Genomic DNA, 243,332 nt, shown 5'->3' on the forward strand with positions numbered 1-243,332 from the left:
TTTTAAAAGGCTTAACGGTATCAATGGTTATTAATAAATCAGACTCTCGGAGAAACAAGTTTTTGTGGCGTTGATGTCTACCAAAACCCCACTAGGTGTCCTCAGTCAGTAATTCGACCTGAGAAGTTGCAGTTTCCCATAAGAGAGATGCAGTCCTTGAGGTGTGGGAAACAAAGCCCGAGCACCCCGCTGCGGTTTGGAAGGCTGAGGGCTTCCTCCTCCTCCTCCACATGCCCGTGAAACAGCTCTGAAAGTCGGTCCTGGCCTCGAGAGCATACCTGTGTCAAAAGCAAAGCCCTCGTCACTGTTTCCATGCTTTGAGACATCTTTAAATGCATGACAGCCAACGTCCTCCGCATACATTTTGATGTACTGTTAAATGTACTGTCTACCGGTAAGTGCACGGATCGCTGTGTACATCTTAACAGCCAGAAGAAGGATTCGCTTTGAAGTATTTCATGTTTGGAACATAAGTAGCTCTGTTCTACCCAAGGAACTGAGGTAATCAAGGAACCTCCTAATTGATGAGGATTAGTTTGAAAATCCCCAAGCACATGTGTCTACACCCAGAATTTTCATGAACTTGTAAACCTGTGGAATCCATGAAGCTTATCTCGAAAACAGGAGGCTTTCTTCTAAGTCTTTTGAGACTTTTTTTCTTGCAAGGTGTGTAGGAAAACCCCAAGCACTGCTTTCCTGCTCCTGTCCTAGGTCTTCCCCTTCTCTTTGCTGGAGTTGGGTATCTGTCATCTTTCACAAATAGCTGAGAATTCACTTCTGTCATGGGCAGCATTTGAGATGCATCTCTGCTTCATGGTGCTCACTTCAGCCTTTTCATTGTCTTTTGGGCTGTGTTGACAACAGAGGTTCAACATTTCTGAAGAAAGCAAAAGATATTTGTAAACTTTCAGATGGAAAATTAGCACACTGACAAGTACTACTGTTTAGAGTGTCCAAAAATCATATTTGGCATTACAAAATCAAACAGAAATAAACATCCCATTGATGGCTTTCTGTGTAACTCCAGCAGGTTTATGCCAGTTTGTAAACTGCATTTAAAAGCAATCAAATTCTGAACTGAATCTATAAGAAAGGAACAATTTCTTCTCAGAAGGAGCAGTGATGCAGTGGCACAGGCTGCCCAGGGAGGAGATGGAGTCACCATCCCTGAAGGTGTTCAAGAACCTTGTGGATGTGGAACTGAGGGACATGGGCAGTGGGCATGGTGGGGATATGCTGGTAGACTTAGTGGTCTTTTCGACCTTAGTAATTCCATGATTTTACAAATAGTGACCTTCTGACAGAACAGGGAGCTGCATATCTGTGCATAAGGTTAGATTTGCTCAGGTTGGAAAACACCTTAAAGATCATCAAATCCAACCACAATCTAACCATAGTACCCTAACTCTAATAACCCTCTGCTAATTCATGTCCCTGAGCAGCACATCCAAATGGTTTTTAAACACATCCAGGGATGGTGACTCAGCCACCTCCCTGGGGAGTCTAATCCAGGGCTTAACAATCCTTTCTGCAAAGAAGTTTTTCCTGATATCCAACCTAAACTTACCCTGGTGCAACTTGAGGCCATTTCCCCTCATCCTGTCACCTGTCACTGGTGAGAAGAGACCAACACCACTCTCACTGTAAGCACCTTTCAGGTATTGCAAGAGATCAATAAGGTCTCCCCTCAGCCTCCTTTTTCACAGACTAAACAGCCCCAGTTTCTCCAGCCTCTTCTTGTCGGGCATATTCTCTAAACCCTTCACAAGCCTCGTTGCCATTCTTTGGACCTGCTCCAGCACCTTTCTGTACTGAGGTGCCCAAAACTGAACACAGTACTCGAGGTGATGCCTCACCAACGCCGAGTACAGGGGCAGGATGACTTCCTTAGTCCTGCTCACCACATCATTCTTGATAGAAGCCAGGATGCCATGGGCCTTTTTGGCCACCTGGGCACAGTGCTGGCTCATGTTCAGCCAACAGTTGTTTCTAGTTTGCAGCACACTGATCTCAAGATCTTTAGAATTTTAGATATCAAATTTTATTTGACCATTTCAGTGCACTTTCTAATGTCTGAACAAGAGCTCTCCATTTTTGCTGTTTCAATATATTGAAATCATTCTGTATTTCTAGAAGAAAATTGTTTTTAATGAATGGACTGCTGCTCAGAATATATATTAGCAGAAAACAGTTTGTTATGCAAGCTAAAGCCTCATGTGACTTGCAAATTGACAACTTCAGAGGAGAAAGCTCTCCACATAGCCATGGGGCAAATAAAGCACTAGCAGAAGAAATACAGGCCCTGACAAAGAGCTGCAACTTTGGCCCCGGGTTGCTGTTTCCGGTTGGGTTGATCGCCTGGTCTCCTGTGTTGAGGGCTGGAGCTGTTGCTCCCTCTCCTTGTTTCAAGTCCTCCAGGGCACATCTGTAGCCTCCTTGGGGCAATCTCTTCTGTTTTCCAAGCATTGAAGTTCTTAATGTCGCTTTGGAGCAACCAGTGGCTCTGGCGCCTTCACGCTTATCTTGCTTTGCAATGTGAAGTTGGCCCTCCCGTGAACAGTCACATCAATTTACTGAAAGAAATCAAACTTTCAGAGGGGGGCACCAAAGTGAGGAGCTCAACCCTTTGAGTAAGGCAGACCCCCTGCCCTAAAAGGCAAGAATCAGCATGACTCATCATAGGTTTTGAGTGGTGCGTTTACCGATCCGGCACTTCTTCCTGTGCATTTCTCATCTCATTCTGCTCTTAGTCATAAAGTTTTATAAGCACTTTTCTTCCTGGCCTTTTTACCCTAGCTCAATGCTGTTAAGCAGCCCTTTGTTCCTTTTAGTCATCCACCCACGGCTTTCCCAGTTTTATTAGAGTGAATGAATGTTCCCACTTCTCTAGGCCATTCAGCACTTATTGATTCACCCAACTTCTAATCAGCTTTTTCTTTTTCCCAGTGTGAGACTGGGAATTAGCTGAAATTTAAATAGAATCCTGTAGATTAGGGTGTCTGCAGAAGTAGATCCCCTTTTGTATGGCACGGAAGATAAGCTTTAGGTTTCTAAATTCTCCAGCAATCATTCCGGCATTATTAGCACTTTAGGGAGTGTTCCTGTTATCCAAAAAGACCTTAATTGTGCCCTTGGGTTATTGCAAGATGGGAGGGAAGCCAGCAGCACTAGGGAAAGATAAATCATTTATCACATTTCTGGATGTTTTCAAAGTCCCCTTTAAGTTTTGCGTTGGAGCAGAAAGTTCAGCAGAACTTGCTCGTGGGAAGCAGGGCTGCTCTACTATGGCCCACAGCTGACTGTGCTGCTAGATGAGGCATCACCTACTTTTGCACATCAGCTACCTTTGCACGTCACCCACTTCTGCACATCACTTCACTTACCTCCATGCATCATGTACCTCCACAGGGTGTGCTCATTCTTCCTCTGTCCTGGCACCAGCTCTATGGGAGACAAGGTGGCATTTATGGCAGCTATGCTCCCTCAATTGCAGTTTGAGGGGTCTCAGTGCTGAGATTCTTCTGTGGCCTAATGGGCAGTAGATTTATGCATAGCCTCTTCATAGGCTCACTAGATCTAAGGTCAGGTCTTTGTTTTGTCTCTGTAGAAGAATCCCTGCTAACAAGAAGCCTGCATAGAAGGAGAAAGGATTTAATTTCTCCCTGCTCTTTAATTAGTGGCATTGTGGGTTGTTTTTTTTTAAATTATTATTATTATTATTTATTTATTTATTTATATTTATTTATTTATTTTTAATTTATGGTTACTTCACAAGCTAATCCTTTAGGTGGCTACTGTTTCTGACTTGTCTGACTCTGCTCTCTTCCTTTTTGTCTCCATGCCCCAGTCCACTCATTTCATAGATTCACAGAATGGTTGGGGTTGAAAGGCACCTCAGAGTTCAACCAGTTTTAAGCCCTGACATGGGCAGGGCTGCCAACCACTAAATCAGGCACCAGCTCAGGCTGCCCAGGGCCCCATCCAGCCTGGCCTTGAACATCTCCAGGGATGGGGTATCCACAACCTATGGGCAGCTGTGCCAATGCATCACCACTCTCTGAGTAAAAACTTTCCCCCTGGCATCTAATCTAAATTTCCCCTCTTTCAGTTTAAAGCCAATGCCCCTTGTCCTATCACTATATCCCAACAAAATTTGGTTTCCCTCCTGACTGTAATCTCCCTTTAAGCACTGGGAGGCCACAATGAGTTCTCCCCTGAGCCTTCTCCTCTCCAGGCTCTCTTCTTTTTGTGTCTTCTCCCTCATCCTGTTTATCTCCTTGCAGACTTTCCTTACCTCATCATGATCTTGACACCTACCACGGTCTTTGCTTGAACTACTGGAAGGATCAGCCATTGAAGTACTAGTGTTGACACTGAACTGTCATCATTGTCACTCTGCCATGCTGAGGTTGTTGCGAGATGTCCAAGAGGTCTCAATGCTGAGTCATTGTTTGGAGAGCTCTGCAAGCATGGGTGTGTAAGACTATCTCTGCTTGGTTCTTTTTTTGGCAGACCTCTGCAACAAGTCATGTCCCTTAAAAAAAAAACAACAACCAAAAGACCAAAGCAACCCTCTAGCATACACTTACCATCTAGATTTGTAACCAAAACAAACTAACAAACAGCATGATCTGCTGTCTTTCTGCCCAGGTTTTGTGAGCTTCCCTTCAGCTGTTGTGAAGAGCAGACTGGATCCACAGTCAGTCATAGGAGTAACAGTGATCTTTAGACATCCAGCTAAATCTTGATATCCACATAAAGGAACTACTTTCCTATAAAGTTTGGGATTGCTTGTATACAGGATTGTGCTTCCTTTAAGGATACAGACTTGAACTGAAGCTTGATCAGGTTCTGCAAATATGCTTGAATAATACAAGGTTCTGCAAATGACCATTGTGCTTCTTATACAAAGAAAGCAGAGAGTAGGTTGGATGTGTATTAGGTAAGTAGAGGAATAGGTTACTGTCCACAAACCGACTTCTTGTTTTCCTTAACTTGCCTTCCCTCTGCACACCCCAAAAGTCAAGGAGTCTTGTGCCCTGCTACAGGTGGGTGGAGGAGGAAGGAGGGAGAGCAGGAGCTTCTACTTTTGTTAGCAGCAAGTTCCTGAGCCCTGATGTGACCTCTTACCTTGGAGCAGGGCAGAAAGAGCAAGCACAAGTAGCTCTGGGGCAGAGCATGAGTAGAGCAGAGGCAACGGTCACCCTGCGGTGGTAGCAGGGACGGAGCTGAGATGAAAACTGGGACACGACCCTGAGCTGAACAGCAAATCCAGAAACAATCCGTAACAAAATTTTGCCTGGGGAGAGCAGGAGGGAAAGAGGGACATGGGAGGGCAGCAGTGTGGGGGCAAAATGGTCAGTTAGAAACATTTCTGAATTGATTTATTGAGTTTAAGGGGCAATAGAAAGCCTCTTAAAATAGACTGTCTTTTCCCCTTGAGGCTTTCTTACCTTGATTTGAAACAGCATTATTTAAAATAACTTCAATAAAGGAATCATTTTCCAAATAAGAAGTTTATTGGTGGGGAATCATGGGGGAATGGGACAGTTAATTTGAAAACACTTTGTAGGGGAAGGAAAGTCCTGCTTTTATATATACATGTATTACTACATATACACCTATTAAAGTCTGCCAGGAAGAACCTTAAGTAACTTGCATGAAATGCACAGATTTTAAAATGGTATCTTTCAACACAGAAATCTAATTAATAGTCACAGCTTACCTTTTCTTACCAAATGAAGCAACCCTCTCTAGGGCTGTTATAGCAGTAGCAAACCTGAGCTGAGACTTGAAGTATTCGTAGACAAATCACTACTGTGTTGCTGAAAGAAATGACCTATTGTTTCTCACAACAAAAGGATGCCTTTGTAAAGAATGTCTGTTCAGTGCCAAAAAGTGTAACCTGATACAGGCTGATTTGCATGGTAATGATGATATATTATTGATATAAACAGAAGTATTTCATCCACTTACAGCGTAGACCTCTCCCATAATATCTTCTTGTGCAAGTGCATTGAAATCTCTGTTGACATTGAGCGTGTCCAGCTGTGTCACCATGTTTCCAAACAAGCCACTCCTTCTCCCCATTGTTTCCTGAACCTCTCTCCAGAGAAATTATTTATTTCAGTACCAAACAAAAAAAAACACTTGTATAAAATGAAAGCCCAGGAAATCAGTAGCGTGGCACATTTCAGCTAGCAAAGGAAATAAATACTTTTGTGGAGTGTAGTTATAAGGAGATTATTACACCATATACTACCAATTTTTTTCCAGCTTCTTGCTGAAATTTCTCCATTCACGGTAAGCAGATCCATAGACTGATGAATGACCTAACCTAATGTCAAGACGGAATTGCCACTGAAAGACTTTTGTTGCCACATCTGTTTTTCTGCCCTAAACGTTAATACTTTTGGAAGGCAACTTGCCTCTTGACACACTGTCTTCCTGCTTCCCAGACAAAGTACTCATCCGCATTTAAAATACTTGGGATTTTTCAGTGGGGACCTATTTTTTATTAGTGTTTGATTATCAGTGGTTCTTTATTGTATAAAAGCATGAGATAAAGTTCATATAAGCACAAGTTTATTGTCAACACTGTGAAGCCTTAAAAAAGTATGAAGGTCAGTGCTAAGGGTAGGTGACTATTCTGTACCTCTACAGATTGGAGCAGATGAGGAAGTATTTATAGATAATAAGACTCCCAATTCCACTTTGTTGAGAAGTTTAATCATTTTAATGGTGAACACAAAGCTGTTTAAAAGAAAAAAAACAATAGTTCCAGAAATGCTTCAGGGTACAACTTGTTAGTGGCTGCCACTGAATATTCAGATGTTCACTGGGAAGACAACTAAGGGCACTTCATGTTCTTTTCTTTTCTTTTTTACTGCCACTCTTCTACATTAAAGAATATCTGCAGTGAAGAAAGATTGTATGGCTCGAATAAGTAAAAAATATATCACAAGAGTGTAACCATTCCTAGGAACTCAGCTCAGCAGAAAACAATAAAGGCAACATACTCTTGGATTTCAGTACAGTATGAAGGAACCACATTGCAGAAAACTGGTGTTAAATTGTTCAGAGAAGTCTGAAATTGCACGAAATAAAAAATGTAGATTCTGAGGTTGAAGTAATTTTTCATCCAAAATTATTTTGGACGTAAAGCTCAAGCTTTTGTGACTTTTATATTACTCACCAAAATGATGGAATTTTCTGTGGAACTATGCACGTACACTTGTTGCCTCCTGTAACTTGTCTGTGAAGAAGTCAAACAATGACAAAATCTAAGTGAGTAATGGCATGTTATTTTCCTAAGAGGTTACGTATGCAAGGATTTATTTATCCTGCTGCAAAGTGACTGAATTGCCATGTGTAGTAACTTCAGAAATAGAGCCAGTGTGAACTTCCTTACCAGCCAAAGATATGGTCTACACACATTCAAGTTACAGAGCAAGATCAGTGAGACCAAGGATGATGCCAAAACATATGGCTGGTGAGACTGTGGGGATGTCATCTACCTCACAAGTGAGTGGATTGGAAACTAGGCCTCTGCTCAAACTTAGTATGAGTCTTAATGTGAAGCCATTTGGTATTCTTGGAAGTTGAGATAATCTCTGTCTCAGAAAGGAATCTCTTTCATGTTACACTCTAGCCCAGTTTTGAGTACTTTAGTCTGTTTCTTTCTTTAATTGAACACACTGAAACCTTTACCAGTTAAACAATAAAAGAAGGTAAAAAACTGCACTCAAAACAGAAATGGCTGCAGTGGTTTAAAGGCAAACAGACTGTCTTGGTGGCAGAGAGGTCACATCTTTGCACTTCAGCTGTTTCTGTGCCAAGTATCTGCTCCTCACAGGCTCTGAACTGTCCAGTCTGAGCTGTCTCAGTGCCGGTCAGTTTGAGGTGCCATCACATTGTTTGCCATACAGTCTTACCCATGGCTGGCTGTGCAGTACAAGGGTTACTAACAGTTCAGCAGATAGCAGCTTCCTAAATTGCTGCTATTAAACCCAGTGTTGCATGCTTGACCCATGCTCTTAAAAGCTTTTCCGGAACTGCTCTCGTTTGCCAAGCAAGCAGCAAGAGCTTTGCAATTTATAAGTTTGCTCCATTGAACTGATCTTATCTGTAGATCAAAATGGATTTTAAGGGTGACAAATGCTGTACTCCGCTCACACTTGTCAGAACTGATGAAGATTTCAGGCTGAACAGCGTGTTGGAGTCAGCCATCCTTCATGCTCCCATCAGCTTCAGTGAGACTGTGGGAGGGAGAGAAACCATCATGTCCTACATCATAGAGTGACATTTTTTGTTGTCTGGAGCACACACTGCATTCTGATCTCTGGTTTGATCTGTTGTTATCACAAAAGGTTGTGTATCAGGAGGCCAACATTTATTTTGGCACAAGTGACGTTTTTCTTTTCTCTATCTTACTATTAAATCCCTGACTGAGAGCACGTTACTGCATCATGACACACAGATATCTTCCTTTGGTTTTTGATAATTCAATTGCAGGTGTCTGTGAGAGGAATCCTTTCCTCTGACTATTCGAAGAAATAAGAGCCATCTGGTAAAACTTGTCACATACTTCTGTTTTTTCACTCTCAATGAGAATTAATTCTGCAATAACATTTGGTGACAGACATCAGTGTGGCTCATAGATTCTTTTTTTTTCCACCTTCATAACCTGTGGTTCAGAGATGCTGAAAGACCTTGCAACACATGAAGAGCATTGTACAACAATTCCAGTGTGTGCTCAGAGAAGCCAGAGAGCAGTGATCAGGTAACCAGGCTCAGGGGAGCAGCTGTCATGGCCAGGTACGCACCAGGGGAACCTGGGAGTCTCTGAATCCTAGACTAGGCCCAGGTGAGAGATACAACTTCTCTGGGATTTTTTTCCCAAGTATGGTGGTGGCAGAAGGGAGGTATTAAACCATAAACAAGATAAGATGTCTGTAAAGCTGTGACTTTCTGTATATTGTCCTGAGAGCTGAGAGGACTGCTCTGTGACCTATGCTCTATGTCATACGTCTATATCATCTGTTTGTGTAGATATTGGGATAAACATGGAGTGTTCAGATGCTTTTCTTACTCCACAGGCCTCAGATGACCTCACAGTCTCCTGCAAAGGCAGCACAGGGTCACATCTTTGTACTTTCTTAGCCCCGTGACCAGTTTGTCCACATGAATGGTGGAAATGCTCCTTCTCCACTGAGTCAGAGAATCATTAGCGCTAGAAAACACCACAAAGATCACCTATTCCAACCATCAGCCCATCCCCACCAAGCCCACTGCCCACCTCCCTCAGTGCCACATCCACATGGCTCTGAAATACCTCCCTGGGCAGCCTGTGCCATTGCCTCACCGCTCTTGATGAGAAGAAATGTTTCCTAACATCCAACCTGAAACTTCCCTGGCATAACTTAAAGCCATTACCTCTCATCCTATCACTAATTACAATTGTCCAAAACAGACTTGAACTTTTCCCACCAATGTCCCTGCAGCACGACTGAAGTCTACAGTGGCTGTGAACAAGCGGTTTGGTTGCTCCATGAGCCTGCACTGTTGTGCTTGTAGCCACGCTCAGGTTGTACTATGGAGCAAGGCTCCCGGGCATTTTCTACATGCATCACAGATGCTATTAAATACAGGGGGGTGTAGGACAAAATAGGCTTGCCTGGTGCTGTTTTGTCAAAATGTAACCAGGACAAATGCAAAGTAATTAGAAATCTAGACAACTCCCATGTAAAACACTGCGGTGTGTCATGCATGTGCCAGCGCACAGAGCCATTACTCAGTTGTTGTTCAGGCAAAATTCCCACTGAGTAAGGTCAGAGTAATCACCCCAGGACTTGGCCCTCCTGCCTTCCCCTCCAGCTGCCACGGTGCTCTCTGTGTGGTGAGGACAGTGTCCTTTCTGATCTCCATGGGGTGCGTGCCCTGTGCCCAGTGCTGCTCTGAGTCAAGTTCAGGCTTGGCACAGAACTTGAACATCAATCTGTGCTCTCCATGAGGAGATGAATCCTCCTGTGCCACCACATGCTGTCCCCTCAGAGGTTCCTCTGTCCCCACACAGCATTACCAAAACTGCTAAGTTTTCTAATGGAGGCTGTGTACCTTTATTATCACTCTATCTTCCCCTGGCCATGCCCTCCACCCACTCCCTCTGGCACTACCACCCGGCCTGCAGGTGCTTGCTTCCAACGCAACTGCCTTAGCCCACAGCTTCCACTACAGCTTCCTGGAGGCAGGTCCACATCTTTGGACAGGCCTACAGACTATGTGCTCACTCAGGGCCACTCAAGGTAGAGCCACGGCATTTCTGAGTGCTTTTCTTGGCATGGAGTGATGGCTTTCTCCTGCCCACAGCTCCTCTCTCCAGCTCAAGACACTCATTTGCCTCTAATCTGTGGGGACGTGCCAAACCTTTTGTGAACCTCTCCCCAGTTCAGTACTCTCCTCAGAGGACAAGCCCAGAGCCTGCCCTGAGCCCTGCAGGGCTCTCTGGGGGTCCACACATTTGGTCTGGCTCCATTTCTGTGAGTCAGCTTTCAGGAGCTGGACTAAAAATGTTTATACGCAAAAGGGAGGAGAAGCTGGGTTGAAGAGAAGGTGGGTGGAGGAGAAAATGAGTGTTATTCTGGGGGGCATAGCTGTGGTAGGACTGCAGTGCCATCAGTATCCTGGGAAGTCCTTCGTATCAGTGCCATGAACACTACCAGTCTTGGTGCTTCCATGTCATGCTGTATTTTTACCCCACTCTTTTCGGTGATCACTACATCCTTTCCCCATCTCTTTTGTCTCACTGCAGGGAGGAACTGTATACATAACTTAAACACCAGGGGCTGTTGCTATTCTCTGGTGCTCTCCACTCACTCACCACATACACATATCTCCCTCCTGGGCCTTGCATGCCTACCCCACACCAGCTCCCCTCTGTTCTCCTTATTCTTTGTGCCCCACCCAGCTTTATCTCACAGACAGAAGAGATATGACACGAAGTTGTGTTCAGACCTTACTTCACTCAGTTGATGATCTCTCTCCAATTAACTTAAATGCAAGCTAGCACAGCAAGAAGAAGAGGAAGTTTTAGGACGGCTTGAGAGAAAATGTCGTGTTATGTGACAACAGCAAAGGAATTTACAGGAGAAGTAGGCTGCAAAGTGGAATTCTAGACCAGTTATCAGGAATTTAATGATAAAAACTCAAAGTGTGTAAATTTGGGCCTTGATAGAATCATATATCATAGAATCATAGAATGGCCTGGGTTGAAAAGGACCATAATGATCATCTAGTTTCAACCCCACCCCCCTCCCCATATGCAAGGCCACCAACCACCAGACCAGTCTGCCCAGAGCCACAACTTGATATTTCTGTTGTTTGTGTGTAGTAGGACTCAGACTGAGGATTGGGAGAGGTGAGCTCTGGCAGCTGCAGCTGTCATGTTTGATGTCCCCTTCTGCACTCAGCTCTGCTGCTGCTCTTCACTGTAGAGCTCAGATCCTGAAATCTTTAATGATGGCAGAACTGCATTACAGTGCTGTGAGCCCAAGGGGGTGCATGACAAGTCCACATCATTTTCTGGCTCCTTTTCGATGAAGAGATACTGTTTAGATAAGAGTGTGGTATGTATGGGAATGGTAATGTCTTGTCCACAAGCATTTATTCACAGATCAGAAAGTTCCCACTTTGATTTCACTTTCATAAACTTAATGCTGTTTTTCTCTCTGTGTGCCCCTGGCTTGATGGAGATGTACTTTTTGACATGGCACAACAGAAGTGCTTGCAAGGGAAACATCTCCTTTTATGCTTATGTGGGTTTTATGTATGGCTGCTGGGAAGGAAAAGATCTGTCCTTTAGAAGATCGTTATTAAGGGAAACCAGTCATTAACAAATATATATGGAAAGGGTGGGGTTCATCATTACTCCACCCATTTCAGCATCTCATATCTGTCTCAGGAGTGCATCATGGTGATATCAGCATTTTATTAATATAAAGCTCAGTATTACGCACCCAAGATTACGCCACAGGTAGCTAATTCAGTGGGTCTCTGACACTGCAGCCCATCCGACTAAAATGGCAGTGGCTGAGGCAGTGGAGCTATCAACAGCAGCAAATTATGCTATAGATGTCAAGGAGCATTTGCTGTTATGATACAAACTTCAAGAGACATCCAGGGATTAAAACCTGTGAGACTGCAATCTGATTAGCTGAGGTTTATCCTGGGATTGGCTGGGAAGTAGTGACATGGAGACATGGAGATGAAAACACCCAGTGGCCAGTTCTCTCTGTAGGAAAGTGAGAAATTAATTGTTTTTAGTATGTGCTACTTGAATTTTCAGTGTGCTTTTAGAATGTGTTCTGTCCTGTCTAAGTAGTAAACCACTGTAGGAAGATATATTAAGTTAAATCCCTCTCCATGCAAACATAGGTTACAGATTTTTTTCCCTTCTCTTTGAGGAAAAGTGAGTGATTTCTGCTTTTATTACAAGGTTTACCACAACACTTAATCAGGGGAAATAATGTTTTTGGGTTATCATCTCATTCCATTTTGTAAATCCAAAAACTTCTCTGGTCTCTTTTTCTCATGAGAAGACTTACATCAAACGCTATCTGCAAAACTTCTTGATTCTGTTGAAATGAGAGTTCTTCATTTTCTCCCAATGGAAAACTCTTTCCTTTTCCCAGGTATTCTGACCAATTTTATTATTATTATTTTATGTTTTTGTTATTATTTGTTTATTTATTTATTTATTTATAACATGAGTGTCTGGTTTTCCAGATCCTATGAGGCACAGGGTGGCCCCAGGTGAAATTTAAGGGACTCAGCACTCTGCAGAATGAGTCCCACAATATTTACCCAGCGATGAGACAAGTAGGTGTAATTACCTTGGCCTTTATCGTTTTCTCATAGCCACCTTGCTGATAAGCTGTCCTGCTGAGGACTGGTCATGCACATTTGGATGACAAATCAGCATGTTTGTGTCTGTGTGTCTATGTGTGTGTACACACCAGGGCTGCCCACTGACACCTTTCTGATGTCATGTTGGAACAAAACCAGGACTCGGCTGTTGGTGCTGGAGCTGTTGGTGCTGCTCTTGTTATTGTGCATTTTTGATGCATTTTGATGCATTTTCACCCTGAATCAAAACTCCTCTCACTCCTTAATTCTCCTCCCTTTCCATTCTTAGTGAAACCAGCAGTGGAGAAAAGTCCCTCCAAGCTGACCCTTGTATCACAAAGCCTACGATCCAAGCTGTCCTCATTCTGCAAAACCTTGCAATGAATCACCTCTCTGTGTTGTTACTTTCTGTCCTCACAATAGCTGTATTTTTTGTTTCTTCTTTTTCCTCTTTTTCTTGCTCTCTTTTTATTTCCTTCCTCTGAGCCCAGGCTGTGCACATTGTTCAGCTCTGTTGGCAGGCTCATGGCAAACTCATCTCATGGGGCTACACTTGCTGAGATGAAGGTGTCTAACACCTGCCAGCTAGTTACTGCTCAGTGGTTGCAGCACAACCCTGCCCTCTGCACCTGTAGGGAAACATGGACGACATGGAGGGTGTGTTCAACCAAGATGTGAGACAGTCAAGATGCCTTTTAAGGGAAAGGTGGGAGAAAAAAAAAAAATATGTGCTTCTAAAAGACGAGGAGAAAGAGGTGTAAGAGATAGAAATAATTAGGTGTGGCTTTAAGTTAAAAATGCCCCAGATGTAGATCCTTTCCCTTGTGTCAATATTTAACTGTATGAAATTTTATGAAGCGGTTATCTTGGGATCAATAGCTGCATTTCAAATAGTGCCTTTGACCTATGTACATAGGGAGCATTATTACTCGGTGTTTAAATAAATGATGCTGTTCCCAAGTGATCTGTACGGGAAATGTTCAGGTTATTAACTAGCTTATTTCTCAGCTTGGAAAACATCTGAGAGAAAGCTGAGCATGAGCTTCCTACTGTAAGCATCAAGCAGTGGTTTTCTCTCATACGGATTATATTTTCCAGTCCTCTCACTTCTGAGTTCTCTTCCTGTCAGCACTGCACCTCTGATCATGCTTGCTTGTGCCTTTGAGACACTACTCACCTCTTCTATGGCCAGGAAATACATTGTTCTCCTCCAAATTATCAATGGAGAGGAAAAAAAAAAGTATGCGTGAGAATAGGAGGAAATGGGCTTTACAATTTGCAATTTGCAGCTGTTTTGCTATAGACAAAACTTTTTAATTCATTCAAAATGAATATTCATATCAACATGCATCTCACTAAAATGAAATTGTCATTCCTGTTTTCATTTCTAATTGGTATTTTCAGTCTATACTGCTTTGTGTGTTGCGAAGAGGAACATTCTCACTCTAATGCTTCCTCTCATTTTTTATTCTTTTTCCTTTCACTCTCAGTTTCCAACATCCCATCAGCCAGTTCATTTACTTGAGGTTTTTCTTAATAAAAATACATGGTGTATATATGAAAACATGCTACTCACATGAATAAGAGCAGAGAATGTTGAGTTGCTTTTTATTTCCCCCCCCAAAGTCTTTGGAAATCTGCCTACCCTGTCTGTATTTCCTTACCCGCTGTGTCCCATACACTGCCCTGGATCTGTCTGTGATACAAGTGCAGCTGTCAACCTGTGTGGAGCTGGGAAGGGGAGGTCCCAGAGCACCCTTGGAGGGCAGGGAGTGAACATGAAGACCAGAGGAGCATCAAATGTTGGGATGAGGGATAGAGATGGGTCTTCAGAGGGGTCCATGCTGAGTCTAGTAAAGTTGTCAGTGCCATGGGTTGGACATTTTCCTCTTCTGTGGTAGAGTAAACCCAGCAAATGAAGTGATTCAGTTGTTGCTCTTTGTGATGGAGCTTGTGCGTGTGCAAAGCATTCACCTTGGTGGAAAGCAGCTGCTGTGGTTGTTGTGGTTGTGGTAGAGGGAGAAGCTCACCAGCTTGGCAGAGGAACAGCAGGAAAGGAAGGGATTCTACACTAGTGTGAGCACAGGCAATATGTTGCATAACGATGGTTGTGTCATTCTGCCAGAGAGGATGTGACCCAGAGAATATGACAAAGTATGAAAGAAAATACTAACTTGGAGGAGCCTTGCTGCTGCTGCCTCATTTTGGGATAGCAGTTTGGGTTATATGCAGATTTGTAAGATCAGGGATTGTGGAGGATGCCCCATCCCTGAAAACATTCAAAGTTAGGCTGGATGGGGTTCCAAGCAACCTGTAGGTGTCCCTGTTCATGGCAGGGGAGGTGGACTATATGGCCTTTAAATATCCCTTCCAACTCAAGCAATTCCATGATTCCTTGATTTCTTGATTTCACTTCTCATTTCTCCTAAAGGAGCCATCCTGGCTCATTTCTTCCCCTTCTCGGCAACCTAAAAAGTTAGGTGTCTAACACCAGTCCCAGTGCAACAAAAGTAATATAATAAATTCCAAACCCCACCTGGAAGCAAGGAGGGCTGCTGGTGCTGTGCCAGGGGGAGCAAGATACTGCAGTATCTGAGCCAATGAACGTCAGCCTTTTAGCCCATGGCATGGGCAAAACCTCTAGGCTCCTGCCTCAGTAGCAAATGGTGCTGAGCCAATTGCTGTTGATGGAGGTAGGAATCCCACCCTGTCTCCCAAGGAAACTGAAGTTGCATCACAGCACAAGTAGGAAGTCTCTCTGGGGCAAGGAAGAAATGGGAGACGTAATGGGATAGAAGCGTCTATGAGGGAAGAGGCTGTGGGAGGAAAAATGGTGAGAGACAAGTTTATCCACCAGTCGGGAGCAGACCACCCACTCGAGATTTTTACATTTTTTTATCTTCTCGTTGTTCACCATCTTTGACCTCATGTGAATTCTTGCTCTCTGTTTGCCTCTCTGTCTTCTCCCGTCCAGCAAGTATCTGTGCTTCCATGAGCAGATGCTGGAAATATCAGAACTGTTCTTCATAATGAGACAGCTGGGCTTGGTTTGTTCAGGAGAATTTAGGATCAATATACATGCACCTGTCTGGATGTCGGGTGGCCAATAAGACTGCAAACAAGCTGTGTCATCACCTCTGAGATGTGCACAAACACCCATGAGGTTGCACACACAAATTACCCAGTTGTTAAAAGGGGAAAACAATGAAATATGATAAGAGTAGCAGACCCCTATGGTATGGGAAAGAATGGATGGGAGTCTTCTTGCAAGCTGTCATACCTGTCTGAGAGATCGGACCTTGCTAAAAACTGACCTCTGGCTCTTCCAAAGCCAGGTCCTGTTGGAGAAACAATTGGGCTTCCAACAGGCTGCCAAGAGCCCACCTCAGAAATGGAAGGCAGCGAATCATGCACTGGCTATTTCAGTATGAAAGCCAGCCAATGGAGACTGAGTCAATAATCCGAAGGTGGCAGTTAATTGAGTGATCACACAGTAACACAGGTCACTGTGATAAGAATCATGGATTTCAAGAAAGGCATGAAGACAGATGGTAATTTTCTGGGTCAAGTCTAAAGAGTAAAGGATGACTTGCAACAAGATACGGTAACCAAAACATGCTGGTATACTTTCCTGATGTAGCAGCCAGCTGGAAATCTTTGACTGATGCACCCTGGAGAGGAGCTCAGTGCACACTCTTGCTTCCACTTCAGGATGTTGTGTGAACTCAAACATGGGGAATAGGTCCTCAGCAGCTGTGAAACAGAAAGGTTTGCTTGTGAACAAAGCACAAAGGACGTCCAGTTGCAGCTTTAAAGCAAACATGGCCTTCAGCAAGAATGACCAAAGTCTAAACAGGCTTGTACAGCTCCTGCATTGGCCCTCTTGGTTTATTTGTGTTTTGGGACTGAAGCATGCTAGATCTCAAGCGGTTCATGTCCACAGGAATGTGAAGAGCATTCAAATAAAGATTAGGATGACTGATACAGTGGTGTTTGTTTTCTAACCCTGTTACAAAAAATATTCTGCTTTGTAGAGCAGTCTGCATTGTAAATATAAGTCATCTGATGTTTGAGTCTGTTTGGAGATATTCAGCATAGCCAAGTCTTTGCAGTGCCCCTGAGCAGTGCTGGCATGTTGACCTTTGTGCAGGCTGGGAACATGAGGGGGTAATCATTTTTTCTGTTGTAATATTAAATATAATAATGAAAAATTAGATACTTGAAAGAACTCACAAGTTATTGGCAAAACCTTCTGGTTCATCTGCACTTCGGCTGTTTTGTGGCCCTTTTCCATCCTCTGTGCATTCTGTTAGCTAATGCTAGTGGTTCCTTTTACTGTTACAAAGCTAGGCCATGAAGAGAAATATGCAACGTGTCCAGCTTTTCTTGTTCAGGGAGTAATTTTTTCCATGACGTCTAATCTTTTTCTTCTGCTGAACTGTCAGTAAAGCCAGACCACTTAGGCTTGGCATTCAGCCCACATCCACCTACACGTTCTTCTTGCCAGCAAACAAACTAATTAAATGCCTTTATCATATGAGACATTCCTTTCTCTCAGGTAGTTACTGATTAAAAAAAATAAATAGAACTTCTCACTATTTTGAGAAAACAAGAGATGAGTCAGTGTGTTCACAGCTTGGTTTATTATTAAATAAGAAGCTGGGATTAAAAAAAAATAAAAATGAGCAGGCTGGAAAAAATGTTACTGCCATCATGTTTTGTTTGTGACCAATGAAAAGAGTTTGTTCTCACTCCAGTGAGCGTTTCCAATATCTATTAAAATTCATGAGCATTGTATTTGCACATGAAGGTGGATGGGGGTACATAAATGAGGCAGCGGTACTTCTCATGTGAAGGATTACTGAAATAAAATGTTAATTTACTAGCTGTCATCAGTGTTGCTTCATGGTAGGTATGGGCTTTGATATCTTTTCCAACAATGCTAACTAGAGGCAGAAAGACAACTGGAGCTGAGGAAGGATATCTACATCCAAGCAGAGGAACATGCAACAATAATGTTACTAACTGAAGCTTTATCTTCTTTTTAACCTCAAAAATTGTAGAGCCATAAAACCAATGAACTGGAACTGGGAAAATCCAAAGAGAGCATCCAAGTCAGCCTCTACTGTGGCAGATACAATAGGGTGCTGCTTGGAACTGTAGGAGCTGATGCTTGCATGGCTCCATGTGCTCCTGAGGAGCAAAGGTGCTGCTAGACAGGCTGGCTGTGGGCTTTGCTGGTGCAGACCTTGGGTTAAGCCCCACGGTCATCTTGGGACTAAGCAAAAAGACCTCTCTTTCAGCACTGCTGTCTGAGTGTTAACCGCACATCTTGATCAACCCAAAGGCACCAGCCAGGCTCTGAGAGCTGAACAGATCAGTGAGCTCCTGTCAGGGCAGCACCAACACCTCTAGGCTTAAGAGAAAACAACAATAAAGAGATCTTCAGTCCCTGCTGTCTCTTTCTCTAAAATTAAGCCCCATTCTAGGCTTGCCCATGTTTGCCTGGAGAACACTTCATGCCCCAAGACAAACCAGGAGACGCTTGCTGCTATTACCAGCAGTCCTCACTCCACTTTGGGAGGTGTTGCAAAATGTGTAAATCAGCATAGCTCTTCAGCCCATGGTTTTCTTAATCAGGGCTTCAACTCTAGCCTTTGAAGCAGGCTTTACTCACAACAGACCTATTAAGTTATTTGCTTCTGCTATTGTATAACCAGGAGATCCACACATGCCCCACAGTTACATAGAAGCCATCCATGCTTTCTAACATCAGAATTTATGCAAATTTGTGGGATATATCATTTGGCTTAGAGTTTGGACCAAAGTGCCAACCCTATATTTAAAAACTACCATGCCATGGAACAATATCCCAGCAAATTTTCTCTGTCCCAGAAACAAATAAAAACTGGAGCTGTTGGCTTCCAGTGACACCATCTCTAATCCTAGCCTCCAAGATTTGAATGATTCAGCAGCAGCAGACTAGGATCTTCCATGCATTATTTTGATCCCTAATCCTACCCAGTGCTCCTCCTTTGATACGAAGGCTGCTGGCAACTGTGGTGAGTGGCTGCTGTTTGCTCAAGGGTGGTGAGCAGACACCAGATGCCAGAGCTGAAGTGTGTTTCCACTTGGGCAGACTCTTCAGCATGGCCTGAAAAAGTAGATCTGTTGCTGGATCTGGAAAGGCCCCAGGGGTGGAGCTGATGGTGAGTTTGGCCAGATAGTGCTCAATGAGATAGTGAGGAGGTCTAAATAACCCCAACAGTGTGATATCGGCTCCCGACCTACCTTCCCACTTATAGCAGGAAAACAGGCTCTTCCAACCCAAGCATTAAGTGTATGCCCATAGACACATATATAGGAGTCCTTGCCTCATCACAAAATAGTGCAGGAGTCATTTTCTCTTTTTAATACCAGCTCTCTTGCTTCTTATCTAAGCTCTGCAGATCACTTAGTCTTCTCAGGCCCTGATGTTTCTATGCCTAGACCTCATTTTAGCACAACACCTCCTAGAGCATGTCTTTATGGAAAACAGTTAAACCCTTGAGGACACTGCACAGGAACTCATCCCAGAAAACTCCCCAGCTTCTCTTGCACAAAGCTTTGGCTCTGCCTTGAGCTTTCTGGGGAGTTTCCACTGCCTTTGGGCTTTGATTAGCACTGGTGCCACGTGGGTGGGTGTTTGGTGGCTCATGTGTCTGATGGACTGTGTGGAAAGGGAAAGGTCTGAATTGCCGCATGGGCTGATATGTTGTGTATGTCTGCAAAGCTAAACAAGCAAAACTGAGGGTGGTGTCCTGAGGGAAGACATTGGTCTTTGATTTGTTCAGGTGTGCTTTCAAAAAAACATGGCAGAAGTCATGATGGTTAGGGTTTGGCTTCACATAGGCCAAAGACCTCTTCAGCTGTGTGTGCTGGGTCCTGGATGTAAAAGTAGGATGGCTATCATAGGGGTGAGAGTCCTTATTCATTCTGAACTGTCTCAGGGTCTATAAAGAAGCATATCAAGATTACAGATAGGGTTAGGGCTCAAGCTGGCTCACAAAAACCTGTAATTTCTGTTTGGTTCTTGTAGTCCTGTAAAACCTGGACAAGAGTTAGCATCTCCTGGGGCAAAAGGCTCACAGTTCATTTAAGCTCAGCTCAGGATCACTGGACTAGAGAGTTAAGAGCAGAAGCTAAAGTTTGATGTAATTAAGCATCTGCAGAGCCTGTCTGGGGGAGATAAGGGTTGCATCCTGCGGAGGCAAATTGCCTTTGATTTGCTCAGAAGTAGGATGGGGTTTTCTGCTGGGGTAAAATTAGAGCTGGTGCCTCCTGGCTCAAATCCAGTGTTGATCATTCCGGGACAGATTCAACTCATTGAATAGGCATCATGGCTTGTACCTAGTACACAGAAAACTACAGTCAGTGATCATGAGGCAGGAGCCAGGAACACTAGTGGAATATCTTTGTCTAGGATAAATGGAAATAGATTGGAATTCATGGAAAGGCTGGGTTAGTAGTCCCTCTTACTACCATTGGCCTGAATTTACCCAGGCAGTGTTGCTTGGGTTATTTATTTTGATCCTGTGGTTCTTAACCCAGACTCTATATTTAGTGGAGTAGCCCAACATAAAACATATGCTGATAATCTGTGCTGGCAACTTGCTGCAACTTTAGGCCATGTTCTGAACTTCTTTAGATCCACTTGTATCCAGTCATCTGACTATCCATCTAGTTACAAGCTTCCATAAGCAAAGAAATCTTCAGCTAAATTCAGAATTATCTAGAGCCCCTCAAAAACTTGCCTCCAAGCCCACATTCCCCAGGGCATTATCTGTTAGGACAATCTTGCTGCCGTAAGCCCCAGCTCTCACACAGGCACCACCTTTGTGATGGCAGGTACCTTAAGGGTTGATAACCATTTAACCCTATAGACAAAAGGGGGACTTACTTACTCTACATCTTTGGTCCCTGCTTTTAACACAGTGGTAGACTGAGCTCTTTGAGAACTTCTGTACTTGTCCATAATCATCACTCTAACCCTAGCATTAGCCCATTAGCCTGATCAGCTCATCCCAACCCAACCTACTAGACAGTAAGTTTTGAGAGCAAACTCTCACAAGGAGCACTCACCCTAGGAGGATATAACAGATGAAATACATGGCTCTGCTACCATCACAGTCACCCTCCTTCCTTAAGAGTCTACAGCATGCAATCATGAGCCCAGTTTTCCAGCTCCTGAACCAAAGTCCTCAGATAAGTGCAGTAATGCTCTGAAGAATTTCGTAGGAGCTTATATTTTGGCCTGTCTTGGGGCAGTTTTAAGAACAAAGCATAGGCAGCCTTGGGGGGTTTTAGCTCTCCTTACTTTGGTCACCACCATTCCTAGGGTTTCATCTGGACAGTCTACACTCATTCACTGGTCAATGAAGGACACTCAGATCACCTAAAAAGGCACAAGTTGGTATGGGAGGAATAAGTACACTGAGGTTTCCTTTTTTTCTCTCCACTGACTTCTGAGGGAGTTTTTGCACTTGAAGCCTATTAGAGACCTAAAGCTGGCTGTGCTGCATCCCACCAGGATGTGAAAATTTATACTTAATTGACAGTCTACACAACTATGATAAAGTATGGATGACTAGTCCTCTTCTCCCAGTTATATTTAACTCGCCAATGTATTTCCAGCTTTAGCAAACATGTTCTTCATTGGTGATCTCAAAAATTAATTAACAAGCAGTGTGCATAGAGCCCCCAGCACTGAGACCTGGGATGTATGGCAGGGGAGACAGCACAACCATGGATGTCTAGCCCTGCTGCAAGGGGGCTGTAAGCACAAGTCCTCAGTGACACTTAGGCACTTGATGCCATGAATTTTGGCAGGGAAAGGAGATGGGATACTGCTGTGCTTAGGCAATCATCTGAGCCCTTCCCTGGGAACTGTGTTTGGAATCCTACCACTTCTGGAAAATTGCCTGACACCGTGTCTATGTTCATGCAGCTCATGCTGAGCAAGGAGGCAGCTGTAAGAGGAGACCACAGAGTGATGCCGCAGTCAGAGAGAGAAAAAAAACCCACACAAACCCATAATCTTCTTTTTGATAGGAGCTGTCAGAAAAGCACCTGGCAGAGAACTAATTTCAGCTGTTACCTGATACCAGCTTGATATCACAGTGCCATCTTGGGTGGGGTCTTTGTAGACAGCAACTTTGCCACAAGAACATTAAAGCTGTAACAGCTGGCTCAGACAATGCAGGTAAAAGGAAATAAAAGGGGAGGATAAGAAAGTAATTGTCATAATTAGGCAGGAGAATAAAATTGAATAGGCTGTGTTGGGGGGAGAATAGATGGCAAAGTGCTGTTGGGCTGCCTGCTGCAGGTGTTGAGCTTTAATGGCAAAGACTCAAAAAGAACAGTAAGAGTTGTGTAATTAATACCCTATGAATAATGCAGATAGGTGCCCTCACAAGTAGTTGAATAACTGATTTTGTTACAGGGGTGCTGCATAATTTTACAATATGCTTCCTTTTCTAGCTGCCTTGTTGATTTTCTGCCTCTTCTTCCTCCTCCGTGTTTTTTGTTTTGGGATTCACTGGCTTTTTCTTTTTCTGCAGCGGGGGCTGAAGCACACAGCCCATCCTTTGTGTTCAGTTTTTCCTTTTCTTTGAGTCATTCTTCAGCTCTGGAGGCCTTCAATCACTGAGGACTCAAAGAGAAGAAGAACCAAGGAGAGGAATGGGAGGTGAAGACAGCAAGTCTTAAGCATCCCGCCAGTGGCGGCTGGCTTACCTAAGGGAAAGAAGTGCATGCGGAGCTGCTGGTATGTGGTGGCTGTAGGCACACCTACGCACCAGGAGGACAGCCAGGTCATGCCAGGGTGACAGCACAGCTGGCAACTTCAGCCATCTAGGAGTTGTCTTTGATGTCTGCTGGGTCAAGGTTGCTGTCAAGAATGAGGCCAAAGTAAGAAAGGATATGTTTATAGTCTGATGGTTTCTTAAGACAAGGGGTCAGCACCCAATGCAACCTAGGCATAAAGCAGGCTCTAGCTTGGGGCAGCCATTCCCTAGAGAGTCTTCTAACTTCTTATTTGCAGGCATGCTAGAAAACATCTTGGCTGGATGTGGACATTCCTGGTGAGAAAATTGATGCCTTGCTGGCCTATGTTCTTCCAATGACTTGAATGAAGGGATAGGATGCCAAACAGACTGAGTTTAATCCATAGTTAAAGGATTATTTATTCTTGGCTCCTCAACCAAGTCACATGCTCAGTGGAAATCCAGTGGCAGCACGTGTGTCACGATGTAATGTTAACAGCCTCATTACATATCAACTCTATTGCAGCCCAGACATTGCAGCTAAGCTCCCTCCCTGGCAGCAGGGAGGTGCTGGTGTCCATGATCTACTCCACTTCAAATGTCTTTTGGATGAAATACTGGGACAGAGCTGGCTCATCAGGAGAGTCACTGATGTGTTAGGTGGGGTGGAAGGGTGAAAGCCAACCCCCTGGGCTGCCAGCAGCTTTCTTTACACACTTACCACCAATCCCCACACCACAGCACATAGACGCCCCGAGCCTTGCTGTCTTGGCAAGATCCAACCTTTGCCTTCCTCAGAACAGGGCCAGCCAGAAAACAAGCTTCCCGCAACAGCAGCATGCATCAGCTTGCTTTTTGCTCGCTAGCCACTTCTCTCCAGGTCCATTCTTTTCCACAACTGGCAGAGGACAGCAGTATCTGATGGGAGGATGGTGACAAAGGCCATGGGGGAGGCCTTCAAGGAAGCCATTCTCCTCTGGCATGGCCACAGAGCGCAGCCATTGCTGAGAATTGTGCTCTGAAACTCTACTGGAGTGGAAATTTTTGCCCCTTTGCATCTTGATACCTAGTGAGTTTTGTTAATCCAAAAAATATTTAGGGCTTAGAGGCTGTTAGGAAAACAGGCAGAACTCAGAGAAACACCAGAAGGGCAGGATGGGGCTCGGGGCACTGCTGCTTGTAAAGTGGGTCTAGGTCTGTGAGAAGCTACTTACTCTCTGTGTGCACACATGTGTGTGAAATATGTAATAAATACTTTATATAATAATAATAGTAATAGAAATAATAACAATAATAGTAATGCTTTATGCATTATATAATACATAATGATAATAATTAATAACACAGGGAAGTGGGATTGTTTAGCCTGGAGAAGAGGAGGCTCAGAGTAGACCTTATTACTCTCTAAAACCACCTGAAAGGAGGTTGTAGTGAGGTGGGGGTTGGCTTCTTCTGCTAGGTGACAGTGACAGGATGAGAGGGATTGGCCTAAAGTTGCATCAAGAGAGGTTCATGTCAGATGTTAGGAAACATTTCTTCTCAGCAAGAGCAGTGAGGCAGTGGCACAGGCTGCCCAGGAAGGGGATGGAGTCACCATCTCTTGAGGTGTTCAAGGACCTCATAGGTATGGCGGTGGACATGGTGGAGAAGGGCTGATGGTAGGGCTGATCTTAGCAGTCTTCTCCAACTTCAATAGTTCTATGATTCTACTTTATATAATAAATAACACTTTGTATATCAGTAATTAAAAAAACTTTATACACAGCTCTTCTACTGGCCAAGGACTGCCCATTTATTTAAACATCAGACCAGTGATGCAGCAGCAGAGTGGATGGTCAAACAGATCTTCCAAAGGCTTCATATACACATATATATATCATATATAATATTGTACACATATAATAAAATGGGACTATTTAACTATTACATATATATATATATAAAACATAAATATTATATAACATATATTGTATAGCACATTATATATCATTTTATATTATAAACTTATGTACATACATAATTTTATATATATATATATATATATATATATATATAATAAATTGCAACAGTTAAGAACAATGTAGGATTCTAGAAATCTTTAAATATTTATAATAGGTAATGCAAACGCTGTGGCAACTGTGATGTGGAAGGTGTTCTCCCTCTGGGCCTTTTATTTCCCAGCTGCTCAGAGTGGGATAATTTTTAGTGTTCCTTCAGATTTTAATGAAAATGTTGAGTCAAAACATTGAATTTGGTGAATGCTGCTCTGATCCAGCTTGTATTCAACAGGCTCAGAGTGTCTGAACTGGAACATTAGTGCTCATGGCTGTGCAAGTGACTGTTTCTTCATGTTGTTTTTGTAGCCAGGATTTGATTCATTCCCAACAGCGGCAGCACCTTGAGGGAGTGGATTGCAGGGCTGCGGTTGTGCTGTGATGTGTCTGACTTGGCAGCCTGCAGCGATGCACCTTGGGGCAGCTTTTGGCTGTTGGGATTATCTGACAGACCACAAGGAGCAGGAATGGAGCAGCTTAGAGGGAGAGCTGCAGGCTGCACTGGTACCAAGTGGATGGTGGGATTAAGTTAGCAAAGCATCACACTATACTTCAGTGCAGTACTGCTGTCTCCTGTCTGATTTTCATAGTCTGTCTCCAAAAGCAAAGCACTGAAGTTTTGTTTGAACATGGCTTGGACTGCATTAAGTTTGCTGGATGTGATGATTTAAGAGCTCCCTACCTTGAAAACTCTTTGAAAGGGTAGGTAAGAGCGGGACAAGGGGAAATGGTTTTTAAGTTGAAGGAAGGAAGGTTTAGGTTGGATATAGCGAGGAAGTTCTTTACTGTGAGATTAGTGAGGTGCTGGCACAGGCTGCCCAGAGAGGCTGCAGATGCCCCATCCCCGGAGGTGTTTAAGGCTAGGTTGGATGGGGCTCTGGGCAGCCTGGTTGGTGGCCCTGCCTGTGGCGGAGGGGTTGGAGATTCATGATCCTTGAGGTCCCTTCCAACCCAGGTCATTCCATGTGTAAGGGGCCTAATGTTGCATTTGTAGATGTGTACACAAACACCCACTCATGTGTGTGAAGGCTGAGCGTGGGCACACGTTGGCTCTGTACATGGGTCGGTCAGTGCGTGTGTCTGTGTAGGCAGGTACACATGCACACAACACTGGGCCGTCCTTGTGATCAAAGTGAAGAAACAGCCGCATTAAAAAGCGTGAATAGCTTCAGATCATGTCCTTATTGCCTCTGGTGTCTCACCTCGCCCAGCCTCACCCTGTCCCACGTCCCTGCTAATTGCCTGCAAACAGCAGCAGGGACGCAGCAGCTGCCAGGACTGGAGCATGCTCACCACAGGGCTGAGCGGGCTGGGCCTTTCTCTGGGAAGCTGTAATGTAATGTGAAGCTTGTGTGAGCGTGAGACACCATCTCCTTGGCAGGTGTCGAACAAAGGGCAGGGAAGGTGGGAAAGTGGCCAAGGGAATGCCCTGTATGGAGCTGGTGGCGTGCATGACGGCCCTGCATGGCACACCTCAGTCCACAGTTCTGGGAATTTTACAGGGAAAATCCTTCTACTGTCACACTGGGTTCAGGAGCGGGGGTTTTGGTGCTCTTCTCTCTTTCTCTGATGCTGTCGGGGCTGAGGATGGAAAGGGAACCCCTCAGCTCCTGATTCTGCATAGCTTTTTGCTTTGGAAATTATGCAGGAGCTGGTGGAGGGAGAATGGTTCAGAGCTGCGCCAGGCTGAGGGATGCTCACATCTCCATGAATTAGAACTGAATGTGAAGATATAGGGGATAACTGGCAGAGGGACTTCAGGTTAGGCTGAAGTCAGACTTTTTTTTTCACCCCACATTAACTTCTTAGGCTTTGCTTTTGCAAATGTCCAAATAACATTGTGCATGTAGAACTGCTACCAATAGAGCTACTGAGATAAAACTTCCCAGTGTCCATTGTAACTGTGGCCTGCTTAACCTCCTACAATGCCTTTAGCTAAGCAGCTCTGCAAAAAACAAGCAAGCAAACAAACAACACTCCTCCCCCCCCAAAAAAAGCCAAATAAACAAACAAACAAAAACCCAAGGTGGTGCTGGGACAAAGCCAGCCTCACTGGGGGTTTTAAAACACAGAGCAGACATTAAGAATGGCAGCTCAAGGCTTGGCATGCTGAGCTGAGTCTGCAGCCCATCTTCATCTTACCACAAGCAGAGGATATTCCCTGCAGCCATTCTTTGCTGCTTCTTGCTTTCCCATAGGGTAAATGTGCTTTTAAACATTGCTCCATCGCAACAGTGCAGGATCAGGTGGGGGCAAAACCTTTGGGGCAGCACCGACAAATAGGCCCCTGCTCATTCCTCAGAGGGACACCACAGAACATCTTTCCCCTCCTTGCTGTCAGTTTTAGTATCTGCTTTGTGCTTTTGCTTGTTTCCTTTCAAGCCTTCCTAAGCAAGGTATTTCCGTGCAGATCACGAGTTGCTCTTTGTTAACATTTAAATGGTCTTTGCTCTACATAATTGCAGAGGAAAGTCTCTACAATAGTTTTTCAAAAGCAAAAGGCAAATAAGGCGGCAACAGTGGTGATTTCATTCCGCTTTTGTTCAAGTGCCTGCTGTGTGGTCTCCTACAAGCTCTTGACATCCTCAGAGGGTGACGATGGCAGCAAGGTGCTGGACTGGGAGCTATAGGCAGGCTTCATGCCAGCCTCCCTGATGCAGCCTTGCTGGTGAATCAGAGCCATGCAGCCGCCTCCCTATGCCACTTGCAGTCTGCCTCGCAACGGCTGCCTTCCATGCCCCATGTCTGGCTGCTGGCAGCCCGTGACGCTGAACCACAGCGTTATCATGGCCACCCAACATGTTGGGATCTGCCCTCTGCTCCCTCCTCTGTTGAAACAGTTTCCTGCTCTGTTGCCATCTGTTTAATCATCATCAGCTTTGGGTTGGGAGTCTTTCTCCAGTGTGGGTCCCCAGAGATAACTATTTGGTGTTTTGCTGCTGGGTGCTCAAAGCGTGTCATTAAAGCTAGTGGGAGCAGGGCAGCTCCGTGTGCCATGGATCCTCCTGCGCTACCCAGCTGTTGTAACAGCAATCAGAAGCTTCTGATTCGGGCCCTGTCGCTGATGAAGAATCGGGCCCTGTCGCTGTCACACAGAGCAGAGCTCAGCGCTGCCCCTCCGCTCCCTGTGAGGAGCTGCAGCCGCCATCAGGCCTCCATCAGCTCCTCTGCTCTGCGCTGAGCACACCGAGGGGCATCAGCCGCTCCTCACACCTTGTCCTCAGAGCCTTCCCCATCTTTGGACACTCTCTAACAGCTTTATGTCCTCCTTACATCACGGCACCCAAACCCATACCCAATGCTGTAGGTGAGGCCACACAGTGCAGAGCAGAGGGCCGCAGTGCTGGACCTGGTGCCCCCTTGGGTAGGGTTGTCCCTTTGGCTCCAGGGCACACTGCTGGCTCAGTTACAGCTTGCCGTCAACCAGAACCCCCAGATTCCTTTCCACGGGGCTGCTCTCCAGCCTCTAATCCCCTGCGTGTACATATGTTTGAGGCTGCCCCATCCCAGGTGCAGAACCCGGCACTTGTTCTTTTTAAGCTACGTGCAACAACATCACAGGTCTCAGGACTTGCATGCAGAGCAGCCTGGTGCTTTGCTTGTGCAGGTTTTCAACCTTCTGCAGAAGGAGCCCTTGGTGGTGCAGCTCGGCTCCCACATGCTTTGTTTTCTTGGCAGCCCTGCCGTGCGGAGCCAAGGTGGTGCAACGAGGAGGCAGGAATGAAAAGTCTGAGGTTTGCCTGCGGGCCTCTTTGCAATCGCCCAGCAATCCTCTCCCCTCACCTGCTGCCAAGCGTGTTTGAACCACAGGCTTGTCGAGTCCTCTCAAGGCCTGTAGAGACATGGCACTGCAGCTCTTCGGTCTGTGGAGTGGGTAAATAACACCAGTGAGTGCTGGGAACGGGCTGTTGGGAAGACAGGTCATGCACCAGGGGCTGCCTCGTCACCCAGAGGCCAAGGCTTGGATCAGGGAGGTGGCAAGAGGCACATTCTGCTGCTGGGACCCTGCTCTTTCCAGCTCTGCTGCTGTGGGGGCTCAGAGCTCAGTTCTGCAGAACTCTCCTTTCTGTCACACCACGTACCAAACCTGTTTGCCAAGAACAAAGGAGTTTGTGCACCTTTTTGGGGATTGCACGGCTACTGGAGCCAAGGGTTTGAGCAGGCAGAGGCTTCATGCAGGATGACAGCTCCCAACCCTGCCTTTGCTTGATTCTGGGTGTGAGCTGAGGGTGAGGGAGTGAAGCTGCTGCAGAGTCCAGGCGGGACTTCAGCAAAACAATGAGCAGCGCACACAACCAGGAAAGTCATCCACAGGAGATCTACAGAAAGCAGTATTTCCTTCTTGCTCCTAACACTCATCCTGCACCCCATTCGGCCATTCTGACTCTATGAGAAGCCGCTACATGAGGAAAAATGCTCCCTACAACACTGGCAGCACAGCATGCAATCCCTTTGTTGCTTTTTCCCCAGTGCCTTCTATTAACACATTGCTGTTGCCTATTGTTGTGAAAGGCTGGAAAATAAAGACTCATAAGTGTGGCTTCATGTTTAATTAGAAGCTAATGTGCTATTATTATTAGGCACTGAAGGAATGCACTGGCGAAGCAGTGTTCGAGTTGTTAAAAGCATAAGCCTATACTTTCTCTTTGCCTAGCTGGCATACACTGGCATCATCATTAGGAGGCACAAGACTGTTGCTGCTTAGTCCTACAGCTCTTCTTTTGAAGTTCAGGCAAACACCACTGGAATTAAGTATCTCAAATCTGTTTGTTTGGACGACTTAAAGCGTGAGGTGTGTCCCAGGCTAAGCCAAATGTTTAATCACAGCAGCACAGGACTTGAGAGAGTAAGTGGTCTGTGGCTAAATTTCTATAAAGAGATAGTGATGAAGCACAGCTTAATGAAACATGACAGCTGCGCTGGTCTCAGAAGAGGCTGAAGGAAACAGTAAGCAAATTACAATATTCTTGTTTTCTTTATGAGAAGTTTCACTGTCACTACATTTAAGAGGCTTGCCGTGACTGTTACGCTCAGTAAGAGGCATATTGCTTTGTAACCTCCATATAGAGGCTGCAAGCACAGCTTCACTGCCTACTTTAGTACGGTTCCACTAGGCAGGAGGCAAAACATCTCCAACAGGGAACAGTTTGCACCTACCTGCCCACATAAAGCCCTACACTACACAGAACTTAGCCAAGAGGGTTGCAAGCAGGTACAGAGAGGTACCCTATGTGTAGCCACAAACAGTCTCAAGCAGCAGCAATAACCAGCCCTTCAGTTTTTCTATTCATTCAGCCTCCACCTGCTGCCATCACCCATGAGAGGAGCAGCTTTGCTCTCAGGAAGGCTGAAGGCTTTGCATGAAGATGGGAAAAGAAAACCAACATGACAAAATACAGGGCAGATATGGAACACAATATTTTTATTAATAATGTGCCACATTCGGACCTTGACAAGAGTGAAATTAAAAGGTGTATTAAAACATACCCACTCTACACAATCTATTTTCTTCAGTAGAAAAAAAGCATACAACAGATAGAAATACTATATACACAGTATATCAATCTAGGCAACACACAGTTCATTCTCCCAGGACATGTACTGTGGCATGGCTGGTATGGCTCTCTAACATGTCCCTACAAACATCACTTTGCAAATAGATTTAATGGTGTTAGAATATACCATCCAGTTACAGTCCAGAATGATTTTATTGTTGTTGTTTGGCTTTTTAAGGGAAACCACTAAGAACACAGTTCAGCTCACTGATCTTAAAATGCATAGAAGATGGTACTGCATATGAAGACATCAGTGTTAAGCTTTTACTTCTGCTCATGTAGCTTTTGGATCCTTGTTAATGACAGTCTGCCTTATTCATCTTGATTACATGGAAAACTGTAATCAGTGTATCTCCATTAAACAGAATACCTTCTGAAAACGAAACTTAGCCAGGGTTTGTGATTAACAGTATCTTGAATAGCTCTTTCTTCATCTCTTGCATTCACTTCCAGCAGATCTGTGTTAGGTTTATTTTACTTTGGAGGCTTCAAGCCCAAAATATAGATCACTGCAATAAACCAGGGACCTAATCCATCCTTTTTCTGAGGAAAATCAGAATATTAGTCCTTAAATTAGTTTGTCAAAAAAAAAGCAAGGGGAACCCACAAGTTGCACCCTACTCTCACAACGTCTGTGTGGGAAGGGAATATCACTATACAGGTGGGGCAGGCACGCGCAGAGTGGATGATCCAGACCACAGTGTGGTGGGCTTCAGCTCTTAACCTTGCTTTTGGCTTTAGTCCATGTGCTCCCTCTCTCACACACTCAAACATGAGTAGCTCCTTGCTGGTTGCCCCTCAGTCCATCTGCTGACGCTGCTGGTGAGCAGGTCACTGCACGGCTGGACAAGGCTCTTGTAAATCAAGTTCCAGCAACCTTCTCACCACACCAGGCAGAAAGATAGCAAGTACCGTACCTTTTGATTAAGTCTTACTTAACAACACAGTAACTGAGCTATTGCTGCCCTGCTGAGTAAGCCGGAGCAGGGTCTGAAATGTGGGTCTCTGCAGATCAGTGAGTGCCCCATGCTTTAGAAGAACCTCAACTGTTTTTGTGTGCCCTCCTCTTGCAGCCAGATGAAGAGCTGTCAACCCCTCGTCGTCAAAAATATTGATGTTTCCTGAACTGACAAGTTCTTCTACTACTTCAGAGTGCCCATTTTCTGCAGCAAGATGCAACGCTGTCCTATTTAATGGGCCTCTGGCAAGAACATTGGCCCCTTCATCCATCAGCAACTTCGTTGTTGCTAAATGGCCGCTGCGAGATGCCAAGTGCAGAGCAGTACATCCTTCCGCTGTTGCTGCCTCAATGTCTGCACCATGTTTAAGAAGCAGCCTGGATGTGCTTGTGTGGCCAGTTTCAGCAGCTATGTGGAGAGCAGTCTGCGAGAGTGCATTCGGTACGTTGACATCTGACTCCAGGTCTATGAGAAGGCGAGCGACACGGTAGTGACCTCGCTGAGCAGCCAAGTGTAGCGAGGTCCTTCCATCCACGGTCTGCACATTTACATTTGCACCTGGCTGTTTGGCCAGAAGCTTCACGATGGGAAGATGACCTTGCCAGGCAGCATAGTGCAAAGGGACCCAGTCATCCTTTCCTTTGATGTTCACGTTAACGCCTCTTCTCAGCAGAATCCGCACAATATTCTCTTGGCCATACTGACAGGCTATGTGGATGGGGGCCCTGCCTTCAAAATCTACCTCGTTCAAGGATGCATTCTTATCAAGCAGCATTTTGGTGCTGAAATCATCCCCATTTTGGGCAGCAAAGTGAAGAGCAGTCCACTGATCCTCATCTTTGGCATTAACATTGATTTTCCTTGCCATGAGCAGCTCCACGATGCTTTTAATTTTCTTCTCAATGGCTATGTGAAGAGGGGTGGATCCTTTCTTGTTGGTGAGGTTTGGGTTAGCATTGTAAAGGAGAAGCCATTTGACACATTCTTCTTGACCAGCTTCAACAGCTAAGTGCAAAAGACTGCAGTTCCCATCTAAAACAATGTCAACGTCTTGAGGCTGGAGGATCTTCATCAGCTTGCTCGTGTCACCAGCTAAAATGGCTTCTGTTAGCTTCCTTTTCTGTATGTCCGTAGTACCTACATCTAGACGGAAAAAAACAACATCACAATGCTGATTCTTGCCAACCCTTACTCATCCCTGGCTAGCACAGCTGGTGGCTTCAGTAGTGTCTTCTGACTGCAAAAAAAAAAGCCTCCCTCTCCCACTGCTGTACCTGCAGGAGTTTCAGAGCCAGTTTACATCACATTTGGAACCCACACTTCCTCTTATTCTGTCTCCAGTGAAACTAAGAACAAACGAAGCTGCAAGTTTGTTTCCCTACAGTTATCATGCTTTGCCTACATGGAAAAGAGGTGCCTATTTTATGCAGTACATATTGAAAAGGGAGGGGATCTCCAGGGGGGTCTTTATTACAATGTTCCTGGGGCTGCTGAGAAAACTGCTGAAATCTTCTCAAAAGACAGGTGCTCACATTTGGGCTCAGTATTAACTGCAAAAGCTACAAGCTCCTGTACTGGCACTGGCTTTAGTCCCACTCTGACCAGGGCACTAGACAAGATGATCTCCTTTCTAATCAACATTTCCACAACCAATTCTGTAATTGTTTTGATGGGAATTCAGGTACCTTCTTTTCAAAAGCAAATTAAATGTATTATTACTCACTATATTGTGCTTGGGAATCTCTTTATTTTATTTTTTAATAGCTGCCACCAGCAAACAAATTTGCAGTTAGGACAACAGGACATACTACTCTTCACACAGTCACTCTCCAACCCATAAGCTCCCATGCACCAGTCCAAACAATCACAGAAACAGAAAAATCAACAATAAAAAAACATCCTGACCATTACCTGAACTCTCTCTTTCAAAGGAAAGGGAAAGGGAGCCTCTGGATGAAAAAGCTGAATCTACAGACGAAACTCCTGAAAGCCGCTTGTCACTGGCAGCAAGTTTGGATTCAGAAGAGCTGCGGCTGAGATCCTCAGGGCCCTCCATAGTCTGTGAAATCCCTGAATCCAGCTGGGACAACAATTCTGATAGACTGTAATCCTTAACTGATGCCAGAACAGGCTCCTTTTTCGGCTGAGATAATGCAGACATCCCCTTCAAGAGAAACACACAGAAGTATTTTAGAAAGGTCAGTAAGGAAAACTGAGTATGACCCTCTACAAGAAGCAGCCTAATTCTATTAGCTTGCAGGCAGCTTTAAGCACTGTACTTATCCAACAAAATCTGTCTGAAGAACCTGGTTGTTTGTTTATTTGATTGTTTTTAAGATCAGACATGCCCACGTGGTTCCAGTCCTTATTTTCAAACTTTCTTGCTGTCCCTCAGCAGTCTAAAGATAAACAGGAGCTCAGGTTTTGTGCAGGCATTTTCCTGAGCTTGCCCATACATCTGCTGTTGCTTCTGCAGTCCAGTCCTTCAACAAGACCCACTTCCACCAGGCAAGAAGGTGTTAAAAAGCAGCAAAGAGAAAGCTGTTTAGAAGTTAGTCACAGAGGAACCTGTTTCTGGCAAAATAAAAAAATAAACAAAAAAGAAAGAAAGAAATGGGGGGGAAAAGTGCATTTTAACATGGGACAGAAAGTCAAAATACCTCAGATTGCTGCTTTGGGGAACTCTTAGTGTCCAGGTCCTCAGCCACCATTTCCTTTGTTTCATCTTCTGGTTTTTCACAAAGTGTTTCTGTTACTGAAGTGATTTCTTTGAAGAAAGAAAGAGAGGTTTTACTGTTTGGTCACATGGTTGGTTGGTTTTGTCTGGTTTTTAAATAGGAGGCTTCTCCCCTGGTGTCCTACTGCTTTTCTGTGTCTTAATGGTTATGAGGTATTACAGAAGAAAGACTCCAGTTTTGACTATTCCACCAAGCAACTCATCAGAAGGTAGAAATGTGCAGCTATGCAGAGTGCATAGGACTGACTGAACAGTTTGCTTTCACATTCAGACAGGACTGGTGTTACATACGCAGGACTTTGAACTAGTCAACTGTTAGACTTATGTGATACCTCTTCCATCCATGGCCATACTTTGTTCAGGCAGAAAGAGGCGAGTGAATGAGGAGAAGAAACAAATCTCTGTCACTGATGCTAAATGAAGCCACTTGTAGATTCTATATGCTACATTCTGCTGCACATCTGAATTCATAACAGCTGCTTTGGGCAAGTTCAAACCTTTGGTCAGATTTGTCTTTTTTTTTTGGTCAACAGAAAACTGATAGTGCAAATTGTTCTGTAACAAGAAGTCAATTCTGTTCCTTGGCATACACTGGTATATCTCAAGAGCCAGGGTGTTCAACGCTTTGGTATGGTACAAAGCCCATCAACTCTAGTTTGGCATCTACACTAATACAGATGATTGGACGTGAACATAAACCACCTTCCCTTCAGGTACCAGCTAAATGGATCAGCTGGTTCAGTACAGATCTTATTCCCAATACGTTTACATAAAACTGTCATGGTCTGACTTGTCCCCAGATAATCTCTTCCGCAACCAGTGAATAAGTGGCCTATATCATTGTCTCTACTGTACAATGTGCTCTATTTACTCTGTCACAAAGCTTTGCAGCATTTACCTCAAGGATTAACAGAGTCCTGAGCAATAACGTGACTCATAGAAGAAGAAACAGGCAGCCAAGCTACGAGGAAATCTTACCTTGAAATGTTGGCCGTTCACCAGGATCATCTTGCCAACATTTCTGCATCAGTTTGATCAAGTTATTACATGAATGAGGTCTGGATTTGGAAACAGGAGGTAGCTCTGGGCGGTGGCCTTTAACTACTTTTACCATGATATGTAAAATGTTGTTTTCCTCTGTAAAGCAAAAGCACACAATTGAAGCTCTCAGCAAAAGGAAAGACTTCTCTTTTGTCTAAGAGTACTAATAGTGCATTAGGTAAAAACTTGTTTTTTCACACTTCTTTTTTTTAAAGATCTAGAGTACTTCATCAACGGGGGGGAAAAAAGAGAGAAATTGGTCTTACTCTTCCACAACACTTCTAGCAACACATTAACATCTGCTTCTCATGTATCAGTTAATCATCAGTGAGTGACTATGTGCTCTTTCCACTCACAAAAGAGGCAGAAATGGAGAATAAAATACAAAAACACCCCTCAGTTCCTTGCTACCTCTCTTAGGTTTTCTGTATCAGCTGTGTGAAAACTGAATCACAGTTTTTATATAAACCAAGTGCCTGAACTTTACATAAAGGTGAAGAAAAAGCACAGGGTAGTAATGTGGCTCTTGACTCTGAAGTCAGCCACTGGGTTCACAAGGAGAAAAATGAGTAGTAGACTGGAACCCGCTCAAACATGTTTGCTATACTTAGGCTAGTTGCATACAAAGGAAAATAGTCATAAAGAATAAATAACTGCCTGTAGATTGGTACATTTACTGTGGGGCAGAACAAAGCTTACTCTCACAGGCAGCTTTTTTATTTATTTATTTTTTTAATCTGTACCTGCGATCTACAAATAAACTCCAGAACCACTCTACAGAGAAGCTGTTTCTGAAAACAATAGGGTTGCCTGCCAGTTGGCTTTGCCCTGCACCTTCCTTGCTGGCCACGAACATCTGTTAGAAGTCTGAGTAGGCCACACACTGATCTGGATCAGCACAGCAAACTCCAAGAAAAGCAAAAAAGTGCAGATGAAGGCATCTCATAGCTACATAGGTTCTGCTTCTAGGATGTAGTACAAAGGAGGACTTGAAATTGTGCTTGGAATTTGAGATCTTAACATGTCTATTGCACAAGACTGTAGGAATTTGGAGGACATGCATTATACATATCACTTGTCTTGTGGGGCTGGTGGGGTGGGAGGCAAACATATCATTGAAAAGAAGGTAAAAAAAATCAATACATCAAACTTACACAATACATCAAACTTACCTGCAAAAGGCTTCTTCTGTGTAAGAACTCCCCAGATCACAATGGAAAAGCTACAAATACATACCAAAAATAGTTTTAGAAAAGCTTTAAAAAAAAAATAAGTTTAAAAGCCCACCGTTAAAAAGAAGTGTAATTTATTTTTGCTAAGTTCTCTTTCCTGAATAGCACACACAGAAAGATGCAGCCACAGACTACAACCTGAAAGTCTCATTTGTACAAGGAGGAACCTGAGGCAGTGAACACAGAGACTTTTTGGAGACTGCAGATTCCTTGTTAACATTTACCAATTACTCCATAAAAACACTGACAAGATCAGAGAGCAGCAAAGAATTGCTGGGGATGTCATTTAATACTAGCCTGCAACACAACTGTACAAAAATATATTTCATTTAGAACATGACATATCTTGTAATCTACAGCTATGACTTCCTCTTCCTAACAGCCTTACTGCGAAAGAAGAACCAAAGACCTAGTGATGAAATCTACTGAAGATAGCTAAGAATTGCATCATAGACTAGAAAAGTGGGTCAGGATGTACCTTTAATGGGGGAAAATAAGGTGGGCAGCATAGCTCCCATGTCAGTTGCTGATAAATAAACATTACTTGGAACAATTGATTTCCATAAGACCGGGATCAGCTGCAGTTTGTTAAAAGCCTTCTACCTTGTAAGGACTTTGCATAAAGCAAACCAAACATGAGCCTTTGCAAGATGAGGCTCAAACTAGAGGTAAGGTTCTCATGCTCAGTTTTTTGGGTCATTTATTCAAGCTCTTTTAGGTATTTTCACAGTTAACTGACCTGTACACATCATGTTTGGTGTCAAAACACCTGTTCTTCTCCTTGATGCGCTCCGGAGGAAGGTATGCAATTGTGCCACACAAGCCGTCCATACTGAGGTCATGGGAATGTGACAAGCCATTGCACTTCGCAAGTCCAAAGTCAGAAATCTGCAAAGATGGAGGAGAGAGAAGCGTGAATGTTACCATCAGACTTCAGAGGAGTTTACAAAACCTCTTCTGTAAAAAAGAGAAAGATGTAACACAGTGACTCAAAAAAACAACATAGCGAGCTACCATTCAGAAATGCCAAGCTAAGAAAGCAATGCTGGAAGCATTACGCTGTAGTAGGCTTTTCTTTAAGGTGAAGCTAAACAAAATAAAATAAAAGCAAGCAGCATTTTGCAAGCAGCAGCATGTTAACCCACTACATGGCAAACACAACCCTCAGACAATTTAGCGCAATTTAAAACCAGTCAAAAAGTAGCTAGCGCAAACTACAGGTTAACACAATTACTGCTCTCACCCATCCCCTTTCCCTCCTAACAGCACGCTGCCATTTATGTTGAAGCCTTCTCAACACCTGTTTTCAGACCATGGGCCCAACCAGTGCAAGAGAATTTCTCTTCCAGATATTACAGTTGCACTGACCATGCCAACAAAGACTGAGCTCAGCACCAGAGGCACAAAAGGCTTAAAAAACACACACTAAACCCACACAGGGAATTCTTTTTGGCAACGAGCAGATATGGCAAGTCAGTGCAGTGACGCAGTGAAGGCAGCTGAAATGAACTAAACAAGTGACAGCAAGTTTAGAAAAAGGAAAACACACCTCCACTTTAATTTGAAGTGTCAAACAAATATGCATTCATTTGCTCTCAAAGGCATACCAATCATCGAGCAAACAGATAGGCAAGGAATTTTCCTTTGTCTTAATTATTTCCCACCGGTCAAAAATGTCTATTATGCTAAGTGGAAATTTCAAGACAAGTCGAGCCTTTTTGGGCCACTCAGCTTCTGTCTATGTGTTAGATAAGATTTCTCCTTCACATAACTCCCCTCCACCCCAAAATGGACTTAAACATTCTTTTTATCTCAAAAATACTCCAGTTTTTCAGTGACTCACTCCCTCGACACCCTTTTGATCTTCACAGCTGCTCCTTTGAGAAAGTTCTCCCTCAAAACAAAAGGCATAATTAAAAAAAAAAGAAATATATATATATATATATATATAAAAAATATATATAGGCTCCAGCTTGACACTTTCAGAAGCTTCTTTCTAAAGATACCACAGGGCCAGTTGTAACATGCACCCGCTATTGGAAAGGGAGAGAAGCTCAGCCTGCTCCACTCTGCTGGAGGACGGTCAGGGTACACGCTGCTGTTGCTCACCACATGGTAGGAATCTTCTAGCATGAAACAAACCAGCCCAAACTGCTTCAGAAGGAACTTCTCCCAGGAAGAAAGAGCTCAGGAGAGATGTTGTGTAGACAGCTTGTGCCTTAGCACACAGGGATACAGAATCATAGGATTGCGTGAGTCGGACACCCAGAAGGCCATCTAGTCCAACTCCCTTGCAATGGATAGGGACACCTACAGCTACATCAGGTTGCTCAAAGCCCCATCCAGCCTGACCATGAATGTCCCCAGGAATGGGGCATCCACCACCTCTCTGGGCAACCTGTTCCTACCTCTATCTTAAATCTGTATCAGAGCATGGGAATGACTTGAAAAAAAGAAAGAAACGTGAAGTCATCTGTAAGAGTAGTTTCCCCTGCCAAGTTCTGAAATATAAGAAAGCAGGGAGTAGTCAAAAAACCTGTATTTGCAAGCCAGCTACCCTGGGAAGAGCCGCACTGATGGCCCCCATTGAATGCTACAGGAGTTTGGGGTGCTCAGTTCTCCACACAGAAAAAAAGCACAATGCCAACATCACACAAATCCTTGGTGTCAGGTTAGTAAACTCTCTAGCTCATGCAAGCCTGAACAGATCTGACTTGGCAGGGCCCTGCTATCCTTTGATTAACATGAAGCAAAGAGCTGAATACACCTCAAGAAATCCATATGGCATGCAGGCATAATTAAAGTAATACATCTTCCTCTTTGTCTAAACAATACCAGGTTTCCTACTGTGTAAGTTAAGAAAAAAAGATGCAGTGCAGACAGTGTAGTGACAGAGCTGTGTTAGGCAAGAACAATAGCTACTTTGTGTGCATCTAAAGCTAAGATGTGAGGTTTGTGCTCTAAGAGGTCTCGCCCCAAGCCTACAAACCAAGAAACAGCTAACACACGGAGCATACAGCCTTGTGAACCTGCCCCTAGCTACTGTGACAGATTAGGCTGCGTACCAAAGCAAAGGAAATTCATCCACTGAGGAGAGCTGCCATCAGACTGAATGCTGCAGAAAGCACTGGACGTGAACGTGTGTTATCTGCCAGGCTGCAACAAAAGAGCGAGATCCCGCAGACAGCTTCTGTGGCTTCCATTAGTTCCTTCAGGATAACTTTTCCACAAAGCACAGGGTATTTAGTCAGGCAGTTTTTTTTAACATCAGTGGGAACTGTGCAGTGGGTGGAAGATGCAGCCGTTTAACTTATCTCTCCTGCCTTTAAGTTGCCCATCACGTGCCTCATTCACTAGGCACCTTGCTGGCAAAGTTCCTGTGCTTTCCATTGAGTCCCTGCTACCCATAAACCTGTGCCCACCCCAACAGCTGCCCCGTGCCACCACCAGGCACTTAGTCCTCACTCTGGATGGATCCCATCACGCTTCAAAAGCGCACATAATAGCAGCATGGTTTAGAGGAGACACGGAGGCGACAGCCTGCTTCATGCAAAACAGGTGGTGAAGAGGTAGGAAGAGAAGAGAAAGAACAGCAGCCAAACCCCACAGAGGCAGCGGGATCGTTCATGTTCAGACAGCTCACCCGCTCCCTGCCTCTCAAAGGCCTGTGTGAGAAGAAACACGTGAGCAGTCACTGGGGAGGGGAGCTGCCCGTGCTTCCCTGCCCGCAGCCCAGCAACATCACCCTACTGCCAGATCCCAGATCCAAAGGGCATTTTACACAAAACCTTTCTTTTTTCAGATTGTTTTAAGTTGAGGCTGCTGTACACGCAGACTTTATCTGTTTCCGCCTTTGTGAGGATGTTTCATAGAATCATTAAGGTTAGAAAAGACCACTAGGATCACCCTGCCCAACCATCGGCCTATCCCCACCATGCCCACCAACCACATCCCTCAGTACCACTCATTTCCATTCTAGTCTGTGAAAAACACTCACTCACAAGGGTTCAGATGCTTGAGTTGGTCAAATTATTTTACGGAGCTTTTACAGAAACTAAAATCTCTCCCATCCCATTCAGCTACAGGAGTTACTAGAGCTATTTCCGAGCAGTGCCAGTGTTTACCACACAGAAATAAAAGTAGTGATTGGAAACTGCCTGCTTCTGATAGCCCACTCTGAAGCGCACATGCGGCTCCGCATGTCATCTTTCTGCAAATAAGACTCAAGCATCCACCACAACAGATGCAGGTCAGAGTTCACACAAAGGTTTTCTTCATCAAATACGTAACATAACGCGGTCAGATTAATTTTTAATCTCTGTTGACATATCCATTATTTGTCCCTGGTCACACTCTCCTGCACACTTGGCTATTGAGAATGCCATCACATCTGTCCTTCTAACAGGAAGCTTTAAAAACTATCTCCTCATAAGTCTGTTTGTTTTATCAGAGATGTTCACAGTTCTTTCTTCAGAAGAGCAAAAACCAGAAACCATGGTGAAACATCTGTTCTAATCCATCACAAATGTGTATAACCATAGCAGGAGTGGTCTTGGTACCTCCTCTGTGTCACTACTAGAGAACTGATCAAGGTGAAAATCAGCTCGTTTCGCTGGGATCAAAGTGCCAGGTAACAGCCCTGTCTAAAAACCTTCATCTGGAGGGGTGGGAAACTAAGGAGAGACTCAGAACATAACAAGGCCTCTTCTCATTTCTAATAACAGGAGAGAACCTGTAGCTAATAAAATGGCTGTTAACTACATCAACTACTACATAATAAAAGAGAGAATCTCTCTTTACCAGCCTGGCCTCCAGGTGTTACCTCTTCCTATAGTACATTAAGAAGCTTTATCATCAATTTTCTACCTGACTAAGCTTCTTCTCACTTCAAACTCTATAAATTTTGCAGCCCTTCCCTTCAGTTGAAGGTAACTAACAGGACGCCTGTGTAGACTGGGAGCACAGCTGCAAAGTTTGCACTAGCTTAAGCTGGACCAGTGGTGGGGTGAAAGTCACCGCAGCGAGCTTGAGCAGCACACAGCTGAGACAGCTCATCCCCACTCAAGTTCTTTAAAAGAAAACCTGAAAGATGAAAAATAACTGGTGGGATTTGCTTGTGTATGTATCTACACAGAGAGACGATATACATACACAGAACAAATACAACTACATATATACACACACCTATAATACATACACAAATGCACTTACACACATATACGTGAGCTGCAAAAGCCAGACTGGCTGATAAAAGAAACTAGGACTTACAAATAACGTTTCTACCCAGAAGTATTAAGTTGTAGGCTGACTTCATTTTAAAAACCTGAATGAAAAGTAGCTCGATAAGGAACCTGGAAAGTACTAACAGAATGCACAGGCATGGTAGCTGGCAATAAGTCAGACAGAGAGATTCCTGCATGTGGGGGGTGTATTCCTCTGCAGATGGCCCTAGAGAAAGATCCCACTGGAACAGCGCCTGATGCTTCATCTCTTCTCCAGCTCCTTGCTGGATTGCCAGAAACCAAGGAGCTCGGAGGAGGGATCCTGAGTTTGTTCAACGGATGGAAGGGCAGAAGAACCAATTTGCTAGGTGTGGTCCAGGTGAGCCAACTACCAACTACCTAATACCAACTAGGTATTAAGAAGTCCGTAAGCATTTGAAGGCTGCATCTACGAAACACCAGAGAAAGGAGCAAGGCAGCTCTCACCGACATTGACAGAAGCAACAGCTCAAAATTAAGGAAAAAAAAAAAATTGCAGATGGTTGCTAGCAAAGCTTGCTAAAGGTATGCAATAATCTTTCCCAAGGAACAGCCCAGAACAACAGGACATGGAGGGGAAGGGAGCTCCCACCTCAGACTTTTCAGGGCAGGAGGCACTCTACAAATGACAGCAAAGCCTTATTCCAAGTTATACATATTACATACACACATCTAGGATAAACAAGGAATCCCCCAACGTGAGAAAACTAATAAATACACGGCTATCTATGTCTTGGCTCAGGCTAATCTTTCCTCTTAATTATCCTCCCAATAACCAAATTCAGCACACACACTTATGTAACAGACAGGAGACAGCTTTAAGATATGGAGGCACCCACTTGATGATAAGTTCTGTGCAACACTGCTGCATTAGTCATCATCCTCTCTTGGGGTTTTTACAGTAAGTGTTGTGCTCGTAAAAGAAGAAGGGTGTGTTTCCATTGAACTAGCAATATGGCTTTTCTAATGTGCTCCACTGCAAGACTGTTTCCTGGCTCAAGGGCAAACAGCTTATAAAAATCCTCCCTACCTCCAAACTCTTCTTTTGCAGTCTGCAACATCTCTTCACTCACTTTAGGATCCTATTAGGGACAGGTCACCCACTAAATTAACACCAACATTTTAAAAGTAAAAGCATTTCAATCATCACCTTCATTAGCCTTCCAGCAAGAAAATGCACATTAAATGAAGCTGCAGGGTCTGAAATTTAATTACAAGTTTCACATAATACAAAAAGAAGGTTTGGGGCCACGTTTTTAAAGCAAAGGCTCCTCACAGAATATGTACATCTCTTATTTTGCATGTAGGTTTATATGCCTGCTTTGCTGCTTGGAAGACTTTTCAAGATGGCTACAGACCTGAAAGACTTCTGGCTGAAAAAGGCTGGGATTAGACCATTCTCTTCTGAGCTTAATAGAAAAGGTTTGAAGAATGTGCTCTATATATGAAACACAAAGAAATAACAGCTCAGAGAAGTCAACGCTGACCTCAGCTGAAAAAAACTTTGATGCATTTTTTACTTTGCCCCCTTGAATTACATCACCTTGAAGATACAGCTTATACAGCAGGCAGAACACTAGGGAGCATTTCAACCTCCTGAAATGGTGAGAAAAATAAACCCTTCATATCTTGGCTCGTGGATGAGTCAAGAATTAGGAATGTAAAAGTTATGCAAGCAAGCATAAACTGTAGATAAATAAATACTTAGCAAAGGCTACTGAGAATGTGTGAGAATATAATTGGAACAGCTCAGATCCCGATGTTCTGACCATAATACCAGGGACTGCCTGCAATTGCCTTGTAGCTCAGACAGAAGATTGTCCTAAGAAGTAAACCATTACATGGCCAAGAAAAAAAGCTGAGAAAGCACCAGGTCTGATTCCGTCAGGCTTCTTATGGCTCCAGCCCCCTCAAGACATCAGGAAAGGTGTTTTTATTTACTGAACACTTCATCTTTAGAGCAGTAAAGCAGGATCACAGCCATTTGCCCACTTTGAGGAGGACAGAAAAGCAGACAGAAGATAGATGACAGCACTGGAAGATCTATGACTACACGTGCTGAACTACATCAGCCAGGGTTAGAGTTGGGCAACTGATTTGAAAATAAATAAATAAAATCTTAGAAAAAGATACATTTTTAGTCTCTTTCTTCTCCAAAAGAAATCATCAAAAAGCAGACACAATCTCTCCAATCCAGCTGTCAAAACAGAACCTTCAACAGAGAAGGCCAACAAATTTGCCTTTCTGGAAAAGGATACTGAGAAGAATTCTGTTCTGATACGGCCACAACAGTTTCCCTGAGTGACCCCTTGTTAAGCATAAGCACTCATGACAGAGCTAATTTTCCGTTGTAAAAGCTCTGAACAAAAGGAAGGAGAAAATGAGCTGCTGCCAGGAAGGCTCTGCTTCTCTGGACTCCCACTGTAAATAAGATTTGGGTATTAAGCAGAGTGTACACAGCCCAGGCCTAAACAAAACAAGGTTGTCAGTAGGAGATGTGGTGCAAGCATAGATGATTTTGATATTCACACTGCTTTGCTGTCCCCATTTTCACCTGCCTTATGACCCTGCTATAGGGAAATCTATAACAGAACCCATTACATTTGCAAAAACAAAATTCACTACACTAGCACTCAACTAAAATTTTAGGAGAGCTCACGCAGACTCCCCAACTCTACCTCCATTTATATACCAAAATGGTACATAAATCAGTAGGCAAGTTTAGGGACTGGAACAGTTAGGTATTTTTGTAACTCAGAAAGAGTGCTTCTGGATTTCTTCCAGACCTTTGGGTTTGGAAAAAGCCATGCAAGAATACACAAAAGTAAGCTTTGGGCTCAGAGCACCCAAGGCATACCTTGACATGGTAGTGGGCATCAAGCAGGATGTTGGCAGGCTTGAGGTCCAGATGTAGCAGTGGAGGGGACATACAGTGCAGGAAGTTCATGCCCACGGCTGTCTCATGGATGATTCGGAAGCGCAGTTCCCACGGCAGAGGTTCGGAAGCCAGGAGCTTTTCCAGAGATCCCGTCTCCATGTATTCCATCACCAAGCCAACCGGCTCTTTACAGATGCCATAAACAGGAAGGATGTAGCGAAATTTTGCCATTTCCATCTTCCTGGCTTCTTCCAATAACTCCATACGCTCCCTAGGTAGGAGAGAATATAAGGTGAAAGATGGACTAGCTACTTCCATCCCCAAAACAAAACACTTGAAACTGAAATACACGTTTCGTGTCATCGCCTGGCTGAATCACTACATGCCTCCAGCCTATATACCCTAGGAATACTTCACATTTACTTACTTGACAGTTCAAGGTTGCTGAACCACATGCAAGCTTGCACACTTGAGCAGCACAGGTCCCCGTAGCGCAAAGCCCACCTCACTATTGCAACATGTACACGATGTAGTTAAGAACAAGGATGATATACGTAATGCTCAGATTCACCAGTGCCGTAACTCCCTGGGCTGCAGTCACTAGACTTTTGTGAGGCTGTGATCAGAAGTGAGCATGGACAGCAGACATCACTGCTTCAGCACTTGCCTCACCACAGCCGATTCTGGCCTTCATTAGGTAACAGGGATGGCACAAGTAACGAGCACCTATGGGTTAATTGCAGGTGGCAGCTGGCCTGACCCCACAGCATTAGTCAGGCTAAGGCACGGCATCCCAGGTCAGGACCCTTAATTGTCACGGCCTTCCGTAGAGCTGTAACACCCCAACATTGTCTGTCTGCAGCCTAAGTCAAAACGCAAAGCACCCACGAAGGGGAGCTCCATGTGACAAGGCAGTCAGAAGTCACGATACTGTAACTGTAGGGGCCATCGTGTGACACACAGCTTGTGCCCTGGGGCTCCACATGAAGGCCTACCATGATGGTAGCCCCAAGGGCAGAGGTGAGAAGGCCCTTCTCTGCCCAGCATGGTACACCTGAGTTGGCATTAGCTCTGCCTTACAGGTAACAGCTGAGGAAACTGGGGTGTTCATTCTGGAGGAGGCCCAGGGGAGACCTTATTGCTCTCTACAACCACCTGAAAGGAGATCAAGGCAAGGTGGGGGTTGGCCTCATTGCCCAGGCAACAGCAATAGGACAAAGGTAACGGCTTTAAGTTGTATCAGGGGAGGTTCAAGTTGGATATCAGGAGAAGCTTCTCCAAAAGAGTGGTGAGGTATTGGAACAGGCTGCCCAGGGAGGTGTGGAGTTACCGTCTCTGCAAGTGTTTAAGGAAGGGGTCGATGTGGTACTTAGGGACACAGTTTAGAGGGCAACATTGGTGGTAGGTGAATTATTGGATTAGACAAAACTTAAGACATCTTTTCCAACCTTAATGATTCTATGATCTCCTAGTAGAAACCTTGATCAGCTGCAGCACTCTGCAGTGATCAGATATGCTGAACAATTCTCCTCAGGAGTGGCTCTAACCTAGCAATAAGCTGCAGACTATTTCAGAGGCAAGATCAGGCTGAAAAATGAGTAAAGATGGAAGCCCATAATACTGGAAGGATAAAAAGATAAGAGAAATCTTTCTTCTCTCTTAACCATGTCGACTCCTGCTGCTCCCTACAGCGGCTTTCTTGTGAAATAATTGCCTTTGTAGACAAGTACCCAGTTTGCTCTTCTGGCACGCTGGAAGGGAGTGCCTCTGAATAACACAACCAACTCCTTGCCCCCAAGCCACATGCATAGCCAGCATAATTCATCAGGCTTCAGCAAGGTGAGCTGAGCGCTGGAGTCGGAGATGTAAAACACCCGTCTGAGCCCTCCGAGGCAGAGCAGGAATCCAGCCATAGCTGAAATGGAAGAGGAGCTGCTGGGCCCAGGGACAAGGGGGTTCCCTAGCTAAGGAAGCATTGCCAAAATCAGAGATCAGCTGCTAGAAACCAGGCATCTTCCCCAGCGGAGAGGGAGCTTCCACTTAGAACAAAACAGAAACCTCCTTTTCTGTTTCAACCAGGCTCAGTTAATTAGTCAGGTTATTTACCCAACTAACAGACAAGTATCCTAAATTTGATTTGCTCATTTAAATAAAAATCCAACACAATTGCCATCTTCAGGCTCTTCCCACATAAAGTCCATTTCAAAATGAAACAGATGGTGATGTGGCGCAGCCATTACAGCGTAGGTAGTCTAATTTTCAAACACAGCTCCTTCACCTTCAGAAAACAGGAAAGAAAAAGTGGCAGAAGAAATAGCCAGACTACAACTTAATCATTAGTGAAGCATGGAGTGCAGCTGCATTAATCCATTTAACACATACATCTCTTCAGGCAGGCAAGGCCACCTCCATCAGGATGAGATGAAAGGTCTCCACTTCTGCTTCCCACTTGGCTCAAGGATCTGCTAGCACTCAGCACTCAGACAATCTGCCTATCACTTCAGTACACAAGTGCTAACGCTACAAGGATGCTGCAGGTATCACTGTAGTTCAGTTTTAACAGATCAAAGCATGATTTTTATGCTGTCCTGTTACCCCTAATGCCTAGAAATTACCCTGCACTGCCAACAAGAGACAAACACCTCCCCCTCCAAAGAGGAAGGAATGATCCTTATGAGGCTTCTAAGTCAAGAGGCATGGGATTAGCCTCTGTTACACTTTCTTACTTCATGAAGAGTCAGAATTATCTTCTCCAACCACTTTCACTCCATTCCCTTTCCCCCTTCCAAATATTCAAACATTATAGCAATTATAAAGATTTGCATCCAGGACAGCTCAGCTCCCATAGATCTAGGGCTACCTATGCTTTCCCACAACAAAACATCAGGGGAGAAGGGCATGCACAGCAAGAGATCTAACTCCAGATTCACTGGCAAGTGACACCTGTCACAGAAGACAAAGACAGATCAGCCATTTTCAGAACAATCAGAAGTACTGGGTAAATCACTCTACAGGACCTCTAGCATCCCTGCAGGCAGACAGAGCTGCTGTTGTTGCGTGCCTGGTTCTCCAGAAGGGACAAGGGAATTGCTCCTGCGGCAACTTTCACCACAGAAATGATGACTGTGCCCACACTTGTACGTACCTGATCTTTATACTCTAAAGATAACATTCTGTGTGTAAAGACACAGCTCGCAGCTCATGAGGCAGCATTTCCCACACTGCTCTCCAGTTGGGAGCACAGATTACCTCCACAAGCTGCTGGCAGCGAACACTGGGTCCACAACAACATTACACTGCTGAATTTTTCATGTGCACTTTCACCTGCATCAAGGCAGATATTTAAGAGTGTGTTATGACCTCTGCTGTGCCATCTACTGCTTTAATGACCTTCACACTACTGATCCTCAGAGAGGAACATGAATAAAAGAAGAAAAAACACTGGATGTTTAGAGCAGAATTTGCTTTGGGCCAGAAATAAGGCAGAAAATCCCTTTTTTCAGGTTAAATGGCTCTCAGACTTGTTGACAGATCTCTGCTGCACAGCCCTGGTGTGACAGGATTATAGGCAAACCAGCACAGTTGCGCTCAACCTGCCTCTAAAAGGGAGCGAGGTGAGTATGAAGTTCTACCTACACATCTGCAGATCACCTGAATACATTCAGCCACCTCTGTCACCTGCCTAAAGAGATACAGCATTCGCTAATGGTAACACATTCCTACAGCCCATTCCTAAGTTCTACTCAGTTTCCAAACCCAGATTGATTTTGTTCATTTTTCCCAGGCACAAAGGCACACCTTTCCACCCCCGCACCCAGCAGGCACCCTCACAGACAGCACATTTAGCCAGGAGTCTGCCCTGGAAACCGTTACATCATTCACACTCCTTACAGTCCATACGGTCACATCCAGCTCTACGAAACCCACACTGATTTCCAGGCTGTTCCCTCAGAGCTTGTCACCTTTTCTCCACACCAGACCTCTGTTCTGGCTAATGGAGGTATGGAAAAGACTTGGCTTTCTGCCTCCTGGGCCTGGGGACAGCCCCCTCCTCTCTATTCTTTAGCCTTAGGCTGACCCGACCCATCCTGAGAGCACCTGGATCTGCATGTGAGAATTCCAGGTCAGGGGAGGGAAAGTGGGAGCGAGTATAGCCTAAGAAATGGGATTTGGCTAGACAGATTTGGCTTCTTTAAATCCAAGAAGGCTTGGATTTAAAAGTAAAAACATTTCTGGCTGTACACTCAATTTTTTTTCTGCTTGAGGCCACTTCACTCTATGGTGAGATAATTGCCAGGGGAATTACTCCAAATCTCTCACTGTCTGCACAAACACTGCAGGAGACGCTACAGAGCACTACCAACACCAAACCAGTACCAACGGTGTTTTAATGTGGTCCCAAACAAATAAAGAAAAGCCCCTGCACAATTCAGTTAATGTTTCCAATACCTCTGGTAGCTCTAACTCTGCCGCTTCACACACTTCCAAGACACGGTTCCTCAAGTTAATCTCCTGGATTAACAGTTCAATTATATGGGCTTGTTTCAACTAGCTCCAAAACCTGTGAACTACATGCGGAGTGCTTTATTGCGTCTGTGCCCCCCTGCTATTTGAATACACAATTTGCAGAAACAGCATTTTCAAAGGCCAAAGCCCCCCCACCCCCCAAAAAAAAGAAACAAACAAACCCATCTAATTAATGCTGTCCTGAAGCACCTAAAACAAATTCTGCAGCAAAACAAATACGCTCCTGTTTTTTCCTGGGTTGTCAAAATGAACCACGTGCTGCAGGAGCCCCCTGCTCTCAGGTGTTCCAAAAGTCTTAAGCTGTTTTAATTCGCTGCACCTCAAGTTCGTGTGATTTCCCTCATACTTGCAGACCTTGCAACCGCTAAGAGAAGTAGCTCTACACTGCACGCTGAGTACTGCTAAGGGAGACCTGGACCTGCTGGAGCACGTCCAGAGGAGGGCCACAAAAATGATCCAAGGGATGGAACACCTCTCCTATGAGAACAGGCTGAGAGAGCTGGGGCTGTTCACTGTGGAGAAGAGAATGCTCCAGGGAGAGATGAGAGCAGCCTTTCTGTATCTACAGAGGGGATATAAGAAGGAAGGGGACAGACTCCTTAGCAGGGTCTGCTGTGACAGGACAAGGGAAAATGGTTTCAAACTGAAGGGGCAGATTTAGAGTGGGTATGAGGAAGAAGTTTTTCACAACAAGGCACTGGCTCAGGTTGCCCAGAGAGGTGCTGGGTGCTCCATCCCTGGGGACACTCAAGGTCAGGCTGAACAGGGCTCTGAGCGACCTGATATAGCTGTAGGTGTCCCTATTCACTGCAGGGGAGCTGGACTGGGTGGCCTTTAAGGGTCCCTCCCAACGACTTTAAGACTCTACCACTGAGATTTGGGGGCATCGCTCAACACTAATCGCCCACATTACAGTAGGTGGCAGCACGGTTCACCTCACACCGTAAAAAACAAACAAACAAACAAACAAAAAATGAAAACCTGAGTACATTTCGAAAATGTTCTGTAAATACAAAGCACAGAAAACATTCCAACTCATTTTTAAGGTGGTGGCGGTGGCCCTGCCGTGTGACAGAGCTCCGGGAAGCACTTAGAGCTCAGCTGCCCCGCGCCTGGACACTCTGAGCTACATCGCCTGCTCTGTCCGTCAAAAATAAGGTAACACCGGCGGGGCAAATAGCAGCGCAGCCTCACAAGCCTTTGAGCTGATGTTCAGCTCTATTACCTCCATTGGCAAGCCCAGGGTAGGCTTAAGAAATAATAATAATAATAAAACACGAAGGGTCCCTGCGCTCTCCATGCCCGGTGCAGACAGCCGTCCCGCCCCGTCCCCACGTCGCCTACAGAGGCACTGCCGCCTCGCCCCCACCCGAGCCGAGCCGAGCCGAGCCGAGCCGCCTTACTTCTCGTCCACGTGCAGGCTGGGCGAGCACTTGATGGCGAGCCATGTCTTCCAGTGGAGGTGGCGCACCTTGTACACCTGCCCGAAGCCCCCCGAGCCGATCTTCTCCCAGCTGCCGAACTCGCTCTCCTCGAATGTCTTCAGCAGCCCCATGGCCCACGGGGAGCCGCTGTCCCGCGCCATGCCGCCCCTCGGCCGCCGCCCGGCTCCGAGCTCAGCCGCGCCGCCACCGCCGCCGCCTCCCGCCGGCCCAGGTGAGTCAGGCGCGCCCCGGGGGGCCGGGCCCGGCCCAGGAAATGACGGCGGCCCGACCCTGCCGCCATGGAGCTGGCACAGGGCGGCGCTGTGGGGGAGTTCAAGCCGTCGGGTTGTGGGCCGAGCCGTCCCTCTACTCGCTCCTGTGAGAAGGCGACCTGCCTCAGCGGGCGGGAGCTGCCAGAGGTCGTAGAATCGCAGAATGTCCCGTAATGGAAGTGACCTACAAGGATCATCGAGTTCAACTCTGAGATCCACACAGGACTACCCAAAGTCAAACCTTACGACTGTGAGAAACCTCCAAATGCTCCTTGAACTCCAGCCGTGCCTGCTGCCCCGGGAAGGGAAATGTCAGTGACTCCATTCTTTGCTTTTCCCGTAAGCAGGGCCTGTTCTGAGAGACTCACCTGGGCTGCAGCCAAAGAGAAACCCTTCATCCGCACATCCTGCTTCAGGCTGGGAGACACAGTCCCTCCTGCTCCGTGCTGCAGAGCCTGGGGTCTGTCTGGGTGTGCTTGGAACCAGTGTTTGTCTCTAGGAAACTGTACTGCTAAGCATTGATGTGTCTACGGCTTTTACCCACCCCTGGGTTGAGGGACTCTGATTAGTTCAGCTGAAGATTTCAGTGCCCGAATCCTTTTGTACGTCTAACTACAGGTAGAATCACAGACTTACGCGAGTTGGAAGGGACCCTTAAAGGCCATCTGGTCCAACTCCCCTGCAGTGAACAGGGACACCTACAACTACATCAGATTGTTCAGAGCCTCTCCAGCCTTGCATTGAGTGCCTCCTGGATCAGGGCATCCACCATCACTCTGGGCAACCTGTGCCAGTGCCTCACCACCCTCACTGTAAAAAGAACTTGTTCTTATCTCCCCTCTTTCAGTTTGAAATTATTTATTTCACTTTGTCCTGTCTCAACAGACCCTGCTGCAGAGTCTGTGCTATTCTTTCTTACAGCTCCCCTTTAGATACAGAAAGGCTGTTCTCAGTTCTCCCTGGAGCCTTCTCCACAGTGAACAGCCCCAGCTCTCTCAGCCTGTCCTCATAGGAGAGGTATTACATTCCTTTGATCATTTTTGTGGCCCTCCTCTGGACACACTCCAACAGCTCCATATCTCTCCTGTACTGAGGACTCCACATCTGGATGCAGTACTCCAGGTGAGGCCTCACCATTGCAGAGCAGAGGGGCAGCATCACCTCCCTCACTCTGCTGGCCACACTTCTTTGGATGCAGCCCAGGTACTCTAGGACTTGGACCAAGGCATTATGACTCTTAATCTGTTGCTGAGATACTGCAGCTGTGAGGAAGGAGTCCGCAACCTTTGGTAAGCAACATAATCGTAAAGAGGCTGTTTCTATCTGCATTGTGACCTTCATACCTATCACACGTTTAAAGGTTAATAAAGCTTGTGATTGTTTGTTATGGTGAATATCAGACTCAAGTTTGTTGTAAGCAGTCAATGCGTGATTGTTTAATCTGACAAGCAACAGATGGAGGACAATACGTTTTAAAGCTGGGATAATAGCAGTAGTCACTCTGTTGTCTTTGCAAAGCTCCATTTAGAAAGAATTTATAGAAACATTTAATTATTTTCAAGACGAGACATCTAGTCTGTTTGCAGGTCTTTATTCCGCACAAACTATTTCCTGTTTAATTTAGTCTGGATTAAACTGAACAGTTGCTTACTCTAAATGAGAACATCTCTAAATACATAAATGACAATAGAGAAATAACTGTGTGTAAGGACAAGTCCTTAGTTCCTTTGTCCAGCCACCTCTTTCTGCCTACCATCCTAACTTCCTCTTTCTTTTGATCTGGGTTCAACTACGGCTGGATCCATGTGAAGAGATGTCTGTGCTCCCATGGAGCTCTGCTTAAACTGAAGCAGTCTGCACAACAGGGACCTTGGACACTTCCTTCTGAAGCTGTGCATGACTTAGTTCCTAGTGGCGCACCAAATAAATTCACATTTATGTTGCCCAGAGAATGGCTGCTCAGCCTTGGATGTTTCGGTTGGTGAAGTGTAGGGAGTATGGAAAAGGACACCAGAAGAGCTTGTCTTTAAGAGGAAGAAGAAGATGGCAAGGGAATTCCAGAGCTGTCTGTTCCCCAGTTAAAAATAAACAGATACACTATGCTGGTAGATAGGCAGGGTGACAAAAGAGCAGTCAGTACTGTGTTTATTGAGAGCAAATCATGTGACACCAGCCTTGTAGATCACTTTGTGGCAAGGTAACCAGCCCTGTCCATGTCCTTCTCTCCTGTGCATTATAGCATCCGTTCACTCAGGCTACAAACCTCTAAGCTGTGTCTTAACATTTTTATACAGAGGGAGTGCATTGGCTTAAGCCAATCTGAAATGACATCTTGTTGAAGGAGGTTTGCCAACCCGTCTTTCATACTGGCTCTGGCGTTCACGTGGTTGAAGAGTAACTGAATCAGCTCAATGATTTCACTTAAAAAAGAAAGAAAAAAAACAACAAACAAACAACAGAAAGCCAAACCACCACTCCCTTATTAGTGTGCAGACAGACTTTAAGCTGGCCCAAGTTACCACAAGCTCACTGATGTCAACAGACAGGGGGGTGAGGAGGAAGGAAATCGCCTCTGAAGAAGGTGGTGAAAGGGGCACGGTTACACATGGCAGCAGATGCAGTGATGAGCTCAGCGTATGGAATTCCTTGCTGATCTCATTTACAGCACAACTGCTCACTTAAAGAACAGTGACAGACAGTAACAGAACACACGCTGTATTTCATGGGATCTATAAGAAAATTATGGTTACAGGGCTTTAGGGAGGCTTTGCAAAGGGCTTTTGACATGTCCTATTGATTTGAAATTACATGCCAAAAATACAGATTGGGCCAAACACTCCTCTCCCAAATGCTGTACTTTAAAACAAGTGCAAAATAATAGAACTGGGTAATGATCTGGCTTGGTTTATGCTTTTCCAAACTGCTTTCTTAGGAACCACTGAGCTATTTTTGTTAACATTGTTCCTTTGTAAGCATATAATACAAAGCCCTGAATTCAGGCTCTTAAGTGAGAAGGATTAAACGGCATCAGTTGTATGTACATCTCATTAGCAAGTCTGCTTAAAACAGTAGAGAGCTTGAAAAAGCATCAAAACACTAAAAAAAGTTATTAAGGATCACGTTAGTGTAAGCAATGGATATCAGAGTTGTTTCTGTGGTGCTAAGAGTGCCTAGTTTTACATCTTCACTCTGAAACCCCGGAGAACAAAAAAGGTGTTCTGCATGACTTCCTCAAGCTGGATCTTGCTCTGCCTCTTGGCAGACGCCATCATTTTTCAGGTACATTTTTCCCCGCTGCTAGCTGTGCTGCAGGGCACCATCTCCTAGGTCATCATCAAAGGGTTTCTTTGTCAGCCAGGCAAGCTGGCTCCTTCATCCTCTGCAGAGCCAGAGCCAGGCCGCTCCCACTCACATCCACAGCGGTCCCGTGCCAGACCCGCAGCGATGCGTTGCACTGCTCTCCATATTCCGGCAGACCCGTGCCAGTTCGCCTTATCTGATATTCTGGCTCCATGAGAACGAGTCCCTCATGACTCACGTCCACCTCATGCCTGATGTGCAGGAGAAGGAGCTGTTTTTCAAGCCAGGCCCCAGAAAATGCTTGCTTCTCACCGAGCTGTCTACTGGGAAGCATGGAATACATGCGCGTTCAAGGCACCCTCTACAGGTGTAACTTCAGAATGACAGTGGAACTAAGGGCAGAACTTACGCTATGCCATGTCCTTCTTGTGCTAGGGGCACCTTAGCAGCAGTGGGATAAGGCTCTATAGTGTGACACTAAGCGGCATGAAACAATTGCTTTAAGATATGGCTTTCAAAATAAGTTGCCATTAATAAATGATCAACCCTCTGTGTCTGACCCCACTGTTGATTTTTGTCTTCCAAAATACATCTGATGGGCTTAACATATATCTTGCCCTTCAAGTGTGGTTCCAAAGCCCAAAACTGTGCGTGCTTAAACCTGTCATAGGAAAGCCCAGGTATTGAATAGACTTTGTGTAAATTAGCCCTGATACCTGCAACGCAGCAAACTCCAAATCAGGCAGGCATAGGCAACTGCCCAAAGGAGTAAATTGTTGGATAAAGGATTAGAGGCTTTTGGTAAACTATTATAAAAGATCTGCATTTTGGTTGACTAATACTTTCCATTATAAAGGATTCTTTCTTTGGGAAGCATTAACACCTCTGTTGTTTGTTGCAGGCCTTTGATATTTAGCAGGGGAAATCCCAGAGGCTATAGTGGTGCCTATTCTTTGCCCAGAGACACGTGAGTCAGTTTTACCTGTATTGTAAAGAATTAAAAATGTTGGGTCTCTGATTCATGCACAAAGGCAGATTAAAATCAGTTTACCTCCCACATCTGTCTGGCCTGCACCCTCCACAAAGATGGCTCGACTGTTCTTGAAGCATCAGCTGAATTGCCACAAATTACAGCCAGGCATATTTAATAATACTGAAAGGCAAGCACGAAGATCTCAGCTGCTTGCAGAGCAGAAGCTTTCCAGGCAGTATCTTTCCTCCCGCGGGAGGAAATTTTTACAGCCACCATTTTAAATCTGCCTGTATGGGTGACGGAGACCTTAAGCTGCTTTTCATTCTCTTGTCAAGATGGCCTAACATTGCAGACAACCTGCTCTGAGTTGTTAAGACTGAAGCAGCAGCGAGCGCTGCTCTCTGAACAAGGGCACATGCTGTCAGAGACATGACTTCAGGCTCTCTTTGGCAAGCTCCTCTCCCATCCATAGTGGGAATGGCACAAACGACATAGAGCCTTCTGCTGGCTCTCCCTCCACTCTCTTTGGAACAGTAAATACAGCAGGAACTGCACCCAGTCCCTCAGAGTGTGAGGAAGTAGAAGGAATAGTTAATGTACGAGCGCAACAAGCCTTATTCTGACACCACCACCTCACCCCCTCCTAACAGCCAATGTGGGAACCTCCCAGAGATTACCTTTGGCACCACAAGGAACACTGGCTTGTAATAACTAATACACTATCAATCAGTTTTCCAGCTGACTGAATACTACTTCCTCATGTGCACACAAGTTCTGATATAGAAACCTCTGGTCCTACAAGAATGTTTACCCCGTAGGTACCTTGTGACCATGGCTGAAGTTGTGTGTAAAGTGCTTCCATTGCTGAAGTGTCTTTCACAAGAGTTGTCTTCTCTTTTACAACTATTTTGTCTTACTGAATACTTATTTATTATCTTGTTATCAGGAGTCTGACCTAAACCTGGGATTGCATTATATACTGCTAAATTTAAACTCGTGTGACCCTCAACTCCTTTGTTAAGCCTACGGGAATAGAATATACTGGAAATACAAGTTACGGACATAGTATGTATGGGAAAAAATAAGAATAATCTTTCATTAGATTGCCAAAATTGAAACTGTCAGAAATTAAAAGATGAATCAGATTGCTATTTATTATATTGTATTAAAACAAAAAATGAATGCATACATTTCTGCATGGACTGCAGCACTGAAGATGTATCTTCAACACCAGTGTGACAAAATAGGTTCCTCTAAAATACAGTCAGCTTACAGTACAGTGATCATAACTTGGAAAGTAGAAATAGCCAAGAAGTGCACACAAACTATTACAACTAAAGCTGTACTTCTAATGTAAAGCTGTATTTTGAATTTTCACCAGACTCACCTGACTAAAAGTGATGTGACCCTTACACACAAGATATTTTCTCTATTTCCAGGTTATATGTTGTGTCTGAGGGTAAAGTACCAATATGAGGAGAAAGGTGATACTGGATATTAATCCAGTGTTTTGAGCTTCAGATTAGGATTGGCGTGTTCTTATATATGTATATATAGGTAAGGATGAATCAGGTATTTGTATAAGGCCTGTAAAAGTCCTAGAAATATGTGCAAACCAATAGTTGACTTGATGGAAAAATGAAAGATTTCTTTCATTCACATGAAACTAAACATGTGTAAATGTGAAGCTTTAGGATCACTTATAGCAATATCTTGTATTCCACTATTTAATGCACTCACCACATGTGCTCTCTTGTCGTGCCATCTTCAAGTTTGTAAAGTCCATGAAGTAAAACCACATCCTTCAACATCACAGCTGTAGGCATCTGAATCACTGTGTTTCAACATGTTTATGCAGATCATAGGCATTCTTAAAACTCTAAACAAGGTAAAACAAATAACAGATAGGACAGTACAGAGAAGTACTCTTGTGGTTAATGTTTAGGACTGGGAGGTAGTAATTTTTGGCTCTGAAAATGGCAAGTGAAAGCGGAATTTGTGTAAATCATTTCTCTTGTCTAACTCAGTTTTTCCACCTGCAAAAAGGGGGTAATACAGACACCTCTTTGATGTGCTTTCTATTTCATTTGCCATTCCCTCTTTCTTCCCACACATCCATACCTTGCCTGAATCTAGGAGATTTTTCCACAACCATGTTGAAAGGCGTCATCCTCTCTTTCTGTTCGCATAGAGAATATTCTTGCTCACTATTTAGCAGTCATTTCATTTTTTTTGGTCTAGAAATTCAGACTGTTTCCTTCTGTTCTCCCATGATGTGAACACAAAAGTACTTAAATATTCGTTCACTTTATCCCACTCTCAGCATACAAAGATAAGATCTCTCATTTTCTCTGGCAGAAATTATACATAAAAAGTTATACATACGGTTACGTGCGCAATCTGGTCTATCACATCACAGTGCTACTTTTCTGTTTGATTGGTTATAATTTCTCTGCTCTTTGGCATCATATTGTGAAAGCAGAAAAGAAGCCACCACAGAAAAGTCAGCAACCAAGACTTTAAATGTTACGATGAACCTGTGACAGAAAAATCACAGTATCACACAGTATCACAGTCTCGTGCAGGTTGGAAGGGACCTTAGAGATCATCGAGTCCAACCTCCGGGATTCGAGCCTCCTGTGTAGCAGAGCGGCACTTCTACCACTTGCGCCACAGGGGGATTCGAACCCAGGGCCTCCGGTGTTGCAAAGTGGTGTTCATTCAAAAGAAAAGACTGAGACTCTCTGAACAAACAGCCAATAGTCATTTGGAATGGCAAAACCCGCAGTTTCAGGCTCCGCTGCTGCACAACTCAGCTTGTCCTGATGGACATTTTATAGTGCACAAAGTTTTGTCAATAAAAGTCACCTTTAACGTATCAATCCTACTTTACCAGCAGTTCATGAACTACGGCATTTCACCACATGAAGGCAGATGAACAGCAGATAAATCTACTACATTTCTTAATTGAACAGCTGACTATTTTAGAAGTTGAAAAGTTTTCTTATCTTTATGAACTCCTGTGTAAGACACTAACTCAGGGTTAGCTGAGGGTTTCTCTACAAGCCTTACATTTTCTTACCTGCTGTCACTAAGGTGACAACAGAAAGGGCATTTATTACCGTGCTGGAATCAGATGAGTGTTTCCAATGAGAAGACGTCTATGCATACCATATTACAAAGCGGATACGTTACAGAGTTAACTAAAGAAAGAAACTTTCAGTTCTGCAACACAACTTCATCAGAATACTCCGTCCATACGTCAGAGTAATATATATATCAACTAAAAGCTCATATTAAAAACAACATTCTAGTAATTTGGGAATCAAATGTAGAGAGAAAGAAATGAGGTAAAATTAGAACGCAGATACAATAGAGAGAAGAGTCGAATAACAGTCAGTCATATAATCTTTTATATGCATATATAATCTTATGGCGTTTGAAGTTACTTTCCAAAAAGGTAAGGGAAAGAGGCGTAGAGGATCGCATTTCACTCTCTAGGCTCTAACAAAAGGATGATTATAGTCTTGCCTTTAGCACTTTGGGAGAATTCCTAAAAGGTGCACATTGTCTGGAGGCCTTCTGACAGACAAGCACTGGCAAATCTACTTTTAATGTTTAAGGTATTACCACTCTTTTATAAGGTGGCAGAAGGAGTATGTGTCTGTCCTCCGCCTCCCCGTTTCACATTCGGATATTTTTGCTTAAGGCATAATAATGGTAGGTGGTTGCTAAGCTGACAGACTTTGAACTGCACTGGCTGAGGCACAGGTTGGCTCTGCTGACTCTGGAACAGGGGAGAACCTCTGGCAGGTTGGCAGGCAGGACTGTAACGTCTTCAGCTGAACAAGTGCTTGCTTTGCTGCAAATGAATCAGCAACTTGAATGTTGTAGGAAGAGTCTCAGTAAAGAAGTCTGAGATTTAGATAAAATCAGTTACATGTAAGACCCTGCAACACTGCCTGACTTTATAATCAGGTCAGTGCTTAACAGGTGGCCAGTGAAAAACATGGAGTTGAAGAGGTTGTGTAAAAAATGAAGGACTTGTTCTAACTACTCCAGAGTTATTCCTTGCATAGACACTTTTCCTCATCATTTGTCTTAAACTAGAAGATATTTTTTTTCTTCTTTTCTCAAATTAGTAGCTTTTCCTTTGGAATAACTTAATATTTAAAACTGAATCAGTGATGTTCAACAGTCTCTTGAAATAGTAGTATCTGACAGTTTACCTATGTGCCTGGCATGTAAATGTCTCCATGTAGGGAGCAATTTCAGAATACCTGCAGCATATGCATTCACATAACAACTTATTTCACTCTAATTTCTTACAGGCGGGCAAACCCTTTTAAAGGAGATTTCAAAAATTATCTATTACCAGAAAGCTATTGCGAAATACTGGTGCAAGAAATGCCTGTGCTGGCATATGTCTGCTGCCAGCATTTGTAAGGAAAGCTGAATCATGAACTGAGAAAGTAACTGGCTCCAATGTCTGAAGGGATTTAGGTTGTGCTTAAACATCTGGATCGAGAATTGCTTCACAGCTTCCTCAGCCAAGTTCACGTTGTAGCTGGTTCATAGTGTCTTACTGGGACGTGACACAGCAACACTTCATCCTTCTTCCTAGCTCTAGCAACCCTGTGATTTTCCCTGGCTGTGCAAGCAGAACACAGTCTGAGTTACCAGGGAACGAAGTTAGCCAGGCTGCTTGCACAGTTCACAAAGGTTTAGATATAGCCAGAGGGAGCAGAAACAAACAGTTCTATTAATCGCGCACTTTATTTTCTGTATCAGCTCTATTCTAAAATGTCATGTTTTGATTAAAAAAGAAAACTCAGCATATTTCAACTGCTTCATTAGTATTTCCTTCCAATTTCTAGCCAAAGGAATAAGGTTAATATGAGAAACAAAGAAAAATCGCTCTATTGTACAACATAATACGTAAAAATTACGATATCTAAAATCAGATGCATGTCAAGCATAAAAGCACTTAAATGCAAATTAAATGCATAGTCCTGGTAGCTCTCAGTAAGCACCAAATTAAACGCATACTTGTTAAACATCAATGCACTGATTTGCAGACAGTGAAAAACCATGTTTTCTTTATGAACGCAGCTAGAAAGTAGAATCCACTGTGACTGAGCAAGTTTGCACAAAGCTGTTTTATGTTTATACAACCTAAATAACTGGTACCCAGGTCTGTCTACATGGTTCAAATATTCCTGTTCCCAAAGCAGAGACCCACCCACCTTTTGGCTTCTGCATTTCCTGTATGTCCAAGAGCAATATCATGTTTCCTTGTGCTTAGATGCTGTAGGATTCTTTCCCAGCAAGTCATAGCTGTTGTAGTATAACTTGTGGGAATAATTTGGGGACCTTGGGGAGATTGTGGTTAGGTCAGTGAAGGACTGTTCCATTTGAGTGAAGCTGATTATGTGCTGCAAAGCAAGCAGAGCTGCAGCCCAAGCTAAGGCACGGCTTTGACTTTAACCATGCTGCCAGTTGTGAAAGCAAGTAAACAAAGATGCAAATGAAGAATAAGCATCTGCTCAGGAAGCTACTGCAAAATAGAAAAGCTCACACTGAAAAGTCTTTTAAGCTTCTTGATCAGAAAGCACGGAGAAGGGAGCTATGTGAGTATGCCCATCAGTAGACAGCTGATTGAGGTAGTGAGAGTTCAGGTGAAGAAAATACCTACTGAAAAAAGGAAAGCTGAAGAGAAAAAGATGTCTTTTGATCCGAAAGTAGTTAAAAGGTCATTGGGATTACTCGCAGACATTTTGTAATCCTGAGCCTGGCTCTAACTGAGGTTCTCTCTTCAGTAATCCTTCACAAGTAGAAGCTACAACTTTTTCTTGCATGTGGGTTCCTATGAGATCCCATAGCTTGTGCTTCCTTTTAAATATTCTTAAGTAGTCCAACAGAAACAAAACCAAAAAGTAGCTGCACACAAGTGCCATACTATTTATTACATAAAAATAACTAAAGTTATTGCATATTTATGCTTTACTGTTACATTTTTAGAAACCCAAAGTAAAACCTTTCCTGGAAAAAAAATAATCACACTGTCAGAAACAGAATGTGACACTTAACCTTGCAAATGTCCGTGTCAAAGTCAGATTACTTGTCAGTAATCAGAACTGACTTCAAGATACGTTGTCTGTGTGTCTTTCCTAGGAAAATTTTAGCTTTGAATTTGCAGAGAGCATGTTTTGTGCTTTTCACCTTCACGTGTCAAAGTATTTTCTCCACCCATATAGCAGAAGAACAAAATTAATTACTATTTCTGTTGCTTCTCTATCAGAGAAACAGGAGAAGCTGACGGGGTAGTGAATATATGTCAAATAACTCTGCTTACTGACCTCTTTTTTTTTTAATCCTCACATTTTCTGTCTTTAGATATTCATTTTCACAGTGGTTAGCCATAAGCAGTCAGCTATCCACCAAACAATCCTTGTGTGTAAAAATCTATGCGAAGGAGTACCCTACCACATTGCATAAGGAGAAGCAGCCACAAGACCCTCATCTACCTAGCAAAGATAACAGCCAAGCAGAAAAGCACTTTTTTAGGGAGGTGAAATAAGAGCCTGGATGAAAAGACTTGAAGAGACTAAATTCAAATTCGGGAACAAGAATGAAGAAAACATGAGATGTTCTTTTGCAGATGATGCATGAAAATGGTAATCAAGTGAGTCCAACTCAGTGATAGGCTGGATATCTTTAGGGCTCAGAAATCAAAACAAAAATAATTTAACAGGTAGGACTCACCTAGTTAATTTAACCAAGTAGATGCACTTCTATTACTTACGGGGTCTCTCCCTCAACAGTATAACAGGGCTGAAAAAAATCCATATCCACACAAACTTCCTGGAAAGGACTTCTGAGTTTCAGATTGACGTGCTGAGTAAAGGGATGGAACACTAGACTGCTCATCAAAGATAAAGGAAATCCTATAACCTCACCTTGCCAGCAACAAGGAAATAAGATCACTAGTGAACATTCAACAGCATGCTGGAATCATAACGTTCAGTGTCACAGACGTGATATTTTCTCTCCTCTAAGTACTACAGATTCTACACTATCAGGCTACTAGATGAGTTCCCCTGCAAAAAAGAAAAAAACACCCAAAAATGAGCACCTGTTATCAGTTGATCTCAATATAGAAAGGAAACAAATTGGTATTGCCTTATACCTAGTGACTGGATTTTGCCACTGCAGTGAATACTTAATTCAAAATGTAACTTTAACCTATAAATTGAAAAGATCTGTAGGGATCACAAAGAGGATTCCAATCAAATCTGGAGTTCATTGACACAGTACAGAATGAAATCTGTTCCAAGACCAGAGTCCAACAAATTGTCTCATTATTCTTCAGCCCAAAGTCTTCTTGAGAAGTTCTGCTCACCCACCTTGTAGATCTGAAGCTGAATGGCACGTACATCAAATCACAGCCCATACTTCAGCCCTTACTCAAACAATAAAGGCATCTGCTATGAAAGACTGTCAATGGAATGCAGCTTCTACAACAAAGCCAAGGGCAGGACATCAGCTTTGAAGCCGTGACAGTAATTTCTACACAAGAGGTAGCTAGCAACACGGACAACATAATAAAAATGCTCTTCTCACCACAGAGTTGAGAAAAACTAGAGTGGCAACAGGTGTTCTTCTCTTGAATTGAAGGAAAGAGATGATGGAAAGCAGTGAGTAAGCTCATCATCAAAGATTAACGTGAGGGAAATGTTCACGGTCCTGACTGGTAGGATACGAATGAAATGTCTGTTTGAATGGCACAAACCAAGACTCACTGGATGAATTATGGAGAAACCCAGTGTTGTTCAGCAATGACCATTCTCAGCTTCAACTAATTGGGAGCTGAGTGCATTCAGTCCCTTGAGTGACAAACTGCTCTACCTAAGCCATAGATTCTATATAACGAAAGTGTTTCCACAACTATTTAAGACAGATGAAAGAATACCTGAAGATCTCACCAGTTCCTATGTAGTATTACTACAAAGTCAATAATAAACACTGTGAGAAAGTTTTTTTCAAAACTGATATATTTTTTTAAATGAAGTGCCTTTCCAGTGGCATTGAAGAGCATTCTCTTGAACTGTGACAGTTTTTTCTTCTGTAGTGTAAGCATGACGAGCAACATGCTGACAGAATCACTCCAGGTTACTGAAAGTAGCCCCAAAAGAAACTCAGCAACAGGAAGCATGCAGAAGGCAAGAGAGTTTTGGCAGGAGATCAACAGACAGGAGCACAGAATTAAGTGTTTTCAGAAACCAAAGAGACACCAGTAAATGTTGCAGTAATGTTTAATTAACTCACCCCAACCCAAAGAAAATTACATCAATTACAAAAATGTAGAACATTCTGCAGTATCCCACACAAACCAGGACCTGAATTTGGACCTACCATCGAGTAGATGAAGTCTGCCTGGACTAATTGAGGGAATGCTACCTGTTCTTTGGGGGGAATGTGTTAAGACACTTCTTTCTTTGGTGTATTTTCATCTTCTTTCCTTCCTTCATTTCTGCCTGCTCCTGCTCACCAGGAAGCTATGAGGGCAACAGAAAGAGGAAAGCCACACAGTTATTAGACTGCGCTAGATGCCAGAGACATAGCACTTCACCAGCCAGTAGTTACATGACAAGGGGGATTAAATCTTCAGTAGCCTCTGCCTCCCTCCCCAAAATCCACAGCTGTAGTGAAAGTACGCTGGGTAATGCACCTCCTTCCAGTTGCATTGAGTGTTGTTCAAATGCACGTTGCCACCAGTGGCAATTGAAAGTTACTCTCTGATTTCCTAGTAAAGTAACCCCCTAACCTCTGCTGCACTAGCCCAGATTTTTAGAGCAAAATATGAACAGGGACAATCTGGCTTTAACAGTATCTGTTTCATCAGAATTGATCTGGCTTTAACAGTGGGCAGAGGAAATGGAAAACAAGTGACACTCCCTGAACCGATACTGCCACTGCAGATGATGTACAGTTGATTCAAATCTAAACAGTTTTATCTTTTTAAGATGACTGTGTAAGTTACAGAAACTATTTATTATGCTTGTAATCATTCTAATCTTAGGAGACTGTATTAAACTAAGCTTTTAAAAGCATCCTTTGAGCAGAAGAGAGCATTCAAACAAGGGACTGACGCAAGCAAACTGCTTCATTTGTGATTCCTACTCCAATCTATTCCACAATAACCCCCTGGAAAAGCCAAGCTCTTATTTCCTCTGAAGGACTTGAAACATGATCTGAGAGAAATTAAATCTAACACAGTAGAAGGCATGAAAAGAGTCAGGGAAAGCTATATAGGAGAATTATATTCATAAACAATCTGCAAGCTGAAATATAAAGAGGAAACTAGAAATAACTTTAGAGTTAGCAAACAGAAGATTAACAAAACAGAGCATGGGCTGTAAGCACCATCAGGAAACAAGAATAATTCCACTATGTTGTTGCAGTTTATTTATTCAAACATGACACATTTGAATTCAACAGTAAGTGAGGGATACAATATATAAAGCAGCATCAGTCTGACGTTCCCTTGCATGGACATATTTTCATCCTTAATAATGTTTGCTATAACATCAAAAAGCACAGTTAGGGTCATAAACTAAGTTTATCACAACTTTTACATGAAAAGAAGTCAAAGATAATAGAAAAATAGGACCTGAAGTTGAAGCTTCTGAATCCCACAGTGATGGGGAAAATGCTTCCCTGTAATGTCATATCACTGTGGGGCCATTTTTGATCAGGAGCAAACACCTCCAAGAAGCAGAAAGAAAATTATATAGGCAGCACTATTTATGTTAATGCTCTAAAGAATAAATAAAGGTAACAGCTGCTACTCATCTTGGTTCACTTCATACAAAAATAGCACAATAAGAAAAGGAATGGATAATCAATATCAGTATAAAATATCAACAGGCAGTCAAGATAAATCCGTTTTAGTTGGAATCAATTTGGGCCAGATTTGAGCAGGAGACGTACATCAACAGCTTATTACAAATGTCTGATTGCTGTCCCAGGAGTAAAAAAAAAAACAACAAACAAACAACAAAACATCATTTCTACTTGGTCATGGAAACACCCAATATTCTATCACTTTTTTTTTAGACAAACAATAAGCATTCTGGATCTCTCTATAAGCTACCAAATTCGATAATTTATCATTCGATGGGCTGTATTACAATTATGTGTGTTTGTTCTTAAAACACAAGGAAAGCTGCACCTGTGTCAAAAAGAATATTTCACTCACCAAAAAGAGAAAGAAAACATGGAGATGTAGATGTTATGCAAAAACCTTGTTGACATTTTCATTAAGGCTGCCATAATAATTCCCATATAAGAGGAATTCCCATTAAGAATTCCATTAATTCCCATTAAGAGGATAGTGGGAAACATACATCTGTAAATTTGAGCAAATTGAGTAAATTTGAGTCAAATCCAATGAATGCCAAGGTAAAGTTAGGGAAAGGGAACAAATTAGTAGTATCTTAACATGTTCCACTTACATCACAGTTCTCCAGCTTGGAAACAAACTCCACCAAGGTCCTTGGCAGCTGATGCCAGCTCCAGCTTCTCAGCAGACATACTGTGCCCATAACCAAGAGCCTATGCATTTCAGTTTGGTGTGATCGATTGGAAATCGACCTGTGTGATCAGCCCTCTGGGACCTTTTGCTCCAAATTCAGTTTCTTCACCAGCACTGCTCTAAACACAAGAAAGGAACATATCACAAAAACTGCATGAAATCTGCAATGCTGTGCCACAACAGCGGCAAAACCAATAGCACTTATATTTGTAATTGCCTCACAATCCGCAGGTTGGCTTAGCAGAGAAACAAATCAGTTCTATCCACTGATAATGAGGTAGGTAAAACTTGCAACTCTCAGTGGCAATCAGCTTTGGCATGGTCTCAAAATCATAGCAATAGTAGCGCGCTTTGTACCTGAAAGAACTTATTATAGAAAAGCACTTCACGGATTCAACAAGTAAAACTTTTTGTAAAAGTTAGTGTTTTTCTTAGGTATATATTAAGATACTCCTGGGATTTGGTCACACAAACGTTGTTAATGTTGGTTCAATTCTGTATTTTTCACTTTTAATTAAAACTCATTCACCTTTAATTAAAATGTCTACACCTGTAATTACACTTGATTATAGCGTTAAGAATAAAGAGCAGGATACACAAGAGCCAGAATAGTTGCATTTAAAAGCCCAGTATATTATTGCTATTACATCCGCAGGGACTGCCTATAATTTTCTGCAGAATTAGATTTTTTTTTTCCTGTTTTCCTTTTAAGTGCACTTAGTACCATTAGATAGATATAGAATACAGCCCTGGCCATACAACAGCACTTGTGTCTGTAACCAAATAAGGCAAACACCATAAAACCAATCATGTTTCCATTTTTCTGTAATGATTTGTACACACGCTACTTTCCACTTGGAATTCATAAGCACCAGCTCAGTTACCTAAAGGGGAATCACTGTGCCAGTCAAAAACAAATCTCCAAAAGCTGTCTCAGACAATTGCACCTGCTGAGAACCTAACGCTGGAAAAATCCTCAGTTCTCATGACATCACCTTTCCAGTCTCTTTCCATTTTATGAGCATTTATCAAGAAAAAATCTAAGGCGAGGTCTATGGTGAATAATTTAAAACTGAAAGAGAGATTTAGATTAGATGTCAGGGAGAAATTATTCCTCAGAGGGCAGTGAGGCGCTGGCACAGCTGCCCAGAGAAGCTGTGGTGCCCCATCCCTGGAGGTGCTCAAGGCCAGGTTGGATGGGGCCATGGGCAGCCTGAGCTGGTGGGGGGCAGCCCTGCCCATGGCTGGGGTTGGGGTGGGTGGGCTGTGAGCTCCCTTCCAACCCAAACTGTTCTATGATTAAAACAACCAGATTTAAAGTAAAGAGCAAGTAGAAACCCTCATCTGAGCACTTCATGCAGCTGGGGACCACCAAAGCTACAAAGATAACTGACATCAGCTGGGTTTATCTTCAAAACTACAAGGCAATCTATGTGGCAGATAGGACAACAAGTGACCTGCTGCTCCCAGGGTGAGCTACAGAGACTCTTCCAAGTATTTAGCAAAGTGATCACAAAAGTCCTCCATGCACTTTCCCACAAGGAAGCACCCTTCCCATTCACATGGTAGTTTCAACTCCCAGTTCTTCAACTTGCATCCAGGAACTCTCACCTCATATTTTTTAGAAGAACTGGAATTTTAGGTGTTGCTGTACATTTCTGTCAATTTCCCTTGTAAAGACTAAAGTTAAGGTTATGACCTCCTAAATTATACTATTATTATTATTATTATTATTTAGTTACTGAATACTTTTAAGAACCTACAGTGGCATCTGGGAGATACCTTGCCAGAAGCCACAAGCAGTCACATTTTCATTATAACCATCCAGTAACACCCCTACAATCACCTTCCCAAACAACTTGTGACTGCAATTCCACAGCAGCGCCACAGAACGCCTTCCCCAGGTGGAACACCAGAAAGGCACTACCACGAGTACAATTCCAAGCACTTCAACATGATACAAGAGAAGAAAGACTCGCCCCAAATCCCTTCCAGTGAACCTCCCTCGGCCGCCTCTCCGCTCACAGCCGGGCCACCTCGCCACCACGAGTAGCTGGGCCTACTCTGAGGGAAGGTGAAGTTAATTAAGGCGGCGATGTGTGTAATGTATAATTACAGCAGCTGTCCCTTAGCTAGAAATGCGCTCAGGGTTGAGTGAATTATCCTGCAACGCCACTCTTTTCCAAGGCTTCAGCCAGAAATGCCTCGTATCTATTTCTCTTCAACCTACTCCTTACCTGAACAACCACACAGGTATATCATGCCTGGAGGGAAACTTAGTGCCTGTTGGGATTTGCAAGCGTTTCATGGGAAAAATAGTGGAAGAGGGAGGAGAGTGACTGAGAAATAGATGCAGTTGCCTCCAGGACAAAGTTTCTCTTTTTTTTCTCTGATTATGCAATCTGAGCTTTTTTCTCTTCTGTCTTCATAAATGGCATTTTTTCACGGGTTCCACTGTTTCTTCAGCAAAAGCCTTGTGTTGCATCAGTGCACACTCCACTGCAATGGAGCTATTGCCCTTCATTTTCTGAGACAACCCACCCCCTCCATTTTTTGTACACACAGCTCCAACTTTGCCCACGTGCACCTTGAAAACACATTGCAGGATTCTGTATGGTCAACAGGACCTTCGGGTACAGATGCCGTTTGTACAGCAAGCAGGCAAAAGCAATTCTTTACTCCTTGAAAGCTCACATTCAGGTCCTAACACAGGCGTGGGTGTGGAAGGAGGGGAAGAAGAGCTCATACCCGTTGTTACCTTTCTTTTTTCTTTAATCTCCCTCTCCTTGGCAAGGAGCTGGGGTAAGAACTTCCCCACCCTTTCCTTTAATCTGCTCATTTGATTTTGTTGTTGTTGATTTGCTCTTTGATTGCACCCCTCTTTATTCTACTGTAATCCCCCTCATGTTAAACTTACATGGTTGTAAGCACACACACGACAGAGCAGGTCTTTTCTGTGCGTGAGAAAGGACATTCAGTCTTGTGAAAATGCTGCCCACAAGCTTGCTATAGCTCTTTCCAGAAGTGATGAAACGTGGACCTGCTACGTTCTCTTATCATTTGTGCATCTTGCGTTTTGGTTTCTGCATGTTCCTGCGTATAACACGCTGTGTTTTACCTTTGCATTTAATTTATGGTAAGCTAAGCACACACTAATGCATTCCCCTCTATAAGGAACACTTGTAGGTTCTTCTAGGGAAAATAATCTGAACACAGTCATCACTAATATGCAGTTAACAGGACTGCATCTACCAGAACGTACTATGCAGTATTGAACAGCAAGCTAAGTCTGTGCTTTCTCTGCCTTTATCCATCTAATTATATGTCCTGTATATTTTATTGCCTCTCATGTCCCAGCCTCATCTTTCTTTCCAGTTTTAAATCTGTTTTTGAAGTTCATGGGTACAAGGCTCAGAGATGCCCACTCCCCTTTGAGTTCAGTGGAATCTGCCAGCTTTGCAGGGGCAAGATACTAAAATGAGTGCAGGGCTTGAGGGAAAGGCAGGAGAACTTAGTATCTGAACTGGTACTTCAGTAACAACACCCAGCTCATCAGACCATACGCAGGTTGTTCTGGTAAACCAGCCACAATATGTACTATCTATCTCCTTGTTTTAGCGTCACAGCAAGAACCTTAGATTCATGTGGGTAGGGGAAGGGCAGAAACTTGCAGAAGATGAACACCATTGGTTATGCCAATTTTAACCTCTCATTCTACCATCGCCACATTTCTTTTTTCTTTTATATATATATATATATATATATAAATATAAATTATTTATTTTATATTTATATATAAATATAAATTTATATATATTTATAAACAGGTATATATATATATATATATATAACCTATTTAATTTTTGGTACAGTTATTGAACAGCTTCAAAACTTTTCAGAATCAAAATCTAATTGTAAACAGAAAAATGAAGAGCTCAACTGATGGCAAAATGACATTAGAATTGAAAAGCTCTGCTTTAGATGCAGCAAATGCATAAACTCAGTAATTTTAATTGCTTTTGGCATCAGCTGTTCTAAAGTCACTGTAACCAGACAGATGTTAATTGTTCAAAACAGCTCATGGATAAGAAAAAGGCAACAGCATTACGCTACAGTTTTGATAAAATCCTAACTTGAGAAGTAAGGCTGAAGTCTCTTGGAGGACTCTCACTTTTCTGCCCCTTTCAGCTTGGCTTTAGGAAGGTAAATTTAGCAACAGCGAGCTTGAACTCTAGGAAAGTGATCCAAAGCATCAGCCATCGTTAGGCTGCACTGCGGGGCCTCTGTATGGTAACTACAGCTGGGACTGACGTCTGCCTTTTGTAGCAGTGCCCACACAGAGTAGTTCTTCAGGACCTAGGAGGGAAAAGAAATCCAGAACAGCTTTCTCAAAGCATTTTAGAGGAAAAAAAAAAACCAAAACCATTTTCCCTGATCATAGTTACACGGTATGGTGAAGTAACTGTGGCGTTCCACTAACACCTTCTTGCCATTTACATTGGGAATGTGATAGTAACACTGAAGAAAATTGCTCTGAGCTGATGACAAATGCTATGTCTTTTGTCGTTGATGTTGTCCTGTCGCCAACTTTGGATTTGCTATGTGGCAAAGCCTCTTACGTGAATACAAATCTTGGTGACTGATCTCACAATCACAAGTCACTTGGCTGTACAGTCTTCACCCAAACTACTTAGAGCAGAACTTTGCTATGAACCATGGTGTGGATCAGCAGTATCCTCCTCCAGTGTGTTTCCTTCCCCCTTTATACCAGATTAGGCCAACGCATTCACAACCACCATGACCAGATATGCCAAAAATACAAAAGGTTAAGGTTTATCCAAGAGGTGTACTTATACTGATGATAAATAAAAGGCCAGCAGTAATTACGAGGAGAGACTTAAATAGCCTCAACAGCACCAAGGAAATATCATTCCTGAGAAAAAAAATCACAAAGCAATACCAATAAGGCAATGTTCCTTATCTATTTTCATGTAATACCTATGCAACTTTGACATGACTATCACTTGGATGTGTGGTATTTTTTCCAGTCCTAATTTTCCAGGTGTGAAATACAGGCATCTTCTCATGTGCAGAGCACTACCACGTCATTCTGACTAACAGATAGGAAAATCACTTCCAGAAATAAATTCATCTCTTCTCCAGTTCTTAATTTTGGGGGATTTCTGAAACAGTAAAAAGGTGCAGAAACTTAGTGATCTATGCAGAGAATGACTGCTACTGTTCTGCAAGAATACTTATCCATCGACACGTCTCAAAATAAAATTTATAGGGTGTGTAATGGCACTTAATACAGTAGCTTTTCCTGCCAGAATTCAACACAGACCACTGCTGAGAAAGATGCAATCATCTCCTCTGTTTTTTATTTAGTATAGTAACAAGCTATAGAATAAATATTTCAGGCTGCTACCTCATTTTCCTGTACATTTTGGGATACTCTGGGTACAAAGTTCTAAGAGATAACTACTAATCTTACTGCTTTTGAAGGGTGTCTATGTGATTCAAGGAACAAAGTCCGATACATTAACCGAGGACCAGGAAAGAATAAAAACGCTGGTAGAGAAGGGTTCTGTACCTTGTTGCTCCTTTACTTCAGAGCCCACGTGCCACAGACAGCATTCAATTAAATAGTAGTCCCACCAATGAACAAAGACAGTACACAGCACTACACATCACTCCTTTGGCTCAAAATAATTCCAGTTCGTTACTGAACAGTCATTACGCAAAATCTCCAACACATGGCTGAAAAAAACCAGTAACCTTCATATCCTACAGGTGAAAAGGCTGGTAATAAATTGGCCAATGAAATTTAGATTGCACATCCCTCACACCTTTTTATTTGTTGTGCAGGTTGAAACAGTGTCAGTATAACTTTGGTATTCATTTGCAGAAGGTTTAGTTGGGAGAGCAGCTGGCATTCCCTTAGTTCTCCAAAGTGCTGTCTGAAAAGGAATCCGTATTTCCAACTTCTCCAAAAAAACTATTTGTTTTGAAGCTTTTCCTGTTGCAGCACGCTCAAGATACAACTTCGTTCTCATAGGGATGTTAATAGTAGTAGTAATAATGAAGTCACACTGAGAGATGGTAGGATACCACAGCAACAGTTGCAGGGAAAGTCAAAGTTACTTCTGAAAGGGGTGTTCTGGAAGGTTCAGCTTTTCTATTGCCTACTCAAAGTGAGCATCATTTTTTCCTCCTTAAGCAGAATATAATTTAAGATTTGGAAGCTACCAGAAAACTGAAATTTCTTTTCCATGTGACCACTAACACACGAGCATTTATCGCGCCATCAGATTGCTCCTTTTTAAATTAGTTAATTCACTATCAGAAGTGCAATATTTTAGTTTGCCTGGGTTAGATTTTGTGGGCCAAGAAGAGCAGGAGGGATGACACAGTCAGTATAAGACTAGAGAAAACCAGAGGATTACACACTGGGATAAAGCGGTTTTGCGAAGCCAGAGAGGTATCTGTATTGAGTGATGACCTGCACTCACCATTCATTTCAGTCGGGCAATTACATGCTAAAATGGCTTAGGCTGATTCAGTGCATCCTGAATATTACCGTCAGTGGTATTAACATAGAATAGCTGTACTCACTCTGCAGCTGAGGCAAAAAGAAATTTCACTTAAAAGTATAATCACCAATGTCTAGACAAAAAAACCAATCTTCCAGGAACGCAATGTGGAGTACCGTAACCCTCCATGTTTGTATTATTTATGTATTTTTGTGTTTGTTCAGGTCATAGCCATCTTTTATTTACCACAAAAACTTGATCCAGGACCTCTACATTTCTTTCTACTGTTTCTTTTTCATTTTACCTGCCAAATTATAACGTGCTTTTCCCAATTAGGCATCAAACTCAGCAACAGAAAAAAGCTTCAAGTACATAAGCAGCACATTTTATAAACAAAACATAGCTTCCTTGTGACCAGCACGTTTTGCTCTTGTGGGGAAGACAGCTGAGGAGAAGGTTACCTGGCCTGAGCCAGTGATGGAATAGTCCAGACGATAGGGGGGCACTGAGCTCTAGTTACTGGGAGGCCAAAAAAAATACATGGTCATAGAGCACTGCTTGTAGAGGATCGAGGGAAGACAAATAAGGGGCCAGGGAATGGAAAATTCTTCTGTTTCTATGCTGGTAAAAGACATTTTCTCTTTCTGATATGCATCCTTGTCCCATCAAATGTAGATCTCTCTCATAGAGACATTGATAGACGTGTTGACATTGGCAGAAAAGTAGCTTTGCTCCTCTGACACAAAATCTGTCAACAGAAACTCCTTTGTTACATCCTTTCCTAATTGCAACATATTTAGTTGCTATTAGGCTTTACACAGAGCCTCCCATAGCGTTGCCCCTGGACGTTCCTATGGCACAAAGAAAGCCATGAAAGGTTAACTTTGATTTCTAGTCATTTATACTTTGGAAGGATTTGTTGCAGAGATTCTAAGGCATCATTTAGGGGTCAGATAGTCCATGTTAATACAGACTTTCAAAGACAAACTCATTCCTACTCATATTTTTGCTATTACATACAACATTTTCATAAATATGATAGGCACAGACAGGATTTTTACAACCATCAATCTATCTTCACCGTTAAACACAGCAGATGCTTTATACCCAGCAAAAATCTTAAGGAAGGTTCCGAGGCTGGCTCAATATGCAGCCCTAAAAGAACTTGCTCTTCAGCTGCAGCTGGTAGGACAATTTTGGCTGTCAGGATTCCAGACAGCCCCTGTTTGTTGTTTGGTTTGTTATCGTTGTTCATTTTTAGTTTATTTCTTTTTTCAAAGCAGCCTTTCTTATCTGTGGGAGATATACCGTCTTATTGACATGCAAATGTCCAGATTGCACATCAGTATATGGAGAATGGAATCAAAGCGTTGTATCAGCATTGATGTATGTCACCCGATCCCAAACACAGAATGGCTTGGGTTGGAAGAGACCTTAAAGTCCATCCAGCTCCAGCCCCCTGCTGTGGGCGGGTTTGTCACCCACTGACTGCCCAGCCCCCTCGCTGATAGCTCCAATATTCATGCACACCTTGCCCCTTCTACACTAGGACATGCTGCCTCCACGTGGCCAATCATGCTTCAGACTTCCTTTTGTCTTGCATTACACACAATTGCGTGTCGCTACGAATGCTGGAAAGAGAATGGACTAGGATTCATGCATCATTTCTGTCAGAAAGGGCAACAGAAGGATGACAAAATTAATGACTTATATTGATACCAGCGTCCTTCACACAAAGATTCACCAGAAATGCACAGTAAAGTACAAATGCATATATATATATATATATGTATGTATATATATATATCAAAAGAATACTTTCTCAGATGTTTATTACACAATGAGAGAAGACTAATTGGAAAAAAATATTCACATCCTGAACTTGATCAAAGTAGACCAATGTCTCTTCGGATCTATTAGCTAAAAGCAGGGTTGAAAAATTACATAAAACTGTATCACATTCTTGTTTCAGTTCGTATCTGCTTTGATTCAGACTTGACTAGAAGACCACAGAAGTTGCTTTTAGTACTGAACCAGCTACGTGATTCAAGTAGCACTAACAGTGTTACGGGTATAGGGTTTTTCCCATCACTAAAATGGAAATACTTGTGAAAATGGTCTATTTTATTCCACGTCACACTCAGCCCCACCCCCAAGTCCCAGCCTCCACCTATTATACTCATGTTGTTAGAAAGACCAAAAGGAGAAAGAAAACAACAATTGGTTTGCCCATTTGTGTGTACATTTCAGTCTCTACCAGCTAACCACAAGTGAATTCCAGCTCACTGTCAACAAGGTCTTCACGTAAAGTGTACAGACTGGAAGGAAGTGCCGTGTTACGGCTAAAAGCTTTTCTGAACTTCCAGTGCCACAATATTTCCCTGCTTTGGTTAAGCCGTATTATGACGCTTCCTGTCAAACCTCACTGCCCCAAATTCACGGTGCAAAATACACAGTACAATTTAGCAGGGGAACCAAATTCATGATGGTTTTAGTTTCAATTCTTTTTTTTTTTTTTTTTTTAAAAAAAAACACATTGCAAGGCTTAGAGATGATGTGAGAACCTCAAGATTCTCACAGGTGTTGCAGGGTGCGATGCCAATTTTAGCTTATGTTTCATTGTATTAAACGCTTTCCCATCTCTGTTTGGTATCCAGCAAATAATCCTATTAGAAATTTTCCAAACATCTCTGTGTTTTTGTCTCTACTGTCCACTTCCAATTTTCAATGTATAAATTAGTAGCTGTACATCTGTTGCTGTTGCTCTGCTTGAACCTGTTGCTGTCCTGACTGCTGCTGCGCTGGCTGTGCCGGGGGCTGCAAGACATCAGTTTGAGGCACCGACCTCCACGTCAGAGGATGCTGTTCTGTTATCTGGTTTCCTAAGGGAGCAATGGAGTTCACCAAGGTGGTTAGGTTTATAAAATGGGCCACAGAGTGAGGATTGGCCGCCTCTGGCTGTGGCTGGATCTGAATGTCATTCTGGCGGTTGTGCAGCATGGCAGAACCGCTGACGGTGTCAAACGTCACAGTGAGAATGGAGTTGTCCAGTTGCAACTGGCGCTCCGGTGCAGTCAGGTGGCCCACAGCCACTGGCTGGAGGTTTGTGAATTGTGTTCCAGCTGCCGTTGTAATGGGGGTTACGGTGATATTTGTCAGTCCAACAGAACTGGATGGTGCTGTGACATTTGGGTCACCAAGGGTCACCACCACCTAGGGAAAAACAGAAAGGTAATCTCTACCTTACATTGCACAGCTGTCTGTCTAGCACTGAAAAAAACAGCCGAGTGCTAATGGGCTCACACATTGCTACTGCTGGTAAAAGAGCTCATACAAATAGAGAGGAGCATAGAGAGCTTGAACATAACTTCCAAGCATAGAAGAAAGAAGATAATGAGGGAGGCATATGTAACATTCAAAACCATCAGTTGAATTAAGTGTCACACTTGTAGTCACAGCTTCAGCCAGTTAGTGGTATTTGGCAAACAAGGAGACAAGTAACATCAAAGGAAAGAGAAACATATGTGAGGAGTTGTGTGGACCAACACCTTCCTTTTTTTCCTCATTAAGTCCCTGCTTATCTCCATCTTACTGAAGTTTATCAAACTAGTCCTAAATGTTTTGATGATTCTTTTGTATTTGCCGTAAGGAAACCAGAAGCATTATTCCCCTCAGCAATGCCAGCTGCCCACCCTTCTACTGGAGCTTACCTGCTGAATGCTCTGTACAGCTGAATTAGTCTCATCTCCAACATTTCCTGTAAATTCAGCTTCTTTCTCTGTGTATTCACTGAAGGCAGGGTCCTCAGGCACTTGAGTTTCCTCCTCCTCACCTGACTTCTGCTTTCGTTTCTGGCCACGCTTAGGAGTTTTCATTTGCTGTTTTCCTTCTGATAATTCTCCCTGTTCCAAGGCTAATTCAGGCTGCAGCAACAAATTTCCAAATGAAACAGTAAGCCAAATGACTGGATGAAGTTCCAAGTAAGACGCTATCACTGCACTTGGTTTACTGTTGATTCTCACTTAAATAATCAAACTTCAGCCAAAACTTGATTTTAAGGAATGAGATCTCACCCTATCTCCATTTTATAAGCATATGTTATACAACAAAACAGACTGATCTTGAATCTGCTTATACTGGTTAGAAGACAGCACACCGCACCTTAACCTGGGACTGATTCTCTTAAAAAACAACAAACGCATTCCTTGCCTATCGGCCCATGCTTGGCTATGATACAAACCAAAAAGGCAACATCCCCAATAGGCTTGAAAATCTTGTTTGGCAAGGTTTGTTTGGTGCAATTTGGCAACGGTGAATTTTACCTGAACAATCCCAATTGAAGAGGCATCGATGGTTGTGGTCTCTGGCAGCTGCTCTAAGTCATCAATCTTCACTGAAAGAATCTGTGGACAAAGAGGTATCAGCCTGGTGAACTGCAGCAGGACAAACAGCAGCCAAACAATACAGTATTACCTTACCTAATCACAGAGCAAAAAATGTTGCGTCCAACATTTCATACAAACCATTTAATACAATGATTTAATTCAATATAACCACAGCTTGTTTTGGTTTAAATAGCCTTTACCTTATGGCACATCATCTTTTCCTTTTCACTGAAAAGCAAAGTTTAAAGACAACACTAAAAGAATGTGTTTTTTTCCTTGTGCTGCTGACAAACCACAACCCACTGAGAAAAATTCTGTAGAAAAGGAATATTATATAAAAAAAAGGATTTAAACCATCAGAAGAAATTCATTTTTAGGGAGAGACAATCAGACATGTTTACTACTGAAATATAACATAAGGGCTCATACAGTTAAATGCAAGCTTAAGAGACACTGCCCAAGCTAACATTAATTTACCCTTAACCAAAATTTGCCTCAAAAGAACATGGAAAAAAAAAGAGTACGGGGTGGAACTCCTTCTATATCACTGAAGGCCATAAAGCAAATGTCAAAATACCAAAACACCCCATGAGCTGCTTGGCAAACTACCTTACCTCTGGATGTTTACGCCTCATATGCCGACTCATGGATGCTCTGGTAGAAACTTTTGTCCCGCACAGCTGACAGCTCTGGGCTTCTACCTTATCGTGAGTGAGCTGTATGTGTTTCTGGAGCATGTAATCAGTGACATACTTCTTATCACAGACTGAGCACGTCCACTGTTTTCCTACTGGGAGCAGATGGAAGGAAAATCTGTTAGCAACAGCCCCGAAAGGTGAGTAGCATATTGCCAGTAGCTAGAGAAGAGGAACCAGGGGAAAAAAACTAAGCTATAGTACTTGGCTATTATTTCTCGGAGGATTTACCTGTATGAATCAACTTATGAGTCTCCATTGTATTTCTCTCACTAAAAGTCTTCCCACAGAGCTCACACATGAAATCTTTGATTCCTGCATGAAGAGTACATTTAGCATAAGAGCAGTAATAGTACCAATAAGCATAACAATAGTAGCAATAAGCAGTAATAGCAGTAATAAGGCATCTGGGATAATTCTAAATCTCGGATTATCAAAAACCCCATCACACAGCTGAATGAGAAGGTGAAGCCCAGCATCACCAGCTATTTTTATCAAAACTGTGCCACTCTTATCAGACAGAAAATAACATTTTGGTTTGGGAAATAAAAAACTAAAGACTAATTTTAAAAGGAAGCAATACTCTTGGCCAACCCAAGACCAAACCAACCACAGTTAGAAAAGGAAAAGATGAAAGCAACCAACCAATGTATCTTAGCTGTATACATAATAGTGGTTCTGGCTGACAGGAGGTCAAAATCCCACTTTTCAAAAAGCATAATGCATCTATTTCTTTTCTCACACTCTCACTCTTCTAGATACAAGTCCTCCCAAAAAGCATTTAGTTCATTTTGTGCATCTTTAGAGACCTCACCCGTGTGCCTTTTGTAATGCTTCAGCATGTTGACTTTCTGTGCAAATTTTCGGTGACATTCCTTGCATTCATACTCTTTAATCCCTTTATGAAGTTTCATGTGGTGACGAAGCGCGTGTTTTGTCTTCATTCCTATGAGACAAAAAGACACAGCTAAAAGCTGGGATGATTTTCTCCATTTCTCCCTTCAGAGCAGAGCTCAAACGAAATACATTGTTAGCCTATAGCAGTTTATCGCTACTATTTTAGATCCAGGCAAAAGCTCTGGAAAATGTCAGAAGAATCACTGAGGAAGAGGCAAAACAGCAAGGAAAAGAAGAACAAACATCATCCATCAGAGATATCGCATTGAATGCCTTTCACTAAAATGCCAGTTCAGTAGTTGCTCGGATTTAACAAATAATTTGCACCAGGGCAAGTTTAGGTTGGATATTAGGAAGAACTTCTTTACAGAAAGGGTAGTTAAGTACTGGAATAGGCTCCTCAGGGAGGTAGTTGAATCGCCATCCCTAGTTGAGATTAAGAGCCATTTGGATGTGGTACTCAGGGAAATGATTTAGTGGAGGGTTTTTAGAGTTAGGGTTCTGGTTAGGCCGCAGTTGGACTTGATGATCTTCAAGGTCTTTTCCAACCTGGGTAATTCTATGATTCTATGAAATAAAAGGTAGAAGCAACTTTGGACACGTAAGACTCTTAGATAGAGAAATCCCTCAGAGTTTATGTCTGAAAACAACTTAGAATGAAAAAAAACAACCAACCAAGATTTTTGTTCACTTTGGTGCTGCAAATACAGCAGAATTCAGTCAGAGAAGCACTTCTCCATCCAACAGAACAGCAGGAAATTCCAATTAGATCCATCTTACAGGTCACGGAGGCAGTTCATAAAATCAGGAGTGTTTAATACATCTGTCAGACTCCTGATTAATAAGTTTCTAACACTCACAAGTAAAGAAATTGATACTGGGAGGACCTCCCCCATGTTCTAAGAGTAGAATTTGAATTCAGATATTCATCTGCTATTCAGAACCACAATTAATGGAAAACAAGGCTTTAGACATACCTTTGCCACATTCTGCACACAAGTACTCTCGGATATTATCATGGACCCGCATGTGTTCTTTTAACATGTCTTTCCTAGCAAATGATTTGCCACATTGCTCACAAGCATGACTTTTTACACCTTAAAAATAAATGTAAAAGACAACATAAACAAACAAAAAAATGTTAATGAAAAATGTGCATCCCCTCAAAACTGACTAGACTGGCGAACTAGAGGGCGACAGTCCGTCTGCATTGTCAGCCACATCTTTCATGCACATTGTAGTCCAAACTGCATTAGGAGACGTTAGAGAAAGAAAAGCTGCTTTTTTTTGTGTGCGTGATCTGAAAAAAGACAAAGCCTGAAGTAGGGCAATACTGTATAGCATGAAATAATTATGAGCTGTTAAAAATGATTTTGCAATAGCAGTTTTCAGCCCATGTAATGGTGAGAAGGTGACATGGATAAGAATTTGAGGAGGAACAGAATACAGCATCAGGTTTTTTAGCAGATGAATCCTGTGTGGGATTAACTAAGGATCTTCTGCACTGCGTGCTTTGACCAAATAGCTTCATTAACACTTTCTGCTTTAGAAAACTGGTTTACCTTAAAGCATAAACAGACAATTTATCTTACTATAACTTACAATAAAAATCCAGAAGCTTATTTACTGCGGAAAAAAACAAAAAGGCAGGCACTGGCAAAGATATTTTCTTGTCGATAAGGAAAAAAACAGCATTTTTACCTGTATGTATAAGTTTATGTCTTTCCAGATTCCCTATACTGTTAAAAATCCTTCCACAGATTTCACATGGATGGATGTATCTGAAACCAAAAAGATCAAAACTGTCAGGCTGCTTTTGAGACAGAGTTGATTTTCACACATTTCTGTCAGTAACTGTAATTTATTTGGTAGTACTAATTACTAGGAAAGTTCCTTGAAATGTAAACGTAAGCTTGGAGTTTATTGGTATTGCTATGCCCTCAAATCAGAACTGTGCTGTTGTTTTTTTGTAATTCTTATTAAAAAGCATAGATTTATACTTCACAAAGCCTGAACTGGGAGGTTGTTGATTAATAACACCTAGAGAACTATTAATGTTATATATTTTAGTATAGCCCAGTTCTCCTAAAGCATCAGATAACAGAGCCACTGTGACTACAAAAAGACAGCCCCTCTTATCAGCCCAAAAAGGTCATCTTACTTCTGCACATTAGGATCAGGCAGGTTCTCCCGGTGAATGACCATGTGTGCATGGTAAGTAGCCTTCAAGGCAAAGCGCCGATTACAAATGCTACAGCCATAGCCTTTCTCCTTGTGCACGTCCATTATATGCTTCAAGTACTCCTTTCCTCGGCCGAAAGTTAACTGTGAAATGAACCAATAGTGAATGAAAGGGGAAGAAGTTCCTTGCGGACAGCTGTGGTTTAGTAACACATTACTGGGATCTACAGTCAGAAGCGGTAGTCAAAAGTACTCATACTTCACTAATACTCATTTGTATGTGGTTCTCCTTTAGGAGTGTGTGAGTGTTCAGCCAAAAAGAGCCTCCCTATCTCACAATAGTTTACACTCATCTTCCACTGCCTTACAGTTGTTTGCTTCACAAACACCTGCAAAAGCACTAAGAGAGCCCAGCTTCCAGAAACACCCTTCTAATTTGCAGTAGCAAAATTTTCCTCATTTAGAGGCATATGTTTTACACAGTTTATGTACTACCCATTAAGTGCCAGACATTAAAATTAGTCAGGCAAGTATATGATTAACTGGTGAGACCACATCTTATGCTTACTGATATAAGCTTAAAATCAGTTTGCAGATAAGAATAGAAAACCGAATTGCTAATATCTCCAAGTCTTTCACATGACAAGAAGGTAGGCTAAGCGCTTTCACCACATTACACGTAACTGTGATATAAACTCTGATTTCCAGAGGACAAGCCAGTGATTTAACTCCCAAGATTCCCCTGCTCCACTGCCAGTTTGGCCAGTTCTGCTGTTTTTTTGCAACCTTCTCACTCCAACACAGTGTGCTCCCCATGAAGTCATAAAACCCAAAGATCCCATTCTTCCTCATTACTTCTTTACAAAATGGTAAAAGCCATGCAATTAAAGGCTGAAAGAGTCTTTGCTTGCTGACAAGCAAGCAAAGTATATTCCAATAGTACCATCCTGGTAGTAATAGAGTAGGCCAAGATAAGCATTCATGCTGAGTGTTAATCCCCCAAAGTGGTGGACACCCACTAGAGAGCATTTGGTCTTTTTGAAATGAATCAAATCCATCTGGCATCTTATGGAATGACATCACTCTGTAGATTAGAGCACTGCAGAGGAGAGCAGACCTGTGAACTGGCCTTCTCTCTCCTAATTTTCAGCTTTACTTAAAAGTTATAAATAACTGATAGACATCTCCAGCCTTCCCCCCCATCAAATTAATTGGAAAGTATTTAAAGCTACCTGGCACCTTTTGCAGCTATACTTGTGAGGTTCAGAATCTGCACTTTCATCAGAATTGTCATCATTTTCCTCTGATGAGATCCCGATTTTACCAATGAACTCTTCCCTCTGGTGATCGTCCATCAGTGCTATATCCTGTGCACAACAGGAAAGAATATTATGTTTTAATACATTAAACATCTCTTGCAAAATGTAATACCTCAACAGCATTTTTGCCACGCTAACTGCCTCACATGATCAACTGCTGTAGCACTATTTATCAGCATCATCTAAATTACCTTCCTACTTCATTCAATTAAGATAAACAAATTCGCTCTGTCCACGATTAAACAAGAAACAACCGTTTATCTGAACAGATACTACTCAAATTTTGTGTATAGGATGAACTCCAGCTGCAGAAACACTGAGCAAGAGGTAAAATAAAACACACTTGCTGGACTGCAGCAGAAACATCACCAAGCAGGGCACACAATCAATGTTGCCAGTACAAACACAGGGCTGTAACAGTCTCAATACAGTTAACCATACTTTCATTAATGTTTGCTAAATAATACGAGTTTTCTACCAAACAATTAACACAATACCTTAAAATGGACATGAATGTGATCTCTCAACACGTCCACTCTAAAAAATTTACGTCCACAGATTTCACAGGTGTATTTCTTGTCTCCGTGTGTGAGAAGGTGTTTGTTCATATTGCTCCGACATGAAAACACCTAAAAGAAAGAAGGATGGGTTTGTGTGTCACATCCAGCGGGGCTACAGTTCTTTACAAGTGATCCAACACAGATAGCTCAGAATGTACTCCTTGTCCTTTTTATTTATTCAGGACAGAAACACGTAGGAACATCTGTTATCCAGCCAGCAGATGACCTCAGAAACCAGTGACAAAGCAAAACATATATGCAGCCTCAAAGAACTTACTGAACTTGCCTGCTTATCAGAGGTGGCCTTACAAAAATTTGCAGCAGAATTAAATAGGGTAAATTTATTTAGACTGTGCCTTTTGAACCAAGAACAATGCATCTGTCTGTAAAAAGATACATGCACAAAATCCACATTCGCTGAAATTTAACATAGTGAAAGCATCCAAATGGAAAGCTTACACTCCAGTTTAAGTGTTGCTTGAGTACATCTTCCACCATGAATCATGAAGCATTTATAAAATCACAAGTGAAATCTGAAGTCTTTGCACTGGTGACAGCAGCAACTTCAAATCATGGATATCAAGCTCCAAAACACAACAATGGCACGATCACACAATGAATGCACTCATGGGGCACATGCTGGCAATGCAGCCTACCTTCCCACACACAGGGCATCCTGAAGGCTCCTTCTTGTAGCGAACCATGTTTTCCGTGTTGTGTTCAAAGTCTTCTCTTTTCACACGCCTCACCCCTTTACAGAACAGTCCCCATCAAAAAAACAAAACAAAAACAATAAACCATGGCTTTCCACTCCAATCTGCATGCCCTCTCAGGTGAATACTGTAAAGAAGAGTGAAACACTGGGAAGAGCCTCAATGCAGAATTTAATTGCTAGCAAAAGGATAATTTCTTAGTTAAAATGGCATCTTAAGAATATAGAAGAATTCTGCCAACAGGAAGTATTGTGGCCCGTTGGATATTACACAAACTGTAATGTGTCTGAAAATAGAAATTTACTGTCAACAGAAAACAGGCAGATGTAGTAGGTCTTGGTGTACTGCTCAGATATCTAGACTAGAAATGCCCCATCAGTCTCTAAGGAGAGAGGGAATAACCCAGCATCATTTCTGATAATTAAGGAGGATTTCGGACCTCTTTCTTTGTTATTTCCCATGGAGAAAAGAGCTGCTGCTGTTCTGTGACAACTGAATGTGAAACTTCTTGCCATCACTACTCAAATCCTTGTCCTCTAGTTCAGGACACAGAGGGCTGAATCATGAGAGACCTGTGATGTCTGGCTATACCCAAAGCAACGAATCACATAATTTGACTGCTTTCTTATTATTATTTTATATACATATCACCTTTGTTCTTATCTTATATATTAATGTATAATTTGGTGACCTGTCATCATCCAAGTTCTTCCAGACCCTTTGAAGAGTATCTATAACACAGAATCATATCATAGAACAACGTAGGTTGCAAAGGACCACAATGCTCATCCAGTTTCAACCCCCCTGCTATGTGCAGGGTCGCCAACCACCAGACCAGGCTGCCCAGAGCCACATCCAGCCTGGAACATAACATCCTTAGATGTTTGAAGTTTAGAACAGCCAAATCTCATAACTTCATATACTCCCTAGATTACATCATACACCATTCCATTTATATGATACTAGTCAGGTAGCAGCCTATAGAATAGATTTATATTTAAACACTCGTCACTTTCAGTTAATTCTCTGCCCTTAAATTTTCTAGTTACCACACATTTAAAATAGAAAAGAATTAAAATCAAAGAAATTAAAAAAAAAAAAAAAAGAGAGAGAGATTGATAAAATCAGGTAGTCTCAGATGATGCATAATTGGATGTTATGAAACAGTTCTTTACAGAAAGGGTAGTCAAGTACTGGAATAGGCTCCCCAGGGAGGTGATTGAATCGCCATTCCTGGTTGTGTTTAAGAGCCGTTTGGATGTGGTGCTCAGGGATATGATTTTGCAGAGGGTTTTTAGAGTTAGGGTTCTGGTTAGGCTGCAGTTGGACTTGATGATCTTCAAGGTCTTTTCCAACCTGGGTAATTCTACGATTCTATGATAATGAGCCAAGCAGCCTTCGTGTGACTGTCAGCAGCACTAGATCCAATCACATGAAGAAAAATAAAGGGTGCAGCTCCTAGAAAGGTTTCTCAGATCTAAATAACTTCCCTCCAGGATTCGTTACTATTATTTTTCATCAACTTCACATATTGCTGAAACCTGAAACTTTAAAGCAAGAAACTGACTAAAAACGACACCTACCATAATAATTAGGTTCATAGGTAGCATGCTTACCTTCCAGGTGTCGCCTTTGATGGTCTAGCATGACATCCTTCCTGTAGAACATCTTATTGCAGATTTCACATGCAAACTTCTTATCTCCATGCTTCTTCTTGTGTTTGGAAAGATTACTGTTTGTAGAGAAGAATCTGAAACACATCTCACACTGGAATGTCTTGTCATCTGTAAGCAAGAGAATCCATGCAGCTATTTCAAAAGGAAAGCAAGTTTCCTCTGTTTGTGACATATGTAGTTCTTTTGAGAAACCTGAGTTTTAACATATAAGTCATCCATCACTATATATAGATTGAGGAAGGAAATGAAATATGTTGTTTTTTACTCTAAAATTTGTCATCCCATTAAAAGTATAATAAAAACCAAACAATATACCAGGTGCATCTTTGCTACCTATGAAGTTAACAAGAAGAGGGTTGTTAGAGTTAGGGTACAGGTTAGGCTGCGGTTGGACTTGATGATCTTCAAGGTCTTTTCCAACCTGGGTAATTCTATGATTCTATGAAAAGCAGTAACAACATTATGTCAGTTCAACACTGACTCTACCCTCATATCTTCCTTAGCCGGTCTATTTCAATCATGCTCTAGCACACATTACAATAACATTCGAAGTAGATTGAGATTCAAGTTTTCAACGATGGTAAAATAGTTGCGTATATGGCAACACATCATAACACTGACAGCTGTATCTAAACATCAGAATACTGCCAGCATTGGCTCCTGATGCCAACCAGCACAGTATACTCCAGAAGAAAGAACCAAATCTAGTAAGAGGAACATTACATGATAATAGGCCTATGGGAAACTCATTTTGTGTTCAGTAGTTGAGACTTCTGTCAGAAAATGCAAGCATGGTCCTGCAGGTGGAATTTGCCAACACTACAGCAATCACAAAGAAGCTAACTGCTTCATTTGTCACAAAGGAGAGCAAAAACTGCTGCTCATTATGGTAGCAGTCAACTCAGAAGGAAAATGAGATGGTCTCTTTGAATATTGAGGTCATTCTGCTTTGCTTCCCATTCTTTAGGCTGAGTTTTCATTCAAGCTGTATCCTTTCAAAGGAAATCAGAGAATTTATTTTGAATGGTGCTGGAAGGGGCAGTTACCCAGGTGATTCTGAACAGGGCGTTATCATATGTCTATAAAAGTAATCAGGCTGTCATTTTCTAAGCATAAGATCACTCAGAACATCTAATGGGAGTAATCATAAGGGAAGGCTGTGGAAGGAAAGGACAGGCTCTAGTGACAGCAAGGAGGAAACACATGGAGATATTATTCTAAGTATAAAGAAAGCACGAAAAAGTAAAGGAAAACTAATCTCTGAAGATTATCAGTAGAACTGGTCTCTTTTCCAGTTCCTCTTTCTTGTAGAAATTAGGAGAAACTTACTTTCAGGAAAGAAAGTTAAACAGAGATAGTGACAGCATACATATCTGCAAACATAACCAGTGAAATACCAGTGAGGATATTCTATGGCTGAGCAGGGGAAAGAAAAAAGCCAACACATAAGCGGATGTATTGCATCGATTATCGATTCTACTTTGATTATCACAAGGAGTTTTATAACAGAAGGAAGAAAGGAGAACGGCAGGTTGCTTGTGATGACGAAAAAATCCAAATGCCTATTTTCCCTTTGTAGTTCCCATGCTGAGGTGGATTTGTAGGCATACCCATAAAGATGAGAGGAAACTGAAGAGTCAGCTATGCTCACCTGTCCTGCAGTTATGGAATTCCAAGGCACTCTCTATTCGAAAAGCCTTTTCACATGTTGTGCACTTGTATCTGTACTCACTGTCAACCTGAGGATTGCAAAGAGTATTTATGAGGGGAAAACGATGAGTTGTGATTGACAGAGAAATCTCAATCACCTTTTCTGCTTTTTATCTTGACCAATTTTTCTGCCTTCAGTACCATGCTTAAATATACGGTGGTGCAAAATTCTAACGCTACATTATCATGTTACGTTCCTACATTTGATCTCTACTGAAAAAAACCCCAACAGTAGACCAATAGAGCATGCACCTGTGTGCATATAACAGTCTTCCTGATTACCCCAAGTCTGACACAGAAATTTTAGTGGTTTTTCTGTAGTATGGTAAAAGGAGGACGGTTGGACTAGATGATCTTGTAGGTTCTTCCCAACCTTGTGATTCTATGATTCTATGATTTTGAAAAGCAAGACATAACCTGATTCATCCTGTAGCTTCCAAACAGATGCCAGGAATATGAGAGCGTAGAGTCTTGATGTCAGGCAACAACAGAAATATTTGCTGATAAGGCCCCACCACTGGGATGTTTAATGATTATACGGTGGCAGTAGAACTAAAAGACCCTCATCAGCAGGCACAGCACTCTGCTATAAGCTCTGTAAGTTTACACATGGACTCATAGACCTCACTAATGCAGCCCTTACCCAGAGTATTCACATCTTATAGATAAATAAACGAGGGCAGGCAAACAAAACTAGAGCAATACCACTTGCTACAACAAACTGAAGACCAATCTCACCTCTAGCTCATGTAGGTGCAGCTAATTCCAGCTTGTCTTGCTGTAACTGGTGCCTGAAAACAACCTTCTACAGGAAATTCAGACACTAAAAAGAACTTTATGTCCTTAAGTCCACACTTTCCAAACTGATCATCTGTTCTAACAGAAGATGTTACCTCTCCTTATCAGTCTTACTTCACTTATAAGAAATTCACAGAGATATCCACTCAAGCATAATTGACCCAAACTCCCCAGTGAGCACTTGGAGGCTCACTGCACATTTTCACCCAACGTCAGAAAAAGGCCGCTGGTCATTTCCACTCACTTCATTCCTGCTGTGCTTGTATGAAACATGCTGCTTTAAGCTCTCTTTACGGCTGAACAGCTTTGCGCACTCCTCACATTTAAATAGTTTGTCACCTAAGGGGATCAATCAAGATTAAGCAAAAAGGAGTCAGAAACTAATCAAAGTTTTGATTGAAATGTTAAATATTTTCAGTTCCTACGGTCTGCATAACTTAAAAAGCTTCCTTAAAGGGAGTTTATAAAAGGAAAAAATAAAGAGAGCTCTATTAAGACGATGCATGCCAATATCTAAGAATAGCTTAAGATGTTTTACTTAAAAGAGGAACCAATGAGAGAAAGAAACAATGCACAAGCAAGGCAAAAGCAAACCTACCATGAGAACGGATGTGCCTGCTGAGGTTGCTGCTGTTCTGGAAGATCTTACTGCAGATACTGCACTGATAGACTCTTTTGTGCTCCCCAAGTTGTTTTATCAGCTTCCGCCGTATACCATGTCTACTGGAGAGAATTAAACTTCTTTTGAGGGACATGCTGTTTTGGTGATGAGCAAACCTACTGGATCAGAGAAAGAAAGGCAGGGACTGAAAGGTATCCCACAGGCTGCAAGAAAATCCCATCAGACGGCAAAAGCTAGAAGTTGTTATGCTCAGCTTCTGACAGGAGAGGGAGCGCTGGAGCTTCATCATTGCCAAGGCGACCTTCAGGCCACCTGCTTGAAGCAGCAGATGTTGGAAAGCAGCTTGCTTCAATCAGCTTCACCCAAGACAAAAATGAAAGAAAGCAGGAGCCACCAGCCCCACAGATCGTCTTTTCAGGCCTCTCAGAGGAGCAGAAAGGATCCATTCTGCTCCTCTGAAAAATACCATTAGCATGCTTTCAGCTTAGAAATCTTGGTAGTGCAAAAAGCATGTATGGCAAGAAGGCAGCAGGGCACCAAGAAGCAACACTATTCTATTTACCAGCACCGCCACCGGTTGGAATGCATTTTTGATGGCTCTGTATCTGCTAAGGGCTTCAGTATATAGCATTACCAGCTAATTTTTAAGTATCTAACAAGCACTTTATTATGCAAAAAATAAACAAACAAATAAATGAAGAAGCCAATTTTACCAAGTCAGAAAGACAAAAAAGAGTTTTAGAAGTCCTTGATACATAAATGTCTCCCTGAGGTTCTGGTATACTTACGTTTTCACTTTCTACTGCTCTAAGCCTGAGGTAACACACTCAAACCAGTATGAAGTGATTTATGAGACTGATTAATAACTATTAGCTTTCTTTTAAAGCAAAAATCAATTTGCCTGTTTTATCACCAACATTCAACAGGAGTATGTTCAATTGCACAATATTTCATTGTGTAACTGCAAGAGGCTTTGGGATCACATTGAATTAAACCCATCACATGACAGAAAATAAAATTATCATCTGTCCCAGCCTTCCAGCACCAATATCTCACCAACCGCGCATCACCCTACAGTACATGAGCCATCCTTGCTCTTCTAGCAGCAGTGACACACACTTCTACAGTAACAAAAAAGAGCACCTATGGGCCCAGTAGAAGAACTGCTGCATGCTACTTAATCTTGATTAAGCCTGAGAGGAAACGTCCGCATTCCAGAACACTTACTTTGTGACTGAACTGATGCTATTTGTGGTGCTAGGCATCTTTCCTAAAACCAGTTCCATAATCCTCTCTTCTGCAGCTGATGGCAGAGCCACCTCTTCTGGTGGGACTTCACTTGCAGTGTCAGCTACACATTCCACTGCAAACGTATCATAAAAATACAGTGTTAACGTGACAGCTAGAAAGAGAACCTTAAATGCAGGAATTGTCTTTTGTAATGATACGTGCACGACAAATAACAGATTGTTAACGAGTAAGCATGACTTGCAAGATACAAAAAGTGGCAACTAAACCACAGGCCAAAGTGTAACATCTTAGCTTTCCGCAGCCTACTACTAGGGGGGGCAGTTGACTGTAAGCACAGTGAAATTCTCTACTTGACCTTCTCTTAAAGGGCAGCAAGTTCCTGAAGAAAGCCCCTTCCAGAACACACCTTGTGGGAGAGAAAGAAAGGTATCCCTTCTTGAGGGAGGATGCTTCTTCTGTCCCTTCCTGCAAAAACTAGGCAGGTCTCTCATAATCACTGTCCTGCATTTCTCTGGCCCTTTCAATTCCTAAAACTTTTGCAAGAGAATGCAGGTAATCTATCTTAATCTATTATCTATAATGTTATAATGTGATATAGATTATAATGTTAATTATAATCTATTATCTATAATGTTGCAACCCTTATTGCAGACACAGAACTGACAGAAACATAAGTTTGTACTTACCTCCTTTAGAGATGATCCTAAAAACCTCACCCTGTCTTTGCCACTTTGTAAGCCTCTCTGAGAAATAAGGGTATACAAAGGGAGGTATGTACGTAGCATTTCCTACAGTTTTGTTTTACCTGCAGGATCTTTCTCTTCAGCAACAACAAGGGGTGCCTCTGCTTCTGCTTTTGCTGTTTTGATCTTCCTTCCCCGCCTGGCCTTCCTCCTTGAGTCTGTACTGGCACTAGCAGCATCACAAACCACTGGTGGATCCGCAGGGGGAGCCTCTGTTACTTTCTCTGCAACAGCCTCATTTTGGCTGGTTTGGGGGGCACATTTAGCTTGTTCCAGGTGACTCATCAAGTGCTCTGAATGGGTGGAAAAAGCAAGAGTGTAAAGAGGTCACCATGAAATATGCCAAGAGATTGATCCAGTTGAAGCCTATTGAACAGGCCAACCTCATTTAACAGCAACTCACTTCAAATGATTTCACAAGCAGTCACAATACCATCCTAACTAAAAGCAAACAGTCTGATAAACCTTCAAACAATTACTACCATGGACTGCAATTTTTAGGACTGTTAGATGCAACTGGAAACAGGCTGTGCCCCTGATAATTCCGAGCTTAAAGATAATAGATTTAGGTTGTACATAAGGACAAAGTCTTCTACAGTGAAGGTGGTGAGGCACTGGAACAGGCTGCTTAGAGATGCTGTTGATGTCCCATCCCTGGAGACTGTCAAGGTGAGGCTGGATCAAGTCCCTGAGCAACCTAATCTAGCCGTGCATTTCTCTGTTTGTTGCAGGGGAGCTGGACCAGATGACCTTTAAAGGTCCTTTCCAACTCTAAGGATTCTGTGATAATGGGTCCTTTTTTCCAAATGCCCATGTTACTTAGCAACCTCAGTGCCCCTTCCAATAACAGTTCAAATGGTGAAAGCTCTTAAATATTTTATTTTTTTTTTAATCGAATAAAATAGCTGCAAATGAAAGGAAGAAAAAAGACCCACATTTAATTGTGGTTACTATATCTGTGTAACAAACACCAGACTGTATCACTAAGCATAAGCTGGGATCACTCACTAATTTTATACACTGTTGATGCAGTTCCCCATCCTTGATATTCCTAATATTCATATTATCTTCTTGATAATCATTTTCTTTCTTTTAGATTCAGTATCTAAGTTGTTTGCCCAGAGATTGTTTACTGCCAAATTAATAATATCATTTTCCCTACCCCTCACCCCTACCCTCTTTGTCAAAGGAACACAAACATAAAACCTTTATCTTGCTACATCATGGACAAGATATAGCTTCAGTCTGGAAGAATGGAGCTCTCCTAACACTTCTCAGTTCTATCACCAACTTTTAACACTCCTTACCTGTCAACAGCTGAGGCTCCTGGAAAGCAGATGAACACACTTTACATGTCCACTGGCTGGGCTCTGCTTCTGCAGCTCCACTACCTTCTGGAGTGCTCACTAAATCACAAGAAGAAATACTCTAAAGCTTCCAATTTGGGAAAGTAGTAAATCCCTGTAGTCTTATTCAGCTTGCAGTGACTCCCTGTGCACTACAAACGATGATTTAAACAATAAGAGGCTCACAGAGGCAGCTGCTTAATTTTTGACTTCCCAACTATATTCCACCAGTGTAATCAGATGCCTGTACATGTTTAATTCAAAAGAAAATTATTTATTCTCTGGGGCCACTTCAGGATGTTGCAGGCACGAACACCTGAAGACAGAAAAGAATCTAAATGGTTGCAAGGGAGAACACTGGTGCTTCTGTAAAGTCCTAAGGATCCCTTTATCACCTTCTAAAGAACTGTGATGATCAAAGGCACAATAAAAGTATTTCTCTGCACCATTAAAACTGGAGCTACCAGAACTCTCCTGGGTGAGCTGAGGACAGAAGTAGAAAAATCCTCCTTGCTCTCCCTGCAGAGCATCACAGATTAAAAACATTTGGGTGAACAGATGTATGGGTGAGAATAATGAAAACCTGGTTTTGAGCAGTTTAATTAATTGGATATTCTACCAGTATTAGTATTTTAATTAGCGTATCAGCTGGCACAAGAGAAGAAATAGAGGAAAATGGATCCGGAGTTAAAAACAAAGGAAAATGTTTACTTTGTTCACAGTCTATTATCTTTCAGTCCTTGGATGATCTGTCTACATTTTTCAAGAGTATCTCATAAATCTGGACCAGTTCACATACTTTTGGTACACACAGAAAGGAATATTCCATAGCATATAGAAAAGGAGGACGACACTGTAATTAGATCAAGTGAACACCAGCACAGGAGATTCAAATTGTACCTCAGTTTTTGCCACAGATTTCCTGTATGATAGTAAGCAAGTCAGTTAATCTCTCCCTACTTAGGGACCCCTGTAATGGAATGATCTGTATCTGTAATGGGATGATAAATGTATTTCTTCCTTCTCATTCTTGTCTCTTAAACCAAAATCAAAGGCTCTCTGAGGCTACTACTAGAATGTTCAATATTCTACACTACACACATCAGATCTCACCCACACTGTAATAAATACATAAAAACCACAGAATCACAGAATGGCCTGGGTTGAAAAGGACCATAATAATCATTTAGCTTCAACCCCCCTGCTATGTGCAGGGTCACCAACCACCAGACCAGGCTGCCCAGAGCCACATCCAGCCTGGTCTTGAATGCCTCCAAGGATGGGGCATCCACAGCCTCCTTGGGCAACCTGTTCCAGTGTGTCACCACCCTCTGTGTGAAAAACATCCTCCTAATATCTAACCTAAACCTCCCCTGTCTCAGTTTAAAACCATTCCCCCTTGACTTATCACTGTCTGCCCTTGTTAACACTCATACCCCTCCTGTTTATACACTCCTTTCAAATACTGGAAGGCCACAATGAGGTCTTCCCAAAGTCTTCTCCAAGCTAAACAAGCTCAGCTCCCTCAACCTTCCTTCACAGGAGAGGTGCTCCAACCCTCCGATCATCTTACTGGCCCTCCTCTGGTCCCATTCCAAGAGCTCCATATCCTTTCTGTACTGGGGGCCCCTGTACACATGGCACATTACTGCAGATGGGGCCTCACAAGAGCTGAGTAGAGGGGGACAATCACCTCCCTCTCCCTGCTGGCCACCCCTTTGTTAATGCAGCCCTGAACACCGTTGGCCTTCCAGGCTGCAAGCACACACTGCTGGCTCATGTCCAGCTTCTTGTCCACCAGGATCCCCAAGTCTTTGTCTGCACAGCTGCTCTCAAAAAGCTTGTCTCCAGTTTGTATAAACACCTGGGATTGCCCTGGCCCAAGTAAGACACCTTGCACTTGGCCTTGTTGAACCTCATTAGGTTCTCATGGGCCCACTTCTCCAGCTTGAATGATTCCCAATAATTCAAAAACAGTCTTTTAGCATTATTGCAATGTGGAGATGGCCAGCATTCCTGTTTCCAAACAGCACTATTCTTACACTCACATTCTCATGTTTTCTTCTAGATCCTGATCATTTCAACAATTGCACTTTGCACAGAAGGTCTAAAGATTTTCTTTGCAACTCCCCACAACCCAGCCCTAATCACCTACAAAGTCAGACAAAGTTGTTTTCATGAAAATCATCTGGCTGAAGGAATTCTTGTCCCTTTGGTCACTTTTTAACCTGCGCACGTGCAATGGTGAAAGCACCATTTGGGCTTTCAAATACTCTCTAAATTAATACTTGCTGAATGTTATGTCAGTGTGATAACTATGGAGAAGTTGTATACCTAGCAGATTTTTAGATCTATACCTGCCCTCTGTCTCCCTTAAAACTATCATAACTTTCCATACCTGTTGGGTCAGCTACTGGTATGCTGGATTTCTTTGTTTTTTTATGGGGAAAGACGACAGTCGAAGGCTTTGACGAGACTTTGTTCCCATCTTTATCACACTCCATCACTACCAAGCACATATCTATGGAGAGGAAAAACAGTTCCATTCCTTTAATGTCCAGACCCTTTAATTTTCTTGCTCTTTGCTGATGGCAGGAACTATAATCAAAAGGTTTTGCTTTATAGCAGGCCTGCAGAAAACATTTTCATGCAAAATCCTAACCAGGACATTTTTGCTCCCGAATTTTATACAATGTTCCTTTCATATTCTGGAGAATATAGTTAAAGTGATGAAGAGAGAAAGCAGGACATACATTCACAATACTTTTTAAGTACCTTTTTGACTGTGAAAATACATGAATGGTTTAAATTAAAGAGGAAAAAGATGAAACCCTTCAATTAATACCACTTGGAAAAACCTTCACTTCAGAAACAAGTTAACAGGACTGATTCAGTATTCCAGACTGTGCTTACCACCAAGATCAGCTGTATGTTATTAGCACTGACCTCTCTGCAGGCCATTTGTCACCCCAAATTATACTCAGCGTAGCAATAACACCATATGGGAGTACACCCAACTCGACAACAGAAATTGCCCTTGCAATGCTGAAGGATCCTGCTTTTTAGCTAAAGAAATGCAAATACAAAAAAAATAGAAGGGCAGAGGGATAAAAGACCTCTGGCAATTCTAATTTGGGCTCTAGTAAATCTGTTGCCTTTTTAGCCAATGCACGGGTAATCAAGTGGAATGGAGGCTTACTTCTGAGCTTCTGGCATTCTAGTGGATTCCCTGCAAAGCTGCATAAAGTAAAAGTTTTTCAGAACTGTACAGCAGTTCCAAGCAAAACCAAAACATTTTCACTACAAGTGAAAAAACGTGGCTTCTTTGCTAAATCTGCATATACATTTAGACATACATTGACGACTGAGCCCCTCTGCTCTTGTATCCTCAAGTGTTTTTGATGCAGCTACCAGTTCTTCAATTAAGAACTAATTATCCAGTCTGATGAGCCTGAAGAGGCTGAATCATCAAGTAGGTCATCCTTCTGTTTTCACAAGCTGAGTTATATCATGGTGAAGAATCTGTGCTTTCTTCTTGTAAGATAAGCATGTATACAGGTTAGCCTGACTCTGAAGACTAACACATTCAGGGTCAGAGCCTAACTGATTAACAGCACTATCAGTTACAACTAGCAGTCCCTAACAAGTTTGGGTCCTTAAGAAGGAAAAAAGGCCCCCACACATACCATTGGAAACACTAGTGACCTGCTTCAGCATTGGCTTTTCCATTTTTTTGGCGTAAAAAGCCGCATACCACACTCGCAGCTCAGTTCCTGGTGGGATGTCCCGGGAGGTGGTGAAATAAATATCATTGTCATGCTGGAAGGCAGTTAAGTTTTGATGCTCGTGTTCAGTAGCTGGTCGCACCATCATCATCCAGTTGCAATCATCTTCATTTGAGGTGTCAAAGTATAACAAGGGCCCATCTTTCTGGAACACCTACCGAGCAAATTATATATGTGATAAAGACATAACAAAATTAAAAGTAAAGTTAAAAATAATTTCTATTTGCTGCTTTGGAAGCACAAGCCCCTAAAACAGCTCTTCTGCATCCAGCCCACAGAATGCTTCCATACATAAACTGTTATAGTGTGTACCTCAAAGATATCCCAGTGACATTCTTCATCCATTTTTTCCCACAGTGGCAGGTAGCATAAAACCATCACGGGGAAATTGATTCCCTTTAATTGCTTTTCACATGCTACATCTTACCTTTAGGGGAAAAACTGTTTCTTTTTCAAGCTTGGCAACTCTCTTGGATTCAAACGGGCCAAACTGGGTACGTTTCACTAGCTGAGTCAAAGCAAATACTCCTTCAGTCCCATCTTCCAACTGCCTTATCTCCAAATTAGAAGGCAGAGATGATCTAAGGATTGAATGAAGAATTGAGTCATATATGGGACGAAATTGCAGGAATCCAGGGTAGAAAGATGTCAGCATTTACTCCTCCACTCTCCAGTGACAGAAAACTGTTTTCTGTCAAAATACCTTTATTGCTACGAGGATTTATAAACAGAACAGAAAAAACTGGCAGCAGTGGAGGAGGGCCAGGTCAGCAATTACTTAAGAGCACTCCACCCATCTAAGTCCAGGGACTCAACAGGCTGAGCCCGTGGTTGGAAGGGGATGGTCCAGAACCATAGTGAAGCTACTCCATATCATCTTTAAAATATCATGACCATTAGGAAAGGTCCCTGATGATTAGAGAAAAACAAACATGGTGCTCATCTTCGGGAAAGAGTCAAAAAGAACTACAGGTTGGTCAGCCCTGCTTCACTCCTTGGGAAAACTCACCTTTTGTGAGGTATTTATGGGCACAGAGTAACAGGGGACTGGAAACAGTCACACCTGACACACTCCTTGCCACAGAGGCTTGTGGACGAGGGAAGGGCAGTAGATACAACTTCCCTCGACTTTAGCAAGGCTTTTAACAGTGTCTCTGACCACACTGCTGTGTGCACATTAGGATGCTTTTGTCAGACAACAAGTTCAACCCTGTTCTTTCAGCTCTGTGCTAATGGGTGAAAATCCAATCAGGCAGGATACTGACTGCTCTATAAAGGCTGACGCTGCCTCATTCGCTTTCCTGTCTACACAAAAGGAAACATAAAAAGATTACAATCTTAGTGATAAGCAAATGAACTGAAAAAATAGAAGAAGAAGAAAAAAAAAAAAAGCTTTTGGTATTAATAAAAGAATTATACAGTAGTAGAGTTGGTGAAGTTCAGGAGATATTTCTTATCACTTTGTTTTTCCCTAACCATATAGGAATGATTTTATCTTTTCAGCAGAGCAGAGGAAAACAACTACCATGTGGTTACACAGCTAGACTGGGTTTTAAGAGATCCGTATCCAGGTTTGTGGTTAAACTTGCCCTCAACCTCAGACAAATCACTCTCTCAGCTACTGTTCCCCAGATGTAAACTAAATTACATCTTGTTTCAATTACATTTCTTGTTTCCATTTCTAGTCCTACCTGTTTTCGGCTGTAAACTCTTCAACAATATATATATATATATATGTATATTATTTTTTTCCCTGTAATATGGTCATTTCAAAACCTGCTTTCAAATCCACTACCAAGCAGCCAGCTCCTCCTCAAGGGAACAGCTACGCATCTGCTAAAAGCAGTTGAAAACCAATGCACACACCACATTCACAAGTGTTCACAGCTGGAACATCTGGACATTACTACAGTCCTCCCATAAGAATAAACAAGAGTATTAAATCACAAGGCAATAAAAACACACCCCACCATAAAAGGTAAGAAATAACAGTTTAGCTTGTCAGTGGATCTGTTTGGGATGGGTTGGGGAATTACTGCATCGGCCACTTTCTGTGCATTAGAAAAGCATCTCCATCACCAGTTTTTATTGTGCCTAACAAGAAGCACATGGAGCTACATAAACTCCTTTCCCTTTTTGGACTTTTAGTACATCTGCATTATCACTGTCTTTTCTCCTTAGCAAAAGCTCCGCATTTTACACCTTATACTGAATTTTGCTTACAGTGCCAGAAGTAAAAAATAATATGCTACTCGGTGGTGTTTTCTTCAAGTGAGATTTAGTCTATTTGTTTCTTTTAGCAAGCGTGGCTGCTTCTGTTACTTTGCTTTAGATTTCCTGACAGGAGCATTATCCATAATCATTTGTAAAGAGTCACAATAATGAGAACAACTTGTTTTGCTTCTCTGTGGAGGAATAACAGAGATAATATCACGCAGGAAGACAGAACCATTCACAGCACTGGGAAATCCGTGTACGCTTGTCTGAAGCCAGCATGATGCACTTGAGGAGAAGAAGGAGCTGCAGATACGTGACCAAGGCAGAAGCCATCCCCCCATCTGGAGCTATTGGACAGAAACTTAAGAAAAAAGGCCAAATTCTGATGAGCAGCGACTTATTTTTTGGCTTTGATTCAGAAGAGCAATTAAGTGCATGCATCAGTTTTCTATTTAATAAAGGCTGCGTCCTTTTCACAGACTAGGGCTTCGCTTCTCAGCCAGAAGTGAAACAGTGATAATACCCAATAAAAAGCAAACGTGATTTAAAGAACTAACGTAAATGCTCCTTACCTGGCCCTGCTCAACACAAAGGAATCTTTGACAGTCACCACTGGGCCCAGCTCAGGGCACTCTGAATCATGGTACTGCCCACAGTCCTCGCACCCTGCAAGGAAGCAGACAGCAAACAGAGTTCATGGAATACGCTGCTGTAGAACAGCTGCCTCCTTCTCTCAAGAGCCAGGTACAAGGTCTATCACAAAGTAAAATACATCACAGTATCACAGTCTCACACTCTCGTGCAGGTTGGAAGGGACCTTAGAGATCATCGAGTCCAACCCCCAGGATTCGAGCCTCCTGTGTAGCAGAGCGGCACTTCTACCACTTGCACCACAGGGGGGTTTAGAACCCAGGCCTACGGTGTTGAAAGCGGCACTTCTACCACTGTGCCACCGGCTTTTGGAAACAGCTTGGACAGTGTAGTCCTCTTAGAAATAAGAGACAAACCCCATCCCTGGGCACCAACAGGGGATCTTGTGCAGGACATGAGGGCAGAGCAGGAGACAAGCTCTGCCTGGAGCCACGGCTGATGCGATCACACTCCTCAGGTGCAGTGTGGGCAGCAGCCAGCACTGAGTTAGCAGCGCATGGAGACTGCTTCCGGTGTCTTCCCAAACAAGCCAGCTAAGCAATACATTCAAACTACTCCTTAGCTCACTTTCAGCTCACCTAAATTAACTGTTAGTATAAGCGTCAATTAGCCAGAGCTGAAAGGCTCCAACAAAATAATTTTCAGGGTAGGATAATTTGAAACTTTCTAAAATAAGCCAGCTTAGCAGGATTTCAAATGCGTTCACATTGCTTCGCTGTGAAAAACAGCAGTCAAACTGCCCTGCCTGGTCAGCAGCTGACGCAGCATAAGAGATCATCACACACAGGTTATCCTCTCAGAGCTCCACATTCACAAGGGCAAGTCAGTTAACCCCAGTAAGGCTGCAAAACAGAAAGTGGCTACACTTTGGAACGAGAACAAGAGATAAAGCAGTTTTGTTCCAGAATATGCCCTTCCAAGGAACGAATGGATGTTGTATTGAGGGACATGGTTTAGTGGGAGCTATTGGTGATAGGTGACTGGTTGGACTGGATGATCTTTTAGGTCTTTTCCAACCTTGGTGATTCTATTTCTGCTAAAAATGCAGTGTTCTTAACTGGAAACCTCTCCCTGCTAGTTTATCTCAGTGAACTAACAACATCTGTGGGGTTCCTGCAGCTTGTGGTGCCCCCCTTGGTGAACCGAGTCATGAAATAACCATTTTCTCCCATCAGTGCCTTTTCCAGCTGAATGAATTTCCCAGCCCTGTTTGCTGTACAGCACCACACAGACGGATCAGAGGGAAGGACAGGTGGGCAGGTGTTACTCACACACCACCACCAAACCTCAAGCCTACGGCCAAGCCACCTCCACTCCCCTATGGTGCGGCTTAACACAGCACCACTCCTCCATATTCGACACGTATCAAGTGCAATTACTTGTAGTTCACATTGCGCTTGATATAATCTGGGTTAAATGTAAATTTCCAACACCAACGAGGGTGGAGGAGCCAGGGAGGATTGTGTAAAACAGATTGCTGAAAGGAATTCAATTATTACCTGCAAAGGTTGTCACCACCAGTGAGACCTGGAAGAAACTGCCAGAATAGGCTCCCCAGGGAGGTGATTGAATCGCCATCCCTGGTTGTGTTTAAGAGCAGCTTGGATGTGGTGCTCAGGGATATGATTTAGTGTAGGGTTTTTAGAGTTAGGGTACTGGTTAGGCTGTGGTTGGACTTGATGATCTTCAAGGTCTTTTCCAACATGGGTAATTCTATGATTCTATGAAACTGCCAGAATGGCAGCCTCTCAAACTGGCTTTGCTGCCAAAGGAAACAAAGCACTTACTTCTCTGTTCCTCTTATCTTTTGACTGCACCTAAGCAACCTCTACATCTACAAAAATAGCTGCTGCACAGGTTCAACAAGCATCGCCCCAAACTACATGAGGGAATAAACTACGTGTGGTTCTCAGTGCATTGTGGGTGAATAATCAAAGCAGAGGGAATACGAGACCAACAATGTGTGGAAGAGCAAAAAAAGGCTGTGTGCCACCTTCCATCTGCAATGAGGGAATGACATCGCAACCCCATCCTCACTGGTACCCTCTAGGGTACCACACAAGGAGAAGTAAACGAACTTCTTTTTAATACTTACAAACAAACATAGTCTCATCACTGCCATCTTCAGCCATTTTTTAAACCTGCCAAAACACAGAAAGTGATGTTAGTTGTGGCTGACTTTTACTTTCAACACACTATTGAAACATCACTTTATGGAGTGACGATGCTGACTGGGCCCTGCAGGGGTACAGATGGAAAGTTAAACGAAACTCTAAGTGGCTAAAAATGCCTCAGTAACCGCTGTATTACTGCAGGTGTACAGACAGGAAGAATGTATAGAGAACCAGGCTGCAGAAATTATAGGGATGTCAGTCAAGAAAACAGGAGAGAGTAAGAGCTTGAACCTGTGAGAGAATGGACAGATAAGAGGAAACAAGACCCACAGGTGCTGTGGTGCAAGGGATTCTGCTCTCAGTTATCTGAGCAGCAGCCCAAGGAGGGCTCTGGCCAGGGGTTTGCTGCAGGGTCGTGCTCCCCATTTAGCCTTCCTAAAGCCCATAGCAGCACAGCCCTTCCTAATGACTGCTTGATGGTAAGGGGCTGGGACTGCAGTTCTGAGACACAAGTCAGTCCCAGCTACGGTTTTGTACTAAAAATACCTAACAAAACATTTAAGCAGAAGCAGCAGTCCAGGGAAATTCCTAAAACTTCTTTTCCTGAACGTACCATACAAAATGAATCGGAAACCTGAAGTAAACCAGCGCAAAACAGGGTGAATGACAGACTGAAAGCAAACAGGGCTTGCTTTGCTTTCTAACTTCTGCCCTGTGGATGGTCTGTGCTTTCTCAAGAGGTGCGTGTCTAGTTATTACTATGTAGTTTGTGCCCTGACAAGACTCACCCTAAGCACGACTCAATTAACAAATCTTCTCTTCAGACAATGGTTTCGATACACGGGGGACAGCGTGCAGCACATCAGCACTAGTGCTGTGCAAGCTGCTCTTCAGAGACACTTGCCCTTTCGTCCTCCTCTCTGTCACGCTTCCCAAGCAGCAGATTGACGAGCTGCAGCATCACTGAGGCAGCAAGGTCAATCTCACTCTGGTAGCCATAGGCTGAGAACAGCAATAAAGGGGAGGAGGAATCGTAAGAGAATAGACACTGCTCAAGGTGACGGAGAGAAACCGTAAGGGTCACTCAACTATACGTCACCCAGCTGACTAGGCACTGCGTGTCAGTTATCTGCGCTAGGTTAGCTTTCATTTTTGGAGCCAGAACATGCATTTTCCACATCGTAGCGTTTCATATTCAGCATCCCCGGTTCCTGTGACCTGCTGGGCTTTGGAAAAAGGCAGGAAAGGAAAAACATGTATCAGACGTACCCATCCCTCAGCCTTGACTCTCACTCTGCACCTTGCTACCAGTTCCTGACAGGCTGCCCACCTCTCCTCCCTTCCTACTTCACCGAGAGCATAAGAAAGGGCAGATCAAACACCGAGGACAGACTTCTGGGCTTTTATTTTCATCGGCTGCTGTTCAGGGCCACATCCCATTATTTTTTTCCCCCGTGTATTTGTGTCAGGAAAATGCTCCATTAAGTCACTGCATATAATTACATTCCCGTTTCACAAAGCTTCTGTGGAAACTCCAGAATCTCTATATACACCAACAGCCAGCGTTAAGCAGCATAAAAAAGCTGCACAGGTACGAGGTCTAACTGCGGACAACAGCACGGAAAACAGGATTTTCCACCCTCACAACCAAACGCAGCGGTGCCTGAGGGGGCTGCAGCACATAGGCCGTGTTTGTTTCCCTCAGGGCACACCCCGGCCCCTCTCACACCGAAGCTCTCCGTTCCCGCCGTGTTCAGGGCAGCCCCTCAGCCCCACACGCCGCGGGGCGGCCGTTACGGACCGGCCGTTACAAAGCGAGGCGCCACCCCTCCCTCCCGCCCGGCACCCGGCGGCGTACAGAACCGAGGGGCACCGGGGGGTGTCCCGGAGCCCGTCGGTGCGCGGGGACGTGCTGCCGGGCCGGGTTTAAGCGCGGCGTGTGCTGCAGGGCACGGCCGGCGGAGCAAAGCGGCCGCCCGGAGCCCGACGGGCGGCGGGGCCCGGGATCCGGGAGCGGCTCCGCCGGGTTTTGCCTCGGACCCGCCTCGCCCCCCTCCCTACCGCCCTCCCTCCGCGCTGCGCGGCGCGGCCCTGTAACAAAGAACAGGCGGCATGGAGAAAGCGGCGGTGGAGGAGGAGGAGGCGGCGGGGCCGCCCCCCCGCACCGGGAGCCCTCGCCGCCGCCCCCGGCCCGGCCCGGCCCCGCGAGCACCAGGGAGCGGGGGGACGGCGGCACCAGGGGGAGGGAGAGGGAGATGGGGAGCGGAGCACCGGGGTGGGGGAGAGATCCGCGGGGACGGGGCGCGGGCGCGGGGGGGAGGCGCGGGGAAACGGCGTTACCTGCCCTGGGAATGGCCCGAGCCGGATCGGATCCGGACTCCGGGTTCCGATCCGCTCCGGAAACCACGCGCCAGCGGAAGCCGCGCCGGGCGCGGAGCGTGATGGGAGGAGTAGTTCGATGCTGCGGGGACACAGGGCGGCAGGCGGCGGGACGGGGCGGTGCGAGGACGATGACCGTGACGGGAGACAGCCGGGGCGGGAGTCGCGGCCGAGGCTCGATCCTACCGGTAGCCCGGCCCTGCTTCGCCGCCCCAGAGCGGAGGACGGGCTCAGGTAGGGTGTGCGGCCTGCACGGCCTCGCAAGCTGCGAGAGCACCTGGGAACTCAAAGAGGAAAGGGGGCAGGGGGGTTGGAACTACATGATCCTTGAGGTCCCTTCCAACCCGGGTCATTCTGTGTGAAAGCGCTGGCTTCGGGGCGTCCGGGGATGCCCTGCGTTTTAGTCAGCGAGGGGAGGCCGAGTGTGGTCAGTGGGCACGAGGTGGTTGTACTGAATCTTGTCCAGCTCTAATGATTGCGTGATTCTGCTCGCAGCACAGAAATTAAACCGAATACTCAAGATGAAAGCAGTAGGTAAAATGAAGAAAGGCTGCTGTGAGAGCAGTAGGGGATTTCAGCTGAGCACTTCGGGAATGTGCAATAAACGTGAGGTAAGCGTGGTGAGGAGAGCAGAAAGCTGCCTGGAGATGTAGGACAGCACACAGCACAGAGACAAGTGGTGTTTATTGTATGTACAGCGATAGTATTCCTTTTAAAAACCCATACACTTCTTAGTGATGTAATAAATCTGTACATCGTAGGCTTTGTAACTGCACCAACTGCATTTTTACACACACGCACTCACATAAAAACAAAGCGGGGAAAAAAGCCACAGTGGAAGAAGTCACAGTTGTGTACTAGGAAAAAAAAAGGGTAACCCCACCAGGAATATCAGAGCGTACTGCATTATTGGGAAATACAAAGCTACAGTATTGGAAACACCTCACACCCATCCTTCCCAGTTACCTCCACACCATGCCAGCAGCACCTTGCATAGTAGCACTTTGGATATCCTGAGTGAAACGACATTATTCACCCTCAGCTTCAAGTAATCGCCCCCGTGATGGAGTTAACTCTGAATTGTTTGTCACCGAGGCTGTGGCTCAGTGAGATGCTGAAGCATATGCTAACTCTTAACACAGGAATAAATCCTCCTGCGGAGGTCAGAGCAGGAGGTTGGTTCACAGATCCTGCCCTCCCTGCTTGGAACAGAAGCTCAGATCCCTCTGGTAGTGGGCACACAGCTGACACAGCTGCTAAGTGACACAAAAATCACCTGCTCAGATCTGATCTTAAAAGGCAACCTCATCATCTGGGGAGGGAAAACAGCACTGAATTCCACTGGGTTTGGTACTTCAGCTTGTTTTTCCAATGCAACACAAAGTATTTGTAGGAAGAGGTGAGGAACAACCAGCCACGTGTGGAATTCACACATCAAACCAAATGCTATTTATTTTCCTGAGGAGTGAAGGCAATTAAAGACCAAGATTCCCTCTTAACACAAGTCACCTTGCTTTCCTCATCTTAATGGTTAATTCTCTTAATATAGGTAAGCCCAAACCTTCACACAATTTGCAGTATGTTATACATATACACATATATATACATATTGCAGTTCCCACCATCAAGACATGGGTTTAAGCAGTAACCAAGACCTTAACAAGGATCAACCAAAAAAGAAACCAACCCAAAACAACGCTTCAGGGCCTGTCTGTTCTTCAGAGTAACGCACAAGCAAACCCTTCTGCTGCAGGCAGCACGTTGTTCAGTGTTATTTCCACCACATTCTACAGTAAATGATAACACTTCTGTCAGTGAAATCCCACTTCAGTAATGCGAACAGACCTCAAGTAGTGTTACATGTTCCCTCTGCTCTTGAGATGATGCTACCTGTGGAGCTCAGTCTCGCTTTGATTTCTTGAATTTGTGGTTAGATTTTTTTCCTTCAGTAAACAAAAATGACCATGTAGAAAACTGGAAGGATCTCACCTCCTACCCTGCCCCATCACACAAAGATGGCCTTTGCATGGAAGAAGTACATGCTGAGGGAATAGAGATTCGGAGTTTTGAATGCTTGGATCACAAGTCGCTGTAGTACAAATGAAGAGATCCACTTTGTGTTAAACTAACAACCAACAGAAGTGCTCAAGCACATTGAGGCAGGATAAACCCGTATTACTGAACTGGGATTCTGAAGCACGTTACAGCTCCGGGACAGTCGTTTGTAACAAATTTCCAATCCATAAAACATACAAATGCCTTCAGGTGTTTCCATAATAAGCAGCACGCTCAGACATACAGCCGTTTGATAGGCCAGACTGCTGTTCTACAGTGATTTTTTACATACAAGTGGTATTTTTAAGCTGCAGACTCAGTTAATAGATTCTGACAGTACGTTTATTTACTAACCTGTTGGTAAAAAATAACCTGTAGAAGAATTTACTATGGAATCTGAAGTCCATCTCAAGTTTCAAAACACATTTCTGTTCCTCAGTGACTTTCTATTTTTAAAGAATAGTTACCTTGAAAACCAAAATATCTGCAAATCTTCGTATCTCTATTAAGGGGCAAGGTGTGGGGCTGAACCGCTGTTGGCAAAGCAACACGAATCCATCATTCGTTCATGTCAGTAGCTCTAATGGAATGGATGTTTTCCTTGGCTAAAGACAACAGGCTTGGTCCTTTGTCCTCAGCAGGAATGTACAGGAAGGCAAACTACGAGGTGACACCTGTGAAATCCTGCCCTTCTGCTCTTCTCAGCAGCTCAAACAAGAACTGTGCCTTTACTTACACCAGATTTTCTAATTTAATGAGGAAAATAGAAAACTCAAACCATCACTCACCACGCGACAACACTGGTGGAGCTACAAACCAAAAGACTGAGGGAATGCAATCATTATGTTTTATAAAGCTCTCTTCACAACTGCGTTTTCTAAGATCTCAGTAAATATTTGGCAAGTAAAACAAGCTGGCTAATGAAAAGCTTATATAGGGTTAAATACGCTCTATTCAAGACTTATTGCTCCTAACTTCGCATTTGATATGATGGTATATATATGCTTGTCTAACAAGTACTTGGGAGAAGGAAATAGAGCCCCTATGACAGGTTTTTATATTAGCAGCAACAGCTTCTCACACAGGGAAGAAAAGCTACAGAGAAGTTGTGAATGTTTGCAAGTAGATTCTTTAAAAAGTTCTGTTTTTTAGAGTATAACTTACGTACAGAACATTAAACAATATGCTAGTGTAAGTATTTGCATAATTTATTGATTTATGGCTAATATAAAAAGGCCTCTCTCCACCTACACGGACTGAGCAGTGTTTATAGCAGGCTACAGTTATTACAGTAGGCTCTTCTCTCAATCAGCGGTTTAGTTCTGTTTCTGAAAACTTACCCGTTTTCAAATGACAATACAAAGTGGGTCTGGGTCTCTTTTCCCTTTCAGCCTGACCAGAAACACAAGCTGAGACTTGCATTGCTACTGCTCCATGCCGCAGCACGGAAGCACAGCGGTATCTTCTCTCCTGACAGCGGTTCAATCATAGAGCAGGTACGATTCTTCAGTTCTCAGCTCCCTGCTTCAGCCAACTACGTGCTCATGTGCAGCTCCTCCCCACCTGCACCATTCCCTGCTCTCCCTCACCTTGTACAACACCACCACGCAGTCCTCCAAAAGCTGTCACAATGCAAGTAGTGCTGCTTGTATTTGGAGCAGCAACTTCATAGTAATCAGAGAGAAAGCTGTTCTGGAAAAATAAACAGAAAATACAATCCTTCTGTTCACTCCTGGACCACTGCACTAGCAAGCATCATGTTACGCAAGTCATCAGCTGTATCTGTGTTCTCTGGTACTGCTCTGTAAACAACTGGTGTGCAAGTACCCCGTCAGAGAGCATTCATTCAGCCTTATGCAAACGGTTCTGCCGAAGCACCGTTCAATTTGCTCTTGCTTTTGTTCTTGGAAAGCAACTTTCTGTTAAGAATACGTGAAAGGGTGCCTCCCTTCTTGCGCGTTTCCTCTGACAGGGGCTGCTGCAGGTAGATGAGATCGTTGTGCGACTGACTCATTCCCGGATCCTTCTGATGGTGGCGGCGACGGAAAAAGAGCTTCGCACTCTTTCTCAAAATCCCACCTGGAAAAGGACAGAGCAGAGGCACAGGCACTTTAGACTGACCAGGCTGCTTTCTTCTACACTGCAGCTTTAGCTATAACTGCATCACTACAGAAAAAAAGCCTTTGTCTCAGCATTTCCAGCTTAAGCACCACTCTCATAACTATTTAAACTATGTTAAAACGCTAAGAGAGTGGTGCATCCAGCGCCACAGTGTTGATGATCTGTAACTGAGTGAGCGCAATGGTACGAGTCCCATGCTGGAATGAAGGGATTTCGGATACTGGCAAAGGTGAGCAGTCAGTGCTTTCGGGCACTCGCACACACACATTACATGCTGCTCAATCTGCCTTCCCCCATTCACTGGACCCAGCTCTTTCCCAAGCAAACACTACCAAGAAATTCAGGCTTCATGAAGTTATGCATTTGTCTGCTTCTCCATGTTCCATGCAAGTATCATGCAAACTGAATCGCTCAGATTCATGACAGACGGCGGTAGTTCTAGATCTATGCATATGTCCATGCTCTTACAGTTAGCCAAAGAGTTCAGAAGAGAAGAGCACTAAAGAAGTTTTTTCCTTCCATTCTCTCTGAAATGTTGCAGTTGCAAAGGAAGGAAAGCTGCCATGCAACTGCAAGGCAGGTTAATCCTCTGAATTCAACTTTGAATTCACACATCTTGTGGAAGTCACCTTCCTTCTCCTTTGTTTCTAATGCTCTTCTGAAAGCTACAATAGTGTTCACACATACACATGCACAGCTCTTGGCACAGGTTGTACACTGGGCACTTAAATGTCAAACAGGCATATTCCATCCTTGCAGCGCAACAAAAGTACTAAGTATTTTATTAAAAAAAGAGATAGAGGAAGAAACGTTACTCTCTGTAGTTTCAGCAGTCAACAGAGTTGAAAAGATTAGCCCATTATACACAAAGTGAAGGAGGCATTTTGACATGGAGGATCCTGTTGGTGCCTGAGGTCAGTGGCTGTATGTCAGCCCACACGCAGCAGGCTCATACAGCCAGACTGCCCATCTCCTACCCAAATTCGTCAGCATCACCTACAGCAGCATCATTCGCTGGTTTAAAATACTGTTGGGAAAAACAATTCACTTCAAGCATATTAAAAATAGTACTACACCTGCTTACAATAGGCTCAGAAATCTGACTGAGTCTCTTCTCTGGCAAGTTAATCCAGATTCCTTTATTTTTTTCTTACCCTTCCTCTTGATTCCACATCAAACCTAGCTGCCATTGCCTTGGCTGCATAATAACTCATTGTGGAGTCATATTGGCAACACAAGACACCAATGGTTTTCCCTCTTTGCAAGCCCTGGTTGGTTTTGCAGCCAGCATCCTACCAGCTCCCACCTTCCCTTCTCCCATGCACTCCGTGTGCCTGAGGCACAAGGAACACTGCCTGCTCTTGGTACAACAACCCAATGTGAAAACAGCACAAGTTCAGTGCAGAACTGGGCAGTGCTGCTGTCACAGTGACACAAGCCAGTTTGAACAAAGGAGGATCCAGGTAGCAAGCCAGCAGAGGGAGCCTGCTGGCACTCAGGTACACGAGGACAGTCATCTTCCTGGCTAAGCTTCCACAACTTGTTTCCGCGCAACCATAAGCTTTCCTTACTCTTCCTTTGTTCAACTATTAGATCCTGTCACTGCACGGTCTCTGCTCTGCTTTTCTTCCCATTGTAAAGGGATACAAAAAGCAACACACAGACTAATTCTTGCATGTGACCGCGCAACAGCAAGGATTACGTCACTGTCATCTAAGGACTGGGCACGGGCTGTGTGTCATTTTGCAAAGCAACAGCTGCAGAATAGGCAATGCACAGCAGCCCTGCTTCACACAGCCAGAAGCTGTTCAGACTGGAACAGTTACAAACATGTGCTCAGCATTATTAGTTTTTTATTTTAAGGACTGAGCGCTCAGCATCCGGGAAGATATTCTATGCAATATTCTAGTGCATCTTGTCTTGCTGTGGCCAAGACATGGCTCACCGGGCACAATGGGATCGATGCAGGAGTCAGCTGAAGGCAACTGGAATGCACAGACTTGAATCTTGTCTGCTCTCCCATCACCCCCTGACTGATCATTCCGGCAAGGCAGCACCACTTCAAGCTGTTGTCAACAGCATAAAAAAAACAGTGTTTTACCCCCTGATACTGACAGTTGTTAATATGCAGAGGCTGGGGTACTGCTGCTGTGCGGCTTTTGTTTTAGCCCTCAGCTGCTCTGCCCAGCAGTATTGGCAGCTGCAGCTGAAGCTGTGCCAGCAGGAGGAGCAGGATGGAGCTTATCTGTAAACAGCTATTTTGTCCTATCCATTCTGCTTGATTTCCCACCCAGGGGAACAGAACCAAACCAAGAATGCTGCAAAACTTGTGCTGGTCACCTGGGACAACTTGTTGCAGCTACAAAAAAAAAGCAGGCTGCACTTCTCTGAGAACATCACAGCCTCATCAAAAGCAGCATCCCGAGGTGAAAGCTCCTTGTGTTTTCAGAGGTACTGAGATCACTGGTAGCTGGAAGCTTCTCACATCCCCACTGCTACCCACTGGTCTCCAGCCAGGTGGGTGCACGCTGCCAGACAGTAGCTCCAGCTTTGTGGAGGCACACACCCCTGCTAGGAAGGCAGGCTATGGGGCAAATCACAAACTCGGCAATGCTCGTGCTGTTTGCACGTTTGCTTCTTGAGTTCAACAGGATCCACGTGCCAAACTCTGTCCCCAACACCAGGAGATAAGCAGAAAGTGCCTCAAGAATGCTGTACAGACTGGCTGGTCTTCACAGGCTCCTGAGGGCCGGCTCAGGCTGTTCTAACAGGCTGGTGGGGCTAGGGTCACTTCTGAATCTCTTTTTTTATTGGAGGAAGATTTCCTTCCACATCTACAAGGACACAAACAGAGACTGCTTCTCTCCATTCCTTCCTAACTCCAAAGCAGTTTTTAATCGAGGTGTCTGAAAGTACTTGTAGCTCTAGGAGTTCAGCTAAAAAGGAAATCTGAACAACTGTAAGCAGCAGTTTTTAGAATAAGTGTTCTGTGTGTGCATATCCAGTTATGAAGTCACGCATGTGTTTGCATGAGCAGATGTTCAACCGATAATCAGATACAACAGGAATGGGCATGATGGAGAGAGAGCAGGAGCACACAGCAGCCCTCCGAGCCTTCCCTGAAGCCTGTTCTGCATGACCCACTTGAACAGCACATCCACCAGTGGAATGATTTGTCGGGGCAGACAAAGCTGCTAAGGCATCTGAGCACAGGAAGGCAGTTTGAGGGAGGAAAGAAATGGATGAGGGAAGAAAACAGGTGCCAAACTACATTTTGCTCCGATTTTTACAATGAGCGCACCATTGTAAAGCTACATTTTCTTTAAAAGATAAGACAAAAGCAACTTACTGCGTAGGGAATTAATTCTGGTTGGCACAGTGGTCCTCTTAAGTTTATAAAAGGGAACGGGTAAGAAACAGGAAGTCAGAAAAGTGAAAAACAAAGGTATTCAAGAGTAGAAATTATAGTGAAAGACAATGCTAACTTTAAGACATTCATACCATTCAGGAAGCTTTTGGAAGCAGAAGGGTGGTTGGTTTTTGGTTGATTGCTGTTGTTGTCACTGCTCTTGTTTTTCAAAGGGAATTAACTGAACCAAGGGAAAGGAGGTAGGAATGTTTTCCTATCTCACTCCATTGAACTTACTCAGCTGTAAGCAGAGGTTCAAGACTTTCACAGATAGATTTGTATATAAGGGATTTTGGATGGCTTTAGAAAAGCTGAGACAACTGTCTCAATATTAGAGACAATTCATCCTTTCTAGCAGTCCTGTCCTATACTGCGCAAAGACAACTTTCAGAAGGCTGACATCTGCACCACACTGCACATGGAAACAAAGTAAACAACAGTTCACCTACAAACTTCCATTTGCTTTACGGCAAAACATTAAACAGTCCAGAGGTTTTGCTTCCTAAACTTCTCCAGACTCCAAAAAAAGTCAAATCACTTAATGCTTAGTCACCTAAATCCATTCCAGACTGTCTAACACCTGATTGTCTGCACCAAACTGATGGTTGCTGTGCCATCCTGAACTATAGGATGGAACAACAGAGCTGTGAAAAAAGCAGAAGACATCAAGCCTTGGTGAAGAGGTCTAGTATATGGCTATATGAGGTGCATTAGAATCATTAGGTTAGAAAAGACCTCTAACATCACCCAGTCCAACCAGCAGCCCACCCACCACATCCCTCAATGCCACATCCACACGGCCCTTGAACACTGCCAGGGATGGTGACTCCACCACCTCCCTGGGCAGCCTCACTGTAGCCTAGTATACTGCACTAAGGTTTTGTAATATGCCACTTTATACTGTCTCTAAGTATAGAAGTCCCTGGGTAAGAAATGCACAGAAAAGGATAATGTAAAAGAGGGATGGAGATGGGTGAGATATACAACGATTTATCCAACTTCAACACGCATCCCATTTAACTGGTGTGCCACCTGCACAGGTGGGTGACCACTGCACTGGATTTTCTTCCAGACTTCCTAAAAGCCACGTCGCAGCCCCAAAACGGCACAACAGCCTCAGAGGTTACTGAATTTATAAAGGAAACACAAAGGTATTTTCAAGCTGAGGCTATCCAGGTATGTAACTACATAAGCAAAATGATCTGATCCTTCATTTGCTTTACCCTCCCAGATATGAGTTGGGTTTAATGATCTGCCTTTTAACTTCTTAGGGTGAGTCCTTCCATTTGCTGATGGAGAATAATCTAAGAGAGCCTGCCATGTCTCTGAGAACCAGAGAACTGTACTCTGTGGCTTCTAGCAAGACAGCTTCCACCAACACCACAATTACACAGAGTTTAAGGAGAAAAAGCAGCACCAGAGGATAAACTACTACACAATATTGCATGACACTGCCAATGATGTACAGACCACAGTTATTTCCTAAAGGCGAGGTAAGGATCACATACCTTTAGACTTTTTCACGCTCCCAGTTTCTGAAACACTTAACGAGCTCCCAGACATTTCTTCACAGCTCTCGTCTAAGAGTGTGTTGGAGTCCCACTGCTGGCTGCCATTCTCCAAAGCCCAACCCTTATGGGCACTCTGCTGTGGGTCAGTATCAGGTGCTGTTTCTGAAGCACCTGCTGATAGTTTTTCATCAGAAGTTTCTTTTGCAATCACTTCCTCTCCAGCAGGTGGGGGATCTGCTTCCTTGCAGGAACTGTCCATGGCTGCAGCGTAGTCCATCATCAGTGCGGCTTCACTGTCCTGAGATAAAGAGGTCTGCCCAGAGGAGATAAAAAGAAATGTAAACAGAGAGACAATGCTGACACAAAACCACTCTGCTGGATAAAAGAAAAGCACACCACAAAATAGAAACAAAACCAAAAACGAGCCTCCCTGCAAAAAAATATGCTCTTTTCTTCTCTTTACACTTCTATTTGCACTGCTCAGGGCTATCGGAAAACCATCATGTGGCTCCCTAAGCTCCACTAAAGGAGAGGAGCATATAACCAAGTTCTAGTAAGAACTGATCATCACCATCTAAATGTCCTGTTAAAAATGAGTGACAAGCAGATATTGAAACAGGCCGACATAGGTCCTGATGAGCAGGAAACTACAGAATGCACATTCAGGTCACGCTCAGTGGAACAAAGACTTCACAGTAGTAAGAAGTAAACCTGTTGTTTTCTGCTCTACCTTGGACACCCCTGATATGATAATGGTGCTTTTCTTCCTGGGAGACTTCAGCTTCTGCTTGGCAGACTCACTTAACTGTCGAATGGCTGCTTCTGCAACAGGGTCACTGCCATTCAGTATCAGCAGCTCTGAAAAGAAAGCGTTGTTTCAGTGTGAAGAAAGAAACAGAAAAAGCAAGGAGAGGCAAAGCTTGTATGTAAAGCTTGTATGTAATGTAAAGAAATCAGAAGGAATGATATAAACACCATGTATAACAAAATATTTTCCAATCCACCACCAAGCTACTGGGTCTTGTCTTTCCATTCTTTTCAATCCGGTGTACATTATCCATCCTATGCAGAAACAATACAGAAGTTGCACTTACAAACCCATGCCCTTCCCACTCATAAGACTCTGGAAACCCAGACCAAGCAGCCAATTACTTCAGTACACTGCTACACTGTGCTACATTCTGGCACAGCAAACACACACTATGCTTCTTTGCATTTCTTCCATTTGCCTCAAGGTTTTGTTCTAATGAGTAATTCTTCCTGCAATAAAGTATTAACATCTCACAGGAATTCCCCTGCACTCCCCAAGAAGGGAAAACATTGTCCATCTCAGTGTGCTCTGAGCTTAACTCAGACAAGTTTTCCAGTAAGTGCTTTGCATTTTCAATATCAGAACCAGTTATAATGGAAAACTCAGAAGCTTAGGGCTTTCCAAATTGGCTCAGTAATACCACCCTGCTTCGTGGTATGTATCACTGGTCTACCACTCAAGGAAGAGTCAAGAGTTATTGCTTCACTTTCTTGCCCAGATTTTGCCTTCTGGCCAACACATCTGTCTCTCATCAAGCTTTCTGACCATTCCAGAAGCACTCTAGAACATCTCCAGATTATCCCACCACAAAATCTGTACAAAGCAAACAGAACTCCACATCACGTGCCATTTACAGCTGCATTACATCGCATCTTTCTCCATTGCTGCCTGCAGATCTAAGGAGCAAATGGCAAAACCACAAAGGACTGAAGAAGGTGCTGAAAACTCAGAGCTGCATCTCAAAAAGGTAAAATGCCACAGAGTCAAAAACAAGTTTAATTCAAATTGAATTTGTAATTAAAGGTGTTACTGAAGCTACCTGGTGCTCTGAAGCCTCTTCAACTGTGTGCCAGCTCACTTAAGAAAGCAGATAAACAGGCTCAGCCAGGTTATGTATTTGCATCAGCATAAAAACACAATAACAGCAGAATAGCAGTGGTAGGGCTAGGAAGAAAATTCAGTCTGCCTTACCTAAAGACAGCCTCATGCCTTTTCTTCAGACAGGAGATTACATAATGGCCTTAAGGTTAAATTTTGGAGAGTTTTCACCTTGCGCAATGTACCTCGTGCCTTTGTAAGGGAAGAGTTTTTCATTCAAAAGCAAGAGGAAAGCCAGCCTGGCTTTTCTGCAGTCGTCTCCCCTTTCCAAACCGCACTGCTGCTTTTTCAAAATCAGTAATTTAAATCACCAATTAAAAACAGATTCCTATTGCAAGACTGCTATACCCCTAACCACAGTGCTTGCTAACACAAACATCTCAGTGCCTGTTGAAAGCCAGTAGCGGGTTCACTGCTATTTTAACAGGGTTACATTAATCCCACGCACGGTCTAGAGAGATGTTTTCTAATGAGAAGCTTCAAAAGGTTCTATTACCTGTATCTGAAGACGATAAAGTTTTGCTGACTGGAGCACCGTGAGAATGGAGAGCTTGAACAGAAAAATCCTTTTCAACCACTTTGACTTTGAGTGGAGTTTTCACAGGAGAACCTGAAAACCAAACTTTTTTGTTGTTTGAACTATTTAAGGCACCTACTGTGAAAACAACAAGGATCTGTTGTATCAATTTACAAATGCACAAATCATAATTGTTTGAGAAAGTTGTTTATAGAAATCCTTAGGGCGTGCTCTCTATGGTAACGTGACCCCAAAAGAACTATGAAACACAGGAAATTATTTTTAAACATCTTCTGCAATACATTAGACAGTACATGCTTCAGTAAAAGATCTGCATTGAAAGCTTTAAAGAATGCAGCTCTTTGTGAGACTGCACCCAAAGACTGCATAGAAGTTTTACTCTCATTCTTATCCCAAGAGGAATCAGTCTGCTCCAGAAAGGTACACTGAAAAGATTGCCCCAGGATGACACTCATCCTCATCTGAGATTACAATACACACTGAAGTCAGAAGGCACAGCACAAGACTGCCATCAGCAAGCACACATGTTTCTAATACTTCTGTCATGTGGAAAAGCACCCACTCAAACCAAGCTGTTCTGCACTGGCACTCCAGCATGAAATTTAAACCTAAGTGCAAAAAGCAGCATTAACCATTCCTCTTGTAGCAACAAGGTTTCATGAAAATTTAAAACCTGATTTTGAAGAATCCAAAAAAAACCATCACTATCAATGCCCCAGAGAAGCCTGAATGATACCTCTCCATCCATCCCTGTTCCTCCTTGCACCAACCTCTCTTACCCCCACCCTCCTCCCCAGACAATCCTAAGGGTGAACACAGAACGAACCAGACTTCCTCACCTGTGCTCAATGGGGATGACCTCCCTTCTAGTCGAGGTTTGGTTTTCACAGCAGTTACAGTAGTGACCACAGTCCCACAGGGCATCACAGTTCGATCCTTTTCTACCTTAGTGCTTGGCACTGGAGAAGAAGCTTGCCAAGTCTTTAACTCGCTAGGCTCGATAAACAAGAACTAGGAAGACAAAAAAAATATTTCAAGGATATTAATATTTCTAACAAGCGCTCCTTCAACATTTTTATTAACATTCAAGGGCCAGCTAATGCTTTTGATACGCATAAATACAGCACGACTTGTTACCATCAATTATGAATGTGATACTGAAACTGGGCCACATGTTGCACTGTGAACTCACAGATGAGCACTCATGAGAATGTCCAGAACGAAAGGATCCACCATAAAAGCATCCCTGTGCCATACCTCTGCAGTAATGGATCCAAGCCCAGGCCTCAGCTCTGGGCTACCGTCAGTGGCCCTGCTGTTCAGTGCAAAGCTTTGGTGGCCAGAAGGTTGCTTCCTGAACAAGTCTAGAGGTACAGTTGCCCTTGCGGATGAAGAACCTAGAAGAAATAAAAAGGCTGAGAAAACAGGAAAGGAAGCAAAAGAACTAGAGCAGCTAATTACAATACCTGGTTATACACCACAGGACAGCGGTCAGAGCCTTCTTTCCATTTTACAACTATTCCTCAGCCTGGCTTAAATACTGAGCAACAGAAAAGAATAAGATGAAACCTTACTTATTTGCCACTATTTCCAGCCATTTTTTCCCCTGTATATGCTGAATGCTTATAGGAAAAGAAAACACCTAGAAATATTATTACTACAGTCTTGTACTATCTTCTTAATTGGTTGCTTGTGTTTTTCTTTTCAGAGAACACTGCCCAGGCTCCTGGTAAATTCGAGCATCATTAAGAATATTGCTCCTTTATTTGATCTTTGGTGCAAGCTGAGCAGTTCTCTTGATCCTCCTCTTACCTAATATCTATGTAAGCTACATTAGACTGGAGCTAACTACTAGCAAAATTACTGCAGGATTTCAGGGATTAAATCCCAGGGTTCTGCAAAACACAAAGGCAAATAGAGATCTGCATTATATTCTCATTACTCGGCTCTCCCCCCACAAATGTGATTCTACTTGGAGTTTTCCATTTTGATTTTTGGGAGAACAGCTAAGACAGTGGCAGGGGAAGAGAAAGACGACTATCGGTGCAATCAACAGAGACTTCTTTCTTTTAAACCAGGCTGGTAATTACACTCTTAGTAGGATGTGGAATTCTGCTGGTATTGTTTGAAAGACCTGTTATGAAAGGTGATTGAGAATTGGCAGGAACAGATTTTATGTGGGCAACAATATGCATTTGCAGGCTGCAGATAGGTCTCATTTGTCTCTCCTATTTTTTTTTAATAGAAAAGCAGCATCCCTGGCAAAATTACTTCTTTGGATTTGCTTACATTTGACATCCTAATCCTTCACAGTATTGTGGAACTTTTGTTTTCTGATTGTTTTGTATCTGAATCTGGCATAAGGAAAAAGCAAATAGAACCAAGAGGTGAAATAAAGTTATTATTTCCAGCTAAAGCAAAACTCTCTTATCAGCAAAAGGATAAGTACCACAGATGAGAAGAATCTCATAGAATCACAGAATATCCCAAGTCTTATGGGGCCCATAAGGATCACTGAGTCCAAATCCTGGCTTCACAAAGGACCACCCAAACATCAGACTGATTTATGAAGTCACGGCATCACTTCAACAAAGCCCAGGTAGTGAAGTATTTGAAACAATAACTAATAACTTTGAGGACGTCAGGGACTCTCTAACAGCGTATTTCTCTTCTGTCCAGTTTTACTGCTAGAAGTAACAAAGTACATGGGCAGGGGATGAACCAGGCAAACAAACCACTGCCACTGAAAAACTTCACAGTTTTCTATGGACTCTAGAAGCTAAATTTCATGACAGACTTACAGAGTTTTAAAACACAAAGTAAGCTTATGCATTTTCCCCAAACTGCCTGTTTCGTATATGCTTGGCTGGCTATTTTCAGATGATCTCCTTCTGCTGTTCTCCCCTGTAGGGCCATTCTGAAGATCTACCCGATGGGACAACCAGGACAAAGCAGCATCACACAGCTACAATAGGTTCAGGAAACATCTGTGTTCTTATATGGCTACAATGCAGAACTGAATGTGGACTTATGTTAACACCTAGCAATATTCATGAAGTGATCAGGCCAAATATTTCAGTTTAAATACTTACTATCCAACTTTCCATCTTCTACTATTTGCAGTAGCAGTGTTTTCGATTTGGCACTTAGTTCACTGTAAAATAAACAGAAGTGTGTTAGGTCTCTGCATGCAGGTGGGTTTTCATTCCCATGTGGGTTTTCCCTGCCCAGCTCTGGTACTCAGCCCCACTGCTTCCCTGACCCCACACTGAGCACAACTCCACGTGGCTGACCTGACAGGGTGAGCGGCTTCTTTTTGACCTGCGAGAGCAACCAGAGGAATCTCAGCCAGAAAACTGTGGTTTGGCTCTCCCCCAGCTCCCATTTCAGCTGCCTAAAATTTCAGAGGCTTTTCTTCTCCCCACCAGCAGTTTGCAAACACTGCCGTTTCAGGGTGATGTTGGTCCCTAGACTGTCCGCTAACAGCAGCACTAAGAAACCATTTCTTCCCTGGCAGGGTAAACAGTGAACACTGTCGAAATGTTTAAGTTAAGATGATGGAAGAGGTCCAATGGGCTGCCTATTCAGAGCTGCTCAGTGTCCTGTCTAAGCAGGAGCGTGCCCTGTAGGGCAGGAGAGAAGCAAGCAAACAGTCACAGGCTCAAATCAGAAGGGTCAGTATGACTTTTTCAAAGCAAGGCTTGAGGATGCTGCAAAATAAGAACTAGTTTCTCTGTGACAAACTTACGTGCACTATTAGCAGAATTACTGGCATTTGTAATAGTCTGTAAGATGTACCAGACAAGAGACACAAAACCATCTCTCCAGTGAAATAAGCTGGGTATCTACCGAAGAATCTTCCAGTTCAACTTGTGCATTTTTCCATGTATCCTCTTCAGGACGGTGTTATCTTGGCTGCAGATGCTCCACTTCCATCAGACACTCTGGGACATTATCTCTACAGCAAGTTTAAATCTTTGCTCTGCCATTATTGTTCCCTATCTTGCAACTCCAAAACTTGTGAGCATGCACCTTGAGGCTGCATATTGCTGCTCTCCCTGTGGAGTTAAAGCAAAGCCTGACAGTGGTCAGTAATCTGCCACTCTGAAGAGCAGCTGTTTTTGTTTTTTAATTTTAATCTAATGCCTTAATTTAAAAAAGGCAGGAGGGAATGAACTTGAAAGAAAATGTGCAGACAAATCCTGACCGCTTGTCTTTCAAAGTTCCCAAGCTCACTTCACGCACTTCTGAATAACAGCAGTGCAGTGGAAAACCCAGCATTATCCCTAGCATCCAGGGCAAATTCCAGTCCACTTAATCACATCCTGCCTACACTCCTTCTGCACTTTCAGTTCAAAAGGAACTTATTCCTGTAAACTTCCTATCCAAAAGTGCTGGGTATGTGTCTGCTCTGCAACAGCATTGGTGCTGCTCCACCAATAGAAGGCTGAAGTGGTTTGTGTACGCAAGGGGTGAAGCATTTTGAGATGCTCCAGAAAAGAGGGTTGCTATAGAATTGCATTGTTTCTCTTGCTGCAGAGAAGAAATCCTATCACTTTAATTCCTAAGCTGCAATAGCAACACAGTGCGCTGTCACATAAGAACGCTGCCTGCTCTGTGGCTTCCCAAAAGCTGGAGCTCCTCCAACTAAAACCAGACTTTAAAAGACAAAATGCCTTGAGCCATTCATGTCTCAAGGAAGAGAGCTTCCTAGCTGGTTGTCCAGTTGCCAGCAAGATGAGACTCGGACTGTATTTCCCCATAGGAATGCAGAAGAAGATAGGACTTTTCTGTGTTGTTCTACATCATTTTTTCTGTGCTGACTTCTCATCTCCATCCCCACACACACTGAGAGGTCCAGTGTTCTCCACATCCCATCCAGCTTCTGATGAAATTTACATCACAACCCCCATTGCTTCTTCCTTCAATACTCCTGCTTCTGTGAAGCATGATCCTATAGAACACATGGGCACCGCACACTCCCTGCCCCGTGGAGCTAAGGAGAAACACACAGAAGCACACAAACCACTCCTCAAAGGAGGCAGCACTCTATGCTTACAGGTCCAGGTCTGAACACTTACTCGGTTCCTTGCAGGCCAAGCTTCTGCTTTACAAAAGAGAAAGAAGGGGATGCTAGACTGACTAGACGGTAAAGAGAAATGTCACAAAAAACAGGTGGACGTTGCCTTGATGATCTTGAAGGTCTTTTCCAACCTACAAGATACTATGAATAAAACTGAGGTGGAACTGGAAAGCTACATCAAGAACCACTACACGCCAAGTGCCTCTCATATAACTAAGCTGGTAGTAGCAAAAAAATACAGCACCTGCAGCACGTTGCATGGCAGCAGCACTGCCCCATTTCCCTGGGAAGCTGCTTCTGCCTGTGTGCATGTGTCAAAAGTCAGGGGAGAAACACACCCCTGACCACACCATAAGTTGCTCCCCCTATTCCTTCCTCATACAACAGAGAACCCACCTGATCTTTTCTGCTCTGCCACTAGGAAGTGCAGATGAAAACAGTTTTAGAACAGCTCACTTCTGACCTTATTTACAGAAGCTGTAAAAATCACAGAACACGGTGCAGGTTGCCCCGAATTCCCATTTCTGTTCCACAGAAAAGAAAAACCTATTTAGTTTTACACTGTGTTTTTACAATAGCCGTTGTTCTTTCAGATGGTCAACTTGGTCGCACATTCACATTTTCCCCTTGGAAGAAGAAGGGTTAGACATTGGACTTTTTCAATGCAGTCTTCAAGGTAAAGTAACTTCAAAGCCTTGCTAACAATTTTTGGCACTGAATAAAAGTACAGTGTGATTTATTACGCCTGTTACTGCTGTCAAGTACTGAAGTCAGATATCTATGAGGGAAGATCTAGAGGCCTATTTGATCTTGTATCCACACAAAGGGTAATCAGATACCCCAAAGTCTCTACCAGCTCTAGATTGTTCTGAGGCTGCCTGACAGACCACATTTCAAAACATAATTCTTTTGTTGAAATCTCTTGTAGTGCTGGTTAAAAAAGAAAGAAGATGCTTTACTATAAAACAATCTCAATAGGCGAGTTACTCACAAGACAAACTCTTCCTTCCAAAAGGGATTTGCAGCATTTTTGGCTACAGAGCTGGAGAACTTCTGCATAGGGTCATTCAGCTGAGCTATGCACACAAGGTTTGTGCTGCCTGTGAGAAGAACAGAAAGAAAGCTGTTAATCTTCCATCACAGGGAAATACACTTATTCAAATGAAAGCGAAGAACCTCTTTCCTTATATATTGCTCTTTTGAATGGCCCAGTTGGAAACACTTCCTCACCCACCCATAGAATAAATTTCTCCCCTCCACTTGTGACTAATTGGCATCATAAATATATCACTACTCCAAATGCAAATTGCACAATGTGCCACTCTGAAAACAATTCGTTGTCTATTTCTTCCACAGCAATGGAAACCATTTCAGTCTTGGGGTTTCAAAACAGCAAGGACAGCAGCAAAAAGTTCACTGCTGACTCTGTGCACAGCCAACAACAGACACGCTGCCTCCAGCTCTCCAGAAGAATCCAGGCTTATATTTATTACCACCAACTCTCAGTTGTCCTCTAGTGGTGTATGTGGGCTGTCAAAGAGCCCTATCTTGGACACAGAAGCAGCTTGGGCCTGGCAAGGTTATCAGAGGAGACAAAGTGCTATGGACACACAGCTTATGGGGATCCAAGCTAACCCTGCAGTAAGCAGTTTAGCTGCTTTCCCAATGTGCTGAGCCTGAGTTAATGAAGCCCAGGCTGCTGTCAAAGCAGCCATATGTCCCCACAAGCCCTGCTGAAATGTGCATACAGCCCTGCATTGGAGCCACCAGGGGACTAACACTGCAATGGAGCATTCCAACAGCTCTTCTTCTGGTGCTCGTAGCTAACAATGCTTTAACAGCAGGAATCTCTTTTGTCCTAACTAACATGCTGTGAGCCACACGGCACCAATTCAAGACTACCTGTGATTACATGCATTAACTAAGGAAACAAATAAAAACGGGCAAAGCCCAGGAGCAGAGCCTAGCTCTGCTGCTGGTCACTCACCAGCTGGACTCATAGGAAAGCCATAGGCTTCTATTGGCCATTCTGCCAGCCCATGCTTCAGTTTAATGGTCAGGACCAGCCCATGCTTCAGTTTAATGGTCAGGACAGACAACCATCTCCAGTCCACAGCCCACTATGTTGGCACATGAGCCTACAACAGCACACACCATAAGGGAGGCTTGGAGCTACAATGGGATGGTTAATTATTGGTACTAGACAAGACCAGGAAAAGGGAAGGGAACAAGATCTGTCCAGAAGGCAGCAGCTGCCCAGGTGTGCCACTATTGCCACTAGATTTACAGGGACCAACTGAGCACCACTATGAGGCTTTATTTCTCATACTCAGTCCCAAAACATTCACACCGCAGGAGTTGCTAGGGAACAAGCAAAATTTCCTCCACCTCCTGTTAGAAAAGCAAGTGGTGATTTCGAGATCTCCGTATCTGGGTTTCCAAAGAAGACAGCTTTAATAGTTCCCTCTTCCTCACACTTTAAGGGAGGAGACTAAGCAACTTCCCATAAGGCAAACCCTCTGCTGTATGCATCCTGTGCTTATAAAGGCATCTCATCTCATGACTGTTAATGGCAACTCTTCTGAAAAGCTTCATTTGCACTATGAAACTGCAGAGTAACAATGAATTCTCAATGAGTTTTCTTGACGCAATCTACACTTTCTGGTACAGCCCTATTTATATACAACATTTCACTGCCAGTACTTCCAGAACTGCTATAATACATACATACATATGTATATACACACACACACATATATATATACATACATACACACACATACATGCACCTATAGATCACAGAATCACAGAATGACCCGGGTTGGAAGGGACCTCAAGGATCATGTAGTTCCAACCCCCCTGCCTGGCAGGGCCACCAAACATACACATTTACTACATCAGGTTGCCCAGGGCCCCGTCCAACCTGGTCTTGAACACCTCCAAGGACGGGGCATCCACAACCTCCCTGGGCAGCCTGTTCCAGGGCCTAACCACTCTCCTAGTGAAGAACTTCCCCCTAACATCCAACCTAAATCTTCCCTCTTTCAACTTAAAACCATTTCCCCGTGTCCTGCTATATCCCCTATATAGATATATATAAACAGTTTGCAGACAGTTTTAGGGAAAATACTTCCTGTCAGGATGAGCAAAGTAGTACTAGGCAACAGTCTAGGGCAGCAATTTACTACATCTAAATGCAAAAGAGTAAAGCAAGCAGAATATATTTACTCAAAACCAGTGCTTTGCCCATTTTAGCAGCCAGAAGCTTCCATTAAAAGGACTGTTATGGAATTGCTAGCAACCATAAGTCACAGGGATTCAAATTTGCATTTTCTGACGCAACCCAAAATACGCTCACTGGAGCCTCAAGCAATGATGCAAGTTTGCACTTGAAAAAGCCTGAACTCTTGTCAGACAGGTTTGCTGCTTCTTTCTTAAACCAACAATGCAGCTTCACCAGGCTGTGAGCTCCTTTTTGCTTTATTCTCCATCTGCAAGAGGTGTAACTTCTCTTACCCACAGAGATACTCTACTGGGGTAAAACAACAACAAAATCCTACAAGGAGAGCTTACATAAGGGAGGAGAGTTACAGATAAATCAGAAAATTGCCCCAAATAAGGGAAAACTGCTGTTAAAATAGGGCAGTACTGAACCAAAGCAATGCCAAACTGCTAACAGTCAATGAAGAGTCGATTCTGAGCCCAAACCAACTTGTTGTATCACTCAAAGTGATAACTTCTACAATAAAACAAACCCTAGAGAATAAACAACCAACTCAAGGAATATGCTCGTTCCAATTTGTTGTCAAACACCACGGATTTGTTTATGATCTTAGATCAAGATGTCTAAATAACGAAATAAACCAAAACATTCACAGTTTTGTACAAGCATGACTAAGCTTGTTTCTGGGAGAACAGCAATTTTGTGCATCTTGTTCTGAGCCAAGCTCGTAATAACCAGAGCTTCCTAATGATTTCAGCTGAATTTATAAAGGTCAAAAAAAACCCCAACATCCTACTTGAAAACAAGCGGCACACTCTGGGCTCCATTACCTGCAGCACTGTGATCAGTGAGGTTTGCTGTGATGTTCTTTACCAGCAGTTTCAGTTCATGAGCCCTTGGAGGTTTAGGCGGACTGGTGCCCTGAGGGATAGTGCTTGTGTTCTGTACATTCTGTGAAAAGGAAAACAAGAGGGATGGAGCATATGCTTAACTTCTGTCACATTAATATTAGGAAGCAGGCATGATGCGGAGAAACATCCACAAGTAGCCACATGGGAGTTATAATCACAGAACCTTCATTGCCAAAGGCTGTGGTGTTTTATAGCGAGCGTTCCAGTTGCATCTGATCACTGAGTGGTGTTAAATGTACTGGCTTCTGGGTCATAAACAGGTAACAAAAACACTATGAAGAAGAGGACTTCTCAAAAGATCCAGGTAGAAATAGGACTTACCTGAACCTCCTTTATGTCTGTAGGCCTTGTACTCAACACTACAGATGGAGTAACTGAGCTAAAGAGGTTCTTCAAAACGTCTCTGAGTGTTTCAGATATTGCACAAGTCCCTTCGCCCTGTTCCTAAAAGGAAACCAACAAGCACACTGCTCAAAATTCAGGAGAGTACAAGTTAAGGCAAAAAAATAAATTAACCTGGCATATCCAAGCTACCAAACCAATTACCTTTGTCAGAGAGAGACAGTTTATGCTGCCAGCAACAAAATGGACCAGGAGATCATGCAAATAATTACTTACACTTCTACACTAAGCACTAAAGAAAAGCTAGAAATACATGCTAACAAAGCAGCACGTTGTTCTTCAGAGTTAGGAAGGCAGAGCTCTTAGCTGCAAAACTAGGTGTTTCACTACCATTTTATGGTGCTGTTTTAAAGTTGCTGAACTGCTTTGCACTCTGCTGAGAGAGCAGATCAGGTCCCCAGATAAGCAGATAGGCACTGTTTGACTGATTTAATGGGAGTTCTGCCAGCCTGCGACAGCTGAGAATGTGCTAATCCTCTGCTGCGCTAAAGAGTTATTATAGCATCTCTTGGAGGTCTTCAGCCTTGCTGAGAAGTGCACGGAATGGACGGACAGTCCTGCCACTCCAAGGGACTGACTCATGTGTTTGTCTACTCAAAAACCCTGTGGCCATCTGCATTACACATTGCCTGCTTGCATGCTTCCTCTCTGGAACATCAGAACTTGTCACAGATCTTGCTTCTGCGTGGCTTCACAGGAATAATTGTAAAGCATCTGAAGAGAGCGAGCTATTCAGCCCATCCCCAGGCTCCTCATGTCATGCTGCTGGAAAGCTTTGCTCTGATCAGTTATCTACATGGGGATGAATCTACAAATGAAGATGTCAAGAAAGGGCAGTTTTGCACTACCTTGGCTGTGGAGGCAGCCCAGGGGAAATCTCCATGAGGTTTGTTTCCTACAGAAAACTTGACTTGAATGACAGAGGACTCATCCATCCTTTCTAACCTGTTACCACATCCGAGAGACTACAGTGTTATTGAACAAGGCTTTAAAATGAAGGGAACTGATTTACAGACACCGAATATTTAGGCAAGTGCAATAAATACATAAAGCAGAAAAAAACTACCCCTCCACATGCTGCTGTTAGATGAGAGCAGGCCTCCAGCAAGCAGTACCAACAAAGCAGACCCAGCTGCAGAAGACAAGGTACTCTGGTGACGAGGACACACAGCTTGCACCAGCGGGAAGATCAGGCAGGGAACCAAAGGCCTAATTCCTGCAGATTATCTTGATAATGCTTAGGCTATGCAGCATCAGCTTCCAGCATTCCCGTCAGCTTAAGCAGAGCCAAAAGACTGCAGCAGCTCAGGTATCAAACTACAGCCCTGTGAACACAGCAGAGTGGATCACCGTCCTCTGCTGGAGCCATGCCCCTCAGCATGGAGAGCCCAGTACCAGATTCTGTCACTTACAACCCTCAGTTCTCATTTAATGCACATGGAGTCATTTCTGCACTCCTACAGGGATGCTTGAAGCTCGTGCAGCAGGTCAAACCAATTTGGAGCAACACCCAATTCCTCAAGTGTTACAGAAACAGCCCAAATGTTTCATGAGAATCCCAGGAATGCTGCACACAAAAATCCTCTTGCAACCACCTCCTCATGCATCCACCCCTTGATGATATGCAGCTACTGAAGAAAACCTGCAACAATACTGGCAAATTTGTTTTGTTCACACTGCAATCCCCAATGCAACTGCTAAAGAAAGAGGCAGAAGCACATTTCTGCAGCTTCCAAATAATACATTTGCTTTTAAAAATACTGAAAATACACTTGTTTCAGTAACATACGTCTTTTGAGATACTAAAATAAGCAGATAAATCATTGGTGGCTCTCATTGTTTTGAAGGTGACTTCTTTCCCCTTCCCTTACCTACACGCTGTTGGATGAAGAATGATGGAAACATGCAAAATTCCAGCCATCCCTCACCCTGTCACCAACCAAAACTGGTATTAGTTGTTTAGCAATAGCAGCAACAGCTGTCATTCGGCTACTATTGATAAGCATTTTCTGATGTTTTTCATCAACAGAAAAGTAGGTTATTATATCCCCTTGTTTGACTGATGACATAACTATTGCATTGATAACCAACAGCAATTAAAGATCTCAATTTGTACACAAAATATCTCTTCCATAAGAGGAATAAAATAACTACAAACCAGGACACACAAGCTGATGTTAAAGGTTTAAGAGCTGAAGGAATTACCACAGGGTTGGCTGCTTCTTGTTTTATCCATTAAACAGCTCTCTGTCACCTCCCCACTTCCCTGAATGCTAATACAAACTTCAAAGTGAAAAAGAAGCCCTTAAGTAGTAAGAGCTTAACAGGCTCATTTTAAAAATCACAGGCAAAGCACAGGAGGTTACAACTGCTTTGTCACTTGGCATCTCAAAAAACAGGCTTTGAAGGCCTGAGACAGTGCCAGACTGTTTGCACTGCCAGTGAATACTAATGCTTGTTCAGTGTGTGGACAATCAGCACACCACTCCAACACGTGCAGGTCAGTTGCATGCACAGTAGAAATGTACTACATTTTAATTAAAGATTTAAAGCACGCTTCAAAAGACTTTAGTTATGAGCTGCCTTTAGTTCTGAGCTTAATATTTTTGTGCGCAAAAACTGTGGTAATAAATTTTAATGATTCTATGTCACTCAGCTATGGATCTTCAGTAGCAGCTTTACCATCACAGCCAGTACTGAGGGCTGAGCTTCTGGGGAGGCTCCCTGCAGAGAAGGACCTGCTGGACAAGCTGACCACGAGCCAGCGATAAACCCCTGTGACCACAAAGAGCAACGGTATCCTGGGGTGAATTAGAAAAAGCATTGCCAGCAGGCCAATGTGCTCCTTCCCCTCTACTCCACCCTGGTGAAGCCTCACCTGGAATATTGGCTCCAGTTCTGGGCTTCACTGCACAAGAGGAATACAGACATACCAGAGAGTCCAGCATAGGGCTACTAAAATGATGAAGGAACTGGAGCATCTCTCCTATGAGGAAAGGCTTAGGGAGCTGGGCCCGTTCAGCCTGGAGAGAAGGCTCAGGGGATCTGATCAACATGCTGTCAATAGGATGGGGCCAGAAGCTTCTCAGTGGTTCCCAGCAATAAGATGAGAGGCAACAGACACAAACTGAAACATGCAGTTCCAAACAAACACGAGGAAAAAAATATTTACTGTGAAGGTGACAGAGCTCTGACACAGGCTTCCTAGAGAGGCTATGGAGTCTCCTCACTGGACATCTTCAGAAGCCCCCTGGAGGTTGTCCTGCTCACCCTGCTCTAGGTGTCCCTGCTAGAGCCAGGGCTGGACCAAATAGACCTAGAAGGGCCCTTCCCACCTCAGCCATTCTGTGATGCTGTAAGACCCAGTCTTCAGCAAGAGCTTCAGTCAGAAAACCACCTTCACATAAAGCAAGTGTGCACTCGCTGTTGCACAAAACGTGTGAGCACAACTATGTGTGCTTATTTTTTTTTAAACTGTGAATGGTGAGAGGCAGAATCCAGTCTCAAATCACAAAGAAACTCCTTCAGGAAATGTGCCAATAAAAACAACAGCACAACAACAACGAATGAGAATTTATACACCAAGATAACGTGCAATTGAGAAAACCTCAATATATTTCTAGATAACTTATTTCCTTTAAAATGTTTATTTTTTTCAGAGCCGTATCTGAATGAGGGCTACTGGATTCCTAAACTCATTAAGTTAAGGCAGGGCAAATGACTTTGATGGGAACATAATTACAACTTTCTCATTATATTCAAAGTGCTCTTATGGCTGTTAGTAACAGATACTTTTCATACCTTTGAATTTGATCAAAAACATTTGCCAGGTCACTAGTCTGCCAAATACAGATTTATCTTTAATGCTTCAGTAATCTTGAGAGATGCTCTTCAATTTCAGAGATGCAGGATTTTGATGGATGAGCCATGGCAAGTTTCACTGAACCAGTTCAAGAAACCATTGCCAATAAATAACCGCCCCATTCCACTGCTAAACGCGGTCAGCAGAAATGAACAGGCATTTTTGCTTCAGTTGTTCCAGCATCATTCAGTATCTTAGCTCTAGCTACTATTACTGCCGATCTAATGCACTGCATTGGGTTTTGCACTGGAGAGATGCTTTCTGACTCCTTGAGCAGAGGGACAGAGTGACTGCTGGGGGGGCAGCAGCAAGGTTTAGCAGAACTTGTAAAAGTCCTCTCCCAGTCTGAACTGCACCCTTTACATTAGAGCTTTCGCTACGACAAATAAAACTTACTGACTGACCTCCTGCGCTGTTGGCTGGATTTCAAAGTTGGTTTCATCAGCATTAACGAGGAGCCACTCCACTTTGACATCATCTCCTTTGTCTTTCACATAGAGGTGAAGCTGCGGATAGGAAAGTAGTTATTGGAGTGTGTTCTGATATCCAGTAAGGAAATTTTAAGTCGGTCTCCAAACTAAGTCTTGCCAAAGGAAAAATAGCAGTTTCTGAGTTGGTATACATCCAAGTGACAGTGTAAGAAAGCAAACTAAATACCAAGTAAGAGCGCATGCCAGCCAAAAACAGTACTGCTGTTCTACACATCAAGGCAGTCTATTAAAAGATCTGTTTATTTATCCACTGTCTTCCTAAAGCAGAAGACAGAGCTGTAATGTTATTAAATGTTTTACTAGAATTAACATGAGCTTGTAGGCATTTCTGCAAACAGGAAGTGAAAACCTGACACCACCTTCCAGGCCTTTCAGCTGAGCTGTGGGATGAGACGTAACAGAAGGAAAAAGAGAATTTAAGAGGCTTTACCTGCAAGTGAAGTGGAGACAGTTTCACGCTGTACAACTGCCTTCCTGCAGCTGTGGGTGAAGAACTCGAGATGCTGATAATAAACGTAATGGAATCTCCCACAACATTACAAGAAACCACCTGAAGAAATTAAAGGGGAGGAAAAAAGGAAGGTAAGAACAATTCAGTCTTTGGCAAAGGCAAGAAAGGAACTAAGAAAAATGAAGGGCTTTAAGCTAATAGAATTATGCTATATTCTGCATATGGGTGATTTCCAGTCAGTTTCATTAACCCCCTGCACTTCCTTCTACGTACTTGGTTCTAAAACCTGCAGTTCAGCTGTACACTTCTGGACACAGAGGTTAATACCTGGTAATTCTGGTGATTTACAAGAATTTTTTGTGTCGTTGGATATAATTAACCCTTCTCTCTCTTGTTACAAACCAAGCAGGATAGCCGGTTTTACCAAACACATGGCTCATAAAAATGATCTGTACAGCATTTGTTTTGTGGGTACTCTACAAATGAGAAACTTTGACATAAGGCTGCTGCTTCTGGAGAGGACGTTGACTGAGTAATTCCAATGGGGCGGTGACAGGCAGAAGACTTGAGAAGTTTATCAAGTCTTTGACCAAACCCAGGAGAGCACTGAAGTTTGGTGGTGAAACTAACAGCATTGTTAGTTGGAAGTCACCTGCCTGTTGCTGCTCCCCCATGGTTAGTGCTCCCACAGCTCCTCCGCTGGAAAGGTGAGTTAAACGTTCTGTAGATGGACTCAGGCAAAGTTAAGCATGCTAATGCAATGCACAGACAGATCATGTGCTGCAAGATCTGCTTGACAGAAACTCTGTGCAAATGCTAGTAAATTATATTTGTGCACTTATTGCTTCACTTATGCACACTGGATTGGAAGCTGAAGGCTTCAACATGAGTCAGGTACCCTCTGAAAGATCCTTATCAGTCTCCCTAAATACAGTTTATCTCCTCAGACCCTACACACTGTAAGAAGCACCAGAGGGCTTCAGAGCACATCTGTGAAGGCAGAAATTACAAAGGAGCAGGTGGATGGGGTGGACATGGCAAATAACAAACCCAACTGCACCTACGAGCAACAGGAGCTGCAGAAGGTGTGTCTTTTGCAAACCATAGTTGGGAGGTGGACAAGTCTGCCTTCCTCACTTCTTTCCCAAAAGCTAAATTCCCTCTAAGTTCATTTATGTTCCTTAATCCCACGTAATCAACATAAGCAGCCACAGCTAGGACACAAGAGAAGTTAGTTAATGACTAACTTAAGTTAAAAAGCTTGACTGCTCATTCTACTTGTATTCTGTATTTAGACTCAATTACAATTCATTCACAAGGAGAATGGATTGACATGGCTTTTCCTCAAGTACAGCAGAAGTAGACAGTTTATTTCATCTTTCTGAGCTCAGAATGAGGGAAAAGGACAGGTCTGAGACAAAAGAAAACCCCACATACACATCTGATCCATACATGCATGGGAAGCTCAGTGCATTCGGAACAAGTTGGACTTGCTGCACATGTGCTGCAGAGCCACACGTCTGGAATTTCAGGAGGCTTAAGAGGCAGGATTACCAGGTAAACAGGCAATTACTGCTTTAAAAACAAACAACACAAGCCTGGCAGGAGGGTTGGCAGATGTGTTGACACAATGCTCTTTTGCTCAGGATGTGTTTATTTACAAGCAAAAGATGAAAACAGAGAGTCTGCAACTGCCACTTCCCTTCTAACGTGACATTCCTTTAGAAATGCAGCAGATGCTTTTGATAGACCTCAGCAGAAATAAATAGGCCATTCATGTGCCCCTCCCCAAACAGTAACATGAAGAAAAACATTGAAGCTTCCTGGGCTGGACTCCTGCTCCCCCACAGCCCTATCCAACCTGCTTCCTCAGATTCTTTGTCTTGGAGCAGGTGAAGAGCAGTCATCAAGAAACCACAGCTCATTCATATCCTGTGAAGCTCTAATTAGAGACAAAATGAATTTGCTAGCAGGAGAGGAGAGGGTCAGGTGAAGCACCCTTTTCTGGCTGAGAAAGGGCAAATATTCATGAGAAAACAGAGGCACTTGGACTGGTTAGCTGCCCTTAGACTTCATTTATCATTTTAGTCTCTCTTTCCCAATACTCTGTGCAAGAGGCACCTCATCATCAGCCTTCCATTTTCAGTGGAGGCCAGAACACCTGAAGTTTCTGTGACAAATTTTTCTTCCAAAATGAAGCCCTTGTGCCACCACACAGAAGCTGTGGCTGGCTAACCAGACTCCCAGAGAGCTTAGATGTCACCCTGCTGTCTTGTAGCCGGACAAACCACAAACATCTACGTGAGCAAAAATAGAGTGAAGTGAAGCAGCAGCACAACACCCGGGCTCTTCCAGCAGCAAGAGACTGAGGTGCCTTCTCCCTGCAGCACCTCCCTATTCACAGGCAGCCTGTCACCAGCAAGGGGTCTCTCTGAGCGCTTTTGGGATCTTAGACCCTGTGGAGGTTCTCAGGCCCTTCTCTAAAGTTATTCTAAAAAGAGTAAAAAAAAGAAACTGTGTTCCAGGTAAACTTCAGAGAAGAATATGACTGGAAAAGTATTAGAGTTAAAGAAAGACAGAGATATTTTCCTAAGAAACTGAAGTGCCTGGACACGCGTCCTCTCAGCTGTTGAAAACTGTCCCCTTGCTCTGCCCTCCCTTTCTGTATCTTGATTTCATAGTTCTTCTGGACAGAACTGAAACATTTCATTTTCTCTTCTCCCTGAAGTGGCAGCAAAGCTATGTCAGGTTGCTCGGAGCCCCTTCCAGCCCCACCTTGAGTGTCTGCAGGGATGGGGCATCCACCTCCACTCTGGGCAACCTGTGCCAGTGCCTCACCATACTGTAAAACAGCTTTTCCTTATGTACAGCCCTTCTGTTACTCCTCCACATCAGCCTTTCTCCTCCATTTCTCTGTACAGGACAGCAGAGTCCCTTCTGTGGTAAAGGGAATGGTGAACGGCTGCGACTTCAGAAGGAAGTTCTCAGAGCCCAAAAGAAGAAGTCTTCCACCTTCCTCAAGCCAGACTGTATCACATGGGTACGTAAAACTCCCAGCATTATCAGCTCAATTGCTTTTTGAACAGAAATCTGCTTCACTGCATTTTGTTTCCACAAGGAGAAAGTTACCTGAGGTTGCAAAATACATATCGGTAACATAGAAGTGATAAAAAGTTAATACATGAAAAAAATGAATACCACAAAGCAGCCACAGAGTAAAAGCTGCCATAGCCTCAGCTGCAGGGATCAGGATGCTATAAGATTTGGGAGCTCCACAATCTCCATTTTTTTTCTCTGAAGTATTACTATGAAAAAGAAAAAGTTCTTTTCTGGCACAGGAAGCTTCTCTTGTCAATGTCCACCCAGATAAGTTTGTATGCTTAATGTATAACCACTCTGTAAGAAAACTTCCCAGTCAGAAACTCCTGCCTTTTCACAATCATTGCACTCAGCTATTCAAAAGAAGAATTACACCACCTGCTTCAGCAACCTGAGCCTATGGATTGGCTTCTTAAGGGGCTTTCTGTAGCTCCTATACAGCTCCCTCTTGACCCAAGTAGTTCACTACATGACACAGACAATATTGAGAAGGGAAGAGGAGAAAAGGCAATGTCTAACCAAGACACTGCTTGAAGAAGATTTTTAGAAGCATGAAAGCAAATGTGCCTGCAGATATAATGAGACAAATTCAGGGCAGTTCTTTAAAGTGATGATAAGCACTGGGGTGAAGGCAGGGTGATGGAATGGGTGCACAGAAGAAGGAGCTACCTGTGTAAGCAACAGAACAAAAACAGATATATCAAGTGAGTTCAGTCATTCTTTTGCAACTGACAGACACGCAAATTCAAAGAAGTAAAGAAAAGATTAAAAAAAACCACAATTATCAGGGAATACCATCAGACAGGAGAGGGAGAATTTTCAGTGAGTATCAAATGGTGGGAGGACAAGCAGCGGTATCTATATTTAAGAAGGGGGAAAACAAGTAGCAGAGCAAGACTTGGTACTTTGGCCTCACTAACACACACGTCTTTGCAAAGAGCTTATTCAGCACAGATGAAAACACAGAGACAAACAAAGACAGTGAAACGCAAGAGGTCTGCCAGTCTACATGTAGTGACACTGGGAGCACTGCGTTACCACTGACACCTGAACCAGGCTGGTGGATGGGGCTCAAGCCTGAACAAGGACCGTGCAGATCTGTTTGACAGGGCTCAAACCAGTCATTATCACCACCAAAGCAAACAAATTCCAGCGCAGATGCCTCCCTTTGACAAGACACTCAGTTTCAAAGTAGGTTAGAACCACTGCGTTGTCTTGTTTGTATTAACTGGGACACCTATGTACAAAATTCAACAGGAGGTCTGAAAGAAAGTGAGGAAAGAGAGTTGAAAACCTTGAGGACAAGAAAATAAATGCAACTCAAAATACAAAGCATACATGCAGGAATTAAAAACTCCCCTCTATAGGAGCAGTATCTCTAAGGAAAAGCCATGACCTGCAAGCGTGAAGTCAATGACAGTGTGAAGCAGCCAAGGGAGAGGCAGGTCAGAATCACAGTGCTGTAGGGGTTGGAAGGAACCTCTGGAGATCACCTAGACTGGCACCTGGCTAAAGCAGGTTCCCTGCAGCAGGTTGCACAGGAAAGCATCCTTAAATCATAGAATCATAGAATTACCCAGGTTGGAAAAGACCTTGAAGATCATCAAGTCCAAGGCATTGAAAGGCATTAAAGGCATTGAGAGAGCACTGTCAAGAAAGCACAGCGAGGCAGACATCTCAACACACTGCGAGACTCCATTGTAGGCTTTAATCGTCACATTCAAGAGTGAATCCAACTGGAGCAGCTGCGCAAAGGGATACATAGGAGGGACAGGCAAACCTAGCACTGAGAAAGGAGACCTGAGGAACAACTTCTTTAGCTCAGCCAAACAAAGGCTGGAAGGAAACGTAACTCCCTTGTGATATACCCATGGACAGCAAGTGCCGGGGGAAAAAGGATCGTGCCAGTACAGGAAGAGAAAAAGTATAAATAAATGAAAAAGCTGCGTGGGCCATGATTCCACTTAGGACTGTGAAAAAACAGAACTAAATAAAACAAACAACACGATCATTGAAGCAGCAAATCCCTGGGACAGCTTCCCAAGCAAAAGAAGGGGTTAAGGGACAATACAGACTGCACGTGATGGTCAGGGCAGTGCAGCCCACCAGAAACAATCGGGGATAAACACATATACATCACTGGGGATGAATCCCAGTTCATGCTGCAGCATTCATGATGAGAAAGCAGACTTTCCTGGAGAGGAAAGCAGCCACTGCACCACAACACCCTCATGGGCTTTGAAATGAGGGGAGATGGGAGGCTCTGCACCCCAGCTTGATGCTGGATGGGAACAAAGCAGCAAAGACACACAGCTGAACAAGTGCTTTTTTGGGCACACTGCACAGCCTGTTGCAAAATGAGACCGCACATAAGGCCACAAAGCAGCCCTCCTTCTGCTCCACCATTTGCCCTCATGGAACACACAACAGAAAAACCGACACAAAGCTTTACTATCTGCTCTTGCCTGTTGCGCTGCAGGACAGCCACTCTTTGTGCAGCAGCTTTTTACTACTGCTTATCAAAGGAAAAGCAAACTGCGGGCACTCGGAGGGCTTCTTCCCCTCTTTGTTTCAGCACGAAGCAGGAGGAAGGGGGAGACTTTTGCTGTTTAACAGTCGGGAAACAGACAAGTTTGCTCTGTCCAAACCCATTCGTGCCAAGCTCCCGACAAGAGAATCATCTCCTCTGTTGCCTTTTATCGCTGCTGGGAAGTTCAAAGCTTCTGGAAATAGATTCTGGTAACGGAAAGGTTGGCAGAAATAGCTGAGAATATTGCAAATGTTTACTTTACTGAAACAGAACAGCCAGCCCCACACAATGAAAACAGCCTGCTCCGTTCTACGTATTTAGGCTCTGGCCCAAAACTGGAGTGAAGATTACAACCAAGCATGGGCTCTGCCCAGGGACAGTGTGGTGCCACCTCTCTGACAGAGCAGCTCTGTCCAAAGGCAGTGCCACCTGCCAAGCTCAGACCCAGCAGCTCCCCTACTCTGTCTGCATTGCCGTGCCGTGGAACGCCTGCCAGTTTTACAGCCTCCAGCTCCTTGAGCACAAACACAGCTGTACACACCTAAGGGCCACGTGTCAGCGCGTGTCCTGGTCACAAACAAGTCTGACAGCAGCAATGCAGAATTACAGCAGGCTGGCAATCTCCTGTCAGTTCGGTGTGGATGTGTGCCAGGCGTGAGGCTGCTCCCAGCACCGCAAGACTGTGTTCCACAAAGGACAAGTACTACAGGGCTCCATCAGCAAACACCCACCCACATTAAAACATTACACTCCATAGAATCTTTAATGTTGGAAAAGACCACTAAGATCATCTAGTCCAATCACTGACCCATCACCACCACAACCACTAACCATGTCCTTCCCATATTCACTGCTGTTTTCATCCCTCACTCTCAATCCTCTGTGCTTCAATTGATGACCACAACCTCTCCAATATAAAGTCTTAAAAAAAAACTTATTTGAAGCAAAGTGCAATAAATCTACCTTGGCTGCTGAGCAAGGTGCCTATACACTTGCCATCCTGATTGCAAGTGAAGAAGCAAGACAAACCAGTTACAGGACAACAGCCCCATGTCAGACAATGGCCCAGGCATGTGCTAAGCTCTAAGAGAGGCTGCAACATCAGTAAGCAAACAGCATGTGATCACCAACCACACCAATAATGGGCCAACAACATAGGACCACAGAATGGTTTGGGTTGGAAGGGACCTTAAAGATGATCCAGCTCCAACCCCCTGCCACGGGTAGGGTTAGCAAGCATGAGTAGACTGCGTCCAGACAAGCTGCTATTGGAGATTTCAGTTTCATTTTGCTTTTTTGGAGACACTTGAAGAGATTAAGGGTTTGAAGTGCAAGAAAAATGTAAAATATGAAACTTGAGCTTTGGATGCTCAGTATCACTCAAGGAGTATGTAAGTGAAACAGCCTATGAGAGAACTCCTGGGGTGCCTGGGGGTGGATACGCATGAGTGTCACTCTTTGGTTATTACATATTGAAATAGAAATAAATTATTCAGCTGTACCTTAACAGAAGGAACAGGAATCATTCAGAGAATGTTTTTCCAGCAGCTGTGCACAAGATTATGGAAACAGGTTCTGGGGGAATACAAAACTACCCAATTACGTAAGCAAAACTCTCTTAATCCAATACGTTTTTAAATGTGCTTATATTGCCTTAAGCTGCTGCAAAACCACATCAGATCGCTGGCTGCAATACTAACAGCTTGATTAACATATTGAAATGGCTCAACCCAAGGTCAGACAAAGCAGGAGGGAGGGTGCCAGGCCACAAAGCCCCTGGCAGAGGAGAGCAAGAGCCCAGCCACACCACAGCTGGTGCTGCCCAGCTCCTGCTGCTCATGCTACAACAGCTTTGCCACAGCAGCAGCAGGCCCCATGGGCAGGAGAGAGCCACTGGAGCAGGGAGCATTAGTATGAAAGGGAAACATTGGGGAAAAAAAAACAACAGAAAAAACAAAGAAAAAACAGAACTGTGGCTTGAGAACAAGTGCACAAAGAGCTTTACATGTTGGCAGTCCCCAGCTGCCACCAATCAGGGTGTGGTTGGTTATCAGACAAGTATGCATAATTTTCAAAGGAATCATAGCAGAGCCGCTTAACATCTAAATGAGACAAGCAAACTAAAGTAAAGAAGCAGAACTAGAAGAAAAGTAATGGGTTCAATTGATTCGGGGGCCTGAAGCTGAGCTAACAGTCACTGGCTAATAGTTACTGAAACCAAGATGGAAATACAGGAGCTATCAGTGCCAACGAGTACACATACACTCCTTTCCTCTTAGTGCATTTTTACACTGATATAAGAGCTACATTCCACCTTCACTCAGAATCACACAGAATTGCAGGGGTTGGAAGGGACCTCTAGAGATCATCAAGTCCAACCCCCCCTGCCAAAGCAGGTTCCCTACACCACGATTCTAATATTGCCCATACTGAGCAAGAGAAAAGCAACTTCCCAATACGTGCTGTGGGGGTGGGAGAGGAAGGCCCAGACAAGTTCTTAGGAATCACCTGGAGTACTCAGCACCTGCCCCACTGATCCTGTCTGGCTGGGAGCCGGGAAGCAGGGCTGCCTCAGCCACCACACAGCAGGAGGCAGGCAGGTCTTTCAGCCCCAGGGCATTTCCTCCTGCATGAATCGCTGACCAACTTCTACACCAGGACAGGGAACCGCAATGGCAGTAGGAGGGCATGGAGGTGTTTCTATCAGCTCAGCGCAGCCCTGGCTGTTGTTCATTTGGCAGACGCCCTGCAGCGCTTCGCTCATGGCTTGCTCAAGAAGTGAACCAATGCAAAGAGGTCCCTTGGAGGCAGTCTGAAACCAACCTTTGCTAACTTAGGTACTGCAGAATAAAACTCCCGCTGGCACTCAAAAAGTGGCATTTTCTACTAAAAGTACCCTGAAGCACAATTAGGATGTTTACCTTGTCCTGGACAGACTTCACCACGCTAACAACTTGTTTAACTGTGAGCTCGAGTGGTTCTGCTGGGTCATCTTCCTCAAACGTCAGCAGCTGTGAGTCCTAGGAAAGAGAAGAGGAGCACTATCAGGTGGTGAACCTACCCCTTGGAGACGAGGGATGAAAATACAAGGAAGAGCCTGAAAATCTGCAGTTAGGGCTCACATCTAGGCCCAACTTTACCTCAGCCTCCCAAGAACACATAGAGCTGTATGACTTTGAAGGGTCATTGGATACACTCCAATAGATCCACATCTCTCCTGTGCTGAGGACTCCCCATTTGGATGCAGTACTCCAGGTGAGGCCTCACCAGCACAGAGCAGAGGGGCAGCATCACCTCCCTCACTGCTGGCCACACTTCTTGAACGCAGCCCATGACACAGCTGGCCTTCATAGCTGTGCGGGCACAAAGCCACACAGCTGCGTTAGGCCGTGTCAAACCTACCAAATCCCCAACACTCAGCTCGACGAGGTGGGGAGCGGAGCCCCTCCTTGGCCGTGGCTGTGAGGGGAGCCGTGCAGCGCTGCCAGCCGCTCGGGCACACAGCACTTCGGGCGGGGCGTGTGCCGAGCCGGCGCTCACACTGAGACACGGGCCGTCCGCCCGTAGCCAGCGTTGGTTGCGAGCCGGGCTGCGCGGCTCTTATCTCTCACACACATGCTTCCCGGCTCTTCCTCCTGCCCCAGCCTTCCCTCCGGGGCCACCGGCTCTATCAGACCTCTAGAGGCACGCACGGCCGCCCCGAGGGGCAGCAATAGCAGCAGCAATATCAGCACGCCGCCCACGGCCCGCTCCCACGCCCCCCCGTGCTGCCCCCCGTCCCGCCTCACCTGCGGCCCCGCACTCACCGCCCGCGCTGCCGCCTCGTCTCGCAGCGCCGCCACCCAGGCCCGCCGCCACTGCCGCCTCCAGCTGCCCAGCGACAGCGCCCAGGCCAGCGCCGAGCCGCCCTCCTCCAGCAGCTCGTCCCGCGGCTCCGCCGGGGGCTGCTGGGGGGGCCGCCGCTTTCCCCTCCTTCGCCGCAGGGCCAGCAGCGCGTACTGCACCAGGTAAACGGCCAGCGTGGCCAACGCGGCCACGAAGAGAGCGACCAGCGCGTACCAGCGCAGCTCGGCAAGCCCGCCCGCCGGCCACGCCATGGCTGACCATAATGGGAGCCCCCCTCCCCGGCAGCCGCAGCCCGCGCAGGGCCCAGCCGGCAGCCGCGTCCGGCGGGCAGCACGGGGACGCGCCCCAGCGCCGCGCCGCCCCCGCCGCGCTCAGCCCCCGCCCACGGCAGGACGGGGAGGTCGGGGCCCGGCCCGGGGCTGGACTGGAGCCGCCGGGAGCTGCTTCACCTGCCCCATGGCTGCACGCAGATGTCGGGGTGCAGAAATGGAGCGGGCGGGCAGACCTGACGGCAAGCGATAGTTTCGGAAGGGCTGACAATAGCAGGACACGGGGAAAATAGTTTTAAGTTAAAAGAGGGAAGATTTAGGTTGGATGTTAGGGGGAAGTTCTTCACTAGGAGAGTGGTGAGGCCCTGGAACAGGCTGCCCAGGGAGGTTGTGGATGCCCCGTCCTTGGAGGTGTTCAAGACCAGGTTGGACGGGGCCCTGGGCAACCTGATCTAGTAAATGTGTATGTTTGGTGGCCCTGCCAGGCAGGGGGTTGGAACTACATGATCCTTGAGGTCCCTTCCAACCCGGGTCATTCTGTGATTCTGTTTGCTTGGCGCTTTCAAGCGGATTCACAACTGGAAGCAAAGGCTGGAGGAAAACGGGAGTACGGTACAGAGGCACCGCATGGTTGGAGCTGGAAGGGCCCTCTGGGTCCATTTGGGCCAACCCCGGCTCCAGCAGGGACACACGGAGCTGGGTGCCCAGCCCCGCGTCCCGCTGGGGTTTGAAGGTCTCCAAGGAGGAGAGACCACAGGCTCTGGGCAGCCTCCATCACCCACACAGCACAGCAGTGCTGCCTGGTGCTCAGTGAGAACCCCTGTGTTCCAGTTCTGCAAAGCCCCTGGCTCCATCTTCTCATGCAAGAGATTCTCCAGACCCTGTCTTGCTACTAGAAATATTTGACATATTTTTCTTTGAAACTCTAGTAAAGCTATGTGTTAGCTAATATTTAATTACTTTCCTTCTCCATGTACCGCTGAACTTGGAATAGCCCTCTCTGAGCATCCGTACTCATCAAAGTATAGCTTTGGGGATGTGATTAGTGAAGTAATTAGTCGTGCTTTGAAGCTGAGAACTGTGATTCTGACTTGCTGCTGGGCTGTCTGTTAATCAAGCCTTGTATTTCCCAAATCCCAGCTTTCCTTTTAATTAGCGGGTACGCATCTTTGTTAGTGATTATGTCAAAACAAGCTTGAAATAATGTGAAGTGAGTAAGAATGATACAGAGTTCATCATAGAATCACAGAATATTCTGAGCTGGAAGGGACCCACAGGGGTGATTGAATCCAGCTCCTGGTTCCATGCAGCACCATCCAAAACTCAAACCCTATGTCTGAGAATGGTGTCCAGATGCTTCTTGAACTCCAGCACTGGGGGCCGTGCCCATAGCCCTGTGCAGCCCGTTCCATGCCCACCACCCTGTGGTGCAGCCCCTTTCCCTGATCTTACAAGGATTCTTGAACAAGAGAGTTACAGATGCATCATTCATCACGGTTCCATCACATGTCCAGTTTTGGTCCTTTGAGGTATGAATTCACTTACTTTGTTAGAAATTCAAGAAGAAAACTGCCTAAGTAGAACAGGTTTCATAGTAAAGTCCAGGGTCTGTTGCAGGTGGATGGAACAGCAGGAAGGACCTGGAACAGGGAAAGGTGGGAATGGCACGTGCCAGGGTCCTGCCCTGCCTTAGACTGGGACACAGCAGAGTGTGCGCTCAGATGGAGGATGGGCTCAGGTGGAAGGTGACCCTGAGTCCCGTGGCACAGACGTAAGCGAAGGGAAGATGAGATCATCGTTTGTGGGTTTTTTTTTCATCAATCTCATTTTTAAATCTGTAAGTAGAACAAAAACAAACAAATAAAAAACAGTAAATGAAGCCCAACCCACAAACCAAACAACAAAAACACAATCAAGACTGTAGGCACAGTTACTGCAATTAAATGATCACTTACACAGCAACCATGCACAGGGATAAAAGCAGTTCAAACTTCCCACTAATTCTTTGAGCTCTAGAGTATTTTCATGCAGATGTAGGAAAGAAAAGATTCAAATGAGGCTCCTCCTGCAGTCTAACATGAAGTGTGAAGCAAGGGTTTTGTTAGTGCAGTACAAGTGTAAGAGGGGCTTATTTGGCAAAACTGCATTGCCCAGCAAGGCTTTTATCCAGCATCCCAGGATGTGGTGGGATGCCATTCTCACTGTGATGTGCCTATAACCATGTCTTCCTTAGGAGATTTTGCTAGCCCAGCAGTCAGCCTGAAATGAGGCCATTTCATGCTTTCCACTGACAAGAGCCACTGGGAGAGGTAGACCTGTCCATTTCTGTACATGGAATGTGACCTCTGGGTTGGGTCTTCAATGAAGGGGACCATCATCCCTTTCAAATGTAGCTTTTCAACCTCTTTCCCACACTCCTTCCAGCTGTGCCAGGGACAGCTGACAGGCCTGACCCTTGCAAGTCTGCTCAAGGGTTATGGGCAAGGAGAGGCATGATCCTAAAGCTAGATGAGCTCCTGCATCCTGACCTACCCTTACTCTCCATTCTGTTTTCTGCATCCTTCTTCAAGGTGAGATTCAGCTGTTTTGTCTCACATGGCTTGATATACTAGAAATGTTTCCCCTGTTTTGTGACAGCTCTATGAGAAAGAGTGATGGGTGTGCAAAGGGCTGGGACAAGGACAGGGTGAAATGCCCAGGGAAGCCTTGCTGGAAGATGGCCAGCAGTCTGCAACCAAAGGTGTGACTAAACAAGCTTTAATAGCTCGGTGCTGGCCCCATACGTGGCTAGTATGGGGCTAGCTCTTGTCTGGGAACAGCTCCTCACACCTCTTGACCTGCAGAGAACATCCTCTTCTTAATAAAGGAGTCATGCTCCGTATGGATGGTGACATCATTAGAACTTCAGTTTGACTGGTTGTTCTTATTTTTGGTTCATTTGTGAGATCAGGAGATATCTGATCTGTCTATTACGTATTGATGCTTACCAATCTCTGATGACAAAAATGTTATATTTCCACTGTGACCTCAGCAGAAAGACTTCATTTAGGTCATTTAGTTCTTCTTTGCTCAAATGCCTACATCTCTTAAGTGCTTAAGAAGGCGTAGTGCCAGAAGCTGAGTTTTTCATTTAATCAGGAAATTGCTTTTATAGATTTGTTATTACATATGTTATTGATATACACGTATAGTCTCAAAAATAAACATCTTGAAAAAACAGCCATGTCCCATTAAATGTAACTGTTAGCAAATTGCATGAGTTTCAAAACAAATTGGTCATAATGTTTTATTTTGACCAAACATTATTCCTTTCAATATAGAATAGAATCATAGAATCACCAAGGTTGGAAAAGACCTAAAAGATCATCCAGTCCAACTGTTCACCTATTACCTATTTTATTGGAAACCATTCACCCTCAAAGAACAGGGATAGGACATGGAGAAATAGTTTCAAACTGAAAGAGGGGAGATTTAGGTTGGATATAAAGAACAATGTATTTTCCAGTAAGGATGGTGAGGCACTGACACAGGTTGCCCAGAGAGGTGGTGGATGCCCCGTCCTTGGAGACACTCATGGTGAGGCTGGGCAGGGCTCTGATGTAGCTATAGGTGTCCCTGATCATTACAGGGGGCTGGACCAGATCCCCTTTAGGTGTTCCTTCCAACTCATACAATTCTATGTGATCTGCGGAGGTTGAGATTCCATTGTGCCTAGATGTGTGGGAAAAAAAAACAAACAAAACCAGAAACAGTGACACTGCCGTGCTTGTATTCATCAAGCGTAAGTATTTCCTCCATTACTTGTAGAAGTCTTTTATAATTCTATTGTATTATAACCGCTTTTCTTTGTGCATCTGGGTACACCGTCTGTACCTGAGCGATCATGACCGATGCCGTCAGCTATTTTTATTCTTTATTTTCATCCACTGGAGCCGAGTACATTCTATCCACCAGAGAGCGCCAGTAGTACCAGATTACTACCATCTTCATTCATGAGTTCACCTTGTGTGCAAGTGAGTTGGCTATACGATATCACGTTAGGTGTTATAACATATCCTCTTGTGTTTTCTCAGACATCTGTCTGCACTGTGGAAACCACTGAGGTAAGCAGGCATCTGCCTTGGCAGTTCCAGCGGGGGACAAAGACTGAAGAGTCTGGAGATGCACCTCACCTCTCTGCTCCTATGTGTCACCTGAGCAGAAAACGTTGTGGTTAGTGGGAAAAGTACTGAAGAGAACGGCTGTTAGATGAACGTCTAAATATTTGACAAAGTAAAATCTAAAGTATTTGACCAAACAAGGAATTTTCTCCAGACTCAGAAATTGCCATGAGCCAACTTTAAACACATTCACACTTTTATGTACAGGCATACGTATAGAGAGAGGTCTCCTTTGTGCTGCGTTCCTGTGGGGCTCTCCTGCTGGATGTAGTGTTGCAGTCATTAGTTTCTGGCTCCTCCTAGTGCCCGTACAGAGTTAGAGGCATGTAATAGATTCTAAGATTGTTACTGCAAAACTAAGGCTTGATGTAATTCTCCTGAGCCTCCTGGGCTGTATTATACTTCCCAGAAATCTATCTCATTTCAAAAGTCAGCATTTCTATCAGTGATTATTCCCCCAAACTTATTTACGGTGTGACTCTGTAATGGTGAGTTTGCTGTTTTTCACTATTTAATATTCTTTAAAAAAAAAAGCATTTGCACGCTTCAGTTGTGTTTCTTTTGACGATGAAACAAGTGGCTTGAATGAAAGCTAACAAAGCTGAGTTTCTTTCTGGTGGCATTTAGCTGCAGCTGACTGATGTGAAAAGGAGGCAGCAGCAAACAGCAGCTGCCTTGCTATTGCTGCGCTGGGCTGCCATGCAAAGAAGAAGGCTTTACCTTTCCCCTTACCAGCAGAGCAGTGGTAACTTTTGGGAACTCTTTCTTCCAGAACCTCTGTGATAGACTTTATAACTTAAAGGAATGAATGCAGTTTCTCATCAACCAAAAAGGCTTAGGAGGTGTCAAACCCTAGGGACTCCTAGCTGTTCATTAACGAAGGAAGGAAAATGCAGGAGCCAAGGAGCGATATTAATTGCAAATGACACCTTAGAACTGAGGCCAATTTCTTGTTCTTAGTAGGGCTACTTCTGGATCTTATGATCTGCTGTTGTCATCCTTCTCTCTCCCACCTCTTCCTGCTCACTGCCTCTTGTTCCTACAGGCACACACTGGTGGTGCCTGCAAACCTCAGCACAGTCTCCTCCTTCCAGAAGAAGCATCTCTGGATGCTAGTAATCCCACCAGGCCACACTGCCTCATCGCTGCTTCATATTAAACTTCATTGGCTTCAAGCAGCCTTCAGTTGTGTATGGTATGTTGCTAGTTATGAGCCTGTGCCCTCGAGTATCAGCTTAAACCAATGTATGCAGCCGAGGCTTCATGACTTGAAGAGCTATACCCATCCTAGGTTCTGAATGCCACAGCATTAAAATATAGTTGAGTTGTATTAAAATTGCAGAGACAACATCAAAGAAAGAATCTGGCTTTGCTTTCCATGTACTCCTTCAACACATACAAACAGAAGAGTTTGGTGTACTGTTTCATTGCAGCCAACACCTTGAAATTTTCTGTTGCCAGAGTATTTCAGAACTGGAAGTAGAAACATTATCCATGTGGGTCTAAGAGCAGATATCTTCCATGCAACATTTAATCAGATTTTAGTCCACTCTGTACAAGTAACAGAGGGGGAACAGTGTGTAGATCTTGACTGGTTCCAGATAAACCCTGGAGGTTAGTTCCTTATGCAGAAAGAAGAGGGAGCCAAGCACCCAGCAACTCACCCCTCTCTGAATGGGTCAGACAGCAGCTCCCCCCAGTCTGTTTCCACAGCTCGCTTACTTTCTGACAAACAGGATGGTGCTCCATGGAGGAACAGGCTGTCAGCTCTTTGCCTCTCTTTTCACAGGTTTAAGGATTATCAAAGGCAGAAATCCTCTTTACCCTGGAGAGTCCTTTCAACCCTTCATTCTGACCATTTGATAGACCCCATACTTCAACTCTTCTGGAGCTTTTCACAACACCCATTGACCCTCCCAAACCACAACAAGACCACATGCACACAGGTGAAAATATCAGGTAAGTGCTAGGCACATGCTCTCACTGCAAACCTCACCCTTCCCACCCACAAAGGAAAAACATTAAAGATTAACTCTTTTTGAGACTGTGGCTCTTCTTATTAAATGTGATTTAAATTCATCAGTCCGTAAATGGAAAATGGTAAAGGGCAGAAGATGTGGAATATAGAAAATTCAGAATACAGCGCAAAGAGTTTCCAAAGTCAGGTCTCAGCCACATTGAAGAGAGGAACTCTGTGCCCCCAAAATATAATTTTCTGGATCCAAATACTGCACTCTCATCCACAGTTTTTTGGAGAAGGAAATACATGCAGGGAAACTGCTTTTGCTGATAGCACTGTGAAATACCATAAATATTCCTGCCGGCGTAAGTTCAAACTCTGAACTCAGTTTTAGATGAAAGAGACACTCAGTTGATGTCACCTTGCTTCCTCAAATCCTATTTGAATCACTGATTGAGAAGGAAGCAGAACATGAGCACCACTCAAGCACTTAGCAGACTTTCTAGAGCAGTTGGTTTCCTTGGATTTTCAAGTCAAACAGCGCAGGGGCACTTCGTGAAACAAAGAGCCCTTATTTCAGTAATGTAAAAACTACCATTCACTTTCAGCAAATAGATCAAAAAAAGCTCTTTTGCAAACAAAATTCTCATCCCACAGACACAACGGTATGCACAAAAACGTCACAACTTGCCAAGAGATTCCAGTAGAAAACACAGTAATTCCAAAGAAAGAAAGTGTAAGTTTATTGGACGCCAACATTTCTTAGTCAAGATCTAAGTAAAGAAAACATACAGTAGAAAAAGTTGTACAAAGCAGCAATGGATTTACATTGCGTTAAAGAAAAAGTTACCCTAAGCTATTAAGTCTCTGTCCTAAAAAAGTAAAAACCCATTCTTAATTACAATCCAATACTGGTGTATCGAATTGATATACAACGACTGTAAGGTATACAGGATTAAAAAAACAGCTTCTTTTGCCTTACCTCTATAACGCTTTAAAATGACAAGTGATTTTGTGTAACAAATTGGAAAATTCCATAGCAAATATACTGGATAATTCCAATTTCTAGAAACTGCATTAAACTACTTCCCCGCACCCAAATACTACAAGTGATTCCATTTTCCTGCTTTTTAAAAAGGGACACTGTCAAGAATAAGCTTTAAAATGCATGTTTTATATGTATTCTGCAAAAAAAATTGGGTTTTTTTTCCCCTGCTTTTACATGCACGCTTTAATTAAACACACCACAGTAGTGAGAAGCGTGTATCTTGAAAAGGTACCACATATCACTGACAGGAACAACAAAGGGAAAATTCATCAAGTCCTTTATTCTGGGATAGAGAAGATGCAACACAACAGTGAGCTCCACCCACAGAATTCAGATCTATTTTTTCCAGCACTTTTGCAACAATTTAGGAAAATGCCTTCCATAGGTATTTTCATGCCCAACTAGCTCAAGTGTTAGGAGTCAATTCATGTTTTCTTTGAATTTATTCATCTCAAGAATTTTTAATACAGCTAAGTATATTTATAGCATGCGCTCTTTCTCTTGATAGTGTCCCTTTATGTACAACAGTTATAGTACAGTTTTTCCACGAGTTGTTTTAAATAAACAAGAATCAATGACATTAAAAATACTATCAGGCAGCGTTCAACCAAAAAAATAATAATAATAATTAAAAAAGTTAACACTGATTAATCAACAGCAACATTGAAAAAATCCTAACCTTACTGTGATTTTTCTCTAAATCTTCTGGTAGGAAAATGTAAACAATTTCATTGAACAGTATAGGCACACGCCAGACCTACAGGCTCATGCCAGATATCTGCACCCTCATTGTTAGTGCCAAGAAGTTCAGCGTAAGTCTATCCTTATCCCATGTGCGAAACTTCTAGTTTTATCACTTGAAGTTTGGAACAAAAACAGAGTATGTGTAACTTCAGACCAAACCCGCAAATACTACTGGGGGGAGGGAGAAGGTATTCTACTGGATGTCACCTGAATGGTTGAATAAATAGGAAATGTAGGAATGAGTCTCACAGCTGTGTGTTTTGGTTAATGGATAAGGCTATATCTCCATTCTGAAAGACTTGAGAAGTCTAGCGTCACCCACTGCTTCAGAAGCTTATCAGCTGTCAGGATGTTTCTATTCTCTTTATGCAAAATAAAATGTAATAAAGTACAAGAAGCATCATAGCGTCATAGAATGTCCGGAGTTGGAAGGGACTATGAAGACCTGATTTCAACCCCCAGCCATGGTCAGGGACACTTCCCATTAGACCGGGCTGCCCAAAGCCCCATCCAGCTTGGCCCAGAACAGTGCCAGGGATGGAGCATCCACAGCTTCTCTGGGCAGCCTGTGCTAGTGCCTCACTGCCCTCTAAGTAAGAAATTTTTCTTAATATCTAATCTAAATCAATCATCTTTTAGTTTAAGGCTTCTCCCCCTTCTCCCATCGCTATGCTGCCTCATAAACAGTCCCCCTCCAACATTCTTGTAGGTCCCCTTTAAGTAGTGGAAGGCTGCAGCGAGGTCTCCCTGGAGCCTTCTCTTCTTCAGATGGAACAAGTCCACCACCTTCAGTTTGCCTTCACAGGAGAAGCACCCCAGCCCTCTAATCATCCATGTGGCCTCCCCTGGACCTGCTCCAACAGCTCCATGTGTCTTTTGTTCTGGGGGTCCCAGAGTTGAATGCAGTACTGCAAGTGGGACCTCACAAGGGCAGAGTAAAGGGACACAATCTCCTCCTTTGCCCTGCTGGTCAGCCATCTTGTGATGAAGCCCAAGATGCAGTTGGCCTTCTGGGCTGTAAGTGCGCACTGCTGGCTCGTGTCAAGCTTTTCATCAACTAGAACCCCCAAGTCCTTCTCAGAGCTGCTCTCAATCCAGTCATCACCCAGGTTATACTGAAATTGAGAACTGCCTTCACTCAAATGCAGGACCTTGTTCTTGGCCTGTGGAACTTCATGAGGGGGCCTACTCCTCAAGGACCCCCAGATGGCATCTCTTCCCTCTTAAATTATCAACAAAATAAGATGAGTAGCTTTGCATCATACACAAACTTGCAGAGGGTGCACTCAATCCCACTATCCCTGTGAAATCTCAGTATCCATGAAGATACTAAATAGTGTTGGTCCCAATACGGACCCTCAAAGGACACCACTTGTTACTGGCTTACACTTGGACAATGAGCTGTTGACTGTAACTCTTTGCACATGGCCATCCAGGCGCTTCTTTACCCATCAAACTGCCCAACCCTCACATATATCCCTCTTCACTTTAGTGGCAAGAACACTGTGGGGGACCACATCAAAGGTCTTACAGAAATTCAGGTAGATTATTACTGGTTGCTGTCCTGCATTTTTCTAAGACTGCAGAATTAAACGTTAGGTGTACATACAGTTTTTATACAGAGGAAAACTCACTTTAACTTTTCATTCTCGAGCATAAAGAATGAAGCCATGGTCATTTCTCACTTTCAGTGGGTGACTATGGTCCCAATTTATCAAAAAACCTTTGCATGTTTTTTAAAACAAAGTTAAGACCGATCTCATTGGAACTCAATCACATGCTCAGACCTTGCCAGCACAGTGCCTCAAAGGAAAAATAAGTCCCAAACCAAAATACATTTCATGGCTGAACCCTGCTTGTCTTAAATGCAACAGTATAGATCACTGTACTTCCACTGAAGCAGTATAGATCTCTGAGATTTATCTGACAAACTATAAAAAACAACCAACAAGGAAAGTAGTAAAAATTCTAATCTATATATATTAAAACATCTGCAAATTCCTGTCACAAATTTAAAGGAAAAAAACCCTTTTTGTATTTAGCAAGAGCTCTATATTTGCATCGCTTCAGCACACAATTACAAGTTTAAACAAAATATGATGAGGACAGGTTCTTGTATCAATAAATTTGCCTTTTATTTTGGCTGTGGCCAAGCTAGACACTCTTCAGAAGATATTTATAAACAAACAACTAACATTTTTTTTCCATAATTTAACTTTTTAAACATATATTAAAGTTATATAAGTGGAAGCATATTTATTCCTTATCCTCCAAAATAAACACTTCTATCAAGGGTTTTTTAAAGTACTGTATAAAAGCTAATAGAAAACCAGAACTACTATATAAACATCTCATATTTAAACTTCAGATATCCTTAATTCCTTACGAAGAGGAACTGAATTTAAAAAGCAAAACTAAACACGGAACACGCTTAAAGTTAAAATGAGAACTTAAGAAAATCTGAAGAAAAGCTTAGAAAGAGGCTATTCAGACCCAACTTTTTTTCCTTTGTAAATATAATACATAGCATACTAGGGAGAAGCTCAACGTTTCTTCAAAGATACTGTATGAGCTTTTGATTTTAAAGTGAGGGTTTCTTTAATTATCACACCGTGTATCAGATTCCCACTTGGAAGTTTGATGACTGTAACACAACTGACTGGCTGCCATTTTCCTTCAGAAAGTACCCTGATTTTTGAAAGGCTGGATATGAAATATTATGCTGTTGTAAAGAGGAATAACTGGTGAAAACTTAGGCATCAGTAACTTAGGCGTCAGTTTGCAAGAACATCTTCATATTTTTCTATGCACACATTTCTTAAATGCAGTTAAAGCACACCTGGCAAGTCTTTAGGCTTTTCTCATTTTGTTAAGTCAGGTTAAATGCAGTAAGCATTTGACTTCTCTTGCTTGAAAGAAATCAATTTAGTCTGATCAGGATTTCTAAGAATTTAACTGATAGTCACAGATTAACATGACTAAACTGAGATCAAGTTTGCCTGGAAGAGCACAAAAAGGATGTTCAGCAACAATTTTATATTTTCAGCAAGAAACGAACCGAGAGGCTTGAAGATAACATTGTTTTGGGTTTTTTTTTGGTAGCTAAAAAACAGTCATTGGTCCACTCTGAGCCTACTTCAACTTAACTGAAAGAAAAAAAACTAAACAATTCTGTTAGGAGAAAACTAACAGTGGCACACTTGGACTGCAACAGAGAACAATCTTTCCCAGTGTGTGCCTAAACGAGGGTGCTCATCCTCAGATTCTGAAGAGCTACACAGGCGCTTTATTTTGCTAAATGGTGGTATGAGCAAGCAATACTTTTTAACTTTGAGTGTAGGATGCTGAGGAAAAAAAAAAAAAAAAAAAAAAGCACTATTAGAGCCAAATAGAATTAATGCCTCACTCACCCCTGTTCCCACTGAAACTGGTGACCAAATTCTTGCTCTTCTCAGTGAGCAAAGACTGGGCTCTGACTAGATAGTGTGGGTTGCAACCCCAGTCCCTCAGCTTCCAGGGTAAAGTCTTCAGGACCATAAATACCATTTGCATCACTGATGTTCTCGCTGTTCATTGCACTACTCCATGGAGTTTAAATTCCAGCACAACAATTTTTCACTTAATTTACCACAACTTATTGGTAAACATTTCCTTGAACAGAGTAATTTTGGACCCTTGCTGTAGTTTCTGGTAAATATCTATGATTCTGCTTTTACTAAATGCTCCAGTTGTGACTTGTGGTAAAACAATGGAACTGCATAAAGTATCTGCAGCACATTATTCTCATGACTTTCAGCAGATAAGAAAATTGCAACACAGTACCACAAAGGATAGGAAGCAGCAGAAAGAAACATTCTAAGCATTGTATTCATAAAATACAGTGATAGCAATGTGATGGTTTTTCCTCTGCCTTGAGCTGGATATGCACGCTTAATACAAATTTCAAATACGTACTTCTTCATTTATACAGATGTCTATATAAATATTTACATTTTACTTTATGTTAAAACTTATCTTTGTATTCATGGCCAAGCTTATCACTGAGCGTAGGAACACAAGTCATCTTCTATCCCTTAACGAGCTCTTTTTGTTGTGTTTTTTTTTTTTAATAGTTATACATTCCTTTGCAGTTAGAATTACAAACAGTTGTACAAATAGCAGAAACAAAACTATGAAACGTATCTGACATCCTTTCAGCCTTGGTTCATATTACAAACTGTAACATCTGCATTATGATGGCTGTTAATACGATGACTTTAGCTACTGAAATATCCATAGTAAATTAGTCTTTGGGACGTTATATAAAGCGACGTACCCCCCTCCCCCCACTTCTCCTTAGAAACTTATCATTAAATGGCTGAAAGCAGGCTTGCTGCTATTTTTTAATATAAAATCTTATTAATAATATTGCTGATTTTAAATTCAACTTTAATTTGCACAAGTTCCATATAACAACAAAAGAATTTTATGTTCCCTTAAAATATCAAACATTCGTATCCAATAATATTGGGATTACTGAAACATGAGGTTTATTCGTTATTGCTAAAGATCTCTAAGACCTAAGTCAATACATTAAGACACTCCATCCACTTCCTCTCTAACTGCAAGTACATGGCAGCTATTTATAAGGAGCTTCTGTGTTGGTTTCTTTAAGGAAAAAAAAACAACAAACAATGAAGTTGGTTACAGTATTTCACCACTATAAACTCACAGTTAGAATCCAAAATGTTGTTGCTCTTCCATTTAATATATAACTCTATATATAATACACACGCACACACCAACATCACAGGATGAAGATCCATGCATACAATCCAGATGCGATTGCATTTCAGTGTTAAATGAAATCAAAATTATTCTGTTACTATTAGATCCCAGTCCATATTATCTTTAATTACCCAGCTTTCTACCTACTAACAAAGTTAGTTTACCTTAACCTCCAAATCCAAGCAGCATCACAAATTCAGAATCTTCTGTCATCGCTGTTGTTTTGATCCTCTTATGTTTCAAGTTTACATGGCATACATCCGAGATCCTGACAACAGCCTCCATCAAATCAGCTTTTTAAGGTATCTCTGAAAGCTAATTGTGTGTCTGCTCATGGCTCCAAAGACTAAAAGCTGTCTTGAAAGTCCTGTGACAGAGTTTACACATGTACTGTCTTTTGAACGTGATTGCTGAGAGTGGTGGAGCATGATAGAAGAGCGTATCTGACTCCTGCGGTACAAATAATTTTTCAGTAGTAGTGGAGCTTTCAGACAAGCCCGTTGGACTATCAGGCTCCAAAGGCTGGATCTTGGGTAGTGGCGGGGGTGGAGGTAAAGGTGGTGGTGATGGGGAATTAGCTGGTGGACATACCTCGGGCTCCTTATTTGCGGACTCCTCTGCAGCCTGGGACATGTGGGATTGGAAGTGACTCCACAGTCGGAAATTGGTTCGGAAGGCCTTGTTGCACACATGACAAATAAACGGCTTCACAGAGCATAAGAGCTCTTGGTGGCGCTCCAGTTGTTTGCGTACAGTGAAAATCTTCCCACACTTTTCACAGGGCCACAAACCAGCATCTTTATTGGAGACTACTTCCTTTGGTTCCCTGCTTGTCTCAGTGACCTCATCCTCTATATCATCTGCAGGCTCTTCCTTGATTTGAATTTTAAACTGCTTGGAAACACTTAAGTCTTCAGGCAGGCAGGAGGAATCTTCAGAATCAAAATTAATCTGTTCTGACGAGTCACTGAAAACTCCATCTTCTTTCGCAGCAAAATTGTTTATTTTATTGGATTCTGACTGAGGAGGCAATCTTGATGAACTAGTTATGTCTCCATTGTGATCCAGGATAGGTAAAGAAAAGTTCTCTGATGGAGCCATCGTGTTCTGATTGTGAACTTCAACCTGATGACGCCAAATACTAAAGGATGATTTGAAGGTGCGCATACACTCAAGACAAGTAAGCTTCTTGTATTCACACTTGCTTTCATGCTCATGCTTCAGCTCCGGGGATGAAAATCGAAGGCTGCAGTAAGGACAAACAGTAGCATTTCTACAGAGTCGCTCATGATTTCCCTGTTCAATAAGTGAAGAGAGCTTAGCATTACAGAGACGGCACTGATAAACTTCCTTGTTTTCTACAGGACTTTCAATATGAATATGGTCTTTCTGCTTAGGAACCTTATTTCCGCCAATTGGTTTTTCTCCTGGATGCATTTTTATATGTTGTTTGAACTGTGAGAGGAAACGATAAGCTTTTCCACAGTAGACACAAATATAGGCTCCTTTGGTTCTTGATCTTAAATTCCTTTTGATGACTTGTTGTGCTTGTGAAGTAGATTGTCCTTGAAAACCTTGCTTGCCACGTCTTAGTTTAACTATTAGAGCTTTTTTAATTTCTCTCTCTCTCACTATATCAATGAGTTTTCTTTGGAATTTTTCATCCAAAACAGCATGCGAACTGGAAGCTGGTGAGGGATTCTTCACAATTCCATGTTGTGTCTGGCAGTGTGTCCACACTTTGAAATTCGTGTGAAATCTCTTGTGGCATATGTCACAAGCGTAGGGCTTTTCTGGATTATGATACATGTTAATGTGACGATGAAGACCTGCTGTTGACCTGAAAATTTTAAGGCAGTGTTTGCATTTAAATTTTTTATTTGGTCTTGCTTCTTCCATTTCACTGTATTCATCTTTACTGACATCAGAATCGGCAAAATCAGCATCAAGGTGCGTAGGGCTTGAGCCTTCCTCAAAGTTTTCTTCCGATTCAGGAGAACCCTCTTCATTCACCTTGAGTTTCTTGAATGGTAGCCTTCTATCAGCTTGAAATCTTCTTTTTGCTGGAAGTCTACTAGGTTCCTTATGATCATCCTCAGTTTTAAAAGGAAAGTCTTTATTTGTAGATACTGATGCGTCACCCACTGTAACTCTTATTATTTCAGACGGATCTGAAAGTGGACTGCTAGGTTCAGTTTTTATTCGCACCTCTGTGAGAGGGGAAGAAACTTCCCTATCAGTTGTCTGAGAGGCACTGAAAGACCTAAGGCGATGTGGGTGCATTACCTGTGGCTTTTCATCTAAGACTAACTTCTCCGATGACTCTTTCAAGCACAACTTTTGAGATGAAACATTAAATATCTTCTGGGAATCAGTAGTTCCTGGTGAGGAGGAAGATGATACCTGCGAAGGTTTTAGGTCAACAGAAGGTGAATAAATAGGAACCTGGCTGTCCATGGACAGTGACCGTCGAAGGAGACTTTTTACAAGTGGACCACTTCTGTCAATGCTTTGGTTTTCAGGACCAGATCCACTAGATGGGATTACTAGTCCTAACTTTGAGTAGTATAGCAAATTCCTATCTTCACCTTGACCATTTCCTTTTCCTGCCTCTCGCAACAAAAATGTAGATTCTGATGAGCCACGTAGAGATAAGACTGGCGGTCGTGGTCTTTTTAATGATAACTCTGCAGCCTTTCCTCTTAAAAGCTGACTACTGCTTCCTGGCTCATCACTTGCAATTTCTTTCTCTGCTAAAGGTTTTTGAGGCAACACTGTGTTCCTTTTCACCAAACCACCTCTGCTCTGATCCTCTGCAGTTCCAGAAGTTTCGTGAAACTTAGTATAGCTCACAGGGTTTTCTTTCAGCCATCTCCTTTCAGTCAGCGACAAATTGTGAAGGGTTTCAGTTGGCTTTGCTACTTGTGTTCTAATGCTAGTTTTGATAGCAGCGGAGGGTAAAGGTTTAGAAGTATGGCTTAAATCATGCTGTGTTTGATTTATACTCTTTCCTTGTGCTTCGCTTCTGTTCTGACAGACAATGACACTCCTCTTCTGAGAGCTAGTTTCATCTTCATCTTGGTACAGTATCTTCTTAATGGGGCAAGATGGAAAGGGAGCTTGAGGGCTCTTAGAAATAATATTTGTAAGAAAGGAAATTCCAAGGCTGTAGCCCAGTTCTTGAACAGCTGCAAGATTGCCTTTCTCAATGAACAAGGATGAAGAATAAATGTAGTTTAACACATTATCAAAAGCATCTGGTTCACAAAAGTCAAGCTGAAACACTGACTGAGACTCATTCTCCTTGTTTGTGAACAGAGTCTGGAAGTATTCGCTGCTGGCAGCTAGAACATTTTTATGAGCTCGAAATTTCTGATCTCCTACTATAAGAACAACATCACATAGCTGTCCCTTTAGACGCTCCTCATTCAGTGCGCTCAGAAGTGAAATGGCATGTGCTGGATTTATGTAATGCAAGAGCCCCTCCATGATTCTGATGTTCCTGAAAAAGAACAATAAGAAAAAAAATTATGTTGCTTTATGTAGACAGTTGTTAGAGATAATGTAAATAAAACTAATTTCTCTGTATTTCATAAACAAGCTAAATGACTATCAGTGCTGCTGAAAAAAACTGCTTGTTTGGAGGAAAGTTATGAGATTTAACATAATATTGTTTGCTTCAGCAGATGTACAAGCATTAGAAGCAGCTCATGCTACAGAACACTTTCATATGCTTTCTGTTGATCTCGCACTAAAAATAACACATTTAATTGGGGAATAGGGGTATTGTGTTTTCAACCTACAGCACAGCTGTCTACAAGAAGGAATTCCTTTTAAAGAATTCAGTTGATCATCTTTTTCTCAAGTTTGGCTTTAAGAAAATTCAATCTTGGCAATTACTTCAATAAACTTTTGAATCAGATACTGTTGTGGTCTAGCCCACTGGGCAGAGAATTACCACATAGACGCTCACTTACTCCACTGGTGTGGGATGGGAGAGAAATTAAAAAGGTAAAAATGCGAGAGCTCCTTGGTTAGGGTAAAGACAGAAGGAGCAAAAGGGAAAAAAAAAAAAAAAAAAAAAAGGAAAAGAAAAGAAAAAAAAGAAGACAGCAAGTGATACACAATGCAATTGCTCACCACCAGCTGACACCCAGCTAGTCCCCAAGAAGCAGCCGTCCCCCTGTCCAGCTCCCCCAATTCTGCTGTTCAGCTTGACACCACGTGTTATGGGACATCCATGTGGGCCAGAGTCAGCTGTCCTGGTTCTGCCCCCTCCTAGCTCCCCGTGCACCCTCAGCTTCTTGCTGGCTGGGCAGCATGAGGAGCTGAAATGTCCTTGGCTCTGTGCAGGCACTGCTCAGCAACAACTACAACAACAGTGTGCTAACAACATTATTCTCATCCTAAATCCAAACACAACACTATAACCAGCCATCATGAAGAAAATTAACTATATCCCAGCCACAGCAAGGACACACATCTAAAGTTAGTTATACTAAGTCACTTCGTAAGGTTAAGCAACCCTGACAGTCTCCTGCTAACTAAACAAATAAAAAGGTTTTTGCTGTTACTTTTTATAAGGTGATGAAAAGGACATTAATACTGGCAGAATTATGGCCGGTAATCTAGACTAATTCATTACGCCTGCTTATATTTAATGAGTATTAACATGCATACACTTCTAGCTAGGAAATATGTATTAATTCTTATACCTGCGCTAACAAGATTTGGTTTCTTGGAAATCTCATAATTTTACTTGAGCTATCATAGAAGCATTTTGCTCCTGCTAGAAAATAATCAGTTAACTGAATTCTCCATCTTATTCATTAGCTTATATGTGGACTTTACACCCATAACCTACAGTTACCTACCCCCCAAATGCATCCAAGAGTATAACAAACACAAATTAAACCGCAGTGCAGAAACCCCCACACTACTTCAAAACACAGCCCACTCTGTACTGTAGAATGCCTCCATAACTCAACAGGCTTTTCCTGACTAGGTTTTAACAAGAGAAGACAAACAGGTTTTAAACTAGTCTGAGCAAACAACTTCTGTCATATGGATTGAATTTTATATATCAGTGCACACGTACACAAGCACAAAAATCAGCAACATCCAATTTTATTTTGTTGCCATGGACACTCCTACAATTCTGCTTAAGACAACCTGAAGTACAAATTTTTAACTACTTTCCTCTATGGTGATGAAAAACAAGTAAATGATTTGTCTGTTAAGAGCAATTTTTTTGCAGCTGATTTAAGAGACTTAAAGTATTTACATATGATATATGCTACGGTAACAAAAAGGTTTCACTATTCATTGATTCTCAATCAAAGCTGACAATTTTATCAAAAGAAAAAATTAAGAAGCTATAATCCTGTAATTATTGAATGAGAAATCTGGCAGTCAATGGGCTTCAATCACAGTAAGTGACTGAAGTCTGAATTGATAATGCTGAGAAGATGACTTAAAGTCTCAGGACACTGGTCATATCACAGGACTGAGCTACCACTTCTGCATCTGAAACTACAAGATGAGTGTGTAGTATCAAGGCAATAGCAAAATTCTGTTTCCTATTCAAATCCACCTCTTAATGGAGTGTTCCAGCATCTTGCAGCATTATTTCATTAACACTAATTTATCCTTAATTCACCTCAAATAGTTATAATGCATAATGCCTCCACTCCTCTCTCTAAAAAGGTAGAACAGTTATGCTTCTATGTACGTGAGAAATCCATCTGCTCTGTTTTTTTATGTTTGACTTAAAAGTACTGTTGGGGGGGGGGGGATTGAGCTATTTTTGGACACTTCTATAATGAAAAGTGGTGGTGCCTGAATGGCCCTAGTCCAGCCTGCACGTCTGTGCACCCATTAACACATGAAATATTAGCAAGTGCTCCAGGGGTGCATTTTTCCCTTTAGTTTCACCTTAAACAGAGTTTGCACACTCAAATGGTTTGTCTGTGTCACAAATTAACATTTTGTAGCACAGGCCATATGAGGAGAGGCTGAAGGAGCTGGGAATGTTCAGCCTGGAGAAGAGGAGGCTCAGGGGAGACCTTATTGCTCTCTATAACTTCCTGAAGGGAGGCTGTAGTGAGCTGGGGGTTGGCCTCTTCTCTCGTGTCATTAGTGATAGGACCAGAGGGAATGGTTTCAAGCTATGGCAGGAGAGATCCAGGCTGGGCATTAGAAAGTATTACTTCTCAGAAAGGGTGGTCACGCATTGGAATGCACTGCCCAGGGAGGTGGTGAAGTCACCGACCATGGGAGTGTTCAAGGAAAGACTGGATGTTGTGTTGAGGGACATGGTTTAGTGGGAGCTATTGGTAATAGGTGAACGGTTGGACTGTATGATCTTTTAGGTCTTTTCCAACCTTGGTGATTCTGTGATTCTATGATTCTATAAAATTAGTCTACAGAGATAACAAAACAATGTATTTCTGAAAGAAACTTGAACTAAAATATAGCAGTAGAAACACCTACTAAAAGTTGCAAATGAACCCATACCTCAAGGACACGCTGGGTAGGAGACGGTCAAATGTTCTGAAGTATTTTCAAACATTTCATTTTAATCTGCTTTACCCAGGCCTTGAGTGTTCTGTAAGACACCTGAAGAATAAACACCGTGCAGTTACTATGTGTTCCTTTATTCATCATAACACAGTAATGCTATTTCTATAGACTGGTGTGAAATCCACACATTTAAAACAGAATCCAACAGCCCCCATTTTTCTTCCTATATACTCCTCCTTATTCATAGGACACCTTGAATGTGCTACATTACACAAGACAGAGAAGAGCATCCTAGTACAATCCTGCATTTCATTTGCAGAGCACAGCTTCTTCTGTGCGCCAAAGGAGGCAGACCTCTTTGGTGCAACTGGCACTTTAACAGTAACCAAGGCTGCAACATACACAACTGGCAGGGGACCAAATTAATCCTGCAAAAGCAGCTTTAATCCTGGTCTTCCCTACTTCTAGAGTTTGACTTTCAGCTCCACAGCCTTTAAAGACAACGATCAGAAATAAAACAAGTTACGGTATGTTAAAAAACAAATCCAGAACCAGTCACGCAGAACTATTTTAACACTTTTACACAAGCCATCAGAAAGCCTTTAACACAGATTTAAAAAGTAAAACAAAAAACCCACAAGATCACTAGTGTAAACATACAACATACTAAAATTTAACTGCGTGAACAGTTCTCAGTAACAAAGTTAATCAGGGAGTTTCCTGCTCCCTTTGGTTCATCCTATCTGCATGCTGCTGCTCACAACTCCCGCAGCTGCGCTAGAACAAATATTTGCAGGTCTGCGTTACAGAACAGGTCAGACAATACATAGAGAACAAATATTTCTTTTCAGATGTTGGTCATTTCTCATAGTAACGCTCAATCCCAGGGACAATTGTATTGGCATAACTGAAGAGAAAGCAAACTGTGGGAGTGGAGCAGCTCTGGGAAGACAAGAGGTTCCTAGTGCCACTAAAGCTGACGTAAGGCTGACAGCACTCAACCCCTTTATAAATGGCATGCCTAACAGCGTGTAAACAACAGATTTGATTCCAGGTGTTTGAAGAATCATACTTCCTCAGCTGAAGATTATTCTGCCTCTAACTGCTTAAGCCCTTTCCTGATAATCTGCCTTTTTTTTTAATTATTATTATTTTCCAACCAATTTTTCCAACTCTCTTCAGTACCAGCTAAAAACAAAGCTACTTCCTACTTTGTTCCCTGATGTCAAGGAGACAGAATGTACCAGATCTCTCACTGTCTGTGCTCTGGTCTTATGTGCTACTGGTCCTCAGTGAGAGCGAGCCTCCAGATCCAGGAGAGGGAGGCACAACCGGAGCACCTTTGGGAGATGAGGAAGAGATTTGACTGTCAAATCTTCAACAGCCCTCTACTGATATCAACCTTCAGAGGCTGAAGTACCACATTTGACACGAGTTAATAATGACAAGAGCAATTGTTTTGAATAAGGACAGAAAAAGATACCCCCACTATTTCAAATGACTGAAAAAAAAAAAAAAAAAAAGTCTCTACTCACAAAAGCTCTTCACAAGTGAAGGGTGAAGAATCTTTCTCTTTGGCTCAGCGGTTCTTTGATTCTCACCAGCTCCCTGCCATCACACTGCGAAATCCCCTTCCATCTTCTGTCCCTCACTTTCATGCCTCCTGCTCCCAGCCCTGGGGTCCTCTACCTTTTACCAGTGACCTCCTACTAAGTTGATTCAGCTCCCTAAAACAAGGCAGGAGAAAGAATAATAAATCAATCCAACTTTTTATATATTTGCTAATTTAGAGGTGAGAAGCATAATCAGCTCATGCAGAGGTCAGATGCATCAGAGCTTCTGTAAGAGAAGCAGTGAAACTGCCTGTTCTTTGTCAGCAAGTCAATCAGCTTTGCCATCTGAAACTTCACTTTCAGAAGCAATGAAGTCACTTAGTCTGAAATTTTACAAATGCAATCAGCCAGATATACAAAAAAGTTCATCACAACAACTAATACTTGTAAACACGTAACTGGAATAAGACATTGCTGTTGCCTGCTGACTTCCATTATAACCACGTCCACATAGGTGTCAGCTAAAGCTACATCAATAGTGTCCTGGAGGTGGAGGTAGGAAAGACTGTTCCAAAACACCTGAGGACAGAGTGCTGCAGCAAGAACGCGCCAGGGCTGATAAACTGCAGTTAGAACTAGAAAACACAGGGAAAGAAGATGTGTGCACAGAGGAAACAGACAACGAGAGAAACTTAACAGTGGTTCTAACAGAGAAATACACGTATAACCGTGGCAGGAGGAAACCCACTAAAACGCAGAGAGATATGAATGGTGAGGCCCAGCCTAAGAACACAAAGAGGCTTCCTGTGGTGTCATGAGGTAAGCACAGGCAAGTTGTGCCTGGTTGTGAGTGCTCTGCAGAGGCTTTGATGGCTCTCCTTGTTCATGTACTGCTTCAGACCCAAAGTGGAAAGAAGCCTCATTATCAATCAAGGGACCAGATGCAAAAGAAACCTGCATTGCTTAAACTTCTTCTTGACTGTCCTGTGCTGGATTTTATTATTTGAGTTTGACTACAGCTTGTCAAATGCCTTTTCACAGACATATAACTAAAACTTGAGAGTAAAAGCTTCAAGCCTATAGAACAGGATTGTAATTTTCTTTTCCTCAGTAAATATTTGAGCGATCTCTTGCTGCACTGAAAAGTCTATGAAGACAGTAGGTCAGAAGCCAGGTGATTCAGGAAGACAAGCATAAAATCAGAAGAAAAATATATTTATGCGTGAAACTGATCTATTAATTTCCAACTATTTGACACACACGCATCAACAGAAGCACAAATTTAAGGACAGGAAAAGAAGAATTTCTGTACTACTGCAGTCTCTTTATTTTGCCCTGCGCTGCAGGCAGACTAACAATTATCCTAACACAGATTAGATGTTCAGGAATCAGAAACTGTTTTTCACACTCAGATCAGACCCATCACTTTTCCAACCCAGCTCCAAGCTACAAAGTCTCTGAGTACCACCACAATGCCCTTCACATTCTTGTTTACAAACGAGCAGCACTTAAGGGTGTGATTTCACCTTAGTCTCAGTCCAATCTAATCAGGGATTGAAGGGATCAGTCTGCACCTCCTCCCCCTCTAAGGACAGACAAGTTCACTGTCGGCTTGGCAAGCTGATCCAGCTCACCAGGAGATTGCACAACCACTGGATGTAAGGGAGAGGGCAGGAATGCGTGCTGCCTGGGAGATCTTCTCATTCTTTTTGGAAGAGTTCATGAAGATTAGCCATGGTTTGATACAATATTTGTCCTGGCCTCAGCACCTCAACTGCAAGGTACGAGGCTCACCATCCAGACTGCTGCAAATAAAAATCAATGCATTTTAAAATCCCTTTTCCTAAGGCGGTCTTCAGTTTCCATTCTTAGGAGTTTCTTAACACCGCCATCAAAATCCCATGGGAAAAGCCCCATGACTTGATGGCAGAACTTACACTACGATCCCTGAACAAAAAGCTCATCCCCAGCAATATTTCATCTGACTTTTTTTTCCTTTTCTTTTTCTTCTTTTTTAAATAAGAGATGCATGAAATCAAGAATGTGAAGAAGGGGAAATGGACGCCAAAGCTGGATGGCTGCACTCTTCCTACAAGCTGAATTTATTATTTTATTGGTAATGCTGAGATATACTTAGCGAGCTGAATAATATCTGGTCACCTGCTTTGCTGGATGAGCCGCTCTTTGTTTAACTGGTCTAATTCACAATAAAATTCTACTTACACACTGCTTTCAAATCTGCTGGCATAGTGAAAGTGACAAACCATCATCATAAGCATGGGAATATTTCTCTTAATACAAAGGTGCTTTTTACTGGCTTAGTATATTTTGCAAGGAAACCCATGTAAGAACAGTCCCTATAAACCTACTGTTTTACACTAATGTTTGTGCAAGAATAAAAGTATAGGAATAAAAAGTCGCGCACTTAATTCAAAGCACACTGAACTACTATAATAGCTAAAGTGTGCACTGAAACTAGAAAATCCCAAGTGAACAGCCTGTTATTTTTCAAGATTCATAGAGTGCAGGTATCTCACACACTGAAGTGACCCCCAAAAAACTCCTTTCAGCCACTGTTAATGATGGGCAAAATATGACGAAGCCAACATTTCCAAGGTTCTCTGACCACTCAGTGTAGCAGCGTTCACTAGGCCGCAGTTCACTTGCTCTGAAGCTGACAATTAATTTTAACAGAGAGCTGAAAACAGCTGCAACTACGGCCTATGACTCACAAGTCTGCACCTCCCAGTGCAGCACAAACTGTGGTGGTTACAACCCCACTTCCCCTACCCAGCTCCTCCTCCTTGCCCCCTGTAAGACCACACTCATTAACAGACCAGGATTATCATTACTTTGTAGACAGAACAGCTTTCAAAACCTGGAAAACCAGAAATGGAAATTACTTGAGGTTTTTAAATGGTAACTGCTTCACAACTACCGAAGTTCAAAAACAAACAACTTCAATGAAGCACAATGGCTTCTGAAGCAGTGGTCAAGTTGTCCATTTAAACCCAAACTTTGGCATGCCTCTGCTTGACAGCAAATAACTGTAAGGAAAGCAGAGCCAGTCACTGCTGAGAACGTGATCACAGCACCAGCTGTTTAATTCTCTTTAATTAGTTACGCTAAGCGTTTAAATAAAGCACCAAACTTATAATGACTTGATTCCCAATTTGGATCAAAGGTAATGTTGAAATTAGTAGAAGAGCAAGAATACACTGGAGGGAAAAATAAAAAATAATACAGTCACCCCTTTACTTTTCATCCACAGGGGTGACCTTGGATCCAGCAGACTCTGGGAAGCCCACAGCTGAAAAGACCCCTGATAAACCCTCTTCTGGCACACATTCCCATAGCTGAAGTCTCCAAAGGTTGTGATATTTCCCCTCAAGTCCTCACTGAGGGACATGTAAATCCTACAAATGCTCACATCTAGCCATCCTGGTTGGATTTTCCATAGGAAGAAAACACCACATGTTCTTCTGAGAGGACAACGCTCTGTCATGACTATACTAACAGATTCAGAGAGAGAAGTGTGCAAGATCCTATTAGGGAGAGAGAGAGAGATAGCCACATCATTTGTGTTTTGCAAGCAAGGTTTATAAAAACGGTTGCTAAGGTTTGCTAAGAAGTTCCCTCTCCCCCCCCCAAAAGAACATCATAGGGCTGGTGGAAAATTTTAGTCAAAGCAGTTAGTTTGTCAGTTTGAGCAAAGTCAGAACAGAACATAGTAACCATCAGCCTTCAGGTAAAATGGATACAGCACAGAGCTCTCTTTTATGTGCAGTACAGATTTACTACTCCTGATGTCATATCGAAAGCACTGTTATGTAAAAATGTATTCAAAAAAACCCACAAGCTGTACTTCCACAGTAATATTGCTTTAAAGATGAAAACTCAACAGTGTATTAACTACAAGACCTTTGTTGTACTTGAGAAATAAAATGTAAGATCATATAATTCACAATGGCTTATCTACCTATCTACAGCCAGCCTCTCCCCCACGAACAGGACAGCTTTCAGAGGAGTCACGGAATCACAGAATGACCCGGGTTGGAAGGGACCTCAAGGATCATGTAGTTCCAACCCCCCTGCCTGGCACGGCCACCAAACATACACATTTACTAGATCAGGTTGCCCAGGGCCCCGAGTGCCATTAGCTATTATGATGTGCTTGTTCACTGCTTGTTGGAAGTTCCATACTATGCCCTTCCTTGCAAAAACGACTCATAGCGATGGAAGTGTTTCAGAGCTGTGATATTTCACCTGAGCCACATCCAGTCAGGACAAATAACGAGAGTTACAGAATCACAGAATTGCAGGGCCTGGAAGGGACCTCTAGAGATGATCGAGTCCAGCCCCCCTGCCAAAGCAGGCTCCCTACACCACGTCACACAGGTAGGCGTCCAGGCGGGTCTTGAATATCTCCAGAGAAGGAGACTCCACCACCTCCCTGGGCAGCCTGTTCCAGTGCTCCGTCACCCTCACTGTAAAGAAGTTCTTGCACACATTTGTGCGGAACTTCCTATGCTGTACTTTCATCCCATTACCCCTAGTCCTGTCCCCATGCACTACTGAAAAGAGACCAGACTCACCACTATGGCTCCCACACCTCAGGTATTTATAAACCTGGATCAAGTCCCCTCTCAGCCTTCTTTTCTCAAGGCTAAACAGACCCAGTTCCCTAAGTCTCTCCTCATAGGGGAGATGCTCCAGGCCCTTCACCATCTTAGTGGCCCTCCGCTGGACTCTTTCCAAGAGATCCATGTCTTTTTTATACTGGGGAGCCCAGAACTGGACACAATATTCCAGATGAGGCCTCACCAGGGCAGAGTAGAGGGGGAGGATCACCTCCTTCAACCTGCTGGACACGCTCTTTTTAATACACCCCAGTATGCCATTGGCTTTTTTGGCTACAAGGGCACACTGCTGGCTCATGGTCAATCTGTCGTCCACCAGGACGCCCAGGTCCCTCTCAGCAGAGCTGAAGAAGTTACATAAAAGAGAAGTTCGGACCTGCCCCACCAACTCCTTCCCAGCCTGAAACTCTCAACCTAGATGGAATCCCCGTTCTCCACACGCCCCAACCGGCACCTGCCATCCGAACCAGCCCACCAACCGCCCCTGAGGGAAGCAGGGCACCCCACATCCCTTCCCGCCTCATGGCCCCGCACTCGGCGCCCTCACAGCGGCACCGCCCCCCGTCCATGCACAGCCTGTGCGCAGGCGCAGCTCCGGCAGGGGGAGGCAGGATGGAGGCGGAGCTGGGGGGCCGCGCATGCGCAGTAAGCGTGGCGCCGAGCCTATGTGGCGGCTGCGTGCCGGCTCAACGAGCGGCCGCCGCCTCCTCGCGGCGCAGGGCGCGTGCGCGAGGCTGAAGGGAAGGGGAGTTTCGTAACCGGCGCAGGCGCCGTGCTCCGCTCGGGGACCGCGGCCCCGTTCGGTGGGGGTGAAAAAAAAAAACCACCACCTCAGAGTTACGTCAGGAAAAGACGCCTTTGTACACGGGGAGACCCAAGCGGCGCGGGCGGCCCCCGAAACGGGCGACGAGACGCGGCCGTTACTCACCCGCTCCGCCGGCGGCCGCGCCCCCCCCTGCCGGCCCCACTCGGCGCCGCCGGTCACGGTTCGGCCGCGCGCGCTGCTGCCGCCGCCGTGATTCCATCCATCTTGAATTTGACGTCATCCCACACCAGGGATGAGGTCATCGAAGGGAACGCTCGTCACGTGCGCAGCGCTCCCATTGGCCGCCGGCTGAACGGGGGGCGAGGCGCCGGCGAGGCGGGGAGGGCAGCGGCTGGGGACGGCGACGGGGGATCCCCCACACGCCGCCCCTCCCTTCCCCTCCTCTCTGCTCCTCTCAACTCTCCTCAGTCGCTCGCTGTGCGGGCGGCCGCCTCTCGCTGCGGCGGCGAACCCCTTCCCTCCCAACGGCTGCTTAACGGCCGTCCGCGAGGGAAACTGAGGCAGATTGGGGGCGGTGTGTGGGGGTGCAGCGCTGCTCTCCCCTTCCCTTCCCCCACACGCAAATAGAAACACGCATTGTTGCTTGTAAGGCTCGTTTTGCCCAGAGGCAGGGCAGGGCCCTCTGTGGAGCCGTGCTGAGGGACTTCCGAAAGCATCGAGGGGGTTGCCCGCTGTGAGCGACCTACTCGTAGAGTTGCATGTAAAAATACAAGCACCAACGCCTCAGTTTCCTCTTGAATAAAGTTTAAAATGACCAGACTTCTCTCTGGTTCTCTCTCTCTGCTTTTTGTTGTTGTTTTGTTTTGTTTATAGAAGCTAATCTGGCCCATTATCTCTTCATTAAAGACAGCTCGCTTTCTGGAGATTAGCATCTAATCCACACGCTGGTTGCTTTTAAATATGCCGCTCAAATACTTCGAAATAGCTGCTGGAATCTCTGTAATGCGTTTAGAGCTGCACTGAAACTTGTTTCCCCCGAGGATTCAACACAAATGGGCTAAACCCCAGGACAGAAAAAAACCCATTGCGAAAAATGTCGATGTACCTCAGCAGTTCCAGCCTAACGCTTCCCTTTCCAGGTATAACTTTTACCACTGTGAGCTCTTTCTGGTGGTGGTGCAAACTTCTTTAAGCTGCCTATAGAAGGAGGATGCACTGACACTGCCAGCGAAGTGAAGTGCTTGTGAAACCAACCTGAGCTCATCCATCCAGCAAGGCCCCGCTAATGCTTTTCAGATGTCTGCAGTTATTTCTCTGCCAAGTAGAAACAAACCAGCCTTGCGTAATTATTTTCTCATCTGCCGCTCACCAGAAGAGCCTGTGTCACAGATGGAGAATGTCCACTCCACATTTACCCTGCTGAAGAACTTTGTGCTTCGGGGTCTGCGTGACATGCACACCCGTGTAAATATGTTTTAATGTGAAGTTGTTATTGATGCTTTTTATTTGCCGATATCTAGTGAAATTATATTTATTAAAATAGAGCCTGTTGGTATCATGTTGGTACCGGAGAGCAGCTAGTTCCCGTAGTCCATAAGTAGATACTTAATTGGAACTAGCTAATTGTTCCCTTCCAACATAAGCCATTCTGTGACTTCATGACTTAGAGAAAATTTTGACGATAGTTCTCAAGGGTTTCATGGTTTCAAGGGACACAGGACTCAATCTGACTGTAGTTCATAGAATCATAGTCACAGAATCATAGAATGGAATCATTAAGGTTGGAGAAGACCTCTAAGATCACCTGATCCAACCAGCACTCCACTACCACTGTGCCCACTAACCGTGTCCTTCAGTGCCACATCTCTATGGCTCTTGCACACCTCCAGGGAGTGCCTCACCGCACCAACTTATGATTTCAAACAGTTCTAATTTTATGTGCTTTGATGAAATGCTTTGATATATTTGTTTCATCTACATATATGTGGTTGCAGCTGTTATTACTTGATGTGTGTTTGTTGAGTGTAGGGTTTGCTTTCCATTCGGGGTATCCAGTAGCTGCTCAGATTAAGTTCAGTTGACTCTTGCCAGCGAATTCAGTCACTGGAGTTTTGTTCAGAACTCCTGTAAAACACTAACAGAAAGCAAACTATATGAAAAATACAGGTGATGATACATGGACTTGGGGAGAAAAGGTTGTCTGAAAACTAAAGCAGTTGGCAATGGCTGTACGTGTGTTTATAGGAAGTTACCCTTCTCAGATGGAAATGCTGTACTCTAGGGCCAAATTGTGTACACCATATAGTTTTTTTAGGTTGCCATTTATTGAGCTTATGGCCATTCTGTATTCCAGGGTCTTTAGATACTCTGTATATATGCCACATATACAGCAGGATGCTCTGTTGCCACATGCCCTCCTCGCAGGCAATGTGGCTTCTCAAACATTACCATTCTCACATAGCTGCTGTAATAGCACAAATACATTACTGCGAGGACCAGAGTATGATGTATTTATTGTTTCCAGGAAACAAGAATCTGGGATTACTGCAAGGAGAAGTATTGGAAAGGGAGTTCTTTTGTTTCTAAAGAAGTGCCAGCTCTCTCAGCTGGCACACAGACCTTAGTGGTGCAGCACTTGCTGGTGCTGTAGAGCATGATGGCTGCTCCATACTCCCTCCAGAGCCTCCTGAATCACTGGGAAGCGTAACACAGAAAACAGCCACATGAATCACTTCCTCTTTGCCACTGTGGTATGCTGCAAATGTTCCTGGAAGTACTAGAGGTCTACCTTCATTGACTCCAAATATTTTGCCAAAACACAGGTAACTTAAATCTCGCTGAGATGTGTTGCAATTTCTGAGTGCCAGTTTTCAAGCTATTTTAGCCGTCCTTCTTATTCTTCTGCAGACAGCAGCATTTAGTTAATATTTTCCACTCAGAATCCACGTGCCTGGCAGTTCGGGCAGTTTCAGATAAAAGCTGCCAGATAATGACGAGCTGGATAATGTTACCATAGAACACTGCTCAATAGGAGGAGGTGCATACCTATTTAAAAAGGAGATAGATAGTTCCATGGGTCAAACAATGATTCAGAGAAGAGTAAGCTTCAAAATAGTAAGGCATTCATTCTCTAAGCTGGTAGGTCATCACAGCACTGCAATTGTTGTTTAAAAGAATAATGTAAGCATGACGTATCTTCATTTCAGTCTAGTAAGACGTTCATGGATCCTTTTAAAAGTATACTGACTGAAAACCAGCAGAACAACTGGAATACACAGTTTGTTGTGTGCAACAGACAGGGAGTGATTTTGTGTTATTAGTTTTCACAGCTCTGCTTAACTTCAGTTGGAGTTTGTTTTCTCAGGTCTCCTGAAGATAAAATGCAGAGTATTCTGATCACAGTGCATGTGTGTGAGACAGGTTTATGAAGTAGCTTGGCTTTCCTAGTTACACTAGTGACAAGTGACAGGACGAGGGGAAATGGCCTCAAGTTGTGCCAGGGCAAGTTTAGGTTGGATATTAGGAAGAACTTCTTTACAGAAAGAGTAGTTAAGTACTGGAATAGGCTCCCCAGGGAGGTGGTTGAATCGCCATCCCTGGATGTGTTTAAGAGCCGTTTGGATGTGGTGCTCAGGGATATGATTTAGTGTAGGGTTTTTAGAGTTAGGGTACTGGTTAGGCTGCGGTTGGACTTGATGATCTTCAAGGTCTTTTCCAACTTGGGTAATTCTATGATTCTATGTGTATGTTCTGGCTCTTTATTTTAAGCAGGCTGTACGTATAGAAACTCATGAAAGAGCCAGTGGAAAGACAGGTGATATGATAAGAACCATGTTTAGCAAAGTTTATTTCCTGGAAAAATAAAAGAGTATAAAGGGATTGATAGTGGGAAGTGTGCATTAGCACATTAGTTATGTTTATTGACCAATTTTCCTGTAAATGTGGCTTTAGGGACCAAGTTTCTAGGCAGGGAGCACTGTGACTGTAATCTCTTTTCTCTGGAAGATGTATAAGTGAATCAGAGAGCACCAAAGAGTTGTTACTGCTATGAAATATTTAAAAAGTCAGCTTGATGCTCCAATTCCTCAGTAGCAATCAGACAGTTTGGTCTCAAACAACAGTCTTCTGAGGGCAGGAGATTGTGCAGAGATGGACAGCAGTTTTCAGAGCTGCAGCAAGTGCGTTTGTGTTTGTGCATTGTTAAGATATCCCAAGAATTTAGAGTATGATGAATAACTATTTTTCATTTGAGTAGATTTTATCCAAATGCTAGAAGAGATTTGTGGTAACTTCCAATTAAATAAAAATGCAGAAGTCGGGAAGCAAAACTACTGGCTTACAGAGGATTTGTTTGAATTTGATTGCTTGATCAAATAATGTCTGAAATGTTGAGATGTTGCTATATGGTGTTTTTTAATACTATTTCATGCAGCTTAAACCTGTCACAAGTACTATACCTTAGGGGGCTGTTATGTCACTGGGTTATTTCACACTGGATGTTTCCGTGCTGCTCCTAAGACTACAAAAGACACATTTCAAGGAGTGTTTGCAATCTGTAATGACTTTAAACTGGATGTAGTGCCTTTTTGTTCAGTGTAAAGCCATGACCGTAATCTGAGATCAGGAGCTGAAATTTGCTTTTGGGTTGTGAATACAGACACACTGCCCCATAACAACTAAAGGTCAGCTGTTGCAGTTTTATGGCCCGTGCAATCTTACTGATGGCATCTCAATACTGATTTATTCATTACTGAGTAGGAAGATCAAGCAGCATAGCAAAAATAAACAGATACCGAATTATTGATGTCACTGTCTTTATGCTACTGGTTGAATTTCTTATTGTCAGTTCTATACAATCAATTTATATTCCATGTATGATGAAACCAGAAAGAGGATTTATTTTGAGATGCCTTTCAATTCTGACTGCCTGAAATCCATAGGACGACCAAGGAGTACAAAAAAAGTGCTCTGGAAGTGGTCTTTTCACATGACCTGCTTTTCTGCACATGCAATGCTCTTCCCCCAACTTCCCTGAGGCAGTTCATTATATATGAGCCAATTATATATGGACAAGAGAGGCTGATTGCCTCTCCAGTAGAATTATCTTGCTTAAGGCTCATCTGGCTGGGATGTGTTACCTTCTATGTGAGAAGCGTACATGTGCACGTGTTTACAAGGCATTTTGAATGCTGAATATAAAGAGGCAAAACTTGGCCATGTCATCACACAGTTGTCTTTCCCTCCCTTAGTTGCACAAACGTTATCACTTGCAATGTTATTCTCCTGGTTATTGTAGCAGAAATGCCAAGTCACAGCCAGAACCAGTGATGGCACACTTGGTATGAAGGCAGGACTAACCCAGGGGAGCTCAGTTGTATGCAATGAGTGACCAGAAGGAGTGGAGCCAGGATCCACCCCTTCCCAGACCTCATTTAAAGGTTGGCAGTGAAGGTAAGGGGATCTTAGTGGAGATCCCTACCTACCTGTGGTCTTCTATGGATAAGCAGCATTTTTCCCTTTGTTTCTGTGCTTATAGCTGGTGCATTTGGACTTACCCTTACTTGCTGCAGTCTAGGACTTTGCTACCTGCTATTACTGCTGTGCTTTTCATCACACAAGGATCATAACGTGCAAATGCACATATACTGCATGTGTCTCAGTGCACAGTGTGTAAGTGCTGATTCTGCTGAAACCATGGACTTCCACCTCACAGGTGTGGGTGTGCTCTGGGGCTGACTGAAGTAAAGACTTAGCATTGTAGTGCACGTGACTTGCGCTGCCACAAGTTACTGAGTAACTGACTTTATTTAGTTAGTTAGTTAGTTTTGTAAAAAAAAAAAGAAGTTGAACAGAATCACCGCAAAATGAATCAATAAATAAAAATAAAGAGGAGACGCAGAGAAACTTTTACCTTTAACTTTTCTCTAATTTTGTACACTGTGTGGTCTGCATGTCTGTGCTGTAGATAGGAGAAGACATCTGACTGGCTATAACATCTGAGAAGTCTTTGGCTTTAAGATTAAGCAGGTATAATCTCACACTGAATTAGAAGATGAAGGCACTTATCAGACAGCTCACTTAAAACACAGAAAATGCTGAGAGATGTAAAGCAGCATAGAAAGCCCTAACTGTTGTGTCTGCAGTGTACATGGTCATTCTCTTGTTAAGATCTCTTCATATTTCCAAAGTAACACAAGGTAGTATTGAAGTTGTCTTTACATACAAAAGAGATGTTGGAGAAGATCTGGTGAAAAAGAACAAAATTTAAAAAAATTTAAGTAGAGGATGCCATGTTGCCAGGATGACATACGGGGGAATTGCTGCTGGAGACTGACATGCTTGCAGGGGAGATGAGCTCAGTGTTTTCCAGACTAGAAGAGGCAGTAGGCTGCAGTGGTTTAGAGCAAGCCTTCAACCCTGACATCAGCGATTAGAGAATCTGACTCCAGTCTTGTCAGCATCTTGTCAGATGCTGAGGTTGCTGGAATGGTATGCTTGTTCCCAAACACCTGCAGGAAGGTGTGATGTAGAACAGGATCTTTGTCTACTGCTCAGCTGCCTGGGCATCTTCTTTCTCCCCTTCATCTGGATACTTTTTCATTTAAAATTGGGCTGTAAATTTAGGAATATGTGCAGGCTCTCTGCCTTGGAAATTTTCCCCGTTGCTTCACACCTGCTGTGGACACACTGTGAAGGGAGTTAGCTTGTGGTCTCGTTTCCTCTACTGTTACATGGATGACCAACCTTTTGACTTGCCTGGGCCACACTGAGTAAAGAATTATTGTTTAGGGCCACGTGTGTAGGTTGCTCCAAAATTAACGCCTTCTGCTTTTTTTCCTTGGAAACTGCAACAGATACAATGAGCGCAGTAACTCTGATAGAGCAAACTCTCAGCTACAAAAACACTGTTGCTTTTTTTGGTCACCACCATTAGTTCTGCATTTTTGTCAGCAATGAACAGAAGCTTGCATGCCAGGCCAGTGTATTAAAAGGCATAAAATTATTTGCCAGAACTTGAGTTAGCACTGCACTGTGCGTCATGCCCTGGTTTCAGCCCAGGTAGTGTTAACAGTGCACTGATGTTCAGCTGGTGGTGGGCGACAGGTGCACAACCAGGTTTCTGTTGGCCCAACATTTTTGGAAGATTATAGCTGGAATTATTTTTCTGTTAAAGCTAAAACGACACGCGTTTTTTCCTTATATGCTTCATCAGTCCTTCTATTTTAGGTCAGATGATTCATCCCTGCATTATTGCTGCATTTCCATTGCCTTAATTGGGTCTTTCTGAGGCATTGCTGTCTATATGCAATTGACACATGTTACTTGAAGCACCATGCAGCTTTGTCCTTTCCTTCCTAGTTTTCCTCTGTGATTATCTCTGCTTTCCCTAATTTCCCCCCACCCCTCCCTTAACCAAGACCAGCTGTCCATCCAAGTGTGTACTAACACAAGGACAGCAATTTCTTGTGTATATATTGATTAGAAACTGGGCTCAGACTAATTACATGCCCTTATGTCAGCTGACTGCAACTGGTGGATGTGGAGAGTGTTATAGCGAGCCATAGCTTGACAAATTATCCTTGCCAGCTCAGCTGAAAAATCTGGCTGGAAATGTGTTTTTAGCCAGTGGCAAACAAAGTATCACTAAAGAAGGTGATCATACTTAATATTTAAGAGCACCATTTATGATGCCAAACTGGTAATAGTTTCGTGTTCAAAGTTTATGAATGCATTTACATTTTAAAGGAAGTGTTTGAAGTCATTGTTATTTACACAGAGCTCTCTGTGTGGGATTTTAAGACTGAGAATGAAAAGAAGACTATGGCAATCATATGCATGTAAATAGTTCATAAAACCCTTCATTAACCCTGCATTGAATCTATAGCTTCTGGTAGAGCTTTTTCCTCTGAAAACGTTTCAAGACACAGCAAGTCACTGGAAGCTACGACTTCAAGAAAGAAGCAGCAGCAGGGTTCTTTTAGCAGCAAATGTTGTTATCCACTGGAAGTATTTGCCACGGGTTGTGGTGGCTTCTTTGCCTTCTGAAGCAGACTCCTGCCTGCTGTAGCCCACACATAGCCCAGGGCATTCCTGTAGCAAGCTCCACATTGATGGTGAGTCCAGAGAATGTAAAAGCTTTGACACAGAGATGGCTTTCACAGGTCCCAAAGCTCTGAAAGAGGCAGTCGGAAGAGCAGCATTACAAGGGCATGTTCAAACTCTTAATCCCCTTTAAGCAATATACTGATCAATACTAATTCATAGCTACAGACTTCAGTGGATTACAGAGATTAATTTTACTTTTCTGCAATTTCTGGACATCTCTTTAAGTGTAGGCTCACTGGAATATGAAACCTAGGCAAAACTTTGCATTGTGTCACTGATGGATAACCTAAAAATAATAAATTCAGGGAATTCTCTCAAGATATAGCAATAATTTCCTGTTGCCTGGCAATATCTTCAGAACTGAATACAGAACTGGGAATTTATTTTATGATGCAAACAGAAATATTTGTTTACAGTTTTCCACTGTGATTCCCCCAGGAGGAAGAACCCATGGCTCACATAGACAAAGCAAATGTTAATGACACCTTCTATTCATCTTGGCAGCTTTACAGCCAAATTTCTGTTGCACTTTCTGTATTTGCATAAATCTTTACTGAAATATACCTTTGTGTTTTCTCAAACATATCCCACTTATCTTCAATGGGAATCAGTTTGAAATATTTAAGTTTCTCAATGTAATGTAATTTACATGTTAATTTATTGTTAAATGTTTCCTTTTAATAATTCTGCCTTTGCATGACATGCAAACATATTGTGCCTGTCTGCAAGGAGAACTATGAGGTTTTCTAATGTTACTGTAGATGGCATTTTGTTATCCATGCAGTATATATGGTCTGTTTTAAAGGGAGATTCTTATGCCCATGGTGCTATCCTTGACAGCAGAATGCAAAGATCCAATTCCATAGTACACTTCAGGCAGATAAAATGCTGCTTACTTCTGAATATCAGTAGTTTTTCCCATTGCTTGTAGAACTGGGATGTTTTTGTGACTGAATTCAGCCTCCGACAACAAAAAAGTTGAATCTCTTTGTCCTGCAATATACTGACAAGAAATGGATGACCGCCTTTCTTGAGCTTCTTTCTTGGACATCTTGGGTTAATTTTGTTCTATGACCTGGGATACACCCAGTGTATGCCCTCATTCTGCGTTTTCTGGAATGCATTAATGCTGGAAATAGGCTTATATGAGCTGACTCTATGAACAAAGTCATGAAATAAATCATTCAGAGCCATTCTGATGACAGCCACAGTGGACCTATTACACAGCTAGAAAACAAATACTTGCTGAATTCAACAGTTTCAAATAGTTTGTGTTTCTATTCATTGTTGTTATTGTAACATTTAGTCAATCCCTCTGATAACAGTAAACCCCCAAATCTCCATTTATGGTAAACTCTATCAGAGTAGATCTCGCTGTTGATAGGAGAACTGATCAAAACTGCTTTTAGCTGGTGATGAGCTCAGATGAGCAAGAGAGATTTTCTTGTTGTTCTTTTGTTTACATAGTAACTGTATCTTCCCTTTTCCCCTACAAATGCATGTCATGCAGCATAGCTGAGATGTGCCTTTTTTTTTTCTCCAGAAAAAGTTACTAATGATTGAATCACTTGGATGCTGCAGTTTGGAAGCAAGACTTTTCAACGGAAAATGTTCTAATACCCTACAGGACGAGATTTGTCACATGTCAAGGCCACCTTGTGACACCTGCCTCCTAAAAATAATGAATTCTGTAGGGAAGATGATCAGGTTGCCCAGAGCATTGAAATCTACTGTCTGAGTCATGGATTTTTGCAGCATCTCTATAGTTTTAAAGATAACTTCAGCAGAAGCTGCTTTTTACAGTGCAGGAAAGTAATCAAGATATTATATTGATCCTAAACTGGTCAAATAGTTTTTGAAGAGATTTTGAACAGATGCTTGAGCATGCAAAAACAAAATACATTTCATTTGTTTTCATAGCAGCTCATTGCGTAACGTGATTTAGTTTGAATACAGAGAGCTGGAGAAGATAAACAAGTTAATAAGGTGCTATGGGACTTGCCTTTATGGTGTGCATGTTAAGACTTGTTATGGACAGTGACTGGGACTAAACTGATAGATAAAGGCTTCTAGATGGTGTTTAAACCATCCTTAATCAATCCAATATGAAGGAAGGCATTTCCCTACTCACTGATTGCACACAATTGCCTGAGTGTGTAATGCATGCCACAGTTTCTTTTTTTCTCCTTATCTACCTGCATCAGAGCTGGTCCTTCCTTGTGACAATTGCTTTCTGTATAAGTTGTAATGTGTGAAGAGTGCAATCCTGGTTGAAAAATATTTCAAGAGGCTGAGACAATTTCATCTTTTAACTTTAAATATTAACCCTATTAAACATGATTCCCCTTGCAATGGTTACATCTGTGTGTGTATGCACACACATGCATGCACTTGTATGCATGTGTTATATATACATGTATGTGTATTTCTATGTTAATATAAGCAGATACATAGATACAAATATATATTTTGGTGAAGATAAGAAAAAAAAACAAAGCAAAATATTCATCTATCTTTACTATTCAGACTGATAAGGATGTAAAAGACAGAAGAGGATCTAAATGCAAGTTAGTTTAAAATAAACCTTTCTGCCTGGATAATCATTAGTGCTGCTGGTAGAAGATTTTCTTAAGTGGACACTGAGTTTTGTGTATAACCCTTACCCTTCTGGGAAAGCAGTCCTCCAGAGGTATTTTTAGACAACTCTGGATTGAAAATCAACCCATTTGGTTAGAGACTAGGTGGTTGCTTAATGTAGGCACATGACTTCAAAATTCAGATGTCTAGCTGCTTTTTTATAAAGTAAACTTCCCATTTTTGCACTTCACTTTTCAAAAAGAAACTAGATAACAGTTTTGCTGAAAATTGCCTTTACCCCCTCTGGATCCTGTCTCCCTTTAGAGGATGTTTCAGACTCTTCCTGAAGGTGGGAATGATCTGATTATTCTTCCTTTTTCTCCTGCCCCAAGGGCAAGAGAATTACACAGAAACCATTACTCTTGGTCTGCATCACCCTTGGGTCAAACTAAACTCCAGGTAATTAGTTGAGCTTTTGGCTGCTTTCACTGCAGCTCTTCAGAATGCAAAACTACTTCAGTCATGCCATTTTTAACCTGACAATAATGTTTTAATTGTGGATTATATGATATGCGTTTTTCTACCAAGTCCTTGTTGTCATAAAGATATACTTGTTATTATGAGGGTCCTTTCCTGTCTCTCCACAGCATGAGTTTTCCACCTTGCTGTTAAGGATACATATTCACCACTTCCTGGGAGAAGCATAACATTCCAGCACTGACATCTGGGTGATTTTCTCAGGCTGTTGATTGAAGGACTGCCTATCTGCTCTTGTTTACAAGCCCTTGGGACTCATCACATGAGCTTTTTCAGTGCCCAAAGTTGTATAAAGAATTCTTGCTCCTCTTGCTTCTGGAAGAATAAGATCCATCAAAAATGATCTTTAGTAAGCAGGGACTCAGACTTCTCCAATGATTTTCCTCTTTGTTGCATGATTCGAATCAGGGGCATAGAGGCAAAGAGTGCATTTGCAGTTGGAATTAGCCTGGTTCTTACTTCCTTAAATCCCTTGCATATAAAGCATAGAAATCTGGTAGACTCTTATAAGGCATTTTCTAACTTTTCCAGGGTTCCTGGTCTATCCATTCCAACAGATCTCTGAGGAGCCAAGAACACCAAAATAAATAAAAATGTGATAGTTGAAATTGTATCTCATTTGCCTCCCACTTTAAAGAAGTGAATATTCAGGTTTGTGACTCTCATTAAAGTGGTGCATATAACGATATCAGCAGTATAATGGTTTTGAGGACATTGATATACCCTTGGCTTCCATATTTCATTGACAGCTTTAGACACTGGATCTGTTTATGAGCTCTTGGGCAGGACAATATTCAGTTTATAATATGACAGAATTTAGTTAGAAAGATGGAGAGTGGTTGAGTATGGTATGTGCTGGTATTTGTACTTGGCATTTGAATGATAAACCAATGTTAATCATGATGACAATCGTGTTATCATCCTTCAGTGGTAGTGTTGTCGTGTTGTCATTACTGTATCTATAACACAAAGACCTTATCATTTTCAGCAGCAAATAATGAAGAAAATACTCCCTGTCCCAGATCACTTGCAATCCAGATATCACAAAGTACAGGGTTATGTGCCTCCTTAACCAAAGCCAGATGTTCAATTTCAAGAAGGGAATTAAAATTTATTTTAACTAGAGAATTTTTCTCAAGCTGAAGGTCAGCATGGGAGAAAGCACACAGGAAGTTTCCCTACTGGCATTTGTGCTAATTAAGGGTGCAGAGCAGATTCAGTAGATAACTCACTGTTTTCACAAGCCAGTAAACATTTTGAAAAGCATCTCCTTTTGAACTTTAAATATCAGCTCTCAATATCCAACAAAATGTGATTTACTTATTTTTAGCTTAATAGAGCTGAATACTTTCAGCCATTTGAGTTTTTCTTTTTTTTACCAAGAAAATAGTTTTCCTCCTATTCTCACAGTATATAACTATATTTTTCTCTTCACTTGAGGATGCCAAAAGTTGTCTGGAAGTCCCTTTGTGCTCTGAAGATTGAACTCCAGATCACCTCCTTGCAAGGCATCCCTCTTCTTCCTTGATTAGATTTGCAGAGAAGGTGGTTGATTGTTTTTTGTCCTTTATGAGTTACTAAGCCTGTGATGCATTGTTATCTTTTTTTCCAAGCATTTTGATTTTTGCTTCCCCTTCCAGCACTGTCGTATAGCAGAGAAACTGTAAATGTTTGTGGCAGTGATTCTTGCTGTTAGGAGATAGGGGTGATTTTCCTTTCCTGAGTACTCGGGGAAGCAGACAGAACTTAGTGAGGCAGGGGCTGCCTGGAGGAGAGGGTAAAGGAACAGAAACAGTTTTCTTGGCATTAGAAGTGGAAAGCTCAGAGCTGAAAAAAATGTGCTGTGAGCGAGTGTGGATCTTCCCCAGGATGATGGAAAATTCCTGCTGAAGAAGGAGCCTTCCTCCTGCCTGCACTGTGTCCTGCAAATTGCACCCCCTGCCCCGAGGCTGGAGGCCAATATTAGACTTCCTCCCTTTCGTTACCTAATTCACAAGTATTGACAGAATAAACCTTGCTAACATGTAGGAAAACACAGTGCCAGCTGGAACTTTGTGCTGCTCTGTTTAAGTGGAAGCTCAAACTCAAAAGACATTTTAGATGACAGAAGTCATCTGGTGGGCAAACCCATGGCAAATATATCTACAACAAAATGTGGAGTCAGAGCAGGATGCCAGTAGCCTCCTGTTGAGTAATTCAGAGTGAGTTTTAGCCACTCAGTGCTTTCTAGGCAACCCTGGATAGTTCTTCAATCTTGAGTTGGCTCTAACAGGCACCCTGAGAAGTGGTTCTTACTAGCAGTTCATAGTGTGCTTTTGAGGGAAGGAGATGATCAAGAGCATGGAAAATCTATAGATTCTTTGATTTTAATCACAAACAGAAGTAACTTAAAAAAAAAAAAAAAAACCACAAAAAAACCCTACACTTAACAGAACTCCAGGAATTTTTTGGGGGGGAGGGAAAAGGGGTAGCAATAAACAGACAAAAGGATTTCCTCACTGGATACAGTGTGATCTGTGAAACTACTGGGGAAATTTGTATTTTTTCAGATTCCCACAGGGACACTGATTTGGATTCATAGCTTGTCTGGACATTTTGGCACAAAGATTAAGCCTCTTATTCTTTTTCTTGCAACTGAAGCTTCTATTCCGTACTGTTTTAAAATGTTTTGTGTTTTTTTCTGCATGACCCAAAAGTCCGTCCTTCCTATCTCCTTTATAATTAGTAATCCAATTTGTCTGGGATGGTCACAGTTACAAGAATTAGCAGGGAAAAAAAAGAAACAATGTAAGTCCTCCAAACAACCCACTGCATTCCTTCATCTAAAGAAACCTACTCAAGGGTTCATACCTTCTAACCAGCTTAAAATGTGCTGCTTTTTTTCAAACCTTTCTTGAAGTCCTTCCTCAGTATTCACACAGCAGGAGTGGGGTGCCATAGTTTGTCCTGTCTGTATACAATAGTTCCCTTTAGTCCAGTGTTTCAGCTTGAAAAGGCTTTCCGTCCTTCATGAGCTTCTTTGCTTTTAATTGAACTGGCTCAGGACCACACAGAAACAATTCTCCTTTAGGTCCCTCAATGTGTGTTGTTTCCCATAAGTGTTTAAATATAAGACCATTTATTGATTTATACAATCACAAAAGATTTTCTAGGATTTGGATGATAGATCAGTATCAGTAAAAATTTAGGTAAATAATCAGAAACACATATATGTTTCTCTGTGTACTGTAAGGATCAGGTCTTTTGTTGACTAAAAATGAGAGATTGTATATTTTGTCTGTTTTATTCTGTGCTTCAGACCTGTTTGACAGAGGCAGGTAGTGTGTATGCATGTGTGTGCAAGCGTGTATACAAGGGATGGATTCATGAGGGTAACTGCTGGTAGAGTGCACAGTCCTCTCTCATTCCCTTCCATATTGCGGCTGCAAGTCAGACATGCTTGGGAGATATAAGAATTGGGAAGTTAACCTTCTTCCAAGAGGACCAGCAAGTACTTTCATTCAAAAGAAGGGTAAAGGCAGCTTATACAGAGCTGCCCTCCAGCCTCTTGTCCTTGAGTCAGTACATATACCCAGGGCTAACAGGACCCAAGGGAACGGCATGGAGCTGCACTGGGGGAAGGTCAGTTTGGGTGTCAGGAAAAAGTTCTTCACCAGATGGTGACTGGGCCCTGGAACAGACTCCCCAGGGCAGTGGTCATGGCCACAAGCTGCCGGAGTTCAAGAAGCACTTGTGCAATGCTCTCAGACATAGGGTGTGAATGTTATGGGGTCCTGTGTGGAGTCAGTAGCTAGGTTTAATGGTATTTGTGGGTACCTTGCAAGTCAGGATATTACGTGATTCTGTAATTCTAGACTTGGTCAATGTAATCCATGGATTACACTGAGCAGGCAAGACCTTCTGACTTTTATTTTATGTAGAAAAGGGACTCTCATCACCAGGACTTGAAAACACCTGCTTCTAGAGTTATATAGAACTACACTAAGAAATGTCTCATATGGGATATATTTCACTGCACCACTGCTAAATGGTGCAGGGGGTGTGACCAGCCCTTCCATCTGATACCAGACTCAGTGTTGGCAATGGGACCATGTCATCAAAGCACAGGAGAAAACAAGACCTCTTCTGTGCTGAGATTGCACAATCAGTGCTCAGTCGGAGGAGCAATGACAGGCAGAGGTTCAGCATGACTTCCGCCTGACTCATATTTTTTCCCACTGTTACCAATAAGAACTTTTTCCTCATGAGTCACTTTAATACAGTTTGTATGTGTTCAGGGAAAAACAAAACCCAAAGGTTTTCCCGAGGAACAGTTTGCTGGTAAGGCAGAACAAATCACTGAATGCAGTTAGGGGCTGTTCTGTCTGCACAGATGAGCTAATTAACTCCTTGGAGTTCCAGTGAATATTTTTTGAATGTTATTTGTGAATACCCAGTTGTGTGTAATGCATTTGTCTTCAAAATATACATGTGAAATATGCAAGTGTTAATATTCCACTTTAACTTTTTCAATTTTTATTTATTTATTTATTTTCTTTTGACGCTCATAGAAGCAAGAACTCCATATGCTGGCAAAATAGTAACTTCTCTGCTTTTTATTTTATTTTATTTTTTCTTTTTCTTTTTTTTCTTTTCAGATGACAGAAGCAGAAGTATATTTAAAATATAAGCATGGCTTCCACAGAATCTGAAATGTACTTTCTGCCTCTCTATGGCGTTACTGCACTGGCAGATTCAGCCTTTGGGTCATGCCTGTGGCAAGGTTGTTGTCAGGGAACTCAACTCAGATCCCAGAACAGCATTTTGACTCTGAGAGCTGAACAGTTGAAGTGTCAGGCAAATTCAGTCTTCTGTTGGTAGTAGACATTAAGATGTTTATATTGATTTTTTAGAAGCTGGAATAAGTTTGTATATTGATAGTGGGATGGATCTATTTCATTTCATCATTAAGTGCATAAAAACTTCCCCTGGCTATGCCTTTCTGTTCCTCCCTTCTAACACTTTTTGATCTCACTGTCTGACTGGGGCCAGTTTTGACAGATCAGCTGAAGACTTAAAGACAATAAATTTCCTGCAGGCTTTACAAAGATCAAGAGTGGAGAAGAGGAAGGAAGCATCTGAAATCCTGACTAAGGGAAAGAATGTGGTTTGAGCTTAGCTCTTTCTAAATATCTGAAATGTCACAGCACAGTTTTGTCTGCATGTTACCAGCCCCAGTGGCTATATTTTCACTATGAGGTCCTCAGGAGTGGTAACACCTCCATCTATTCTGGCCATCTGCTGTGGTCATAGTCTGGGCTTTCTCAGGCTGACAGACAAATAATCAGATTGAAGTGAAGGGAGACTGAAAGAGGTTCAGAGGAATTTACTGGCAGCTGGTGTCGAGAGGTCAGATTGATTGATTGAATGGTTCTCAAGCTTTAGGTTCTGAATTACGTATGGGTAGGCATGATGGCTTCTGAAGTACGGAGCAGCTTTTGTTAGATTCCCATGGAGTCCAAATTCACGGTCCCATTGTCCTGCACACAAACCAATCCATCTTGAAACATCATAACCACACTGGGCATCTGATATAGAGATTACTTCATAGGCAAAATAATGTAAAGCATAAAAAATGTTGCAGCAAGTGGCCTTCCTGTGTCAAGCTCCTGACCTAACAAAGATCAGGTTCTTTTAAATGACTAAGTAAATCAAAAGTGTATATCTCTAAAGAAATAAACATGTAAGAAATGTGGTGATGACAAAGCCTGCCCTTAGACACAAAGCTGTAATTACTGACAGCACTGTCTAGGAGAGCCAAATCCTATGCATTTCATCTTTGAACATCTGCTTCTCACATGGATTTTACCTGGCTTTTATTGGCCGAGCCCTTCCTTGTATTAATTGCATATTTTAGTTCAATTCAGACATTAAAAATGTAACTGCAGAAAGTATAAACAACAGAGCTAGGAGAACTGATCAGCTTCACATAACTGGCCAAGGTGGGCTCTAATGAGCTTCTTCCATAGTGTACTCCAGCACACTAACAGCATTACATAACCAGAAATTTTATTCCACGAAACATCTCCTCTACATTCCTCTCCCTTGACCTTCCTCAACACCAAAGCAAAAGTAAGCAAATTTTCCACTGGGTTCCTAAGTTTGGCTGGAAGTTGCCCTCCATTATCTGCATGGCTGAAAAACCACATTGCTGAGTGAATGGTTGTAATGCTGAAGAAATAATGCAGATGTTAACCAAAATCTCAAAGAATTTGAAAATTACAAGATTATTCCTGGAGACTCTTTTGTATCCATTTCTTATTTAAATTTCACCACATTCTTATCTCTAAATTGCAAAGATGGTTTTGAAGGGTGGACTGTTCACTGGATAAGGAGTTGGGTGGATATTTACAGCTGGAGTGTTGTTACCAGATTTGGGTCTGGGTGGAGACCTGTGATGAGTAGTGTCCCACAGGGGTGTATCTTGGGATCAGTGCTCTTTAACATCTTTATCAATGTCTCACTCCAATTTGTAGGAGGGAGGCAAGGTTCTTTGATATGTGTATACCCGGCGTGAGATTAAGAAGAAGAACAGTCAAATGTTGATCCGACCAGTTTATTGGAAATAATAGACAATTGAGGGGATGGGGAAGGGAGAGCGACGAATACCAAAATTAGGGTGATGGGGAAGGGAAAGTAGGCGATAGAAAAAGGTAGAAAAGAGCAAGAATTACGTTAAAGCAGGGAATAGTCACCTCCTGGATGCAGCAGCGTCCCGTAGCACATTGTTAACGTTGGTCCGGGGCAAAATAAGCGTAGGGGAGAGCAGCAGCGAAGTAGCAGGCCGCAGATCGATGAAACGCAGCGAAGATGGTCAGAGTAGCAAGGTCTCAGGAAGTGGAGTCTCGGGCAGCGAGGTCCCTCGGAGCAAAGTCTCGAGCAGCGATCCCAGAAGAGATAATAGGCAGCAGTAGGACAACGGTGGAGGAATCTGAGGTCAGATACCTAGATACCCTCAAAGGTTCTTCAGCATGCAGGCATCTTCTTCAGCATGCAGGCGCTCACGTAGAGAGGCATCTGATGACAGAAAACCTCCTTGTTTCCGTAGTGAGGCATCTGGTGTCAGAAAACCTCCTTGTTTCCGTAGTGAGGCATCTGGTGTCAGAAAGCCCCCCAAATTCGGGGTTTGTCCGTGCCCTTTTTATCCTTCTTTCCAGCCTTCGAGACATTTCGGGACGGCTCAGGTCAGAGTCCTGTGATTTCCTCAGAGATGTCAATCTTCCTTGAGATGAGCCAACACGAGAGAAAGACCACTTAAGGGCCATCAGTCCTCAGAGATGGCCATCTTCCTTGAGATAGGCCTACACAAAAGACCACTTAAGGGCCATTGATCAGTATCTTATCTCCCTTTCGTAGCTCCGGGACTTGTCCATCTCCTAAACAAAGAGATTTCTCGAACCTTGGTTCCTGTGTGTCTCAGACAAAGGCAGTCCTGGAACCTTGGCCAGGACTTGCCTGAACTTGTCCATTTCAGCAAACTTTGAGACAGTAATGCAAAAAGCATGGCCTCTTACAATCAACAACCTAGATAGTGAATTTGAGAGCACTGTCTCAAATACACCCTCTGTAACTCTGTGGGTGTCAATAAGCTGAGTGGTGTAGTTGATACAAGAGAAGGAAGGGACTCCATCCAGAGGGATCTGGACAATCTTGACAAGTAGGTCTGTGTGAACCTAATGATATTCAACAAAGCCAAGTGTAAGGTGTGAGTCAGGGCAATCCCAGGTATGTGTACAGACTGGGAGAAGAGCTCCTTGAGAGCAGCCAGGTGAGGGATTCTGGAGGATTCACTTGGGGACTCTGGGGGATGAAAAGCTGGATATGAACCAGCAGTGTGCACTTGCAGCCTGGAAGGCCAACAGTATCTTGGGCTGCACCAAAAGAAGGGTTGCCAGCTGGGAGAGGGAGGGGATTGCCCCCTTCTGCTCTGCCCTTGTGAGGCCCCATCTGAAGTACTGCAGCCTGGGGCACTCAGTGCAAGAAGGACTGAAGCTGCTGGAGCAGGTCCAGAGTATGGCGCAAAGATGCTCAGAGGGCTGAAGCAGCTCTCCTGTGAAGAAAGGCCAAGGGAGATTGGCTTGTTCAGCCTGGAGAAAAGAAGGCTCCAGGAACTCTGGTACTTAAACAGATCTTATAAACAGAAGAGGGACTGACTTTTTCCACATTCTTATAGCAATGGGACAAGGGGGAATGGTTTTAAACTAAAATAAAGGAGATTTAGGTTAGATTTTAGGAAGAAATTATTTACCAATAGAGTGAAGAGGCACTGGCCCAGCTGCCCATAGAAGCTGTGGTGCCCATCCCTGCAGGCGCTCAAGCCAGGTTGGATGGGGCCCTGGGCAGCCTGAGCTGGTGGGGGCAGCCCTGCCCATGGCAGGGGGTGGGCTGGGAAGGCTTTAAGCTCCCCTTCAGTCTAAACACTACTGAGATTCTATGATGAACCTGTGATTAAACAACCACTGGCTCTGATTGAAAAGGAGTTTCTTTCTGTGTGTTTAGGAATGATTTCATTCACTTCCGCAATGAAATGGCAACTTGTTGTTTTCCTTACCCTGAGTATAGGCCTGCTAGAGGTGATGGTCATAAGACTGGGCTATTTTTATGCAAAGTTGTATACATGCTTTTTAATAGTCCTAAAGCTGAATGTGTACCTTAATCTTTTAGAACAAAGCTGTTTATAACTCTTTGGAGGATTGTCTTCAGCCATGGAAGTATCCAGCAGTGAAGGGGGTGACATTTGTTTCATAGCTAACTCTGGAAAGCAACAGCTGCTTAAGACATGTGGCAGCCCAATCCAGCAGTTTATATTCTAAGAGGGAGAACCCAGAGGACGTGGGGGTAAATGGTGGTTGGCAAGCTGAATATGAGCCAGCAATGTGCCCTTGCATCCATGAAGGCCAAATGTGCCCTGGGCTGCATCCAAGGAAGTGTGGCCAGCAGGGCGAGGGAGGTGATGCTGCCCCTCTGCTCTGTGCTGCTGAGGCCTCACCTGGAGTACTGCATCCAAATGGGGAGTCCTCAGCACAGGAGAGACATGGAGCTGTTGGAGTGTGTTCAGAGGAAGACCACAATAGTGATCCAAGGAACGCAACACCACCTCTGCAAGGATGGCCTGAGAAAGCTGGTGCTGTTCAGCCTGGAGAAGAGAAGGCTCTGAGGAGAGCTGAGAGAGAGGTCTTTTTGTATCTAAAGAGGAGCTGTAAGAAAGAAGGGGACAGATCCTTTAACAGAGTCTGTTGTGATAGTACAAGGGGACATGGTTTCAAACTGAGGGGAGGTTTATACTGGATAAAAGGAAGAAGTTCTTTTATAATCATGATGATGAGGCACTGGAACAAGTTGCCCAGAGAGGTGGTGAATGCCCCATCTTTGGAAACATTCAAGGTCAGGCTGGATGGGGCTCTAAGCAACCTGATCTAGCTGTAGGTGTCCCTGTCCATTGCAGGGGAGCTGGACTAGGTAACCTTTAAGGATCCCTCCCAGCACAAACAATGATTTGATTCTATGATTGTATGATTCTATGAAATGCAATCCAATTCAGATGTTAGTTTGGAATTGTTTGTATTTAAATCTGACCAAGACATATGCTTCTTGCAGAAAATGGGAAGTTATGCTTAGGAACTAGAGATATTTTTTGATAGTGGTATCTGAAAATTTTCAATCAGGATTTTTTTTCTTTTCCAAAAAAATCAGATTAATCACTGAAAAAAAAAAATGTAAAAAGACGTGAAGTAAAATATTTCTTTTTGCAAGTCTTCTTTTTTTTTTTTTTTTTTTGTTGTTGTTGTTGTTGCTTGTTTAAAATTTTACCATTTATTTATTTATTTACTGACTCAAATTAAATGCTCTGTAAAGTCTAAAGGCAGAGACTCCCTGCTGCCTCCTCATTCTATTAGGTGATATAAATGGTGCACCTGGGACATGCAACCCAATCAGGCAGCCTGGTGCAGGCAGAAGAGGTGCTGTGGTATACATTCTCCTTAGGCATAGCCGCAGTGTTTCCAAGCCAATATATATCTATATACTTGGTTAAAGTGTTCTCCTATATGCATTTTCCAATTTTCACCAAAGGCATGTTTCATTTGAAGGCCATGACTTTGTGAGTATTGGAAAGATTTTTGCCTGGTTGTGTTTAATGGAAGTGGTATTCTGATATTCTGGATGTAGAGAAATGAAAGAATTTGTGGTTCCAACACCCTTACATCTGTTTCTATCTTAAACACAAAACTGCCTAAGACACTGTTATTTGTATTTAAGTGCAGGTCTGAACACGCTATAACAGCTCAAAGAATCAAATCCATGTTTTTCCATACCTTACTGTCTGCTCCTCATAAAACATCATGTTTTGTTCAGTCCTTTACATTGTATAAACCAAGTGATGTTGTATTGAAAGTTTATTGTCCTGCGTTGTAAAGCTGCAGGCATGTTTCTCCTGGGAAGATCATGATTTACGTGATGAAAAGAAAGGGATTTTAGTGTCTTAGATGTACTGATTCACAATCTGACTACTAGGGGTTCTTGTTTGCCTGGCTTTGCTCTAGTTTATGTGATGGTGAACTTGTGCTGAAACGAGGTGCACTGTGAGAGCAGACTGTAAAAGAACATATGTCCAGTAAAAATCATGGACAGAGATGTACTAGGTGGGTTTGTTTTCAAGGTACAGAGTTAGTTATAAGTCCTAAAACCAGTATTACCTGACATGTGAACAGAAACAAAATTCATGTTAAATGTACCTGACAGCTGAGGTACATAAACCTGCTTCCTAGCTGTCAGGTATTCAAGGGTGAAGAAAGAATAAGTGCTGGGAAGTATAAATATGAACTAAACCAGGAATTTTTAAATGCTCAGCTTTCAGGGTGATGCAGAGGTGTGAAGCTAGGCAGGTAGATGAGGTAGGTTCCCTGGAGAGAGCACCAAGGAGAGAGAAGCAGCAGAATTCCCACTGGAGTCCCTTTGTTTCTGTTGCTAGTAGCTAACATCCACCAGCAACAGGCACAGAAACATCGTTCTGCTTCCCTTAATCCTAACGTCTGGAATTGAGGAAGATTGAGTTCAACTGCTCTGCAAACAAAACAGAAGGGCCCATCCAGGACAGCAATAAGATGGCCAGAATCCCTCCTCTGTGTGTTGTGTCTGTTCTTATCCTCTGGGCAGCCACACAGCAGGGAAAGGGGAATGAAATCACAGGTAAGTGATGCAAAGCTGAGCAGAGAACCACAGCCTTTATGTAAAACAGCATGTGTTGGGTGTGGGATAGATCCTTGTGTGAAATAAATAAAACTGTCTGGAGAATGGGGAAGGTCACAATGAACACTTAAGAAAACTCTGCTGATAATTAATTGAACAAAACCCCACCAGGACAAAACAGAGCTTTGTCCCCAGGCCTTCTCTTTTCTCTGTGCCATAGATGAAGGAATAGGATTGTTGCCTTACATGTAAAAATGTGTGAATGTTTATGAAAATTGTCATTAAAATAAACCTGAATAGGAAATTAAATGGTAATGTACCTAGCAAGTTCTGAGAGATGCCAAAAATGAGACTGTAGGTGACATGCTTAACTTTCACATATGTTGTGCACTGCAATTTGGAAGAACCAAATCCAATTGCTAGGTTTTAACTGCTAAATTAAATCCTAATGTGTTCTTAATTGCTTGGTTGGTTTATTTCAGTGACAAATACTGTGATTTTTGGCTGGGTTTTGTTACATTTTTTTAATTAAGTGGTTTTGCAAGTCTCAGTTAAAATCCAAGCCATATTTTTCATGTCTTGCTGGCTTTTCTGCCATTATGCCAAAGCCACTTTTAAAAAAGCTTTTGCAAGAGATCAGGGGTTAGCAAAACCCTGTTTGCTGCTGTTAAAAGACAGTGGCACAGACTTAAGAAAACTTGAGCTTGGAACATCCAGTAAAACTGAGTTCTCAGCCCTTTTTTCCCTGTATCTTGGAGCCTTTGCTTCTTAACAGTGCTGCATTTGGCTCTGCCCCCTGTTCCAACAGATTGCTTCTGAGGTTTCATCAAGGCAGGAGAGAGACTTGTCCCTGGTTCTTGCTGTCCTCCAGCTAAAGATTTGGCAGATTCCAGGTCACGGTGGCATTTCTGGAGCAGCTTTTGTGAGGCTTCCAGAACTGTGACTAAATCTGTGGCACAAATGTTATCAAACATTATTATTATTATCATCATTATTATTATTATTATTATTTTGCTGATTTTTTTTTTATCATACTCTCAGGTACTGACTCTGCTCCAGATTTGGCTTCCAATTCTGAGCTCCTAACATTGACTTGCCTTTCAGCTTCTTCTAAATATTTGTTTCTACTAACAAAGCAATTGCTTTAATGGTTTTTCCTCTTGTTTAAGATAAGAAAATTAATACTTTCTCTGCCAGTGCAGAAAACTGGTGATTGCTGAAATAAAAACTTGAAGCCCAAAGATGACAAGTCTGAGGTAGCATTGTTAATGCCAGCTGATTCCTTTCCACTATTGATTTCAGCTCTGTGCTGCTGGAGAAAAAAAATGCAGCTAGTGCTACTCGATTCTCCTCAGTAGTGCCTTAATCCCACAGATGGGGGGTAATAAGAACTGACAGCCAATTCACTAAGGAGTACAAATTGATCTAAGTCACATTGCTCAGCAGGAAACCGCTGTCAGCAAATAATTGAACTCTATGAGTGCCAAAATTACTTTAAACTGGATCAAAATGACAGGTGATCGTAAGGTTAGCTGTGCTGCCTTCTAGTCTAGTCTCTATCTGTACCACCATAGCCATGTCTCTTTGGCAGCCTCATTCCATACCTAGGATCAGTGTTTAAGTATGAAATGTGATTTCATATCTGCACTGACAGCTGTAGCTTCTAATTATAGACTGTGTCTAATTCTATACCATTTTATTCTCAGTTTCATACCTGTATTTATGTTGCACATTGCTGTAAAGCCTAAGCCAGCTCAGCTGACTCTGGAATTTCTAGCTTCCCAGTGCTATGTCCTTGCGGCAGCCTCAGCTCTGCACCAAAAATACTGGTCTTCAGTGTTGTCCTTACTTGATCGTTTGCTTTGAGTTCCTGCATGGCTTGAACCATGATAATACATCCACAACCAGTATTTTTTTCTTTTTTCTCCTCTTCCTGAGTGAGATTCTAATTCTAACCAAGTAGAGAGAACATAAATGAATGTGGGCTTTCATGATCTCTCTGTCCTCTTCCTGGAGGAAAACCTTCTGAGTTACTTGGTGGAGTAAGCCAGCTTGAGAGACATACTGTAACTCAGTGTGTCTATCCCATACATTGTTCTAAACTGTCCTTGCATGACAAATGGATCATCTTATTTTACTACTGCTATTCAGGTTGTACATATATCATTTGTTTAGCTGGAAAGCTAAATGTGACAAAAGCAGAGGAGTCCTAACAACCTGAAGAATGGTTTCTTTGGTTTCTTCTTTTTACATTTTTCATCTTCTTTGGAAAAAGGTAAGCTGTGCAAATAAAATAAGGCCTAAGTATTTTAATTCTATGCTTATGCACACTATGTAAACTTCGGTCAGTTGTCTGGCTCTGGTCCCCAAAGAGCTCTCAGAAACAATCCTACCACATACTCCAGCTAAATCATGTTTATCCTTATTAAAGCTTCTTTTGCTTTGACTAAAGGATGATACAGGCCTTTTTAATTCTATCCCATCTCCTTCCCTAACGGGACACAGTCTGAGTCAGCCCTAATGCTTGTATAGTATCTTATTAAAATACAGCCTGGTGTCTGTGATGTGACTGTAGGTTGCTCACTGCTAACTCAACTACATCTGTTTGTTTGTTTTTCTTTTTACTGCTCCCGATCAAGTACTTCAGTTTTAAGCAGGACATGTAACAAAACTAACATCAGTCCTCATCATTGCTGGTTTCAGAATCTCAAAAATGGTGTTCCATTCTCAGATCTTTGTGACATTATGTATTATGTTAATGAACTTAGAACAACTTTCACTTATATCAATGAACCAAAGCATCTCTCAAAGGACCTGGTCTAATATCGTTTACTACAAATGCAGAAAGGCAGCACAGAAGCTCCAGGAATACTTTTTGTGCTAGATACCTGAAAGTCCTTCCCACTGATGTATGAGTACCCAGTTTTAGCCTAGGGCAGTGTCTGAAGGATGTCTTTTCCAGACATCTCCTGTGACTCATCTGCCCATGAGTTGCTCATGCTTCGTTCCATTAATAGTCAGTGGACTTCGGCAGCGTGAGCCTCAAGTGGACATCTAAAGTACTTGGATGACTCTGCTCTGGAACTGCTTACTCTATTCCACAATTCATTTCTATTAATGGATGTTAATTTGCTTTGCACTTACTCGAGTTAAACTGCCCTTTTTCTGCGTTGTTCCTGAAGGCATTGAGAACTCTTTGAATTCTCTGCCAATATGAATTCTTTTGAGACTGAAATGGTTGCTGTGACAAGCAGTCACTACTAATTCTTTCTTCTGTCCCTTTTCTGAGTTGACATTCTTCCTAACATCAGCCTTCCTGGAAATCATTCATCTATGTTGATTCTTTTCATGTTTTCTCATAATTCTTGATATTTTTAACTTATTTTAACTATTTAACTAATTTCTAATCATGTTAAAATTAAATTGCAGAGAACACTACAGCTATGAGGTGAAAAGTTAGGTCTGATCCCTCTCCTGTTTTGTTTTCCCCTAGAAAGAGGCCTCTCTTTGCTAGGCTATCATCTGTGCAACTACAACCTGACCAAAAATGTTTTAAAAATGGTTGCCTACCAAAAGTCCTTTGAGAAAAACACTTCCTGTGGTGGATGGATACCATGGATGGTATGTCCCCGCATCTACTACAAAACACAGTATCGTACAGTTGAAGTCCCTGAGACCATCAACTTTACAGATTGCTGTGAAGGATATGAGCAAGTTGGGCTCTACTGCTCTTTGGGTAAGTTTTAGTCAGATTAATTGTTGAAATAAATGCTTTTTATGAAAGAGAATTCACTTAAACTGAAACATGTAAATACTTAATTCAGTTCTGGGTAGTAGGTTCACTAAAACAAGTGAGACTGCAAAAATCCACAGTAAAGTGACAAAGAGTAGACCTGAAAAACTCGTGTTCATGGTTCTTCCTATATACCACACTTACTCACAAATTCACCAAAGTTCCAGGTGAGCAAGAAGAAGGTACTTTCTTATTATCACTCAAAGGGCTCATTATTTGTCCTGGTTCAGGCCAATATCTGCAGCCAAGTGGGGCTGCTCATGTATCAGTGCAACGTGCTGTATTTGCAAGCAATGTGCTTGCATTTACCGTAGGAACTTTTTTTCTTAGAAGTAATTTAGAATGCATTTAGGATAGCATTTCCTTTGATTTGGAACATAGTTTCCTGGCTGCTAACCTAATTTTGGTGTTAATTTAAAACAACCTGAGGCTTTGGGCAAGATGTTACCACCTGCTTTCCTACCAAAAGTACATTAGGATCCATTCTCTCAGGTACTGCCTTGGTTACTTAGGACAATGTTGTTGAAAACTGTGACCATTTTAGTGGATCTGATCTAACTTCTGAGTTACAGTAAGACTCTACTCTAGAGGACTTAAACATCTTTGACTGAAGATGGAAGCTTTTCCCACTTCTCACATGAGTATTACTACATTTCAACAGGAAATTCTTTACTTTTAGCAAGATTTTACTCAGAGTTGGAAGGGATTTTTTGAGTAAAATGGGTTTCTATGGAATCTCCAATGGTTTCCTCTGACAAAGTTCCAGTATTTGTTGGTCTACAAAAGTAAGTTTGTGTAACTCGACATGTTTCCAATAGCATTAAAATGGAGCAAAATGTTTTTGTTAATCCTTTTTGGTAAAGCAGGGATTTACTTTGATTTATAGTAAGTTCTTTAAGAACTTCTGTTATCCAACTGAAATTATGCTTGCAAAAAAAAAAAAAAAAAAAAAAAAATTGTTCAGGTAGCATTTTGCACTGGATTGTATGTATTTGTTTGAGAAGACTCAAATTATATCCATATAACTTTTTTGTTTGTTTGTTTTAACTGAATGCATCTTCTTCTTAGAAGTTGTATGATTTTAACCTGAACAGGAACCTTGGATTAGATAGGATGTCACTAGACTCACTAGGCTGTTCCAGCACCCAGAAAACTTCTACAAGGCTTAATTTATCTCTGGTTTTCAGCATGACATTGCTTTTTTCTTTGTTTCCCCTTTTCATGGGAATTTACATAATGCCATCACTGTGACAAAAGATCAAAAAGGAAAGGTCCTATTGCAGCCCTGGCTCTCCTTTTGGGTCACAAGATTTAAGTGACTAAGTTATATGGGAATGCCCCTGAACTCATCCTGCATCGGATCATATAATGAGACATGAGAGGCTATGAGCCATATGTCTTGTCATGGGATGTGTCAAGAAGAATGTGTTCATCCTGCCTTTAAATTACTTCAGAGCATTAGAAAATGAACCTCCAAACATTTTTTTTTACAAGATTCTCTCAACAGTTGGTAGAAGAATATTGTATCTAACAGGAAATTGCTTTTAACAGAAAGATCAGAACCCAGGAGAAGTTGTTGTGTTTTATTCTTAAAACAGTTTGGTAGAGAAGAAGGAAATAATAATGAGGCATACATTATCCCTTGCTATTGTATCCTGCAATTTCTTTTTTGTCTCAGTGACTGTGGTGGAGCGTCAGCCAGGGCAAAATATGACCAGAAGTTTATAGTATTTCCAGGCAGTCTTGTTTGACAAGCAAAGGACCCACCCAAAATATTGCACATTTTCCATGCAGCAGTTGCAGGCTTGAGGAAGTCTCCAGTAGGTCTAATTAATGTTGAATAGTCACTTCAGTAAGGTCCTTTCTATATGCACACATGTGCATGCATGTGTGCATATGTGTAGAGTAAGTAAATTAACCCAATGACAAGGTTGAGAAGCAGCTGGAGAAAACTGCTTTCTGGTTCCCCAGTGCAAGGAAATAACTGTGTCAGCCAGATGTTGGAGAGTGACTGGCTAGTTCTGGTTGTCTCTGTTCACACAAGAAACCCCTTGAGGAACTGTGATTTTCAAAGTGTTTCAGAGCCTCTGGATATCTTCCTGGTTGGATAAAAAGTCATCCTGGTTAACACTTGAAATATTTTTCCCCCTATAATTATATGCCTTTTAAAAGCATCTCTTCAGAAACTGTAGGCCTGAGAGATGTGTATGAGTTTATTTCCTGTAACTTTAACAAATCTTTAAATATCCTGTAAAGTTTAGCTATAAGATTTCCAATCTGCCCCCGCCACACTGTGGATATACGCTCTGGGCAGGTTTGCATGTGAAGCACTGTGGTCACCTTGACTCTTTTCCTGTCAAAGTTAATTTGGGAATATTTTAGAACATAAAAGGATTTGTCTGGCCTCTAGGTGATTTCTCTGTTTAAATTATTCCAGTATCTTTGCTTTTCAGGGTATTAGTCATATATGTATTCAGTGAATGGTAATGCACTGTCTAGACATAGTCTTAAATAAATGATGAAAAGAGAAACTGTAACTGCTGAAATTACTGCACAACATTCTGCTGAACTTCTGTTGCTTTCTTCTTGACATTATCCACACTGGCATGCTCCCCATCCTACCAGGAGCTGAAGAGGCTGCACCACCTTTAAGTCATCTGGTTCTGGCTGCCCCCAGCATTTTCTTTCCTGAAGGAAACATTTACCCCTGCCTGGGATATGGCAGGCTCTGCTTTCTTATTTCCTTACTGCTGGGGCAAAAATAACTTAATCATTAATCAAGTTGGACTGGTAGTTCACATTAATTGCCCATCAGTCCATTAGGATAGTATTAGACAGCATGCATCCGCTTCTAGAATCTGCTTCACCTATTTCTAAAATCAAGTCTCTAATAGCGAGGAAGTGCTAGAATTCTAAAATTAGAATTAGATGAAAACAGTCATTGCTTCCTCTCCTTTTGCATGTGCATGCAGACAAATAACCCTCTTCATTCCCTGACCTGCTGCCTTGCCCCGAGGACCATATTTCCAAGGGCAGCAGAACCCCCCTAAAAAGTATCCCAGCAATGCTCTGGGTTCATTGTGTGGTTCAGTGCTCTGCTAAGCCTCTCTCTGAGCAGAGAATTATTTATCATCTCCTGAGGTGAATCCCAGGGTGATGCCCAGACAGCACTTTATTTTCACACTGCAGTAGGAGGGGAAGGACGCTATCTGCCTTTTGCAGCTGCAGGAATCACATCACTGTGTGCCCACTCTGAGACACCCAGTATGTGATTCCTGTTTTTCACTTATTAGTTTTTATCCCCAAAGCACTCAGTGCTGCCTTCAGCACAGTATTGAGTGTGAAGCCTGGTGACAGCGAGTGGTCCCCAGTCACTAAGTAGATCTTGAAGTTCCTCAGACTTTCAGAAAACAGCTGTAAAGTCAGAAATCCATTCATTTCAGGCATCCAAGTAGCTCCCATGTGGGGCTTGGATCTTTCAGACCTGTATGCAGATGTCTGTGCTGGGTGTCACTGGGGCAGAGAGTGCTGTGGTGTGGCCCTTCCCACTACTGCCACTAGAAACCTATGGGACATAAGTGTTACTGCACACAGGAAATGCTGCAACATACCTTCAGGGTGGGAAAGTGCCAAAGCACTGTGCTTTGAAAGCATGCTCCCACATCATCCCACATTTGTGTCCCAGCCAAATTTCCTCTGTTACAAGTGTGTCCTGCTAAATGTGTTGTAGTTTTTCATAGGAAAGGTCACTAAGCATTTATCAGGTGCTGAGCTGACATATCTGCATGCTGCCCCCTGCCCTACATAAGCCCTGGATAGGCAGTCAGGATGGACAACATCCACCTGAGCAAGTAAAGCCTAGCAAGGTTCAAAGATACCCAAAACAAGGTTGTATGATGTTGATCTACCATCAAATCATTAAGGTTGGAAAAGACCACTATGATCACATAGTCCAACCACCAGCCCATCACCTCCATGCTCATTAACCATGTCCCTCTGTACCGCATCTCGTATTTCTTTAATGCTTCCAAGGATGGTGACTCCACCACCTCCCTGGGCAGTCTGAGCCAATGCCTCACCACTCTTTCAGAGAATAAATATTTCCTGATATCCAACCTGAGCCTCCCCTGGCACAACTCGAGGCCATTCCCTCTCATCTTGTCTCTGTTACCTGGGCTGAGCCAGCAGGGTCGCTCAGCACCCACTGCTTGGGACATGCCCCCACCTCTCCTGGGCACAGGCTGGTGATTTCAGTTGCTAAGCCTTGGGTGCTTTGTTTCTTCTTCTACATGTTTATGCAGAAAATGAGGGAGGAAAGCCTATCTGTTTTCTGACTGATGGACGATTTGGCTGGCTTGCTCCACAGCTTAGTGGATGTTATAGCTCTGGATGACCATCCTTGAGTTGATCGAAGGGAAAGTGTAAATACAATTTGCAAAGTGGGTTTGTTGCAATTAAGTGGAAATGTTATGTGAATCCATCCTTGTTTTTGCTGATGCGAAAATGATGGCCTTTAGATTTTAGATAAATGGCTTGTGTGGCACCCAGCCAGAACTCAGCAGTGATTTCTGAAATGGCATGTGACCCATTAGATTGCTTACACCATACGTGTCCAACCCATTGGTTTTATGTTTATTGCCTTTTTTGTTTGTTTGTTTTAAGAAATATATAGAGAATATATTTTAAAAATAAATATTGTTACTATTTACATTAACTATATTATATATTTTACGTGTGGCCCAAGATAATTCTTTTTCACTCAGTGCCGCCCAAGCAAGCCAAACAGTTGGACACCGATGGTTTACACCATGATTCAACATGGCAGAAGAGGACCTGGGTGGAAGAAGCTGCTTTGAACCTCAAACCTGTTCAAACTACAGCTGAAATCAGGAGGAGGCTTCCCAGCAGTAGGATCCTCTTGGGGGAAAGGCTTGTGAAATCAGTCCCAGAGTCAGCAGAGGGTCCTGGTCCATTCCGGGAAGTAGAATAGGGCTCCTAGGCTCACTGGACCCAGAAGAAACTTGGGACAGATTGCACAGGATAGAATTCCCTTAACTGCTGCCCAAAGATCTTGTGGATCTAATACTGGCTCTACTTAAGTGCTACTCATAGCCCCAGTAAAGTCTGTGCTCACTGATGGTGAGCATGCAAAGTATATACATGCAATATAAAGGTGTGGAAATGTGCTTTCCTATATGTTCTGCATCTAAATCTTTAAAATACACATTCAAGTAGCCTCTGAAATTCCTAGGGGTCTCAGCTCAGTGCCTACACACTTCTCAGCTTGTGGGCTCTGGCAGGTTTTTCCACAGATGTGTGGACTCTTGTCATTAAGTGTTGTTTGTTTTTCTTAATTATCCTTCAGAAGCATATTTTGGGACCCCCGAAAAACACAGATTAAAATAATTCATTATAATGGACTGTTTATGCAAATATGACTATAAGCCCTGTTGCAGAAATGGCTGAAAATTATACGTGTTGAGTTTTGCGTGGTGTGTTTTGAGCTTTATCCCTGGACTGGAGATTGAACTGGGGATTTGGAGCGCTAAAAATGAGATCTGTTCTGGAATGTACTACAAAGCTAAAGCTCTCCATATGAAATAGGCTTCAGTCTACCACGGATTTGCTCAGAAGGGAACCTGACTTGTGCATGTAGCAGCAAGTGACAGAGATTTAGCCTTAAACTTGACTAATCAACATCATTTGCTTATTTAAGCAGCTTACTTTGCTGAGGCCATAAGGCATAGATTCAGTATTCCCTTCTACTTCCTGGAAAGCTCAGATTCACTTTTATTCAGAGCCTTCAGATAACAAATTGAAAACCCACAGAGATGGCATTTGGTATGAGTCTGTAATTTGCTATAGACCTTTCATTTACAATGGACCTTACTATGTCAAAAGCGTTTTTTCTGAATTTCAGCTTTCTACAGTGAGAATAATTTTCATTTTTCTCCAAACTGACTTTAGTTACCTGATAAATTAAACACGAGTTTGTAGGATCAGAAATTTGTTAGAGCGAAATGAATGGAAATAGTTAAATGAAAACTCCAGATTTCTAGCATAGACACTACCTGTTCACTTTGATCATTATATATTATTTGGATTAGTCATAGCTGGCACTTGGTATGTTTTCTGTCGTGTAGTGCTCCAATTTCTCCACAATTAGAATCTATCTTTCTATCTGTCTGTCCGTCTATACATTATCATAAATGGAAAATCATCAGTTCAAAAATCCTGAGTATTTTTATGTCCTTTAAAGGAAATAATGGCATTTAAAGTGCTTTTTTTTTTCCTCATGAAAATCTCTGAACAATCGGACACATTTCTGAAGTGCATGAGGACGTGTCTGCTATAAATTAAACAGCAGTTTTATGGAAACAATTTTCTATATTTTTGTCCTCAGAAGTGTCTTTTCTCCTTAGCACTCAACAGGTCCAGTGTATTTGCCTCAAGACCTGGTATTTGTCCAGTGGAGAATATGGAAACATCTGATTATTCTTGCACGTTCGATGCTGAATGTCCAGGGCTGAAAAAATGCTGCAACTCATCCAAGGGAACAGGCTGTGTGAATCCAAAGCCAGAGGGTATGTTACTGATAAATTCAAGACTGCTTCTAATAGAAACGTGCTTAATTTTTCCTTCTGAGGGTGGGAGTGGGCAGAACAACTGTTACCATAGCTCTTCATAAAGCAAACATGGGAATGTGCCTCGGGTCGACTCCAGGAAGTCTGGTTTCTGTGCTTGTGCCTGTGGGGCTGAACAGGGTGTGCTAGGGGTCCACTGGACCTTGCATGGCTTTTCCTCCTCAGCTGGCAGTGCTGCCTGCAGCATACTGGATCAGAAGCCAGTGGCTGCATGTGGACCCTTGGTAATCTCATAGTTAAAGCTCGTTTTGGTTTCTTAGAGCCTTCCCACAGCTTCGTAGCTTTCTATGGCATCACACCTCAGATGACTTGGCTGTTTTGTTTTGTGCACTTCAGAAAGGATGTTCTGGTACAATGTGACAGTCCTGGTGAAAATGGATTTTAATGACTTAATTAGAGTGGATTCCCACCTTCTGAATCATTCACGCCTTCTGCATTCCATGGTACGTATGAACACAAGCGCTCTCGCATGTTGCTCATCGTGTCCACAGTTTTGTTACTTGCTGATTACCACTTACTTCAGTCCAGGAGGGAGCCCATGGTCCCATGAGCTGGACACCACCACCTTGCCAGCTTCTCCCCCTATAGTTTGGGCCTAATGTATTCCTAATTGGTGAATGTCAGCCTCATCCTCATGGAGCTTAAGTAAAATCAATCTAGTAGATCCTTAAGTAAAATTTTTAGGTCTCTGCCAAGGAGCAGAGAAAACTTTCATGTTCTGAAACAGAGTTTTCTTCCATTTTAAGTAGTGTGTGCTGCAGCCCCAACTCAGCAGCTTTGGGTTTATGACAGACTGGGTCTGGATTTCATGATCTGCAGGAGCATGATATTTTTGTAAAATGTGATAATAAGAAGAGCTCACATTTCATAAATACAGACCTAAATATTGCTTCTTTCCTGAATTTACTGAATTGGTGCTTTTTACACACAGTTTCTGATGATGATCATTGCATGAGTTATGCCTCATTGGCATACATTTGTACTGATAAAGGTTTGTTCACCTGTTTTCCAGATTACTGGTGCATTACAGCCCTTGAATACCTCTGTGCACCATATCCAGAGTAACTATGCGGAAATGTATGCTGGGACAGTGGCCTCTCAGGTTCTGATTGGACTGCATCAACCAGCTCCACTAGCAGAGGTTTCTTCTTCCTTGAAGAACATGGTTAAGCACGTGTATGAAGTGATTGACACAGATGTGAAAGGTTATTTATTATAATCCTGGCCCTGGGGGGAACCTTTTCAAGGAGTTTCATTCCACTTGGGATTTTATCTGTATGACTATCAATTATACAATCACAGAATTATTAACGTTGGAAAAGACCACTAAGATCACCTAGTCTAACCATCAGCCCACCCCCACCATGCCCACTGCCCACGTCCCTCAGTGCCACATCCACACGGCTCTTGAACACCTCCAGGGATGGTTATTCCACCACCTCCCTGGGCAGCCTGTGCCACTGCAGCACTGCTCTTCTGAGAAGAAATTTTAATATCCAACCTGAATCCTTGGCTTTATAGTCATAGTGAATCTTGTAAACTTTGCAAAGATTACTGAAACCACGTATTATAGGGTGAAGATAGACTTTGGAGTGAACAGTTTGAAGGGCATGATCATGCTTCCTCAGTTGTTTTTTTTTCTTTTCTTTTAATAGATAAATGAAATATTCATCCATTAGGTATTCAGGTACTCATGTTTGTAGCACAAACATTAGTTGCATTAGGCAGCCTCTTAAGTGTTTGCATTGTTCTTGGGAAGCAGATACACTGTTTTTTCAGTTGTGATGCTTCCAGTAACTTGCATTAAATAAGGAGTATTTGTGGTCTGCTAATTACTGCTGTTTATTAGCCTACTTCTGTGAACACTGTGTAGGTATTTAAATGTGTTTTATTATTGCATAGTTATCTGAACATCTTCACCCCTGACACGCATTCATAAATACTGTTTGTCGTTACTTCTTATTCTGTACTGACTTCTGAAAACTCGGTCCAGCTTTCAGTGTGGTCTCTGGGCAGATTTTCTTCCTCCACCACTGACTTCATTCCAGTTTGAATGACAACCTGGAACTATGAGAGAAAACTGCTGCCAATTGTCATCTTAATCCAAACATGCTGAGTAAAAAGTGATGGGCTTATGAGTGAATGGGGGCTCATTTCAGGCAAAAGCAGCATTCTGACTGCATAGAATCATAGAATCAGTAAGGTTGGATAAGACCTCAAAGATCATCTAGTCCAATCATCAGCCCATCTCCACCATGCCCACTGACCATGTCCCTCAAATTCATATTTAATTGCATGTATATAAATCTGAAATACAGATTTACACTGAATTTGTCCTATCCAGAGCAAATCAGCCTTGATTCTGCTATAAGTATCTATATAAACTATGTTCTTCTTCCTAGATGTTGATGAATGTTCCTATGCTGAATTCAATGCTTGCCCTGAGCAAAATTCCTGTGTAAATCTGGAGGGTTACTACAGCTGCAGCCCTGAGCACCAAGAAGCATATGTCAGCCCTCTCCAGTGGAGCACAAGAAAAGATGGTAAGAAAAGTATGTCTCACCTTGGGAAATACTGAGAATACTTCTGCAGGAGCCACCTGCTTCTGGATCACACAGGGCCCCTTCTCATGTTGTTGGTAGGAGGTGCTGCATGAGCCATCTTGCTGGCTCTGTCTGATGAAATGCAGTGTACTAATTTCCAAGATCCAGTCTGTACCTCACCCTCAGCTGTCCTTTCTTACCTGACAAAGTGTCTGGCTTCAGGCCCTCACAGCGTGTCACTCATTGTCAGTACACCTGCCCAGTGCCACAGGCAGCTATGATTAGTGACTTTGCTTGTACTTGAAGTCTCCTTCCCATTTTATGTGACCGCAGCCTGGACTCTGGTGTGGTACAACCCCATCTTCAGCTGCTGCTCTGTTGCTGAGTCTTCTGCTGGAAGCAGCTGGAGCTGGGCAACGTGAGAAATAATTCTTTCCAGAAAAATACATAGGCATGCACAGACACACACCAATTGGCCTTCTAACAGGCTAAAAGATAATGGAATAAGTAAGCATTTGCAGATCCAACGATTTAGTTAGAAAACAATTTTGCAATCCTTTCAAAAATTAAGATAATGTATTGATCTATCCTTACATGATATGAAAATATTTTAATTTCTATTTGTAATAATTTTAATGTTGATTTTCAGTTGCTGGAAATGCAAAATATATTACTTTGGATTTGCTTTGTTAGGAATGCTTTAACCCTTTGATAATGCTGTTTCTCTCTTAGGCATGGCAGCATCCACTCCAAGCTCAGAGTTGGATACCATTAATGTCAGCAGTAGCTCTCCACCTATAAGTAATTCAAGTCTCTTGTCCATGACTAACCAATCTACCGATGCTGAATGCTGTAAGTGACTCTGGATTTGAATGAATATTGCCTTGCTTTAACTCAGGCACTCTGTGATCTCTTTTTCCTGGAGCTGGTTGAGTCACAGGAGGGTGTTCACAAAATGGTCGTAGGTTTGGAGTGAATCTCCTCCTGCAGAGAAAGAATGAGAAAGGATCCCTGAGTGGGAGATAAAGATCAGGAGCTGTGGTGCTATGAACTGACTCCTGGGAAGCCCCAATATTAACCTCATGACTTCTTAGGGGGATTTACCTCCTGGAAGAGGAGGTGACCATGTGCTGAGCTCACTGAGCTCACTGAGCCATTGATATTTGGCAAGCTAATTGCAGGACCCATCATGGGACTTGGTCTGGGTAACCCAAATCCTGCAGAATGAGGAAGCATAGCAGCAAAGGCAGTAGAAGGCTGGTACCACTTATTCCTGGGCCCTACTGAATGCATGTCCTGAGCTTATCCTGGATGCAGGATGGAGGTGCTTGCTTTGCTGACAGTGCAGGAGCTCCTTCTGACCAAAGACTCTGGGACACAGTCTGTGGAGATGGTGGGAGACGTGAGTCAGGGAAACTCTCCACATCCACGTTGCATTGAAGTTAGCCTTTGTGAATACTCCCTGCTATGCATTATGGCCGTCTGGGGGACTGTGATGGAAACAAAGCCTGAAAGATATAAAGATAAATCAGTGACTTGGGTCCTTTCAAATGATAGTGGTCACAATATTTTTTTTAACAACATCCTGTTCTTCTTGTGGGAGGAAATAGCTGTTAGTAGTTCTTTGCCTAATTTACAGAGAAAGGCCAGGTTTTCTTGATCTTCATCTCTGCAGCTTCTGATCTGAGATGTAGCTAAAGAAGTTTGATTGAAGTCCCTCTAGAGGAGGGAGGTATCACCTTGTGGGTTTTTGGCAGCCCCTCAGAGACCTGACAACAATGACGTCCTTCTCTAATAGCTGAAGAAAGCAACCCATTTTCCTTAAGGTAACCATTAGCATGAAGGAATAGATGCTGTGGCAGCAGCACATTGTTGTCTCTGGTTTAACATGTGGGCTGATGTTTGACCAACCTGACCCCAGCTGTTTATGGGAAACGTGTTCAGTCTAACACTGTCATCTCAGCTCTCCCTCTTGTTTGTGGGGTGGAAGGGCTCTGCCAGAGGGCAGTTTGTCCTGCCCCATTTAGATACCTCCTACTACTTCAAGGAGAGGAGTCACCTCTGAAGGGCCCCGTCTTTTCCTATTCACATGACAGTGATGGCATTGGACTAGCATGACATAAACAGGTGAAATACATGCCCCCACTTCACTCACAGCTTGTAAAAGCTGCAGTCTGTGGTGTTTTTCCAGGCAAAAAATCAAGGCAGCCTTTGCCTGAGGAGGTGCATTTTGATGATTTAAATGACAAGCAAAGCAGATGTAAACTCATGTAGAGTACACAGATTTACTCTTACAGACTTGTTTCTTCTTTTGCAACCTGCAGCAATGTGCCTGATTATTAGTGTTACTATTGATTCAACACAAATACGTATGGTTAAGGGAAATAAAAGCAATAAATATCCAGCAATTAACCACTCTAGTGGGATGGTTCATGGATGAGTGAACTTCGTACTGTGAAAGGGACAAAATCTGTCTTGACATGATGTAAAGAGGAGCTTCCCCTATTGACTGTCAAAGTGCTCGTGTATAATGGATTTAGGATAGCAGTGTTTTAAAGATTAAATGTCATTTTTGATGTGTTGATTCTTCCTGGGATAGATCCCCCTGCAATTACAAACCATCGAATCTTCGGTGTTACCAGCAACAGCTTTGAAATGTCCTGGCAAGTCACATCTACTGTAAACCATACTTTCCAAGTCCAAGTATTCAAGGACAAGGAGGTTGTAAAAAACATGAAAACAGATGAAGTGAAAATGGGTGTATCTGGACTGGAAGCAGGTGTGATGTATTCAGTAGAGATCAGCTATGAAAGCTGTGGAAAATCCATCCTCTCACATCAAAATGTTAAAACAGGTAAATAGATCCTTAAATATATCTTTATGGGCCTGATGTAAGTGCATGGGGAGGTATAGCAGAATATTGGCTTTATTTTCTTGGTTCATTCCCAAACTCTTTCACCTTCCAACAAAAGCAAACAAAAAATAAAGAGGCAAGTGAACTTCTTTTGAATGCCAGTATTTTTTAATCCAGCTATATTTCTCTTAACACCTCCCCATTCAGGTATACATTTGGGACTAAAAAATGCCTGAAATTCACTTCCAGATTTAATTATTTTACTCAGTCCATGCCCAAATCAGGTGTGCTGCTCCATGTTCTTGTGGACTCTGCATTTCATATTTTGGTCTGAGTGCATCCATTTTGCCTGAATCATTTTCTCTTCTCATTTGTTCTTGTGTGTTTTGATGTTGTGCGCTACAGATGCTCAGATATTTGGTGTTACTATGAGGATTCTCAACTACAACTTCACTGAAGATCTCCACGATCCCAGCAGCTCGGCATATGAAGAATTTTCTAGGCTGTTGCTTATGGAGGTAATGTTAAAATATTTCCAGGTAAAATATTTTTCTTCAGTTTAGAATTTATTTAAGGTAATGGAGGATTTTGTGCCCAGCTGAAATAACCTTTGGAAACCATAGGATTTTTTCCTATGACCTTTCTTTGTAATTAACACAAAATCCAACTGATGAAAGAGATCAAGTCCTTGGTCTTATTAGCAATGGAGACAAGAATTTTCCCTTACAGAAGAGTAAAGGAATTAAAAATCCAGGCATGCCACAGGGACTCCTTTTCTTGGATCTCTGGCAGTAAACTCTCACTAAATTAACTTGAGGCTTTTTAATGGATTATTAAAATGACAGTGTTGGCGTTGGTTTCAGTGCTGTCATCTCACTAAGCGCTGAGCTGCTTGCAAAGGTTTCTTTATGGAAAAGTGACCTAGTCAGGCTTTCTTCTCCAGCTCCATTCACTATATGAGAACATGCAGCCATTTTCAATGCTCAAGTATAGTCAGCCACCAAGGAGGCCTCAGTCATCAGCTCTGTTTCCAGTTCTCAGCTTCCCAAACCATAAACATATGTCAGTATAAATCTGAGGGGGAAAAAAAGCACATCAACAGTGGAACTGTATTTCCAAAGACAGTCCAGAAGAGGTGTTTACTCGAGACATTTCAAGCCTAACCTCTTGATGTGGTTTTATTTTCCATAGCGCTCACTTTTGTTGCGCAGGAGGATTATTTTTCAGTGAATCTCTTCTGAGGCTGACACAGACATAATCAGAATTGTGCAGTTGGGGAGGAAAGGGAATAATGTCTGTGTTGTTTTTTCTACACTGGGAGCACACTATCCCCTTCTCTTTTCCTCTCTCCTCTTTTAATTATTTATTTATTTTGTATCTTTACCCAGATCTGAATGTGGACCACTTAAATAGCTTGTTTGTAGGACTTTTTTTTTGAGCAAACTGGCTGAATGAGACCAAAGCTGGGTTGATTTATTGTGCTGCTTTGCGTATTTAAAGGCATGTTTTGAGCTGGAGACAGGAATAAAAAGCTCAAGCACACACTCAGCCTACATCTGTACAGTTGGGTCTTCCAGTATACGATGCTCACATTCAGACTGCCTACTGGGAACAGCCCCTGGCCTGTGCTAAGTGCCAAAATCTACCTGTATATTGCCTGAGGGACTGTAGCTGTCAGATGCCAAATTCACCAAATTGAAGATCCTGGGAATTCTCCCTCATTTTTTTGTATAGCTGAATATAGGAGAGGCTTGGGACATGAGAGCTCTTGTGGCCTGCAGAGCTAACTTGATGGGTGTAATGCATACAAGCTTACCTTGTAAAGAATTCTGCTTATTTGAACCAGAACAGGATTTGGTTTGTAAGATAAGAGGTAAGATATATATCATTTTCAACAGTGCATCAAGGAGATCCACACTTCTGTGTACCTAAGTAATAACTGAAACACTTGGAAACTTTTATTTTTACCACATTTCCTGTTAATGTTTAGGAATGTAAGTCTTTAGAAATGGTACCACCATAGCTCAGTTTCAAAAGGCAGCTATTGCTGCTGAGTTTCTAACTGCCAATGCTTCTCTATCTCTACTCAGATTAGGAATTCCTTTCCACCCAACATTTCTGCTTTATATGAATCTGGGAAACTGAAAGTGCAAATTGAATCCTTGCGAGCTGGGAGCATAATTGTGAGACTCAGAATTGCAGTGCAGGATCCTGGGTTTCCAGTTGATGCCTCCACCTTTGCCCCAGTGCTTTCATACCTGTACAATGGCTCTGTACTTTTGGTGGATCAACAGAACTCTACAGTGGAAGGTAATTATTTTTATTATTATGTTAATAGCAGAACAGTGTTGATATTTTGATTGTGTGCAGCATCACCAGCATGAAGCAAATAGGGAGACAAAGTGTGCAGGGCTAATTGTGGTTTGTTGGAAGGAAAGCCAAGAAGGAGCATGCGCTGTCCTCAGGCACCTGCAAGAACCGCTGCCCCCCACCATGCTTAAGGAGCAGAGGATCCCATGGTTTCCCCATTGATTTTCCTTTCTTCTCTGCTCTTTGTCAGCTGCGGGAAGTTTGCCATATCTTCCTTTCCCTGAAGTGAGGAAAGGGTTACTTTGAAGTATTTGTAGCCTTTAGATACTTGTGCCCTGTAGACAGTTTTGCGCTGCAAGGCTGTGGAGTTGTAATTGGCCCAGGGTTTAGGAACTCTAGCTGAAGAAATTCCCAAATGTCCTCTCAGTGAATAGGACTGAAGAAACATGTATGGAATTTAGTTAAATTGGGCCTTTGTTTGATCTTCAGTAATCGCCATTTTTATCTATAAAAGACTTGTTTCTGCCTTCAGGTTTCTCAGCTGGCAGAGCCAGACAGAGCTCAAAGAGTTGCCAAAGTCAACAGAATGGGCTATTCTTCTCTCTTAGTGCACTGAGCCCTTAAAAGCTTATTTGCTGTGATTGGGGAAAACTCCCTTTGGAGTTGCAGAGCATATGGAGGTTAGAGAGGACAGGAAAAAAGAGAAACTGAACCTGAAGCCTACAGATATCACATCACCAGCAGGAACTGACTGAATTGCAAGATGCAGATGTGCATGAACGTCCTTTACAAACACTATTGATATTCTCCTAAGAGTCTGAGTGTCCTGGGCAGTGTGCAGGAGTGGAGAAGAAGTTCTTCTTGCATATGTAGAGCAATGCCACCTGGGCCTCTGTGGAGCCTGGCCACCTACTGGCTAAGGTGCTTGGCTTAGTGGCAGAGCAGGGAGTTTGCTTTGGAACCGCAAAGATGAAAAATCAGGAGGGACAGCACAACTGCAGGGAGTGGAGCTGTTGCATCCTTCTTTGTAGTCTCATACAATTATGAAACTTCCTGACAAGATTAATTGAGACACCGAAGAGGCTGTCTGTTGTATGAGGCATGACAAGGAAATACAAGGGGACGTGTGGAGTCAGGCCCAAGGTCAATATAGCAATACCATGTCCTGGGTGGCACCAGGAGCCAATTCCCAGAGAAGTGAAACAATATGGCAGGTACAGGAAGTGTGTTTGTGCGTGTGCATGTATACAAGTGCATGTGAATGCAGCGTGGAGGACAGAGGAGACAATATCAGTGTTTGGCCTGATGTGTAGTTGAATGTGGTTTCAGAAGTGAAGTCTGCTTAAAAAGCTCTGCTAAGTAATGGGAAAGGAAACCCTCAGAGCCAGTGGAGCTAGTGAATGTAAGTTACTTGGCAATAGCATTGGAGCATCTCTCCAGTGGTGTCTGAAGCCATCAGGAGTTGCATTTACCTCATGGCACAATAAGTCACAAGGGAGAGCACTTCCACTGCTGGTGTTTGAGTCAGACCTGCTTGCTCCTGCATTTCCCCTGAGTGGCTCAAGCTGTAAATTAATAGCCAGATGCTGGCCACAGTCACATGAAATTACCTAATGGAAACAATCATGGATACACCAATTATCTAATGGAGAAGAAGGGGAAAAGTACTGAAATATTAACTGGGAGGAGAGGGGAAGCCTGCGTGCAATCAAAGAGATGCACGCTTGTATGTGCATGCACACTGGCTCTGTGCTTTCTCTTTCTAGTCTGGGACTTTCCTTTGTTTCTGAGAATTAATCACAGTGACTAATCTCTGCATGTTTGCAGAACAAGCACTTACGATAACACATTGTTCAAAACAATATTCGAGCCTCTCATCAAAAGTATTTAACCCAAGACACGGCACTCAGACTAGTTTTCTGCTCTCCTTCACTCTCTGCTCAGAGGCAGTGGATGTATATGTATATAAGTGACTGCACACAGGGAGTGGTCACACGGAATTCATTGAGATTATTCATATGCAGATTGTTAACTCACTCTTTGCCTGTGTGCTGGAACAGGGTGCAAGTGGTAGTATGAGACTCCAGAACAAAACTCTTTAGGAGTGAAGACACTCAGCCATAAAACTGATCCGTGACCCCATGGAAAAAACATTTCTAATGCATTCAGAGTGGTGGAAATTAGACTTGAGGAACACCCTTACAGCATAGTGATGCCTTGATGAGCTAGGACATTCTTTCTGAGATTATCCCAAAGGGAATCACATTTGTTTAGTGTTACCTGTGAAAATAAATTATTTATAAGAAGAGCTTTTGCCCCTGGCACATCTTCTCTTAAGAGATAAAGAGCGCTTATTATTTGCATTTACCTTTTATTTGAAGCAGAAATTGATTTGGATTCAGACTCAGTTTACCATCCTAGCTCATGACAGCTAGTGATAACAGAACTATCCATTACTAATGGAGGTGTGCTATGCAGAACTGTATACTTATGGGGTAGCCTTGGTACATACACACACTATGAGCAAGCGTTTAATCCTAAAACAACAGTAAAAGTCTGAAAAAATCAGTACCTGGAGACAATATTTTTTAGTGGACAAGAACTAAGGTTGAATTTTATGTGACAGGACAACAACATCGTTAGTGTTCTTCATCACTTAGAGCTTGTCTGTCAGGAAGATGACAGATCACTTTCTTAAATTCAAATACTGAATAAAGGACTTTTTGTGATGATTTCTGGTTCAGTGCACAGGGGGGCCGTCTGACTGATCTTTTCGTTTTGATCTTACAGATTGGGATGAATGTGCTTCTACCATGGACAATGACTGCTCCATGTTTGCACACTGTATCAATCTAATGAGCTCATACCTCTGCAGATGCAAGACAACCATGGACACAAATCCATCCCGGCCTGGAAGAAACTGTGAAGGTGAGCCAAAGACTACCATGTCATTTACCTTTGCCATGGAAAGTTGAAATAAGTTGTAATTTTCTGCCAGTGCTTTTAATGCAACTGTTTATATAGCTCACAAAATATATAACGCACCTTTAGAGTCTCTGGCCAAAGGAGAACCTCTCCATACTTGAAAGTAGGCCTTGTGCATTGGTTGTTCTGAAAGTAATGCCTCTATTTATTTCCAAGAAACAACAACATACACAAAGAGCACAATAACACTATTTGATTGAGCAAATTCTCAGCTACAGAATACGGTTTTTCAACACAGTCACTGACATAAGCTCTCATTTTTGCCAGCAGTGAACAAGAGCCCACATGTTATACTCAATAACAGTACGAACCAGCAGAGATGACGTACTGTCACTGCTGCTGAAACTCACCACCCACCCCTCGCTGTACTCACATTCACTGTTTGGTCAGCAAGCATCAATGAATGTCAGTGGGTGCCATTTTTTTCACATGTAGGAGTTCAGTGACACACCTTTGCTTCATACGAACTGGTCAGATAGAGTTGTGTCAGACTGCCCTTCTGCTGCCATCTGTCACACAGCAACAACATGTAATGGGATATTGGTGGGAAGGTTCAGCATCTTTGCCTTTTCCATAACATCCTCCTCTGAAGTCATGGGCCACCATAATAAAATAGGAGGCAATTCTTTTGAAGCTGCCTTTGTATCTTTGCACGCAATCTCTCTGATCTCTTCCTTGATTAGCCTAAAGACTGACTGCAGAGAAATATTGTTTTGGTATCTGTGGCTAATTTCTTCCCCTGCATTGACCCATGGCCTGCCAACCAAAAGAGGAGACTCAACTCAAATTTGTGTACGTACAAGCCAAGTTCAATGCCACAAAAATCACATGGGCTACAGTGCCCTTATCAAATATCCAATGTTTCTGTAAAGCTATTGCATGTGGCTGTGTGGTCTCAGCCCTATTTCCAGGTCAGACACAGCATGTTCTGACACATGTCTGCCTTGTTTGAGGTTTCAATGCTACATCTGTTGTGTTGCAGGTGAGATCGTGAGCCCCTTGACTGAAAGAACAGCCCTCGAAGTAGCAAGCAGCACACAGCTTGCTCCTGAAGCAAGCTCTGAAGCCTCTGCCTTCCCCACTATCACTGCAGACTCTGAGACAAGCACCACTGCACGCCGCCCTGCTCTACTGCCCCTGGGTGAGGGGCAAGCACCCCCTCACCATTCTACCACCAGCACTCCTCCAGCCCCTTGGAATAAAAGCCTGACACTACACATGGCCAGTGACAGTAGCCCCACAGCTGTGGCTGCAGAGCAGCAGACCACCATGAGTCCATCACAGCAGAGCTCATCGGCTGAGTCTTCCTCTTGTACACTGCAGCAACTGGCTACTCTCACAAATGCATCCATTGGCACAGACAAGCGAGAGCAACATAGTTCTCCATTGCCAATGCTATCAAACCAAACAGCCTTTGGTATCTCTGGAAGTCATGCAGCTTTTGGAGAGCCTCAAGTCCACTCTCAAGATGGCCCCATCACAGCTCTGCCAGCCACAGGGGATGCAGGAGCTCCCATTCTCAGTGCCACTCTCAACACACACACAGTGACACAAAGAGAGAACAGCTCTTGGGCTGAGAATCACACCACAGCCCTGAGGTCACCAGCTCTGCCAGGCTTCTCCTTGGCTCCCAGCCCAACTCCAAGCCCAGCCATGGACCACAGTGAGTATGCATCCAGCTGGGTACACATGCATGGCAGTGTGACTGCATGAGAAGGAAAACTTCACCCAGAGACCAAAAAGATGCACAATTGTCTCTGTGATCTGGGGCAAAGGTGGCTGAAATTAGTTTGTCTATGTCAGAATTATTTCCTTGGAGGAGCTGGCACTTTTTTCTAAATTGATTCGTCAAAATAATTTTACTTTTAGGTGACAGCTTTACTGATGTTATACTTCCTCTCCCCAAAGCAGATGAAGCAAAAACCATACAGTGTTCTAAGTGTGGCTCATGGAAATATACACTACTTGCTCGGCCACTGTGTACTCTATAGCAGCAGCCCACAGTAATCTCAGAGACACACAGCGCTGCCTTCCTGTTACTCTTCATGAAGCATGGACTAAGCATAGCCCTGCAAATCTTCCATGGGATTTCCAGGAGCTGTGTGACAACATGTGAACCATTTTTTCAAGAGCTGTACTTGAGAGTAAAAGGGCTGGCAGGGAGGGCTTCATCTGCTTGAGTTTGGGCAGATGTAGTGCATCTCTTTAGGATCTTTCTTTAGAGGGCTTTTTTTGTTGATTGGAGCTGAATCTTATTTCAAAGTTAGAAGTCAGATTTGATCCTTAAATTATAGCTTTTTGTTGTTGTTTGTTTTGTTTTGTTTTTTGTTTCTGCTATAGGGATACTGCCATGTCTGCTCATCACTGAATATATTTTTTCTTTAGTGCATTAGCCACTGGCACCTATGTTTTGTTTCAGCTTAACCTTGTTCTTTCCCCCATGCTTTCCACATCTCCCTGACCCCAAACCACACTTCTCTGTTCTTTTCTCTTCCCCTGCCTTACAGTCTCCTGTTCCTGGAGGCCTCCATTGACCTGGCCTCACTTCTGGTTTCTCTGTGTTCCTTTTTCCTTGGAAACTCTGTTTTTTGGCCATGCGAAGTCAGCTCTGCTACTTCTCCTGCTCCTCTTGTGCCATCAGCACATCACCAGCCCTGGTCACTGGTGCCACAGAGTCACCATCTCCCATCTGGCTGTCCTGGACGGCATCCATGCCAGTGCTTCTTTTCTTCTCTTGCCCTCACTCTTCTTTATGTTGTATCCTTTGCTTCCAGCACTGGCAAGACCAAGGAACAGAGCCAGGCATGTAACTCGTTTGGGTGCTTGCTGGCCAAATGGGGGAAAGTACGGTTTTGAATTCAACAATACATTGACCTCAATTGAAAAGCTCCATTTACTGCTTAAGCCTTTTTGATTTTCTTTCTTGTCCCTGGGGAGCAAGAGGAACAGCACAGCAGTGTCTCACCAGCTGGAGGCAGGAAACTGAGAGGGCAAAGCCCCACATTTGGTAAAGTTTAACATAGAGCTCCTCCTTGTGGCAACATCTCTGATCTGGAAGATGGTACAACAGAAAGTAAAACTGGTAACTTGATTCAGAAACAATTATAAGGTGAATCCTTAGCTAGATGGAAGCATTCTTGGAGTCTTTGGTGAAAACTATTCCATAAATCCCATAAATGACATTATTGTGTTAGAACTTGTTAAATCTAGGAGTGATTTGTTAGCAGACGGAAGGCACTGTGAAGGTAATTGGGTGGCAATGGTCATGGGATTGAGAGATATCAGGCAGCTGGTCTGGTCAGCTAATAAAAGCATGCTAGAGGTATGGATCATGTCTTCAGAAGTGCTTTCTCTTCTGCCTTTGATCACTTTCAGTGTCTGTGGTAACAATGCCAAAAAAAAAAAAAAAAAAGGCATTATCATAAAAGGACCTAAAACATTTGAGACCATTTTAATGTGATTCAGCACACACAGCTTCAGAGATGAGATGCTTATTCTGTTGGATTAATCTCATTTTACACAGTTTAAAATGCAGAAGTCTAATCCCAGACAGCTGACTAGCCTTCCTCTGAGTCTGGAGGGAAGGACTTGGAAGGGTTTGCCCTCTTGAGGGGCTGTGTGTCCCCATTACAAGTAGAAGGAGTTGAGACAGGAGCTGAGGTTGGAAGAGCAGTTTAATGCCCAAGCATTGCCATAGAGAAACATTTCAGAAGGCCCAGAGCATGTGAGGTAGAACTGACAGATGCAAGTCCTATGGGAGGTCTGTCCTTCTTGGGAGGCATCCATAGGCTGGAAAAAGTAGGCCCTGCTGCTGTTCACCTGTATTAAGGCTATGTTTTAAAGGGCTGGTCTTTGGCAGTTTCATGTACACCATGTGGCCAGGCATGCTTCAGTCTGTCAACAAACTATGGAATATGTAATAAAATTGTCTTCTTTTTTCACTCTGCAGCTGTCCAGAAACTTAATGGAGTGGTGCAGATAACAAATGTGAAATACTCACCAGGCTTTAGCAATACAAGCAGCGAGGAATATCTAACCTTTGCACAGCTCTTTGTTGATGAAGTAAGTGGCTAAGAAGGATGTGACCTTCTACTGGTCTCAGTGAAACCACTTGTGTGATCTTTTTCCCATGGAAGTTATATACCACATCTGCAACCCTAGATGCACCTCTGAGATCTGACTCCCATTGAGTGAGCCTGCAGCAGTGTTTTAGGCTGAGACAAGGATCTGGGATTCTCTGGAGCCTCTGTTTCTTCTGCTTCCTGTGTCTGGTTATACAGGTTTATTTATTTCCTCCAGGGATATGCTGAAATGTTAATGAATATTTGCACAGTGCTGCATTAACCTTGCCTTGTGCATCATTGTATTAATGAACGGTTTGATCATTATTACCCTTTGTCACAAGCTGACGTTCCTTCCTATCATCCTTTGTTTTAGCCCTGTATCTGCAAAGGGTGTGGTTTCTTGTGAAGTCACCTCTGCTCTCGCCTCTAATTAGAGCACAGGACATCAAAGCACACAGCGATGTCAGCTCCTCCTTCAGCACACTATTAATGCCTGTGTATTGCTTCTGACAGCATTGCTCTTATCATTTCTCGGTTAATTTTATCAGAAGTGTGTTCCTGCTGATGTTTGCTCAAACACATCTATGCTTGGAAAACCTCTGGTTATGCTGGGCTGCTTTATTGCCTCCTTTCTCTTTTTTTTTTCAGAGGGCTGAAGCTGTGATGATAGATCCATTACTGACCATTGTTTGCCCCTTCAAACACTGCTGAGGTCTCCTCAGCCTCTCACTGTGGTCAGACAGAGTCTGACAGCAAACACAGCTGTCTGCAGGGCACTCATTGGCAACTCGTGGTAGTCAGGCAGAGGTCAGACTAACATGAAGTTGGAGAACACTCTAAGGAGGAAAATGTGCACTCTCTTTAGCTGTGTGTGGTGTTTTCTCAGATATCATATAGGTTTCCCACTGGTTGTTACTGGTTTGCACCTTTCCAGATGTGTTAGCACACCACAGCTTTCTCTGTGTTGCTTCAGCCCCAAGCTGTCACATCAGAAAAGCAGCCACAGAGTGAAAGGGACGTGATTAGCAAAGTGAAGAGGGAGCAGCTCTCCACTGACCTCACTTCCATTTAGCATCACTTGCTGCCTGAGGCTATTTTGCAATAGCAGATTATTAAAAAGGGCTAAAATGAATGTATTTTCTCTGTAAGCTGCTCATTCAGATGCCTCAGTCCAGCAAATCATGGATCCAAATTTGTATGGAGAATCTGTACCATGATCACATAAAGGAACTAGAGCAGGTTTTTGTGTGGGTTTTACTCAGTTCTCAAAGTTCCAGTTGGAAAAAGAATACTTGCAATTTTAAGGCACCCTCACTCCAGTTCTGTGGACCAGCAACAGGTGAGCTGTGTTAGTGATGATTCCACCTACCCCTGAGCCACTGCCTACAGCTCTGACAACCTCAGAGGAGGCTCAGGTTGGATATCAGGAAGAATTTCTTTTCACAAAGAGTGGTGTAAGATACTGAAAAGGCTGCCCAGGTTGGTGGTGGAGCTCAAGGACTGTGTGGATGTGATACTGAGGGACTGGGCTACTGGGCATGGTGGAAATGAGTGGTTGAACAATATGATCCTGGTGGTCTTTTCCAAACTTAGAGATGCTGTGGTTCTATGAACTTTGTCAAAACCTACCATGAGTGTGTTATTACAAATGTTGTGTTTCCAGAGACCAAAGTAAGGGAAGCTCAGGAAAAAAAGCTCAGCGTATTTCTTGGCCAGATTATAAGGGCCAGATATTGATTCTTTTAAAGTAGGAAGGGAAAGTTGCAGAGATTTTAAAAGCACTCTTGAATTCCAGTTAAATAAATTTTGCTGAAGATTTTACTTACTCCTCTTTGGAGCTGCCATCTACAATTGAGAGGATTTATAAGCCTTAATACGTATAATGGTCTTCTGTGTAGAGCCACCCCAGCACTTAAATGCCACGTGGTTAAACTGGAAGCACAGCAAGAAGAAATGCTATTCTTTGAATAATGCATAGATGAGAGCTAGGTGATAACTTGATGCGACAGTCTGCACTGTCCAGACTAGCTCTGTCATCCTGCTTGTACTGCGCCTGAAGAATAATGTAGTTAAGGGTAAGAAAGTGCTTTAGTCTTCTTTGCTACAGCCAAGAGGAAAATCATGAGAACTAGGGCTTGCCCTCAAGAAAATGAACAAGGAGCACAAAAGGTCTGTATTGAGAATGCATTCACTGGTGTGCATTAAATTCCTGAATGCAAAAGGTTGGTTCAAATTCTTGTCTCTTAAACACTGTCTGACACACAGTGTGAAACTAATAACTGGCAATGCCTTGTCAAGGTGACCTCTCATTTGGAACTGACACAGCCTTTGTTGCTTAATGCACTTAAAATAATTGCATTTAAAACTATCTGAGTGTGGAATGAAGTTTGATACAGGGATTAAGGCATCTTTGCAATTAGAGTGCAATTGTTGTACTTTATCAGGTTCATTTCCTTCCCTTGGTGCTGGCATTTGTTCTGCTGGTGTTCCTTTGCTCTCCTGGGGATATCTTCAGGCACACTTATTTCTCCTGGTTTGGTACTGCTGTGTTTTGTGTGTGCTACAGAAATAGTAACAACAACAAATACATGATATTTCATTTTTTCTAGTGTGGGAAACTGAGATTTCTTCTGAAAAGTTCTCTCTTTCTCTGAAAAGTTCTCTGAAAAGTTCAGTATTTTCCAGCCCTACTTCACCGTTGTGTCGGTAGCCCAGGGTGCGGTATCTATAGTGAAGTCATGCAGTCTTCTGAATAAGGGGTTTTGCAGTGTCACCTAGTGGCTAAGTACAAGTACAGATGAATATCACAGCGATGCTTTTCGAGCTTTGAGTCCCTAGTAAGGAAAAAACGTGGATTAGGACAGAAGCAAACAAACAAAAAAGTAAGCACCCAACCAAACAGTTGCAGTCACCATCCCTGGAGGTGTTTCAGAGCTGTGTGGATGTGGCACTGAGGGATATGGGCAGTGGGCATGGTGAGGGTGAGCTGGTGGTTGGACTGTGTGAGCTTAGTGGGTTTTTCAGCCTTTATGATTCTATGAAATTCTTGTGAAAGGGCAAAAAGGGAGAAGGAACTGTGTCCTGAAGCTCTGTGTTCTAGGGGAACAGGGATTTTGCAGTTACCCAGGCTTTCCCAGTGAGCCTTTGCATCCTCCCAGCTCTGCCTGCAGGCCCCATGGGGCACTGAAAGCTTTGTTGCATGGGGCTTATTGGTATGTGGGAGCCCTTTTGTGGGTGCAAGCAGAGAGCTTGCTCCATACAATGCATGTTAATTCCAGCAACTCAAAAAAGGGCTACAGCAATGCCTTCGGAGCCTGGTCTGCTTGGCTGGATAATACATAGTGTATAGATTCATCTGCCTTGATACATGGAGCTGTAGTCACCTGGGACAGTTCTGAGGGGGGAAGAAAAAAATACATGGGCTATATTCACAGGTGTGAGAGAAATGAGGATTCTGACAATTCTCCTGTCAGCTCCCACAGCTGCCCCATTGACTCTCGCTAGGCTTTCTCTGGCAGGAGTCACGGCCTATGCCCTCAGCATTGCTCCACTGACACAAGCTCTGTCTGAATTTGTGGCTGAGCTCCAGTCCTTCTGCTGTAGTTATTTCCTGCAGGAGATGTATAGAGGAAGAAGGGGCTGGAGGTGATCGCAGCACAGCCCCCACCCACTCCCTTAATGCTTTAGGAAGCTGAGCAAGGGAAGGAAGTGCCTGGTGTATCCTGAAAAGATGGTCTTAAAGCAGAGCAGGGATGTGAGCTGACAGTGTACTGTTGCACTTCTGTTGGCAGTTTCTAAGCATGATTATCATACTGACAGCTCAGGATCACCTGATTCAGGTTTGGAAGTGATGACCCACTCATTCTTTTGCTGCACCTCTTAGTTGTAAGTGAGAAAGGATGCAATAAGACCTCCCAGACATGTGGGGAAAAGATGTTATGAAACACAGGGGGTCTATGAGCATCCCCTGGACTAACCTAATGGAATAAGTCTCAGTGTTGATGGGTGGTATTGACACAGTTTGTGCCTACCCTGACACCTGGCCTTCAGGTGTGCACTGCACTCTGCATACAATGTGGTTGGGTACTGGAGACAGACAGGTGTGCAAGCCTCTGTTTATGTATGTTCTCTGCGTCCCCTTGGGGGACTTCTGCAGGTAGGAAGGGAGTCCTGTTCAGTCTTGTGGGGTTTGCTGTGTGCATAATCAGATTAAAACAATTAAGGGAGGACTTGTGGATATTTTTCAGTTTCTTTGAAACAAATCTGTCTTTCTGTGTATAATGTTTTCTCAACATACTCTTTACAGCTGTACTCCTATCAGCCTTCTGTCTCATCTTGTGTTGGTCCTGCTAGACAGTGCCATCTGGCCTTTGTCTGCTCTTTCTCTGACTGGTGCTCAGCCTGGAGATGGAGGGCAATGGTGCTGCAAATGCCAAAGTTGCTGTGCGTCCCTCGGCTCATATGCATGCCTGACAGACTTGTCCCATTGCTACTTTAATGCAGGAGATGTTCCTGTGGATGCACAGGTACCAAAAGGGGCAGTTCAAGTTGGGCATTAGGAAGAATTTCTTCTCAGAAAGAATGGTGAGGCACTGAAATGGGCTGCCCAGGTAGATGATGGAAGTATTCAAGGACCACATGGATATGGCACTGAGGGACATGGTTTAGTGGGCATGGTGGAGATAGGTTGGTGGTTGGACTGGATGATCTTAGAGGCCTTTTCCAACCTTAATGGTTCTATGAAGACGGGAAAGGAGGAGTTTCTACATATCCAGTCTCTTTAGCTCTCTAATTTCTATTCTCTGAAGTAGAGATGGAGAAGCTGAGTACCCCAACAGATGCAAAACTTCAAGCAGAGCTATATGTTCCTGTCCTGCAGAAAGCTGACCATACTGCTCTCTGGCATATTCTCGAGGCTGCTTCCAGGCTACCCACAGCTGTTTTGGCACAGCTGATGTTTTCTTTCTTTGACTACCAGTGAGTTGCAAGTTGACTGTATACAATACCATAAACTTTATTGACTTCTCTGGGATGCCCTCAGCTCAGCCATGGCTTAGCACTGCAGTGCTGTGAGGGAGTCTGTCCCCATTCAGAGTGGTATGGAGCCATTCCTTAGCCTGGCTCTTGGATGCTCAGGGAGGATTTGTGATCCACCTTGTACAGTGTTCAAGAAGGCTAAATGTTGGATGCTACACTTGGGTCATGACAACTTCTTGAAGCAATATGGCCTTGGGGAAGAGTGGCTGGGAAGCTGCCTGACGGAAAAGGTCCTGGGGGTGCAGGTCAATGGCCATCTGAACGTGAGTCAGCGGGGTGCCCATGTAGCCAAGAAAGCCAATGGCATCCTGGCCTGAATCAGAAATCGTGTGGCCAGAAGCACTAGGGAAATGATTGTCCCCTTGTGCAGCACCACTGATGGTGCACCTCAAATAATGTGCTCAGTTTTGGACCCATTACTACAAGCGGTCCATTGACTTGTTGGAACATGCTCAGAGAAGGGCAGTGAATCTGGTGAAGGGATGAGAAAATGACTTATGAGAAATGGCTGGGGAACTGTGGCTTTTCAGTCTGGAGGAGTTTGAGCAGAGACCTCATCACTCTCTACAACCACCTGCAAGGAGATGATAGTGAGCTGGCTGTCAGACTCTATTCTCATATTCTGTCACCTGTCACCTGAGAAAATGACCTCAAGTTGTAACAGGAGAGACTTAAATCAGATGTCAGGAAGAATTTCTTCACAGAAAGAGTGGTTAGGCATTGGAAAGGGCTGCCCAGGGAAGTGATGGAGTTCCCATTCCTGAACTTAAGATATATGTGGATGTGTTGCTTAGGGATGTGGTTTAGTGGGGGGCTAGGTAGTGTTACATGATGATTGGACTTGATCTTATAGGTTTTTCCAACCTAAGTGATTTTATGAGTTTTCATTCCTGCAATTTCTTCTCTCCCCTGCTATCAGAGGTCTTTGCAAGGAGTTGTGCCAAATGGCAGATGAAGTATCTTAATAGTTTATTTAATGCTCACAGTTAAATATATGCCCTATCATTCAGCTGCTGTAGAGTGAAAATATCATAAAGCAAAGAGCAATTTTTTTATGCTCTTTCCCTCCAGAGTATGAAGCACAATCGTAATGCATAATATTATTTTCTGGGTGATGTACAATGCCTACAATATAATTGCTTCTATCTACTCATTTTAATGTGTACTTCGTTTTTATTCCAGGTACGTAAATCTCTGCCCCTCGACATCCTTCAGCAGATGGATGCTGGGCTGATTAAAGTGTTGATAACTGATATTACTAATGGGAGCACCGTGGTAAGTTTCCATTTACTGGCTGCAGAGGATGTGGATATCTACTACATCATCGCTGCTTTTCGTGATGCAATTGAACACAGCTCCTATTTCATAGTTGACAAGAACAGTCTCTCCATAAACGGTAAGGAGCTGCTTATAGCCCAATTGTTCTTCAGAACTAGAAAGATCATAAACTTATTACTATTGCAGGGTGTTTTTTTTTGAGGTGTAAATACCTGTAAAACAAATGGGCAAGAAGCCATTCTCTCTTCTATATTGCTTCTGCTTATCCATCCAATAGGCTTTTTCAGCAAACATTGAAAGATAAGAAGAGAGGTTCACCTGATCAGAACAAACTGGTCCTTTTGTCTCTAGCTAGCAGTAATTTTATAGAGAACAACATATGGAGTTATTAGAAACTGTAACAAACTGAGGGTTTTAGCCACCAGTGGAAACATCTCATTGTACACCAACATAGTTAACTTCATTTAAAATGATTTTGAAACACGTTTCTTTCAGCGTTGCACTGATAGTTTTGAATAAGATAGAAATCCAAGGCTCAAATAGCTGAAAAGGAAAATTCCTGCACTGGGAGTATGCGTTTCTTCACACACCTGTGGGCCGGAGTTCAGGAGAAAGTAAACAGTTTGTCAAGACGAGCACAATGGCTTATTGTTGAATCTCTTTTTCTTTGTGAGATCTAAGTCAGTTACAATAAACAGTAGTCTCCTGACTAACTATTGTTGGATCCTGTTCCACAAGATGATGTGTCACCTCTGGAAAACAATTTCAAATGATATATCCTGAATGTGACAAGTTTGTCCAGATGTTAGTGTTGCAAACTGCCAATTAAAATCTCAGGCAAAAGGACATCAAAAGCAAGTATGTGGCCTGTTCTGTACATTCCTGTTGCCTGTTATCCTTGCAACAGTGAATCTGTGAATTTGCATCTCAGGTTAATTTCTAAGATCGTGGCTAACTCATGGTAGTGCTTTGTGGGGTGCCTATCCCTTGAACCTGCTTCAGAAATACCACATTTCCATATACACACTCTTCACCTCTGGCTTTTTCTTAAATATACCCAACAGATTATGATGAGTGCGAGACCAAAGAAGATGACTGTTCCCCAGATGCATCATGTTATAACACACTTGGATTTTACTACTGCAGTTGCAATGATGGATTTGCCGATGTGAATCCAGAAAGACCTGGAAGAAACTGTGCAGGCAAATTTATTTATTTATTTATTTATTTATTTATTTATTTATTTTACTATCTTATGGCTAACTAAACTCTGGCACTCATTCTTGCCACAGGACCTGAAGTTTTGCCAAGGTTGAATTTGCTTTCTGATATGCATGCTAATGGAGAGAGACTTGCAGTGGACTTGATGTCTTTCTGACTGCAGTAATCCCTTGTTTGATTATATTAATATTTAATGCTGCCTTTGTAAGATTCTTCTATTAGTTCTGTTTTCTCATTTTTGCCATTAGACATATGTTATTTCCATTGGCAGTAACAGAAAAGGGAAGAAAAGATAATAGAAAGAAAGCAGTTGCATGGTGTGACCTCTGTATTGCCTCAAGGGTGAAAAGTTAGTACAGTATGACAAGTGACTGTTTTGTATTAGTCAATTCATCTAGCTTCTTCTGTCTTTCCTTGAATCATTTGTTAGCTGACATATAATCAGTTTTTGAGCTTCTAAATCCTTTTAGGCTTCTTCCCTAATCTGTGCTTCTTTTTGTAACCACAGTGATACTGTGTGTTACTCACTGGCTGAAGAAGTCACAAGGATCTGTGAGCTGATACCAACTTTTGCTCTGGTTTGTTTAACCATTGCATTTATTATGATAATGAGCTTTTGGGAAATTCAGCTTAGAAAGAGCTGAAATTCATCTTACATTTAAATCCACAACTTTTCAATTTGGGCCACTCCTGGAAGCTGGGAAGCTCCAGGGGATGTATGTATGTACGTATGTGTGTATATATACACATTTATGATGCTTGGGGAAAGAAAAAATGTTATTTGCAGCCAATGAAAAACTGCTTAAGAGAATTTTTATGCAATGAGGTGCATCCTGTTCCACTGCAGATGAAGTTTATTTTATAGGCGCTCTCTAAGTCTTGGTGAAACACTGGCACAGGCTGCCCAGAGAGGTGGTGGATGCCCCATCCTTGAAGATATCCAAGGTCAGGCTGGACAGGGCTCTGAGCAACCTGATGTAGCTGTAGGTGTCCCTGTTCATTGTAAGGGAGTTGGACCAGATGACCTTTAAAGGTCTCTACCAACTGATACTATTCTTTGATTCTAAGTCAGACACATAGATCATTTCTAGTACCAAAGTGCCATGGGGTAACCCCAGAGTCTGTGCTGAAAGCAGTGTGTTTGACATACATGCTGATCTCAGTCTCTGCTTTTCCTTTTCCGCTGCTTGCCTTCTTCCTAGAATCGTTACAGATGCCCACCAGTGTCTTTGTTAGCTGCCAACTGTATCTCTCTGAGCAAATGTGTGCAAGATGAGCCTCAGATGAGTCTGCTTTCATGTTATCAAATCAGTCTGATTCTATATTACTTAAGTACATTTATTTTTGTCACTCTTCAGCATTTCCTACGAGCCGAGAGGGAACTGTGGTGGACAAGAAGCCTGTATCCAGTGCAGTTTTACCTGCAGCATCTTTGGAGACTTCAACTTTTGTATCCTCTTTTGTTTCATTGAACTTATCTGCTACTCAAAACAAAGTTCTGGAGGAAACCCCATTCTCCAGTGTGACGCTGCCTCTTCTTACCGCGGGTTCTGGGTCGGCTCCCAGTGTTCCTCCTCAAGCATCTCCTGCCCTCCTTGTTAAACCTGCCCAGGAGGTATCCATTAAAGATGCAGTGACAGTGTTCTGCGAAATTGAGAAGACTATCCTTGCTATCCAAAAGGGATTTTTACATCAGGAATCCATCCCCGAGTCCTCTCTGTACCTGGGGGAGCCTCTTTGCAACGTTAGCATCAGCAATGGCACTCATGCTGTTCTGCAAGCTGGCTGGAGCGAATGTGGCACTGAAATTGAGACCGTAAGTCCCTTGAGCCAGGGAAAGCCAAAAAGACCCAGAGCACTCGCTTTCCCTCTATGGAAGGGGCAATGCAGTTGCTTATCTAGGGGCGCAGTCTATTCATTGCTGAAGTGTTGGGCAAAGAAATGTCTTTGGAAAAAGAAAACCCTCCAATGTGAGTAGAAAGTTGCCCATGTGTTTGGGGCAGAGGGCAAGCAAGAAAGAGAAGGACATCTCTGGGGTTCAGCAGGAAAGCTCAAGAGACTCTCCAAACCCAAATCCCCCTTTTCTACCTCTCTGGGCTTCCCCTGTAGCTGCCAGAATCTTCTTTTTTTTTCTTAAGATCAGCATCATACTTAGAAAACACCTCTGTTTTTTCCAGTAATTATGAGCTGTGGATGCCTCTATGGATCCCAAAGCAAATTTTTTGCTCAGACCATGCCGATGTACAGAAATTGCCTTGTGGAGCAGTGATCAAGTTATGCTTTCTTTTTCCTGTGTTCCAGAATGTGACGAACACCATAGTGAAAACCATGCTGCGGAATGATGATTCTGCTAAGGGAGTAATCCACCACTTAAAAGTTGCCAGTCCTATTCACTGTGTGTTTCAAAACAATCTAATGACTTCCTCTGGATACACTGCAGAAGGGTATGATCTCTCTGTGCTTTGAAATGCTGGCATGCTGCATGACCATTACCTGGCCAAGCCATAGATAAATTAAATTTGGGGAGCTAATGGTGCATCCCTGGGAGACATCTGGGAGGGTATATCTGCCCTTTGCCTTCCTGGGCAATCACATGTAGCCAGAAGTAGTATAGAACCAAATCTACTGTTTATGCTCTCAGCAAAGGCAGCAGTTCAAACTTTGCTCTGCTGGTCAAGGTTTTCCCTTTGTACAAATCTTTTTCCAGTCCTTCTCTCTAATCTGTCTAATTTTTTTATTTCTTTCACACACTGTTCAAATTTCTTTCTTTTCCTCTCTTATCTTCTATGCTAAACTTTTAATGTCCTTATTTGGGCCTTTAAGACAGATCATAGTCTTGCTGCCCTTCAAGTCTGCTCAAAAATCTATCTGCACTATTTGTATTGCCATGTCATTCTATGCTTGGAGTTCTTCTTGTATTTCTGTGCTTCCTAACACTCCAACAGAAAACTTGATGCTTCTTCACCATTTTCTCTTGAACGTTTCCCTAGCATCATAGATTGCAGATAAGTTTTCACTACTTAAATGCACAAGAGGTTGAGGCACCATTTTATGACTTACTGAAGCAGTCAAACTTGTGGTCTTTAGAAAAGTCAAATTGTTGTTTCAGAATTTACACAATTTTTGAGGACTTACATGGATCTGGACACTTCAGAACAGAAATGCAGTTATTTATCGGAAACTCCCCAGTACCAAAAAATTTCAGTATTTCTTCCAGTGATGATGTACTGATTGAAGTGGGGATTCAGAGACGAGACAGCAAGCTGAAGGTGGTCCTCACTGACTGCTGGGCAACTCCAACCAACAATTCAGTGGATCCTCACTCATTTGCTTTTATCAAGAACAGGTACAGCAAATGTCACTTGGAAATAATGTGTGGCCTACCTTGAATCTTCCAATGGTGTTGACTGATTTTTTTGTTTAAAATATCTTTTCTGTGTGTTTTCTTCATTCGTATGCACTATCCCTTAATGTTCAACTGGTCAAACACGAGAACAAATTATGAAGAGAAATTGTTTTTTTTAAAGAGCAATGTGGTCATTTTTAGAGTTTGGTTAGTTTTGTAAAGGCATTGTACCTTTGACTGGAAGGAACAGGTGATTTTCATGGACAATAGTGAAGGAATATTTGAAATGTGTGCTTTGACCATATCTCTATGATTGAGATATTAACAAGATCTTATGTAACTCTCATTACTGAAAGGTGTAGATTGATTCATTGATTCCTATTTGTTATGACTCACAGATAGTATTAATGTAGCCTCTGGTAAAGAAGGATGTTTATTCCTGCCTGGATCCCCAAATTCACCTTGACATCGCATTCCCTATGTTCATTTTCCATCTGAAAACTCAGGATGGTCATTTTTCTTAGTAACAAAAACTATTCCTACTAATAAGTTGTTGGTTTCAACTTTGTGTTTGGTGAAGCCAGCTTAAGTGCTCTCTGGCACTCTTTCTCTTCTTTTCCATCCCTACAACCACCTCTTGTATCTCATATTCTATTTGTTGTCTGTGATAGTAAAGCAGCAATAGTCCCTCATCCTTCCTATGCTATATCCACAACATGACTTCTATAGCTGCTGTGTGTGACTTTCTTCTCCTTTTCAGCTGTCCTATTCCTAATACATACACCACGCTTCTAGAGAATGGAAATTCAAGCAAAGCACAGTTTAAGCTGAAGATTTTTTCCTTTGTCAACGACTCCGTAGTTTACCTACACTGCAAAATTCGTATCTGCATGGAGACACCGGGAAGCACCTGCAGGACAGTAAGGGTTTTGCTATGTGCTGTTATCCTCTGATGTGCTGTGCATGGTCCTTCGGTGTAACCAAGGGAATCATGTTTCCAAACTGGCTTTAAAGTAGCTCCTTCATCCTCCACTGAGGAATGAGGAAGAACTACAGCCATATGGGAGTGTCTCCCTTTCTTCCTATTTCTCATCCTTGTAGTTAGGAGTGTGGAATGTGCACAGCAGTGGGTGTTAAAAGACTGGGGGACTTGAGGACTGAACATTTCACCTCATCTTAGGGGTGGCTGGAAGGCAATGAGCAGAAGTTACAGTGAGAGAGGCTGTTCAGAATGTGTCAGATCACATAGGCATGTCACAAACAGTTACCACCCATATTGGCAGTTTCAGTGAGAATGTCTGAGCAAATGGATTTGGGATGCCTTTCTGTCCTTTCTTCTTCCCCTTGAGATTTGTTCCTCCAAGTCAGGGTTTAGGTGCCAGGAGAGAGGAAGCTCCCACGGCATTAAGTTTTGAGGGCTGTGAATCTAAGAGTTTAACAGGGCTTTTAGAAACTCTACTGCTTTTATGAGTAGTAAATCAAACAGTGTTTTCATAAAAAGTTCACTTTCTAATTGTCTTCCTCCAATGCTTCAAAGAATTGCTTCCTTTTAATTCTGCATAAGGGATACTCACTGCTTAATCTAAAAATGTGTTGCTACCATGGAAATTAAATAATAATAATCTGGCTTTGCTGATAGCTTTTTTTTTTTTCCCCTCCTTTTTTTATTTCTTCTTCCCCTTTATGCCCTTAACACAGGAGTTCTCCCTCTTGTCTGCCAACTTTCCTGTTCCTATATTTTTTTATTTTCTTTTTCTCACACTGAGGATGTTTGCATTAAGAGTTTGGTGCTCCACCATTGTTTAACACCTTCCTCTAGCTCTAAATAACTCAGCTTAAGCTCATTATAAAGTAAATGATCTCTTCCTAAGAGATTAAAAATGGCAAGCTGAAGATATTAGTTTCCTTCCATGTGGTATGAACCTTCCCCCAGATTTAAAATAATTATAATAAAAAAAAAAAAGATAAAGTAAGTGGGGTCAAGAAGCCTGACTGACAGGTGGAAGGATGGCTCCAGGTTTCACAGCTGATATAGTGCATTAAGTATCGTTGTATGAGCAACCCCCAGGCTATGCCCCACTTTTGGGAGCTGGATCCCTCCCCAGGTTCACAGAATAGTTGCACAAGCAGCATCCTGCAGAGCTGAGGAAGGATGTGGAAGAAAGTGAGAGGCAAGGGAAGAAGAGAGGTGGGCAGGACAGGGTCTGAATGGGTTGGTATTGCTGCTGTAAGGATCAGACAGTTGCTTTTCTAGGAGCTGGGAGGTTTGCTGTTAGAGCAGTTTAGCTGCTTGGGTTCAACTTGAGTAATAGACTTACTTGCTCTATATGTTATCTTCTTATTCACTCTTTTTTATTCCTTGTTTACCTGGAGAAGAGAATAAGTTGCTCTAAAAGAATAGGGATGATGGTAATAAGAAATGAGTAGGAGACATGACTTTGGATGGGAAGAAGAAAGCTGTGCTGCCACCACTCATACACTTGGTGGAACAAGGCTGCTTCACAGGAATCAAGGAACCCCTGACACCAGGGAACAGCTGTGTGAGCATGTTGTCTAGCTGTGGATCTTTCTCAATGGAAAAGCTGTTCAGGGATAGACCGAAGTTACACTTACAGGGTTATTTCTGGGGGGCTGGCCTGGCTGCAGACATTTGCTGGCAGTGGATTATAGAAGTGCGTCAGGGTAACCAGGCTGGTAACACTGGTGATATATTCTTGTGCAATCAAGCTTGGGTGAGACACCTTTGCACTTCCCTGGTTTCGTTTCTCTGCATCTATGTGCACTTCTGGGAAAGCCACAGTACCTGCTGAATAACCTCAGCAGCCTGCTGTTCCTAGCACTGACCTTTAGATTGTGTTTTATGATAAAAGGACAGCAAACAAACTGAATGGCGCTGCCAAGGAGGCACGCAGAAGAGAAACATGCTGTGTGTTGTACACAGAGTGAGAAACTTTAATCCTTTGTAAGGTTTCTCCCAAAACAGGGAGTTAACAGAAAGAGGCTGTCTATAAGAAATCTGTTCACAGCCATGTTTTCCAACGTAACTAACTGCAGATTTTAAACCAGTGTTTCCCAATAGCATTTCCTTTGAGCTTCAATTTACTGGCTTCAGTGAAACAGTGCATAACATTAACAAACACAGACATCCATGGGTCAGAATAGCACTGGGTTTTCACAACTCTTTAGAAGGTTTTGTGTTGTCCATTACTCAGCCATGTGACTTGCTGAATTGATTGTTGCAGAGATGCCATGCAGCTCGATCCCTGAAAACTGGTGAAATTATTGCCACCCACAGAACATCCTGGGGACCTCTGTGTAAATCTGCTGGTGAGTTATGAATAAATGCTTGCAAAAAGGGGGACAGAAAGTAACCACCATTTTAAGGCTCTTTTTCACTGCAGAGGAACCTGAAAACCTGTGAAACAAAATCCTTGGCATATTTCTCTGAGAAGCAGTTCTTGCTGAAGCTGTGTGACAGCGTGAATAAGTGCGTGCCTTCTGGCGAAGAGAATATCAAATTGTCAAGGGAGTGAAAAGCAGAGGGGCCAAAAAAAAAAAGAAGTGTAACTGTTTCACAGGGCAGCAAGTACAACAGCCATGAAATCAAGCCGCAGTTAAACTTGCATAGTGCAAAAGTGGTTTGTGTCTCAGATTGCAATCAGTTTTTCTAGTGTTTACTCTATATTGTACTTAGGTTGCAATTATATTGAGCTCTGAATTCTTAAATCAAAGGATGTCAGAGATTGTGTTGCTGTGTTTCCTTAAACTTCCTGACCTTGACTTCGTTATTACTGCAAGGGAAGGTGGAGAGCCTTGCTGATGCATGGCATTTCAGTCAACCTGGAAGAGTGGTGCAGCATAGGTTAACAGACGGTCAACACCAGCTCTGCATACAAGCAGTTTGTTATGCTTCTGCCTTTTCTGTGTTTATCCTGAGTTATGTTTTAAAGGGCAACCACTGCCATTAACATTTGCAATTATTTGGCTTCCTCCAGCCATTTGTATTCATATTGTACTGGCATAAAGCACTCACTGAGAGTGTTTGTACATGCCAACACCATAGTTTTAACACATAGCTATTGGCAATAGACAGAAGTCATCCTCCTACTGATTGCTTGTTTTGCAGTCACTTCATGCTCTTCTGACTGTGGGCTGGTAATGGATTTGGGGTATTTTTTTTTTCTCCTATACATGGTCACAATATTTGTTTGGAATTTGAAACAGACTCTGATTCAGCACATTTTATTTTTCTTCCCCTGTGTGTAGGTAGGAGTCTGTTAGAATAGGCCTTTAGTGTTCATTTCTCTATTAGTTCTTCTTTTAAAACTTATCAATGAATACAGCTTTCTTTGTACAGCACTTGCATCATGTAGGGCTCACTCCCATTGGAGTCACACTGGAGACCCTGAAATGCTTCTAATATAGCAAAACGGCCATTGCACAAAAGGACCTGTGGAGATGGAAGCTTTGTTTGGGTTGCATGATATCAGTTCATAGGCAAAACTGTTGCAGCGTGGTGCTACAAGATATTGCCTTATATTTGCATGGATATTCACATTGCATTTTAAGTGTGGGGCTAGACATACAGGTTGAGAGAGCTGGGGCTGTTCAGCCTGGAGAAGGCTCTGAAGTGACCTCTTAGTGGCCTTTCAAAATCTAAAGGGAAGCTACAGGAAAGAAGGGGACAGACCCTTTAGCAGGGTCTGTTGTGATGGAACAGGGGGAAATGGTTTCAAGCTCAAAGAAGGTTGATTTAGGTTAGATATTAGGTAAAAGTCTTTTACAGTGAGGTGTGATGAGGCACTGGAACAGACTGCCCAGAGATGTGGTGGATGCCTTGACCACTGGGGATTTTCAGGGTGAGGCTGGATCAAGTCCCTGAGCAGTCTGAGTTAGCTGTGGATGTTCCTGTTCACTGCAGAGGAGTTGGACTAGATGGCCTTTAAAGGTCCCTTCCACGATTCTATAGGCAATGATTTCCAGCTCTGTGTTGGAGTATGAGCTATTGTGGCAGGTATATAAGTGCTTTACCTGTACTACGTGCCACATAGCAAAGGCCACTGATGCATTATCTTCAGAAAGCCTTTGTTTGTCTGTGTTGGGCTACAGGGTACCATTTCCACTGCCTGTTTCTTGATATGTTCAAAAATCAGTAAATAAAAAATCAAACTAAAAATAAATGTATTGCACAATAGTGCCTTGGCCTGTCCTAGAATGATGTCCTGGATGTTCCATAGCTTGGATTGTTATCCTGTGCCTTAGATCCTGTTACTAATTTCTGGTATGTTTCTATCACTACTTGTCTTCTGCACACCCCATGTACTGTGCAGGTGTGTGGGTAGATGAGAGTTATCCTGGAAACATATACAGACTGAGATGTTTTTATACATACATCAAACACTTACAAGAATGAATTAAGTGCGTAAGAGTATAGACACAAACATAAATAGAGGTACAGTGTTACAGGAGAGGGTAGTCTGCTTGCAAATTTGGACAATTACAAGGTTCACATCTATATGTGAACCAGGTAAACATGTGCAGATACTGTAGAGACCCTTGGGCTTCTCAGTTGGCACTAAATGCCTATGTCCAGGCTACAGAGTTGAGTGACTCCTTCAGTGTGGCTCCATTGACTGCAGTGGCCAGATCCCTGCTACTTAATCTCTGGGGACATTACAAAAATAAGACAGTGTTTCAAAGTCACCAATCCTCATCCTATCTTCTTTTTTCAGAATATTGTAGAGTCAAATCCCCAACACATACCAGACTAATGACTGTAAGGACACTGCGCTTTACATAAAAAAGAGAACTTGGACTTCTCCATGAGAATCACCTTCCTTAAATTGTTGCATCAATACAGTACCACAGTTCTATTGGCTAATCTGTAGGCAAGGTTATACTGCTTGACTGGCTTTGTACCCCAGAAAAAGACTTAGGAATTTCAAAGCTTTTTTCTTTCACCTCGTCTTTTTTTTTTAGCATCTGTTTCCAAAAGAGGGAAGGAGCCTGGTGTGGGAGCTGGATACATCATACTTATTGTCACTGCTGCATTTGGCTTTCTGCTGGCAGCTGTGAGCCTTGTCATTTTCTACTGCAAGAGAAAGATGGGAATATACAACTTCAGAATCAAGTCTGACAACTTCAGCTACCAAGTGTTCTATGATTAGTGGCTTCCACATTACCGGATGTAAGTACTGAATGATGGTAAGTTACTTTCTTTAGCTGTTCAGCTCTTCATTAAATGGTTAAATACTTGCAGATGAACATCCTCCGTGTAAGTGTATTAAACCTCCTAACCTGTTGGCTGTGGGTAGAGATCACAGAAATACAAAATTCTTAGAATTCTTGCCTTTTTTTTTTTTTTTTGGATGCTGCAGAATGTGGAGGATCACAGCCTCCTCTTCCTCATCTTCCTTTGTGCCTTCAGTCTCAGTCACTTGCCACTTTTGAAGAGCACCAATGACCACTTCCACAGAAAGTATACCTCTTTTAGTTTTAGATCATGGGTTAGTATAATAAGAGAGGGAAACTGTCCCTCTAAGTCATAGAATCATAGAACCATAGAATGGCTTGGGTTGGAAGGGACCCCAAGAATCATCAAGTTCCAACCCCCCTGCCATGGGCTGGGCTAATGCAGAAGCTAATTTGCTTCAGAAGTTGCCCCTTTCTGAAAATGCTTGGGTTTCATTTTCTTTCTCACAGGCGGCTATTTACATAAACAAGTAAATAAATAATAAATAAGTAAATAAATGGTGGGATATTAGACATAAAGAACTGAAATGTCAGTAAGGCTTAAATGTCTTGTGAGAACTTGCAGGGACTCTGTAAAGACAGCTCTGAAGGGTGTTCACCACTGTAACAGGTTCTGCTGCTGCAGTTCTGGGATTTAACACTTCTCCAGGTTCAGGAACAGAATCAGTACAGGATTCATCACTTTTATTTGCAAAATCTAGATACTCACAACACTTTGTATGTTTGTGCCTTTAAGACCAGAAAAGAGAGGTGTTGGAAAAATAATACCTAACCTTATTTCATAATTCATGTCTGTTTACTGTGGATCTGATTGCATTTCATTCTTGGGCAGGGGCTTATCTGACATTCTTACCACAGTTAGGAACTCCTTCTTGATGGAGGCTTCATACACAGGAACGCGGCTGCCATGACCACAGCAAATTCACTAGATTCATCATGATGGTATTTGAGATAATGTAATTTGCTTCACTGAGTGTGGAGTTTCTCACCTAGAAGACAAAGAAAAGACAGGGAAGACAGTACCCCAGCTGTCTGCTTGTTATATCTTGAACAGTCACTATAAGCTCCATTTCCCTTAGGCTTATATTACAAAGACCATTTTCCATAGTCAGATATGGGCAGCTTCTTTGAGACCTCTTTAGGTGGTGATGATACTCTGATTGCTTCCCAAAGTCTGGGCAGTGTGTCCAGTCTGGAGCTCACTGGGAAGGTAACTTTCTTTCCAGCAGCTGTACAGTTCTCTCAATGATACAGGTCCCATAACCCAGCATAAAAACATATCTGGGCCTATTAAATTAAAAGGTGCATATAAAGACTCTGAGTCTTCACTCATTCTGCTCTCTTGAATGGTCATGAATGATTACAACACTTGATATTAATGGCAATTACAGAGTTGTACAGTGACTCTGTAGCATAAAGGATATTTTCAGGATCACAATATTTATATATAATAAGCACGTTGGAATTTCAGACAGTGTCTCCTTTTAGATGCTGGAACATCTCAGCTCTTCTTCTCTATACGCTTCCCTTTCATTGCATTTCTTATGATTTTTTTTTCTTTCTTTTTTTTTCTAGTTGGATTGTGTCTCATCACAGCGAATTGCAGCTTGTTGTTATTCTGCATTTGACTTTCATTACGCTTCATGATGGTGGCCACCAGTGATTCCAACACTGGCTCTTGACATCACAAGTAAAAGGCTTCTGTATCCCTGATTTTGTTTTGTTTTGGTAGCAATTTGGCTTTTTCCTTATGTTCAAGGATCTGTGTCTGAGGCTCCATGTTGAAGTCAACTTCTTTGGCAGTTTTATGTGGGGAAAAAAGTACAAGAGAAAAAGAAAGACTTCATGGTTCTCTGCTCATTTTTCAAGAGTGGGCTGTCCCACTGTGCCACACTGCACTTCTCCCCTCTTAGCATAATTTGTACCATCACACAAGTAAAATGTTTCTCAAAATATTTCAGGAAGTAAATCAGGAAAATGTTAGAGATTTCATTTTCATTTTGTTATTCACTGTATACTTAAGGTGAGGTTGAAACCTTGAGATGCAGCAACGCTGAAGACCTAACTGTGAAACGCCTTAAGTATACAGAAGCTGGAGAACAAGTACTTGATTTATCACCAAATAAAGAAAATGCAACAATGAGTCTTTGACTCAACCTGCATGGTGTATTCTTTGACATGAGTCTTGTGATTCGACTGTGAACTTTTTAATTGAGAAGGGCTTGATGAAAAAATAAGTCTTGCTGCTGGAAATCCATGATTTTCTACTTAATTCCGTTGCTACCTATCTACTCTGTTTAATTAGAGCAGAGTGATTTTGCAGTTGAGGTACAATGTGCTGCCCAGCAAAGTGAGAGCATTCCAATTGCATGTAGTAAGTGTAAATTTGACCCATATTTTGGCTGTATTGCAAGACCCTATCGTTACTACAGCTGCAGAGGTTTAGTTTCCGTGCTTCAGTGAATGCCACAACATTCTTTTCAGTTGGATATACTGGAACAAAAACATTTTTGACACACGAAGCAGCCCTTGCAGGACTCTTCAATGAGTAGTTTGGAAGATAAAGAGTGTGGTAACTCACTCCCAACGCTGCTGGGTTCTGATTGCTACATGCACACCGGCCGTCTGGCCAGTGGTGGTGGCTGCTGGGTTGGCGTCACAGTAATGCAGACGTTTGCAGTGAACAAGATAATTCCTCTTTAAATGAAATAAACACCATTATGAACAGCTTTCTAGTGGAAGTTGGCCATTAGTTTGAACTCACGACTACTTACATCAGCTATAGCATTTAGGTGCTGGTTTGTTGGTGCAGAGTAGCACTGAAAATCTTCTTTACTAGCCCCTTTACCCAACTGCTGTTAGGTACTAAGACTGTAGGGTAAAAGATTTGACCTCTGTTTTGCAAAAGGTCAGAGTGGTTGATCTTAGAGGTTATACACAGCCTAAAGTCTCATAAACGTATTTTAGATATATCTTTTATATTCTGTTCTGACTCAAGTGGATCAATAAGGAGTAAAAATCTTTGACTTTTTGTTGCTGAAATATCAGTTCTCAGATCCTGATTTAAAAACAAGAACAATTTGGTTACAATTCATTAATGGAACTACGGTTTACCTTTGTAATTTTAAAGTCTGATAAACACAGTCATAAACTTTTTATGATGTAGGCGTCTCCTCACTTTTGCTGCTTGCTGTCAAAGAAATGTTTGCTTTCTGTGCACATTGAAAGTTCAATCTATTTTACTAAAACCATTTTTATAGTTGGTAGTGCGTGCAATCCTAAACCTCCTGTAGTGGCAGGGCTAGAGATTTGCCTATTGATTTCAGCAGAGCTGTACCTCTAATGGAAGCTGAGCAGTTGCTTCTGTTTGATACCAGCAGAAAATGATCTTGTGACTATCTGAATAGCTGTTCTGTAGACTCTTAATAAAAGCACTCTCATAACTTATTGTTGGGTTTTGTACTGTTATTTTTTTCCTTTAATGAATTAACCACGGGTATTCAGGCATGTACTGTGTGGATGCGGCATCTTCTGAAGAGCTGTTCAAGCGTCAGTACAATGTTCAGATTACTCAAAACACAACACATGACCTTATCCATTGGTCTGCTACTACCAAGAACCAAATGCGTACACTTATGCTAATTAAGGGTCCCCTTCTTGAAGGTTGCAAAGGAGAAATGTATTTTCAGTTCCATGCTTTGCAGTGAAGATGACCAAAAGTGTATTCATCATTCACAGCCCAATAATAGAAACCTAGCAATGTGCTGATCCAGCTTGAAAGTAGCATTTGAAGATTCTAGTGGGCTTATCAGGAGCCAAGTGTGAAAAGCACGGAAGAGCACCAGCACTTCCTTTCTCATCTGTGTATAGGTGTTGTACAGCTGCTGCCGCCCATTTTCTTCATTCATCATTTTTTTCTGTCTGATTTCTTCTAGCAGTCAGTTCACTTTCTTTTCCCTGTGTCCCCTTGGGTCTCTTTTTCATGCTTAGGCACAGAACAGGTTGTTTGGTGGAGGCAGTACATACAAAGTACAGTGTGGTCCCTCTGTTCCTACTTATTTCATCTCATCTGCTGCTTAGACAAGGCCTGAGTGCTTTGGAGGGCTCATTTTCACTGTGGTCAATCCTTCACACCAGCGATTAGGTGGTTTTACCACATAAGCAGTTCAGCAACCAAGAAGAACTCTCCTGGTAAAGCAGCACTGACCATCTCCACTTTCCAGTCTCCAGCTGCCCACCTTTTGTTCTGTTAATATCTCTCTAGATAATTATTTGAGAAAGAGTTAAATAAAAAACAAACCACAAAACATATAAAAATAAAATCTGAAGATTTAGCTTGGACCTCTTACATTGTTTCCTAAGAGCCACTTTAGATCAGTGGTATGCATGCCTGCTGTCCCCACTGTTCCCTGAGAACACCATAATGCTGACGCCTGATGCAAAATATGCATCATTATTCTTTTCTCTGATACTATAAAGTTGCCAAACTTTGGTCCCACTGGGTTCGGGAAAAAGCTGAGGTAACTGGAAGATTTCCTTGTCCATTAAACTATAAAAGAGTGGACTTTTTAATGTCCGTTTGGAAAGTTTTCTTGTAGGCTGAGGAAGGAAACAAGTTAGGGGGAGCTGGCAATCTTTAATTGCAATCGGACTAAAAATATTGTTAGCTACAGCCTAATAGAAAAGCCTAGAGCACAGAGCCGCCTAATGGCTGCTTTGATCTGCTTAGCACTGCCTTTGGGCCTGAATTGCAAGGCTTGTAGCAAACATACAGCTGAGTAGTATCCTTGTTATAGTGCTGCTACCTTTCAAAGATGCTCAATTTTTTGGCAGACTTTTCCTCTCTTTGCTCTCTTCCAGTGCTGGCAGGCATTGCTGCAGATGACTTCAGGCTAGGGCTTTCAGGGCTTTTCTTTTTTCCCAACAAAAGGGATTTTTTCCTCTGAAATTGAGTGACAATGATACGTGCGCTGTAAGCAATCATAAATGCAAGTATAAAAGGTGAAATGAGAAACACTTGAACATTTGGAGAGAGCATGGAGTAAAGCAGTAAAGGGAAACAAACAATGAAGTTCCAATTAAGTTCCTGTGACAAAGAGTCAGTAATAAATCACTGGTGTAGTGCTTGTTGTGGATCCAGAAATACCCGCTCATACTGTTCACTTTAAAACCGTTGGTGCTCAGCCCTACCAAAGCCAATAAAGTATTGGGACAGTTGGGGTAAATGCACGCTGCTGCCTGGTAACTGGTTTTGTTAACTGAAAGGAACTGAAAACAGGCAGTAAACGTATCAACCCACATTTGTTCCTGTTTGGGTGTGTGACAGACTGGATTTTGACTGGCTAGGAATAGTGCAATTGTACAGAGAATATGTATCCAAAGTACCAAAAAATCTTGCTCATCTCACAGTTCTGATGGTGCCCTGCCCTCTAAATGCCAAGAAAAGTCTGCCTTTCTAACAAAGACAGTTGGGGAACAAATTTCATTTGGGTCAAACTTTCCCAGTATCACCATATCCTTGGGAATGTGCTGGCAGCTCACAGCAATATTGGCAGTGTGAGTTCTTCATGGCTTATACGCGGTAGTGTTTAAACTCTTCAAATCCACTCAGGGAGTGTCTGGCTTTGCCCCTCACACTGCCTAGAGCTTTGATATGAAATGCTCACATCAATGGGTGGCCAAACAGTGTTTGCATTTATTAGCTGCTTCGGCATCTGGCGATTTGAGAGGATGAAGGAGGTGCTCCACTGCAGTATTTTCAACAAATACAGCTCTTACTAGCATATAGAGATAGAAGGGCCTTGTGTTTGTTCTCTTGCCAACCCTGAGAGGCTCTCTCACTCCTGCATGTTACATATGAATAGCCTTATCCAACTTAAATTTTTACAGATCAGCTTTTACACAGCACAAAGCCAAACCAAATCCCACAGCTCTCATCTTTTTCAGTAAGGCAAAATTCAGGAGTAACAACTGAACAAGACGTGACTGCCTTCTTAATCTGCTTTGCTTATGTCCTAGAAGATGCTCAGCTAATAGTTTGAGGCTGCACAACACAACCCATTTTAAAATCACTTGACTTTTTCCTCATGAGATTATAGATAGTGCTGCCAGTTTCCTGTGTTTGTCAGAATCTATTTGACTCCACTCTCCTCATTTTCTGTTTGGCTTCAGTTGTGACATCTTATTCTTAAGCAGGAGGAAGAAACATCTGTTGTCTTACAGGTGTACAGGAAGTACCACATTGTAAAGTTCAGTCTTTTCCCTGAGAATAATATCTAACTCTTTTGACGCCTATGAAAGCCAAAGCCAGTGTGACAGCATGTCCAGGCTGTGATCATGGTCCAATATTTTCCTTGAGCAGGGGGCTGGACTTGATGATCCCCAAAGGTCCTTTCCAACCCCTATGATTCTGTGGTTCTGTGATTCTCTGGTTTCTTTTATGAGACAGTACGACTGAAGAAAATATAATATACCTCTTTTGCAGCTCCTTAATACTGACCACATGGCCTCTTTGGGAGGATTTATATTTAGTAATTTCTAGGGTGTTTTTGTTTTGTTTTGTTTTAGTACCTGCTCCAAAACTTATTTCTTCAACTGTTATTAGCATTTTGGTAGAGTAAAACCAGACATCTATCCCCACTGAGAAGAGGAGCTGTAGGGGAGTGAAGGGCAGGGGTGAGAAGATGGGAAGATGCCCAGGCCTGTAGGAAGGGTGGGGGCAGTTTCAGAGCTCAATGCCAATCCTGCTTGACAGCAGGGTTTCTCTTTTCAACCCTCTGATCCACCACGAGCCCTGCAGGCTGTGTCTGCCCAAAGGAAAGAGTAAAACTATGGGATAAGTCCTGCTGTACCACTCTGATGGGTCTTAAGCTCCTTCTGTAGCCCTTCTGGAAGAGACTGCAAGAAGCTGATCCGCTGAATGGGGCCTTCAGCCCACAAATAGTAAGGGGAAACTGGTGTGAATGCCTGTCCTTCTCTGCAGTTTGACTAGGTTATTGCTTTGTATGGGGATCCTCTGTCCGTTCAGCACACTGACCCCAGAGTCTTTATGTAAGGCTAGCACCTCATCTGGCCATTTTGCTTTTAGCAGGAAGTAGCCAAAAGAAGAGGAGATAGTGATGATGGTTCTCATCACTGTGTCTAATCACACATGCAAGGCACTCTACTGATGGATAATGCTGAGCTGTAGATGTTCCTGTTTGTTGCAGGGGAGTTGGACTAGATGGCCTTCAGGGGTCCCTTCCAACTCAAGCCATTCTACAGCCTAAAGCTGTAGTTAAAACTTGGCGGGGCTGTTAAAGCAGTAGCCTTGCATTAGCAGGATAAATACTTCCAGCTGAGATAGGTGGGTGTGGAAGACATCTGAACGTCTGTTTCACATCACCAGGAATAAGCTCTAAACTTTATTTGTTATGCTTACACTTAACTCCCATCTGACTACGTAATACCACAAAGTCAGCTGTTGACTTTTCTTTTCTGGGTTGTGTAACTATGAAACCACATGCAATAAGGTAAGGCAGTTATGTTTTATTTGTGGGGAAAGGGATGTTATGCCATTGCCTTGCCATATAATTCTGTCCTACTGTTCCCACACCCCTCCAGCAGGAGCTATAAATTGCTCAGAATCAAAAATAGAAGTATTTTGTTCTGATGTGAGAGTCATCTAGTGGCTTGGCACATTATTCCTGTTATCTGCAAAACTGAAGATGCCAAGCCATTATCTATCCAAAGTAGTTTGGAACTTTGATATTTAATACCAAAAACCAAACCTTTATAGGATGAGCTAATCTTCCCATTTCTAACCCTGTCACCTTTAGCATAACACTTAAACACTGGAGCTAAGTAGGGAAGAATCCCCATACTGCTGAGAACATTTCTTGCCTTCTGCAATACCAGCATATTATCTCCATTCACGTTGGAAAGGGGCTGTCTGCTGTATGTTTGTATGGCTTGGAAAAACAGGCCCACTCCTAATGAGAAGTTTGCTGTCAGTGCTAAAGGATACAGAAGAAGGCTGTCAATACTAGTGTCAATTGCTTTTAATGCTATTGCTGACAGGGGTGTTGTGAGCATTCTCAAAAGCTTTGTATTAACTCAGACCCCTGGAAATGCTCAGCCTCTGCATACCAATTCCTGTGTATAGCCCATAGGTGCTTTCTATAGCACTCAATGGATACTAGATATAGATCCTAGGAAAAAGGTTATTGCAGTTTTTACCAGTGAACAAAAGTTGTTTTTTCATTTTGTACTGTGAATATATTTAATATTTCTAATATAGATTACTTCAAGGACTATTGTTTTGTGGGGTTTTTTTTTTTTTGTTTTTTGTTTTTTTCAGATTTTAAAGTTTAATGACTTGGCATATCTTGGCAGCATGTGTTTATTGCTGCAATGTGTATGCCATATCTCTTGTGTCACAGATATATGTGTATTCTAGATATGTGCCTTTAGCTGTCCAAAGGATTTATGGACCCATGCACAGAAGCTGTATCATCAATAGACTATCCATGTGCGATATGGGAATTGCACACAAATCAAATGAAAAGCTTTCTCCCCAGCTGCCTCTTCTGCCTCATCTTTAAGGTCTGTACTGGTGCCTTGGACCCCAGAAAAGAATATTCTTGCTTATTCCTTCCCACCATTTTAGATTTCTTCATGTAGAAACAGATACAACAATGTAGTTGTTTCCTATTTGTTGCTCTTGTGTGCTTTTGTCTTATAAATACCCAATGCCTATTATATCTTTCTTTTGCTTTTTTTTTTTTTTTTTTCCTCTTTGGTGAGCTGCAGGTTCTATATAATGCCATACGGATCCCAGCCTTCTTTACAGAGCTGGGTACTTAGTCATTTCTATGCTTCTTCTTACATAGTTTCTGTAATACAGATCCTGTTCTACATCTTTAAGCCACCCAGATAACTCTTCTCTTACTGCAGCCACTGACAGAATTTGAGCATCTATGGTCATCTGGGTTGGCACTGGAGAGAGAATGCATTATTTTGTACAGTGTGACCTCTAGTAGAAACAAAGGGCCATGTTTTGGAGGGCATGGGTAAAGGGTTTGAGGTTTGATGCATCTGGTATTTTCTTTCTCTGGATTTTGATATCCACATATGTGTATGAGCATGTATTATAAAAATTACCTTATTTATACACAATATAACATTTATTTGTCACTGACCTTTAGACATGACAGAATGAGTCAATTTTATAGTTCCACTTCTCCACTGATAGATAAACAAGCGGCAAAGCTGTTAACTGTTTTCACAAGAAATTGCTCTGGTTAAGAGATCAAGTGAAGCAGAAGTAATAGTCAGCCAACATCAAGGTTAGGTGAGCTGTTAGCTTTGTCCTACACCTGCTGTATTTTCCCAGTTTTGTTCAGCCAGAAGATTACGGGGGAACTATATCTCTTAATTAAAACTCGCATTTAGACTTGTATCTCTCTGAGGTACCCTGCAGTGAGGTTGCATCACTGCTGAAAAATATTTGTTTTTAAATTTTTCTATTCCTGGTTCAAATATCTTCCCTTCAACCAACAACAGTATGAGCTGAGAATACCTTGAAAAACTACACTAGTGAGCTTCTGGCAAGGTTGGAGTTTATCAGGTAAATTTGCTGCACATGCCAAATGGACCCACCCGTGGTGGCAAATGACCACAGTTTAGGTGGTAAATTCCACAAGAAATCCTCAGTGGTTTTGTTCTTTCACAGAAAGAAGCTTGGAGAAGCGAAGGCTTTCCTTACTTGGAGAAAGGAGGAACAACTTTCGGGAGTCTTAAGATGTTTGGGCAGCCAACCAAAATGAGCCAAATCTTAGTGTTTGTGGCAGAAGAGTGGGTCCTCTATAGGACCCTGAGATAGCATGTGACTGAATGAATAATTTATCAGAGATAAAACCACCCTAAGAGAGAAAGCATGCTTTTCAAAGCAGAAAATAAACTTCTATGTCCCTCTCCCTTGTACTTCTAGAGTGCCAGCAGGTTAATAACTGCTAATTTCAAGTGGCATCAGTCAAATATGGTTTGGGAAATTGTTGCTTCCTGGTGCTAGTACAGAGTGAGCATGGTAAAATGAGAAGCCTGTCTATAGTAATGGACAGATAATCATCCTGTAAATGAAAAGGTTGTAAGCAGAAACACAAATAGTCATGGGCTAAGCAGTGCCAGCGTGGATTAATCTGTCTATTTTAAAATACCAAATCAAATAGACGATTTCAGAACAGATGAGGAAATATGAGTACATATTTATAAGTTCAATCCATGCATGCACTGACTAATCCAGAAAAACAGAAAAAACAGGGTCATACCTAATCTTTGTGCTCTTAATGGCTCTTATTTGCTCTCTGTGGGAATAGGCATGGCTTCCAGTCTCATGTTGGCCACAGGTAAACATGGGAGAAGAGGGGAAGAGGAAAGATGTAGGTACAAATCTCACAAAAACTTGTTTATGGAGAGCAGTGGTGCCTGGGAAACAGCAGAGGTCTGATAGTCATTTGTGCCTAGCGATCACACATCTACCAAAACTTTTGACAGTGAATATACCTCCTAGGGCTCCCTGCTGTCCCCAGACATGAAAATGCCCTTTTTCATGGACAAGTGTTGTCACATCTGTTTATTTTGAAGTGGTGATAGTAGATGTTCCCCCATAGAGGATGCATTCATTCCAGAATTAGTAAGCTGCATAGCAAAAAGCAGAAGCTTTTCCAACTTAACTTAAGACACCTTCATGTTGATCTAACCACACTTGCATTATAGACTATCCAGGAATATATCTCTCTTGGTTAAAAAAATGGTTACCTTGAGCTGACATCATTTGCCAGTACAAACACAAAGCACAGATAAGGCCATCACTTGTAATAGCATAGAATGACAGCTTCCATCTCTCTTTCCTTGCCTATAGCATCCAAGCCAAAGCACTGCCTGCAGAGCTACAGGTAAAGCGCTGTCTCCCCTCAGTCTTCTTTTCCCCAGACTAAACAGCCCCAGTTCCTTCAGTCTCTCCTCATAGGGCATATTCTCCAAGTCCTTCACAAGCCTTGTTGCCCTTCTTTGGAAGGTAGGGGTGTAGTCTAGGCTCAAAGTATCAGGTGACTCTTCTAGAGAATCTGCATTTAAAAGATTGGTGATACACGAGGGTGAAGGAGATAGAATATTGATCAAGTTGCTCCAGAATACTGAAGCTAGATGAGTGTTCAGCAAAGGCATCTGCAAACCTGTAGCAAGCTGTAGTGGAAGTTTTGCTGCTTCTCTATCTCCTGTGAGGCTTTTGCTCAATAGGAGAGGTTGCTACACAGGTCTGAGGCTTCTAAGGCAAATGCTGAAGTTTGCGTGTGACTGTCAGCTCAGGCCACTGCATTTCTGGCTTACAGACTTCCATTTTTTGTTTTGCTCTCTCTCTTCTACTCGCTATAGAGCACAGATCATCCTGGGCATGCTTTGACCCTACTGAAGATCTACCCCCTTGTGCTTGGAGAAGCTGGGATATGAATGAGCCTTGGTTTCTTCCCAAACTTCCTCTTAGGCAGTGTAGTCTCAGGCCTCTCCTCGTGTGTCTAGTGCCAGCAGGGTACAGTTTCCTGCAGCATGGCACCATAGTAATGATGGATGGTGTAAAAAGCTCTTAACAATCCTGGTGTCACATTGTGCTATTAGGCACTTTCACACACCTCAGCTCCAGGACCAGGAGAACATTCTGAAGAAAAACGAAACAAACATGGAGCCACAACGATAAGAGGAGAACTTGCACTTTCTTTTTTTCCTTATTGAACAAATGCAGATTCTGACGGCTGTAGGTTAATTTTATATAGTTGAATAGGTGGAGTTAGGTTTATAAAAATAATCTCACTAAACCAACAGAAAACAGTTAAACAAGAAGCCCATAAGGCTGTATGTTTCAAGGTTACTTGTATTATTGTATTTGTTTAAGCATTCTGGCTGTGTACTTTTCTTTACACTTGCAAATAAATCTTCCCCCAATAAATTTTGTTCACACGCTGTTTAAGCCACCAACAGGATGACTGGAGGCTGGAAGGCACTTCTCATCTCACTATTAGCACTGCAGTGTGCATTCTAGATTACAGAACAGAGGAATGGCCCCTTCCTTGGCCTGCTTCCCATTCCCTTCGCCTCACCCACCAGTGTGCCTTTCCCTCCCCTTGTTACCCAGCAGAGCTGAACAGAGAGCTCTCAACAGCCGGAGGCAAGGCTGATTCGGAATGATCTGGTTTGTTCAGCCTGGTTTCGTTTCTTGAGGCTGATCTCACACTTCCTTTCATCTCTTCAACCGTAACTAGAAGAAAGGGTTGGTAAAAATACTAAAAAAATGTTTTTAGTAAGGCGTCTTAATTGAGATCAGGGAGGCTGGTTTGGCTGTAGAGTCACTGTGCTTGGTGCTGACCCTCTGTAGAATGTGACTTTTCCCTTCCCTGAAGAGGTTTCAGTGTAAAAATTGGTAGTGGAAGAAATAAGCATTATAGTCACAGTGATCTGAAATGACATGCAGCCGGGCAAGGTGAACTAAAGTGTCTGTGATGTACTTCACTGAGAACTTCCACAGTAAGACCAGAGTAGTATCCTGAGACTTCTGCAATACAATATGCTGTCATTACTGCTTACTGGTACAGCTTAGTGGGTTCATAGCAAGGGAGTATGTCGTCCAAACTGACAGTTTGAATATAGAGATAAATGACACCATGGGTGCAAACAGCCATGAAGATCCTCATACGAGTTTCTGTTGTGTGACCAAAGGACAGTGCTTCTCATACATCCAAGACCCATCCAAGGCTTAGGATACGCAAACCAGTGAAATGATTCTCAGTTATCACTTTTGGAACTTCAAGTGGTTCTTTAAGGAAAGCTTGTCTGGAAAGACGATTTCCAAACTTCATTTCCAGATGAAATCAGGAAAGAAGTAAGAGGGTCTGCCATCAATATGTATTTTTTTCTTTTTTCTACTTTCCTTGGTGGAGAATGCCAGAAAGCTGCTAAATGAAGAGAAAGATAATAGCAATCCAAGATTGAATAAGTGTTCTCTGAGGGCCAGGAGATCTCATTTTAATCCCATGTTATTCACCCTTAGGTGAATAGGCTTTCTGTGCAGGGGCGGAGCATGCATAGTGGCTGCTAGCTTTGTTCTGATGTCATCTGGCACAATCTGATAATCGCATCAGTCAGAAATGATAGGGTCCTGACTGAAACGTCCAGTGAATAATTCTTGTCTGCTATTAGTGTAACCCTGTGCCTGAAGAGCCAAGGTTCATACCAGTTCTAGCAGAAATGCCAGCCTGATCTTACATAAAATGCCAGAGAGAAACAGATTCTTGTAATAGAATGTTTATGCTGGCAGTCCTATAAAGAAATGCACAAAACTTCAAGTCATTTAAACATTTCACATTATGAGTGTAACGGAGACATCACAAGGAGGCTGCATGGCTTTCTTCTCAAAACAAGGGACTTGAAGTGTTATCCCAAAGTTTCTCTGACTCTGTTCACCTACCGCACAGTAAGAGTTTCTACATACACTTCTCATCAACTTACCCCGTTTGCATTCATGTTGTTGAAATAAACCAAGGGGATATATGTCTGTGCTTTGTTTAACCACATACATTTAATTGCTTTAAGTTTTCTCGAGGGGAACAGAAAGTGTCCCAAGTGTTTGAAATTCCAGCATACCAGTCATCCACCTCTGTGCCGTACCAGTTGCTTTGCTGCACCCATTCACTTGAACGCTCTCTCTGGGAGAAGTGGACAGATTGCTAGACTCTGAGTAGCAGTATTCATAGTCCTCAGGGTCTCCTTTGTGTAAATGCTTTGAACAAGACACGTAAGCACTCAGTTTCTCTATTAATAAATCGGGGAAATGATACTCAGCAAAACCCTTGAGCAAAACATTGTAAAATATGCAGTCATGTATAAATCATGTTTATAAATTGTTCTGAAATCCCAAATGGCAGTTATTGGAGGTCCTTAGGCACTGAAGTCAAGCAACTTTGCCCGTGTCAGTAAAAGCTAAGAAGGCATGGAGTTTGCTCTGCTTACTTTGTATATTTTTAATGATTTTAATATTGCATTATTTGCCATGAGTACTCTTGTTCTGTGCTCTCTGCCCTTGAGCTATTTACAGCTTTGTGTTGTGAACTTGTAATCCAGCCATCATTTACATGCCTGCTTGGTTGTAACTGTGTGCATGTGGCCTTTCCTCCTTGCTTAAACACTTCAGTGATCCTCACTATCAACAATGTGTCGCCATGCAGGATGTCTAGGTCCTTAAAGGACTGACATTGTCAACAGACTGGTAGGACTTTTCAAAGTCACAGCAACTGCAGTGAGCACTGGGTATTCAGTATTTCTATTAAGTGACCAGTTCCAAAAGTAGCAAAATGAATAGATGCTTGAATGATGTGAGAGGGTGTCTGTAGCCCTAATTAGATTCAATATACAATCTAAAGTAAACTTTTAGGTGCTGTGTCTGGTTCTTGGTTTGTACTTTCTCAGGCTTATTTCTTTTGCAGGGCTTAGATATGAGTTTGAAAAGTACCACTGAAAGAAGTGATGCTTTAAAGAAGAGTCACCAGCTGAATCTGTTCAAAATAACACCAC

At 42.9% G+C, this 243,332-nt stretch overlaps 5 protein-coding genes and 2 long non-coding RNA genes across 26 annotated transcripts; 3 read left to right on the plus strand and 4 right to left on the minus strand.

Moving 5' to 3' along the window:
* Nucleotides 1-30,613: 30,613 nt before the first annotated feature.
* On the minus strand, nucleotides 30,614-50,603 carry RIPK4 (receptor interacting serine/threonine kinase 4). Its single transcript, XM_015882936.2, has 8 exons — nucleotides 50,354-50,603; nucleotides 44,403-44,694; nucleotides 37,024-37,172; nucleotides 36,225-36,274; nucleotides 34,990-35,148; nucleotides 33,935-34,041; nucleotides 33,186-33,438; nucleotides 30,614-32,417 (listed from the first exon to the last, which is right to left on the minus strand). The coding sequence occupies exons 1-8, from the start codon at nucleotides 50,533-50,535 to the stop codon at nucleotides 31,240-31,242; spliced, it is 2,370 nt and encodes a 789-aa protein (XP_015738422.1). The 5' UTR covers nucleotides 50,536-50,603; the 3' UTR covers nucleotides 30,614-31,239.
* A 20,492-nt stretch (nucleotides 50,604-71,095) lies between these two features.
* PRDM15 (PR/SET domain 15) lies at nucleotides 71,096-102,163 on the minus strand. 8 transcript variants are annotated; one of them, XM_015882957.2, is made up of 26 exons: nucleotides 100,501-101,522; nucleotides 100,259-100,346; nucleotides 99,694-99,739; nucleotides 97,520-97,613; nucleotides 95,158-95,311; nucleotides 94,632-94,884; nucleotides 93,344-93,466; nucleotides 90,907-91,005; nucleotides 89,662-89,892; nucleotides 88,833-88,968; nucleotides 87,582-87,763; nucleotides 87,228-87,322; nucleotides 86,127-86,214; nucleotides 84,416-84,583; nucleotides 82,743-82,837; nucleotides 82,024-82,155; nucleotides 81,440-81,574; nucleotides 80,188-80,351; nucleotides 79,728-79,807; nucleotides 79,004-79,123; nucleotides 77,944-78,075; nucleotides 77,361-77,444; nucleotides 77,049-77,224; nucleotides 76,372-76,452; nucleotides 75,760-75,972; nucleotides 71,096-75,262 (listed from the first exon to the last, which is right to left on the minus strand). In XM_015882957.2, exons 3-26 carry the CDS (start codon nucleotides 99,728-99,730, stop codon nucleotides 74,786-74,788), a joined length of 3,549 nt encoding a protein of 1,182 aa, XP_015738443.1. In that variant the 5' UTR covers nucleotides 99,731-99,739; nucleotides 100,259-100,346; nucleotides 100,501-101,522; the 3' UTR covers nucleotides 71,096-74,785. The 8 variants fall into 8 exon arrangements, with proteins under 8 accessions (XP_015738443.1, XP_032304936.1, XP_015738453.1 ...); XM_032449045.1 differs by lacking the exon at nucleotides 100,259-100,346 and having other exon boundaries at nucleotides 101,266-101,522; XM_015882967.2 differs by lacking the exon at nucleotides 100,259-100,346.
* Nucleotides 102,164-103,512: 1,349 nt separating this feature from the next.
* C2CD2 (C2 calcium dependent domain containing 2) lies at nucleotides 103,513-137,875 on the minus strand. Of its 4 annotated transcripts, XM_015883074.2 has the most exons (15): nucleotides 137,475-137,875; nucleotides 136,608-136,706; nucleotides 128,037-128,156; nucleotides 127,520-127,621; nucleotides 123,173-123,295; nucleotides 122,771-122,891; nucleotides 119,709-119,817; nucleotides 116,727-116,788; nucleotides 114,892-115,031; nucleotides 114,474-114,645; nucleotides 113,593-113,706; nucleotides 111,918-112,045; nucleotides 111,185-111,500; nucleotides 109,617-109,653; nucleotides 106,112-106,225 (listed from the first exon to the last, which is right to left on the minus strand). In XM_015883074.2, the coding sequence occupies exons 1-14, from the start codon at nucleotides 137,781-137,783 to the stop codon at nucleotides 109,628-109,630; spliced, it is 1,941 nt and encodes a 646-aa protein (XP_015738560.1). In that variant the 5' UTR covers nucleotides 137,784-137,875; the 3' UTR covers nucleotides 106,112-106,225; nucleotides 109,617-109,627. The 4 variants fall into 4 exon arrangements, with proteins under 4 accessions (XP_015738554.1, XP_015738550.1, XP_015738568.1 ...); XM_015883068.2 differs by lacking the exon at nucleotides 109,617-109,653 and having other exon boundaries at nucleotides 103,513-106,225; nucleotides 137,493-137,873; XM_015883064.2 differs by lacking the exon at nucleotides 109,617-109,653 and having other exon boundaries at nucleotides 103,513-106,225; nucleotides 137,475-137,873.
* Nucleotides 112,052-116,823, plus strand: LOC116654373. Its single transcript, XR_004309579.1, has 2 exons — nucleotides 112,052-112,965; nucleotides 115,343-116,823. It is a non-coding gene; the product is annotated as an uncharacterized LOC116654373 (long non-coding RNA).
* LOC116654374 lies at nucleotides 137,579-149,085 on the plus strand. The gene is made up of 2 exons (XR_004309580.1): nucleotides 137,579-137,693; nucleotides 141,875-149,085. It is a non-coding gene; the product is annotated as an uncharacterized LOC116654374 (long non-coding RNA).
* ZBTB21 (zinc finger and BTB domain containing 21) lies at nucleotides 141,892-164,236 on the minus strand. Of its 7 annotated transcripts, none has more exons than XR_001559317.2 (5): nucleotides 164,124-164,231; nucleotides 158,538-158,729; nucleotides 156,997-157,098; nucleotides 150,645-153,982; nucleotides 141,892-141,994 (listed from the first exon to the last, which is right to left on the minus strand). XR_001559317.2 is itself a non-coding variant. In XM_015883052.2 (5 exons), the coding sequence occupies exons 4-5, from the start codon at nucleotides 153,967-153,969 to the stop codon at nucleotides 150,796-150,798; spliced, it is 3,033 nt and encodes a 1,010-aa protein (XP_015738538.1). In that variant the 5' UTR covers nucleotides 153,970-153,982; nucleotides 156,997-157,098; nucleotides 158,538-158,729; nucleotides 164,124-164,231; the 3' UTR covers nucleotides 144,641-150,795. The 7 variants fall into 7 exon arrangements, 6 of the variants coding, with proteins under 6 accessions (XP_015738538.1, XP_015738504.1, XP_015738498.1 ...); XM_015883052.2 differs by lacking the exon at nucleotides 141,892-141,994 and having other exon boundaries at nucleotides 144,641-150,930; nucleotides 151,072-153,982; XM_015883018.2 differs by lacking the exon at nucleotides 141,892-141,994 and adding an exon at nucleotides 154,621-154,850 and having other exon boundaries at nucleotides 144,641-153,982.
* A 2,330-nt stretch (nucleotides 164,237-166,566) lies between these two features.
* Nucleotides 166,567-230,792, plus strand: UMODL1 (uromodulin like 1). Of its 4 annotated transcripts, none has more exons than XM_015883170.2 (22): nucleotides 166,567-166,783; nucleotides 189,901-190,143; nucleotides 196,623-196,784; nucleotides 197,181-197,287; nucleotides 197,857-198,049; nucleotides 199,247-199,387; nucleotides 200,120-200,239; nucleotides 201,987-202,241; nucleotides 202,647-202,759; nucleotides 204,332-204,551; nucleotides 207,342-207,479; nucleotides 208,519-209,199; nucleotides 211,486-211,598; nucleotides 217,820-218,033; nucleotides 218,980-219,117; nucleotides 220,495-220,952; nucleotides 221,438-221,580; nucleotides 222,246-222,482; nucleotides 223,243-223,402; nucleotides 225,725-225,809; nucleotides 228,462-228,669; nucleotides 230,310-230,792. In XM_015883170.2, exons 2-21 carry the CDS (start codon nucleotides 189,966-189,968, stop codon nucleotides 228,647-228,649), a joined length of 4,044 nt encoding a protein of 1,347 aa, XP_015738656.1. In that variant the 5' UTR covers nucleotides 166,567-166,783; nucleotides 189,901-189,965; the 3' UTR covers nucleotides 228,650-228,669; nucleotides 230,310-230,792. The 4 variants fall into 4 exon arrangements, with proteins under 4 accessions (XP_015738656.1, XP_015738639.1, XP_015738631.1 ...); XM_015883153.2 differs by lacking the exon at nucleotides 166,567-166,783 and adding an exon at nucleotides 185,059-186,407 and having other exon boundaries at nucleotides 228,462-228,686; XM_015883145.2 differs by lacking the exon at nucleotides 166,567-166,783 and adding an exon at nucleotides 185,059-186,407.
* Nucleotides 230,793-243,332: the final 12,540 nt, after the last annotated feature.

Source organism: Coturnix japonica, chromosome 1 (genome assembly GCF_001577835.2).
Source record: "Coturnix japonica isolate 7356 chromosome 1, Coturnix japonica 2.1, whole genome shotgun sequence".
NCBI lineage: Eukaryota > Metazoa > Chordata > Aves > Galliformes > Phasianidae > Coturnix > Coturnix japonica.

Excerpts from the sequence above, each read along its gene's own strand:
- UMODL1 (XM_015883153.2), top strand. The coding sequence starts at position 186,323 with ATGGCCAGAATCCCTCCTCTGTGTGTTGTGTCTGTTCTTATCCTCTGG. Across the intron at positions 222,483-223,242 it reads TTTGCTTTTATCAAGAACAG|CTGTCCTATTCCTAATACAT; the intron begins GTACAGCAAATG and ends TCTCCTTTTCAG. Across the intron at positions 223,403-225,724 it reads CGGGAAGCACCTGCAGGACA|AGATGCCATGCAGCTCGATC; the intron begins GTAAGGGTTTTG and ends TGATTGTTGCAG.
- RIPK4 (XM_015882936.2), bottom strand. The coding sequence starts at position 50,535 with ATGGCGCGGGACAGCGGCTCCCCGTGGGCCATGGGGCTGCTGAAGACA. Across the intron at positions 37,173-44,402 it reads ATGCCCACTACCATGTCAAG|ATTTCTGACTTTGGACTTGC; the intron begins GTATGCCTTGGG and ends CCATCTTTGCAG. Across the intron at positions 35,149-36,224 it reads ACAGAAGAAGCCTTTTGCAG|AGGAAAACAACATTTTACAT; the intron begins GTAAGTTTGATG and ends TTTGCTTTACAG.
- C2CD2 (XM_015883064.2), bottom strand. The coding sequence starts at position 137,783 with ATGGCGTGGCCGGCGGGCGGGCTTGCCGAGCTGCGCTGGTACGCGCTG. Across the intron at positions 136,707-137,474 it reads CGGTGAGTGCGGGGCCGCAG|GACTCACAGCTGCTGACGTT; the intron begins GTGAGGCGGGAC and ends TCTCTTTCCTAG. Across the intron at positions 106,226-111,184 it reads GAGCGTGAAAAAGTCTAAAG|GTGGGATTTTGAGAAAGAGT; the intron begins GTATGTGATCCT and ends GTCCTTTTCCAG.
- ZBTB21 (XM_015883044.2), bottom strand. The coding sequence starts at position 153,969 with ATGGAGGGGCTCTTGCATTACATAAATCCAGCACATGCCATTTCACTT.
- PRDM15 (XM_032449045.1), bottom strand. The coding sequence starts at position 99,730 with ATGGCTGAAGATGGCAGTGATGAGACTATGTTTGTTT. Across the intron at positions 88,969-89,661 it reads TGAAGAGAAAGATCCTGCAG|TGGAATGTGTAGCTGACACT; the intron begins GTAAAACAAAAC and ends ATACGTTTGCAG. Across the intron at positions 84,584-86,126 it reads ATTCCATAACTGCAGGACAG|ATGACAAGACATTCCAGTGT; the intron begins GTGAGCATAGCT and ends TCTTGCTTACAG.